Source organism: Balaenoptera ricei, chromosome 9, assembly GCF_028023285.1.
Source record: "Balaenoptera ricei isolate mBalRic1 chromosome 9, mBalRic1.hap2, whole genome shotgun sequence".
Classification (NCBI taxonomy): domain Eukaryota; kingdom Metazoa; phylum Chordata; class Mammalia; order Artiodactyla; family Balaenopteridae; genus Balaenoptera; species Balaenoptera ricei.
Window position 1 is genome coordinate 52,368,255 of NC_082647.1, and position 288,358 is coordinate 52,656,612.

At 40.7% G+C, this 288,358-nt stretch overlaps 1 protein-coding gene across 1 annotated transcript; it reads right to left on the reverse strand.

Annotated features, from left to right (window-relative positions):
• Positions 1-133,149: 133,149 nt before the first annotated feature.
• Positions 133,150-140,815, reverse strand: NPY (neuropeptide Y). Its single transcript, XM_059932754.1, has 4 exons — positions 140,506-140,815; positions 139,356-139,543; positions 135,219-135,299; positions 133,150-133,333 (listed from the first exon to the last, which is right to left on the reverse strand). Exons 2-4 carry the CDS (start codon positions 139,541-139,543, stop codon positions 133,309-133,311), a joined length of 294 nt encoding a protein of 97 aa, XP_059788737.1. The 5' UTR covers positions 140,506-140,815; the 3' UTR covers positions 133,150-133,308.
• Between the last annotated feature and the right edge of the window lie 147,543 nt (positions 140,816-288,358).

Here is a 288,358-nt window from a genome sequence, read left to right on the forward strand (position 1 = left end):
CCAACAGCACATTAAAAGGATCAGACACCATGATCAAGTGGGGTTTATCCCAGGAATGCAAGGATTCTTCAATATACGCAAATCAATCAACGTGATACATCATATTAACAAATTGAAGGAGAAAAACCATATGATCATCTCAATAGACGCAGAGAAAGCTTTCGACAAAATTCAACACCCATTTATGGTAAAAACTCTCCAGAAAGTGGGCATAGAGGGAACCTACCTCAACATAATAAAGGCCATATATGACAAACCCACAGCCAACATTGTTCTCAATGGTGAAAAACTGAAACCATTTCCTCTAAGATCAGGAACAAGGCGAGGTTGCCCATTCTCACCACTATTATTCAACACAGTTTTGGAAGGTTTAGCCACAGCAATCAGAGAAGAAAAAGAAATAAAAGGAATCCAAATCGGAAAAGAAGAAGTAAACCTGTCACTGTTTGCAGATGACATAATACTATACATAGAGAATCCCAAAGATGCTACCAGAAAACTACTAGAGCTAATCAATGAACTTGGTAAAGTAGCAGAATACAAAATTAATGCACAGAAATCTCTGCATTCCTATACACTGATGATGAAAAATCTGAAAGAGAAATTAAGGAAACACTCCCATTTACCATTGCAACAAAAAGAATAAAATACCTAGGAACAAACCTACCTAAGGAGACAAAAGACCTGTATGCAGAAAACTATAAGACACGGATGAAAGAATATAAGATGATACAAACAGATGGAGAGTTATACTATTTTCTTGGATTGGAAGAATCAACATTGTGAAAATGACTATACTACCCAAAGCAATCTACAGATTCAGTGCAATCCCTATCAAACTACCAATGGCATTCTTCACAGAAGTAGAACAAAAAATTTCACAATTTGTATGGAAACACAAAAGACCCCGAATAGCCAAAGCAATCTTGAGAAAGAAAAACGGAGCTGGAGGAATCAGTCTCCCTGACTTCAGACTATATTATAAAGCTACAGTAATCAAGACAGTATGGTACTGGCATAAAAACAGAAATATAGATCAATGGAACAGGATAGAAAGCCCAGAGATAAACCCCCACACATATGGTCACCTTATCTTTGATAAAGGAATCAAGAGTGTACAATGGAGAAAAGACAGCCTCTTCAATAAGTGGTGCTGGGAAAACTGGACAGCCACATGTAAAAGAATGAAATTAGAACACTTCCTAACACCATACACAAAAATAAACTCAAAATGGATTAAAGACCTAAAGGTAAGGCCAGACACTAACAGAGAAAATCTGTTCCGTGCCATTTGCCTAACTTCTGATAGTTTGTTAGCAATTTTGTCATTCCTTGGCTTGTAGGAGCATCACTCTGATCTCTCCCCTCATCTATACATGGCATTCTCCATGTGTGCATATCTGTGTCCAAGTTTCCCCTTCTTATGAGGAACCAGTTATTTTGGATCAGGACTGTACCCTACTCTGGTATGACCTCATGTTAACTAATTACATCTGTAACAACCTTGTTTCCTAATGAGGTCACATTCTGAGGTCAGCGGAAGGTGTGAGGGACTGCAACATATGAACTTTGGACGGAAGACAATTTAGTCCTTAACAGAGCATAAAAACAAAACTGAGTGTCTTGTAATTGCTTTTTAATTAAAGGCAATTATTGAAAGAATTGTGGTCAGCACCCTGCTGGGCATAAACTCCAGCAGGACTGTGGACCAGTCTTTATGCTCTCTAAGTTCTCCTTCTATACCTATAAAGTGGGTCCCTTTATTACCCCATAAAGTTGTGTTAAGGGTCAAATGACATAATGCACATTAAAGAGCTTTATGCTCTGCAAAGACCTATGTTAAGGAAAGTTGAGGGAGGTTCAAGCAGGGGAGCACAGCTGCTCACATACTGTGATTGAAGGTGAGATGTCCAGCCTCAGGAAGCATGCACCCTGAACAGTGAAGAGAGGCAGACATGTGTCTAGCCCTTGTGACCAAGAGATGACAGATGTCACATCTAGCTTTCCCTCAAAACTGTAAGGTGCCATTATAAGGTGAACCTGTGGGAAGAGATATCAGACATAAAGTTTGGGTTTTTAAGGCTTTAATTCAGTGCACAGAATGATACTTTTCATTTGAATAGATCTTTATTTTCTGAATTTCAAAATTCAGTCAAAGGGATGCACGAGAGTCAAGGGGAAATAGATTTGTGATCTTGGCTTATAGCAACAGTTCTTAACCTCATCTGGGTCACAGATTCTTTGGAAAAATCTCGTTTTTAAAAAATCCCATGGATGCTTATGTCAGAAAAAAGGCACCTAGACAATTTTGCATATAATTTCAAGGAGATCATGACCTCAGTTTCAGAATCTCTGATTTGAATATAAAAGTTCATAATGTAGAAGACACCTGATTACTCAAGGAAGGGATTACTTTAGAAGAAGCCAGATTCTTTCTGCTTTGATGAAAAAAGAATTCACCCTCATTCTCAGTAAGAGGCTGAATTGCAAACGCTTTCTATACATCCCATCACTATCTCAGCTCATGGTGCCCCGGGAACACTACTTTTGTGACCTTGAACTGAGGTGTTCGAAGAGGAACCTGCCAGGTGACTCTCAATTAACTCCCCGTGATGGGTACTGATGGCTGAAACAGGTGATACTGTCACTTGGGTTTTGCCTTAGGGAAGAAGTGTCCAGCCGTACAAAAGCAGCCTTTTTGAATTTCAGAAGTTTAGGCCCTGCAGGTCTGGGAGAATATCTGATAATGTAAGAGTGTGGGTTCCTGAGAGGAAGCACAGAGTTGCATCATTGGAGGGGAAGAGAGGAGGGCTTAGAACGTGGGGGTCCCTGAGATAGGAGACTCGGGGCTTTGCTCCTCTCCCCACTGGGATGAAGAAATAAAACCCCAGATGGGGTGGGGGGGCTTCCCTCGTGGTGCAGTGGTTAAGAATCTGCCTGCCAATGCAGGGGACATGGGTTCGAGCTCTGGTCTGGGAAGATCCCACATGCCGCGGGGCAACTAGGCCCGTGAGCCACAACTACTGAGCCTGCGCGTCTGGAGCCTGTGGTCCGCAATGGGAGGGGCCGCGACAGTGAGAGGCCCGCGCACCGCGATGAAGAGTGGCCCCCGCTCACCGGAACTGGAGAAAGCCCTCGCACAGAAATGAAGACCAAACACAGCCAAAAATAAATAAATAAATTTAAAGTTTCTTTAAAAAAAAAACCAAAAAAAAAACCCCAGATGGGTTGAGGGAGCTGATGACAGGGCAGGTCTGTGGCCTCATTCCCAGGTGTGTCTACTCAAAGAGATGGGCCTCAACTCTCTGGACCTCAGTGTGATGCAGGAATGGGATGGTCTGCATGAACCAAACAGTGGCCCAGAGGTGGTGAAGGGTCTTAAGCAGATCCACAGGGTGTCCTGCCCCAGAGGTAGCAAAAGTTTCCTGAGACTGTGAGGACATTGGAGGGGCTCAGAGCGAGTGGACCTGGAGGGGCCTTGTGGTGGGGACTGCAGGACAACTCTCCCCAACACACGTGATGGATGACCAAAGGTCAGAGGGAAACTGGGTGTCCCTCCAAGGGCAAAAGGTAGTACGATCCCAGTGGGACCTTGCCAGTATATATACCTCTCTCTTCCCACCCTCCACCTCCCAGCTCAGATGCAAGCCCGGATATACTGAATGACCGAGATGAACAGAACTCCAAACAGAAATAGAAATTAAGTTTAGCTCTATGTATATATAAAAGTTTCATTTCTTGCTTTTAATGGGATTCAGGACATGCCATCCTAAAATACGGTACCCTGGCGTATTAAATGTCTTAAGCTGAAGCAATTTGTTTAAAATGGCAGAAGCAGGAAGATCACTCTGACCTCTCTCCCCTTGCCCTTCTTCCCTGAAATAGATCATAAAACTCCCAAGTGAAAGGCACCCTCCTCCCCACCCTGGCCATCCTTCCCCACAGCACCATTGACGCAAGGCTGTGTTTGTAGCAGATTTTACGGAAGGCTTCCGGAGGAAACACAGAGAGGAGTTACAGCCCAGAGAACAACTCACAATTGGCTGCTAGCCATTCCTCAGCCATCCCCGCTCCCAGGACGCCTTGCTGGCCTTGACTTTCTCGACCTACCTCTGCCTCTCACCCCCTACCATGATATCCCTGGGGTGACCTCGCTTCTTTTTCTCTCCTCTTTGCAGAGCGATGTAGCCCTGTCTTTGTTCTGCTTTCTTCTTCTGTATTTTGCCCGGGAGCCTCATTTTTCATATCTAAATGGACAATCAAAAGCAACAAAAGGTCCTCCTGAAGAGGGTTTCCATCATTAGTATTTGAAACAACAATTGCTTTTCTTTGCTGCCTACGATACTTCAGTCCTTGTCCAACGAGAATACACGGGCTCAAAACCCACCCTGATTTGGGGGAGGGTAGGTTACAACCTTCCAACTATCCTTCTGCCGGGCCATCATCTACTTTCCAGCCACTTCTGAATGGGGTGAATGAGCAGCTATACAGCAGCCAGCGTGCTCATGCTGGCCATTCTCATACTCACCCAGAGGCTGCAGACCCATCAGTTTTGTGAACAATCCACAATCATCATTAAAACAACTGAAACAAACAGGCAGCCAGCAGAGTCTGGTCTTTTCACACATACAAACACAGCCCACACACATTCTTCTGCAAGAAGAATTAGATACCTGAGCTCCTGAACTGTGGAAATGAAAAAAAAAAAAAAAAGAAGTGCTAAGAGAGGAGAAACCCTGGATAAAAGATGGCTGAAAATAGCAGTCACACAAAGCAGGGGAGCTGCCTAGAATACTAACAGCAGAAACCAAGTCAACGGTAATCACCAACATAAACATGTTGGCCTTATTCCCTTCTCACAGATTTCGCATCTTACACGCCGCACCTCAGCACTTTGGCTGGAAGGAATTGACTTAGGGAAGAATCGAATATGCTATTCCCTTTAAAATCATCGGGTTTAATTTTAAGAATGATTTTAGTTAAGGGAGAAAACAAGGTTTACTTGGGAATACTGGTACAGTTCATCTGATGATCTGAAACAACTGGGGTAGAATGGTGCAGAAGGAACCCACCCTACCCTCACACCAGCCAGGGTCGCACCTGTGGGCAGAGAGTCTGTGCACGGGGCTGCCTCAAATAGATCTCTCAGCAGCAGCCTGCGAAACCTGCAATATTGGCGGTGGGAATCAATTCTCCTCCTCAGTCAGTGAGCTGAGCCCCTGCTGTGTCTTCAGCCCAAGGAGAGACCCTTTTGAGAATACAGATGACCTGCAGACACAACACAGCCCCTGCACGAAGATGCTCCACTGCTTACTTCCTTTGGGAGCTGATGTCTCTGAAACAGGACATTTGCTCTAAAAGCATGTTTTACGCAGTATACATATAAACAAATTTCCATCTTTTGAATGCACTGATATAATTGGCTTATTCAATTAGTCAGCCAAATTGGCTTACTAAATTAAAGGAGATCAGTGTTCGGGGGGCAAGTTTTGATGCAGAGATGAGGGAGGAAGGGAGGAGGAGGAGCACCTCTCACATGTAGGTGCTTAAATGACCTTTCCAATAAGGTGCATCTGTACCATGGAATACAATGCAGCTGCAGGAAGAATGAGGTCATTCTCAACATACTGACAGGAAAGATATCCAGGATACATTGTTGAGTAAAAAAAGCAGCAGAACAGTTTTTGAGTATACCACCATTTGTGAGGAAAGGGGAAAAAATAAGATTATATATGTATTTGTATATGGTTTTACTGGAATAATATATATAAAACTCAACATAAAAACTCATATATATATATTCCATCTTCAAGGAATTCATGGAAAAGACTCTGACAAGTACAGGTTTCTGGTAACTGACTGTACTGCTGAACTGAATGCATAAGCATTTTCAGAACTCTAATGAAAAACTGATGAATCATAAAAGTGCTAACAAAAGATCAAGATGAAAAAAAAATTAATTACATCAGTGAACTGATGAGGATGATTATAATTTTTGTGACTTTCTGTTTGAATTAAAAAAAAATATCCCACAAGGACTCAGAGGCAAAGAATATACAAATCAATTTTCACTGCAAAGTAAAGGAGCTGTTACAGTGGAGGATTACTGGACTGAATGTCAATATTATGACATAGTATGAGTGTGTTTCGTGTTTGGTAATTGCAATCATTGTTGCTTTTGTCGTGGTCATCCATGTACAATGCTTGGTGTCAGTCTATTTATCTCTTGTAAAAATAAAATACAGTGTGTGTGTGTGAAAAAAAAAAATAGGACAATTATATATAAAATAGCTAACCAACAAGAACCTACTGTATAGCACAGGGAACTCTACTCAATATCTTATAATAACCTATAATGGAAGAGAATGTAAAAAAAGAATATATATGTTTATATATATAATATATATATGTATGTATAACTGAATCACTTTGCTGTACACCTGAAACACAACTTTGTAAATCAACTCTATTTCAAAAAAAAATTAAAAAAAAAAACAACTCAATAAAAATAGTAACTTACAGTGGGCAGGAGAGGGGTACGATGGGGTAGGGAAAGGAACAGCTGGAGATAAGGATGGGACTGAGACTTCTTAATGTCTGTCTTCTTATATTGTTTTGAGTTTTGAACTATGTGAATATATTGGCTATTCAAATACATAAATAATTTAAATAAAGCAAAGTAATTAATAAATAAACCATTTCTCTTTGTTACCTACTGAACTCTTTTTTGCCCTCTAAGGCCCAACTCAAAAGCTACCACGTTGATTTACTCACTAATAAATGTGAAAACCTACTGTGTGCTGGTTGTTGTGCCAGATACCCGCCAGGCCCTGGGGATGTCCTGTGAACAGGGCACACACACCTCTGCCTTCAGGATGCTGGCAGCTTGTTTGGGAGCTGGATCACTAAGAAGATCACCTGCTATGGGAGGGGAAGCCTCTGGAGTTTCCTTGCACCCTTGGCCTCACAGCCCCATAACACTGTCCTCTGGGCCCCCAAACACAGTAGCCCCCTCCTTGATTGGGATTCCCACCTATTTCTCAGGTCTGTCTCTCCTGCCTTGTGAGTTCCTGTAAGGTGGGAGCACAGACATATACCTCTCTAGGTCCTCACAGCCCAGTTCATGATGCGCGGTGGGCACGTGATGAATGCTGTTTGAACGGATGGATGGATAATATGCTTGCCAGAGTGAGTAGCTTAGAGGCAGCAAGAGGAGAATGGGTGCCCAGGAGGGAAGTAGGAGGACTCCTAGTGATGAACAGTGACTGCTAAAGTCTCTGGAGTAGTGGGAGGAAATGCAAAGTTCCAGGCTCGTGTCATCTTAAATAGGCGGCCTAAACAGGAGTGGGTCACCCTGTCGACCTCTGCCCAGGAGATGGGTCACTCCCTGAAACCCAGAACTGATCACTTTGAACCTAGAATACCAGGCAAATAGAGTCCAGGCAAAACTACCTGTGTATCTCCCAGCTCAGCAGGTTTTCCAGGGTCACCACAGCTCACTCTCTGGGGACATTAAGATCATTAAACACAGTAAATACACATGAGGTCAAGTTCACAAGGCACGGTATGAAATACCAAGAAATTGAGATTCAGACCAAGAGAGAGCGTCACTACCAGTCAGAGATTTGCCTACTACACTCTGCCTGAATAGATTCTTAACTTGCCCAAGTTCAGACACAACCGCTGTTTTTCAAATGTGATGACTTAAATCATTTACTAAAAAGAAAAACATGTCTTCAAGCTTTGTGTCTTTCTTAGTTATAAACCACTTTCTGGGGTCAATTTTAAAAGCAACTTATGATGATTTAGCCTCTGGTCTCCTATTCACAGCAGCACGTGTCGGATGGATAATTCTCCCAGCTCAGTGGTCAAAGCAAACCCTATACTAAGAGATGGTTCCTGCCCTGTAAGCATTTATACATTCGATTTTGCCTGTTATGCCGATTCACAGAGAGAGGCTAGCCAATGAGGACGAGCTCGCCTCCTGCTTTCAATTACTGTAGGCCCAGGGATGAATGAAAGTCCTTGGTGAGTGGACGCAAAGGGCCAGGGTCACCAAGGGAAAGTTGCCTGAAATGTCAGCTTCATCTTCGGACCTGATGCGCCTCAGGCCAAGTTGAAAAGAAAGTCACCAAGCTTCGTCAGCAGCCCCGGGGCTGCCAGCATCAGCATTAAGCTAATGAGACAGAGACAAATTAAAACCCTTTTCAGGATCAACAGCTGTCCTTGGGCCTCCTGCTCATAACTGGCTTTATGGTTTCCAGGGGCCGCGGTAGGTGCAGATCTGGGAGGAGAGAGAAAATGAGGTTTAACTGGAGGGCAGCCATGGCAGGGTGGGCCTCTCAGAAGCTGCCTCTCTGTTCTCAAATTCTACACCAGAGCAGAGGGATGGCCACAGACTTGAGACAATAGGAGGGAGATTCGATACCAAACAGAAGAGAATAAGTCAGGAAACTGGGAAACACAGCTGCATAATGGGCAAAAAACTCAGACAAGGTAACAAAGAAGAGTGATCTAACGGAAAGAAAATGAATCAAGAGGTGGAAAAAAGGCAGAAAAGGAAGCACATAGGCGGTTTAGTACGGATGAGGGCATGCAGAATTGGACCAAAGGGGAGACATACAAAAGATATTGAACACAGAAAATGAGATGGGGAATATATATATATATATTTTTTTCCTTATAATAAAAAGAACATATATAACGTAGATCATTAAAATCCTCTATAATTTCCACCTACATATCTTCCTTCAAAATAACCACTGCTAACAGTTTGGCAAATGTTCTGCCAGGTTTTCCTTGCTTCCAGCATGGATATAAGTGTTGGGGAGGATGGATGAAGGGAAGGGAGAGTGGGGGGAGCACCGTGGGGAGGAATCTTGATGGGCAGATGTGGCCAAGGCTGCCAGGGCCTTGCCAGGTCCTCTGAGCCCCCTGACGACATCCTGCGCAGGGTGAAACAGTTCCGGCCCCCGGGGCAGAGCAGAGGGCACTCTCTCTCTCTCGGAGAGCCTGTTGGCGGCTCCCGGGGCAGGATGGAAGCACAGGAGAGCTAATGCCCTAGCAACAACCTTCACCAACGTGGGATGGGCAGTGGGAGATTAATTCTTCAGCCTCCCCCTCCCTCAGGGGGATCACTCTGAGGTGTGTTCCATATAGTTGCTCAAAAAGTCCCCAGTGGGATTTGGCTCTAATACCCCCCAGTGGTAACCTGCTCATTAATGCACCTTTATTACGTTTCCTTTCTTCCCTGTCTCACTTTCCCACTATCAAAAGAAAACAAAACAAAATAAAGCAAAACCCAACAAACAAAAAACATTTGTATCCAAATCTTTCCTTCAGGGTCTGCTTCGGAGAAAACCCAAGCTGAGATAGAACAGAAGGCAACAGCAGTGGGATGGGACAGGTGGACAGAGCTGTGATCCATTTTGGAGGCAGCGTGAACACGATCTGCCCAGCAAAGGGCAAGGAGAGGGGGTGAGGAAGAGGGGATGCCACAGCTGGCTGTGAAAGAAGTTTCAACCTTAACTCTTTTGTTTTTTTTTTAAAGGGTAATTTATGACATTACTTTATGGTTATACTCCAGATGGGGTGAATGAAAAGCTGAGAGAATGAATAGTAGAATGCAAAAGGTAGGTGTAGAAGGAATTTAAGCTCAGGATTGTGGGGAAAGAAAGTATAAAATGAGAAAATAGCAAAAAGCACATGAGCATTAATCACAGGGATGAGCCAGTGGGTGAAAAGTGACATGGAATGAATGAAGTAATGGGTAAAATGCGATGAAGAATGGATGAGGAGTGAGGAAATGTAACAAATGAGATGGGGACTAAAGTAGTGAAGGAGAGAAAAGATTACACAGTAAATCAGAGATATTCATTTTATGGGCAAGGAAATGAGGAAATGGAAAGGAATATTAATAAAATTAATCACGGTAACCAAAGCTGTGGGAGAATGGATAATGAATGTATAAGTGAGCAGAAAGAATGGATGAAGGAATGTGAAACTGGGAAGAAAAAAGACCCCAAATGACTGAGGGATTGAGATCATGAAAATGGCTGTAGAGAAAAAACAGGCACCCTAAAAATGGAAATAAAATTAAATTAAGGAATGAAGGAACATCCAATGAGAAATTAGCAGAATGAGAGGGAAAAAAAGACATCTGCTGTGAAGGAATGAATACTTCTTTCCAAACTTTAATCAAAACCTCCTGTAAAATTCTGAAGTTTTCCCCTGGATCTGCCTGCTGCTTCTCCCTCCAGCTGGATCCAGATGGCTGGACAGCCCTGGCAGAGAAGAGCCAGGAATTGTGGAGCCAATGAGAAACAGAAGCCAGGGAAGCACACACACACAAAAATCACTGAATTGCAGAGACGCAGCCAAAGATAATCTCCACACTTAAAGGTCCTCCAATAAAGATGAAATCCCTAAACCTTATACTTGACTATGTCATTTTTATTTGTCTGAACTTCTTTAAAATCAACATGGTTTCTTCCCTAATATTAATCATAATAAGAATTAAACAGATAAATGAATCTTGCTGTGATTATTAGAAGACCATTAAATAAAGTAATATTGTATGGTGGTAGATTCTTAAATATCTCCCCAAATCCTTTTAGTTTGGTGTTTAGCCATCCATCCAACTAAAGACTCCATTTCTCAGCCTCCCTTCTACTAGATGTACACATGTGACTTTTTGGACCAATAGAGTGTGAGCAGAATTAAAGTACATCACTACTGGGTGATTAAAAGAACTGCCTTTAAAAGAACTGGCTATGAATCCCACTTTCTTTCTTCATTTCTGCTGTCTGAGAGATGGTGAGCCCAGCAATGGAAGCCATATGTTGAGAGGATGGCAGACAGAGCAGAGCTGAGCCAAGCAAAGTATTCCTACCGGATTTGCACCATGTATACCTGGACTTTATGTGCGAGGGAAATTCTCTCTTAAGTGAATGTATTTTGAGGTTCCATTGTTATAACAGCTTAGCCAGTATTCTAACTAATGCATTAACTGATCTTGGAATTTAAAGTCACCACTGTCTGCTTATTAACATACTGCGAGCACACACACACGCACACACACAGCAGTATTGTTCCAGAAGTAGGAATAGACTTATTAACATTCTTGTGCAATCTTCCTCATGGCCAATAACACATGTTTAAACTTTTAACTACTTTTCTCACTTTCTCTATTTCAGGAAGACTCCTCAGATTAAGACTGAGGCCCATGTCTCCAAAACAGCTCACCTTGGCTATGTGCTCTGATCCTTGAGGGAATTAACTTTATGTTGTAAAGTGACTTGTGGGATGGATTGCTGTTCAAGACTTAGGAGCAGATATTCCAGAACCAAAAAGCCAGGATTCTCATCTCAGTTCCACCACTTGTTAATTTTGTAACCTTGGGAAAGTTACTTACTTCTCTGTGCCTCAGTTGCAACATTTGTAAAAGGGGATGATAATAGTGCCAACCTCATAGTTGTGGTGAGAACAAAATAAGCATAAAAGAAATATTTGCTATCATTGCTTTTGTTTATTATTATTATTATTATTATTATTACTATTAACACTTTGCCATCTCCAGAGTTGTCTGTAGAGCACCCTGGGCATGTAACATCCCCATTTGACAGAAGAAAATAACTTGTTAAAACCCACATTGACTTGTCAGAGGAGGATCCAAGGTCTGCTATTTCCACAGATGGATAATCTCATTAGAAGTGGAATTTTCTCCCAAATTTTATCTTAAAATGAGTCTTTGAATCACCAAGATGGAGAACGTCAATGTAACCCCTAAAATACCAACTATAATCCTCATTATCAATAAGCACTTGCTAAGAGCCTGTAACAGAAATACAGTTAAGTTAGCTCAAATAAAGTGAGAGAGAGTTAACGCAACCACCCCAGGTCACACAGTTAGTGTGTAAAGCTGAGGTGAGAACCCTGGCAGTTTAGTTCCGGAATCCTGCTCTTAATTGTTTGAAAACCCCAGATGTGACTTCACAGTTTACTCATAATTTAAAATTGCCCCAGCTCCAGGCTTTGCCTTGTTATAGCACCAATCCCAGGAAAGGAATTTGATTAGCCCATATTGGGTCTGATGTCTGCCTTTGGTCCTATCAGCTGTGGCCACAGGGCTGGGTCACTTAATACAGCTTGACGTCCCCTTTTTTAATATATAAAACAAGTGAGAAAACACATTTTTATTGAGGAAATTTAAAATATAATTGAGTATAATTTTTGTAACAGGTTTATAAATGAGAATAGAATTTTTTGGAGGGTGATGACTTTTCACTTAATTGGGGTTCTAAGTTAGGTTCCCTGTCATCAAATCAACTGCAAATGTTCATCTATCAGGAGGGGTTATGAGTGGGAGTAGCTGCCAGAAGAGAGAGCTTTAAGCACACAGCCACACCCAAAACCTATCCTCTAGAGCCAAAATGTGCAAAGGAAACTTAGATTGGTGATTGATTACATAAGAGTAAGTTGACCAGTTCATGGGAATAGGTCATGACAAGAGACACAGGATGGGCTGCCATTTTATATATGTCGGGTCACGGAGCCCATAAAGGCGATTACAATGCTCAGAGAGAGAACATGGAGAATTCAATACCTACAAAACGGCAGTGAACAGAAGAGAGTCCCATTAAGGAGACTGAGAGTTGTGGTGTCAAATGCTCCAGACAGGTCAAGAAAGCAAAGAACCCAGAACCGTCCTCTGGATCTGGCAACTGGAAGGTCTGGCAACTTTCAGGGGAGCAAAATTAGGGGAAAATGGGCATGGACAGCAAAGGGTTGATCAGAGCACTATGGAAGGCGAGGAAGTAGAGGCAGTGAGAACTACTTTTCAAGCTCAGCTTGGAAGGAGAAGAGAGTCATAGAATCACAGGTAGAGGGAAAGGGGTGAAGGGAGAGAGCTATTAAAATTTTGGTTTTACAAGTTGAGAAGAAAAAGTCAGGAGAAAAGAACCTGGTTGAAGATGAGAGAGAGGTTAATTGATGGAGATGTTACCAGAGCAGAGGGTTATGGGGTTGATTTTGGACAGGAAGAGGGCTACATCTTTTTTTTTAAATTACCTGAAACGTTTCATAGAATTGATTGATCAAAGTCAAACTAATGTGAAAAGGTACTGGAAAGGTCCCAAATATTGTGGTTATATTTGTTTCTAAATTTTGTTTTAAATCAGAATAATACTTGTACATAGTTACAGAAAAAAATATATGGATGGTCTTATAATGAAATCAATAGCGTCCTGCTCCACCATTCAATAGCCACAACCTCCATCTAAAAACAGGTACTTTTAACACATAAATTTTCTTATTTTTAGTTCTTTTTGCATTTATCTACTTTTTTTTCATAATAATATACCTATATCACTATTTCCTAATTTATCAAATATACTCTTTATTGACTTTTTGCTGTGATAGATAAGGATTTAGATGACTTTCAATATCCACACCCTCAGCCCCTCCCTATAAAATTCTATCACTATTTTTATTTCCTCTATCAGTTACCTTTATAAATTTAAATAAACTATTCTCAAGACTTTTTCTTTCTTGCCTCCCTCCCCCTCCTTCTCTCCCTTCTTTCTCTCTCTCTTTCCTTCTTTCTTTCATCCATCCATCATTCCCGAAATATCTATTGAATGCCTGATATATGCCTTGAACTCTTGTAGGGGCTGGAAATACAGCGGTGAACAAGCCAGATGAGATCTCCACTTACATTAGAGTTTCAGGAGAGGCAACAAACAAATGCAATTACAGACGGTAGCTCTCAACTCCTTATTTTGTATGATGAAGATAACAGTACCCCTACCTTTTTCTTCACCTCTTCTGACCTACTTTCCATTTCCCAACTTTGCCACTTGTACTTTAATTTTACGTTGTTACCTGAAGACATGTTTAGGGTTATGTTTATAGTTGATACTAAAAAATGAAAATCAATAAACAGTGTTTTCATTGTCGTGTTTAGGTAAATATTGTTCACAGCACAGCCGGGTGGGACACGATGATTGTGCTTCTGTTCTCAGGCAGTATTTCAAGTGCTCAGGTGCTGGAGCCAGACTGCCACGGTTTGATGCTGGCTCTGTCACTCACCAACTGTGGGCTTTGGGCAAGTTTTTTTTAATCTTTTCTGTGCCTCAGTTCCATCATTTTCTAAAATGGGAATAATAATAGTACCAATCTCTGAATTGCTATGAAGATTAGAGAGCTAATAAAAGTAAAGTGTTTAGAATACTGCCTGGTCTAAAGTGAGTGCTCCATAAATGTTACCTATAATTAATGCACCATTTGTAATTTTTCCCCACTCCTCTTTGTTTTTCAGGGAGTCTTCTTTATCATTTTCTTAACCAGCTCCACACTCTCATGGATAGCATTAAATCCTGTGGATACTCATTTTCCCCAAGGCCCCTCTCTCCTGGAGTTCTTCATCCTGCTCTTAGAAACTGGACTGCCTATTCTTAGGCCTACTACACAGTTGTCTTACTTGGGATCTCCCTTCATTATTCCCCTGGGTTGGATCCACTGTCGTCTGGGTCTCGTGTAAGGCAGGACAGACAAGAAAGACCAGCCCAGGTTCAAGGCCTGGAAAGATGACAACTTGGAATGGGCAAGATTACTTTGCTTCAGTTTAGTATCCTTGCAAAGGATGTCCATAAGATACAAGATTAAGGACACACAATGGTGTAAGTGAGCCCCCTCCCCTCCGCCCCCATCTCAGCATGTTCCTTGTTTCTCATGAAAGTTTAAAGTTCATTGGTCCCAGCACCCAGGAGAATAAGGAATCTGCTTAGTCAGGGGACCCTAAAGCTTCAGGTCCTCTGACTTTTAGTCTTGTATACAAGGGGAGCAGGAGGTGCCCATCCGTGTTATCTAGACTTAATATTCGTTCTAGGATCAAAATTTCTTGCTATTCCATAGTTACAATCCTTACTCTTATGTTTCGTTTATCACGGCATCTCCGGGCCCACTTGAGGTCTCAGTGCAGCCTCCTCCTCCTTGGTTCCCCTCTTTTATTTTTGTTCTGGACATCCTCAAGTAATTTCCTAAGACAAGTACCATGGGATAGAAATTCCCAAGCCTTCGTATGTTTAAAATTTAATTGATTCTATCTTAGCACTTGAGTGATAGTCTGGCTAGGTCTTCAATGATCAGTGAAAATGATTTTTTGTCAAAACTTTTGAGGCCTTTCTCCATTGTTTTCTAACTTAATGAGAAATTCTGAGACCAGTGTGATTTTTGTTTCTTTGTATATGACCTATGAAAGCTTCTCTCTGTGAAAATTTTCAGATCTTCTCTTTAAACTTCATGTTCTGAGGTTTCACAATTTGCTGTGAATGTTTTTTATTTTATTGTGCCGGACACTTGGTAGATCCTTCAAATATGAACACCCTTATCCTTCAGATCTGAGAAATTCTCTTATATTTTTCATTTGATCATTTCTTCCCCTCTGCTTTCTCTCCTCTCTTTTTGGCCTCCTGTTAGTCTGATGTCATGTCTCCTAGACTGAAACCCTATAGATGTTATCTATTTTCTTATGTTTTCCATCTCTTTTTTGTGTTTCTTTTTGGGACGGAACTCTAATTTTATTTTTGAACTCCTTTACTTAACTCTTTATTTAGTGATCTTATCTAAGAGCTTTTTATTTTTCTCCATTCCTCTTTCATAGCATTCTGTTGGCTTTTAATGATGTAATATCTTCTCAAATGTCTCAGGGTAATAATTATTTTTTCCTCTAAGTTCTCTCTTGCTTCTTGAATTATATGTTCCTCCTGCTGTTATACATTTTTCCCTCTGTTTTTCTTGGTCTCTGTCTTTCATGTTGAAGGCTTTCCTTAGATGTGTCAAAATTCTTGGTTATTCATTCATTTTTAAGGATGAGGCCTTGAAATTAAGAACTTGATATGGGTGAGGTTATTGATATGAGTCAGGCTTCATTTGGGGTGATCAGGCATGGAGCTGGCACTTTTTCTGGGGGCTCCATAAATGCCAGAATTCAGAAGGCTTTGCCTTGTAACCATTTATTTCTGTAGGGAACTACACTCCGATTAGTCTGAGATGGAGAAGATTGTGTAAAAGCTCTGTAGTCCTGAATTTGAATTGGAAATACGAGTATGAACTCTTCTTTCTTATATCTGCAATTCCTTTTTAAAATACAGAGAATGTTGGTTTTTGAGAACATAGGGGATATTAGAATCTGCTTCCACTTTTATGCCCTAGAGTCCAGTTTGCATACAGCAGCCAGCATGCTCTTTTTAAAAAAGAAAGAAAGAAAGAAAAAAAGCTTCTGTACAAAACAGTTTTAGATTTACAGAGAAATTGTGACGGTGGTACAGAGAGTTCCCATATACTAGCCCACACTGAATTTCTCCTATTACTTACATCTTAGATTAGTATGGTACATTTGTTACAATTAACGAGTCATTATTTATGCAGCATTTTAAACATTTATTCAGACTTCCTTACTTTTTACCTAATGTCCTATCTCTGTTCCAGGATCCCATCCAGGACACCACATTATATTTAGTCATCACGTCTCCTTAGGCTCGTCTTGGCTGCGTTTGCGTCTCTCAGACTTTCCTTATTTTTGACGACTTTGAGGAGGACTGGTCAGGTGTTTTGTAGAATGTTCCTCAGTTGGGATTTGTCGGATGTTTTCCTCATGATTAGGCTGGGTTATGGATTTGGAGGATGAAGACCACAAAGGTGAACGAACATGCTATCAACATGACCTGTCGCTGCTGATGTCGACCTTGATCACCTGGCTGAGGGAGGCAGTGTCTGCCAGGTCTGTCCACTGTAAAGTTACATCCCCCTTCCTTCGTGTGCTGTACTCTTTGGAAGGAAGTAATTATGCGCGGTCCACGCTTAAGGAATGGGGAATTATGCTCCACCTTCTTGAGGGTGAAGTGTCTACATAAATTATTTGGGATTCTTCTGCACAGGGTGCTCTTTTAAAAGCATCAATCAGATTATGTCAAGCTCTTGACTGAAATGCTCTACCGACTTCCCAGCTTCCTTAGACTAAAATCCAAACTCCTTACCATGACCATGACCTGAAACCATCTGGTCCCCACTTTCTGTGGTCTCTGTGGACCATGGCCCTGTGTGATCTGACCCTACTTCTTCCTCCGGGCTGCCTACCTGGCCCCACACGATCTGCTCCCAGCTTCTCTCTAACCCCATCCCATTCCATTCCTCTCTTCTCGCAGTCACACTGGTTTTCTTTCTATTTCTTAAAAATGTCAAGTGCATTTTCATCTTAATGGTTTCACCCTAGCTGTTTTCCCCATCTTTGTAAGGGCTGGTTCTTTCCCATCATTGAGGTCTTATCTTAAATGTCCCAGACTATATAGTTTAAACCAGTCACCAATTGGCTCTCTACCAAATCATCCTGTTTCATTTTCATCATATTATTTATCATATTCTTAGTGATTTCATATTCCTATTTTGTTTGCTGTCTCCCTCTGCCCATCTAGAAGGTTCAAGCGTTGTGAGAATAGTCTTTATCTGTTTTGTCCATTTCTGTAACACCCATACCCACAACTGGTCCTGATCCAGCATCAGTGAATAAATGAATGAATGAATTCATTTACCTTCCTCTGGAGGCAGATAGAGGCAGAGGATATAAAAATATAAAGACAGTTTACCCTCTTGAATCAGATGTTTACTTAACTGAGCAGTTGAAGAAGGGTTAAAGCTGACAATTAATTAACTGAGAAATCACTAAATAAAGGCAACACAGAGTGCACTTTTTTAAAGGAAGTTCATCGTACGGCATTCTCCCAGTAAAGCACAGAGCTCCCCACTGCCTGGCTTTTCAGTTTACTTTAGGTTAACTGAGCCATAACTAAGTTGGGAGCTTCATAATATTTGCATGGTTAAAAGTACTGTCACCTCCAATGGTGTGTGTGCTTTAAATAAAAAGAAGGCTTCCCAGACTTAAGATCTGCACTAATATATTCCATGGTCAGGGAATAAGTTGAGTTGGAAAGGAACCAAATGCATCTCCCCTTTCTCCTCAGTTGCACACAACAGAAGACTTTCAGTAGCAAGAACCAAACTTTCCAGGCCTGAGCTGTTCTTTCTATCACAGAGTTCCACTGGCCAGTACCAATGGGCTCTCTTCTCTTTGAAGAATGTAGCCAGAAGGACTGATCAAAGAAAGAGGAGTCCCTGTTACAAGTAGATATGTAGCTAAATTATGGTTAGCAGAAAAGGGAGAGTAAAGGACACTTTGCAACTTATTTCTTAAATATATAGCATAGATTTGGTATGACCCAAGTTTAATTTTCACATAGCAGCTATATATTCAGAAGGGCTTGTATTTGTGGTCTATACACAGGGCCAAGCACTACACTCTAAGCTTTGCATTCCCATCTGATGGAACACAGGGGATCCAGTCCCCATCAGTAACTTTCTCACAACCAGCTTCCAGTGCCTTTCTCTCTCAGCCCCAAGGAGTGACCAACTATATCAAAACTCATTGATGCTATGTGTAGAGCATAGGGAGTCTTTAGGTCCAGAAATTCCATCATCTTGAGATCCTGTAATTTCCTATCACCATCTGATGATGGGAATCCTTTTATTGTTGTTTATGGTTAATTACTTCATTTTACTTATTTACGTTATTGTTATTTTATTGCTTATTGTTATTTACTGTTTATTTTACTGTTGTTGCACGATTCGATCCTGCTCAGCTCTTTTTCACCCTTGCTACTTATGTGTGGTCTGTGGCCACATTTTGGCATCACATGGGAGCTTGTTAGAAATACAAACTCTCCGGTCCCACCCTGGACCTTCTGAATCATAAACTGCACTTTACCAAGATCCTCGGGTGATTACTGCGCTTATATAAGTTTGAGAAGCACTGCTTTAATCCATTAGGCCTGTCCCACACGGTGCAGATGGCACTGCAGAATAACAGGCCCCTAAGGCCTGCGCATCGTTCACAGGCTTGGTTCTGAAGCCTCCCACATCCTCTGTTTCTGACCCCATGGCTTGTCTTCTTTTATGAGGCCTCACTGCTTATCCGTGGGATAGGACACTACTTCTGTGGCTCTTGCCTTTTCTTTCCTTCTTAAATAGGTTGGGGACCCTTCTTCTAGTTCTACCACCAAGGGGAGTAGGGACAGATGGGAGAAAGCAAGGGAGCCCAGAGATCACCTGAAAGGTGAGGAACAGAAACCATTTGAAAGTACCTCAGGTAAAAGTGTTTTATTAGAAAGCCACAGCTTTCCTGGAAACTGAAAGAACACTGTGTCCTCAGGACTCAGGCACCAGGGCTGCCCCAGGGCCCTCATGAGCCTTGATTTGCGGACAATGACACCAGTGTTCCACTGTCAGTGTGCTTCAGCTACCCTCTAACTTGGCTGCTGTGTTTCTTAGATCAAATGGAGTGAGCGAGAGAGAGAGAGAGAGGGTTTGATGGCTCAGTTTGGCCCGTGGGGTGCTTCTGTGTGTCTCGGGGGTGTGCTCTGACTGGCCCAACCAGCTGTGGTTCAGGGCGAGTTTGCAATGGACAAATCTGGCAGCATCTCTAATACAATACCTTAAACCACAGTGAGGGAGGTAGTTGCTGAGCTGGGGGCTTACCCTTATTTCTCTAGATCAGCTGACCTATAATATATCCTTAGACTTCTAGGCTCACTAGAACATGATGGCTAGTTTAACATGGATTTATATATGTTTATAATTACCCTATGTATTTATAAAATAGATTTTATCTTTAGTCATGCTAGATATATCATTTCTTAAGACAGTGTCCAGATCATGTAAAGACATTATACATCATATAAATAATCTGTAAGCAACCCACGGGAGAGTTTCACATACATTTAACTATTAGTTCAGCTTAGGATTAACTCAGAAGATGTTGGTATTCCAGTTCAAAAGTTTTAAACGAGAACAACAGTGGATCAGTCTGCTTCAGTAAATGTTTTATTTAAAACTTTGGGGTTAGTGAACAAAAAATTATGCCTGTGTTTGGTTCAGTGTTCTGCAAATAAGGATGGTTCATTCCTGTTTTTGTAAACAGGATATTCCATGCAAGATCTAGATGTGTATATAGTAACACAACAGGCCTTAATTATAATTCTCTAAAAGGAAGGGGAGAAAACTGAAAGTCCATCTTGTTCTCCTTGTTGCCAGACTGGTTTCTAACTAAACCATCTTGATTAATGGGTTCTTGTGATATTTTAAAACTCTTTCTAGTAATGGAGATGCCAAATTGTCCCTGGTTAGACCATTCCGGTATGTTTTTCCCATGGGACATTCTTCTATATAATTACCTGCAATTCCTCACATGGCAATTTACATTCCCAGCCTTGTTTCCAACAGCTTGCAAGAACAGTTGGTCACTTCTGTCCATTGAGCAAACGAAGAAAGTTAACTTTCTTAAGCTGAAGATAAATAACCACACTTTTGTGTACAGACTCCTGAGTGACAACAAAAGGTATAATTAACTTGTCTTCAGTTTGATACCCAGGTGTCTTTAGAAGCTGCAAGTATGAGGTCTAAGTAAATCTGATGGCTACACCTTCACATAAGGCATATAATGCTAGGCAATTTCAAGGAAGCTGCCCAAACACACACTTAGCAAGCTAAAGACAGGTGAAAGGCTTCCCTGGTGGTGCAGTGGTTGAGAGTCCGCCTGCCAATGCAGGGGACACGGGTTCGAGCCCTGGTCTGGGAAGATCCCACATGCCGCAGAGCAACTGGGCCCGTGAGCCACAACTGCTGAGCCTGCGCGTCTGGAGCCTGTGGTCCGCAGCAGGAGAGGCCGCGATAGTGAGAGGCCCGCGCACCGCGATGAAGAGCGGCCCCCGCTTGCCGCGGCTGGAGAAAGCCTGCGCACAGAAACGGAGACCCAACACAGCCAAAAATAAATAAATAAATATATAAATTTATAAAGACAGGTGAAGATTTTGTCTTTTTTTTTTTTTTTTTTAAATTGAAGTATAGTTAGTTTACAATGTTGTGTTAGTTTCTGGTATACAGCAAAGTGATTCAGTTATACATATTTTTTCTTTTTTCATGTTTTTTTCCATCATAGTTTATTATAAGATATTGAATATAGTTCCCTGTGATATACAATACGACCTTGCTGTTTATCTATTTTATGCATAGTAGTTTGTATCTGCTAATCCCAAGCTCCAAATTTATCCCTTCCCCATCCCCTCTCCCCTATGGTAACCATAAGCTTGTTTTCTATGTCTATGAGTCTATTTCTGTTTTGTAAATAAGTTCATTTGTATCATATTTTAGATTCCACATGTAAGTCATATCATAAGATATTTGTCTTTGTCTGACTTACTTCACTTAGTATGATAATCTCTAGGTCCATCCATGTTGCTGCCAATGGCATTAGTTCATTCTTTTTTAATGGCTGAGTAATATTCCATTGTATACCACATCTTCTTTATCTATTCATCTGTCAGTGGACATTTAGGTTGCTTCCATGTCTTGGCTATTGTAAATAGTGCTGCGATGAACATTGGGGTACATGTATCTTTTTGAATTAGAGTTTTCTCCAGATACATGCCCAGAAGTGGGATTGCTGGATCATATGGTAACTCTATTTTTAGGTTTTTAAGGAACCTCCATACTGTTCTCCATAGTGACTGCACCAATTTACATTCCCACCAACAGTGTAGGAGGGTTCCCTTTTCTCCATACCCTCTCCAGCATTTATTATCTGTAGACTTTTTTGATGAAGGCCATTCTGACTGGTGTGAGGTGATACCTCGTTGTAGTTTTGATTTGCATTTCTCTAATAATTAGTGATGTTGAGCATCTTTTCATGTGCCTCTTGGCCATCTGTATGTCTTCTTTGGAGAAATGTCTATTTAGGTCTTTTGCCCATTTTTTGATTGGGTTCTTTCTTTCTTCCTTTCTTTCTTTCTTTCTTTCTTTCTTTCTTTCTTTCTTTTTGGTTATTGGGCTGTATGAGTTGCTGTATATTTTGGAAATTAAGCCCTTGTTGGTCGCAGCATTTGCAGATATTTTCTGCCAGTCTGTAGGTTGTCTTTTCGTTTTGCTGATGGCTTCCTTTGCTGTGCAAAAGTTTATAAGTTGGATTAGGTCCCATTTGTTTATTTTAGCTTTTATTTCTATTGCCTTGGGAGACTGACCTAAGAAAACATTGCTAGAATTTATGTAAGAGAATGTTTTGCCTATGTTCTCTTCTAGGATTTTTATGGTGTCATGTCTTACATGTAAGTCTTTAAGCCATTTCAAGTTTGTTTTGAAAGGATATCACTCTACCTGAATGAGTTCCCAAGCAAATGGAGACAGTTGAGAATGACAAATCTAAGATGATGTAAACCTTCATTAGCAACAGTATACATTTTCCATATCTGTTAAGGGGATTTGGTGGTGTGGGGCTGTAGGCACATTTATAAAATGGAGGAGAAAAGACTTACAGTGAAATAGGATTATATCGACTTAGAATTCATAAGAATTTGGACAGAGAGGATTACATTTACCTTTGGTTACTTATAAAGAGAGACCTTACAAAGCATATTAATAGGACATAGAGAATTTTAGGGGACATGTTTAGCTTGCTTAAGGAAATAAGCAGCCCTGGTTCTTCACATTTGATATGTAGATCTTAAATTATCCTTCTTTATTTTTTAAAGCAACTTTGACAGGAATTTTATATGGGGAAACATTGTTAATGATGTACTTATTTCTATGTTTAAAAGTAATAGAATATCTTAATTCAGATTTTAATTTAATGTAGTCTTTTCCAAATGCTTAATTTACTTAGACTTTACTGTATTGATGTTCCAGAAAGAAATGCTTTGGGGTAGCGGAGTAAAAAGAAAAAATTTAGAAAATATAATCTCACTAATAGGGAAGATCTTCCCAGCCTGACCTTCAAGTAGAATGGCATACAGTGAATGCATGCAGCAAACTTGGAATTTTTTTACATAGAGCCAGTTTGGACTTAGGTGAACTAATGCCATCTTCTTTGAGTATTTACCATATGATGTCTATACTTTGGAAAAGGGACAATGTCTAGTCTCGTAAAGACTACCTGGACTTCTTGAGACAGGAGGGCAGAAGATAATACAATAAGACAAGTTTATTCAGAGGGATGTGCTGTGAAGCTGACAGGAGTGGCAACTGTGGTCAGAGCCCTCAGGTGTTCCTCTGAGCTCACTCTCACCCAGCCCTCACTCCCCTGGGGATTCAGTTGTCCTGGCCTGGGCAGTGGCTCAGTGCAGTCACGCCTGGCTCAGGCTGGAGCACTGGCTCTATTCTAGCATGACCGGAGGCCCTTGTGATGGTTCTCTCATCGATTGCTCTCCTCTATTTCATCTTTTGGTGAAAAGATGTCACAACAGGCAATCACGAGCAGAATCCTGGCTCTCCCGAAACCACACTGGGCCGATAATCTCTGACCCCAGGGTTTCATCTGTTTAGTGGTTCAATAACCCCTACTTTAAAAGCCTGACTAGCAAGATTTCAGCCCCATCTGCCTTGAAGGAGTCTCTTTAAAATGCTATTTATAGTGCCTAATCAACATAATCCTATTTGCAAGTATAGTATCATAAGTAATGAACCATTTGATTTGCAAATTTCCTAATGCCATTAATCTGACAACTTTTGTGCCAGGTCAAACTGCCTGAGAGGGCTGCGTTCACTAATAATATCTCCAGGCTGATGCCTTGGTGGTTTATTTCAAGGGGATATTCTGGAAAAGAAGGTGTTTTCTGCATCCTTGTGTCAGGCCTTTTGCCCCAATTTGTCAAAGTCAGTGAATGGTACAGGATTAGGTGTGAGATAAAATGTTCTGTTTCAGATTTGGCCCCTACATGGCTGTATGATCTTGGACCAGGCACTTAACTTCTGAGGGGATTGAGCTAACTGGACACTACATGATTCTCTCCTCCAGGGAGACCTCCCCAAACTCCCAGAATGAATGTCTCTGTTCACACCCCACAGTTCTCCATGTGTGTGCTTCTATCAATAACCAATGACATTATATTGAAGTTATTAATTTACAGTCTTGTTGACCTTAAACAAATTGACTGCCAGTTATTTCTCCAGCAAAAATGGGTTTATTTGGGATCAGCAAAGAATTGCAGTTCAGGGTCTGCAACCATGGCAAGCCAAATGCAAAGCCCATGCAAATCCCCCCACTAAAAGGAGAGGAGAACTCTTTTATAGAAGCGGAAAGGAAGTTAGGAGGGCTATAGCAAACAGAGTCCACTGGAGGAGTTTGAAGTATAGTGGCTTTTCATTGGCTGAGCTGTAACAGTCTCTCATTGGCCAAGATCTTGCCAGGAGAAGAGGAAGTCTTTCTTCTTCCTGTTGGGCTCTGCATGAGAGCGCCCCCTTCTGGCCTCCTGACTCTATTTTAACTGAGGTTTCTGTTTATTAACTTTTACAGTCTTTTTTTTTACTCACTCAGGTGCAAGCTCTATAAGGGCAGGGACTGGGTCTTATTCATCTTCAACCCCCTGGCACCTAGCAAGTGACTGGCACATAGTAGGAAATCAACATGTTTGCTAATCTGAACTGATTCCAAATTAGGCACTATTCAAGAGTTTAGGGAGAAGTCAAAATGGGAATCTACAGAGGTAATATTTGCTAGTGAATCTTATCATAAATGTTGACCAATAAAGTTGAACTAATGATTCTCATCCTTGACTACCCATTAGAATCATCTAGAGAGCTTAACAACAAATAAACAAAAACAACGCCCTGTCCCTCCCCCCCTCCCCATTACTATATTCTGATTTAATTGGTCACTGTTCTCACCCTTTTGTGCAAAGGGGGTCACTACCCCCAGACCCTCCCCCCAGGCATTTCTGCGTGTTCTGGGTTCAATAAATCTTACTCACCGGTCTAAACATTATTCAAAGTGGCATCAAGGTATTACTATCTATTGGACTTTTTAAAACTTCATATATAAAACATCAAACAAGTAATACATGTTCATTGTTAAAAAAAACTTTTAAAAATGCATGTAAGTTGGAAGATAAAAGTACCTGTAATTTTATTATTCAGAGATTATTACATTTTTACATTTTGCTATATCTCCTTCCCAACATACATCTTCCTAAAAGAATGCAGATTCTGTTTTGTAACTTGCATTTTTTCACTTCGCAGTACATTGTAAACACCTTTCTATGTCAATAAAAACTTTTCTTCACCACTACTGATTAATTTTTCATGGACAGAACAACTGAGTTGTGCTTTATTTTCAACCTCTTTCTTTGCAGACCTAGATAAGGCACAATCTCAGATGCCTTTAGAATTTAGATTTGTTTTGAAAATAGTGTTGTTTCCCTTAACATCTCAAACAACAATTTCCCCCAGAAGATATCTAGTAAAGAATATTTTCTACTGTTTGGGTATCCGTTCCATTTATATATATAGCATTTTGAACACAACAGGAGATGTGAGGATAAATGATCGTGCCAGATTGGATCCCTATGGTTGTGTTAACGCTGACCAGCCTGCACTTAGATACAAAATTTCCTTGGAAGATTTTCCATAAATGGTTTGAATTCCGTGCACAGGATATATGAAACAATGGTACTCAGCTATCAAAGGGTAGAAATTTTTATAAGTAAAAATTATGCAAATAAACTCAGTGTTTAACCTAAATTGTAGTCTAGAAACAGAATGCACCAACAAAGTTGCTGCCTGATCCTTGTAAAGGGTAAAAAGAAATATGAAATCATTTAAAAAAATCACCAGATATATCTATGGGGATGGTCAGATAATCTATATACCTCCTGAATTACCAAGAGATTCTGGATGGAGACATTTTCCTTGTCCCATGCACCTCCCCACTTCCCCCCCAAAATTTCCAGAAACTCTGGAAACCACCTGCTATATTGAGCCACTATTACTAATACTAATACTGAACTGAGTGGTTTTAGTCTGATCTCTCCCAGGATCACCACTTGCTCCCCTGGAGAATGTGGGAAATTCCATGGTTACAGACTTACCCAACGCTTGCTCTGTGCTTCAACATACATCTATCCTTGCTTAACATCTTTAATGTATTCCTGGAAACTCTGCCACTGAGTACAAAGCTGTTAACTGAAAAAGTGCTTCAGTTCGTCTTAATGGAAAAACTTATGATTAATTTCACCCCAATCGAAGATACCTAAGCACGTTTCACTAGCCCGCATGAAAACATTTCAGTTGAATGATAAAGACAAAGTTATCTAAGTAATATATAACAATGTGAAAATAGATGCAATTTGTAGTTAAAAAGTAATGAAATATTAAAGGAGGGAGAGAAGTCTGCTAGTAGGCACCGGTGGTGGAGGAGGGGTGCAGGGCATGGAAGGTGGGGTGTCAGGTGATTGACCCAGGCAACGTTTCTGGGGCTCAGCAGTGCACTCAAACTGCATTTAACAATAAAATCAAAGCACAGGAAAACACCTGTACAACAATAGAAAGGTGAGAGGCTCTGGAGATGTGTGAAAATGGCGCATGCTCACCACAGACCGAGCAGCCACAGAAGCTGTCACTTTCTCGTCCCAGTCGCTCAGTGTACACGCAGAGGCAAAGCGTTTCACGTTCATCCAAACATGGGGCACAATTCAAATTTGTTCCACATGATATTTGGTAACTAGAAACTTTTGTACTGAATAAGTGGATGAGTGTGGTTTTGACTGAAACTGAAATGTTGAAATAGTACTTCTCAGGGTGTGTTTAGTGTATTTTTGAATGAAACAAAAATTCAAAAAAGAAGTCGTTGCCTGAAAACTGGTTTCACTTTTCAAAAGCCATTATGGTGAAATGTCATTAACCGGAAGTCTGTCAGTTAAGTCTAGACAAATGTGCTGTAGTCAGAGATGTGTTTTGGTCCTTTAGAAGTGAATAATGTAGTTCTGGATGTTTCCTTTGGGTCATTTCACCCACCTGGATAGAGTCCAGGATTTCTCATAATGAGCTTGCTTTTTAGACTTTTCTAATTTTAATTTCCATTACAGAGACAGTTTACTGGTAGCTCAAAGATTGATGTGAGTACAAGATGGATTTAAGATAATTGTGGAATGTATAATGAATACACAAAAAGGTTATAGAAAAGCACATGGCAGTTATCACATTTTTCAGGAATAGTTGAGTCTCACGAAATGGCAGCAGTCATTTACTGTTTTAGCCAGCCCTTCGTCGCTATGTTAATAGCTCAGTCTATCTGCAATCATTTCCATGATTTTAGCCATTTAGGCATTCCATTTTGTTAGAGCATGGGAGACTTCTGGCATTAAGAAACAGAAATTCCTTAAATATGAGTTGCTAATTGACATTAGCTGTTAAATAATCAGAGTGGCACCTTTAGTAAGGGAATGAAGGATGAAGCTGAATGCTAAAAAGGATGCTTTCCCTGACTTTCAGAAGACTAGACTACATTCTGTAATCAAAGAATAAACCTCTGGTCTTTTCATTTACAAAATATGATTACTACATGTTGACCAAGGCAGAAACAGAATAAAGCAGCAAGGAATAATTTTAATTTTGCCATTCAACATATGAGAAGTAGGACATAATATGTCTCTTTTTAAAATAAAAACACTGGTAAGACTCTAAAATAAAGCATTCTTTCTACAGTAATACAAGCAACCTACCAACCTCCTACAAATTCAGCTATAGCTACAAGGGGGAAAGAGACCTCCAGTGATGTTATGGGGCTTGGAGGGCAGAATATAATGAAGGTCTTGTCTTGCTACTCTGCACTTTTACCTGGAATTTATTAGGTATATGCTTTTTCTTTCCGTAATGCATTATGCACTCCCTCTAGTGTCAGAATTTGTATATGATCCGAAACCCAGTTTGACAAAGTGCTGCTATAAACATTAGAGTAAGGTTCAGGCTCCTAATTATGCCATATTTCAAAGATATTAAAGGCTACCTAATAACATGAAGAATGGCCCTGCATGAAGTCACTCTGGCTCAGAAAAGAATGCATATTTTAACCTGTGTTATGAAGAGACCTCTTCCAAGCCTTCCTCTCCTCCCCAAAGTGACCTATAAATAAGCTGAGAGCTTTATTAAAGCTTTAAATTCCTTTAATAATCTGAAGTATTTATTAAATTCTAAATTCTGTAACTAAAAAAAAAAAATCCTACATAAAAACAAACAAACAAAACATGACCAGTGATGAAAGAAAACCTCAACTAGAAAGTAAAGCCTGTGGGAACATCATAAAATGTGCTGTCATCAAGATTTGCAGAAGTTTATTAGCTATTTTCTTTCCACATCTCTTTAAGGAACTGGAAGTTATAATGGTTGTTGTTTGTTTCAATCACCTCACATAACCTCTGTTGTTGGTGGCCTCTCCAACATAGATCTCTCCTTTCTTCTTCCTAACATGCCTCTACGTTGTTTAGCTGCCCAACTCTTTCCCATCCAGCCCAGAGGCCCTGGGGAAAGCTGACACCCCCGACTGCAGGGGTGGCCCTGAGTGACCTGTGGGTAATCCCAACTTTCTTCCCAGCGATGACTTAGTAACACGCATGTGACTCAATTTTGGCCAATGGGATGCATCAAGGAACATTCTTCTTCATTATTCTGGGTTAGCTTCCAGAAGTGACACTTTTTTTTTAGATGCTGGCACGCACTGATGTGAGGTTTGGAACTACTGCAGCCATCCTGTTACTCAGCATGAGGATGAGACTGACACTGGGGTAGGTTAGGGGCAAGAGAATCGCAGGGTGATGCAGCAGGTGCCCTTGAACAAATCAGCTCTGGAGCCCACACTATTGGTGGGCTTCTAAGTATGGGAAGCAATAGGTGCATGAGCATTTAAGCCAGTTTAATTAGGGATTTTTATTACTTGCAGCCAAAATGATCTCCAAAATTATAACTATTGTCATATTTAATTAAACTGTCTTCTTATATTGAAAACTCAATTACATAAAAACCCAGTTTTACATCCACTTTCATGCCAGTTTATGCAGAAAAATACAATACAATACAACAGTAAGTTAATGAGGACTGTATTCATTGTCTAACCACCCCAAAACTTAGTGGCTTAAAATAATAATAAACATTTATGACTTGTCAGAGTATCTGTGGGTCAGGAATTTGAAAGCAGCCTAGCTGGGTGGTTGTAGTCAAGCTCTCAGCTGGGGCTGCACTCATCTGAAGGCTTGCCTGAGGCTGAGTGATCTGTTTCCAAGATGGCACACTGACCCAGCTGGCACTTGGTGCTGAATGTTGGTGGGAGGTCTTAGTTCCTCCCCACATGGCCACCCTACAGGTTATTTGACTGTCATTGGGACATGACTTCTGGCTTCCCAAAGAGTTAGTGAGCCATCTAAGAAAGTCAGAGCCAGGTGGAAGCTATTCCTTTTATGACCTAGCTTCAGAAGTCACATAGGATCATTTCTATCACATTCTAATCACTGGAAGCAAATCTCTGAGTTCATTCCACATTCAATAGGAGGAAAATAGGTTCCGTCTTTCAAAAGGAGGAAACTACCATGAGGATACTCCTCTACAGAGAATACACTAGGAATCATCATTGAACTGTGTCTTCCTCATGTCTCTAGGAATACAACTACTGTAATAATACAAACAACCACCATTTTAAATTATCTGCCAGACCTTCTTTAAGCAGCTTTGCATATATTAAGCCATTTAATTTTCACATCAATCCTATGAATTAGGTACTATTATTTTTTTCGCTTTACAGTTATGGAGACTGAGTCACAGAGCATTATGTAACTTGTCCAAGGTCATACAACTAGAGAGTTTCAAGCATTATGACCCCAGAGTCTGGGCTCTTAAGTATCTCATATTCTCTCCTTGCTAGTCTACAGCTGTAGGTATTGTCCAGGAGTGCTATTGGTAATTACCTATATTTCATTGGCTCTCTGTCTTCTCATGCAGACCTTAGACCCTCCCAAACATTCCTGGTAGTTGCCAAGGGCTGTATTTATGTGCTTATAAAAAGCTATGATGTGGCATCAGCCACACCTTTCCTCTCTCCTCGTCTGGCTTCCTTCTTCATGTTCCCACTAGATATCAGCATCTCCCTCTCCAAGGTCACCGTATAGAAGGGCATCAAGCTGAGCTGTTAGTTACCAGTATCTCAGAGTGTTTTTAATGAAACAGCCCTTTCCATTTTTACTTTGATGGTCAGCTGTACTTCTCCACCCCACATGTACACATCTCCTTTCCTTGTATATGAAGCCCATTTTCCTCCTGCCTCTCTCCTCGCAGAACCTGCCCCTGCCTCTTCTCAGGAAGAGTCCTCCCCTTGGAGACTCCGCAGTCATCATGCTAGTCAATTTCTGGCAGACCTTCCCCACAGGTTCCCCGGACATGTCCAGGGGGTCTGAACCCCAGCGGTGGACAGAGTTTAGACCCCATCTGTGATTCCTACCACATTAAAAAAGAAAAGGAAAGACAATGCTACATGATAAAACCAAATTCCAAGAAAATGGGGGAATTCCTAAATATTCTCACCGATAAATAACTCATTTCCTTACATGTAAATAAAATTTCTGCCTGGATACTTAGACATTTCAGACATAAGTCAATTAGTTGCAAATCTTCCCACCTCTAACACATGCTCCTGAGGTTTCTTCAATCATTCTTTCCAGAAATCTCATTTAGCAGCTACTGTCTCCCAGGCAAAAGCCACACCATGGGAAGCAGCACTGAGCAGACAGACACATCCCCTGACTTCACGGAACGTTAGCCAAGCAGGGTGTAATGGGAGGGGGACTGCCACTTACCGACCATATTACCAGGGAAGGACTTGTGGCTGTGAACATGTGTGTGAAACCTCTTAACTTCTACATCTGACACATTTCACTGAAAGGAAACCAGGAGCCTTTGGAACTAGGTCCACTGAATCCTTGCCATTGTGATTCTGGCATGAAAGCCTTGTATGCTTCACAAGGGCATCAACACAAGAAATTACAGGCAGACTTAAAAAAAACTGGAACGAGGCATAGATTTGTCTTCAGCTGAGTAGGAGAATAGGCTCCAGCCCACATCAATCTCTCCCTGGCTAATTTACAGTGTTAATAATCTGTACCACACTCTTCAGCACTTGAATACTGCTCATGTGCCATCTGGCACAGTTTTAAATGGCTTCCAGTCCGTCCATGAGTTAGCTGCCCAACAAGCTAGTTAGCTCCTCAAAGGCAGGGAGTTACGTCTCTCCCTGGGGCTGAGCTCAGGCTGGCTCTGAAGTGCACCTTAGTGACACCCAAGCAGGCCCCACTGTGTCTCATGCTTCCCTGGGGTGTCCCCACCCCTTCTCTTCTTCAAACTCATCACTATGGACTTGGCTTTTTGCCTCAGCATCCTCATCTTGCTCCCATCCCCTCGGGGCCTACCTCTGTTATCTTCTTTTTTCTATCCTCTCCCCAGCTTGGAGGTGTTCTGCTTTCTATTCATTCACGTAATGCACATTTACTGAGTATTACCATGTACCAGGCACTGTGCTGGGTACTAAAGACACAAAGGCAGCTAGGACATGGCTTCTTGCCTTAAAGGGGTTCATAGTCTCATGAGGGGAGAGACTCAAGTGAAACATGGATTATGGGACCATGTGAAGAGCAACACGGTAGAGGTAGGTGCAGGGTACTGTGAGAGGCCCAGGAATGTAAATCAGGTGGGAGCATTAAATTAGACTCCCCAGGCATAAACGGGTTTCTTTTTTAACACTTTAACGGGTCACTGTGTGATAAACAGATGACCCTAAAATATTCAAGCTGCAAAAGAAGCCTAAGTAGCCTAATTCACTATTGTATCACAGATGAGGAGAGAGACCCAGTGAAGGGAAGGTCATTGTCAAAGGTTACCTCCCCTGCTGCTGGTGAAGCCAAGACTGGAACCAGGGCTGGGGTGTGGCCAGATATGGTGGTGAGGAGGGTGGTGGAAGGGTGATGGCGCTACAATTCGGGTGTGGAAGAAAAACCGAAACAGTTAAGCCATTAGTACAATAACTCAGGTGAGAAATGACAGATGAAGACATGATGGTGGCATGGACCAGTTGGAGGGGGTAAAAAGTGGTCAGACTCTATCTACATTTAAAAAGAAAAGCTGATAGAATTTACTCATGGCCTGGATATGGTGTGTGGAAGAAAGAAGAATCCAGGATGGCTCCAAAGTTTGGGTCTGAGCAATTGGAAGCTTAGAGTTCAACAACTAAGATGTAGAAGATGACAGAAGGAATAGAAGGAAATAAGGATTTGTTTTGGAACATGTTAAATTTGTGATGCCTTTTAAATGTCCAAGTAGAGAGGTCCACTTGGCAGTTGGATAGACAAGACTGAACTTGGGCTAGAGATAGATATTTTGGATGCATCAGCATGCAGATGGAATTTGAAGCCACTAGAGGATGAGATCACCTAGGGAAAGAGTGAAGACAGAGAAGAGAAGTCTGAGGACTCAGCTTTAGACACTCCAGTGTTTAGAGTGGGAAAGATAAGGTAGGAAGAGAACCAAGAGAGGATGGTTTCCTGGAGGCTAAGAGAGTATCTCTAGGGGGATGAAATGATCTACTGCCAAATAACACTGATATGTTCAATTAAACGGTTAGTGAGAAATTACCATTGGCTTTGGCAAGATGGAGGTCATTAGAGACCTCAATGAAAGCAGTTTTGGCAGAGTGAAAGGGAGCAACAGCCTGACTGGATTCAAGACAGAATGGGAACAGAGAAAGTAGACAGAAAACTCTTTAGGAGAGTTTACTGTAAAGGGGAGCAGAGAAATGAGGCAGTATCTGGAGGAAGATGTAGAGTCAAGAGAGTTCTTTCCTTTCTCAGGTGGGAGATTACAATCTCTTTGTGTTTGATGGGAATGATCCAGAAGAGAGGATGCAACTGTTGATGCGGGCGAGAGAGGCTACACCTGAAAGAGCTACCTTCTGAACAGGAGAGAGGGTGGGAGGGAGAGCTGGGGCAGAGGGCTCACCCCGGGGGGCTCACCGTTTTAACAGGAGAGAAAGTTGAGGAGGTGGGTACAGGTGGTTCTGGTGGTGGGAGCGTGTGGAAATTTATTTCTGATTCTTTCTGTTTTCTCAGTAAAAGAAGAAGCAAAGAGAGAAAAGTGGGGAAGAAGTTGTTAGATGTTTGAGAAGAGAGGAAGAGCTTTAAAAGAGCCAGGAGATTGGGACAGTGAGCCAACTAGGTCAATATAGTGGGGCAACAAGACCCCGTTAGAGTTTTATGCTCACCCATTTACAGTGAGGCCAATCAGCACAGTTGTGTGTCTTGCTTTAGTCCCACCCAGCTGCTTGGGTGCTGGTGAGAAGTAAGCAAAGGTTAATGCATTTAACTAGATGCATTAGCCATATGTTTCTGACGATTTGACATCGTCAAAATCAGGGACTTTGCTGACCCTGGAGAGATTTCCCTTCCTGGGGCTGCCAGTTCCTAGAGATAGTAAGGGACTTGCCTGTGAGCAGGCCTTTCGTGTGCAAATCAACCAATCCAGAGCCCACACTCTCAACCACATCCTCTGTTGGCTTTCACACTCTGGGCACCATTCCCCTGCCCGAATCACCCCAGGGCCAGGGCCAGACAACCAGGGACAGCCCCTTTGCCCCAGAGCCCTCTGAAAGTATTCAAACTAGCCTATTCTAAACCTGCTTGCTCTGCCTCACCTGTTCCTTCCTGCGGAAACCACAGTAAAGGCTCTTGCCCCTGCTTGCCCCTCGCTCCTTCTGCCTCCTGACCCTGGTGCTTCCCTGTGTGACACCGCTGTCACACCCTCAGCACAGTGTACCCCCTCTTCCTGGGATCTGTGAGTATCAGCTTTTCAGGGGCGGTCCTCTTCTCATCTGTTGGCCTCGCCATACCAAAAAATCACAAAATCTACATCTGGAAATACCAGAATTGTGTTTTGCCAGGGGTGAGGGAATGAATATAAATATGAACCAAGGAATCTAAACTGGGGAAGGAGGAAACTCGGGACATAAGAGGTAGAGTGACAGTAAAAAGTACTAGGGTCAATAGACTGGGGGTCTGTAGGGTTGGAGAACCATTGGAATCCGAATAATTGGGAGGGAGACAGAAAAATAGGGGATGGTGGTCAGACAGCGGGATGACCGTGATTGAGATTATTGAGGGCGGGCACTTATGGAGAAGGACTTAACCTAGGGCATGGCCAAGGGAGCGGATGGCTGACTGTGGGGTGTGGAAAATCACTGGAGGAACAAAGGTCAAGGGTGAGAAGTCAGGGTTTTAGGAGAATACTCTATTTGGATATTGAAGTCACTACGAATTGTATCAGGATAGAGTTGAGGGGGGAGAGGGTGAATCAGGTGCTAAAATCCTCAAGGGTTAAGGAGGACTGCCCCGGAGGTGAGTAAATGACTATGACAATTTTATTACAGTCTTTAAAGGCAATAGTACGTCAAACATGAATCTGGGCATAGAACCGCAGCCCACTTTACTTCTTCCTAGAAATCAAGTAGAGGGAGGCCATTTATCCTTGCTGGCAGATAAATATAACACTGCTTTTATAGATATCAGTTAGTGCAGCTGCATTCAGCAGTTGTTCCACACTGCCCCCAAATTTCCTAGAGGTGCCCGAGGGACTGTCAGTTGGGTGGGTGGTGGGTAGCAGGGGAGCAGGGAGGGAAGAGGGGGTGTGGATAGGGATTAACTGTCTACTAAAAAGGAGAATGAAGAGATGGGCTCTGTGTTCTCTGCTCCACCTCCATTCAACCTGAGAAGCTCTGCTTTTTCATCGCTTATATTTGGGGTTTTCATTTGTGTTGTGAAATATACATAGGACACATGCAACTCTTTCAAACTTTTCCATGCTTATGAATTTAGGATTCTAAAGGGATTCCAAACACATTCCTTACAAATACCATCAGTTCAGTGTATGGGTTTTCATCATGTAGAACAATTATGATGAGGGGCATAGGGTTTAAGTCATGGCCCATATAAACCTATGAAATAGAGTATTGGGTTATAAAGATATTCTGCTCTACTTGAAATAAATGTTTCAGGAATTCTTCTTTTATTGGGAGCAATTTATTTCTCCCATTTTATTTGCAAAGTTTTCATTCTATTAAGTAGAACTGAAGTTTAGGCGGAGGTGTATAATACATACCGACAAATATAGCCATTCATTTTTTTTTGCTCTGATATAATTTTATTGTGGCATATGTTTTGTCAAGATGTTGTGACATTACCTTAGGGAAGGCTGACACATTCTCCTGACTTTACAATGTCAATGTTTTGACTCAGTGAATGTTTTCTTCAGGACAAACACTGAAAGTTGGCAAATCCATTTTGCTGAAAAGCCTCCTGGATTATACACTATCCATCCCCAAAGATGAAGCCTGACCACTGAGAACTTGTTTTTTGTTTTTTTTGTTTGTTTGAAATCATAGAGAAAAGCTTTGAACCTTATAGTTACTCCTCTATGTGAAAGTCAAGAAATTGATCTTGTTCCCATTTATTTTTTCCCAAGAAGGCAATCTTGCCTCTTCTTTTTAAAGCAAACTCCAAAAAGTGTCCCACCAGGTGAAATGAACAAGCAGTAACTCTCCTGCTCCAGTGCACAATGTACTGAATCAAAGAAGTCTTGCTTATCTGGTATTTGGGTAAATTTGCTGTAGAATAATGAAATTGGCTCACCTGGGTTTCCTCTGAAGTTCAAACATGCCTGGAGCAGCACTTACTCCGGGGACTTCAGGCAGATTAGATTTGAGGTCTCCAGGGCTGGCTGTGCAGAGCGGCACCTGCAGAGGCCACAGACAATTTATCTGTGCTTATGTGGAAGCCTGGACTTGATGTGCACTGTTGTTCCTTAATTATGACTCCCTGAGAAGGTTCAGTACATTCTTTGTAAACCTACTTGGGCTTTTTCTCCTCTGCTAAGAAACTGAGCAGTGGACCTTCCTCTCAGCTGGTAATAATGGGCTTAGATGCCAGCTGCTATCACCGTCACAGATAGTTTGGGTCGCTGGGTCCAGGGGTCACTCTCTGAGCCTCAGTAGGAGTGCCATGATTAGAAAAGAGCTGTTGGATGGAGTGATATAAATTTAGACCTGAATCCAAGCACTTAAACCCAATCTTCTTGGACAGACTGTTCTCTTATTCTTGGTAGGGGTGCTTTTGATTTAAATAGGATACATTTGGTTTCAAACATTTACGCCTTTTTATCACATATCTGATAGATTCAAGCATGACACGTAATGCATCAAGGCAGTAAGAACACTATTTGGAGTCGGAAGACCTCAAAACCTGGCTCTGATACTAACAGTGCAATAGTAGGACAAATATCTAACGTTTCTGAGTTTCTCTCTTTCATCTACCTCAGAGCTGTTGTGAGGGTCAAGTGAAACTTCATAATGGCTCATTCAGATACCAGGTGTAGGTACTATGAAGGTTATTGTGTATACTTAAGACGCAAGGATCCTTGTTGTTTAGCCTCTCCTTGTAGACAAATAAATGTTAAGTTGTTCTTATGGGGGTGGCTAGATGCATATCCAGTGTTCAGCACAGTTTCTGCCACATAATTCCTACTGTATTTGCTAGTCGTTGAATGAATGAAACTTTCAGAGACATAAGTGTGTGGTGTTAGAATTCCTGGGTCCTATGGGTAGGATGGCTGGGCATTCACTGCTACAACCACCAACTACTACTATCTGCTCACATTTCTCACTGGTTCAAGAGGGTCTGGGGTATCCCCAGGTGCTGGGAAGGGAGTACATGATCCCAGTTGTTGGGAGTCATGGCAGACCTAAGACATGGGGATACTTGGAGGGTGCCTTGGGCAAGTGAGGAATGAGTGAGGGATACTACTAGAGGGAGAGGCTCTAGAAACATTTGCTTGGACTTGGCCTTGATCATTCATTCTTGGAATGACTCCAATCGATCCCAGGATAGCCACGGGCCTTGATGTGCAAGGGGATATCTGCCAATGGCTGGCCTAACTGGGAGTCACATAATCAAGGATGCTCTCTGAGGTCCTAGCAGAAGTGAAGCCTTTAGATCTCACTTTCTGTTTGGAGGAGAGAGGATTTCTTTTCATATTCATCACATCAAGTTCTGCTTCCACCTTGGATATAGAAAACTGAAGAGAATGTCACCCTTTTTAACAAGTAAAACCTTGATAAACAACAACATTATAATTCTTCTAGAAACCATTAGAGATCTGAGGCTGTGGGCAGATCAGGTGGGCGACCAAATAGCCTGAAACCTAAGAAAAGACAGGGCATTCCAAAGAGAGATGGGAGGGAAGCACTGGCTCAGCTGTGCAGAGTGGGAGTGGAAGAGATGCCAGGGTCACACAAGTGAATAAGAATTCAGCGAAAACTCTAAATGGTTGCCATGCCAAGTATGGGCTAGGATGAGAACACAGCATCCCTGGCAGCTGCAGCTACAACGGGAGTGCACTTTTCTCCATGGACCTTACCAGGTTCTCACTGAGAAAGACTGTCCTGGAGGCGGCAGTGGACAAATAATATGTGTAGATATGTCCCCCTCTAGGAGGTGGACTTTAATTCCCTCCCTTCAGTATGAGTTGGACTTAGTGACCCGTTTCCAACAAAGAGAGTATGGGAAGTGGAAAACTAATTTTATAGTGGAGAAAACTGCTCAAGATCAAGGTCACATTAACCAGGAAGTCATGAGGACATCATGTTCCCTGATATGATGCTATGAGAAGGGCACTTCACCTCTGTATTGATCCCTCAAATCCTTAACCCCAGTCTAGTCATGAGAAAACAGAAGACAAACCCCAGCTGAGGAACATACTACAAAATACCTGACTGGTGCTAAAAGTGTCAAGGCCATGAAAAACAAGGAAAGATGGAGAAACTGTCACAGATGAGACTAAGGAGACAGATGGACCAGATGCAGGGTGGGCTCCTGGGTGGGATCCAGAACAGAAAAATGTCAGTGAAAAAACTGATGAAATCCAAATAAAGTCTTAGCTGAGTTAAGAGTAATTTACCAATGTCGATTTCTTAGTTTTGATAAATGTACCATGTTCTGTAAGATGTAGACATTAGGGGAAGGTGGTGAAGGGTATATGAGAACTCTGGAAAATTTAAGAAAATTGAAATCGTATCAAGCATCTTTTCCAACCACAGTGCTATGAGATTGGAAATCAATTATAGGAAAAAAAACTGTAAAAAACACAAATACATGGAGGCTAAACAGTGCACTACTAAATAAGCAAGAGATCACTGAAGAAATCAAAGAAGAAATTAAAAAATACATAGAAACAAATGACAATGAAAACACGACGACCCAAAACCTATGGGATACAGCAAAAGCAGTTCTAAGAGGGAAGTTTATAGCAATTCAATCCTACCTCAAGAGACCAGAAAAATCTCAAATAAACAATCTAATCCTACACTTAAAACAACTGGAGAAAGAAGAACAAAGAAAACCCAAAGTCAGCAGAAGGAAAGAAATCATAAAGATCAGAGCAGAAATAAATGAAATAGAAAAGAGGAAAACAATAGTAAAGATCAATAAAACTAAAAGCTGATTCTTTGAGAAGATAAACAAAATTGATAAACACTTAGCCAGACTCATCAAGAATAAAAGGGAGAAGATGCAAATCAAAAAAATGAGAAATGAAAAAAGAGAAATCACAAGTGACACTGCAGAAATACAAAGGATTATAAGAGATTACTACAAACAACTATATGCCAATAAAATGGACAACCATGAAGAAATGGACAAATTCCTGGAAAGGTACAATTTTCCAAGACTGAACCAGGAAGAATTAGAAAATATAAACAGACCTATTACGAGTAATGAAATTGAAATCGTAATTAAAAATCTTCCAACAAACAAAAGTCCAGGACCAGATGGCTTCACAGGCAAATTCTATCAAACATTTAGAGAAGAGCTAACACTGATCCTTCTCAAATGCTTCCAAAAAATTGCAGAGGGAGAAACACTCCCAAATTCATTCTATGAAGCCACCATCACCCTGATACCAAAACCAGAAAAAGATATCACAAAAAAAGAAAATTATAGACCAATATCACTGATGAACATAGATGCAAAAATCCTGAGCAAAATACGAGCAAACAGAATCCAACAGCACCTTAAAAGGATCATACACCACGATCAAGTGGGATTTATCCAAGGGATGCAAGGATTCTTCAGTATACGCAAATCAATCAGTGTGATACACCACATTAACAAATTACAGAATAAAAACCATATCATCTCAATAGACGCAGAAAAAGATTTTGACAAAATTCAACAACCATTTATGATAAAAACTCTCCAGAAAATAGGCATAGAGGGAACCTACCTCAACATAATAAAGGCCGTATATGACAAACCCACAGCAAGCATCATACTCAATGGTGAAAACCTGAAAGCACTTCCACTAAGATCAGGAACAAGACAAGGATGTCCACTCTCGCCACTCTTACTCAACATACTTTTGGAAGTCCTAGCCATGGCAATCAGAGAAGAAAAAGAAATAAAAGGAATACAAATTGGAAAAGAAGAAGTAAAACTGTCACTGTTTGCCAATGATATGACACTATACATAGAAAATCCTAAAGATGCCACCAGAAAACTACTAGAACTAATCAATGAATTTGGTAAGGTTGCAGGACACAAAATTAACGTACAGAAATCCCTGGCATTCCTATACACCAACAACAAAAAATCAGAAAGAGAAATTAAGGAAACACCCATTTACCACTGCAACAAAAAGAATAAAATACCTAGGAATAAACCTGCCTAAGGAGGTGAAAGACTTGTACTATCTTGGCCGACTTTCTGTAAGTGTAAACATGTTCCCAAATAAGGGGTGTGGGAAGGTTTGACTGTAGGGGGAAAGAGGGAACTTCTTGAGGTGATGGAAATGTTCTATGTGTGTTTGTCAAAACTTAGAACTATACCCTTAAGAAGGTGAAATTTACTATATATAAGTTAGACCTCAGTAAACCTGACTTAAAAATAGACTCATCACTGTTGGGGACTTATACGGATGTGAGTCTTAGAGAATGAAAGTGAAAGCCTCACCCCGTAGTAAACTCATCATGCCCTTATGCTTCTCCTATTAAGAACTCACTTTTAATACAGGGGGGAAAAATCATATTTACCTCAAACTGCTTTTTTCTAAAGTGTAAACTATGGGAGATGGGCCAAATTTTCATTCTCTGTAGCCCAGTAGGAATATTTATAGACATCTCAGCAGCTCTGGCACAATAACCAGAACCAGGGAGTCCACATTGCAACAGAAATTCTGGGCGAGCGTAGGTCAATGTCTCCTTTGCATATACCTCTTCCTGTTGGTAAAGCAGCTGCACCACATGAGCGGTGCTTGCAGCAACTGGGTGGCTCTTTAGAGTAAAGGGGAGGACTTTTAAAAATGTTTAAAAAATATGTATATGGCATAAAATTAAAATACAAAATAACTTAGACTTATTAATAAGATTCCATTCACCTCTGTTCCCTAGCCCCTTCGGGTAACCAAAGTTGCTATCCTTCCAGAGACATCTGATGCATATATGAGCATATGCATTATTCTTTTTTAATGCAAATGATAGCATAATATACACTCCTTTCTTCACTTTGCTTTATTTTATTATTATTTTAAAGATATGCCTACCTCATTACAAAATGAATTTGAAGAAGTTTATTATAGTACATGTAAAATAATGGTTTAGGAAAATAAGATTAGAAACAAATAGCCAGGGGTTAGTTTAGTACAAAATATTCGTCCCTGAAGATGGTGTACATCCAGAGAGGTGGGCTACTAACATGGCTCTGAGCTTTCTAGCCACTAAAACTGGGGAAAACACAAGCAGTTATGTGACTATTGTGTCCATAACATAAAAACTAACAGTTTGTTCTTTTATCGTATCCACATATTCCCTCTATGATAAGTTTAAACCATTGAATTAAAAATAAAACAAAATGACATCAACACCAAAAACATAAGAAAAAAAATCACTAGCCTGTTCTAAGAACTAAGGAAAATTTCTCCCATGGATTCTCATTTTTAAAACAAGTACTGGAGTGTGATGGAAAATCCTCACCATCTTCACTTCACCTTGCTTTTTCACTTCATGTATCTGGAAGAGCCATCCAATCTCTACACACCAAGCTGCCTCACTCTTGGGAATAAGGAGCCCACAGCTGCACAGGATTCTGTTGTGTGACTGTGTCATGCTTTATTTCTCTAGTCCTTGATTCATGGGCGTTTAGAGCGTTTCTAGGATTTTGCTTTTTCAAACCATACTGCTTTGAATTCCCTCATGCATGCATCATTTCACACATCTGCAAGCATATCTGTAAGGTAAATTCCTACAAGTGGATTTGCTGGGTCAATGTGTATGGCTACTGTTTATTTTGACAGCTATTGCAAAATTGCTCTTCACAGACAGTGGACTGATGTATACTCTTCATTCCCACATATCACTCAGCCTGCTTCCCCGTGCCTGCCCTACTCAAATGTGTGATCCTACTCTGCAACCTTGAAAGCAGTGATTGTGAAGGAGACTGAAAATCACTGTGTATGTTTAAGTGCTTAATATTTTCTTTTCTTTACTGTCACCTATCTGTTCAGATCCTTTGTCTGTTTTTTCTATTGCATTGTCAGTCTTTTGCTTATGGGTTGTGGGAACACCTTATATAGTAAGGAAATTATCCCTTTGTGCTATCTGTTGCAATTTTTCCCTGTGTGTTATTTATCTTTTGAATATTTTCATGGCATTTTTTTTGCCATGCAGAAAAATTTTATTTTTGTCATAAAATTTATGTCATAAAACTTATCAATAGTTTCTTTTAAGGCTTTATGGCTTTGAGGTTTCATTTGTCAAGGCGTTCACCACTCTTCTATAATCTCCACTCTTCTATAATCTCCACTGTTTCTTTCTATTTCTTCTGTTTTAATTTGGAATTTATTTAGAGTAAAAAAGTAGGTTAAGGATCCAATATATTCTCTTCCTGACAGAAGTCTGGCTATCCCAGTAGTGAATTATCCATCTTTGTCCTGTGATTTGAAATGGGAACGGGCAGCTTCTTGAACTGAAGGAACCCCATGGTAATCTACAAAATCTTCCTTTGCAGCAGCTGTAACTTCCTAAAACTGCTTTTGTACACCTTTGGCACGAAGGGAATGAAGGCCTCTATACGAGGCCTTTAAGAAAAGCTGATTCAGCCCATGCCCCCTCCTCACTGAGCTGGACCTGGCAGTCACTTGACTCAGCCAGCGCCCCTGGTATCCTGCCATGACTATGAAGATGCTGCAGACTTATGATCTCATTTCTCATGATGCTCTGGTCACATTAAGATTTCAAAATACTCTGTTTTTTTCTGGAGGGTGAGTTTCTCTGGAAAGTGTGATCTTCTCTAGGTGTTCCACTAGAGGGTGCTTCAACTATGCATATTTACATATGCATAAACACACAACCTATGTTGTTGGTGTGGGCTGCACACACACATGCCAAGCAGCTGCTTTCTCACTAACGATTTATGACATTGGAGTACGCCTGGATTTTTAATTCTCAAATCTTTGGCCTTCCCAAAGATTCACCCTCATTCCAGTGAGCTGCTAGAACCCAAGGGTGAGGGAAATGGAAATCTACCAGAAATGAAACTATTAGTGATGATAGAAAAAAGGGCTCCTGACTTCAGGTTCTCTCCTTGCTCCCTTTCCCTGGAAGAGATTTGGGGGGAAGATTTGAGCTTTCAGGGATTCCTCTGAAATACAGGGAAAGGGGAAGCTAGAGTTCAATGAAAAGTCACGGGTTAAGTGTCCAAAGCCCTGGCATTACACTGGCAGTGGGAGGGAGCCAGGAGTGGGCTGGTGTTCCCAGGTGAGTAGGGGTCCTCGGGGGCTGTGGGAAGTGGAGTGAAGACATAAGTGCTGCTGAGTAAACCAACAGTTTGGGACTGGCCAAGTCACGGGTGAGGAGCTAAAAGATGTGCACTTTGAAAAGAGATTTCCCTTTTAGGAAAGGAATTGCAGAAGTGGATTAAAAAGATTCCTTTTGTCTAAAAACTCAAGGTAGAATAAAGAAGAAACCTGGAAATGGGGAGTTTGGTGAGAAGAGACTGAAATATTATAGGAAGATGAAGTTGGGGCCCAGAAACTGACTTTGAAGCTAAAGGTAAAGGAGGCATCTATGAGAAACAGTGAGTTTTTACGTTTTGCTGTATATTGGAATCATCAAGAAGGCTTTAAAAAAAAAAATCATGATTTCTGAGACTGGGACCCATGCCTAAGCATTTTTTGTTTGTTTGTTTTGTTTCCCAGGTGATTTCAACGTGCAGCCAAGTTCAAAAACCAATAGCCTAGATCAGTGGTTCGCAAACTTGAGTGAGCATCAGAATCAGCTGGAGGACTTGTTGAAACATAAATTACTGGGCTCCACCCTCAGAATTTATGATTCAATAGGTTTGCAGGGGCAACCAAAATTGAGTGCTTGAAATGTGGTTAGTTAATTTAAATTGAGATGTATGGTAAGTTAAAAATACACCCTAGATTTCAAAGATTTAGTGCAAAAATTGTTAAATATCGATGCCATGTTAAAATGATAACACATTGTATCTAGTGGGTTAAATAAAATATATGATTAAAATTAATTTCATCTATTTCTTTTTACTTTTTAAAATGTGGCTACCAGAATTTTAAAAATTACATATAAGCTTGCATTATATTTCTTTTGAACTTGCTGGTTTAGGTTAGCATTTTATAAAGGATAATTCTTAAACCACTTGTATAAGAATTACCTGGAGGAGGGGGGGTCCAGATGGTGGAGTAAGAGGACATGGAGCTCACCTCCCCCCACAAACACATCAAAAATACATCCACACTTGGAACAATTCTCATGGAGAACTAACTGGAAACTGGCATAAGAATTCCTATACAACCAAGGCTGCAAGAAAGATTCCCACATAATCTGGGAGAATGGGAGAAAAAGCATTGGGTTGGGACCTGTGTCCCTGGGAGGGGACTCAGAGGAAAGGAAGACCACACAGGCAGACACATGCCCTGGAGAGTGAGTGGGTCAAGCCACAGACTGAGCGTCCCGGTCCTGGGGTCCTATGCAGAGGAGACAAGCCCTCTTGACTGCTTGGAGAACTGCTGGGAAAGACAGAAAGGCTAGAGAAGCCTAGACTCCACTTATGAGGAGTATGCATGTGCTGACTTGCCACTAGACGGGGCAGAGCAAGGTCTGCCCTAGCAGGTGCCACCTTGCCATGCTTCCCATTCTGAACTGAGCAAAGGTCCTGGCCCTGCTTACTCCATGCCACAGCTTGCCACAGGATCTAAGGCAGCCGGGTCCTGGGGAAAAGACTCAATGTAGAGATGCAGAGATGGGGCCAGGGGCCTGGGGGGGTGGTTCAGGTGGGGCAGTGGCAGCCATTGTTGGCACTTACTCAAAGAGCATTACAGAAGCAGCCCAGACCTCTAATAATAGCAGGGCAGCCAGTAGAACCCCTGTGACCAATACCCCATGATCCCCAGTCCCCAGGCAAGTGAATGCTCTGGCCCTACCCACTCCACATCACAGCTTGGCAATAGACCTAGGGAAGACAGGTCCTGAGAAAAGATTTGATCTAGGAATGCAGAGGGAGCTAAGGGGCCTGGGAGGTGGTCCAGGTGGGGCAGTGTCAGCCAGTGTTGGAGTTTGCTCAAACAGTGCCCCAGAAGTAGCTCAGACTTCTAACGGCAGTGTAGGCTGCTTCAATTCCCATAACCTACAAAGCCCTGACCCGCAGTCACAGCTGAGCAAAAGCTCCAGCCTTACCCACTCCATGCCACAACCTTGCACTAGATTTGGAATGACCACAAGAGGAGGAAAGATGCTATCTTGGGCTGCATCTGAGCAGAGCCACAGATGCCTACACAGGCAGCACATCAGACCTCTATAAGCACATGAGCTTCACTTACTTCGGCACTCCCCTCCTTTGGGGCTTCACTTACTTAAGACCAGTTGGACTTAATATCTACAGGACACTACATCCAAAAAAAAAAAAAAAAAAGCAAAATAGACATTCTTTTCATTCTTGGAATGTTCTCTAGGACAGACCACATACTAGGTCACAAAACGAGGCTTAACAAATTTAAGAGGTTATATATTTTATCAAGCATCTTTTCTGACTACAGTGGTATGGAATTAGAAATCAGCTACAGAAAGAAAAATGGGAAGAGATCAAACACGTGGAGACTAAACAACATGCTACCAAAAAATTAATGAGTCAGTGGTGAAATCAAAGAGGAAATCAGAAAATACTTCAATACAAATGAAAATGAAAACACGACTTTCCAAAATCTATGGGATGCAGCAAAAGCAGTTCTAAGAGGGAAGTTCATAACAATACAGACCTTCCTCAAGAAACAAGAAAAATCTCAAACAACCTAACTTACTACCTAAAAGAATTAGAAAAAGAAGAAAAAACAAAGCCCAAAGTCAGCAGATGGAAGGAAATAACAAAGATCAGAGAGGAAATATATAAAATAGAGATAAAAAAAATAGAGAAAAGATTAATAAAACCAAGAACTGTTTTTTTAGACAAACAAAATTGATAAACCTTTAGCAAGGCTCACCAAGAAGAAGAGGACTCAAATAAACAAAATAAGAAATAAAAGATGAGAAATAATAACCAATACCACAGAGATACAAAAAGCACAAGGGAATACTATGAATAGTTACATGCCAACAATTTGGACAATCTAGAAGAAGTGGACAAGTTTCTAGAAACATAGAGCCTGCCAAACTTTAGTCAAGAAGAAACAGATAACTTGAACAGACTGATCGCTAGAAGTTAAATCAAATCTGTAATGGAAAAAAAAAAAAGAAAACCACTCCCAGCAAATAAAAATCCAGGACTGGATGGCTTCACTGGGGAATTCTACCAAAAATACAAAGAGGAATTTATACCTATCCTTACAAAACTATTCTAAAAGGTTTAAGAGGAGGGAACACTCCCAAATTCATTCTATCGATATGAAGCCACCATCACCCTGATATCAAAACCAGAAAAAGACACTACAAAAAGAAAATTATAGGCCAATATCTTTGATGAATACAGATGCAAAAATCCTCAACAAAATATTAGCAAACTGAATCTAACAATACATAAAAAGGATCATATACCATGATCAAGTTGGATTCATTCCAGGGTCTCAAGGATTGTTCAACATACAAATCAATCACTGTGACTCACCACATTAACAAAAGGAAAGACAAAAACCACAGGATCATCTCATTTAGACACAGAAAAAACATCTGACAAAATTCAGCATCCATTCATGATAAAAAAAACTTTAACCAAAGTGGGTATAGAGGGAACATATCTCAACATAGTAAAAGCCATTTATGACAAACCCCCAGCCAACATAATACTCAATGTGAAAAGCTGAAAGCCTTCCAACTAAGTTCAGGAACAAGACAAGGATGCCCACTCTTACCACTTCTATTCAACATAGTATTGGAAATCCTAACCATAGCAGTCAGAGAAGAAAAAGAAATAAAATGTATCTAAATGGGAAGGGAAGAGGTAAAACTATCACTACTTGCAGATGACATAATACTCTATACAGAGAACTCTAAAGACTCCACACAAAAACTACTAGAACTAGTAAATGAATTCAGCAAAATATCAGGATACAAGATTATACAGAAATCTGTTTCATTTCATTACAGTTAACAATGAGTTATTAGAAAGAGAAATTAAGAAAATAATTCCTTTAAAATCACATCAGAAAAGTAAAATACTTAGGAATAAACCTGACCAAGGAGGTGAAAGACTTACATGCTGAGAACTATAAAACATTGATAAAGAAAATTGAAGATGATTCAAAGAAATGGAAAGATATCCCATGCTCTTGGATTGGAACAATTAATATTGTTAAAATGGCCATACTACCCAAAGCAATCTACATATTTAATGCAATCCCTACCAAAATACCCATTACATTTTTCACAGAACTAGACCAAATAATCCTAAAATTTATATGGAACCACAAAAGACCCAGAATTGCCAAAGCAATCCTGAGGAAAAGGAACAAAGCTGGAGGCATAACCCTTCCAGACTTCAGACAATATACAAAGCTACATTAATCAAAACAGCATGGTATTGGCACAAAAACAGACATACGGATCAATGGAACAGAATAAAAAGCCCAGAAATGAATCCACACACCTAATGGTCAATTAGCCTATGACAAAGGAGGCAAGAATATACAATGGAGAAAAGACAGTCTCTTCAACAAGTGGTGCCAGGAAAGCTGGACAGCTACGTGTAAATTAATGAAATTAGAACACTCCCTCACACCATATATAAAAATAAACTGAAAATGGTTTAAAGTCCTAAATATGAGACATGACACCATAAAACTCCTAGAAGAGAACATGGGTAAAATATTCTCAGACATAAATCGCAGCAATATTTTCTTAGATTGTTCTCCCAAGGCAAAAGAAATAAAAGCAAAAATAAACAAATGAGACCTAAATAAACTTAAAAGCTTTTGCACAGCAAAGGAAACCATCAACAAAACAAAAAGACAGCCCATGGAATGGGAGAGAATATTTGCAAATGATGTGACTGACAGGGCTTAATATCCAAAATATACAAATAGCTCATAAAACTCAATATCAAAAAACAAACAATCCAATCAAAAAATGAACAGAAGGCTTGAATGGACATTTTTCCAAAGAAGACATACAGATGGCTAACAGACACATGAAAAGATGTTCAACATCACCAATTTTAGATTATTGGAGAAATGCAAATGAAAAATACAATGAGGTATCACTTCATACCTGTCAGAGTAGCTATCATCAAAAAATCTACCAATAAGAAATGTTGGAGAGGATGTGGAGAAAAGGGAACCCTCGTACACTGTTGGTGGGAATGTAAAGTGGTATAACCACTATGGAAAACAGTATGGAGGTTCCTTTAAAAACTAAAAACAGAACTACCATATGATCCAGCAATTCAACTCCCAGGTATATATCCAGAAAAAACGAAAACACTAATTCAAAAGGATACATGCACTCCAATGTTCATAGCAGCACTATTTATGATAGCCAACGCATGGAAGCAATCCAAGTGCCCATCAACAGATGACTGGATTAAGATGTGATATATATAACAGAACATTACTCAGCCATTAAAAAGATTGAAATACTGCCATTTGCAGCAACATGGATGGACCTAGAGAATATTATGCTTAGTGAAATAAGTCAGACAGGGAAAGACAAATACTATATTATATCACTTATATGGGGAATCTAAAAATAATACAAATAAATATAGATGCAAAACAGAAACAGACTCGCAGATATAGAAAACAAACTTGTGGTTACCAAAGGGGAGAGGGAAGGTAGGAAGTACAATTTAGGGGTATTGGATTAACAGATACAGATTACTATATATAAATTAGATAAGCAGCAATGATTTACTGTGTAGCACAGGGAAGTATACCCATTATCTTGTAATAATCTATAATCAATATAATCTGAAAAAATACTGAATCGCTATGAAACTAACACAATATTGTAAATTAATTTTTTAAAGCACTAGGAAATCTGTTTTTTGAATAAGCATTTCAGGTGTTTATTCAAAAGACAGATTTCCTAGTCCTGACCTACAGATTCAGAATTTCAGGGGTGGGCCAAGGAATCTGCGTATTAAACAGCTCCTTGGGTGAACATGATGCACACTAAATATGGGGAATTGCTGGCTTAGGTTAACATAGAAGAGGATGGAGAAAAATAAAAATTTTTTGTTTAGGGTTTGGTACAATCATGACATGGTCCAGTGCAAATGAGGAATCAAGAAAGAGAACATTGGCATACGCCATCTTCATAAACAAAGCCCAAGTAAGAGTGTAATCTGCCTGGGTTGGTTGAATTGGAGAAGCAGGAATTTGGATATCTGTCTCCTGGCTACTCAAAATGTGAACCTTGGACCAATAGAATCAGCATCACTTGGGAGTTTTTTAGAAATGCAGGCCTCACCCCTAACCTACTGACTTAGAATCTGCAGTTTAACAAGATCCCAAGATGATTCAATAGCACATTAAAATATCTTTTACAACTTAATTTAGGCATATTTTATATAACATTTAATTCACCCATTTCAAGTGTGCAATTCAATAATTTTTAGTGAAATTAGCAAGTTGTGTATCCATCAACATAAATTAGTTTTAAAACATTTCATTTTAAAACCCCAATAAGATCCCTTATGCCCATTTATTTATTTTTTTTAACATCTTTATTGGAGTATAATTGCTTTACAATGTTGTGTTAGTTTGTGCTGTATAACAAAGTGAATCAGCTATATGTATACATGTATCCCCACATGCCCTTCCTCTTGCATCTCCCTCCCACCCTCCTTATCCCACCCCTCTACGTGGTAACAAAGCACAGAGTTGATCTCCCTGTGCTATGCGGCTGCTTCCCACTAGCTATCTATTTTACATTTGGTAGTGTATATATACCCATGCTACTCTCTCACTTCATCCCAGCTTACCCTTCCCCCTCCCTGTGTCCTCAAGTTCATTCTCTACATCTGTGTCTTTATTCCTGTCCTGCCCCTAGGTTCTTCAGAACCTTTTTTTTTTTTTTAGATTCAATATATGTGTGTAAGCATACGGTATTTGTTTTTCTCTTTCTGACTTACTTCACTCTGTATGACAGACTCTAGGTCCATCCCCTTCACTACAAATAACTCAATTTTGTTTCTTTTTATGGCTGAGTAATATTCCATTGTATAAATGTGCCACATCTTCTTTATCCATTCATCTGTTGATGGACACTTAGGTTGCTTCCATGTCCTGGCTACTGTAAATAGTGCTGAAATGAACATGGTGGTACATGACTCTTTTTGAATTATGCTTTTCTCAGGGTACATGCCCAGTAGTGGGATTGCTGGGTCGTATGGTAGTTCTATTTTTAGTTTTTTAAGGAACCTCCATACTGTTCTCCATAGTGGCTGTATCAATTTACATTCCCACCAACAGTGCAAGAGGGTTCCCTTTTCTCCACACCCTCTCCAGCATTTATTGTGTGTAGATTTTTTGATGATGGCCATTCTGACTGGTGTGAGGTGATACCTCATTGTAGTTTTGATTTGCATTTCTCTAATGATTAGTGATGCTGAGCATCTTTTCATGTGTTTGTTGGCAATCTGTATATCTTCTTTGGAGAAATGTCTATTTAGGTCTTCTGCCCATTTTTGGATTGGGTTGTTTGTTTTTTGATATTGAGCTGCATGAGCTGCTTGTATATTTTGGAGATTAATCCTCTGTCAGTTGCTTCATTTGCAAATATTTTCCCCCATTCTGAGGACTGACTTTTCGTCATTTTTTATGGTTTCTTTGCTGTGCAAAAGCTTTTAAGTTTCATTAGGTCCCATTGTTTATTTTTGTTTTTACTTCCATTTATCTAGGAGGTGGGTCAAAAAGGATCTTGTTGTGATTTATGTCATGTAGTATTCTACCTATGTTTTCCTCTAAGAGTTTTATAGTGTCTAGTCTTACATTTAGGTCTTTAATCCATTATGAGTTTATTTTTGTGTATGTTGTTAGGGAGTGTTCTAATTTCATTCTTTTACATGTAGTTGTCCAGTTTTCCCAGCACCACTTATTGAAGAGGCTGTCTTTCCTCCATTGTATATTCTTGCTTCCTTTATCAAAGATAAGGTGACCATGTGTGTGGGTTTATCTCTGGGCATTCTATCCTGTTCCATTGATCTATATTTCTGTTTTTGTACCAGTACCATACTGTCTTGATTACTGTAGCTTTGTAGTATAGTATGAAGTCTGGGAGCCTGATACCTCCAGCTCTGTTTTCCTTTCTCAAGATTGTTTTCACTATTTGGGGTCGTTTGTGATTCCATACAACAAGTGCAATTTTTTGTTCTAGTTCTGTGAAAAATGTCATTGGTCGTTTGATAGGGATTGCATTGAATCTGTAGATTGCTTTGGATAGTATAGTCATTTTCACAATATTGATTCTTCCGATTCAAGAACATAGTATATCTCTCCATCTGTTTGTGTCATCTTTAATTTCTTTCATCAGTGTCTTATAGTTTTCTGCATACAGGTCTTTTGTCTCCTTAGGTAGGTTTATTCCTAGGTATTTTATTCTTTTTGTTGCAATGGTAAATGGGAGTGTTTCCTTAATTTCTCTTTCAGATTTTTCATTAGTGAATAGGAATGCAAGAGATTTCTGTGCATTAATTTTGTATCCTTCTACTTTACCAAGTTCATTGATTAGCTCTAGTGGTTTTCTGGTAGCATCTGTAGGATTCTGTATGTATAGTATCATGTCATCTGCAAACAGTGACAGCTTTACTTCTTCTTTTCCGATTTGGATTCCTTTTATTTCTTTTTCTTCTCTGATTGCTGTGGCTAAAACTTCCAAAACTCTGTTGAATAATAGTGGTGAGAGTGGGCAACCTTGTCTTGTTCCTGATCTTAGTAGAAATGGTTTCAGTTTTTCACCATTGAGAATGATGTTGGCTGTGGGTTGGTCATATATGGCCTTTATTATGTTGAGGTAAGTTCCTTCTATGCCTACTTTCTGAAGAGTTTTTATCATAAATGGTGTTGAATTTTGTCAAAAGCTTTTTCTGCACCTATTGAGATGATCATATGGTTTTTATCCTTCAATTTGTTAATATGGTTTATCACATTGATTGATTTGTGTACACTGACGAATCCTTGCATTCCTGGGATAAGCCCCACTTGATCATGGTGTATAATCCTTTTAATGTGCTGCTGGATTCTGTTTGCTAGTATTTCGTTGAGGATTTTTGCATCTATGTTCATCAGAGATGTTAGCCTGTAGTTTTCTTTTTTTGTGACATCTTTATCTGGTTTTGCTATCAGGGTGATGGTGGCCTTGTAGAATGAGTTTGGGAGTGTTCCTCCCTCTGCTGTATTTTGGAAGAGTTTGAGAAGGACAGGTGTTAGCTCTTCTCTAAATGTTTGATAGAATTCGCCTGTGAAGCCATCTGATCCTGGGCTTTTGTTTGTTGGAAGATTTTTAATCACTGTCTCAATTTCAGTGCTTGTAGTTGGTCTGTTTATATTTTCCATTTCTTCCTGGTTCAGTCTCAGAAGGTTGTGCTTTTCTAAGAATTTGTCCATTTCTTCCATGTTGTCCATTTTATTGGCATATAGTTGCTTGCAGAAATCTCTCATCATCCTTTGTATTTCTGCAATGTCAGTTGTTACTTCTCCTTTTTCATTTCTAATCCTATTGATTTGAGTTTTCTCTCTTTTTTTCTTGATGAGTCTGGCTAATGGTTTATCAATTTTGTTTATCTTCTCAAAGAACCAGCTTTTAGTTTTATTGATCTTTGTTATCATTTCCTTCATTTTTTTTTCATTTATTTCTGGTCTGATCTTTATGATTTCTTTCCTTCTGCTAACTATGGGGTTTTTTTGCTCTTCTTTCTCTAATTGCTTTAGGTGTAAGGTTAGGTTTTTTATTTGAGATGTTTCTTGTTTCTTGAGGTAGGATTATATTGCTATAAACTTCCCTCTTAGAACTGCCTTTGCTGCATCCCATAGGTTTTGGGTTGTCCTGTTTTCACTGTCATGTGCTCCTAGGTATTTTTGATTTCCTCTTTGATTTCTTCAGCGATCTCTTGGTTATTAAGTAGTGTATTGTTTAGGCTCCATTTGTTTGTATTTTTTACAGTTTTTTTCCTGTAATTGATATCTAGTCTCATAGCACTGTGGTTGGAAAAGATACTTGATATGATTTCAATTTTCTTTTTTTAAAAATATTTATTTATTTTTAGCTGCATTGGGTCTTTGTTGCTGCGCACAGGCTTTCTCTAGTTGTGGCGATCGGGGGCTACTCTTCGTTGAGGTGTGCGGGCTTCTCATCATGGTGGCTTCTCTTGTTGTGGAACATGGGCTCTAGGCACGCAGGCTTCAGTACTTGTAGCACACGGGCTCAGTAGTTGTGGCTCACAGGCTGTAGAGCACAGGCTCAGTACTTGTGGCACGTGGGCTTAGCTGCTCCGTGGTATATGGGATTTTCCCAGACTAGGGCTCGAACCCATGTCCCCTGCTTCGGCAGGCGGATTCTTAAGCACTGCACCACCAGGGAAGCCAATTTCAATTTTCTCAAATTTACCAAGACTTGATTTGTGACCCAAGATATGGTCTATCCTGGAGAATGTTACATGAGCACTTGAGAAGAATGTGTATTCTGTTGTTTTTGGATGGAATGTCCTATAAATATCAGTTAAGTTCATCTTGTTTAATGTGTCATTTAAAGCTAGTGTTTGCTTATTTATTTTCATTTTGGATGATCTGTTCATTGGTGAAAGTGGGGTGTTAAAGTCCCCTACTATGATTGTGTTACTGTCGATTTCCCCTTTTATTGTTGTTAGCATTTGCCTTATGTATTGAGGTGCTCCTATGTTGGGTGCATAAATATTTACAATTGTTATATCTTCTTCTTGGATTGATCTCTTGATCATTATGTAGTGCCCTTCTTTGTCTCTTGTAATAGTCTTTATTTTAAAGTCTATTTTGTCTGATATAAGAATTGCTACTCCAGCTTTCTTTTGATTTCCATTTGCATGGATTATCTTTTTCCATCCCCTCACTTTCAGTCTGTATGCGTCTCTAGGTCTGAAGTGGGTCTCTTGTAGACAGCATATGTACGGGTCTTGTTCTTGTATCCATTCAGCCAGTCTATGTCTTTTGGTTGGAGCATTTATTCCATTTACATTTAAGGTAATTATCGATATGTATGTTCCTATTTCCGTTTTCTTAATTGTTTTGGGTTCGTTTTTGTAGGTTTTTTCCTTCTCTTGAGTTTCCTGCCTAGAGAAATTTCTTTAGCATTTGTTGTAAAGCTGGTTTGGTGGTGCTGAATTCTCTTAACTTTTGCTTGTCTGTAAAGGTTTTAATATCTCTGTCAAATCTGAATGAGATCCTTGCTGGGTAGAGTAATCTTGGTTATAGGTTTTTCCCTTTCATCACTTTAAATATGTCCTGCCACTCCCTTCTGGCTTGCAGAGTTTGTGCTGAAAGATCAGCTGTTAACCTTATGGGGATTCCCTTGTATGTTATTTGTTGCTTTTCCCTTGCTGCTTTTAATATTTTTTCTTTGTATTTAATTTTTGATAGTTTGATTAATATATGTCTTGGCGTGTTTCTTCTTGGATTTATCCTGTATGGGACTCTCTGCACTTCCTGGACTTGATTGAGTATTTCTTTTCTCATGTTAGGGAAGTTTTCAACTCTCTTCAAATATTTTCTCATACCCTTTCTTTTTCTCTTCCTCTTCTGGCACCCCTATAATTCGAATGTTGGTGCGTTTCATGTTGTCCCAGAGATCTCTGAGACTGTCCTCAATTCTTTTCATTCTTTTTTGTTTATTCTGCTCTGCAGCAGTTATTTCCACTATTTTATCTTCCAGGTCATTTATCCGTTCTTCTGCCTCCGTTATTCTGCTATTGAATTCCTTCTAGAGAATCTTTAATTTCATTTATTGTATTGTTCATCATTGTTTGTTTGCTCTTTAGTTCCTCTAGGTCCTTGTTAAAGGTTTCTTGTATTTTCTCCATTTTATTTCCAAGATTTTGGATCATCTTTACTATCATTACTCTGAATTCTTTTTCAGGTAGACTGCCTATTTCCTCTTCATTTGTTTTGTCTGGTGGGTTTTTACCTTGCTCCTTCATCTGCTGCATATTTCTCAGTCTTCTCATTTTGTTTAACTTACTGTGTTTGGGGTCTCCTTTTCACAGGTTGCAGGTTAGTAGTTCCCACTGTTTTTGGTGTCTGCCCCCACTGGGTGAGGTTTGTTCAGTGGCTTGTGTAGACTTCCTGTTGGAGGGGACTGGTGCCTGTGTTCTGGTGGGTGGGGCTGGTTCTTGTCTTTCTGGTGGGCACAGCCACATCTGGTGGTGTGTTTTGGGGTATCTCTGAACTTAGTATGATTTTAGGCAGCCTGTCTGCTAATGGGTGGGGTTGTGTTCCTGTCTTGCTAGTTGTTTGGCATGGGGCATCCAGCACTGGAGCTTGCTGGCTGTTGGGTGGAGCTGGGTCTTAGTGTTGAGACACAGATCTCTGGGTGAGCTCTTGCTGATTGATATTACATGGGGCCTGGAGGTCTCTGGTGTTCCAGTGTCCTGAACTTGCCTCTCCCACCTCAGAGTCTCAGGCCTGACACCAGACCGGAGCACAAAGACCCTGTCAGGCACATGACTCAGAAGAAAAGGGAGAAAAAAAGAAAGGAAAAAAAGATAATAATAACAAAAAAAATTAATTAAAATAAAAAATAAAAAAATAATTTAAAAAAGTAGAGAGCAACTGAACCAATAAACAAATCCACCAATGATAATAAGCACTTAAAACTATACTAAGATAAACATAAAAATCAGAAATAAATCAGTCACAGACAGCAAACCCCAAGTCTACAGTTGCTCCCAAAGTCCACTGCTTCAGTTTTGGCATAATGCATTGTCTCTTCAGGTATTCCACAGATGCAGGGTACATCAAGTTGATTGTGGGGATTCACTCCGCTGCTCCTGAGGCTGCACGGACAAATTTCCCTTTCTCTTCTTTGTTTGCACAGCTCTTGGGGTTACGCTTTGGATTTGGACCCGCCTCTGAGTGTAGGTCACCCTCAGGCACCTGTTCCACAGCCCAGATGGGACAGGTTTAAAGCAGCAGATAATTAGGGGTCTCTGGCTCACTCAGGCTGGGGGGAGGGAAGGGTACAGTAGTTATAATTGGAATGTAGGGTGAGCTTGTGGTAGCAGAGGCCAGCATGATGTTGCAACAGCCTGAGGTGTGCCATGTGTTCTCCTGGGGAAGTTGTCCCTGGATCAAGGGACCCTGGCATTGGAGGGCTGCACAGGCTCCTGGGTGGTGTGGAAGGTGACCTGTGCTTGCACACAGGATTCTTGGTGGCTGCAGCAGCAGCATTAGCATTTCATGCCCATCTCTGGTGTCCGAGCTGACAGCTGTGGCTTGTGCCCGTCTCTGGAGCTCATTTTGGCTGTGCTCTGCCTTCTGTGGGCAGACGGGGAAGGGATCCCCTCTCCTTGCGCACCCTGAAACAATGGTCTCTTGCCTCTTAGTCAGGTCCAGACATTTCCCCGGACTCCCTCCCGGCTAGCTGTGGAGCACTAGCCCCCTTCAGGCTGTCTTCACGCATCCAACCCCAGTCCTCTCCCTGGGGTCTGACCTCCAAAGCCCAAGCCTCAGCTCCCAGCCCCCGCCCTCCCCGGTGGGTGAGCAGACAAGCCTCTCAGGCTGGTGAGTGATGGTTGGCACCGATCCTCTGTGTGGGAATCTCTCCACATTGCCCTCTGCACCCCTGTTGCTGCGCTCTCCTCCTTGGCTCTGAAGCTTCCCTCCCACCCACCCCCTGTCTCCGCCAGGGAAGGGGCTTCCTAGTGTGTGGAAACTTTTCCTCTTTCACAGCTCCCTCCCAGATGTGTGGGTCCCATCCCTATTCTTTTGTCTCTGTTTTTTCTTTTTTCTTTTGCCCTACCCAGGTATGTGGGGAGCTTCTTGCCTTCTGGGAAGTCTCAGATTTTCTGCCAGTGTTCAGTAGGTGTTCTGTAGGAGTTGTTCCACATGTAGATGTATTTTTAATGTATTTGTGGGGAGGAGGGTGATCTCCACGTCTTACTCCTCTGCCATCTTGAAGGCCCGCCTGCCCATTTACTCTTAATCCCTGTTCCCCACCCCTGAGTCAACCACTGATCTGCTGTCTATATAGATTTGCTTTTTCCAGATCTTTCATCTAAATGGAATCATACAATATGTGGTCTTCTGTGTCTTGCTTCCTTCATTTAGCATAATGTTTTTGAGGTTCATCCATGTTGTACATGCATCAGCACTTCAATTCTTTTTATTGCCAAACAGCATTCCATTGTATGCATACACCCAATTTTGTTTATCTGTTCTTTAGTTGATGGACATTTTTCCCCCATCTTTCTGAGTATTATGAATAATGCTGCTAAGAACATTTGCTTTCAAGTCTTTGTATGGGTATATGTTTTCATTTCTCTTGGGTAGATACTGAGGAGTAGAATCCCTGGGTAGATGGTAATGCACATTAAAATTTGGGGGGCACTGTTCTGAGGCACTTTCTGTGTGTGCCATGATGTGGTCACCCCCTGTGTCACGGAATGTGCATGGGCTTGGGAGTCACTTGGATCTGGGTGAGGCTTGATTCTCTTACTAGCAATCGTGTGATATGGAGCAAGTAACTTTATTTGGTCCATGAAATATGGATGGTCCCTGCTGTATAGGGTTACCTGAGGATTAATGAGATACAGGGGCCATACACAGACATTAGAGCCAGGGGAACCTAGGTTGAAGGCTGATTTTCTTACTTTTTATGATCTGGGCAAGTTACCAAACCTCTCAATGGCTCAGTTTCTTTTTCTGTAAATGGCAGATAATAACACACTCCTGTGAAGTCATTGTGAGGCTTAAATAAAGTAATGCATATAATGATCTTAATTTAACACTCAATAAATGTTAGTTTCTACTATATAAAGCACCTAGCTCAGAGTGGGTGCTCTGGAAATGCTGGGTTACTAAAAAATGGTTTTTACATCTTGTATCTCTCTTCAGAAAGAAATGAATTAAGAGTACACACACACACATTATTTTGCTTTGTGTGGTAGAATCAGGAGTTTCTCATAAGCTAAGTTAAAAATTCTCAATGAGCTCACATGTGATTATTAGACATTCGACTCCAAGCCCAGGAGACATGCCTCTGAGGCTGAGGTTTCAGTTCTGGGACATGCAGGTGCACACTGCTTGGTTAGAGGCTGAGATTAGATCAGGAGCTCCTTGAGCATCAGAGCTTAAAGAAAGATCCACCAGGTGACCCTGGGCTGGATCCACTCCGTTTAGCAGAGCAGAGAAACACTTGCAGCATCCAGAGAGGTCATTGACCAGTGAGCCTGACTAACCATTTTTTTAGATAATTCTAGGACCAGCTTTCAAGGGGAAAGTGAATTCTGCCAATGCCTGGGTTAACTCCTATTACATAAACATACACCTGTGATGACACGTCCTCTCCCTTGTTGTGACTTAAAGAACTCTTGCAAAAAGTCAGACCATTTCACACAGACACAGCAACACTTAATTACAAGAGCTTCTGCACATGACCCCTTCCTTAGATGCGGTCCCATGCCCTTGACCATCCTCGCCCATCCCCTCTACTTGAAGGGCTGGAGACCGGCATGACTGCCTCCCTCTCTGCAGGCAGCAAACCTCTTTAGTGAAATCGCCCTGCACCTCTGCCAGGCAATCTGCGCCCACAGTCCCTCCTGGCCGTGAGGGCCTGCTCGTGGAGAAGTGAGAAATGTCTTCCTCTCCTCCAGAGGCCACTGTGTCACTCAGCTCAGGCTTCCATGACATAATACCTCAGACTGTGTGGCTTAAACCACAGAAATTAATTTTCTCCAGTTCTGGAGGCTGGGAAGGCCAAGATCAAGGCCCAGCGGGGTTTGAGCTCTGGTGAGGGCTCTCCTCCTGGCTTTCAGACAATTGCCTTAGAGGGTGCATCTCCAAATACAGTCACACTGGGGGGTTTGGACTTCATTATATGAATCTGGGGGGACGCGATTCAGTCCATAGCAGCCACTTACCAGAAGGAAGGTCTAGAAAGGTCCCGTCGTTTGGCGAATACAACTGTTCTCCCATATTGGTGAGGGTGAGACGGTGTGAGAGCAGGAATGGGAAACACCTGCGGTAAAGGCAATGCGGGTCAGCAGTAGGAACTAAGCCCCTAATCAATTGTGTTCACATGGATAGAATGATGATCACTGCAGAAAGGGAGGCTCAAAGTTGAGAAGTGCCTATCATTTCATCTTAGGCATAAAAAAAGGGAAAAAAAAGAAAAAGCCTTGTAATTCGGGCCCCAATTGCTTAGCTTTCATTGTCTGATGGTGCCGCTGTCTCTCGGCATTTAGCGAAAGTATTAAAGCGTGTTAGACCTCTGCTGGGGCTTAATGGCAACAGGAATCATCCCAATTCAGAAGGCAATTATTTATCTGGCGACCTTTTACAAAGTGGCAAGTTTTCCTTCAGGATTTTTTGCAGTGAGATATTTCCAATCAACTTGGGGCTCTCCCCTCCTCCCAATCAATTGTTGGTATTTGAATGTAATAAAACTAAAAGCTGTGAAATTAAGCCTGCTGTGTGAGCTATGAAAATGGGGAGCTGAGATGAGACTGTAGGTCCCTCTCACATAATAGCAGTGCACCGTTATGATACAAATTATGGGAAACATTACCAAACTCAAGGCATAATGGACTGCTGTGATAACAGGAATACATACTGTGGAGCACAGAGTGTTTGTCTGGAAGGGTTAATGTCGATTTCTTTGATGCAACGTTACCCCGATTGCTGGGTCACGCTGAAGGACTGCTTTGTATCCACTTCCCCAATTTCCATCCCAATCAGCTGTGACACCATGGACAATTTCCTTACCAATCTGCACAGATCTAAGGGTGAGGGAATGGCTGTCTGGACCAGCCCATCATAATAGGCAGACTTCAAAGGTGCTTTTATGTATTGGTCTGAAATGCTGCTATAATTTCTAAGCATACATGCTTTGGTGGCCTGCATTTGTGTCACTGGGATCAGGGGTTGGTCTCAGAAACACTGAGAGGAAGGTTGCCATTCTCATCCGTGACTTACAAATGAGAATGCTCTGGTCAGAATGTTTTGTTTTTTTTTTAAAGACACCAATTGTACTTGAACATTTGTTATTATTTTTAAATTAATTTATTTTTGGCTGTGTTGGGTCTTCGTTTCTGTGCGAGGGCTTCCTCTAGTTGCGGCGAGCGGGGGCCACTCTTCATCGCGGTGCGCGGGCCTCTCACTATCGCGGCCTCTCTCGTTGCGGAGCACAGGCTCCAGACGCGCAGGCTCAGTAATTGTGGCTCACGGGCCTAGTTGCTCCGCAGCATGTGGGATCTTCCCAGACCAGGGCTCGAACCCGTGTCCCCTGCATTAGCAGGCAGATTCTCAACCACTGCGCCACCAGGGAAGCCCCAGAATGTTTTAAAATGGAGATTTTGCTATTATTCAGGTATGGCAAGGCCAACAGATCAGGAGATGACTGCCATTGCAAAGGTAGCTTGTTAGCACTCCCAGATCCCAAGGGCAGGGGGCACACTGGCAGAACCAGGTCAGTCGGGAGGCAGAGGGAGTGAGGGTCAGACGTGGGCAAGGGCCTTTACTGTGGTTTCTGAGGGAGGAAAAGGCACGGCAGGGCAAGCAGAGCTGAGGATTGGCTAGTTTGAATAATTTCAGGGGGCTCTGGTTCATAGACGCTGTACTTAGTTGTCTGCTGCCTGGTCCTGGGGTGATCGGGGCAGGAGGCTAGTGGTCCAGCGTGTGAGACTTATGAGGTCTGATAAAGGAGGTGTTTGGGGTGTGGGCTCTGGATTGGTTTATTTTCATATGAAAGGCATGCTGGCAGGTGAGCCCTTTTCATCTCCAGGAATTGGCTTGCCCTGGGAGGGGCAGTCTCCCCAAGGGTCTTCAAAGCATCAGAAACACATGGTTATAAATTAGGAGTATGGGATTAACAAATACATACTACTATATGTAAAATAGATAAGCAACAAGGATTTGCTGTAGAGCACAGTGAACTATGTTCAATATCATGTAATAACCTATGATGGAAAATAATCTGAAAATATATATGTAAATAATTGAATCATTTTGCTGTATACCTGAAACTAACATAATATTGTAAATCAACTATACTTCAAGTTAAAAAAAGCCACATGGTTAATACACAGAGGAATGAGCTGCCACGTATCAGGACTCACTGCTAGTCTGGGGCAGAATGATAATTACAAAACAGAATACAGAGGTTTCTGGTACCGAATGATAGAATCATAGTTTCAGGCTCGGGAGGAGACCTCAAGATCATCCTACCTTCTTATATGGCTGAGGGAATTGGGGTCCAGCAGGGGCAGGTGGCCTGCTCAAGGTCAGCAAGCATTCATAACTTCATTCTCCTCTGCCCAGTCCTTTCTATACCATCTTGCCCGTCCACTACTTTCTCAGTATTAAGACCCTGGACCTGCACACACGTGCCCTCTCACCTCCCTATTGATGCAACACAAGGGGGAGGTTTTCTTCATTTTTTTATTCAGTTTCCTAGACATGCGCTACGACTATGAAACTGATCCATTTTGGTTTGGGCCAATGTCAGAGCAAAAGAAAATAGTTTGTTGGAATAGATGCTTCATCAAACCATGCTGGGGAAGCTATGTTTTAGAGGAAGGAGCTCTCTATTGAAAATAAACAAGCCTCATGATCAGAAAGCCTCAGCGTTCCCTTCTGCCTAAATTCACCCTCAGGAACGCATATATTTTTCATAATATGGCCTCGGGGCTGTAACTTTTGCTTTGGTCTGTTACAGTAACCAGAGTCTAGTGTCTAGAAACTTCTTTTTCTACCAAGGTGTGAGAGTATAACAACATTTTGCAATGTGTAATTCTAGTTCTCAACCGAGTTTCACATTTACCGCAGGAGCTGCCTTCCCCCAGCTCAGCCCTCATGGTCGGTGAACAGTTCACTCCGTGCTTCTCAACCTTGGCTGCACAGTAGAATCACCTGGGGACCCTTTCAAAATACCCCTGTCAGAGTCCCACCTCTCCAGATATTCTGATTTAATTGATCTGGGGTGGGGCCCAGGAAATGGGATTTTTTTAATGCTCCCCAGGTGATCCTAATGTACAGCCAGGAACAAGAATCACTGAGCTAGAGGGAGAGGCATGTGACTGACAAAATTAACCAGCAGTGACGGAAAAAGGTGACAACCCAGACTCACCCGAGAAGAATGATCCAACTGCCTGAGACACCGAAACCACTAACCAGCTGGTCTTCGCATTTCAAACAGGATCCCCCTGGTCCTGCCACTCAGCACCAAACCTGATGACATCACCTTCCCCCTAACATCCTTCAGTGATTCTCCATTGCCTGAGAATAAAAAGCCTGCAGTGCGGCTGTTCCGGTTACTGTTGCTCCATAACAAGCCACCCCCAAATTTCAACCACTGCATTGATACTATACTTCGTGGATTCCATGAGTCAGAATGCAGACGGTCCACCATGGGGATAGCTTGCCTGGGCTCCACAGTGTCTGGGGTCTCCGCTGGGAAGATGCAAGAGCTGGGAGTGGTTTGACAGCTGGGGGCTGGAATCGTCTGGAAGTGTTTTCCCTCACATGTCTGGAGGCCAGTGCTGGCTGTCAGCTGGGGTCTCAGCGGGGGCTGCTGACCTGAGCAACTACATGTGGCCTCTCCATGTAGCCTGGTGGCCTGAGCACCAGTATGGTGGCCTCAGGCTTGTTGGACTTTGTGGCTGGTAGCTGAGCACTCTGAAAGCAAGCGGCCCAGTGGATAAGGCAGAAGTGGCACTGCCTTCTCTGACCCAGCCTCGGAAGTCACAGAGCAGCCATCCACTGTACACGCAGATACAAGGGGAGGGGACATAATCCACCTCTAGACGGAAGAGGAGGGCAGGTCACATGGTAGAGGAACAAGTGAGATGGGAGCTGTTATAGAACCATCTTTGGAAAATGCGACCTGCTGCAGTGGCACGCAAGGCCCCGGCGATTATTCCTCTGGCATCACGTTATTTTCCTCTCAGGCAGGCAGCCTTCCCTCCAGTCAGGCTGAAGTATGTGCAGTTTCCAGAGGACACAGAGCTCTTCCAGGCCACCTTTCCCCAGGCTGTTCCCTTTCCCCACAGTGGCTGTCTCCCCTGCTCAAACGCCTCACCCCATTCTCATCACCCGGTAGAAGCATCATCTTCTCAGGGAAGGTGTTCATGATGTGCTGGGTGCCCTTCTCCGGGAGGCTGTGCCTCTCTGTTTACCTCAGGACCGGCCTCATCTCACTGCATACAGTATGGTCCATCACGTCTCCCACTCCCTCACTGATCTGTCAGCTTCTCCAGGGCAGAGTCTCTTTGCTTTTCCAATCCCCCACTCTTAGCAGTGTTGAGCACATTGTAGGTGGTCAAAATGCAGTAGCTTTTATTATGCAGTTCTTATTATTATGGGGAACACACATTTTATAAAACTAAGATTGGGAAATGAGACTTGCTTCCTGGGCTTGCAATATGTCTCCAATATTTAAGGAAGCAGGAAATCCAGTGGGGACCGGGACTCTCCGAAGATTATCCTGTTTTGCACCAGGGCACCGACTTATTCCTTAGCCCTGGGCAGCCGTGTACATCTCTCTTGGCTTCTCCTTCCCATTACAGAAATGCCTCCCTTGAGTGTTAGTGAATACATTTGTTAATGTTGGAGAAGTGCTTAGAAGATGGAAGGAGCTGTATGTGAGCTAAATATTACTAATAATAATGGTAGTAAGATTGATTATTCATTTCCATGGCCCTTCTCCTACTCAGTCTGTGCAAAATTGGAAATTGGTTGTGTTAAATTGGCTTACCTGCTCCATTTGGTCCTGTCAGGAAAATCAATGAGACACATGTGAATATTCTCCTGTGTACACAGCCATTTTCAAAGTTAGGCCATCATCAATATTTATGGTAAGCAGTTATGGAGAAAATGGATGAATATTTAACACATGAGAGCATTTAGGTATTATTAAATGTACTTGGTTAAGCAAATTTTGAAGCTATATTTTGGCTTTAACTCACAACGGAAAATCCATATGTTTAATTAGATACATGGACTTGCTTGAGCGGCTGTCAGTGGAAAGGCCTCTGGAATCTAAAGGCAGGGAATGGCTTTTGAATGGCAAAAGCTACTCTATGCCCTTATGCCTACCCCGAAGTTCCAGGCAATTGGAAGGCATTGCTTCTGGAGATTTCCTGGTTTTACTAATGGTAAGCAGCCTCATGTCAAAAATGGGAAATTTCCAACGTAGAGTTACATGTGCTTTGGTGGGTTCAGGGTACCCCTACATTAGGGAGGCCAGGGAAAGAGCACTGAAGTGGGGAGTGAAAACAAATAGGCTCTAGTCCAGAGTCTCAGCTACTAACCAGCTGTGTAGCCTTGGGACATGACTTCATTTCTGGGGGCCTCAGTGTTCCTCAACTGTAAAATAAATTAGAAGATCTTTAAAGTCTTGCCCAGAGCTCACTTTCAATAATTTTACAGATGTTGTATTGAACTTGATGTATGAAGTGTCCACATTTGCTTGTCCCCGCTCCCAGCCTGCTCAGTGAAGAGCCCTAGACATTAGGCTCTTTTCGACCTTTTGATTGTAGCTCTCAGGTCTGACCCAGCTGGGCCAGGAGATGGGCTCATGCAATTACAGAGGTTGAGAAGTCCTAAGACTTGCAGTCATCAAGCTACAGACCCAGGAGAGCTGATGGTATAAGTTCTAGTTCGAGGGCAGAAGAAACCCAGTGTCCCAGCTCAGCAATCAGGCAGGCAGCATTCCCTCTTACTCAGCCTCTGTGTTCTATTAGGTCTTCAGTTGATTGAATGAGGCCCACCCCCACTAGGGAGGACAATCTGCTTTACTCAGTCTACAAATTCAAATGTTAATTTCATTCAGAAACACCCTCACGGACACACTCAGAATGTTTAACTAAATGTCTGGGCACCGCATGACCCAGACAAGATGATACATAAAATTAACCATCATGCCCTCGTGGGCACACTGGGCTCCCCCATGTGGATCTGCATGCTTTTTGTCATGCTTAATGGGAACTGGATCAAGGTGAGCTGCCTGGCAACCAGACCACAGTCTCCTAGGGCAGTCACTCTCTCTCTTCTAAATGACAATTACAGAATATTTTCCTCTCTCCTCAAACCTCCAGCCTTTCCTCCCTACTCCTCTCTGTCAGTTAATGACATTGCTTCCTATTTCCCTGAGAAGATGGAAGAGCCATGAGAACTTGCAAAAGTTCCCCGCACAACATCTACCCACCTACCAGCTCCTAGACTCCACATACCTGCCTCCCTTCCTGTTCCTGTAAAGGAAGTCTCCATGCTCCTATCCATGGACAACACTCCCCTTTGCACTGGTTCCCTGACCCTCTCATCTACTGAAATACATGACTCCAGCCATTCTTCCTCCTTTTACTTGCATCATGAATTTTCCCCTCTCTTCTGGATTATTTCCACCAGCATATAAACATAGGGTTATTTCTCCCATCTTAAACTAAAGTGTGCTTACACACACACACACACACACACACACACACACACATACATATTCTCTGTCAACCCACTTTCATTTCCAGCTAATGCTTATTTTCTTTATTTCCTTTATAAGAAAGAGTTGTCCATAATTCCTTGCCTCTAGATCTACCTAATCTATCCAATTAGATACAGAGTAGGTTTTCCACTAAAATCGCTGTCACCCATATTACTAATACCAGCGGTCGATTCTCTGTTACCCTCTCACCCACCAGCAGTGTTTGACACAGCCTGTCTCTGCACCATCCTTCAAACCCTTTCTTCCTTCAGCTTCTGGGACACCGCGGAGTCCTCATTTCCTACCTACTGCACAGGTGGCTCCTTCTTAGTCTCCTCTGCTGGTTCTTCCTTATTCCTCTAACCTTGATTGGATTCCTCCTTGGACCTCGTTTTCTCTCTGTTTACACTCACTCTCTGGACCTCTAGATCTCACTCATCTCATGGCTTAAATACCATGAGTATGCTAATAATCTGCAAAACAAATCTCTAGTCCAGACGTCTCTGTTGAGCATCTGACTTTAATTTTGAGCTGCCTCCTTGACCTACCTTAGATGTTCAATAGGCATCTTGTATTTAATGGGGCTCAAACTAAATCCCTGGTCCTTGTTTCCCTCCAAACCCCTCTTTATTAGCTCCCTAGGCTGCTGTAACAAAGTATCACACACCGGGTGGCCTAAATGACAGGCATTTACTGTCTCACGGTTCTGGAGGCTGGAAGTCTGAAACCAAGGTGTCAGCAGAGTTGGCTCCTTCTAAGAGCTGTGAGAGAGCATCTGTCCCATCTCTCCTAGCTTCTGGTGGTTGCTGGCAATATGGGGTGTTCCTTGGCTTGTAGATCTCTGCTTTCATCTTCACACAATGTTCTCCCTGGACATGTCTGTGTCCAAATTTCCCCTTTTTAAAAGGACACTAGTCATATTGGATTAGGGGCCCACCCTACCCCTGTATGACCTCATCTTTAATTTCAATTGCAACACCCTTTTTCCAATAAGGTCACATTCTGAGGGACTAGGAGTTAGGACTTCAGCATATGAATTTCCAGGGGGTGGGGGGCACAGTTCTACCCGTAACACTCTCCAGCCACAGTCTGTCCCATCTCTGTTGATGGCAACTTTATCCTTCCATTTGTTTAGGCCAAAAACATTGTAGCCATCCTTGGATCCTCTCTTTTTAATCATCACACCTAATAAATCAACCAGTCCTATTGGTTCTGCCTTTAAAATATATCCAGAATCTGACCACTTCTCACCAATGTCATCACTGCCAGCTGACGTGGGCAGCCTCATCTTCCTCTCATAGCTACAGGAGTTTTCTCATTGGTTTCTTTCCTTCCACACTTGCTATCCACAGTCTGGTTAGTAACTCTCACTAACATCGCAGCAAGAATGATCCATTTCAAACATTATTCAGATTATGGCATTCCTCTGCTCAAAACCCGGCAAGTAGGGTCCCATCCACTTAAAGTAAGAGCCTAAGTCCTCAAAGGCCCTACAAGGCCCTGCACTGAGCCCCATGGCCTCTCTCACCTTCAATCTCTGCCCCCCAACATTGACCACCTTGCTGTTCCCTGACGTACCAGGAATTCTCATGCCTGGAATTTTTTCCCCAGGGCTCACTCCTTCACCTCCTACACATGTTTGCCAGAATATCCTCTTTCAGGGAGCCTTTCCCAAAACACCTTAATTAAAATCGCAGCCCTCTCTCTTTTGTGGAGCTTATGGCAAAAGTGAGGCAGGGAACATTTATCTGTAGCCAAGATATCCTGTTTTCTGGTGTAATTAACCTCCTGTATGCAAATTATTTTAAATAACTTGTTCTCAAGCTTACCTGGTTTGTCCACAAACAAGCGGATGCAAGCAGGTGCTCAGATTAGGTAAAGTTTTTAACGTCATAATTTTTCTTCCTTCTGGAGTGAGCCAGCTCAAAATTGCCAGAACGTATGGCCATGAATTGGCAATAGCCAATGTTGCATGAGATCATGAATCTTACTCAAGGGTATCATAGATGCTCTGCAAGCTCATGCAACATTCATGGAATCCAGACCATTTTCAACTGGGAGAGCCTTTAACCAGGGGACTTAAGACTTGGTCTTAAAGAAAATTAAGTTAATGTTTTTAACACTGATCTCATAAACACCCACATCTTTGTTGCGTTTAACTGAGAAATTTGGAATGCTTCCTGCAGCATGCATCTCATACAGCCTTTGGCATTGTTAGATTTCCCGAAATTCTAAGCGTTCTGCCAACCAAAAAGAAAAAGAGGGAGTTGGCAGTTTCAAGCCCTGCAGAATTTCTTACTGCAGGCCCCTTTCCCTTTCCCGCCATGGGAGTCGGCACAATCCCTCCCAGCTGCAACTGCTGTTCTCCGATGGCTCTCTGTGCTTTCCAGGAAACACTTTGGCTATGATGGGGTTTCTCCTGTTTTCGAGCCTATCAGACACTTGATGCTTCCTTCTTTCCTTCCTCCTCCTGCAACCCACCGCAACCCCTGATACCCTGCAGGCTTTGTAAGTGATGAAGGCTTGTCTTCACCTACTTGTGTTTTGGGGTTTGTGGGAGAACCTTTTCACTGGCTTTGTTGTAGATGTTGTCCCTTAGGTAACCATCTTCTATCCCAAATCTCCCTCTTTCATATCTTTTTTTTAAAACCATGTTTAAAATTGAAGTATAGTTAATTTACAGTGTTGTGTTAGTTTCACATGTACAGCAAAGTGATTCAGTTATTTATATATCTTTATATGTATAGATATATTCTTTTTCAGATTCTTTTCCATTATAGGTTATATACAACATTGAATATAGTTCCCTGTGCTATACAGTAGGTCCTTGTTTTCCTCTTTCATATCTTGTGGAAGGGTTCATTACCCAAAGTGTAATTCAAACTCAGAGAGGGTGAGGACCTTACTTGCCCAGGGTCTCATAGGTTGTAAGCAACGGATCTGAGATTTGAATTTTTTCCCCTTCCATTATTCAAAACTGCATCCCTCATTTAATAACAATAACAATAATATTGTTATGATTAACCTTGGCATTGGATATGTCATTTACTCCCTCTGGGAAAATGATCATTCTTCCTATGTATCCCCTTAATCTTTACCTCTATTTGATGCCTTTTGTTCTCGATCTCCATTTGCTTTTTGGAGAAACATATTTATTTTGCTGATTTCCTGGGTCACTTCTGCAAAACGTTTCTAACTGTTCTCCCACTCCCCAAACTTCTTTCCTTTTAACCCTGTATCCCAGATCTTACATTGCCTTTGGAACACAGGCCTATGACCTGTCTTAGATTCAAATCTTAAAACAAAACAAAACAGAAAGTGAAGTGGCGGTGACCAACAGCCCCTCCCTGGGCTCCGTCACTATATTTCCACTTGCCTGCTCGACTTCACACCATCTGCTCCATTAAGAAGGGCTTCTCAGTAGAGTTGTCAGAAGCATTACAAAGCGTTAGCAACAGCTGGCTAAGCATATTTATGCTACAGTAGAAACATGAGGGTTGGATACAATAGCACAATATGGGCTTTTTGTTGGCAAAGAAGAGTAATAGGCAACAGAAGTGGTACATGATGTTTCGGTGCTGGAGACTAGAGTGACCTGGGTATATCTCAAGGGCGGTGTAAACCCAGCTCCAGTCATGGGGAAATAAAAATCAGAGACTGAACAAACAGCAACTCTGGGAAGTCTGGCAGGATGATTAACTCTGGGGAGTGGGTAAAATGATGAGATGTGAGACACTCAGAAAGGCACTGAACTTCTCTGTGTCTCTGCTTCCTTATCTACAATACTGATGATAATAGCAGATACTTCACAGGTTTGTAATAAGGATTAAATGAGATAATGAATGTAAAGTTCAGTGTCCAGGAATTATCACTACCATCTTCCTCCTCTTCATCTGTATGTTATATGAGATTGAATATGTCCATTGAAATTGGTGATAATTTGGGAGAAAGTTCTGAAGCAATGAAGAAGAAAAAATGGGTTTTAGCCATTTATCCATTCACCTAAGAAATATTTATCAAGAGCATCCCACAGGCTAGGCACAGCAGTTCCAGCAGTGCAGATACAGCAGTAAACAAGACAGAAAAGGTCCCTGACCTCATGAATACTTTGTTCTAATTAAAGGAGACAGAAAATAAGCCAAGAATAAAATAAATGAAATATAGGAACAAAAATATCAGAATGTGATATGCATTCTGCAAATAATTAAAACAGGTAGCTCTGAAAATGACTAGGTGGATACTTTAATTTGGGTGAACTTGAATGATAAGCAAGAGACCATCACGTGAAGATCAGAGGGTAGAGCACCCAGGACAGAAGAGACGGCAGGGCGAAGGCCCTAAGGTAAGGAGGCGCTCCTGTATCTGAAGATGGAGAGGAGGCCAGTATTGAGGCTACAGATGGAGAGAGAGGGGAGTGATACTTGATGAAGTCAGAGGAGTGGGCAGGGGCCAGGTTCTATAGGGCTTTATAAACCAGGGCGAGGAGTTTGGATTTTATTTTAAATGAGATGGGGCAACCAGAGTAGTTGGTGCTGGATTAGTCTTCCTGCAGTCAACAACTATATAACTGGAAAAATATGTGAAACAGTGACTTTCAGACACTGGATAAAAGGCAGAGCAAAACTTTGATTCCTGAGGGAAGAGAAAACACGAAGTGAGTCTCCTGATCACCTGGTCTGTGTGGATGAGCTTTCTGGAACACGGTGTAGGGAATGAGAGCATGAACGGAGCACGGAAGTTGCGCTGAGCTGAGTAGGCAGAGATCAGAGTTTGGGGATGCTAAGGCAGCTGGAGCTTTATAAGGCAGAATACCAGAAAGGAAGGAACTAAGCAAAGGAGGGATTCCAGGAACGTGTGTAGGAGTCCTCTTAAGTCTTTGACCAAATGTTAAGACACACAGCAAAGGGGACGGCTCTATAAGGTGTGGCTGAGAACAGCTCTTGGGGACCTGTGAGCTGAAAAGAGATTTCAAAGGGTAAACAGTGCCCTGAAGGACAGATTAGACTCTGTATAAGGAAAAAAACAACAGAAGCTAGTTAAACTGGAGCATAGAGAGAAAAAAACGGAAGAGAAACTTAGTGCCTTGTGGGATATTATGATGCCATCTTACACGTGTGTAATTGGAGTAGCAGGAAGAGAAGAGAGATATTTGAGGAAATCATGCTCCCAAATTTGGTGAAAAATAATAACCCACAGATCCAAGCAGCTCAAAAAACTACAAGCAGGAAGAAAATCGTATCCAAGCACATGACAGTCAAATTGCCAAAAAAGGAAAATAGAGGAAATTTAAAAGCATCCGAGAGAGAGAGAGAGAGAGAGAGAGAGAGAGAGAGAGAGAAAGTGAGAGAGTGAGAGAGCCCACTGCAATTTAACAGATATTTATTGAACATTTTGTGTGCTTTAGGCCATTGTGTGTACTAAGCTATGGTGATAGAATGGTGAAAAGCCAGAACATTTCCCTGTGCTTATGAAGTCTGCTGTTAAAGGAAATAGACATTAAGCAGACAATCAAGCAAATACATGATGACAATCGTGCTAATGAAGGAGAAGTACTTGACAACATACCTTCCTTAGGGTTAAGTGACCCTGAGGAAGTGACCTTTAATAAGAAGGCTGAAGGTTGGAGAGGAGAAACTGTGAGGATGGGGGGAAAGACAAGTTCAGCAGAGAAAATGCAAAGACTCACAGAAGGAAAGAGCAGGATATTTTAAGGGTTGCAAATAAGCCAATGAGGCTGGAGTGGGGAAACAGAGACAGAGACAGAGACACAGACAGAAACAGAGAGACAGAGGGAGAGATTAAAAGAGGATGCGGAACTGGGTAGGAGCCAGATTATGAAGGAATTGTATTTCCTATGGGCAGTGAAAGAGTGGGAATCTATTACAAAGCTTTAAGCTCTTTAATACAGTGTATTATATATACTTTATTAGGGACTTCCCTGGTGGCACAGTGGTTAAGAATCCACCTGCCAATGCGGGGGACACAGGTTTGAGCCCTGGCCGGAGAGATCCCACATGCCCCGGAGCAACTAAGCCCGTGCACCACAACTACTGAGCCTGCGCTCTAGAGCCCGTGAGCCACAACTACTGAGCCCGTGTGCCACAACTACTGAAGCCCGCATGCCTAGAGCCTGTGCTCCGCAACAAGAGAAGCCCCTGCTAACTGTGACTAGAGGAAGACCGCGTGCAGCAACAAAGACCCAACGCAGCCAAAAATAAATAAATAAATAATAAATAAATAAATGCACTTTATTAATACACTGTAATACACTGTATTAAATACACTTGAATACAGTGTATTTAATACAATGTAAAAAAAATTCTCAAAGAACTGATTCCTGGGAGCTTAATTGATTGTTGCAGGTCAAATGAATTCATCCCGAACTTGAAGATTCATGGAGAATCACCATAGAGTACCAAAGTACCGAGGCAAAAGTTCAGCTGGGGACTCTGGTCGAAGCTTCAAGCTAGGAATAGTTTGGGGGAGTCTCAAACCCCATATCTCAGGAGCTGAAGGAGCTGCCCGGGAAACAGACTGCTCTGCCCATTAACACAATATCCCCTATCTTTGATCCAATTACTGAATTATAAAGGGGAGTGTTTAAGATGAATGGAAGTTTTTCACATTAATCACCATCTAATGATGGCAAGGCCTGGGAGATGTCAGGTTTTATTTGATAGATTTATCCTGAAAGTGATACGTACACTGACAGTTGAGGAAATTAATGGTTTGACTTTATGGAGGACTGACAGGATAAACTAACTCTGACAGGCTAAATTAAGGAGAGGCTGTTACAGAATGTAAAATGCCAACTTCATATTTTGAGTGTAATGCTTTAGAGGTTTTTGGTACTGATTTCTAAGCCTTGCACATGTGTTTAAATAAATGAAAATTCAGGAGAGGACACTGCCTTGAAAAGATATTATAGCAGAGCAATGAATAAATAATTTACAAGTGGCATCTTCAACTTTGTGCATTTAAAAATAATAATTTATGAATAGAATCAAATAAAGTACCAATTTTAAGCTTATATTTTCAATTTGTAAATGTAAATTCCTTCAGGCAGAAATTTGCCTCATGTATCTTTGTATTCTTAGTGTCTAGCACACAGAGGAGTATACAGCTGGCACTCAATAAATGTTAGTTGCAAAACTGTGTGGCATATCAATAAGTATTAGTGATCGACATTAGGCAATTAGCAAACATTTGCCATTTTCTATTTACAAAATACTAGACTATAGCTACTTTTATGTATAAGGATGCATTTCAGTATTCCATGGAAAAAACACACTTCACTAAACTACTGATGTTTAGGATAATTTGGATAAAATGTTTTAATCAGAATGATACGGTATTTTTCAGAGTCAACTGTACGGGACTAACTTAATTTTCAGTTTTTCTGTACAAAAGAGATATACTGTTTCCATTTTTCCTTCTTTTTAATTTTTCCAGTATTATTTGCAATGTGATCAATCCATTTCTAAAGAGAAACTTTTGTAGCAAAGATGTGATTCATTGACTGAGTTTGTGTTCCTATCAAATTTTACTCTTTACAGTTTTTGCCAAGGCAAAACTACAGTTTCCTTCTGAGGCCATTATTTGTACTGAATCCAATCCATCCAGCTTAAACTTTATAGATCTGAATTTTGACAAAAATAGGATTTCTATCAATTTTTAGTAAAAAATTTTACCACATGCAGTTGGGACTACTATTTTATTTTGTGCTGATTTTCTTCTTCCAATAATATTCGTTATGAACTGGAGAAAAATCCATCAAAAATTGCAAACAATCTTGTAAAATGTAGAGGTATAGACAGATCAGAGTCGGGGTGAGATGGGAGTGGTTAGAATGAATATGAGATGAGACAGGAGATGGGAGAGAGAGAGAGGCAGAGGATAGGGAAATAATAATGGCTTCATCAGATTAAAATGTTTAATTTTTGGGCTTCCCTGGTGGCGCAGTGGTTGAGAATCTGCCTGCTAATGCAGGGGACACGGGTTCGAGCCCTGGTCTGGGAGGATCCCACATGCCGCGGAGCAACTAGGCCCGTGAGCCACAACTACTGAGCCTGCGCGTCTGGAGCCTGTGCTCCGCAACAAGAGAGGCCGCGATAGTGGGAGGCCCGCGCACCGCGATGAAGAGTGGCCCCCGCTTGCCACAACTAGAGAAAGCCCTCGCACAGAAACGAAGACCTGACACAGCCATAAATAAATTAATTAATTAATTTTTTAAAAAAAGTTTAATTTTTGAGCTCTTATGCTCAGCACCCTCAAATTTTGTTGAGGATAAAGTTAACCCCATATTTTCACTAAGTAAAAATCATATAAATCTGCTAAGAAATTTCATAAATGCTGAATCATAATCTGTTTGCAAAATTTAATAATGGCTTCTTTCTTGAACAAGGTCCCTCTTCTGAAGCTCATCTTCTAAACATTAATACCCCAAGCACATTTCAGAGGCAAGGACCTGGCCCTGAAATGCAGAAGCCACTTATCTGAGGTTGGAGACAGAGCTTGAGAGTCCTCGTGTACCACCTTTTATTCTTATCCAGGAAGATACTCATTTCCTGGGATATTGTCATGAAGCAGTACGTTTTCCATATATTTTTTACTACAGACTTCTTTGTGAAATATCTATTCAAATCACTTGTGTAATTTTATAGTGGGTTATCTTTTTATTAATTTGTAGGTATTCTTTATATTTTTGGACATCAGTCTTTTGCTTATCACATATGTTGTAAATATCATCTCCCAAGCTGTGGCTTGTCTTTCTACTTTCTTTATATGGTATCTTTTGAGGAACAGAACTTCTTAATTTTAATATACTCAAACTTAGCCCTTTTCTTTTGTAGATTCTTCTGTAAAAAAATACTTTCCTACTCCAAAGTCATGAAATTATGTTTCTGTAATACATTCTAAAAGCTTTATTGTTCTGCCTTTCACATTTAGGATTTTAATCTTCTTAGAATCAATCTTGCATGTACGTTATTTGGGAGAGGTCCAATTTTGATTTTTTTTTTTTGTAACTCAATTTTTCCAAGTCCATTTATTGAAAAGACCATCTTTTCTTTGCTGATTTTCACTGATTTATGATGCCACCTCTGTCATCTATCATTTCTGTATCTAGATCTCACTTTTGTGCTCTTCATTCCTCTCACATCTCAGAACTATCTTCTGTCCCCATCTTTCTCCCTGAAGTAAATTCTTCAAAATTTCCACTGATGGCAAAGAATATCAATTTCTGCTTGTCTAAAAATGTCTTTATTTTATCCAAATTTTTGGAAGATCTCTTCGCTTGGTATGGAGTCCTAACTAAGATGGCAATTGTCTTATCTCAGATAGTAAATAATTAATAATAAATCACTGTATTCCAATGTACTGTGGCTTCCACTGTTGCTATTGAGAAGGAAGCTGTCAATCTCATTCTTGCTCCTTTGCCCACAACCTGTTGTTCTCCTCTCTGGTTGCTTCTAAGATTTTCTCTTTGTCTCTGACATTCTGTGGTTTCACTGTAAGTCTAGGTGTACTTTTGTTGCTGTTGTTGTTAGTTATCTTGCTTGAGATTTATGGGGATTCTTCAACACACAGTACATTTTATGAGAAAGAAGTAAAATGTTTTCACCCCCTCTTATCTCCTCTTTTTAGAATGGGAAGGACTTGAGCACACATGTATATATGCAGGAGAAAGGATCAGAGACGGAGAAAGTGAAGACACAGAAAAGAGGTTAACCACTGATGGACTGAGGTTCCTAAGGGAGAGAAAAGGGTGGGCTCATTTCACGGTAGGCTGCCTCAGTTGTAGGAGGCAGGATGGGTGTGGATGTTGCTGAGGAGTGAGCAGAAAGGTAATGGGGTTTTATTTGATGGATTCTACTTTGTGAAGGAGATGGATCATTCAGCATCTACTGTGTTAGGTGCCAGGAACACAGTGGTGAACAAAACACACAAACTCCTTGCCTTTATGGAGCTTGCATCCCAAGGGGAGAAACAGACACTATGTAAATAACAAATAAAAAAACAAAATAATCACCAGTTGTGAAAGTGCTATGAAGGAAACATACAGTATACTGTAATAAGAATCGGGTGGCTAAGTTTGGCATTTGGGCAGTTTTGCGTGGTGACTTTTAAGCTGAGATCTAGAAGACAAGAAGCCAGATGTCCTGGAAGAAACTTCCAGTAATAGGGAAAGGCAGGTACAAAGTCTGAGGTGGGAGAGAGCCTTGCACGTCTTAGGAATTTTCAGAAGGTTAAAATGGTTAAAGTAAAGCAAGGTAGAAGAAAGAATGGGGAAGGCAAGGCTAAAGAGGTACCCAGGGATAAAGCAATCTGGGACTTTGTATTTTTGTCCCTGTTAAATGAGTAATCATTAAAAGATTTTTAAGCCAAAAAGTGACTTGATATGACTGTCCTTCCCAAACTGGATCATCTCTACTGCTCCCATTCCACTCTGGCCCAAGGAAGTCTAATTATTAATCTAGTACATAGGCTTCTCTATACATACATCATATATTCAATCTAAGTGTATATATTAATGTATATATGTATATATATTTACGTACAAATTATGTACACATATATCTATGTATGTGATACATATTTGTATATATTATAAACACATACATTTATACATACCTATATAAGGTATTCCTTATTGTTTTCAAAGCACGGTATCATGAAATTCAACTGATATTTTACATATAACTTTTGCTGCATGTTGGTCTTCTTTTTCAATAAATACCTCATGAAAGCTTCATCAAAACTTCCCTATGCCAATTAATATAGCTATCATTCTTTCTTTTTAACAGCTCCAATATATTAAGCATTCCCCTATCATATGATGACTTTGTTTCCTGTTTTGGGCTATTTCAAACAATGTTGAAATAAGCAGTCTTATACATATATCCTTATATATTCATTCTGATATTTCTACAGGATATGTTCTCAGGAGTAGAATTGGTTGAGCAAATATATATGTACTTTTTACTTGAAGATGTTTTTTGAAAGTTCTTATTAGTTAACATTTCTACCAATAATATATGAGGGGCTTCCCTGGTGGCGCAGTGGTTGAGAATCTGCCTGCCGATGCAGGGGACACGGGTTCGAGCCCTGGTCTCGCAAGATCCCACATGCCGCGGAGCAATTAGGCCCGTGAGCCACAATTACTGAGCCTGCGCTCTAGAGCCTGTGCTCCGCAACAAGAGAGGCCGCGATAGTGAGAGGCCCGCGCACCGCAATGAAGAGTGGCCTCCGCTTGCCGCAACTAAAGAAAGCCCTCGCGCGGAAACGAAGACCCAACACAGCTAAAAATAAATTAAAAAAAAAATATATGAGAGTACCCTTTTCCTGGGGAAAGGTACCCCATTACGTTGCTCTTTTCTTCCTGTCTGATGAATATATGTAGATATATACACACACGTATACATATGTGTGCATATATAAACTTTGGTACTTTATAGTGAGTTGAGCATCTTTTATCCATCTGCTTACTATTTAGACTTTCTCTTTGAACTGTTTGTTCCTTTGCCCGTTTTACTAATATGTTATTTGTCCTCTTCTTGACATTTTGTAGGATCTCTTTATTATAGTAAGGATATTAACTGTCTGATCTCTACATTGTAAATATGTTTTCAATTTTTTTTTGGTTTTTAATGACTTTATGTTATATTTCACCAAAGCAAAATATTATTTTTTATATAGTCAAAAATATTTGGTGTTTTTAGCTTCTAGACTTAGTATTGCTAAGAAGTTCTCTCTTAACCCCTCAATTGTACATGAAGTATTATTTTTTTCTAAGACTATTATTGTTTTTTCTTAAAGCATTTAAATCTTTAAGCCACCTGTAATTTATTTTTGTATTCTTAATAAGTTTCTTCTAGATCAATAATCAATTGGCCAATTCAGTCCCCTTAGTGGATGCATCATCTTTGTCATATGTTAATTTTTCAAACATGCTGACATCTATTTCTGGAATCTTTATTGTGTTCCACTGATTTTTTTTCTTATCATTATGTTACACTGATCCATTTATATATTGATTTGATCACAGTGGCTTTACATTCTAATATATCTTGTTCTATCCCTTCTTGACCCTTTGGCTAAGATCAAGTTTCTAATATATCTTGTTCTATTTTAAAGTATGCTCTAATATCTAGTGAGGCAAGTTCCCCACAGGACTCTTGTTATTCATACTTTTCATAACTACACTATACTTGGGGATTTAGCCTTTTATTCAAACACTGAAATTTTTTCTTCAATTCCCAGCCCACCTCCCTCAGAAAAAAAACTATTGGTACTCTTAACTGGAATATTAAATTTATAAATTAATTTGAAAAATTAATTTTAGAAATATTTTCTTACCTAAGAACTTGGTATGTTTTCTTTTTTACTCAGGTCTTATTTTGTATTCTTCAACAAGATTTTACAGTTTTAATCATGTAATTCCTGGGTCTTTTTTGTTGAATTCATTATTAAATATTTATAATTTGTGTTATCTTTGTGAATTTATTCCCTCATTTCCATTTCTAGGCATTTATTGCTATAATTGGGGCAATTTTAGAATATTTATCTTACTTCAGGCACCTGAACAAATGATATCATTAGCGCTACTAAAAGTTTCTTAGGAATGTGTTTGAACCAAGCTGTGTTATCCCAGGGAGGCGAGAGAATGATGAGTAAGAAGTTTGTACAGGCCTGATTATACTGGGTGCTATGCTCTAGCAATTATTTTGGGAAGGATAAACCCTGAGAAGCATCCCAATCGAGGTCTGATGGTTTCCACCCTAAGTACACATCCAGCCACAGGCTGCTCAGCTCCAGGCTTGTGTATACAAGACTGAGCCTGGACGATGACACTTCCAAAAAGGCTCAAGTGTCCTCACCCACTCTGATGCTATCATCTGCGGCTGCATACCTGTTGGAGAGGGTTGTGAGGGTCAGGTAGCTTCCAGCATCTTCAGAGGATGTTGCTGCTGCTTCGGCTTCTTGGTATCCTGGCTGTGCTGCCTTTCTTCTGTTTCCTTCAGAACCTTGATTGAATTACCCAAGAGTTGCTGGTCCTTGTTCATGTGTGCCTGCTCTAATTTGTCAATTGATTTCATATGAGATCACATAAGGTTATCTTAAATACTGACTTTTTCATTATTCGTGTCCCTCTTATCTCATCTAGGACGTTCAACCTTAAATTCCTCGAGGTCTGACTTTAATATTGCCTCTCCTGCTTTCTTTCTCTTTGCATCGACCTAGTATCTCTATACCGGCTGCTTTACTTTCAACCGTTCCTTATGAATTGGCTAAATATTTGTTACTGGTGATTTTATCTAATTTATAACCAAGTTTGGTCTCCTAAATTAATTTTGAATCCATTCACTCCTCCCCACCTCCACCTTTGCCCCGCCCCCCAACCCCCCAGCCCAAGCTATCACTGTCACTCACCTGGATGCCTGCAGTGTCGTAGCCTCTTAACCAGTCCGCCCTGTTCCCTTTGCCCAGCCCCTCCATAAAATATCTTCTCCTCACTGCAGGCAAAATGACCCTTCAACATGCAGTTCTGATCCCGTCTTGCCTCCTACCTCCTCTTCCCCACTTTTCACGTGTTCAAGGACTTCCCCCTGGCTTCAGGATAAATACCAAACTCCTTGACACGGCCCTGCATCTGCCAAACCCTAATGCCTAGAGCTTCTCGGTTACCAACCACAGGCAGTGTAGACAGGGGATCAAGCCTGGTCCTGGGTGGGGAATGTGAGCAGAGACCCCTCGTAAAGTCCTGACCACAACGATCTATAAACCCAAGGCAAGAGTGACCTAGAAAAATTCCACTGCACAAAGGCAGAGAGAGAAATATTTCTGTCTCAGCCATGGCTCTGGGTGAAGGAGGGATAAAGAGGTCCTTTGAGAACTCGTGACCACAGGCTGACCAGCAGGCTGCTTCCAGATCCAAATTCACGCTAGTGGCTTGGTTGAAAAACTGCAAAGTGAGATCTTGAAATGGATTAGAATCCTCAGGTGTCTGACAGAAACAAACAGAAATCCTTTCAGGAGAAATGCACTTGCAACTCCTCTAAGAATCCCCCCAAATTCAGTTCCAGTGAAGATAATGTCACAGTAAAAATACAAAGAAACAAGACTCCAGGAGCCAAATCAGCAGAAGCAATAAAAAAATTCAAATCAGACCTCAAAGAATGAAAACATTAGAATTGCTGGAGAATTAACAGGGATAACTCTCACAGACATTATTTTAAATGAAAAGAGCAAGTTACAGAATGTTTACAGTTTGTTACTCTATACAGAGTTTTTTTAAAAAAGGAAAACTACACAAAAATATGTTTAATATGTTAAAAGACATAAGGAATGTTTAAAGAAGTAAAATTAAAATTAAAAACTACATATATAGAAGCTCTCGAACAATTAAGAAAACACCAGGTCTATTTTACAGATTTGCTTTACCAAACTGTAGAGGAACAGATAATTTCCAATCTTATACAAACTCTTCCCAACAACAACAAAAAAGGGAGCCTCCTCCACCAGCATTATTCTAAGAGACTACAATAGCTTTGATATTGAAAACTAGACAAAGACAAAGTGAGAAAGGAAAGTTACAGGCCAATCTGCCTCCTAATCACAGATGTAATAATCCTTAGTAAAATATTAGCCAACCAAAACCTGTGATGCATGAAAAGACAATCCATCATGACCAGGTAGAGTTTACTCTAGAAATGCAAGGGTAATTTCACATTACAAGACCTATTAATGCTCTTCACCATATTAACAGAGTCAAGAAAAATAATATGATCATGCCAGGAAATGAACTGGTAACTGGTAAGCACAGTGTCTCACTCATGGCATCTGCTATGTATTTGTTAAATAAAATTGACAGACACAGAAAGAAGCATTCAATTATATTCAAAAACATTCAGGATTTTAAAAAATTTAACACCTAGGACTGAAGGAAATGTAACACCTAGGACTGAAGGAAATTTCCATAACATATAGGGTATCTATCATAAATGTGTTTTCCATTTGACATTATTTAGTAAAACAGAAGATGTATTCACCCTAATATCCAGAAAATCCACTTTTAGGTATATACTTAAGTATATATGCCATGATCATGTACAAGAATGGTCAAAGCAGCACTGTTTTTAAAACAAAAATCTGGAGACAATTCAAATGTCCATCCAGAGAACAAATAAATAAATTTTGGTATAGTTATACGACAAAATATTACACAGCAGTAAAAAAATATACGGCATGAATTGATATGGACAGCTATCAGAAACATATGACAAAATGCAAAGAGAAAGTGTTAAGAGCTGAAGTGAATTGCGTTCTCCCCAAATTCCTATGAAGTTCTGACCCACAGTACCTTGAAATGTGACCATATTTGGACGTAGGAATTTTTTAAAAGTAATTAAAATAGAATGAGGTCGTATGGGTGGACCCTAATCCGATATGACTGCTGTCTTTAAAAGAAGAGATTAGGACACAGGCAACTCGCAGAGCAAGAGGTGACCATGTGAGGGCACAGCGAGAAGGTACCATCTGCAAGGCAAGGAGAGAGGCCTTAGGAGAAACACATCTGCTGCTGGCACCTTGATCTTGGACTCCCAGCCTCCAGAACTGTGAGAAAATTAGTTTATGTTAGTTAAGCCACCCAGGCTTAACTAGGGTATTTTTAATGATAACCCTAACAAAGTAATACAGAAAGTTACAGAATATTTAGAGTTTGATACTCTTTTTCTAAAAAAAAGTTATTTTATCTATCTTTTTATTGAAGTATAGTTGATGTGCAATATCATTTTCAGGTGTACAATACAGTGACACAACATTTTTATAGATCATACTCTATTTAAAGTCATCCCTAAATAATGGCTATATTTCCCTGTGCTGTACAATCCATCCCTGTAGCCTATCCATACACAGTAGTTTGTACCTCTCAAACCCCTACCCCCATCCTGCCTCTCCCCTGCGTCCTCTCCCCACTGGTAACTACCAGTCTATTCTCTATATCTGTGAGTCTGTTCTTATTTTGTTATATTCACTCATTTGTTTCATTTTTCAGATTCCATATATAAGTGATAACATACAGTATTTGCGCTTTTCTGACTTTTAAGTTAGAGTCTGAGGTTCTTGATAAAGTTAAAAGAAAGAGAAAATCAACCTCATATTATTGAAGGATTCATACATATATGACACAACCATAAAGAGAGTAAGGGAATGAGAGGAGGATTCTGCCAACCACGCCAGTTCCTCCTCGACACGCTGGTGGCCAGGGCGTGCAGGCACAGTCACATGGGGCCGTGAATACGTGGAGTCCTGTGTGTCACACCCTTTCCAGAATCACATCTGCCCAGCCCTCCTTCAATGCTGTCTCCCGACCCTCGATTAGCCCGCGGAGAAAGCCCCCACACTGCTTCTCCCCCTCAGGATCCCCGGAGTCTGCAGGCTCCGGCACACCCAGCGGTCAGCAAGCCCCACAGCTGCCCGACTCCGGGAAGGAGGCACGTTGGTGCTGGGAGGGAGCACCAGCTGGCTGTGTGCAGGTGCCGAGGTCCCAGGAGCCTCCTCCTTCCAGGGTGATTTTAAGAGCTCACCGTGACCGCTCATCATCACACACCCGTCCGGCAAGCATTTTTGTAATGCCTCCTCTCTGCTGGGCAATATGCTCCAAGCAAGGGGTACGGCGTGGGGGGACCCCAAGCAGGTATGCGCCATGTCCTCATGGGACTCAGAGCCAGAGGGGAAACAGAGCTCATCCAGTAACCACACAAGGAATTGGAGCAGGGCAGCTGTGTCGAGTGCTGCAGGGAGGAGGTGGTGGGGGGGGGTCCCATGCCATGAGGACACATAGTGGGGATCTGAGAGGGTCAGGGAGGTCAGGAGAGAGAAACTTCCCTGAAGGCACAGTTCTTGAGCGGAGATTTTCAGGGTGAGTTGGAAGCTTAATTAGCAGAAGAGGGTGGGGAAGGAGGCAAGGGCTCCCAGGCAGAATGAATGCCCTGTGCAAATACCCTGGGCGGGAGTGAACATGGAATGGACAAGAGCCCACGGGAGTTTCACATGTGGAGCGCAGCGTGAGAGACAGGGCGGAGCATGCGTGGTGAGGCTGCAGAGGGCGATGGGTCTGAAACGTGCAGGGCCGTGTCAAGGAGTTTGGTATTTATCCTGAAGCCAGGGGGAAGTCCTTGAACATGTGAAAAGTGGGGAAGGGGAGGTAGGAGGTAAGACGGGATCAGATCTGCATGTTGAAGGGTCATTTTGCCTGCAGTGAGGAGAAGATATTTTATGGAGGGGCTGGGCAAAGGGAACAGGGCGGACTGGTTAAGAGGCTACAACACTGCAGGCATCCAGGTGAGTGACAGTGATAGCTTGGGCTGGGGGGTTGGGGGGCGGGGCAAAGGTGGAGGTGGGGAGGAGTGAATGGATTCAAAATTAACTTCGGAGACCAAACTGATAGGGCTTAGTTACAAATTGCATAAAATCATAGCTAACAGTTGGGGAATGTTGTTTTAATGTGTCAGGTACCATTCTAGCACTTTACATATATTATCTCAATTAGTCCTCATAGCGCCAGGAGGTAGGTTTTTATTACAAAACCAGTTTCACAGGTGAGGAAGCAGAGGCACAGAGAGCTTAAGACATTTGGCCAGGCTGGGAAGGGGTCTCCTCATTTTGAATTGAATTGGATATACAGACAAGGGGAGAGGACAAGGGAGAGAGGTGTTAAGGGTGACTCCTAGGTTCTGGCAGGTACTACTGGGTGGATTAAGGGGCCATTCTCTGGGCTTAGGAGCCTTGAAGGAGATCTAGGTTTGGGGAAGGAATTGAATTTTGTTTAGTTTTGAACATGATACATTTAAGATAACTATGAGACATCTAAGAGATGTCAGGGAGCCAGCTGAATAGACAAGTCTGGAGCTCAAAGGAGATTTCCAGGCTTATAGACATAAATATGTGAGTTATTAACATAGCTGATGTGTGGGCACTAATGAGATCATGGGGAGTAGGGTGGGGAAGAGGAGGAGAGGGTTAGGATAGAGCCTTGGGTAGTGCTAATATTTAATGGCCAGGGAAAGAGATGATCCTGAAAAGCAGACAGTCAAGAAGTGGGCCAGACAGTTATAAGAAAACCAGGAGATTGATATATCTTGGAAATCCAAGGGGAAAAAATTCAAAAACAAGGAAGTGGTTAATAGTGCTGAATGCAGCTAAGAGGTGAATTAAGATGAAGATGGATAAATGGTGAAGTCTGGACGTAGGGAATGGAGGGGAAGGTAGAGGGTAGAGAGGACTGACAATAAGACATTAGGAGATTGTGGGTGTGCGTGTGGTCCAGGTGTGGGATGATGGTGGCTCGGATAAGGTGGTGACTTTATCCACTTTAGTGATGAAGAGGAGAGGCTGGGTTTGAGGGAGATGTATTTTGAGATAGAATAGGTAAGACCTGCTGATGGATGGGAATCAAGGATGGTTTCTAGGTTTCAAGCTAGTGTATCTGGGTGGATGGTGTTGCCATTTACTATGATGGGGAAAGAGATGAGGAGGAATAGACTTGAAGGTAAAAATCAAGTTCTGTTTAGGCCATGCCACGTTTGAGATATCCATGGGATATTCAATGGATGTATAAGGTGAGTAGTTTGGAGTATGGACAAGAGGTCATGGCAAGAGGTATATATTCTAGAATTTTCACCATCAAGATGGTATTTCAAACACTGGGCTGGAAAAGAACAAACAGCCCTAGAAACAATAAACATGGCTACCTACTGAAAATGAGAGGCAAGGTGGTGAAGTAGGGGCTCAAAGAGTACTGATGGCTTGTCAAAGTGGTGGGAGAATTAACTGATGAGGGATCCATGAGGAATTTCATGACCTGGAACAAGGCAAAGACTTCCTTTCAGTGGTGCCTGTACGCAGAGCTGTGTCATTTTCTCTACTGGACTCAGCAGTCTGGAGCTAAGCTGGAGACCTTAGTCTTTTTGGCTCCAACGTTTTCCCTACCTCTTGCATCTGTTTTCTTGATTTCCCACACCCCAAGTTGCAGGCTTGGATCCTACACAGAATGACCGGGAAGAACCAGGTGAAAGGTGAAATCTACATGACCTGCAGCATTGCCAAAGGCTCAGATCTTCCCACCTTAAGGATGTTGGCACAAGTGTGAGTCAAGCCTGAGCTTACGGTCCCCCTTGGGACAACTAGATTTGAGTAGATTTCTTCAACCCTAACAGCCAATCCTGCATTTCTCCCCCACGGTCACCTTTCCATGTTGCCAGAGCCCTAATTCCTGAATTCATGATTCATGGCAGGCCCACCTAACTCAGGACTTTCATTACCTCTCCTATAGTCTGTGTCGAGTCTCATAATTGGGTTTCCTGCTTCTCATTCCTTCCCTCTCCACTTTGTCTTCTGGTTACCAGCTTCATCTTTTTGAATCATGGCTCTAATCCAGCCTTTCTGCAGCCCAAACACCTCTAATAGCTCCCTATTTATAGAGCAGCGATTTTCAGTCTGAACAACAGTGCCTTAGGGGTTCACAGAGATGGGAGTGGGTGTGTGGGCTGGGATGCCTGCTCCCCCCTTGTTCTACCTGACTGGCTCTGCATTTATAACTGTTTTACATATCAGTCCCTGGTGTATCATTATGGGCTTTAAAGAACTGTAATTCACTATTTTCTAGAGAATGGAGCCACCAGAAAGCAAGGCCCTTCAAAATCTAAGTTTCTAAATTCAAGTACATTTCAGGCTATCTTATCCACTGATCTCTTTTCTATACTCCCTTGCTCTAGCTAAAAGGAGCTGTTCTTTGTGTTTTATGGGTTTTTTTTTTTTTTTTTTGCATTCTGTTTATTTTATTGCATTAGGAATTAACTCCTTTTACTTTTAACATAAGAATGGGCTTTAGAATCAGACAGATATATGCTGAAACCTTTGGATTTATCATGTGAAACTAAACAAGTTACTTAATATCTCTATGCCTCAGTTTTCTGATCTATAAATGGGAAGGAATATTAGTGCTCCTCTCACAGGACTGTTTAAAGGGTTGACACTGTATATGAAATGATTAGCACAAATTTATTGTAGCAAGCAATAAATTACTGCTGTAAATATTATTATGCAACATATTATCTTCATTAATTTGAATTAAGTCCAAGGGTATCAATAAAATAAAAAGCAACCTTAACTTTACTCAACAGTAAATCTCAGTGAAAGGCTGCTTTAGATTTGAATCGGAAGCTGGGTTATGTCATCTATGTCATCCAGTTGATTTTGATTTTTTTTTCATGGCAAAAAGCACTGAAAACATTGACTAATATAATGAGGTCAAAGAACAAACTTAAAAGAAGCTGTTCTTAATACTTCATTTTGCTCACGTTATGTCCTTCACTTAAAGTTCTCTCCCATCCCCAAATTCCAAATCCTACTCATCTATTAAGGATCAAATGGTCCCTTCTCCAGGAACCATTCCTGGAGTTCCTTTAGTTGGAATCTTCTCTCCTTCTTCTAGATACATGGCTCACTTATGGTATTTAACTTCTACCTTATGTTAGTATTTCTTCATAATGTCTATGAATGCATTCCTCCAACTTGTGGTACCAAGAGATTCACGAGTCCTTCAACCACAAATGTTTGTGAAGCACTATTATGGACCAAACACAATTCTGGGTGCTGATGAAACAGCAGGAAACAAAACAAAGCCCCTGCCTTTGTAAAACTTACATTCCGATAGGGGTAAGAAGTAACAAACTGGTAAATATGTAAGAGGTAGTGATTAGTTCTACGGATAAAAAAAGCAAAGAAGAATGGGAAGAGAGGGAATACTGGAGGTGAGGCAGTGCTATAAGGTCATGAGGGAGGACCTCTTGGGGAAGAGCATTTCAGGCAAAAGGATGAGCAAGTGCAAAGGCCCTGAGGTGAAAGAATGTTTGAAGAACAGCAAAGAGGCCAGCTTGCCTGGTGCTGAGTGAGCAGAGTAAGGCTGACAAGAAACGAGGACGGGGAGAGGAAAGTGTAAGAGAGATGCTAAAGGCCAGTATAAGGATATGGGCTGTTACTCTTTTGTTTATCCGGTTAATTGCTGTGTACCCACATGTTTATATTAGCAGAAGGTCTGTTATCTCACCATTGAGGCCTCTCTTCTACTCCAAATTGTTTAACAACTGAGGACTTAGTCCTGCTTGCTACGTCACTTGGTCAGTCCCTCACCACTGCTGTTTTGGTTATTCCCACACGGGATCATCATGGGACTCTTTTTTCCAAGGCAGCCTGATGGATGCTTTTGCACTGTTGTGGCCATGCCCCAGCTGGTCCAAATCCCTGCCCAGGCCACAGAGGGGCCCTAAGCTTGAGCTGAAATATCACAGGTCTCGAATGTCACAGATACATGCTCAGAGCCCGTTAGTAAAGCTTGACAAGGGAATGGGCTTGGAGTGTTCTCCCGCCATGACCACGCACTGCCTGGGCCCTGCCTCACCCCCACTAACCCCCAGGCATTGACCCAGCAGAACTTGCCTCCGGCTGAGTGGCATGCTACACCCCTAGGGGTCAGAGTCAACACTGCTTGCTCCACGCGAGTGCACAAAGCCACAGACAGTGAGCCTCACCTCAGGGTGACGCCACCTCTGACACAGAGGAGGAGGCTGGCCTGCTGTTGCGACGCTGCTCACCAAGCATCGCAGGCTTATTTCTCTCACGTGAGGCAGACAAACTGACAGGAGGGATCTGCCTGATTTACCCGAGCAACCTTCACAGCACCCAGTTCGGTAAACGGCACTCAGAAAGCAACTGGGGAATGAAATTTGATGCATTTTAAACGACCAAATCAATCTTTCATTTGCTGTGAAGTGTTTTCAAATGGGCGACTGGTGAGATAATGATTTTCCTATTCCCCTCAAAGCAGCTGGTATTTGTGGACTGATGGGCACACAGCGGTGTTTTCAGATTTTACACACAGACTCTGCTAGACCAGATACTTCTGCGTTTCTGTTAGCTGGTCAAGAGACAGCCTTGCAAGTGGGCCGGGGAGCAAGGACGGCAGGGAGGAGACCAATGTGGGCCCCGCCTTGGTATTTTGTGAGGGGGGGGTGGGTGTGGGAGAGGCCCCGCGGGGCAGTGGCGCCAGCTCCCCGGAAGTGACTCCTTCCAAGAACCTGAACCTCCCAGCCAGAGACCCAGGGGCAGGGCTGAGAGAGGGGCTGGGAAAGCTATCAGCGTGCCTCAGAGTCTTAGTGGTGCCCTTGCACGTCTTGCATTCAGCTGGCTGGGAAGTTCAGTCACCTGCTTTCTTTCCTCCTCACTGCAGAGTCAGGGCAAACTGGCCTCCGAAGCCCCAAAACGGGCCAGATCGCAGGGGAGAGAGAAAACATTCACTTCCACAGCCCTCTGGGGACGGCCATCATTCCTTTGCAGAGCCCTGAGAACCTGGATTTATCTACTGTGTGATTTTCTCTTTAAGCTGTCCCCTGGTGCTCCATTAATTAGCGAGTCTCTTATTTAAACCCACTGGCTCTTCATCCTCCTGCCTGTGATACTGCAGTGAAGTCCTAATGCTGAACTCGGTGCCTCTTGGTAGTTTCCATGACAACCGGCTATAATCTCTCAGGTAAAAGTTTGTGCTTTCACTCTAGGCTCTGGGCAAGAGAAGCAGGGTGATGAGAGAGACAAGCTCTTATTCAAACACAGATACCTTCAACAATAGCTCCACAAATTACGCAGTGAAGTAAATTGATTTGCACAACTGCTTTTTGAGTTACGTCTGACATAATCGTCTTCCCCACTCCCCTCTCTGGTTCATGTTTCCATAAATCATTTAAAGAATTTTCTATTTATCCCTTTATCTTAACTCTCTCCTTTTAGATGTCAGCTTCTGGTAAAGAAATCAGAATTATGATATGCTGATCTCCCTGACATTCTACTAATTTAAAATTAATCACACTTCCTAATTAATGAAATCTTTTTACTATAAATCCCCTCCTCCCAACACCCACCAAACACACACACACAGAAGCAGCTCAAAGAATGGCCCAGATTAGGCTATAGTGAAACCCTTGCTCCTTTCTTGGATCACATGAAATCATTTGGTTCCTAGGGCAATCGTCAGGTAGAGCTCATACCAAGGCCCTGTGCCTGTGACTCTATGCTAACTTCCAAAGCAAGGACTGGCCTGGAATCTGAGGATGATTCTTGTTCTCCCTGACCACTGAAAGGAAGCTTCCCTTTTGCCTTTTTCTGAAGTGCTGCTGCTGAACCCGAAGACCCCACGGCACAGACTTTGTAACCCGGGTGCAATGAGCCACGGTGTGCACCGCTCCACTGGCCTCATGGGCCTCGCTCAGCAGTCACGTCTGTGACTCACGCCAGTGAAAGTGGGGCTTTCTGGGCAGTGGACAACTGCTAGGAGAAACAGACCAGCGCTGCCCAGTCACTCCCACATCACATTCAGGTTGCTGCCTTCTTTGGCTGAGTCACCGTGGGAGAAGGAGTGCTCGCTGGTATGTAGGGGAGAGTTCCAGGGTCAGATTCTTCAGTCCTCATCTCCAACCTGTCCCTGGAGAGTGGAAAGCCCGGCGTCCGGGGGCAACGTGCAGACAACCATGCTCCCCACCCTCTATCATCCTCATTTTTAATCCACTCCGCTCCTTCAACAGAGTGGAAAAAGTGGATGGCTGTGCATGAGTGACAAGGAGATGGTTTTAGGGGTAGGACAATTGCCATGTCATGGTAATAAGTGTAACATCCATCCAGGCAGGAAGACACCATACGTGGTTCGTGTCACCTTTGACCACCACTGACACATTGGGACTCAGTCATCAGACCTTCAGGATCAGACTTTCAGAATGCAGTACAAATGGCATCCATTGAGTCTTGTCAGTGCTTGCTGGCTGCTAAGGGATGTGATATGTTGCCTTTGTCTAAGTGTGTCTAGGGCTGACTTCCTCATCAGGCACAATACACACAGTGCCCAGGGCCCACGATACTTTTAGGGGCCTGTGAAAATGCTTTAATTGCTTTTAAAGTTAGAAGAAAAAAATAAATCGAAATCAGCTTGGATTATATTCATCTTTAAACCAATGTAATCATATCATTTATAATTTTTTTTATGGAAGAAGGGGCCCACGAAGGCAAACGTAGGTGGGGCCCACAAGAGTCATGAGGCAGCCCCTGAGTCTGCCACTTCTAGGGATGAGACCTTTTGAACAACAAATCACAGTAATGACACAGCATGCAATAGTGGTTTACAGAAACAGCGGTCAGGGTTGAGTATAAAACTATTTGTCTTTCTGAACAGTGTACAGAGTGTGTGTGTGTGTGTGTGTGTGTGTGTGTGTGTGTGTGATTTGCCAAAGGTCTATGAAGCTGCATTCTGCCCTTGGTCAAGTAGTCTTCTTCTAAAATCTTTCTGAAAATTTAAGAACTCTCCCTTTTTTCTTGGGACACTCAGGAAATGAAGTTGGTTATTTCTCATTATGAAGCAGTTCATGTTCCCAGCTCCTTGGAAAGGCTGGAAGGATGCTTTTGAATGCCAGCTATTTTAGCTGAGAATGTTAATCATGCTGATTCTGCTGTCAGCTGAGGTTATACCATCTGATCTTCCATTTCCCTTGTTATAATCATTTATGCTCTACCCCTTGACACGACACATAAGTCCTTTTCATTATATTACATATTAAACACACCAGAACACACTGAAACTCTTCGTTATCCAGTAAAATATAAAATGGGTCCATCTTGATCTCCTCTGAAAAGCATCTAGATACTGAAGTGCCTAAAGGCCCAGGTGAAGGTATTTCTGTCTGCAGGGCAATGAGGAGGAACAAACTCTACAAAGTCCATAATAAGGCTGCAAGAAATTTGAAGAATTCCTTTTTTTTTTTTTCCAGAAGGAAGGTTCCGGAAGACTGGGTCCATTCAGTGTATGGAAGAAAGGAAAACAGTTTTATTGAAAATTTCCATGTGCCAGGTTCCATGCTGGGTTCTCTACCAGATTATCTTCTTTGAGTCTCATAATGTACCTGTTATCTTTATTTGACAAGTGGAGAAACCATCTTTCGAAGAGTTGAATGACTTGCCCTACGTCACAGAGCTATTAATGTGTAGAAACGGTGTTTAGATCCAGGTGTGTGTGATCCCAGGGCCCACAATCCTCTTGCCACACCACGGGTCAGGGAAGTTTTTCTGGGCCTGATATCAACTATTTAACATTGCTGGTATAGCAGGAAAGCCGCCAGAGACAATATGTAAACAAACAGGCATGGCTGTGTTTTTGTAAAATTGTATTTACAAAAATAAGAAGCAGCTGGATTTGGCCCATGGGCTGTAGTTTGCCAGCGTCTGCTTTACACCATGAGTCAGGTCTCAACCCTGGCTGCCACTGGAATCACTGGGCAGCTTTAAAAACTCTCGATATGCAGGACTCATCCTATAACAACTAAATGAGAATGATTTGTAAAGAAAGCTTCCCAGGTGATTCCTACCAGGAGCCACAATTGAGAACCCCTGCTCTACAGCTTGTTCACCAATAAGGGCAGCTAAGATATGATACCCCCCCCCCCAAAAAAGATGAAATTTACAGATAATCCTCTTTGTCTATCCAAATCCAGTTCTTCCTTCAGGAGCCAACCCAAATCCTACCCCCTCAACTACACCTTCCTTATCTTGATCAGAAAAATTGCACCCTCTCTCATCTGAATTCCTATAAGAATGTGTTGCAGAATTAGTCCCATTGCAACATATTTTGTATCAGTCTCAACGGTTATTCAATCTTCTACTATTACTTAAACTTCCATGTTGGTAAACCTTGTCTTCCCATACAGCCTGCAAACTGTGAGTCTATGGCTTTAGTCACATCTAGCACAGGACCAGCTACAAAGTTGGCACTGGTAGGTGCAAGGAATTTTCTTAAGGGGGACAGAAATAAAACTTTGGGGGATTTGAAAATGGATTTGAATATAGATTGGTGGAATTTAGTAATTTTTCAGATCTTCCCCCTTTATCCCAAATCTACTTCTTCAATCTTCCCCACTTTAGTTAATATCAACCCCATCCTCAAAGATCTTGGAATTGAGCTTAACCTTTCTCCTTTCTCTTAAACCAACATCAAAATCAGATAGCATAAACCGGTAGTTCTATTTTTAGCATATGCACAAAATCTGATCTTTACCTACTACCTCCACTGCTGCTATCCTGATCCAAGTCACCATCTCTCACTTGAATTTTCACCAAATCCTCTTAACTGGTCTCCCTGATTCTGCCTTAGCCCCCTTCTCTGGCTAATCTCAACAGAGCATCCGGAGTGATGTCATCTGAAAAGTTTAACTGCTTCAAATGCTTCAATGGCTTTTCATTTCACTCAGAGTAAAAACCAAAGCCCCACAAGGCATGCCATTATTTCTCTGACCTCATGTCCTACTACTCCCTCCATTGCTCACTCAGTCTCAGCTCTTCTGGCCTCCTTGCTAAACCTTGAATAAACCAGGCATGTTCCTACCTCAGGGCCTTTGCACATACTGTTTCTTGTTGCCTGACCTCTAATCCCCTTGATATCTACATAGTCACCTCTCACTTACTTCACGTCTTTGTTCAGAGTCACCCAGTGAGGTCTTCATGACCATGCAGACTTTGAATCTCCTTTTCTTCTCTGATACACTCTCTACCTCTCTCTTGCTTCGTAGCTCTCCATAAAGCTTCTCACTTCCAACTTACTCTATAATTTATTTATTTTTTGCAGTTATCAACTCTCTCCCCTAGCTAGAATGTAAGCTCCAGGAAGGCAGGGTCTCTGCCTCTTTTGTCTACCTGTATCTCTAGTGCTTAGAACAGTGCCTAGCACATGTGTCATTGAGTAAAGGACAGACTATCAGCTTCGTAGGCAGCTTCCTGAGAACACATGTGTTGGTGTGATGGTAATCTGGTGGTTTTGGTCCATCAGGCACCATTCCTCTCTCTTATGGTAACAGGAGCCTTCTATTCTATAAAATACCATGTTTTGAGTGGAGCAATCCCCACCCCTGCCAGCTCCCAGGGTAGGCACATGGTCCTGGCCTTGGGTGCTTCCTGGCTACACTTATTGGAGTTATTGGCTTAGCATTGAGCATGTCTAACCCAGGCCAGTCCAAATACCATTGTGACTTCTCTGCTGAGAGACAGGGGAAGATCATTTTTCTGCTGAGGTTGCTACATTGGTAGACAAAGGATCTGAGACTATTTTTCAGCATATGGCAAGAGCCTATGCAAAAGATGGAGAGAGAAATGGACCTTGACACTATTGTTTGAACTCTGGACACACAATTTCCTAAAACTAAATCTTCCCTGGGTGTTTCAGCTGTGTGATGAAATAAAGTTATGTAATTATTTAAGTCTGGGTTTCTGTCACTTGACACTAGAAGAGTCCTGAAAAATAAATCTGGTATGAAAAGACTCAATCTCAGTGCTAAAAACATTTCTTAACTTTTTCAAAGACTGATTACTTTGAAAAAACTGAGGCAATACAATGAAGATCGAATACTTATGTAATTTATGAAAAGGTAATATAGAGTCTTTTTTATTGTTTGGTAAGAATGATGTCTCTAATTTTTTTAATTAACTAGTGAACATATTTAGCATTATTGATTTTGTATTGTGCTTTAAGTTAATAAATTAACGTATGATATAGTTTCAATTTTGGAGCCCTAAATGAGGAAAGATATGAAGGGCCTCCTTATGCTAGGGTGACTGCAAAAATATGGCAGAATGGTCTTCTACTTTAGTACATCACTCATCTTGTATCCCCCTTGCAGAGTGCTGGCCACATGGTTGATAATGAGGAAATTTTTACTGAGTATATCGAAGAACAATTGAATTATTGAGAATGTAAATTGTTCTTAGCATTTTTGATGAGTGCTCCCTCCCAGAAGAATGCTCACCCACGCACTAAAACACACACACATGAAACTTGGTGTAAATGTCTGGGTTTTGTGAAGTGCTCATAAATTTGCAAGGTGTCCATAGATCCTAGGTTAAGAACTGCTTTGAATAATCCCAATGTAATATATGGTCCAGCCAGCATTTCCAAATAGAATTTTGATATTAAAAAAGTGAAACACAAACATGGACTGTTGAGGGAGGTTATTGAATTGGCACTTCAGTGACTAAGTGGCTTTGGAGTTAGAAGTGGATTGCCTTTGCCAATAAATACATGCACAACCTCAGGTAACTTAACCTCTTCAAGCCTCAGTTTCCAAATATGTAAGATAAAAATAATAATTCAATCTTCTTCATATCTTTGAGTGGTGACTAAATTAAATACTGCGTGTATAGCAATTAGCACAGCTCCTGCTCTATAGTAAGCATCCAATAAATGTTAGCTGTTAATGACGTTCAAACCATTTACAAAAGGTAATATTTTAAGTAGAGTGAACTCATTTTGTCTACCATAGCTCAGGTGGGAATGCTGCCAACCAACAGAGGGGTAACTATGGGATCTTTCATGGTTTCTTTGGGTTCTATCATTTGTGATATGAAGTTATATTTTCTATACATTATAAAAAGTTGATTTCCATTGCCTACAGAATTAAATGGCAATCCCTCAATCATCAAGATCTTTATACAAGTAGGAACCCTTCGACCAGCCAAGGGTTAAAAGTTAAAAGTCAATTTAGTTAAAAGTCGATCCAGTAACAAGTGGAAGATCCAGCCTGAGTTGCCATCTATCTAACACCTAGGCTTTCTCTTTAGTGACTGTTGCAAGATTCATGTGCTGGCAATAAAACTGGTTATATTACTTGTTCAAACCACAGGGACTTCTTCATTTGGTTGGTTAATTTTCTAATCAAAAAGGCTGTTTTTACAACATTAAAATGAGTATTTAAAAATTTATGGGAAACACGATGAAGTAACTTCAACTTGTTCACTGGCCTATTAACAAGCAACCTTAATTATTTGCTCTGTTCTGCACTTCTTTCCACCACTGATTCATTCAACAATTTTGTAGAGGACCTGTTTGGTGCTGGGTGCTGTTCCAGGTTTGGAGGACTAATAAATACCTGTAGCTGGAGTCAAAGAGTGTCAAGTAGACTCGGCACTCCCTTCCTTCTGTAACCCCATCAGTACCTGAAGATTTTGTTATGGGAGTGTTACTGACGGTAAAAAAGAAATGTCCCTATGTCAAGGCTCAGCACCGAAGCTGAGTGAAGATAAGCCACTCCTACTTTGTCCATCATAAGTGGTCTTGCTTGGAATCAAGGCTCTCAAATTCAAAAATCTTCAGGAGCCACAGAGGTGGCCTCAGTGTGAGGGGGGCTGGGTTTAGGAAAACAGGATGTGTTGCATGTGAAGAGTCATGAGCATCTCCTAGATGCATTCAGATTCTGCTTTATGAAACGTGGTCCTTGCCAAAGCACTCTCACCTATCAGCCGCTAGTTTCTAACCACTGCTCTTAACGAAACCCCAAAGGGAGAGGAATTAAATCAGGCATCGGCAAACTTTCCTGTCAAGGGTGAGATAGTAAATATTTTCAGCTTTGCAGGCCATGCAGTCTCTATCTCAACTCTGCCACTGTGGCATGAAAGCAGCCATAGAAATACACAAACAAATGAGCACGGCTCTGTGCCACCCAGATCTAGCCTACTGGCTGTATATTGCTACCCCCTGGGCTAAATCATACCTAACTACCTCCTCTCTGAGAGAGAGAAAGTGGGTCATACTCATCTTCATGGCCCTAGGACTAAGCTGTACATAGCACCAAGGCTGAGGCTCAGGAAATGTTGGTAGACCCAATGATTTCAGGAGGTGGATTCCTGATGATCTAGCCGATGCTCAGAAAAGGGCTAAATCTGAAAGTCTAACTTGGATGCAATCGTCTCTCTGAGCAGAGTTCAGGGCTGAACCAGATGAGCCCTAAAGTTCTGTCTAAGCTGGCAAAACTTGACAAGACAGAAGGCAGAAAATAAAATCTCTTGAATGTGTCCTCTCTCCCAGCTCCCGACTGCAAGTGTGAGCAGGGCAGGAGACTCCAAGTAGCTGTGTTGGGCACAACACAGAAGACTCGTCCTTTTTCTGACTTGGGATGGCTTTCTGAGGCTGGAACAGGATTCTCCTCCTGCGGAAGCCATCATCAAGGCACCTTGGCTAGAAGGTGCTGCCCCATGCCCAGTACAATAGTTTAAACAGCTGAAACTGTGAGCCACTCCCCAAGTGGGATGTAAAATGATTCCCTGAGCAAAACACCCCTTCCTGCTTCCAACTTCTGTCAAATAAATTGTGCAGCTCCTCCACCAACCAGGTGAGTTCCTAAAACCATGTGTTAACAGCATGGCCTGAGTTTGCCTTGTTTAGAGAGTTTAGATTTGTACAGAATAAAGAGAAGATGCCTCATCAGGTCCTTTTTTGGGAGAAAAAAGAGAGGAGAGAAAGCCAAATGGAAAAGCCCTACACTCCGATTCCTGAAGCCAAAATACCAAAAGGTAATTTATACTGAGTGTCACTACAAATAAAGGAGCCTGGGTCTATTTTACAAAGACTTCAAAAGCAGAGAAGGTGGCCTAAGTGCTTTTTGTCCTTTATGCTTCCTTTTTATTTCCCTACATTGACACTATTGAAAAATAAAATCTCTCTGAATGAGAGCAGCCCAGCCTGTTGGCTCCGCCAAGGTCTCCTTAAAACTTATAGAAGGAACAGGAACAACATTCAAGAGGGAAACGCACATTGGGACTTGAAAATACGTTATTTTTATACAGTCCACTGTCTGAGTCTTATAGACACTAGGTCAAAGGGTTGGGTGAGGGTCTTCCTATTCTACAGGTGCATTATTCCAGAAGAAATATGGTAGCATACAAAGGCTTCAGTCATGCAAACTGTCCTCAAACCAGCTCTGCACCTACATCTTTGGACAAGTTACTTATTTGCTGTATGCCTCAGTTTCCTTATCTGCAAAATGGAGGCGATAATAAAGTATGCCTCACAGAGTTAGCGTGTGGATTAACTGACAATACAATTCAGCATTAACAGAGCCTGGCGTGTGTAGTAAGTGCTCAGTAAATGTTTGCCATGGTTCTTTGGCCAGAGTTCTGTTGGTGAATAAGATGAATAATAGTATCAAGAGATTTTTATTAATTTACATTTTGCTCTCCTACTTCTGGGGACAAAAATCTTTTAAAATTAAATATTTTAGTCCATGAATACATAAAAAATTCATTTTTCTTTTTGGTCAACCAATAAGGAAACCACAAAAAACAAATTTATATTGTCTTTCAAATTCCCATGATGCTACCAGGGTCAGAAATGTCATGTCTCAACAAGATAGCTTAGACAGGAGATGACTGTTCGATTAAAAACTTCCACTAGAAAAACTGCCCTCTAACTCCTGGTGCCTAAAGCACAAGCAGGATAAGCCAGGGGGTGATTGCTCTCTAACAAATATAAATGACACAATTGTTTATTTGGTACAATTTTAATTCAGCCTTAAAGCTCTCTATAGTCAATTTTGGTAACTGATCTCCTCTAATGCAAGATTAAGTGCCTTGAAGTAAAGAAAAAAAAAGAAATTTGTTTTGACATTATGAGATCAATAAGTCCTGGAAACCACTAAACTGTACAGTGAAAGGCCCTGAGTATATTTAAAAGTGTAGTTTTAGATTTCAGTACAAAGTCTATCGCTTCGTTTAAAATATATGAAAGAAGTTAATATTAGTGCGTGAGAGATCACAAGTGTGATTTTATTTTATTCTTTTGTCTGGTTTCAGGACAACATTTATCTGCTAAATAAATCTCCCTAAACAGGTCAAATTGAATTAAGGGTAAGATTTTTTTTAATGCTTTGCTGAAACATTGGTGATTTAATTGTAGCATTCCTACTAAAAGCTCTTGAATATGAGTGCTCATTTAATTCTGTAAATTACTGAACCTAAGTGCTTTCATCATGCAGCCAAAGACCACATGAGTCCAGTTTTCATTTAGAGACAGGCATTGTTCTTTCAATAGCCTGCGTCTCTTTCTGGAAAGGTCACCTGTGCAGGGACCAGAGGGCTGGGTTACTATTTCGTACATCTATTCTTGGTTCAGGTCCTGATATCTGGATTAAAAATAATATCTTCTTACTGTAGTGATGAGTATAGATGCTACAGTTGCCCACACCTCTTTCAAATAAGGTTACCAAGTGCATTAGACACGCACACCAATATGGCACTGTCTAATGTCATAGTGTGATTAGAAGTGTCACACCCTTCAATACAGCCTGGTTTTCTTTTTGTAGTTCCCTGTCATGCAAGACAAGTCCACTGACTCTCCTTTCTTAAGGTGAGTTCTCCTCCTGCCTAAGGGCTGCTAGCCAGGAGAGGCAATGGAGGAGCAATGACTTCTCCTTGGCATTGTTTACATTAGGGGACTCTAAAACTCCAGTTTCCTGTTGACCTGGTCTCTTCTGAACCTTATGAGACACAGGGGCAATGATGTATAGTAACTGCAAAGAGCAGATCTAGGCACCCAGTAATTCCCCAAGGTAGACATGCAATTAAACTGTGACAGTCCTGGATTATAATGGACACTTCCCCTGTTGCTGCAATGGGCAGCCCTGAATCTCCCAAGATAATAGATTGTAAGGTAATCGACCTTATTTTGAAGGAATGTCTCCCTCTAAACAACCTTTCTGATCTCAGGTTTCAGAAATCTGCACACTCTTGACCCTTTTGTCTAAATGTGGTATGACTAAACAGCCATCATACTCATGTTTAACTAAAGCAAATTCTCCTCTGAGGAGTGGGGCTGGTGGGGGCAGGGGAAGAAAAGGAGAGAAGAGATTGAGAGAGAGAGACTTTGTAATATTTCCATCTGTTCTATTCACTAAGTACATACTGTGAGGTCAGGATGAGATGAAAACCTGCTATTCACTCAATGCTCTTGCTTCCCTCTCTAGCAGTGGGAGCATCTTGCCACACTGAGTGTGATTCTAGTATTTAAAAGATTCATAAAAACAAAAATAAACAAATGGGAGCTATTTAAACTTAAAAGCTTCTGCACAGCAAAGGAAACCATAAACAAAATGAAAAGACAACCCACAGAATGGGAGAAAATATTTGCAAATGAAGTGACCGACAAGGGATTAATCTCCAAAGTATACAAACAGCTCGTGCAGCTCTATGTCAAAAAAACAAACAACCCAATCCAAAAATGGGCAGAAGATCTAAATAGACATTTCTCCAAACAAGACATACAGATGGCCCCAAAACACATGAAAAGATACTCAACATTACTAATTATCAGAGAAATGCAAATCAAAAATACAATGAGGTATCACCTCACACCAGTCAGAACAGCCATCATCAAAAAGTCTACAAACAATAAATGCTGGAGAGGGTGTGGAGAAAAGGGAACCCTCCTACACTGTTCATGGGAATGTAAATTGGTACAGCCACTGTGGAGAACAGTATGGAGGTTCCTTAAAAAACTAAAAACAGAACTACCATATGATCCAGCAATCCCACTCCTGGGCATATATCCTGAGAAAACCATAATCTGAAAAGATACATGCACCCCAATGTTCATTGCAGCACTATTTACAATAGCCAAGACATGGAAGCAACCTAAATGTCCATCGATAGAGGAATAAAGAAGATAAAGATAGATATCTAGATAAAGAAGATGTGGTACATACATACAATGGAATATTACTCAGCCATAAAAAAGAACAAAATAATGTCATTTGCAGCAACATGGATGGACCTAGAGACCATCATACTAAGAGAAGTAAGTCAGATAGAGAAAGACAAATATCATATATTACTCATATATGGAATCTAATTTTAAAAATGATACAAATGAACTTATTTACAAAACAGAAACAGACTTATAGATACTGGAAACAATCTTATGGTTAACAAAGGGGAAACGTGGGGGGAGGGATAAATAAGGAGCAGTGGGACAGAGGAGCGGAAGGAGGAGTCAAGAATCTCTTCTTTTTTAGGAAAGGTTTCTCCTTCATTTGGTGCAGCATGCCCTCCATCAGCTTCCTGAGAATAAATGCAAGGAAATTTTGTGATATTTGATTTCTGGAAAATGTCACATTTAATTGGTAGGCTGAGCAGGAAATTTTAGGTTGGAAGTATTTTCCTTTAGAATCTTGAAGGTATTCTAGCCATTCCCTTCTGGCTTCCATTATTGCTGTTGAGAAGTCCAATGGCATTCTGCTTCTTGATCCTTGGTACGAAACCTGTTTTTTCTCTCTGAAGTTTCTTCTCTTGTTCCTAGAGTTCTGAAATTTTATGATGGTATGCTTCATTTATTGTGTTCGGTTCTCTGGTAGTTTGTTCATTGTTGATACTTGTATGCTTCAGCTCTGAGAAATTTTCTTAAATTATTTCTTTGGTGATTTTTTTTTCCTTCCATTTTCTCTTTCTAGGATTACTATTATCATTTTGGTACCTGTTCTCTATGTGCCAGGCACTGTTGTAACCATTAACAAATAATAACAATTAATCTTTCTTGCAATTCTATTTTCCATTTCTTTAACTTTTTGCTCTATTTGGGGGAAAGATTCCCAACCTTCTTTTCGGTTTTTCATTTCCAATGTTTCAATTTCTAAGAGCCCTTTTTTGTTCTCTGAATGATCATTTTAAAAAGAGTATCCTGTTCCTATTTTGTAAATGCAATATCATTATTTGAGGAGAGGCTTCGTTTGTTTTTAAATTTTTTTCATTCCACCTAGTTTCTGTTTCATCCTAGCTGCTTTTACTTTCTCTCATGTTAGAGATTTTCCTCAAGTATCTGACAATTTTTGCCTATTAGCTGAAATTTAAGAGTGACATATTCAGAAGCTAATTCAAAGCTCTCTGCACTTGAGTTTATCATGTGTGGTCTTCTTGGTAGGATGAGATGGAAGGCTATTTCATTTGGGGAACAGTTTACATCATTATCTTTAGGTCTTTTCTTCAGGCTGATTACATTCCCCAGAGAGGGCACTCCTAGTTGCTTGACCAGTTAGAATATGAATATCCCTGGTTTCCAGGCATTATCAGAGCAGAGTGAAGGAACAGCGCCATTTAGTATGTAACCTTTTACTTAATTCTCTTGTTTTCACTATATACCTCTGCCCTCAACTATTCTTAGCATCCTAGAGACCCTCTGTTTTTTTTTTTATAAATTTATTTATTTATTTATTTATTTTTGGCTGTGTTGGGTCTTCGTTTCTGTGCGAGGGCTTTCTCCAGTTGCGGTGAGCGGGGGCCACTCTTCATCGCGGTGCGCGGGCCTCTCACTGTCGCGGCCTCTCCCGTTGCGGAGCACAGGCTCCAGACGCGCAGGCTCAGTAGTTGTGGCTCACGGGCTTAGTTGCTCCGCGGCATGTGGGATCTTCCCAGACCAGGGCTCGAACCCATGTCCCCTGCATTGGCAGGCAGATTCCCAACCACTGCGCCACCAGGGAAGCCCGAGACCCTCTGTTTTACCCACTCCAGAGAATAAATGTTGAGTCTTACCCAGAGGCAAGGATTGGCAGTCACTTAGCTACGTGAAGGTGGGGAAGGAATCTGTAAGTCTAATTACTTCTCAAACAGACACTGAACCAATTCTACTAAGTTCCCTCCCACTTCCAGAGGTACCTGATGTGCCCAGCTCCTGGGCCTCTGGAGGTTCTGCGGTGTATACCAGGTTGCATCTTGGCTTTCTTTCATCTTCTGATGTCTGCTGAGGCAGATGCTTTGTTGCTGGTGTCTCCTCTCCTGTGCTCTTTGTCCTTATGGGTTTATACCTTTAAAACAAACCATTTACTGTGATTTTAGTGGGTTTGGCAGGGACACAGAAGTTTAATCTGTCTGTTTAACAAGAAGCTCTGTGTAAATTTTTTATTGCAGCATTTTATAGAGGTCAAAAATTGAATCTACAACCAGACTCTCCAATTAAGGAAATTATGGAATCCACTGTGGTTCATCCATACCTTGGGGTACTAGATAATCATGGAATGAATGAGTTATATCTATTCCAAGGCATTTGAAAGATTTATATAATATATTATTAAGTGAAAAGCAAGGCCCAGAAAAATGTATAAAATATGATTTCACTTAACAAAATAGCAAAATCCCTATAAATGTAAATATATATTTATAATAATTTTATGTTAAATTTGACTTCCCAATTTGGGGCAGGTGGGAGTAGGGAGAGGCTGAGGGAAGTGAGCACAGAAGAAAAAGTAAAAGACTAGAAGGAAATAATTGTATTTATAATAAAATATCAATAGTATGTTTAACATCCTATTAATGCTGCTTTACCTATATATTTGCACATTTGCAGAGAGATATATGAACACATGGTTACTGAAATGTTAACAGTGATTTACTCTGGATAAGATTATTTTTGTATTTTTCCTACATCTTTCTGTACTTTTTTTTTTTTTACAGTGAGCATGTATTATGTAAATAACATGGAAAAAAATCTTTAAAAACAAAAGTTCAGAACTCCCCAAAGATGTAAAGACCTACAAGTGGAGGTAGCAGAGTTTATTCCCAGAATAGTGGATAAAGGTAGAGGCATTGCAGTCAGAGAGATACAATTTCAAATTCTGGCTCTAATATTAACAAGACTACTTAGTATGGGTCTTAAGAGAAAGGATTGCCTGGGGCTTGAACCCCAGCTCCACCCTTTACTGGCTGTGTGATTTGGGCAACACACTTAACCTCCTTGTGCCTTAGTCTCCTCACCTGGAAAAAAGGGATAATGATACTAATGCCTCACATGTTGCAATGGAAATTAGAAGAGTTAATATCAATACTTGTAAAATGGTCAGAACAGGGCCTGGCATGTAGTCAGTAATATAGATGCTTGATTTTCCTCTCTTTTTCTGGTTTTAATTCATACATATGTTGTATGATTCCATTTTCTCTCCGCTTAGTAATATTTCTGTATTTCACTTTTTCAGTGGTTGCCCTAGAGTTTATAGTATACACTTTAAACTAAGTCCACTTTCAAATAACACTATACCTTTTCACATACAGTAAAAGTAACTTATAACAGAGTCTTTTCAACTTCTTCCATCACCTGTGGCATTGTTGTCATTCATTTCAGTTATACATATACTCTAATCACGTAATATATTGTTACGATTATTGCTTTAAACAAAAGGTTATCTTTTAGATCAGGCAATTCTCTTATACTCTTCCTTTCTTTATGTAGATTCAAATTTCTGACCTATATAATTTTCCTTCTGCCTGGCGAACTTCTTTTAACATTTCTTGCTGCTTTAGACTGGATGTTTGTGTCCCCCCCACGAAAAAATTCATGTTGAAGCCTACTCCCCAATATGATATTTGAAGGCGGAGCCTTTGGGAGATTATTAGGCCATGAGGGTAGAGCCATCATGAATAGTATCAATGCCCTTATAAAGGAGGTTCAGAGAGCTTCCTCACCCCCTTCTGCCATGTGAGGTTACAGACGAAAGCTGGAGGTCTATAAACTAGGAAGTAAGCCTTCGCCAGAAGCCAAATCCACTGGCACCTAGCCTGTGGGACTCCCCAGCCTCCAGAACTGTAAGAAATAAATTTCTGTCATTTATAAGTCACCCAGTCTATAGTATTTTGTTATAGCAATCCTAATGAAAAAAGGCACTTACAGAACAAGTCTGCTAGTAAGGAATTCCCTCTTTTTGTTTTTCTAAGAAAGCCTTTCTTTCTTTTTTTTTTTTAAGATTTTTTTGATGTGGGCCATTTTCAAAGTCTTTATTGAATTTGTTACAATATTGCTTCTATGTCTTGGTTTTTTGTTTTTTTGGTTTTTTGCCACAAGGCATGTGGGATCCCAGGTCACTACCAGGGATCGAACCTGTACCCCCTGCGCTGGAAAGCGAAGTCTTAAGCACTGGACGATCAGGGAAGTCCCAGGGAAGTCCCAAGAAAGCCTTTATTTCTCCTTCAGTTTTGCAAGATTTCACTGGATATAGAATTCTAGGTTGGCTGTTTTTTTTTTTTCTTTTCAACATTTTAAAGCTTTCGCTCCACTCTCATCTTTCTTACATGGTTTCTGATAAGAAGTCTGCTGTAATTCTTATCCTTGTTCCTCTATAAATAAGATGTTTTCATTTCTCTGGCTTCTTTCATTATTTTCTTTGTCTTTGTCCTCTTCAATTTTTATGATATTCCCAGGTGGTTTTTTTTGTTTTGTTTTATATTTTCCCTGTTTGGTTTTTCTGACTTTCATTGGTCTGAAATTTGGCGTCTTTTATTAATTTTTGGAAAATTTTCAGCCATTATTATTTCAAACACTTCTTCTGCATTCTTCTCTCTTTCTCTGCCTTCCAGTATGCCAATGATGTGTATATTATACTTTCTGATACTATTCCACAGTTCTTTGATGTTCTGTTCTGGTTTTCTTTTTATTCATTATTTTTCTCTTTGCATTCCCCTTTAGAAAGTTTCTGTTGACCTATGTTCAGCTCACTTATTTTTTCCTCAGCAATGTCAAGTCTACTGAGGAACCCATCAAAGGCATTCCTCATTTCTCTTATAGTATTTTTGATGTCTAGTATTTCCTTTTGATTCTTTCTTAGACTTTCCATCTCTCCTCTTACATTACCCATCTGTTCTTGCATGTTGCCTGTTTTTCCTATTAGGGTCCTTAACATATTAATCATAGTTATTTTAAATTCCCTGTCTGATAATTGCTACATCAATGTCAAAGCTGAGTCTAGTTCTGATGACTGCTTTGTCTTTTTGGTTAGTGTTTTTCCTTGCCTTTTGGCATGCCTTGGAATTTTTTGTTGAGTATCAGACATGTTTCATTGGATAATAGAAACTGAGGTAAACAGGCCTTAGGGTGAGGATTTATGCTAATCTGGCTAGAAGTTGGGCTGTGTTTAATATTTGCTGTAGCTATAGGTACCGGAGGCTTCAAACTCCTCACGTTCCTTGCTTTTTCTCCTTTGTTGACTTTGGGTTTCCCTAAATATTCCCTCAAGGAGAGAGTTAGTCTGTGTCTTCCAGCTCTTTCAGCTATAATCCATTGTTATTATACTGGAAACCTGTTGGTGTAGTATTAAGGTGTGGAGAAGAGGTAGTATTCCGTAATCTTCAAATTAAATGTCATTCCTTTAGTAGGCCTGTGTTTCTGGGCTGTGAGCTTCACAAGTGTTTCTCCCTGCCCCCTATTCCCTTTCCTGGCTATAGCAGTCCCAATTTATTTCCTTGAAGGCCTGATCCCTGTGACTTATGGTTGTTGTTTCTGATTTTGTTTGTTTGGTTTTTTTCCTTAGGCAAAATAGGGGGGAAAGAGGGAGCTGGGGTGGGAGGAATGCCCTTCTCGTGGCTGAGACAAGGCTCAGGCAACATGTCTTCTCCTAGAGTGTATTGTGGAGAATGCATTCAGTGTATTTCACAGTAATTATGGTTTTTCTTCCATTAACAGATCCACAAGGGGATCTTTTTCTGATCTTCACCTTGAGAACTTGGTGGGGTTCCTGGATGTAAAGTCCACATAAAGAGCAGAGCCCCCACTAAAACTGTGGCCCCCAGCAGTTTATCACCTTCAAGCTAGTCCACATTCAGCTTCCAGCAATTTCTCAAAATTACCATTTAAGTGTTCTCACCAGTTTATGGCTCTACTGGCTTCTGCTCCAAATAAGCAGATCTCAGCAGTATGCTCTGTGTTCACCTGTCTCTCCAGATTTGGGGGTGGCAGTTTTTATTTATTTATTTACTTACTTACTAACTTACTTGCTTACTTATGGCTGCATTGGGTCTTTATTGCTGCATGCGGGCTTTGTCTAGTTGCTTGAGTGGGGGCTACTCTTCGTTGCAGTGCGCAGGCTTCTCATCACAGTGGCTTCTCTTTGTTGTGAAGCACGGGTTCTAGGCATGCAAGTTTCAGTAGTTGTGGCACATGGGCTCAGTAGTTGTGGCTCGCAGGCTCTAGAGCGCAGGCTCAGTAGTTGTGGTGCATGGGCTTAGTTGCTCTGTGGCATGTGGGATCTTCCCAGACCAGGGCTTGAACCCGTGTCCCCTGCATTGGCAGGCGGATTCTTAACCACTGCGCCACCAGGGAAGTCCCGGGGGTGGCAGTTTGACCTATGAATTCAGTGTTCTGATGAACTGAAGAAAAGTTATTGATATTTAGTTTGTTCAGCTTTTTCTTATTGTTAGAATGGGACTTCCAAGTTTTTATATGTTGAGCTGAAATTGTAGTCTACATACTTGTTTTAAAGAACAAGTTTCTTAAGCTCTCTGAACCTCAGTTTCAACATTTATAAAGTGGGAATAGCAATACTTATGTGCTAGGGTGATTGTGGGGTATAAAGGAAAGAATACCTAGCACATAGTACCCAGCAAATGGTTGAGTACTAGTACCATCCCCTACTCCACAGGGAAATCACTAGAGGTGTACAGGCAAAAGTAGAAAAGACCCCTGGTAGGGACAAGGTGGAGGAGATTCAGTATCAGAATGGTGTTCGGGGAAAACAAAACCCTTTAAAATCTTTTTTATCTCTGAGGTTACATAGTTCTCTTGCTCCCATATTCCAAATCTGGTCACTCCCGAAGAGAAAGTTAATTAACAGAATATGCAAATTAAAGAGCAGTTATAACACTAATTGACATTTTTCATATCAACAACTAGTTCAGTTCCATACAAGTGTCAATCAATACCTCAGTGCCTCTGCAGCTGTGCAACCTCTCACAGGAAACTTACAATTGTTTTGCTATCTAAATGGAGCTGAGACTCTTAGAAATGATGGCTTCTGAAAGCCTCTTTATCTAACGCAGTGTCCTAAAAGTTCTATACCGTACTCTCCAATAGACGAATGATGAGTCTGAGATCCACTGCATCCTTTGGTTGGCAAGTACAGGGTGGGGTGGTTAAACGATAGCATCCGGAGTGCAGGGGGACAAACCTGCAGGGCAGAGGTGTCGGGCCCAGAGCTAGAGCAGTGATTTCCTCACGTCACCCTCTGTCCTTTTCAATCGCACAAAACTAAATCTATACCTTTTCAAAATGTGGACACACTGGATTTTGCTGTGCTTTGCTGGTTGAGAGTCATGACTTGTAAAACAGCTCCCCAGAGGGCAAAGCAGTTGAGTGGTTGTAATTTTCAGGGGCGGGAGTTGTGTCAGTGGAGGAATTGCTGTGCGGCCACCTCCCCCGTCCCGCCCCCTACAAGGAGTTTCTCTGCAGCAAATAATGCATCGTCCCAAATATGCTTTGCACAGCATTAGTTGAAGACATGCACCTCAGCTTCTGGGCATAACGATGGCTCTTTGTCCCCTTATCATAGAATAGACCCTGAAGAGTCAGGAAAGATAGAGCCAGAGACTCTCAAAAAAACCCAAATTTGCCATTATTGGCAGTTTTTGTACAGGCACAAATATACTTGCTTCCTAAACACTTTCCTCCATCCGCACTTGCCAGTTTTCGTTAAATTTTTTTCCTCTCATTTGCTTGTTTAAGTGAGACAAAACTCTGGATGTTTAAAATTAAAATAAGATACCATACAAATGCATGGAATTTTAAGTTCTTTTCTGTTCCTTTTCTGATTTGACAGTCATATTTTAATTATTTATACTAGTCAAGGATACTGAGCTATCAATCACAACATTGTTATAAGAGCAACAAATTATCAAGTAAGATAAACAACCAGAAATACTTTTTTCTGGGTAAAAGATTATTGGCTTAGTGTCCTTGTGGGAAATAACTGCCAACTCAGATGGTTCAAGAAACTTTAATGAAGGAACTACTTATAAAGCTGTGACTGTGGGTAAGAGAACCATGGAGGGAAGTTGGGCTACTCAGAGACCAGCAATAGTGGGAAAACATTTCTATTTCTAGGGCTGGGGGGGCAGGTGAGCCCAGGGAGGGCTGGAGCCCTGGAAGAGCCTCCCCAGAGGTCCTTCCTTTGGAAGGGCCAAAAACAGCCCAAAGCAGGGAGGGAATGGAGAGTGAATGCCCTGCCCCTTATCCTCTGGGTGAGGCAGGCCAGTGAGACCTCACCCTCAGGCTCACGGGGAGCAGGGTCACACTTGAGAGTGAAGGCCTCCTTAAACTTTGTGCTGGACTGTGCTTGCCTCACCAAAGTCCAAAGTCCAGGCTCTCATATTGGCCAAAGCCAACAAGGGCACCCACAAGGGAGGTCAGGGGATGCACTCCGTGGGGCTCAGCCTCCTGGGGCCCAGGACAGGCCTCAGAAAGGAAGAGAATGGATCTTGGGGGAGAGTCACAGAGAATCACGGGCACCGCATTTTTTCAGGTCATGGCACCAAATTTTTAAGTCTTAGGACTCTTACAAGACCCCTTTGTTAATATTATTTTTCAAGGGCAGATTTTTGATAAAAGAAGAAAATAAGCTGGTAACACACAAAAGCAAGATTGATATTCTTGTGAAAGCTCTCAGTTTATAGCATTTTACCAAATTAGATGATTGGAACTAGTTTTATGGGAAAAAGATCTCTCTCCCTCTGCAGAAAACGAGAAGGGCAATCTCTTTCATCTCTTCCTAGGACTCCTCTTGTTCATTATGGAGACTTTCATTTTTAAGGCCAGGCTCTGAAATTTCCTTAGTCAACATTCTAAGTAAAAAACAGCAGGCCAGCAGGGTTCAATTTTACTGACAGAAAAGGACAAAGGAATGCATGATATTTTACTAATACAGGTGAAGTGAGGAGCATATAGCTTTATTCTTCCACACTTGATACACATTTTTCTTACAACTTTTTAACATTTCACAGGAGTCACTAAATGTGTGATGATGAGGAAAGGGCACCCCGAGCAGTTTGGGGCAGAAGCTCCGGGGTCAGCTAAGAGCCCTCGCGTACCCTCCCAGCTGTGCAAGGAACCCGTTCCCAAGTGGGGACTGACAGGGACCCAAGAGCCTACTGTACGTACTATCAATTCTATATATTCCACTGTTAACAATTTTGAAATACAGAGATAACTTAAAAGGAAATGCTTTTAGAGCAAAGCACTTCTGTGTAATACCAGCCTCTGTGTAGAAATTGCCTCAGGGAATTTTAGTCTCTTTAGTAGCAGCAGCAACAGCTAAGAAAAAATATTGGGAAATTATTGAGTACTATCCATGCCAGGCACTGTTAGGTCTATTCAAGCATTAGCTCACTTCATCTTACCACAGATGTAAGAAGAAGGCCCTATTTTGAGTTTTCTTTTCCTTAAGAAGTTGAAGAGGGATCACAGGGCTTGAGAGGGTGAAGCTGGAAGTGAACTCAGCCCCTGTCCTGTCAGCACCCAAGCTCTCAAGCACAGCCCTGAGCGTCTTGGAGCAGGAGAGGGCTGACAAAGAAACCTTCCTCTTTTTCTAATTAAAAAAGTATCTAGGGGCTTCCCTGGTGGTGCAGTGGTTAAGAATCTGCCTGCTAATGCAGGGGACATGGGTTCGAGCCCTGGTCTGGGAAGATCCCACATGCTGCGGAGCAACTAAGCCCATGAGCCACAACTACTGAGCCTGCACTCTAGAGCCCGCGAGGCACAACTACTGGAGCCCGTGCACCTAGAGCCCATGCTCCACAACGAGAAGCCACCACAATGAGAAGCCCGCGCACCGCAACAAAGAGTAGCCCCCGTTCACCACAACTAAAGAAAGCCCGCATGCGGCAACGAAGACCCAAAGCAGCCAAAAATAAATAAATAAAATAAATTTTTAAAAAAGTATTTAGGAAAAGGTATATTTTTAGAGTAAATTTAAGGACCATTCTAAAAGACTGTAGAACCATAGAAAGCTTTTGAAGAAACTGTAAAGTTTCGCTTTCTTAAGGGAAGTAATAATATACAATCTTTCCCATTTTGTTTTTGAAGCATTTGTAAAGGAAAGAAAAAGAGATTGGAGAAAATGATGCTTGATGAGTGAAACTCTTTCAGGTGCTGAGGATTCAGGAACGAGCAAGTGAGACACGGTTCTATCCATATGCAGCTTCTAGGGTAGTAGGAAGATGGTTACAAAACAGTAATTGAAAAAAGCAGATTACAAAATGGTATATAGAGTATGAGCATGTCTTGATTTAAAAAAGAAAAAACTATGTGTGTGTGTTTGTCTTGGTCCATTCAGGCTGTTATAACAAAATACCATAGATGGGGTGGTTAATAAACAATAGAAATTTATTCCTCACAGCCCTGGAGGCTGGGAGGCCCAAGATCAAGGTGCCAGCAGATTCAGCGTCTGGTGAGGTCAGCTTTCTGATTCACAGATGGCTGCCTTCTTGCTGTGCCCTCACACGGAAGAAGGGAAATGGAGCTTTCTGGAGCCTCTTTTATAAGGACACTAATCCCATTCATGTGGGTTTCACCCTCATGACCTAATCATGTCCCAAAGGCTTCGCCTCCTAATGCCATTACATTAGGGGTTAGGATTTAAACACATGAATTTGGGGCGGGGGTAAGAGGGCACAAACATTCAGTCTGTAGCAGTGTTTGTCTGTAACTGGAAGTACCTTTGTAAAAACATGCTCTCTAGGTGGTAAAATCGAGATGATTTTAGCTTCATTCAATTTGCTTTTATGTAGTTTCTAAATTCTCTGGAATAAATGAATGACCATGAACTCTTGAGGCAGGGACTGAGTCTTACTCTTCCCTGTAATGGCAGCAGTGAGTCTGGTGCTGGATGAAGTGGGCGCTCGGTGGGGCTGGTTGTTGACCCAGAGAACCACCTGCACTTTGCAATGACCACAGGCGGCTCCTTCCCCAGTGTCCACGTGGTTCGAGCTGAGTTGTGTACAATAACTTCCTATATTTTACTGGCTGGTTTGTTCTCATGTGCTGGGTGGACTAATGGTCTGATCATGTTAGAAGCAAAGGAGAAAATTCTTCGTGCATGCGGCTCTGACTGTGCTGAATCTTGATATGAGTCTGGTTGGCATCCAGAGTTTTGGACTCTGCCTTTCATACTGTGGTGACTCTTAAATTGTGCTGAGATATGTTAGGCGTCCTGAAGAAAGGGAGATTGCTTTGGACTAATAGGAATGTTAATGGATTTTGTCGCTTTGTTGAGTTCCTCAAATTATGCTATTAGGTATAGAACATTACTTCAAAATTGTTAAAATATGTAATTTTTGTCCATTGGTTTTATATTATCCATACTCTGAATTTGTATCATGGATTTGTTTTGTTCATGTGCAGGCTCCTTAGACCTTGGGAACAGCAAAGAACAAAGTGTTATATATGCACTTGCTGGTACGTGAAGGGCTGTGAAATGTAGTCTGGCTTCGACAGATAAGCCAGTCAATTTAAGTTATATTAAATGAATTCACTTTTTAATAGAGCTTTAATTTCAGCCTGGTTGGAAAGGGACAGGGATGATAGAGTGAAATTTAAAGTCTATAACCATCTCTTTTCAGGACATGATCTTTCAGATTTGGGTCGGGAAGCAGTACATGATGATCTATTACAGTCAGTGCTTCTGGGGTTAAAATAGAATTTCATTTACATGAATCCCAGACTTTCCCCTTCCAAATCAGCCTTTACCTGGTGTCTCCTTGTATCTAATTCCTATGAGCTTTATAAAGTCTTTTATTTTTAAACTGTATTATTGACTTATGACCCACAGACAGAAAAAGAAATATGCAAGTAATAAGTGTACAGTTCAATTAATTAACCCAAAGTGAGCACACTCATGTAACCATCACCCACATCGAGCCATAGAACATTACCAGTACCACATCGACCCTCTGCGTACCCCACCCAAACCACTCACCTCCAGTTTGGGGCATTATGAATCTTCCCGCTGTGAACAATTCTGTTCCTATCTTTTGAGTCCATATGCACACTTCTCTGTTGGGTTTAGGTCTAGTAGCTGAATTGCTGGATGCTGTCATTCAACATTACTATGTGATGCTAAACAGTTTCTCAAAGTGGTTATACACTTTACACTTGGCCAGTAGTGTACAGATTTCTCAAAGTGCCACATTCTTGCTCATGCTTGGTCTTATCCAGCTGGTGACTTTGTTCTAATCCTTGTTGTGAGTTTAAATTTGTATTTTCTGGATTACTAAAGAGGTTGAATGCCATATAATATGTTTATTGGCCACTTGTTGGAGTTGTTTACCCATTTTTTCTACTAGGTTATTAGATCCATTGTTTTAGGATTGTTTAGGATTCTTTATGTTCTGCAAATAAGTTATACGTGTTGCATATAACTTCTCTCACTCTGTGGTTTCCTTTCCACTCTCTTAATAATCTTTTTGAGAAACCAAAGTTCTTCATTTCAATGTAGTCTAGTTTACTAATATTTTCATTTCCTGTTATTTCTTTTTGTGTCTTATTAAAGAAGTCTTCGATTATCCAAAAATGAAGAAAATACTTTCCAATGTTAGCTTCTCAATGCTTTGTGGTTTTACCTTTTACATTTAGATGTAGAATCTACCTGGAATCGACTTGAGGGTGTGAGAGGAGATAAGATTTTGCAAGCTTTCTTAGGCTTTGGAGGTCCCACAGCTAAATAGAAGCTCTCTTTCTGTTCCTTAAAATCTTTATTTTATATCTACTGAAAGAGATCTTTTAGATATACTTACAAAGATTTAAAAATCATGTATTATATATATTCATAGAAAGAAAAACACTAGGTATATATTGGTTAGTGTGTGGGCATCTCCTGCTTGACCCTACAATTCACCCTTCATGCTTTTCCCTCCTGCTCTGAGCCCCAGGAGGCTGAACTGCAGGGACTTCATGCAAGGGCTCTTCCCATTTGGCTTCTCATCAGTTTAACCAGTGGGCAGCACCAGAGGGAGGTCAGAGGGTGGAAGGTCTGTAAGGTTGGAGTGTTTATTCTCCCAGTTCCCTCCCTTCCCAGCCCCTTCCCTCAACCAAAGGCCATAACTCCCACCAGCCCCTTTCTCCATACAGCTCCCTTCTCAGGGGTCTAATAACCACTCGCTCTCCTTGTCCCTTCAAGCGAAGGGGTGGTAATTGTCCTCTATTCTTCTGGTCCAGAGCTACTTCACTATCCTTTGCTGGTTGTCCTATACCCTGCCCACACCTTTGTAAAGTGCCCCTTTATTAAACTCTCCTCAATTCCCCCATTAGAGTATACTATTTGGTCCCTGCTGGACCTTGGATAATACCATAATGGTATTCCTAAACCCTTTTCCCGCATTGAGAATTCAACTCTCCTAAATCACTTTTCATCTTCTAGTCATCACTCTCCATGTTTTTCACCATAATATCATCTCTGAGTCTAAGCCACCGAGAGTATTAGTGATGCTACATTTCTTAGATGAGAGCTGCACTACTGTTTCTGGGATTTTCTTACAAGCTGCCGATGCTCATTTTGCAAGTTTTGATGCACAGACAATGACTATTACATAACAACAGCTGCCTGGCCAACAGCAATTATGAGATGCTTCCTGATTTCAGAGATGTTAAAAATTTTTAAATGTGTTTCTTATAATCAACGAAATACTGTAATGATGATGATAATGATGACTACAAAAAGTACCTAGGATCTTTACATATAACATTTTCTCCTTTAATGCCAATGACAATCCTCTGTGGCAAATATTATTCTACTCTTTTTACAGGTGGGGAAACCGGGGCTCAGAAATATTAAGTACTTTGCTCAGGATCACACACCTAGGCAGGGGCAGAGCTAGGATTCCAAATCAAGTTGATGTTAACGTCAAAGCTTGAAGTCTGAACCACTTGCCTATATGGCTATTCAGCCACCTAGAGATGATGAGAGGGCATGGTGCATTCAATGAATACCTAATGAGCTGGCTGATCCCTCGGGTTCCTTCTGGAAATTCTCAATAACTCCCACCCCAATTTTAAGTCTTCTTTAATGGCTTTGTTGTCTGCCCCACCAAACAAGCCATCTAAGAGAATGGAAACAGATTGTCCATGACACCGTTTGCTCCCATCATGCGGCAGCTCTCACAGACCCTTGAGTCAATGGTTGTTGACTCCCTCAGGCCAGAGGGAGTCAGGCACGCTGCTGCCTTCCTAAGGGCCTGCAGTATTGCCAACTCCCACAAAGGCAAAGCTTCGTTTCAAGCAGCCAGCAGGCAAGCAACTGCCTACTATGAGAATATGGAGCAATAAGGCTGTGGAAAGACACAGCAAAGCTCTGAACATGGATCATCAAAATCAGCCCCACACTTAATGTCTTTGAGCTACATGTAGGAGAGCTTCTGCTCTGGGAGTCACCATGCAGGTTCTGAGGAGGTACTTAAGTACCACTGAACAGAATGAGTACATTTTCCCCATCACTTATGGTACTCAAGCATCACACTTGAAAACCGTCTAGTCTCAGTCCTTCTCAGGTAGCTTGAAGGTCCCCTTGACATCTCTCTCTTTAGGGGAATTGGATATACAGCAGTGCTCCTCAAGGTCAGACAACAGACCAGCAGCATCAGCGTCTCCTGGGAACTTGTTAAAAATGCATATTCTCAGGCCTGTCCCCAGATCTGCTGAGTCAAACTCTGAAGGTAAGAGGCCTGGAAATCTGTGTTTTAACAAACCTCCAGGTCATCCTCATGTACACTAAAGTTTGTGAAGCATGGATATACAGTATTTTGTGAAAATGTTGGGGTCTACCACAACCTCAGTGTACTTGCAACTAGGATTTATTTATTGGATTAAAAAATAAAAATAATACATATTTATTTTTGCACACCAAATGTTACAAAGGTGTAAAATTCATCATTTCATCTCCCCAGTGCTGATCTTCAGAAGTAACCGAGGTCAACAGTGTGACAAGAATCCATTCACACCAATCTGTTTATTCACATATACACAAACATACATATTCCTATATGAGTTTTTTCCCCCTTTCTTTCCATTTTTTTTGGTTGTTACAAAAAAGATTTCACATCCCAATCCACACACTGCTTTGCAATTGGCCTTTTTCACTTAATATATCATGGATATCCCTCCAGGTCAGTACATATAGTTCTAAGTTTTTTCCTTTCAGAGTTGTAGGATATTCCAAAGCATGAATACTTCACATTTGATCCAATCATATTTTTACTGATAGACATTCAGTATATTTTCAGTTTTTCACAGAGGCTAAATTAGAGGGCTAATTTAAAGTAATTTAACTGTGACAATAATTTCTGGTCTCAGATATAATCATAGGCTGAATTTGAAGCTGAAAAGGTAGATATATGGGAGTATTCTTGTGCATAAAAAACGGTCTATAACAAACCCATGCATCTACAGTCAATTAATCTTTGTCAAACGAGGCAAGAATATACAATAAAGAAAAGACAGTCTCTTCAGCAAGTGGTGTTGGGAAAGCTGGACAGCTGTATGTAAATAAATGAACTTAGAACACCCCCTCACACCCTACACAAAAATAAACTCAAAATGGCTTAAAGACTTAAATGTAAGACATGACACCATAAAACTCCTAGAGGAGAACATGGGCAAAACATTCTCTGACATAAATCGTAGCACAGTTTTCTTAGGTCAGTCTCCCAAGGCAATACAAATAAAAGCAAAAATAAACAAATGGGACCTAATCAAACTTATAAGCTTTTGCACAGCAAAGGAAGCCATAAACAAAATGAAAAGACAACTTACAGACTGGGAGAAAATATCTGCAAACGATGCAACCGACAAGGGCTTAATTTCCAAACTATACAAACAGCTCATCCAAATCAGTAACAACAACAACAACAACAACAAAAACCAAACAAACAACCCAATCAAAAAATGGGCAGAAGACCTAAATAGACATTTCTCCAAAGAAGACATACAGATGGCCAACAGGCACATGAAAAGATGCTCAGCATCGCTGATTATTAGAGAAATGCAAATCAAAACTACAATGAGGTATCATCTCACACTGGTCAGAATGGCCATCAACAAAAAGCCTACAAATAATAAATGCTGGAGAGGGTATGGAGAAAAGGGAACCTTCCTACCGTGTTGGTGGGAATGTAAATTGGTGCAGCCACTATGGAAAACAGTATGGAGTTTCCTTAAAAAACTAAAAATAGAGTTTCCATATGATCCAGCAATCCTAATTCTGGGCATATATCCAGAGAAAACTATAATTTGAAAAGATACATGTACCCCAATGTTCATAGCAGCACTATTTACAACAGCTAAGACATTGAAGAAACCTAAGTGTTCATTGACAGATGAATGGATAAAGAAGATGTGGTATATATATACAGTGGAATACTACTCAACCATAAAAAAGAATGAAATAATGTCATTTGCAGCAACATGAATGAATCTAGAGATTATCATACTAAGTGAAGTAAGTCAGAAAGACAAAGATAAATACCATATGATATCACTAATATGTGGAATCTAAAATATGATACAAATGAACTTATTTTCAAAATACAAACAGACTCACAGACATAGAAAACAAACTTATGGTTACCAAAGGGGAAAGGGGAGGATAAATTAGGAGTTTGGGATTAGCAGATACAAACTACTATATATAAAATAGATAAACATCAAGGTCCTATAGGAACAGGGAACTATATTCCCTATAGGGAACTATATTCAATGGCACAGGGAACTATATTCAATGTCCTGTAATAAACCATAATGGAAAATAATATGAAAAAGAATATATATATATATATATATATATATATATATATATATATATATTCACTGAATCACTTTGCTGTACACCGGAAACAAGCACAACATTGTGAATCAACTATACGTCAATTGAAAAAAAGAAGGATCTATAAAGATTGCCTGAGTTACTCAAGCTAGGCACCTCTGTCTTTGAGCATCCAAAAAGCACCTATCAACCATCTTTTGCGTGCCAGGCATTGCGCTGTTTGCTGGGGATACATCAGTGGACAAGACAGACATGATCTTGATCCTCATAGAACTCACTCACTAGTGGGGGGACATAGAGGCACAAAAAACAGTTATAATGCAGTGAGATAAGTGTCAACAGAGGTACCAGTTTCCTGGAAGAGATGCCAGGTAAGCTGTGACCTATTGATTGAACAGGAGTTAGTTGGATGAAGGAGGGGTAATGTTCAAAATAGAGTGACCAGCATGGTGAGTTTGGAGGACTTTGGAGGAGAGGAGGGAGAAAGCTAAAGCTCCAAGCAGAATCCTACTCATGAAGCCACTTGAAAGTTTCAACACTTTTCTGAAAAAAACAAGGAGCCCTTTTTAGTATAATAGAAGGGTACCTGCCTCTTCTAATATACAAGCACCTCTTGTTAGAAACTGGAACTGCATCAGACAGACAAGAGAGGCAGGAAAGAGACTTGGACACTAAGTTGAATGTTATGCCAGATGTGAACACACAAAATAAGGAACATTCAATAAAGCCAGCATAGAGCACTCTAATCAAGGCAGTGAGTTTAGTTTATACTCTGGGTGAAATCTGTGCTGATATACCTGTTAATTCGCTCTCACTGAAAATCCAAAATCTATAATGTGGGAAAAGTACTTCCAATCAACACTTGATGAATACCTACTGGGTGTTAGATTCCAGTGGTAAAATGAGGTGCAGATTTTTATTCACCAAATTCCATGGGGATATGATTCTCCTAGGAAGGACAGATTCCAAGTCCTATGGACCTGTGCCATGTGTAAGCTGAAGTGTTTAGGGAAGAGTGAAGAAAATGCGAGACCCACATGTCTGTGAGGGTACTCCGTGAACGAGACAGAGGAAACAAGATTTCAGCAGCTGCCATGAATGAGGGAAGAAGGTAAGGTGGGTTTCCACTCAGTCTTCTGCAAAACCCTTATGCCATCACTTTATGGACAACCACAGTAAAAGATCTCTTGTATTTCTCAAGACTTTTTAATTGGACCATTGTTAATTTGCATGAGAAACTGCACTGAGCATGGGCCATGAAGGCGACAGTCATATTTAGGTTACACGTCCATTATCTTCTTTAACTCCAGCCAGGAATCTTTTCAGCGGCCTTAGGCTAAGTGCTCTGTCCCAGGGCAGAAAGCCACGCAGTGAGGAGAACTACTTATGGACCAAGGCGTGCTCTGCCCATTTCATCCTTACTGTCTCCCATCCATGGGACAGCATCCCCAGGTGGGTGTCTGCCCCTACCCCACAGAGGCCTATGACATGGCCTTAAGCACAGCACACAGTGTGCCTGTTTCCAAGACCCACAGGACAGTTACACACCCTCCCTCCTCTCATCTCTATCCCCAGAAGAGTGACCACAGAGTTCCCTAATTCCATGCTGCACTTCTCAGCGCTCCTAGCACAGCCTGTCAGAAGATCATTCTTTCTTAGATTTAGCTAATGTGTGCTCACTAAAGCATGCAAACAATATAGAAGGGTGTAAATACACTGTGTGAAGACACTCACTCCACACCTACCCTGCTCTCAGAGGTAAACAATTTGATGTCCATCTTTCTAGAATAATGTATGTATACATATATACATACATATATATGTATGTATATGTATACACACACAATACATTACTTACTACAAAAGTAAGATGTTACTACAGATCTTTCTTGACTTACGATGGGGTTACATCCTGATAAACCCATCCTAAGTTGAAAATATTAAGTCAAAATGCATTTAATACATGTAACCTACATTAAACATGCTCAGAACACTTACATTAGCCTATAGTTGGGCAAAATCATCTAACACAAAGCCGGTTTTATAATGAAGTGTTGACTATCTCATGTAATTTACTGCATAGTGTACTGAACATGAAAAACAGAATGGTTGTGTGGGTAAAGAATGGAGGTGAGTGTATGGGTTGTTTAACCCCATGATCACGTAGCCGACTGGGAGATGCGGTTCGCTGCCCCGCTCAGCATCATGAGAGGATGGTACCACATATGCTGGCTCGGGAAAAATCATAACTCAAAATTCGAAGTATGTTTTCTACTGAATGCTTTTGTACTATCGTAAAGTCAAAAAATTGTAAGTCAGGGACTGTCTGTATACACTCCAGAGGGTAATTGCTTTTTTTAAACTGAATGCATCAAATTTATCTTTCCATGTCAGTACACATAGAACAACCTTATTCTTTTTATGCTATGCCATGTTATGCTAGGCATTGTATAGATGTACCGGAATTTAATTAAACCTCTGTTAATAAACACGTAGCTTAATTTTTAACTTTTTCTATACACAGGTCTATGGAGATGTAGATTTATCATTGTGTATGGATGCAACCTTTGCTATAAGATAGATTCCTTGTAATGGAATTAATGGCCCAAAAGGAATGCATTTAAAAACCTTTCCCCACATTCTTGCCCAAACTGGGTATTTCCAATTAATCCTTTTAATTTGTGTATTGCTTAGAGGAAGGCCTTTCTCACACCAGTGTTATAACAAATTTCCCTATATTTTCTGTTATAGTATACATATATATTTTTTAATGCTGTGGTCTTCTAATTTACTGCCAAATCCAGCCTGCTGCCTGTTTTTGTGAATAAAGTCTTATTGGAACACAGCGACACCGAATGTTTATATATCGCTGACTACTGCTTTTACACCACAGGGGCAAAGCTGATATTTGTGACAGAAATTGTACGGCCCATGAAGTTGAAAATATTTACCATCTTGCCCTTTCTAGACTGTTATCCAACTAATGCCTAGAATTTATTTTATTGTTTGTTTTTGTGAGGAAAGAACTAACTTTATTTTATCAATTGACATAAAATTAGCCAATGAATGGCTCATCTTTTCCCTACTGACATGAAATGCTATCTGTGTCATATAACAAACTCCCATCCATCCATGGGTGGGGTTCCTTCACACTCTATTCTGTATCATTGACCAGTTGGTCTTTTCCTGCACAAATACTACACTCTTCACTTCTTTAGTTTTATGTTTTTCCCATAGTTTTATACTTTAAATTTTTACGTTTGGTAGGGTAAGTCCTTACTTGTCCTTTTTCAAAAGGAGTTTTTATATTCTTTTTGTTTTTTCTTTCATATGAATTTTAGAATCTGCTTATAAAGATCCCAGTGGGGTTTGTAACCAGTATTTCATTGACTTTAATTTGGGAGAAAATTGAAATCTTTACAATATTCTATAACAGTGACCATTTCCTCATAGTCTTATCTATATTAAATATTATCATTTTTCATCTTTGCCAATTGATAGTTGAATTGAGGTTTTATTCTAATAAATTAATAATACATAAAAATTGGTATTTTTACCTTATTGTGAATCTTCCTCAGCTTTTTCTTACAGTATGTTAAGATGGGGCATTGCTCTGTAATCGATACAGGTGAAAGACAGGAATTTTACTACATCGCTGGTAGTGCTGATTCCTATGCCCTAGAAAACAGTTTAAGCTATTGGTCAGTTGAAAGACATTGATCCCTAAACATAAGCTCTTTAGCAAACATCCTCCCTATTGACTCAACATTGCTGCTCCAAAAGCCTCCATCATTTCCAGCTGCCTAAATGAATTTTTAATCAGCTCCATGCAGAGTGAACAAGCACAAACAACCTCCCTCCTTCTGTAGGCCAGGCCCTCCAAGCGCGGCAGAGAGCAGCCGCATTCACGCCAAATAACAGCCCTGCTTCCCGTTCTCTCACCTGGGTTCACCATCAGCCTCAGCAGGGCCGGAGTGCCTCAGGTTGGTCGCTGGTAAAGGTCTCTGGGATGGAGATTTGCAGGCAGGACGTTCCTTGGGGAGTGCGCTTGTGGTTGGACAGAGGGAAGCACCATACAGTCACCTCAAAGGCTTCCACCTGGAGTTCTGGAGCTGGAATGGCTCTTTAGAATGATCCCAAGTTAGGGCGAGGGGGCTGGGCTTTATATCTAGCTGCTGAGAGGTCGTGGGCGGGGCAGGGAGGTAGGACCTTGGGCTAAGCAGCTCTCCCCAGCTGAAGATAATTCTCATTGAGCAACTCAGCTGAGCGCCAGTATTTGCCAAATCTCCTAGGAAATTGAGTGCCTCGGTCCCGAAGGGGGGATGTGGGCGCACGGCACAGCATCCACTACAGGGCCTTCTTGACCTTTCCCTGTACCTCTCAGCTTTTTTTCCGAGCTGAGAACTCAAACACCTTCAAGTACACTGCTCAGCTTTGGTATTTAACCTTTCACGCAAAACTCTCATGTCACACGTAGGTAACATTTCCTTTCTTCCAAGCACATCACCTGAATTCACAAGCCAAATATCAGGGAACATGGCTGCAAAATTATGTTTTTACCAAGACCCTCAAATGTATTATTCAAATAGATTAGAAAAAAAATTTCACATTTTTTTAAGAAAAGAAAACCTTATATAGTCCATGAACTAACATTACATCATGTTCCCCTGGCACTTTTTACCTATAGTATATGAAAAACTTACAGATTACAAGGGCATTTTGCAATGAGTCAAAAAATGGATTGTAAAATTACTCATGTGTTCTTCAGTAAAAACTACCTCCATAAAAATTGTGACTATCATTTGTATAGTGCTTTAGTGTTTACAAAGTACTTTTGTATCAACAACTTGCTGAGTCTTATCAGAGGCAGGAATTATTATGAAGACTCTGAGGCTTGGAGAGGTGAGGTAAGCCATGCCTCTGTCCAGAGCTGGAGGGTGCTGGGAGTCTGGTGTGTCTCCAGAGCCCTCCTCCCTCCCCTTCCTGAACCCTCGTCTCCCCAGCTCCACCACACCCTCCCCTGGTCCAGGCTCCACGCTCATTCTCTGTTGATATGCTATAAACACCCACACTCCCCAAGCAAGGTCTTCTCTCCCTGGAAAGGACCTGTGTCCTCCTTCATCTTTCTCTACTTATCTTTATTGAAACCTGCTCTCAGCTGGCTGGCCCTGGGAAAGGGACTCATAGTCTATTTCATACCAAGCTACTAATGCCCAGCAATGGTGAGTAAACTGCCTTCTCCACCCATCCCCAGTTATATATTATCCCCAGGTATCTGTATGTATGCTATATATATCATTATATTATTTCATCATTATATATGATATAATATATATATATATATACCCTCAGGTGTATCTGCATTTTAACAAGATCATATTGTAGTGGAATGTGGAACAAGTTAATGAGGAGGATATTTTGGAGACAGAGGATCTCTCCAGCTGCCTGCCCCCACCCCATTCATGTTATTTTACTGCTCTGTTGATGAGCATCACTCATGTAGAGCACTGGACTTGGTGTCAAAATAATTGGATTTGAGTCCCTGCTCTTGGGTAGGTACTTAACTTTGCCCACCTTGACCTCCTCGCCGTCTAAGTGAGAATATGAATTGATGTTTCACTTTTCAGGGTGACTGGAGGGACCAACAAATATCTCAGAATTATAGCAGTTTTGTTAAACTCTGTGGCTAGAGGAACTTGTAGTTGGAGATGGTCCAAGGGTGATGCCAAGAATTCACTGCCCCACGGACCTCACACCACTGCCCACCCAGGAGGTTCCCCTGGTGCACACGAGCTACACAGCAGAACTAATATCAGCTGATCCTGGTGACCAACTCTTCCCTATATGTAGAGTGGTCATTACGTGTTTTACTTTGACTTGTCCTTGAATGTGTGACAAGGCTAGTATCATTGAAATACCTCCTGAGGCATTTCTCCCCACAGCAATCCATCTTTTAAATGCAGTCCCTGCCATGAATGGTGTTTTATGACACTAGGGAAGGGGAAGGTGAGTACTTTCCAGAACAAAGAAGGTAGGAAAAAAAGGTGTGGGGGGATATGACATAGGGACCCTTTTGCCAGGGAGAGAGCAAAATATAGATGAGGTGACACTAGGGTTCAGATGCTGCTGCTTTTTGCGGTTAACAGTGTGTATGGTGATGGGGATTGGGGGTGGGGTGAGATTACAGAAAGTCCAGAGAAAGTGAAGAGGTTAATCTGCTGTCCTTCTCAAACACAGGTGTCCAGAGTAGGAGAGAAGAGGTAATCTGGAATATTTAGGGGACAGGGGGATAGGACAGTCCCCCCCCTCCCCCGCTTCCCTGTGTTGAGTGCAACACGGAAGGGATCTTGAAGTTCTCAGGCCACAGGGAAGGCAGCTGAGCATGCTGGCTGGGACTCAAGGGCTAAGGTGGAGGCAAAGCAACCCTCTAGCAGAAGGCTGAGAACGGGCTGTTTGAGCTGCCTGCTGGGATTCACAGCCAGGCCTCAGTGGAGAGGCACACGGTGAGAGGCAAGTGAAGGTTCAGTCAGACAGGACTCACTGTGCTTGGGCCACCCTGAGAGAGGAGATCACAGGTTATTCCAGCCTAGAACACTTCAAGAGAGGACTCAGTGAGGGCGGAGGCCACCGTGGCCCACACATCAGTGGAAATAAATTACAGCTGCTTTAGGGGCAAGGAAAAGTCCCCGGAGATGGGTGGCACTTGGGCCAAGAGTCCTTACTCCAATGCCAAGCTTCTCCTTGCACTTAGATTGTATCTCAGAGGGAAGAAGGGGAACCTTTGAAGGCGGGAAACAGTGCAGATGGGGAGTTCAAAATTTAAATTGATTATCTATCTAAAACGAGGCAGAGGAGATTCAGCTACGTTCAGTTGGCAAGTTTAACTCTCCTCACCATCAATGGGAAAGATGCATTGCAAGGAAATTTAGTTCCTTGGAATACAGAATTTCCCACTTTTGCTTTTTTTTTACATCTGAGACACAGTACATGCCTCAAATGGATTTCTTTACTATAGATGAGAAAAGCAGCCTACCTTTAACATTCTGGCAAATCCCAACCTTAGAAAATACATTAATAATGCAGAAGATCATTTTTAGCTCTCTAGTATAAGCAGTTTCTCTACAGTAACTTCACTGTATTCCTTGAGGATGTAATTATTATCCATCATCTTGTTATGAATAACCAACAACCAAGTCGGCAAGGGACTGATGCCAGGAACAAGATTTGACAACTCCCAACAAGCTAATGATTTCTAAGTCCTTCCATCCCTTGACCATCGTGGAATCTGACAGAGATGTTGTCAGTGTGACGGAGAGGCTAGGGAAGTGGCTGTCTTCCCAGTTACTGCCTCCTTTCACTCCTTAACAGCTGAGATGCGGGGAAGTAAAGGCTACACAAGGGGAAGTGTCCTACATATACACAGGCTTCTACACGGAAGTCATTATTCTTTGATAAGGTCACATTCAACCGGAGTTTAAAGCAATGACCCCACTCAGATCTTCTAAATAGAGTGACAGCTGTCTTAGAGAGATTCCATAATCTGAGACTCAGAGGCTGTGAATCTTTAATGCACTGGGTGCTGGGAGTGATGGACAAGTCAGGATTTGCATCTTTATTGACCTTTTCCCCCCAATTGGATCCTTAAAGACCAGATTGACTCTGCATCTAAATTAGCTGCTGAAATCCCTTTTTGTCAAATCATCTCTAATTAATGATATGGCAATATACACACCTATTCTTTCTGTCTGGGTGGGGGGCAGGGAACTACAATTTATTGAGTACTCACTATGTGCCAGGTATTTTGCCAAGTATTTTATGCATTCCTTCATTTAATTCTAAAGATTAGGCACTGTTGGTATTAATTATTTTTTCAGAGGCTGAAACTAAGAGAGAGATTGTGACTTGCTCAAGGTCATTCAGATAGTAAAGGATGGGGCAGGAATATAACTACCTGTTCTGTCCTCTACTTCTTCTTTAGTAGGAGCTCATTTTCTCACTACTCTGTAGTTTCCTTAACTATTTGTGGTATAAATTTAAGTGCATCTTTCTTTCTCTTTGATGACAGCCTTCCTGATACACTAGTCTAAATAATATTTGTATAACCTCTTTCTCACATGTGTTCCAAGGAATGGCTGCCCTTTTGTGCACACGTAAAACATAGCAGTGAGTAGACAATTAGCAAGTGTGAGCCCTAGTTCAGTAAAAATCAAGTACTAAGATGATACAAACAAACTAGGAATGCTGAACAAAACACATAATTTAAAAAATGCAAAACAATGCTCACAAAAAAGGGAGAAGAACTATCCAGGTACCAGAAATAAAAAGGAAACTAAAAAGCAAAGATCTAAGCAACCATGCTTATGCCTCATCCTCTTTAAGATTGCATTGGGAGTAAGTTCAAGGAATGCAGAAGCTTTGGTTTCAGTAGACGAGGCCCTCGGCCCAAGACTTCACTTGGGTGGAACTGAGATTTCAGCATAAATGCAGGATCCTCAAATAGCTGTTTATTGCAGATATAACAGAGAATGAAAGGATGGAATAGGAAAAAACGATGCCCACTGGCTTAGCTTGCCTGCCAATGCCTAGGCTCTGGATGGGAAAAAAGTCTCTGCAGGAAACTAAAACCCTAAATTGAACATCTTGTGGGTTGAAGAGTTAAATTTATACTAATCCCGTAATCCAGGATCCACTAAGCTAAGAAATTAACATAAAATGATCAGTGATTCACCTGGTAGGTGCAAACACAAAACCATCCTGAAGGAACATTCCCCCAATCCAAGTTGTATGGAGTTTCTGCAGGGAATGGGGAATAAAAAAGAGGAGTAGGGGTAAGAAAATCCAACACACTGGGGCAGTAGGGCGTCTAGGACTTGAAATACAAACCAGCCATTTGACAGGGTACATAACACAGATATATTTAAAATAATTTAAATAATTAGGAACATAAAAGTGAATCAAGGTCTTAAGAGAAGAATAAGTGGCTATGAAAAAATAGAAAAAAATCAAAATAACAAAATAGAAATTCTAAAAAAAATAATTTAAGACTACAGTCGTTAAAATGAAAACTCAGTGGATGGTTAAGCAGATTAGACTCGCTGAAGGGAAAGTTAGAAGCAAGAAAACAGATTTGAAGAAATTATCCAGAATATACGGCATAGATAAATAACTAGAGGGGAACTAGTAAAGAGATTTAAAATCTTGGAACACAGAATAAAAGGTTTATTCAATAGAATTTCAAGAACAAAAGAATAGAGAAAATAAAAGAGAAAGGCAATATTTAAAGAGATAGTGTCTGTGAGTTGATAAAAGACCTAAATCCTTAGATTTAAAAGCACAACAAATTCCTGAAAGGATAAACAAAATCTTACATCTTAACACATCAGTGTGAAATTTCAGACCACCATGACAAAGACAAATTCTTAAAAGCAACCATAGAGAAAAAGATAGATTATCTACAGAAGAAAACCAATTTGAAATACTACAGATTTCTGAACATCAACAAGGAGGCTAAGATCAGTGGAATGCTAGCTTTAGAGTATTGAGAAAAAATAACTGGAGATGTAGAATACTATGTCCAGCTAAAGTAAAATAAAGATATTTTCAGAAAAAGACTGAAAGAATTTATCATTTCAAGACCCTATAGAAAGACCCTATAGATAGATAAACAAACTACTGAAGGATATACTTTAGGAAGAAGGAAATTGAACACAGAAAGAAGAAATACACTGAAAGTAGCAACAGTAAACAAAAAAAAAAAAACATGGATAAATATAAATAACCATTGACGACATCAAATAACAGAAATAATAATGTTTAGTTTGGGAGGACAAACAAGCAAAATGGCCAGAGAAGGTTATTGGAGTTGAGCTCATTCTAATGTCCTTATTTTGTTCAGAAGAAGGATAGAAAATATAATAGGCAAACTGGTAGAGGAAAAAAAGAAGAAGGAAATGACTTATTCCATAGAAGGCAAGAAACAGAAAAAAAAGAAGTAAAGAAAAAGCATGGTAAACAGAACAAAATAAGATGGTAGAAATAAATCTAAATCAATAATCATAGTAAATGTAAATAGTCTAAACTTGCTAGTTAAAAGAGCTTACTATTTACTTTTTTTGAATACTATATTATGAATACTATATTTTGTTATAAGAGCTACAAGAAGAACTTGAAGGCTCAGAAAGGTTGAAGGTAAATGGATGAAAGAAGATAAGTAAATACCAATGTTTGGAAAGCTAGTGTAGCTGTATTAGTACTAGACACGCTAGACTTTTAGACAAAATGCATTTAGGGAATAGAGGGGGGGGTCACTGCATAATGGTGAAAGAATCCAGTCTTTCCTGACTCCATGGTCCAGCTCAGCAGTTCTCCATGCTGCCTGCCCCTTATGACTGTAGTGATTATATAAAATTAAAGAGCAGAGTAGAATTTTACTGCGAGAATAATAATATAATGATTTAAAATCCCCAGAGGTAGTCAAACTGGCCTGGGTTGGAGTTCTAGCTCCACCACTTACCAGCTTTGTTGCCTTGTTTCATTTCACCTCTCTGTACCTCAGTTTCCTCATCTGTGAGATGTAGCCAAGCCATATTTGCGTCTCATGTCTTGTATGAGGATTAAAAGAATTACAGTAAGTAAAGGGCTAGTTTATACCAGCTTCTCAACAAATGTTAGCTCTCTTATATCCTATTCCTTATCACAAAAAACAAAACCTGCAAAACTTATAACTTCAGAAGGCAAATAGCTATTTAAGATTTCAAGTTGAAATCATTTTTCTCATAAAGAGTTAACTACCCGTGAAATTAAATATTTAGGCATTCACGGAACCAATGTGCTCATAACGTTAGAATAAGAAAGTGGCTGGTCTAGAAATTACAAGACATTCTTAATGTCTTCACAGCTGATGTTTTTTCTATCATGGGAATATTCTGAAATCACCTTTTACAGTTATCTAGAGAGAATGGTGTACTGTGAGGTCAATTAGGAAAAGAGCATGAAGTTGAGTGTTTGTATTCAGGTGTGTGAACGCTGGTGGCTGGTTGAGATGCTCACTTGTAAAGTAGTTTGGCACTCAGAGCATATTTTCCCTTAAAACAAGATCACAAGTAGTGATTTCTTTCCCAAGTGGGGTGACCAATTGCCCCGCTTTGCCTGAAACTGAAGGGTTTTCCAGAATGAAGGACTTTCAGTGTTAAACCTGGGAAAGTCCTGGGAGAACCAGAATGATCAGGCACCCCACAAGTCCAACACCCCAAAACTGATCTGCCTGTGTCAGTCACAACTTCGGGAGCCCTTCGTGAGAAGCCAGCTCTGCTGAGTGCCAGAGTTTCCCCTGTTGCACTGCTGGGCTCAGCACTTGATCTCTGACAGTTGCCTGAGCCCCTGGGTACTGATGTTACTCCGGGGTCTGAGTGTGAGAGAAAAGAGAAATATCTCCTCACTGTTACACTTTGTCACTTAGACCCCAATGCAGCCTGTCCTCTGCCTAGAATATCACTTCTTCCAAAAACATGGTACTTTTAGGTTTGTGTACTTACTCTTCTCCCGTTGTTGCCCAAATGAGTCCCTCATTTTCAGGGTGAAGGATGAGCATTAACAGAAACATCAGAAGCGGTCCTATCCTCTCCACGGTCTTGAACCTCTCGTCCCACCTCTCATTCATATCAGCTCAGATAATCAATGCTGACTCCGAGATGGATGGCCAATCACCACTTCCCCAGAGAGCTATCTCAGAATCCCACCGGGAGCTTGCTTGGGGACCTGCACAGCCTCTTTTCTAGGAATATAACATAGTTAATAATGACCTTGAGATCTGCATTAGTAAAGAGCAACCTATTGAACTGCCATTCACCAAGGTCCACTCTAAATAACACCCCCCTCTCCCTACACACCCTAGTGGAAATGTTTTCAGCATCCCCTGTTCTATCATAGCACTTGCTTTATGCTTCTGTTTAAACCTCAATCATGATCTGCCTTGTAGTTCAGTTGCTTAAGCATATGTCTATCTCCTTCATAAATTGCAGGTCTTTAAGAGCAGAGAAACTGTCTCACTCATCTTTATACAACTTTTAGAACCTTGCAGAGTGCCTGTCGCAGAGAGACTATTCAATAAATGTCTCAGGAATTGATAAGATCCTGTGGACTTTAGAAGCTCATCAGAGATCAGCTGGCTCCATTATAACTTGGTCAATAATTCAGTCTATTAGGAGGAATGACTATATTAAATTTGTTCTGCCAACATTGCTTATTCTTGCATTGAAATTCACAGACCGGTTAATTTAGCAGGTCACTGTGGTTTGAAAAGACTTGTCAGTAATAGAAAAGATGAAGAAATCACAATAAATAAAATTCAAATTATTCTAGGTAAACTTTAATTGAAAAATCATTTGAACGATGCTGTTCTCTCTAGTAGATAATACTCAAATAGTAAGGTGTTACTGACTGAGCTGAAAGGGTAGAATATACTTTTATATTCTATTCAAAGGTTCTCATTTCAACTTTAAATTGCCTCATAATATCATAGTATAGCAGCCAAATTAATGAGTCAAGTCAGACTTCAAATAAATACACTGAACAAATCAAGTTGCAAACTCAATTAACTTCTAGGAAAAAGAAGAATTCTGAAATTAGGACTAGATTGGAGGAATCTGTGTCTTGTAGATAAAACATTTTTTTAAAGGCTCAAATCCTTTACAAGTTTAAATATCAAAATAATCTGCCTAAGGACAAATTAGAGTCACCCCAAAGTAGAGTCAATACATTAGTTAAGATGTGTTATATGCCAATATGACATACTTGTAATATGTCAACACATTAGCAATGTAAGTATTAACAATTTGTGAGAACTCCAAAATTCTCATTAAACTCAAAGCCAGGGAAAAATTTTTAGTGACGTAGAGGTATTTCAGAGAATTTGGGGACCACAATATTCAAGGTTGAAATAAAAGTTATTTTTGAAGTTGATACTAAAGGTAATTTAAGATGACTCAAACTTCTAAGATGATTAGAAATTAGTCTATTAACCAACAACTCTGAGAACATCAGGAAGATGTGGTTAAATAAACTCCTGTACTTTTGTCAAGGCCCTGCATAAATGGTACCTACACCTCCTGAAAGGATGACAGAGAATCCTTTGAGGTTGTTCACCAAACATCTCATTGGTGCTGGCTCCTCTGGGATCACTCCCAATCATCACAATCAACTGCAGGCTGCACTGTCCCTCACTGCACACCTACTATGTGTCAGGCAACAAGGCAGGTACTATCCGCACCATCACCCTGTTCCCGTGATTGCAAAGCGTTTCAATCCTGCAGCATTAGAACAAGTTTAAATTGATAACTCTTACTTAGCACATTAAAAAATGAGCCTGGATGACATACGATTAATTATATGTTATTCCACTCCGATTTTAAAAAGAGAAAAAGATTCTGTGTGATTTCACTCTGTGCTAATTTTTCTAATAGGCAGAAGAAAAGGCAATAATTTAGTTGTGGCACTATCATAATCCTCCTACCCATGAAACACAATAAAAGAATATTCCACTGAAACATCTCACTCGAAAGGCTGTTTTCTTTTATGATGATGGAAAATGTATTTGTTGAATTCTGATGACATCGTAACTGATTGCAATGTTCTGCATAGAGGAGAAAAAAACATTTTCTGTTGTATACACAGTAATAAGTAACCATCTAAGCATAATGCATGTGTATTAGAAAGAAAGAGGGGAACAATTATCTACCCTCATATTTGCTTTCCTGCCATCAGGGCACGAGGAGACTGTATGTGGGCCTACCTTCGGACAGCCATCTTTGCTTAGTGGGAAGAAGATTCATACCATGGTGTGGAAGTCCCAAACAAGTGCCGACCTTTCCTTCTCTTCATATCTGCTCCTCTGTCCAGACCCTTATGTGGCAGGGGAAAGAGGCTGGAAGGTGTTCAGGCAGCTAAAATATTGCAAAAGAGATAGCGCGGTGCCTCCTTCCTGAATTAGGGAGTGGAACCAACCCTAAGACATTTATTCTCTGAACTTGTAAGTTTGTCCATAAGATCATGACTAAGAACTCTCAGGCTGAGAAGCTGAGTCCTGATTTGGCCAAGTGGATAATATTGTTAGAGGGGCTGGTTTTCCCCCAGAGCCAAGTCTGTAGGAAGAACAGGTGGGACTTGAGGGGAGGGAATGTCTGGGAGAAAAGGGTTGGGGGTGGCCATGGGACTTGACTTCATCCCACATTGGACTCTCCCTTTAGAATAGTAACCCAGTGGTCCAAGCCTAGCACACAGTCAATTTCAAAGACTAGGAATCAAGAATAATTAAAAACTACTCAAAATATGTCTTGCTCTCTCATACCTGCAGATCCTCTACCTTACACTCTTCATCTGGCAGTTGGTGCTCTGCCTTCAAATCTCTGCTCAAGCAACAGTAGCTCCAGGAAGTTTGGCCTGCCTCCTCCAGTCTCACCAGCCTGGGGTGGGTGCCCCTTCACGGCTCCTGTAACACCTCCTGCCCACCTCCTGTTAGAGAGGGAGGAGGTACCTCTTCCCCTGAAACAGTGGATCACAGCTTTGAGCGTATTGAATTCAAAGGGCTTAAGTTTTAGTCTTGGCCAGTAGAGGCTTCTGGCTGTTCCTCCTCTGTTCTCTTTTACTACTTCCCCCTGCATGGAATGAAGCTGCTATTCTGATTGATTCTTGAGACCACACTGCACTGTGGGCAGGGATATTGTACCAGAAGGTAACACGCATTCACGAGTGTCCCTTCTCTTCCTTCCTCTGCTGCTGGATGTGGCAGGCTGGCTCTTCCTGTCTGTGTGCTGTTTGGGTACGTGGATTTGTGAGACTGGCACAGACCTCACTATTCCTGCCACTCCCCACCAGGGTGCTGAGGTTTGGTATGGGGGCTGGGCTACCCTAGAGGTTCACGCCTCAGCCAGGTGCCCTGATTCCGCTTAGGGCAGCCCTGCCTTTGGCTTCATTGGATACTTGCCCATCTGGTACTTTGTTCTCCATTTGCCAATTGATTGTTAAATCTATAGCTCCTTTGTCAGGAAACTGCAAAGGGAGGCATGATTAGTGGAAAGGAGGCCGCTAACATCCCCAAACTCTAACACTCCCATCTCTGCACTTCCAACAATGCACTAATTATCTGTCTCCCTCATTGGATGGCAAATTCCCTGAGAAACTATTACTGATCTTTGTATGCCCAGTGCTTAGTGCAATGTCCAATAGGTATTAGGTGCTCAAAAAACGCTAAGTGTGTGAATGAATGAATGGATGAGTGAGTTTGGCCATTCTTGGACCTGCTTCACTGATCCAACCCTGGCCACTCTGCAAGCTGATCCACCTCTGTGTTGAGCTCAGCTGGTCACCTCGCCCGGAATGTCCTCAATCCCAGCTCAACATTCACGTTCTCTTTGAAGACTTTTCGAGCTAATTCTACCCACACTCATTTCCATTTCTAAATGCCTTTTGTACAGTTTAGTACTTTGTTATTCTCTAATTTTTTTAAGTGTGCCACGATTATGTTGTTAACTAGATTATATATGACCTGGTCTTGATTTACTTCTTCCACGAGACATCAGCAGGCAGGGTAAAGTTTGAAATTAGAGAAGCTGCTGTCAAATCCCCCTAACCTGAATGCAGTGGGGAAAGTGACTTACTTTCCCTGGGCCTCAGTTTCCTCACTTGTGAAAATGGGGGGAATAATCCTCTGCTTGAATGTGTCATGAGCACTGAAAGGATCAAAATAAAAACACAATGGTGGGCTTCCCTGGTGGCGCAGTGGTTGAGAATCTGCCTGCCAATGCAGGGGACACGGGTTCAAGCCCTGGTCTGGAAGGATCCCACATGCCGCGGAGCAACTAAGCCCGTGAGCCACAACTACTGAGCCTGCGCGTCTGGAGCTTGTGCTCCGCAACAAGAGAGGCCGCGACAGTGAGAGGCCCGCGCACCGTGATGAAGAGTGGCCCCTGCTCGTCGCAACTAGAGAAAGCCCTCGCACAGTAACGAAGACCCAACACAGCCAAAAATAAATAAATAAATAAAATTAAAAAAAAACAACACAATGGCACCTACAAAAACACATACACAATTTATACCTCTTAGAATGTTGAATAAAGATAGGATCAGAGGAGAGCTTCATAAATTCTCCTACATTGACTTGATAATGACTATGTTGCTCACAGGCATTTCATTAATGAAGGTTGAATTATTCTTACTGTAATTCTAGCAAGTTTTATTATTATTATTTGCAATGATAGATGGGTGGTATGGTGCCTTTAAACTCATTCCAAGAAGGGTTATCAGGCTGAAAATGTTTCAGAAGTACTACTAGGGAATCTCTTGGAATATAGTTGTGCAATTTTTTCTTTTCTTTTTTTTTTTTTTTTTTTTACCATTATTGTATTTCTTAAAGTGAATTTTTGTTTCTCAGGGATGTCTTAATCCACTCGGGCTGCTATCACAAATTATCATAGACTGAGTGGCTTAAAAACCACACAGATTTATTGCTCACAGTTCTGGAGGTTGGAAAGCCCAAGATCAAGCACCAGCAGATTTGTTGTCTGGTGAGAGCTTGCTTCCTGGTTCATAGCCAGCATTGTCCTGCTATGTCCTCATATGATGAAAGGGATGAGGGACCTCTCTGGCTCCTTTCATAAGGGCACTGGAGAAACATTAGAATGCTTTATGAACAAAGAATATTTTGTATACCATACAATTCCCTAAGTCATGGTGTGTACAGGGTTTCTGTAAGCAGTTTTAAGACATCACATAAAAATATTTGTGCATATTTTTTATGGTGTGGTTCAAAGTACAAATATAAGATGAGGCCCATTTTCTTTGATTTAGAAATTACACATAAGAATCTAATAACATTAAACTAAGCCCATGCAAATAAGTACATGGAAGGAGTACTTATTTAATAAGTGAAGGAGAGGGGGAAGTTTAATAACCTTTAGCTAAATTAATTATCATACCCCATGTTGTGTGAAAAGATAATCATCCTACTCAGTGTGTTTCTGTTTATGACTCAAATTCTAAGAGTGGTGGCCTAAGTAAATGTGTAGATCTGAGCTGTCTGATATGGTAGCCACTGGAGACACATTGCTATTTAAGATACACTAAAATGTAAAACTCCGCTCCTTATTTGCACTCGCTACATTCAAGTGCTCAAAAGCCACATGTACCTAGTGACTACTGTATTCAACAGAGGAGATACAGGACATTTTGCAGAAAGTTCTATTAGACATCAGTCCTTTCTGCTGACAGCATAGGCTAACAAGGTTAGCAAGAATTCCATATGAATGGGGGAAAATGTTCAGTAAATTGTTAGAAATTAGCATTGCCCTGCTCTGTGTTTCCAAATATGTCTGTTGTTCACACACACCCACACACACCCCCCCGACAGCTGAGTCTTGGTCGTCATAAATCATATCTTTATATCTTCCATAGGCACTGTTTTAATATTGGTGAAACAAACCTTGAATCTGCTACTTGAGGGAGATTGTGATTTAATGAATAACTTCAAATAATTCTCACTACTGCAACAGCAGATTTTGCATTGAGGAGCATACACTTTTGAATGCATGGTACTTTATTTAAACGCACATATATACAATGTTGACAAAAGGAAATTCTGCAGAGGTGAGCAAAGGGGCTGCATGCATTGGGAGGACCGGCAGACTCTAGTTTTACAGGATGAAATAGGGGTTGAAAAATAGGCAAAGACCGGAGAGCAAGTTTCATTTCCCATCACCACATAGAAGGGTCTTCCAGCCTGTCAAACACAAGAAGCAAAGCGCGTAAGAGAAGCTTCCCAACTTCCTGGGAGCCTTGCGAGAGTGAGACATTCAGTTCTGAACTGAAAGATGATCAGAAACTGTTGAAAAGTCTGCTGTTGGCATTCTAAATAGGAGGCCATGTAGAATATCAGAGCGGGAGACAGTGGCATAATGTACAGAGACCCAGCTGAGTAGCTTTCACTCATGTTAACGGGAGTCTCAGGCAAATCTCAGAGGGAGTATTTAAAAGGTTCTGTATTTATCAAAGAAGCCAAAGAAAGGGTTCAATATTTCTGAAGATCAAAACTACAGGAATCACATGAAACTGTAAAAAAAAACCTTACTGTTATTCAACTCTGAATATGCTTCCTGTGTTTTCCTGCACGGCTTTTTATGTAGTAAGGTGTTATCTATTAGACTATAAAGAACCCTTTTAAATAAAATAGCATTCACAGGCAACTTCAAGGCTGTCAGGTTCTGTCTCCTTCTAAGTGCACATGATTGAGGCTGTCAATCAGAGTACAATTAACTATTTCATGCACCAACCGTGTGATGCATGGCCACAAAACAAACAGCAGCAGCAAGACTGTAAATCGGTCTGGATGATTATATTTCTAACCCTAAGTAGATATAGCGTATCCTAAACTTTTTACGGTGGCAAACATCATATGCCTATCAATGAAACATTAAAAAGTATGTATTGCTTAGTATTTAAAAACCACCCTTATGAGTGTTCCACCTGCTTCCCTTGCATTTGACGTTCAAGTCTTGGCTGGTACCGCCAGGGACAAGAGCACTGGAGTTTTATTTCAGTCCAAATTGTTGTTTCCTTCAGAGAGAACAAACCTGACAACTCTACACTTGCACCTTCACCCTGGCTGGCCATTTCACAAGAGAACAGAGGGAGGGTGGGAGGGGAGGCGGGTGGCTCAGAGGGTCACTGGCTCATCCTCTAGGGAGAACCCAATGAAGAGTGACAAGCCAGTCACATGTGCTGAGCAAGTGTTCTAGTGACCTCTTCTGGGGAACTTGGTTCTTGATGTTGTAGAGCTCTGGGTTTAAGGCGGACTAGCTAGCACAGAATTGGATAAACCATATGCCATGTGATCTTACTGGTGGGTAGGGGCAGGGGGCCTGGGACAGGAGAGCCAGTTATGGAAACGGAGGAGGACCAGGTATCTTTTCACTCACAGTCTTCGCTCAGGAGGACCCCAGCCCAATGTTTGACACCTAGATGTTAGAGGGCACCCTTCCTAAGGCAGGTCCACACTCCAAGAAAGCCCCAAGGCTCCAGACAAGCCCTAAGAATAATGTCATTCTTGTTCATTCATTGAATGCGATAAATTATGATGTGACATCAGTTGAACTAAAATATGTCAAAAAGTAAGCAGGAGTACCCCTCGATTTATCTACAGCTTCGTGTAAAACCAGGAAGACTGGAGTGAGAACCAGAAGGGGAATTTCCTAGGATGTGTAGATCCTCCACATAGGGTATAACAACTAAAGATGACCTCAGCCAAAGATGGAGAGTTGGTCATTTCAATGTAGAGATGGGCTGCTTACCCTATGCTTCCACAATCTAAGCCAGTGAGAAATTCTCTATAGAGTAATTTGAGGTTAAAGTCACTCATATTTAAAATTTCAAAGGAGCATCAAATAATTTGAGCCAGAAAATATTACCCCACAGCAGTTTAGAGATTTGCAAATGAGTGTGTGAAGAGAAAGGTCCTCCCTGCTCTGTTCACCACCCCTCTTTCTGTCCAAATCCTACCTGGTCTAGAAGACCTCATTCCAAACACCTCCTCCCAGCAGCCCTCTCTGATTTCCCTCTCCTGGGTATCTGAACTCTGCAATGATGTCCCCACACAAGCGTTTTCATACCTAGTTCTGGGAACATTTTCCGTGCTTTCTCTCATCAAGAGGTCTGAAATCAGTGTCTCAGGGCTAGATCGTTTTCCGTATCTAAAAAAAAAGCAGGGTGGGGGAGAGTAAAAGTCCTTTAAAGCAAGTTTGGAGGAACCATAAAAACCTTTAGGAAAAGAAAAGATTTGTGGTATTAAATATAAAAGTTATTTTCAGTTGATCATCCGCTAATGAGTAATCTAGGTGAATGAAACATACATGATACAGAAACATCATAAATATGATTTCAAATTATATATATATTTAAATTTTGCTTAAATACTTAATAGATAACTTAGCAGATTATATAACCCAACCAAAATTCCTAGTCAAATTCTTGCCTTTTTATATTATCACAAATAATACATATGTATAGTTTTATAACTAGGTGACAGGAAATAAATTAAAATACATCGAAGTATGATTTTAAATGTTTCCATAATTAGCTAATTGGCTTACAGTTCTGGTGATATACATCAGTTTAAATCTTAACAAAGAGACCAGATGATATTTCAGAAACAGGTCTATGAAAAACTCATCAGACTGAAGTTCTAGACTCACCTGTGTCTTTGAATCTCAGCTCTCCCATTTGTAAAAATAAAATCATAACTCCTGCTTAGATTAGAGTCTTGATGAATATCCAATGTAAGTCACAATGCTTTGAAAGTGACAGAGCGATACACAAGAATGCACATTACTGCTGTTGAAATGCACCCATTCTCACAGCTGTCAACAGATCCTGAGTCCATATTTATTTGGGGTGCCTAAAGCTAAAAGCCTTCTCTCATGCTGTGATTTTAATCTGCCCTGAAAATATGAAGGAATCCTTCTGGTCCATGGAAATGTTCTTGGTCTCTTTTCTCCCACAGCAGGATATGGATAGGACAATACATGAATTCAAGGTTATGTTTTCCTGCCAGGGTAGTATATGCTGCTGGCTCCAGGTAAGTGAGGGCACTAGTCTGTCTGTCTGTCTCTCTCTCTCACTGTTAAAGGATCTGACAAATCTACACCAAGTTGTATTTTTTGAGGAGTCGATTTTTCCCTTTCTCAGAAAGGGCATTGGACATCAGCAGCCGCTCTTTTCCACAAATGAAAAATAAGCCTGGCGTGGATTGATTAGCTGACAGATAAAACAGCGGAACAAAGCTGACGGAGGATATATGCTAACTGCCTATTGAGCACAATTAAATCTAAATTCTGGGGAAAGATTTCCTATTATTGCTCCTTTGCTGGAACTCAAGGGAGGCAAAGACAAAGCCATCTCCCCTGCCCCCATCATTTGTAAGATTTCCTCAAAGATTTTCTGGAGTTGTAGTATCAGGCTGCAGGCCGCTGCTTATATGTATTTATTCTGTCCATCAGTTGATTTTACTAATGCTAAAACTCTTGGGCAACCTTAACTCATTTATCTTCATCATACTCCAGTGAATTGAAGAAATGGCGAATATTTTCTCCAATTTACCATTAGAGAACCTAAGTCTGTAACAGCAGAATTTACACAGTCAGAAAGTGGTACCCAGAGCAGCACTGATGACTGTTCTTCCATCTCTAATTAATTCTGGATTATCCTTCTTCTCCACAATGCTTTAACTTTCAAAGATGGCATCTCCAGGGAAAAGATTCTTAAACCTGGCGGCATGTTAGAATCACCTGGGGAGCTTTTAAAATCACTGTAAAGCACAGCCCCATGCCCCCCACCCCCGGGGGAGATTCTGATTTAATTCACGAGTTCATTAAATATACTGATGCTGCTGTTACAGCCCAGCATCAGTATATTTTAAAAGCTCCCAGGTGATAACAATGAGAGACCAAGAGGGAGAAACTCTAGTCTAGGGCTAAGTTTCTCAATCTTGGCACTGTGGACATTTTGAGCGGGATAAGTCTTTGTTGTCAGGGGCTGTCCTAGGCATTGTAGGATGATTAGCAGCTTCCCTGGCCTCTACCCACTAGATGCCAGTAGCACCTTCCCACCCCATCACTATGACAAACGAAAATGTCTCCAGACATTGCCCAGTGTCTTGGAGAGCATAAAGTCAGCCCTAGTTGAGGATCACTGACCTAGGAGACTGTATAAATAAAATGTGGTAGATCAATGCTCTAGAATAAATGATGCCACCTATGGAAGCAATGAACCAGGAGCATATAGCTTTAGAACATGAACTGAGTAGAAAAGGGGAGGAAAGAGAATGATATCACAGTACCATTTATGCCAAATTAAAACGTATGTTCACAAATGTAATTTTCAAAAATACAAACATGTGCGTATGAGTGGATGTGTGTGGTGGGAAGATGATGAGAGTACAGAATGGAGGTGATGGGTGCAGATTATAAGCCTCTGAGTGTTTCTAAGATGGAACTTATATGAAGATGAGACAGAAAACTGCTTCAGGACCAGCTCCTTCCCACCTAACCTGAATCTCATCCCTTTCCCTTATTTTCTCCTCATCAAGGGTGTTGAAGATCACATTGAATGCTGATAGTGGTGACAACATCCAAAGATCAATAGGAGGGCTCCAATTTAATCATCCCTAAAAAAAAGTTGTCATGAAATGTTCTTAGTTTCATGATCTGTAAAATGGAGGTAATTATACTCACTTCAAAGCTTTGTGGTAAAGACTGAACAAAATAATGCCTAGGAAAACATGTTGAAATACTAAACCTTTATACAATAGTAAAGGTTTACAGCAATCATCTTTGAAAAATAAGTTTTACTGTATGCTATAATTATCAGACTAAATAACTAATAAAGGCTTTCCTAGAAGAAAAAAAACAATTTGTAAAAGTTCTTTTCTCTGGTCTGTATGATGGCATAAGCAAGAATTTGAAGCAATTAACTTTCTGAAAAGTCTATTAAGATATAAGACATTCTTGCTTCTCACTAATGAAAATTATCTGACTTCAGGGATCATAAACCAATACTATTCTGGCACTTTCATGTATTTCTGATTCTATATATATTGGTACTTTAAAAAAAGATTTTCAGGATGAAACAGCTTTCTGATGAAACAGAAAAAATGTTAAAAATTAAGAAATATAAATTCTCCCCACTTTGGATGCTTTCCAACTATTCCCTGAAATATAGTAAAACAACAAACAAAAAACAATACTTTACAAAACATAATTTGAATATGTTAAATAACATTAATGCTTGTAAAGAGCTCATTGTTTTTAGCTTATTAAGGTCATTTGGTCTCAGTAATTAAAATAAGATATTGAATGATTCAAAACTAAGATGAACCAATTTTGGAAACAAATTTTAATCCTATGTTATTTGTAAAATAGTTTGGATTTGATTTTTTGCTTAAGATTTGATGTTGAGAGTGAAATATGGCCTTTCATCTTAGCTTTCTGGGGGTTCAGAATAAAGAGGACAATTTCTCAGATTACATGTAATCCCTGGATTCACCCTAGAGTGAGTACACCACTGTAAGTTTCTCCTTAAAAAAGCACCAAGTGGGCATTTCCTTTTCAGAACTCACCTGCTATGAAATGGGAAAAGTCTCGCCATGTTAGATCAACTATTTTCTTGCTAAATATCTACTTATTAGGAGCAGAATTGTCAAGTGAGGGGCTGAGACTGCAATAAAACACTGTACAGGAGGGGAAAAAAGTAGTTCTATTTGTCTTTTCCTAAATACCGTCATTCACTTCGGTCTGGGCAGGCTGGAAAATCTGGCAATGTCTTTGGCGACCCAGCTGTTTCCTCCTTAGTTTGTGCTGTTGTTTTTCTAGATACCCTGCTCGCCCTTCTCCCTACAGCACCTCCCCGGCGACCTCCTGACCCCTTTCACGGGGTACTTTCCTATCCAGGTTTCCAAACAGAACCCCCAACTGCTCTAAGAACAAAAAAGATAAGGGAATGGGTGAGAGGAGATGGCCAGCCACCCAGCCTGGGGAACCCGAGTCTGGGGATCAGGATTTTGTGATTGTAGTTGCAGAGGGAATGTACTCAGTGCCCTGATACTTACTGATAGCTGAGTATGTGCCCGATACTGTCCTGCCCCGGGATACAAAGAAGAAAAAGAAAAGGTACCTGTCTTCTGAGATCCCCACGATCTCCGGGTGTGAAAGCGGGTTGGTCCCGGAGTCGTCGCTCCCACGTAGCCCACCTACCTTTGCCTGGTGATGAGATTGATGTAGTGTCGCAGCGCCGAGTAGTATCTGGCCAAGTCCTCCGCCGGCGCGTCCTCTCCGGGGTTGTCGGGCTTGGAAGGGTACGCCTCGGCCAGAGCGCCCAGGCACACGAGCAGGGACAGGGCGAGGGTCAGTCCGGACAGCCCCAGTTGCTTACTACCCAGCATCTGCGGACACCGAAGGGGCAGCGGAGGGGGCTTGAGGGGTTCAGAGGATACACACTCCGCACCTCCTTCCTCTGGCCCCCGCGCCCATCCCGCTGCTACCACCCCTACCCCACCTCCACCCCCAGTCCGCGCTCGACCCAGGCACGCAGAGGGAAGCGGAGCGTGGCGGGCACGACCCTGCGGATTTAGGTCCAGATCTGCTCTGGCCCTGCCCCGCTGCTCCGCCCGAAAATTCTGAGCAACTTTGGTCCAGTAGCAGAGCCGAAGATCCCGCGGTGAGAGACGCAGAGTTGGGGGAGGCGCCGGCGCCAGCGTAAAACACTTTAAAAAACAGATTAGAAGTTCCTGCCGCTGCGTGGAGGACTTACCCCTTTCCCACCCTCTTCCCCAAAGCCCCTGTTAGAGCAAAGAAGTTCCTTCTTCTCTACTTTTGATGGCTGAGAGTAGTACTTCGGAGTGGCAACTGCGGGGGGGTGGGGCGGGGAGGAGAGGGGAGAGAACTGCTCCCGGGCCAGTCAGTCTCAGATCGGATCCCAAGGATCCCGAGAGGCGGCAGGGAGCGCGTCTTCCAAGCTCCGGGGAGTCCTCATTCTGGGAGCGCTGCCTGGGAAAACTCCCTCCAGGCGGCGACCCTCGAGGAAACTGCCAGATGCTCTGGGATGCGGTCGTGTTCTCCCTCTTTATCCGCCTAAAGATAACCCAGAGGGACGACCCAGCCAGGAGGGTCGGGGAGAGGGCAGATGTACCATCAGAGGGGGCAGGAAGGAGCAAGTGGAATTTAGCCGCCGAGAGCGGCTGGCGCGCGTCGGAGCGCCGAGAGCCCGGCGCGTAGGGGTTGGGGAGCGGGGCACGACCCTCCCAGCACCCCTGGGATCTGCAGAAGGTGAGACGGCGCCCCGGGCAAGTTCACAGGCGCCCGCACTCCCTTCGCTCCCGCCAAGCAAGAGGGTCGTGGCACTCACGGTGGCTGGCGTGCTGGCGAGCGGGCGTGGCTGGGCTGCGAGCGCTGTGCAGTCCGGCTCGCCTCTCCGGGGGCTGAGAGCCGGCGGATGGGGTGTCCGGAGCAGGTCGCAACGGGGCTTTTATGGCGTTCCCTCGCCCCGGCAGGAGGGGCCTCAGGCAATCACGTTCGGTGACTCCCACCCCGCCGCATCCCACCCGCGTTGGCGGGGGAGGGGGGAGGGGGCTAGAGCCGCTGCCGGGCGAGATCGGCTCCGGGAGCCACCCACACACGGACTCGCCCGCGCCAGGCCCTGCCGCGGGAAGGGGGAGCTAGCAGGATGCTAGCGAGGCAGCGCGCTCCGAGGGCGCTGGACCACGCCAAAGTTCCTGCCCTCCCGCGGCGGCCAAACCTCGCCGTCCTTCACGCCCCATCTATTCCTGCCAGAGATAGAAGCAGCCCAGATCATCTTTGTCACCTGTCACCGGGACTACCAACGAGCTGGGCGCCAGGGTTGGGGGTACCCGAATCCTCTACTTGGTGAAGCCTCTCCGGGATCCGTGCGGCAAGGGCGCGGACACTGCTCCAGCGCGCTTTCGGGCGAGACTACTCGGCGCCCGGATATTCCTGCGCTTAAAGCAGGTCAGGGAGCCAGCCCAAAGTCCAGAACTAGAGGGTCCCAACTCCCCGCTTCTCCCAGGGGCTGCGAATAGGTTTCTGTGGCTTCGCCCCTTTTCCCAGCTTGTTTTTCGTGGAGGTCAGCCCTCCCCAAGAACTCGCCCAAACGCTGGGCGTCCGGGCGGTACCCGAAAGAGTGTAGCGACTGAAAACTCCTCAGAGGGGGGACACTTTCTGGGTTTGCTGAAAAAGAGCATAGTTTGAAGCTCGGAGAGACCCCTTAAAGCGCGAACGCAAAATATTGGTCCAAAGCGACCGGGTAGTTAAATTAACAGCAATTTCTCTTTTATCTGCTGGCCGTTGCATAGTCCCAAATAGGTTCAATTAACGTTGATTGAGAATGCGGGCTCTGATCGAAATGAAACAGGTAAAAAAACAATCACCATTAATTTGCACATCCCACTGAACCTGTAGAATGAATATGAAAGATGCATAAACTCTTTTTACAGGATCAGAATTTCATGTAGTGGACTAGGTCTTGAAGTTCCCTGAATGAATGCTTCTAGAAGTCTGAATCTTTCTGAATAAAAGGCATGTTAGGGAATTAAAACGTTAAGTTACACGTTATTTTAATGCTAAAATGACAAGTGAGTCTGTTAAACTGACATTTTGTTTTTGTGCTGTTTTGACAGCGTTGAATTAAATATCAATTACTGTGCAGCAAATCCTGAGTGTGTGTGTGTGTGTGTGTATGTCTCTGTGTTAGCAATTTTGAAGACCAACACCCCTTTCACTTGGGTGACTGCCTCTTTCCCCATCACCCCGACATATACCAGGAACACAATACCAGGCTCTCAGCTTTGCTCAGGGATGCTTATGTGAAAGAGCCTTTGGTAAAGTTAGAGCAGAACACTTTCTAACTCTGATTCCATTCTTGATAAGAAGAGAGGCACTTCTAGCAGCTGAACGGTTTTGTTTCAAAAATCGTGTATTTATATGTTTATTCTTAGCAGCTTTGTTGAGATACAATTAAGATATACTAGGTTACAAATGTTTAGAATATTCCATTGGGTATATTCTTACACAAATAACACCACAGTGAAGTCATCACCGCAATCAATTTCCTCATGTTCCTTTGTAATTCCTCCCTCCTGCTTCTCCCTACTCCCCTCCTACATTGATCTGCCTCCTGTCATTATAAATTTGTTTGCATTTACTGGAATTGCGTCATAATGCAATTCCATGGTATGTACTCTTTTGTCTGCCTTCTTTCATTATTATTATTTTCAGATCCACCTATGTCATTGCATGTATCAATAATTCATTTTTTAATTACTCAGTAGTATTTCATTATATGGATATATTTTAAACTTAAAAATCTATTCAACTGTTCATGGACTTTGGGTTGTTTCCAGTTTGGACTATTACAAATAAATTTTCTATAAACATGTTACAAATCTTTGTATGGACATATGCTTTTATTTCTCTTGCGGAAATACTTAGGGGCAGAATGGCTAGGTCGTATGGTAGATGTATTTTGTCCCACAGTTCACTGATGGTCTGTTTGTTTTTATATGTTTTGTTCTTTTTTCCTGTGTGTGTGTTTACTGGATACTTTCTACTGCTATGTCTTCAAGTTGACTAATCTTTTCCTCTGCAATGTCTAATCACTGCAAAGACCATATAGCTTTTATCTCTAGAATTTCAATTTGGATCCTTTTTATTTCTTTCATGTCTTAACGTGTCCAATCTTTTCTCTGACTTCTTGAATATGCATTAATAATAATTTGTCTACTACTTTTATCATCGGTGTCATTTCTGTGCTACTTTGGATTGATTGATTTTCACCTCATTATGGCTTGCATTTTCCTTCTTTGTCTGCCTGATAATTTTGGAAAGGATGTCAGGCATCGTAAATTTTACCTTGTTGTCTGTTGGATGTTTCTGTAGTCCTAAAACTATTTTTGAACTTTGTCCTGGGACACAGTTTAAAAAGTTGGGAGTAGTTTGATCCATTCCGGTCTTGCATCTAAGATTTTTAAGGTGGGCCCAGAGGTGGCTTTAGTCTGGATTTAATTTTCCCCACTCTGAGGCAAGCACCTTCTTCTTACTTTAACTGATAGCTGATGCCCCCTGAATTGTGAAGTTTTCCCCTCTGGCTGTTGGAACTATCAGCTGTTTGTGAGCACTGGACACTATTTCCTCTCATCCTTTTGTGCAGTTCTTTTCCTGGTCTCAGGTGGGTTCTTCATGTGCACGATCTAATCAGCAGTCCACTAAGTATTTTAGCTGGACACTCTGAAGATCCCGAGTGTTCTCTCTCTTATCTGGTGCTCTATGCATGAACTTCAGCTGTTTCAATTCCTCCCTCTGCACTGCAACCTGGATAATTTCTTCAGGCAGTGGGCTGAGACAATTGTAGGGCTCCCCTCAATTGTTTCCCATCTCTAAGAGATCACTGTCCTTTGCTGCCCAATGTCGAAGGTTTCGGGTGTTGTTTCAGGTATTTTTGTCTGGTGTTTCAGTTGTTTCAAATGGGAGGGCAAATCCAGTTCCTCTTTTTATTTCTTAACCAGAAGTGGAAGTCTCATAGTAAGGCTTTGGAAAAAAAGATGTTTCTGCTCATGGTCTGTTCGTCACCTCTGGTTTGGTCATGAAACCACAGCAATATAGGTTCTGTCTGAATCTACCTACCGAAACTGCCATCAGTAAGACCCTCCTAATTGCAAGCTGCAAGGACCTTTACTAGTTATCTGACTTACCTTCACTGTTGCCTTCACTGGTCTCCTCTGGGTTACTTCCTTGCTCTCTGAACTGGCCACAGTCTCCTTTGCTAACTTTTCCTTCTGTACCCCAAGCCCCAGCCTTAACCCTTCCATTCTGCATACACTAAACAAGAAAACTCATCTATTCCCATGGCTAATGAGTCTGAAATCTCTACCTCCAGCTAAGGGCTCATATCTGGAGTCCAGGGCTATATGTCCAACTCAGAAAATCTTGATCAAGCCTCAAGTTTAGATTATCTAAAATAGAGCTTCCAATAACATAAATTCCTAGTTTTCTAATTCCTAAATTCCACATGAAGTCCAAAATATTTTCAGAATCCTTAAATTGAAAAGCAAGGCTCACATATTTTGAGCCTTACCTACTTCCTAGGTTTATCTAACTTTTTAAAAAAATTTTATTTATTTATTTTTGGCTGTGTTGGGTCTTCGTTGTTGCATACGGGCTTTCTCTAGTTGCGGTGAGCCGGGGGCTACTCTTCGTTGTGGTGTGTGGGCTTCTCATTGCGGTGGCCTCTCTTGTTGCAGAACACGGGCTCTAGGCTCACAGGCTTCAGTAGTTGTGGCTCGTGGGCTCTAAAGCGCAGGCTCAGTAGTCGTGGCGCACGGGCTTAGTTGCTCCGCGGCATGTAGGATCTTCCCGGACCAGGGCTCTAACCCGTGTCCCCTGCATTGGCAGGCGGATTCTTAACCACTGCGCCACCAGGGAAGCCCCGGTTTATCTAACTTAATTTTCTCCTTCATTCCCTACATTCCTGTCCTTTGGCTTTCTTTCTGCTCCTTAAATAACCTTTCAATAACCTTTCCCACTTGGGTTTTCAATGTGCTATGTTCTCTCTCTGAGATATTCTCTCTCTCAACTTTTTACCTGGCCAAGACTTACACATCCTTCTAGTTTTACCTTGAAATGTCACTTCAGATTTTCCTAGTCCTCCGGGCTGGATTAGATCCCCTGTTATAAGTTCTCAGAGGACCCTGAACTTCTCATTAACTGCCCTTAGTTTCAGTTTAATTTTGATGTATTATCTAGTTATTTTATTGATATTTGTTAATAACTGCTAACTCTGTAAGAGAAAGGACAACACATTTTTAATTTACTTCTGTATCCCTAGTATGATACCTAGCACTAAATAGATCCCTAATAAATATGTCTTGATCAGAATAAATATTTTTATGAAACTGAGGTTTATAACTGAGTTCTAAAGGAGTCTGTTATAATTAAGAACAGGGATTGGCAAACTACAGCGTTTGAGCCCTGCCACCAACAAAGTTTTCCTAGAACACAGCCATGCCCATTAATTTACATATTGTCTGAGGCCACTTTCCTGCTACAAAGGCAACATTGAGAAGTTACGACAGAGACTGTACTACAGAGATTGCAATTCTGGCCCACAAAATCAAAAATATTTACTCAGGCTCTCTATAGAAAGAGAAATCTCTCTTTGATTTAGAACTTAAGTATTTTATGTGAATCACAATTTGAGGGTCCTTAATATGCCAAACTAATTCCTGCCCAAGGGCCCTTGCATATGCTTTCTCTGCCTGGAACACTCTCCTTTCCCTTGACTCTTTGCTGGCCAACTCCCACTTATCCTTCATGTTTTACTCTGCTTGTCATTTCTTCCTAATCCCTGAATCTAGAATAGGTTTCTCTCCACCTTGCCTCATTGTGTGGTTCCCTAAACTTAAATTTTCCTTTTAAAGATCCTTTCATAGCTGTCATTGTCTAATTAGGTGTATAGTCATATGTATTATTATTTGCTTGGTGTCTCTAACATTTCATAAGTGTAAGCTCCATGAGAGCAAGGATGTATGTTTTGTTCACCATTATACTCCCAATACTTAGAATAATGAGTTCTATGGAGAAAAGCAATAGCAGAGAAGGGAGATTGAAAGTGCCAGTGGAGGGTTATAGGAGAGTTGGGTGGTAAAATTTTAAAAACACATTCTTTTACTCTATTCACAACACTTCTGACAGCAAATATGTGGGGTTTTGTATATCAAGCAATTCTCCAGTTCTCAGTGGACATCGACTGTATGTCCTACCATTTAACTTAATCCTGACACTAACTGCCTGGACTTGGTGCAGACCTCACAAGTTAAGGGTTCAGTCTCACAAGACTGCCCCACACTTCAGATGACAGTCTTAAGTCCAAGGTTGTTAACTATACTTCTGGCCAAGCAGCTATAAGTTGGGAGTGCCCACAAGCCGCTCCTCATGTTCAGTAATTTGGTAGAATGGCTCACAAAACTCATGGAAACATTTACTTAAGTTTTTGGGTATATTATAAAGGATTTTACAAAGGACACAGAGGAAGGGGTACATAGAGCAAGGTATGGGAAAGGGGCATAGCACTTCCATGCTCTCTCTGGATGTACCACCCTCCCAGAACCTCCAGGTGATCGCCTGGAAGCTCTCTGAACCCCACAGTTCAGGGATGTTTTTATGGAGATTTCATCAGAAAGGTGTGATCAATCATTAACTCAAGTTTTAGCTCCTCTTCCCTCCTCAGAGGTTGGGGGTGGAGGGTGGAGCTGAAAGTTCCAAGCCTCTAATCAAGGCTTGGTTTTCTGTGACAGCCCCCAACCTGAAGCCCTCTAGGGTCTCCCAGCCAGTCATCTCATTAGCATACAAAAGACACCCTTCTCACTCCAGAGATTCCAAGGGTCTTAGAAGCTCCTGTGTCAGAAACTGGGGTTAAAGACCAAATATTAGAACAAAAGATACTCCGAGCCCCCTTATCACTCAAAATTACAAGGGTTTTAGGAACTCTGTTCCAGGAACCGGGAACAAAGACTAAATATATTTCTTATTATATCACAGGTGGTCAGGGAAGATCTCACTGAGAAGATGACTTTGAGCAAAGACTTGAAGAAAGTGAGGGAGGGAGCCATGAAAATAACAGGGCAGAGCATCAGAGGCAGAGGAAAGCCTGATTTAAAGATGCTAGGGCAGGTATGTACCTGGCATTTTCAAAGATCAGGAAGGATGCCATTGCAGCTGGAGCAAAGTAAGAGAGAAGAAGAATAATAAAAAATGAGGTCAGAGAGGAGTGGAAGAGGAAAGATCATATAGGGCTTTATATTACATATTTTGGCACTTCCATCAGTGAATTGGAGAGTCATTGCAGGTTTTGAAGCAGAGGAGTGATATAATCTGACTTATTTTTAACAGAGTCACTCTGGCTGCAGTGTTGAGAACCTGATGAGGGGCCTGGATAGCAGTAGGGAGGCCAGTTTGGAGGCTAGTAGAGTAATCCAGTGAGACATCATGGTGACTAGGACCAAGGTGATAGTAGAAGAGAGATGAGAAATAGTTGATTCTAGATATATTTTAAAAGTACAGCAAAGAGTGTGAAAGAAAGGGGAAAAGAATGATTCCAGATATTTTGGCCTGAGCAACCGAAAGGCTGGGGTTGCCTCCCACTATAATGGAAGTAACTGCGGGTAGAGTAGGTTTGGGGTTGGCATTGGAAGCTCAGCTGAAAACATGGTAAGATCTTGATGTTTATTAGACCCCAAGGGGAGAAGTCAGGTCTATGTATGAATCTAGAGTTAAGGAGAGCGATCTAGCCTTGAGACTTAAATTCAGGAGGTGGTTACCTTTAGGTGACATTTAAAGCTGTGATAATACATAAGATCGTCAAGGAACCGAGTTAAGAAAGAGACAAAAAGAGCCCCAGGTTGAGTCCTGCTGTGAGTCAAAATTGACAGGTCAGGAGATGAGAAGGGATGAGCAAAGTAGCCTAGATGGAGGGACCAGAGAGGTAGAGGACAACCAAGAGTTTGATGTTTGGTGTTCTCGAATCCAAGTGCAATTTTTTTTTTTTCAAGGAAGAAAAAGTGAATATCTGCAGCAAGTGCTGCTGAAAAGCAAAGTAGGACACAGGCTGAAATTGACCGCTGTCTTGAGCAATATAGGGGTCTTGACTAGAGCAGTTTTGGTGGACTGGGAGGGCTTAAAGGAAGGAGCAAGAGAGCAAAGATCTTGGAAACAATTCTTTCCAGGAGTTTCACTGCAAAGAGGAGTAGAACATGGGGCAGAAACTGATGAGAGAAATGGGGTCAAGAGAAAGGTCTTTTAAGATCTGGAAAAGGAGCAGGAATAATGAGGGAGGAGGAAAAAATAGTGGAGAGAGTTCTAGAAGTTTTATATATTAGGAATTTTACCCCTTGTGAAATGAATTGCAAATATTTATTGTGGTTTGTCATTTTATCTTTTGACTTTGCTTAATGTATTGTTTTTGCCTTGTAGAAGTTTTAAATTTGTAGTTGAATGTATCAATCTTTTTCTTTTCTGGCTTCTGAGTTTTGAGTCTTAGTTTAAAAGGCCTTTCACATGGTGGTACATCAGGGGTTTGTGAAATATGGCTCAAGGGCCCAAATCCAGCCCTTTCATTGTTTTTATAAATAGAGTTTTATTGGAAAAGAGCCACGCCCACTTATTTACATAATGTTTGACTGCTTTTGCACTACAGTGGCAGAATTGGGTAGTTGCAAGAGTGACCCTCTGGCCCACAAGTAAAAAGTTTACTATGTGGCCATTTACAGAAAAATATTGCCAACTCCTGTTCTGTAGTTAAAAAAAAGACTTTGCCCATGTTTTTGGTTTTGGTTTTTCCTTGTACTTTTATCATTTCTTTCTTTCTTTCTTCTTTCTCTCTCCCCCCAACTCCTCTCTTTCCTTACATTGAGACCTGGAATTTACCGTGGTATGGTGAATAAGTTAGGGTTTCAAATTTCTTTTCCTCTAGATTGTCTATTAGTTTTCTCATACCATTTATTGAAAAGTCTGTAATTTCTCCATAGATTTGGGATGCTTACCTTTAACACATACAGTAATAAATTTCTGTAAATGTCGATTTCTGGACTTTCTGTTTTATTCCACTGAACTTTCTGTCTGTACAAGCACCACACTGCTTTAATGATATGGGTTAATATGTAGTTAAGGTTTGCTCCATATCCTCCATCATGACTCTCTTTTTTTAGAGGTTTTGATTTACTAGAAATATTTTTTGTTAAGCTAGATATATTTGTAATATTCTATCATCTTACTTTACACTGTGGGGTTTTTAATTTGTTTATTTTAATAGAGCCTTGCCGTTTCCTTTGTTTTCTACTTTTGCTTTATGACCTGTGATATTTTTTATATCTTATTTCTGGCTTTTTGGAAAGTATATGATCTGTTTTATTTCTTCTAGTGATTCTCATAACAAATTTGAATAATTCGAATTGAACAATGGCTGTTATTTTGGCTGCCCACCTAGTTGCCACTCCTGCCTTTTTCTTTGCTAACAGATCCCAATTTGGTTCTGATATCAATATTTCCAGGCAAGGGACTGAATTATGATCATTCTCTTGCCTTTGCCAGTGATTGGTTTAGGGGTGAACATGTGATCCACTTCTGGCTGATGAAATACCAGGATAAATAAGCTGAGGGCTTTTAGGAAAGTACTTCCTTTCTCAAAAGGAAGAGGCATCCTTTGCTGTGATTCCCCTCTTCCTGCTTTGGATACTGCTGAGTACAGATGTGAATCTTAGAATTGTGGCAGCTATCTTGTGGTCATGAGGAGCAATATTGCAAATACATGGAAGGTGACAGAATGCAAAGACCAGATGGGCCTAGATTATTGATGAAATCAGTGAGCTGCCAAACTAATCTTTGGACTGCCTTCCTCTGGATGTCTCCTTAAGTAAACAATAGATGTCCACATAGTTTAAGCCACTGTTAGTTGGGTTTCCTGCTACTTGCAGCCAAAAGCATTCCTAATTAGAATTCAGTTTTTAATTCTTGATTTTCTTTACTTTTTTTTCTCCATTACTTTTGGTATTTTATTGCTTTTTATTTTCAGATATTTATTTTTTGATAAGGGAAACCTCTATTTGAGCCTTATATTTATCTTTCTACTTGTAATGCATTTTCTTTGACTCCCCTTAGGCCTAACTGAGGCCTGTTGTATTCATGGGTTGTGTTATATCTGCTTTTCTGTTGTCTGAGAAGGTGGCAAGATGGAACTCAATTGGGTCTGGGGTGGGAGGGTGGAACCAGGGCTGTGGGTTTCACAGTTGGGGGACTTTGTCACAGAAGACTTTCTCTGTGATTTAGTTAAAAGTTCTGTACTGAGGTTTACTCTGCATAGTTAAGGGTGTATCTGACCCAGTGAGAAAAGCCTTTGGTTTTCAGGTTGTTCACCAGATGCCAGGGAACCCAAAGCCTCCTTTTCTCTAAAAGCAGCCTTAGGTGGTAATTTCCTCCCCTCCTCTCCCTGCTTGTCTACCCTGCTCCCCTCTGGGATCTGGGTGGAAAAGGCAAGAAAAAATAGGCAAACTAGGAATTCATCATATTTGTCCCTTCCCTGCTTATATCCTGTGTTTCTCTTAGTTAGTAAAATAAGCAAGCAAAAAATGCCAATTCTTAGTAGTTCTTCCTATCTCTAATGAATGAATCTGTTTTTCTCTCACATTGAGACAGGCAACCATTTAGAGAGACTCCTGACACTTCTCTTTTGAGATTCATTTCCAAGCCCCATCCCTCACACCATCAGCCTGCTACCCTCTAAATGAGAGGTAGAGTTAGTTTTTTCAGGACTTTATTCCTTCACATTGTTGTCCTTTGTATTGCTTCTGGAGGAGTCAAGTAGAAGCTACAGTCAATTTCCAGAATCTTCTCTCTGTAGATATTATTTTTAAATTGTTACATTATGAGGCTGTGCTTCTTCCTTAGTCTGGATGCTTCTGACTTTTTTTTTTTTTTTTTTGGCTATTCTTATTTTTGTGCATTTTATTACATTTGAGAGAAGTTTCTTGATTCCTGTATTTCTTTCCCAGCTTCTCTGTGAAACTGAAACAGGGTTTACAGACAGTACTGCTTCGATTGCTATATATTTTTAGCAGTGTCTAGAAGTACACATACAAGAGAATTGGGGCAATTTTAAAGATTGTTTGGACCAAAATTATGCCCAAATTTATCTGAAACATCTAGATAATTGTAGGAAAATATCATTTTTAAAATTTGAAAGTATTCTGATAATAGCTACAATTCTCTCCTCTACTTTGCATATGCAGGAAGAAACTGAAGATTCCAAAATAGCACCTGCAGTGCTGAGTTGAGACTGGCTTTGTGTTCTTCTGACCACAGTTTTTAATACATTGTTATTATTATTATTATTAACTCAAGTCCCATGCTTCTTGTCACAACAACCTGTGCAATAGCAAAACAATTATTTTGCTGAGGAGAGAAGCTTCAATGTGATTGTGAGAATATGAGCACATTTCACCACATTGAAAGCAGACATTCTAGGAAGGTATTGACTTCCTTTTGTGTAGCTGGTTAAAATGCTGTGTAGAGCAACCTGCCCCTCAGGTGATACAACTGACTAACCATCAGGCTTATTGAGGAATCTTATCTTCATTCCTGACAGAGTTGAGTTTGAAGACCATTCCATTGCTGGTGTGAGGCTCTATCGTTTCCATTTTGGGGGTTGTGGATATTGTGGATTGATGTCCCTAGAGACCCACTGCAGGACACCTCCAGCCTTCCAGGACTCCAGTGGCTGGCATGTGGCCATCAGTTTCCCAGCCTCATTTGCTACTAGGGTTCAGGTGTGACTTAGTTCAGATCCAGTTGTTTGAGATCTTGATTCAAAATTGAGTTATAACACTATTAAGATGTCCCATATTCTCCAGGTATATTATTAAACATAAAAAAAGTTTTAAACCACCCTGAGTTATAAAAGAACTAAATTATGTGGGGAGAGAAACAAGCTGCGAATATCTTCTTCCTGACCCAAACAGAACAGAAGCAGTGTGGCTTGAAGCAACTGGCCCTGATGGAAGAGTCCAGATTCTGCAGCTTCCTGACTGAGGCAAAGATAGCAGTGTTCTTGGTGGTCTGTTTCTGTAATGAAGTTTGGGGAGTTGTTTCTGGAAGCTCAGCCTAGAGTCTGCTTTTTTAGCACTTACTTCCAAGAGTCTGCCCTTTAATAAATCCTTTTCTGAGTGAAGTAACTAGAACAGATTCTGAGACCTAACACTAAGAACTCTGAACTCCATGGGACCATGGGAGAAACAATGCTAAGTCAAGGATTTTGCTGCCACAGATCAGGTCTCTTGAGTCTCAGAGACGGGAAATGCAGGCCTCCATGAGGTGATTCACCTTGTCTAGTTACTTCCATGGGTTCGTTTAAACTGATGGAAAATGGTCATGTGGGAAATAGAAGACCATTCTTAGAGATATAAGAATGGTCTCAAAGTATGACAGTGCATACAGAGCCATGGGACTCCCTCAGCCTTACCTGTAGGAACATGATCTCAGGGCATTTTGCCAAACCTTTCTTTGCAAAGGATGCTCTCTTGGGATGATTTGGCTGAAAGTAATAGAGAAATCAGGTTCAGTTGTCTAAAATCATGATGAAAATTTATAATCTCACAAAATAAGAAGCCCAAAGATAGGGCATCACTACTAAAAGTTAATTCTGCAGCTCAGTTATGTCAACGAGACCCAGGTGCTTTCCATCATCTGCTCCACCATCTAGGTGTGATGGCTTTGACTCAGAGACTAGCCCCAACTCTGCATCCAGACATACTGACATCCTTTCAAAGAAGAGAATTAACTTACTCTGTCCTTTCTTGCTGAACATGACTTTTTCCCCCTCTGTCTCTTTGTATTACAAAACATATATCAATGAGTAACTTTGGCTATTCATCTTTGTCCATGTGTTCAGACACAACTGTTGGAATCCTAGAAATGGAATTCCTTGGTCTAAGAAAGCATGCATCTGAAATGTTGATAGCTCTTGCCATATTGCCTTCCCAAAAGATGTGTCAACTAGAAATGTATGAGAGAGCGTGTTTTCCAAAAGAGGGTGTGCACTTTTACGGATGAGGTAGCAGGGCTGCTTCTGTGAACGGTGGATCAGAGGTACCTGAGGCTAAGCTGAGGAATGTGCCTGCTTAAATTTCTGGTCCCTCCATCTGGCCTCATGATAGGATGGAGGGGACTCTTTCCAAAGTAAAAATCCATGTTTGTGAACAAAGTACCTTTTGGTCCTTAGAAGGACTGGAACCCAAGGGAAGTGAAAACTAACTGAGCCACAATGCAGGCAGGTTTAATGAATGGACCCAAAATGAGGCTAGAGAATTCCTGCTGTTTCTATTAAGCTGATAGGAGTTACCCGAAGGCTGTTTTCACAAACCTTTCAAACTCTGATAAGCTCACCAGAAGTGTTTTTCAGAGTACCCTTGGTTCTAACTGTTTCAGTGTTAGTTCAAGGAAAGTTCTTTTTACCTTCAAACAACTTTAAAGTTCAAATTTTGAAATACTACAACTTTTCCATTATGGAATTCTGAAGGTTTTGCAGTATTGGGAAGTAACAGCTTAGGTTTTATAAATATATTCTGGCACTTTAAGTATGCATCAATTTGCAAGCTTTCCCAGGAATGTCAATGCACAATATTCTAACTTTATTTTATTTATTTTTTATTTTTTAGATTGCATATATATGTGTTAGCATACGGTATTTATTTTTCTCGTTCTGACTTACTTCACTCTGTATGACAGTCTCTAGGTCCATCTACCTCACTACAAATAACTCAATTTCATTTCTTTTTATAGCTGAGTAATATTCCATTGTATATGTGTGCCACATCTTCTATATCCATTCATCTGTTGATGGACACTTACATTGCTTCCATGTCCTGCCTATTGTAAATAGAGCTGCAATGAACATTGTGGTACATGACTCTTTTTGAATTATGGTTTTCTCAGGATATATGCCCAGTAGTGGGATTCCTGGGTCATATGGTAGTTCTATTTTTAGTTTTTTAAGGAACCTCCATACTGTTCCCCATAGTGGCTGTATCAATTTACATTCCCACCACAGTGCAAGAGGGTTCCCTTTTCTTCACACCCTCTCCAGCATTATTCTTTTGTAGACTTCTTGATGATGGCCATTCTGACCAGTGTGAGGTGATACCTCATTGTAGTTTTGATTTGCATTTCTCTAATGATTAGTGACGTTGAGCATCCTTTCATGTGTTTGCTGTCAATCTGTATATCTTCTTTGGAGAAACGTCTATTTAGGTCTTCTGCCCATCTTTGGATTGGGTTGTTTGTTTTTTTGATATTGAGCTGCATGAGCTGTTTGTAAATTTTGGAGATTAATACTGTGTCAGTTGCTTCATTTGCAAATATTTTCTCCCATTCTGAGGGTTGTCTTTTCGTCTTGTTTATGGTTTCCTTTGTTGTGCAAAATCTTTTAAGTTTAATTAGGTCACATTTGTTTATTTTTGTTTTTATTTCCATTTCTCTAGGAGGTGGGTCAAAAAGGATCTTGCTGTGATTTATCTCATAGAGTGTTCTGCCTATGTTTTACTCTAAGAGTTTGATAGTGTCTGGCCTTACATTTAGGTCTTTAATCCATTTTGAGTTTATTTTTGTGTATGGTGTTAGGGAGTGTTCTAATTCCATTCTTTTACATGTAGCTGTCCAGTTTTCCCAGCACCACTTATTGAAGAGGCTGTCTTTTCTCCATTGTATATTCTTGCCTCCTTTATCAAAAATAAGGTGACCATATGTGCGTGGGTTTATCTCTGGGCTTTCTATCCTGTTCCATTGATCAATATTTCTGTTTTTGTGCCAGTACCATACTGTCTTGATTACTGTAGCTTTGTAGTATAGTCTGAAGTCTGAGAGCCTGATTCCTCCAGCTCCGTTTTTCTTTCTCAAGATTGCTTTGGCTATTCGGGGTCTTTTGTGTTTCCATATAAATTGTGAATTTTTTTGTTCTAGTTTTGTGAAAAATGCCAGTGGTATTTTGATAGGGATTGCATTGGATCTGTAGATTGCTTTGGGTAGTAGAGGCATTTTCACAATGTTGATTCTTCCAATCCAAGAACATGATATCTCTCCATCTGTTTGTATCATCTTTAATTTCTTTCATCAGTATCTTATAGTTTTCTGCATACAGGTATTTTGTCTCCTTAGGTAGGTTTATTCCTAGGTATTTTATTCTTTTTGTTGCAATGGTAAATGGGAGTGTTTCCTTAATTTCTCTTTCAGATTTTTCATCATTAGTGTATAGGAATGCAAGAGATTTCTGTGCATTAATTTTGTATCCTGCTACTTTACCAAGTTCATTGATTAGCTCTAGTAGTTTTCTGGTAGCATCTTTAGGATTCTCTATGTATCATGTCATCTGCAAACAGCGACAGCTTTACTTCTTCTTTTCCAATTTGGATTCCTTTTATTTCTTTTTCTTCTCTGATTGCTGTGTCTAAAACTTCCGATACTATGTTGAATAATAGTGGTGAGAGTGGACAACCTTGTCTTGTTCCTGATCTTAGAGGAAATGCTTTCAGTTTTTCACCATTGAGAATGATATTGGCTGTGGGTTTGTCATGTATGATCTTTATTATGTTGAGGTAAGTTCCCTCTATGTCTACTTTCTGGAGGGTTTTTATCATAAATGGGTGTTGAATTTTGTCGAAAGCTTTTTCTGCATCTATTGAGATGATCATATGGTTTTATCCTTCAATTTGTTAATATGGTGTATCACATTGATTGATTTGCGTATATTGAAGAAACCTTGCATTCCTGGGATAAACCCCACTTGATCATGGTGTATGATCCTTTTAATGTGCTGTTGGATTCTGTTTGCTAGTATTTTGTGGAGGATTTTTGCATCTTTGTTCATCAGTGATATTGGCCTGTAGTTTTCTTTCTTTGTGACATCTTTATCTGGTTTTGGTATCAGGGTAATGGTGGCCTCATAGAATGAGTTTGGGAGTGTTCCTCCCTCTGCCATATTTTGGAAGAGTTTGAGAAGGACAGGTGTTAGCTCTTCTCTAAATGTTTGATAGAATTCGCCTGTGAAGCCATCTGATCCTGAGCTTTTGTTTATTGGAAGATTTTTAATCACAGTCTCAATTTCAGTGCTTGTAGTTGGTCTGTTTATATTTTCCATTTCTTCCTGGTTCAGTCTCGGAAGGTTGTGGTTTTCTAAGAATTTGTCCATTTCTTCCGGGTTGTCCATTTTATTGGCATATAGTTGCTTGTATTAATCTCTCATGATCCTTTGTATTTCTGCAGTGTCAGTTGTTACTTCGCCTTTTTCATTTCTAATTTTATTGATTTGAGTCTTCCCCCTTTTTTTCTTGATGAGTCTGACTAATGGTTTATAATTTTGTTTATCTTCTCAAAGAACCAGCTTTTAGTTTTATTGATCTTTGCTATCATTTCCTTCATTTCTTTTTCATTTATTTCTGATATGATCTTTATGATTTCTTTCCTTCTGCTAACTTTGGGGGTTTTTTTTGTTCCTCTTTCTCTAATTGCTTTAGGTGTAAGGTTAGGTTGTTTATTTGAGATGTTTCTTATTTCTTGAGGTAGGATTGTATTGCTATAAACTTCCCTCTTAGAACTGCCTTTGCTGCATCCCATACGTTTTGGGTCATTGTGTTTTCATTGTCATTTGTTTCTAGGTATTTTTAATTTCCTCTTTGATTTCTTCAGTGATCTCTTGGTTATTAAGTAGTGTATTGTTTAGCCTTCATGTGTCTGTATTTTTTACAGATTTTTTCCTGTAAATGATATCTAGTCTCATAGCATTGTGGTCAAAAAAGGTACTTAATATGATTTCAATTTTCTTAGATTTACCAAGGCTTGATTTGTGACCCAAGATATGATATATCCTGGAGAATGTTCCATGAGCACTTGAGAAGAAAGTGTATTCTGTTGTTTTTGGATGGAATGTCCTATAAATATCAATAAAGTCCATCTTGTTTAATGTATCATTTAAAGCTTGTTTCCTTATTTATTTTCATTTTGGATGATCTGTCCATTGGTGAAAGTGGGGTGTTAAAGTCCCCTACTATGATTGTGTTACTGTTGATTTCCCCTTTTATGGCTGTTAGCATTTTCTTTATGTATTGAGGTGCTCCTATGTTGGGTGCTAAATATTTACAATTGTTATATCTTCTTCTTGGATTGATCCCTTGATCATTATGTAGTGTCCTTCTTTGTCTCTTGTAATAGTCTTTATTTTAAAGTCTATTTTGTCTGATATGAGAATTGCTACTCCAGCTTTCTTTTGATTTCCATTTGCATGGAATATCTTTTTCCATCCCCTCACTTTCAGTCTGTATGTGTCCCTAGGTCTGAAGTGGGTCTCTTGTAGACAGCATATATATGGGTCTTGTTTTTGTATCCATTCAGCCAGTCCATGTCTTTTGGTGGGAGCATTTAATCCATTTACATTTAAGGTAATTATCTATATGTATGTTCCTATTACCATTTTCTTAATTGATTTGGGTTTGTTATTGTAGGTCTTTTCTTTCTCTTGTGTTTCCTGCCTAGAGAAGTTCCTTTAGCATTTGTTGTAAAGCTGGTTTGGTGGTGCTGAATTCTCTTAGCTTTTGCTTGTTTGTATAGGTTTTAGTTGCTCCATTGAATCTGAATGAGATCCTTGCTGGGTAGAGTAATCTTGGTTGTAGATTTTTCCCTTTCATCACTTTAAATATGTCCTGCCACTCCCTTCTAGGTTGCAGAGTTTGTGCTGAAAGATCAGCTGTTAACCTTATGGAGTTTCCCTTGTATGTTATTTGTTGTTTTTCCCTTCTTGTATTTTCTCCATTCTATTTCCAAGATTTTGGATCATCTCTACTATCATTACTCTGAATTCTTTTTCAGGTAGACTGCCTATTTCTTCTTCATTTGTTTCATCTGGTGGGTTTTTACCTTGCTCCTTCATCTGCTGTGTGTTTCTCTGTCTTCTCATTTTGCTTTACTTACTGTGTTTGGGGTCTCCGTTTTGCAGGCCGCAGGTTTGTAGTTCCCGTTGTTTTTTGTGTCTGCCCCCAGTGGCTAAGGTTGGTTCAGTGGGTTGTGTAGGCTTCCTGGCGGAGGGGACTAGTGCCTGTGTTCTGGTGGGTGAGGTTGGATCTTGTCTTTCTGGTGGGCAGGACCACATCCGGTGGTGTGTTTTGGGGTGTCTGTGACCTTATTATGATATTATGTAGCCTTTCTGCTAATGGGTGGGGGTGTTCCTGTCTTGCTAGTTGTTTGGCATAGGGTGTCCAGCACTGTAGCTTGCTGGTTGTTGAGTGGAGCTGGGTCTTAGCATTGAGATGGAGATCTCTGGCAGAACTTTCGCCATTTGATATTACGTGGAGCCGGGAGGTCTCTGGTGGGCCAATGTCCTGAACTCGGCTCTCGCACCTCAGAGGCTCAGGCCTGACCCCTGGCCAGAGCACGAAGACCCTGTCAACCACACGGTTCTCTCCCTTCTTGTAGTGACTGCAGTCTTTTCAGGTTCAAACCATCATTGCCTAGAAGCTCAGTTTGTGTGGATTTATCTACTCTTGAAGCAAAAGCTTTCTGTAAATGCTGAACTTTGTCCTGTTCTTCCTGAAGTTGGGAAATTAGTTCGTCCTTCTCTTTCAGCTGCAGCTTCATCACTGAGCATTCATCTTTCTTTCCATCTATCCTGACAAATCCTCTACCAGCTAAACCAGGAGTTCCAGCACCAAGACTGCCTAGGAGAGGAATCCCCCTAACTTTATTTTTTTAATTGCCCTTTTTCTTATTTGAGACATTAACATAGTTCTTGATTTTACATTTGGAAACATGTATTTTAATTGTTCAAAGTCTCTTTTTCAATTCATATTCTTTTTTTTTTTTCTTTTCTCTTAATGGGCCCTGGTGGAGACAGTTTAAACCCAACTAAGTGAGAAGCCCTTCAGGAATAATTGAAGGAAGCACACACTGTATGCCCTTTCAGCTGTTCTCACCAAACCATCAGAGAATTCTCTCTGACTCAGAAACCCATGGCAGCCTACCCACAAGAACATTATTCTTTAAACTTCAATGCTACAGCTAATATCACCTCATAACATAATTGTCTACAGTGGGATGAAATTAGGCCAAGAAACCAAAGTTCTCTAACCTCATTCTAAGGCTGTGTTTTATCCTCTCTTATTCCAACAGGCCACAGGCTACCTCGGACCCCGCTGTGACAACATCCCTAGAGCAGTCTGGTTTGAAGGCATGTTTTTGCCTCAGTATTTCCATTCCCACACCCTCTGGTGGCCATTTTATTTTATTTTTACAAGAGGAACAAAGATAGATGGCCCCAAATGAAGTAATGATGACCTTGAATCATGGTGCCTTGATTAATTAATGTTGGAGAGTTATCCAACCAAAGCACATCCACAGGTCACATTCTGGGCCTTCAAAACCACTCCATACAAACAGCATTTCATATCTAGACAGTTTTCTTACCTTCTTTAATTGGATCTCTTTGCCAACTTCTATTATATCATACTGAGCTTTAAACTCAATGATCACATGAACTCACCCTACTGAAATTTGTTTTAGCATGTATTTGCCATCCTTGAGTGCATTTTTGATTCACAGACTGAAATATAAGTTAGGATTATGTTTGGCACAAGTACCATAAAACTTAATGAATGTGGAATTACACAAGGAAGGAATTTCTTTACCTCAGTGAGAAGAAGTCTGGGTTGAAGCAAATCAAGGCTAGTACAGCACCTCAAAATGCCATCAAGGGTCTGCGCTTTTTCTCTTCCTGTCCCATAATCCTGAGGATGACTGATACACCTCCAATATCAAGTTCACATTCTAGTCAGGGAGAAAGAAGAAGAAGAAGATATAGAACCAGCTGACTTGAGCTTATGTCTTATTCACCACGTCTTACATGGTCTCTTTTCGCTGCAAGGGAATCTGGGAAGGAAAGTTTTAGCTTTCCAGCTTCTATGGTACAGTAAGGCATGAAAGGGTATGTGAATAGGTTTTGAGTGAGCCAATTTAAAATGTGTACCTAGTAGGTTTGTGCTTTCTGGCATCTGGTCTGACCCATTCCAGGTTTGGTCTTCATCCTTCATCACTGAGAGACCACAGCCATCACTTCCCATTCTGCTGCTGAGATTGAGCAATGAAGGTCAAGATATAAACAGTGTTTGTAGCTTGCTTAGAATTTTTTCTAAATGATGGAAAAAGCACAATGATCAGAGGTCAGAAAAGCTGCATTTTAGTCTGGTATTATTTATTCTAAAATGTCACATTTCAGGCAAATCACCTCTCTGAGTCCTAGTCTCCCATATATAAAATAGAGGAGTTGAGCTTTAATCTGTTCTTCCCTCTTGTGTAGGGTCTCAAATGTCTATTATTAGACCAGCTTTCACCCATATTCCCATGAGGACTCAAAGAGGTTGGGCCCAGATAGGAGGCCTCACCGTGCTGTCATCATCCTCATGTCCCCCTTTCTCCCAGTCATCTCTTAGGACCACCTGGCACTTAGGGAAAATGGAGAGGAATTTAGGACCTGTGTAGTAAACGACATTTCTCATTGCCCTTATGTGACTTTTGTCTTAAACGTATGAACTAGTCCAATCTTTGTTACTGTATTAGAATTACAATTCCCCCTTCAGGTAGATGTGGCTTCTTTGGGGTCACAAGAGTGACTGAGAGGTCAGGCCATTGAAATGATATCATCTGCCAGCTTTTCATTGCCTCTTGGCCCAGCACGGCCCAGGAAGCTGCCTTAGAGCCAGAGCCTCCACTCTTGAGAGAATAACACTTTTCCAGGCCCACTCCTATAAGCATAACACCTACTTCAGTCTGTAAATTATTCCCACAATTTGCTTAACTGTCCAGAATCCTGTAGTATTGCTGAAGCTGGAGGTGTCCAAGTATGCAATTGACTGCAACTATTATAACTCTTCTAAATAACTTGGCACCCATCTGGGGGTATGGGGTTTGTGGTTAATTTTCAGATATATTCTGCAGCTGTTCTCACTAGTGTCTCCTTTAGACTTCATTTCAGACCAGGCATCTTTACCTATATCACATAAATTCTGTTTTGTCTACTTTGGTCAGAGGGTAGGACTTTCCCTTTAGGTCATCTTCCAGGACTATCCTGGAAGATGTTCAAGCCCTCTCTTCTAGTGGCTGGTCCACATGAGAAGAAGAGTGCACAAGGCAGATTATTGAGGGATTGACCAGAGAATGTGTCTCCAAAGACTTCATGCCCAGTGGGTAACAGGCTGAGTTACCAGGCTCCTCCTGGGTAGAGGAGGGTATTCTCCACAGCCATGGCTTCAAGGAAAGCTTGGAGCTGACTTAGCTCTCCAGGACTCTTGGAGTCTCTTAGAACATTCTTCTCATCTCCTCAATATGGGGTGGCTCCATCTCTTCCTCTCTGGCCCATGATTCATTATCTAGAATTTTCCATGGCGTGAGGGGAAGAGGCAGGAGGTGGGATATGATCAGACTCCTCTGAAACTATTCATCTGAAAATTTTAGTCTCATGCTGCCTTTGTTTTTGTTTCAGTTGTGAGAGGGTTTAGGAGATCCTAGCAAGAGTTCTTAATAACGGGCTTGTAGATAGAATTCAGGATGTTCATGAACTTGCACGAAAAATACATCTCTGTTGTCACTACTCTTTAACTAAAAATTGGTATTTCCTTCATTTTTGAAGGTGGGCAGTGACCATGGCTATGTTAGCGGTACCTCTGACTTTGACAACAGTAGAAATTACAAGTTTCACATCACATTAAAGTTGATGCCAAAACTTCAAAATAGCACTATGCTCATGAAATTTCAGAAGTGCTGTGTTTTGGGAATTTCCTGGTGGTCCAGTGGTTAGGACTCTGCGCTTTCACTACTGAGGGCCCAGGTTCGACACCTGGTTGGGGAACTAAGATCTCACAAGCTGTGAGCCATGGCAAAAGTGTGGTGTTTATTAGACCCACCACCAAATCTTGTTATCTAATGCATTAACAAACTATATATCTTTTATATCACATTAAAAGATTTGATAACTGTACTTTGATATTAAAAATTTTCTTTGGAGCCTATGTTTTTTGTCATGTGTTTAAAAACAATTTTCTAAGAAGGGGTTTCACCAGACTACCAAAGCAGTTTATGTCACAAAAATAAATTCAAGGACCTCTACACTGGATATAATTTATAAAATACATATAGAACAGAGATGGGGGGGAAAACACACTTTAAAATTTAGACAGGTTACCATGCTAACTACAGTACAAAAGAACTAAACATAAACCAATATGCAAAAATTATTTCAGTCTAACTTGTATTGCTCCAGACTTCATTAGCCTGTGGCTATAAATTAGCTTGTGGGTCATATTAATGCTAACATGTACCTACCAGCTAATGAAGTGTCTCCCATTTTCCCCCAGATCTTTGTTTTTATGGGAATTCCTGGAAGTGTCTTATGTGAGTTCATCCAAAGTCTTCTCATTTTCTTCCTTTTCAGCTACTCCTGTTAATAATATCTATCGATTTGTCCCAGAAGACTCTGGGTGGTAAGCATGATGATCCATCCCTGCCCCCACTCTGGGTACCTTCTTTGAGAACCAAAGGTTATCTCCTAAAGTTCCCTTGTTGCAAAGCCTCATTTGGCCAGGGAAGTGCCCCAATCCCTGAAATTCTCCACCTCACTTCAGTGAAATAGGGAGCATATTCCTCTCCTTGGTCTACAGCAAGGTCCAGAAACTGGGGCTTCCTTGGCTCAAAAAGTCATTTTGGGCTCTAGGGATAAATGAAGAGGGAAGGTAAGATTGAATGGGGATGGGATGTTTCCCTCGTGAAAAGTCACCTCTGCTTCTTCCATCAGCGCCTTCCTTCTTGAGGTTCACACCTGAGTACATGGGCAGGACTCCAGGAAACCACATGCCAGACACTATGCTGTTCCATCTCCCACCCCCTTCCTCCTCATTCAAGGTCACGTCCTCTTTTCTTTGAGCCCCAAATGTTAAATTAACTCATTCAAAGAGATTCTTGCCAGGCCTGCCCTCCTGATCCATCAGACCCACTAACACCTAAACTAACAAAATCCCCATATGCTAAACATCCCTCCCCTGCCCCTGCAGACCCAGCCCTACCCTTCTCCTCCCTGCTCTGCGCCTGAGGAGGTGAGTGTTATGGTCAGCAGCAGCAGGGCCCTTGTCCTCTGGCTCCCATTCTATTGGGTTCAGCTGTGGGGAAGCACTATCATAGCAGGAGGAGGGAGAAGCCAGGGTCTTTATTTTTTCCAGCTTGCTCCCTGCCTGGTCACTCTGAGCTAGAGACACCTCTACTGAAGACAGGGCATCTTTGAGGTACCACCCTCTTAGATCTACAGATGTTTCCTCTGGGTTCTGGTAATACAGTAGTCCTCCCTTATCTGTGGGTGATACGGTTCAAGACCCCCAGTGGATCCCTGAAATCAGGGATACTACTGAACCCTGTATATACTATGTTTTTCCCTATACTTACATGTTTATGGTGAAGTTTAATTCACAAATTAGGCACAGTAAGAGATTGACAACAATAACTAATAACATAGATATTGCAGATAGAACAATTGTAACACTATACTGTAATAAAAGTTATATGAATGTGGTTTCTCTCTCTCATTGTCTTATTGTTCTCTACTCACCCTTCTTGCAATGATGTGAGATCATACAAAGGCTACGTGATGAGATGAAGTGAGGCCATAACTTTTGCAGCTTGAGATGCGACAGCAAAGCTAGCACGAATTTCTTTTTCCGTCTTCACAATTTCACAGATAGAAGGTTCGTCCTTTTCATAGATCTTCGCTCCCTCAGCATACTTTTTTTTCCCTTTCCTTACTAAGTTGAGAACTTTCACCTGTTCACTTAAAGGGCGCACTTTATGGCTTCTCTTTGGTATATCCGGGTTGCCGGCATCACTACTCTTTTGCTTTGGGGTCATTATTAAGCAAAATAAGGGTGGATTAGAACACAAGACAGTTGACCTGGTAACCTAGTCGGCTACTATGTGACTAATGGGCAGATACGCTAGACAAAGGGATGATACACATCCTGGGTGGGATGGAGCAGGACAGAGATTTCATCACACTACTCAGAATGGCACCCAACTTAAAACTTAAGAATTGTTTATTTCTGGAATTTTCCATGTAATATTTATGTACAGAGGCTGACAATGGAAAATGAAACCGCGGTAAGGGGGGGTACTGTTCCTCCTTTTTCTCACTCTGGCCTAGCAGGTAAGTGTTCTCACTGCTGCTGGCCTTGGAGTGTTGCATGGCCCTTGCTTCACTTAACCCAGCCTGTACCTCTGTAAGCGGTTCCTCTCTGGAGCTCTTCTCAATTCCCCATCCCAGTGCGCTCTCTGCTGCTAAGATCCCATTGATCCACATGGCTGCATCATTTTGGTCCTGAATGAAAACCCCTCCATCTTACTTCTGTTGTGTTGGAAGGAAACATAAGAAAACAATAAGTTCTGTGATACTGCTCTGTCCATGACAGACGCTGCAGTCAAAAGGGAAGGCCCTGCAGTACCTCCCCTGCCCAGTGACTATGAACACGTGCCAGGTAGCCCCTGTGCAGACTGAATCCTGGTGTGAAACCCACTGCAATGACACAGGGTTTTCTGTACCACATCTCCCTGCCTGTGCAGATTCACCAGCATGGGAAGGACAGAACAAGACCTCTGACAACGGCTCAACTGCTGAGACCATAGAGGGTAAATAAGAAGGAATAAAAATACAGATTATAGCATCACCAAAAGGGGGCATTAGGCCAAGAAAGAGCTTGCTCAGTATTATTGGGACGACTTTACCAGAACTTAAGACGATGGAGAAGAGACCTTTAGATTATGTGTGCCTGAGTCAGTCCCAGCGAATGGTCATGCTACTCAGATAAGCTTATTTCCGGAATCACATTGCTCGAATCATTTACCTTCCAGAAATCTGGCTGCAAAAGTGGTCATTCCTATCCTCACTCCCATCCTCGTGCTTCATTTCCCCCACTGTGGGAAAGACCCCCATGATTGGTGCTCCCACAGGGGTGGGAATATCTAGGGAAAGCCTAATGCTGCCCAGATGGACTCAGGTGTCATCAGTTAAGTGAAAACAGTAATGTCCAAAGCAAGGCAGGAAGAGGAAGGCACCGGGAATATACATTTATTTTAAAGCTGTAATCTTTATGAAATATGCATGATAAGGTTAGCTGGTGGTATAATGCCTATTGCAGATATTTCCCTGCCTATTTGCAAAACCATCAACCACACTATGAAGTGGCACTGTGGGAAACACAGAAAGGAATAATAACAATTAATTGGGGCCCACTGTGTATTAAACATTGTATTTGAACTCATCCAATTCTAATGACAGCACTATGAGAGAGAGATTATTATCCCCATTTTACTGAAAAGGAAATAGAAACTCGAAGAGATTATAGAATCTGTCAAATCACACATAATAAGGGACAGGGCAGGACTATAACTGAGACCCTTAAGCTAACGTGGAAATAGTTAAAACTTTAAGCTACAGAGTACATGTTGGACATAGTGGCTCTATATTTGTGAAGGCAGGACTGAGTATACCTATATATTCATATACAAAGTGTGTAGCCAGTATAATATATGACTGAGCCAATACAAGGTTCAAATGGGGGAGAAGGAAATAAATGTAAGACTACTTAGAGAATTCTTGCTTCTGAGTCAGTCCCCATGGATGTGAGATTTGAGCCCAACTTTGAATAGCGGGGAAGGTTTGGGAGAGATGGGCCAAATGGTATGGGTCAACTCACAGGCATGGAAAAGTACCAGTTTTGAGCGAGTGCAGCAATTTTTCTGGGGGCAAGCGTTCACAGGAGGAAGTAATGGGAAATGAAGCTGCAAAAGATTGAGAGAGACCAGCTATGAGGGAAATGACTGCAAGGCTACAGTGATTAGACTTCATGCTGTTAGAAAGGAGATATGAAATAATTAGGCAATGTTTCAGAAAGAGTGACCAGGCAGTCACATGACAGATGCCTGGAGAAGGAAAGTAACTAGATTTCTGAAGCCCAGGAAGAAGGCTTCACCAGTCATCAGGTGTGGAGTGAGAGAGGCCTGGATTCAGGTGGCGACTGCCAAGTGAGTATGGAAAGAAGGCATGAACAGAGACATTTAGAAGGGAAAATCAAGAGGATATGCAAGTAACTCATAATATTAATAATGATAATAATAGCTAACATTTATTCATTTCTACAAATGTTATTTAAATGCCTTCATTATACCAGGCACAGTTCTGGGCCCTGGGTATATAGCAATGAACAGGACAGACGGGCTGCTTCCCTCATCAATTTACATGCCAATGAATGAGATATATAATAAATAAATAACAGATATACAACAAACAGACAAACAAATGAAATATAACTTCAGGTGGGTAATTTGTGCAATAAAGATGTATAAAAGAGGGTTAAAGGGCTAGATAGTGAGGGGGCAGGGAGCTTAGGTCAGAGTAGGTATCTCTGAGGATGAGAGATCTGAATGAAGTTGGGGAGTGTGCAAGGTGAATAACTCTGAGGAAAGCATTCCAGGCAAACAGGGCGGGAAGTGCAAAGGCCCTGAGGCAGCTGCAGTCTCCCTGTGATCAGAACAGCACAGCCAGTGTTAGCAGAGGAGAGTGAGAAGAAGAGTGGGAGTGAGGTTGATGGACAGCAGGGGTTGAATGGTGATGGGCCTTGCAGGCCACAGTGAGTGTGCTTCACACTGTATTCCAAATGAGAGAGAAGTTGAAAAGTTTTGAGAAGGGGATATGATTTACATTTTTAAAAGATCATGCTGACCACTTCATGCAAGCCGACAAGGTGAAACAAGAGTAGAAGCAGGAGACCACTTAGGAGGTTATTACATTAATCCAGGTGAACGTTGCTGGAAGCTGGGACTGGTGGTGACGGTGATGAGAAGCAGTAGGATTGGGGATGCGTTTTGAAGGCAGAATGAACAGGCCTTGGTGATGGGTTGTATGGAGTGTATGGAGTAAAGAAGGAAAGAAATTAAGAAGGTACCTCTGAGAAGCTTTATGCTCTTAGACTCCTTAAAACTTATCTTGGGGTGGGGATTTTCTTGATTCTTTGATTTTCCTAAATTCCAATCATGTAATCCATCAATAGTGCCTCCAGAACAGATCTTCAATCTGTCCTTCCCTACAACCACACTGGTCCATACACCATCATTTCCTTCTTGTACTACTGCAAATGCCTCTTGGCTAGCCTCCCTGCTTCTGCTCTTGCCTCTTTCCTGACAAGCAATTCTGTAGAGAATCTATGGATTTGACTGGCCTTTGCTAAAATTTCTTTAGTAGATTCTTGGAATAAGCAGCATTTAGAATAAAATCCAAATTTCTCAGCTAGGTTTACAAAATCTTACATAACCTGGTCCCCCGTGGCTTTGCTGACTTATCTCATACCACTGCTGCCCTTGCTCACCGCCCTCCCAGTCACTTCCAGTTTCTCAGACACACCAAGCCCTTACTCTTTAGTTCCTCTGACCAACCGGTAGGTAAGCTTTCTCTTTGTATCTTCAGGGTCCAATCCTTCATATTATTCAGCTCTCAGCTTAAGTGTTACCTCCTCAGTCAGCCTTCCCGATCACCCAAGTCATTGTTAATTTGAAAGGAAGGGTCTAATTTCCTTCCCCTGGAATCTGCACTGACCTTAATGACTTGCTTGACCAATAGAATGCAGTGAAAGTGACACTGTAGGACTTCTGAAGCTAGGTTCCTTGCAACATCTGCCTGGGCCTCTTGGAACACCCTCACCTGGAGCCCTGAGTTGCCACATAAGAAGCCTGACTACCTGGACGCTGCCATGCTGGGCAGGCCATGTGCAGGCTCTCCAGACAATAATCCCAGCCTTCCAGCCACCCCTCCCAGGCACCAAATATCTAAACAAGACCAACCATCGGCTGAGTATCACCCGGACAACCCCATGTGGAGCAGAAGACTCACTCACCTGAGCCCTCCCCAAATTTCTCACCCACGAAATCGTGAGGTAGTAAAATGGTTGTTTTGTTAAGCCACTAAGCTTTGTAAAAGTTTGTTATACAGTAATAGATAACTGGAACATTATCACAATATTTTAATTCTTTGTATAATATTTATCACTATCTGATATTTTTCTCACTTATTTACTCTATGTGCCAACTATTTTTCTAGGTATGTATGTATCTATCTATCATCTAGTTATCTGTGATCTCGCTATTTACTGTCTATTTTTCCTCCACTAGAATATCAGCTTCATGAGAGCAGGGACCTTATCTGTCTTGTTTACTGCTGTATCTTTGACACCTAAATCGCTACCTATACACAGATAGGTGCTCCATAAACACTGCTGAACAAATGAATCTCTGCATTTCTGAATATCCATCTCTTAAGGGCAGCAAGGGTGAAATGAGTACAACAACACATACACCCACACATACAAATGCAGAGAAGAAAACCTGGGTAAATACCTCCAAATATTACCCTCCAGGTTCCCAGAGCTGGCAAAAGGCAAAGCCTGGGTTTAAAACCAGATAATTTGATTTTCTATCTGTACTCTTAAATGATATGCTCTCCTGTAAAAGAAACAAGAGTGAGGGAACAGTTAATGATATTTCCAAGTTTATATACTTTGATAGAACTGGAAAGGGAGAGAGGGAAGGAGGGGTAGGAGGAAAGGAGAACCAGAGGAGCTCTCCCTAACCCTCACTTTTTCATTTCTAATTTACCATTTCTAGGGCAGACAATTGCTATGGATTTTAAAATAGCAATTTAATTTATTATATTTAATTTCTAGATTATTTCATTAATTTTAACAGATTTTGGCTTCCTGATAGTTTTCTTAGTGAATAATCATATTAATGATGAAAATAAAATTTTTGGATTTTCCTATATGTTTACTGATAATTTCTGTTTCATCTTATTGCATTCATTAAAATTTCCAAAAATAATATTGAATAATAGTAGTGATAGCAAAGATATCTGTTCTATTCTTGATTTAAAATTCCCTCATTTAATATGACATTTGCTTCCTGTTTTTGGTATAGTCTTCTTCAATTCTAAGAACTGTAGCTTTCTTTTATTCTTTTTTACATATTTTTTAAAACTAAGGATGGTTCCTGAAATGAGTCAAATATCTTTCTTAGTATCTATTAATCATGCAGTTTTTGTTCTTTAATTCGCTAATATGATGAATTATATCAACTGATTTCTTAATGCAGAACTATCCTTACATTCTAGAATAAATTCTATTTTATCATGACTATTATTCTTTGATATGATAATATTCTACTTTGGAATTCTGCATTTTACTCATAAGTGAAATAGTTCTATGTTTCCCTATTTATGTTCTATGTTTCCCTATTTATGTTCTGTGTTTTTAAGATTTTAATATGAAGATTATGCTAGAGTCCCTGTGGTCTGGAATGGTTTAAATAAATATTGAAATGATTTGTCCTTTAAAGATTAGATAGAGCTCAGCTATAAAACCTTCTGGTTCCAGTTGTTTAAAATAAATGATCTTAAATTATTGTTCCTGTCTTTATCGGTCTGTTCACGTTTTGTATTGCTTCTTCAATCACTTCTAGTAGATTTTTTAAACTAAGAAATTATCTGTTTCCCCTAGATTTTTAAATTTATTGCCTTACACTTACATATACTCTTGCCTTTTAATTTCTATAATCTCTTCAGGATCCAGGATTCAGTCTCATATTCTCATTTCTCACATAGTATATACTTGTTCTTTTTATCCTCACTCAGACTTAACAGAAGATTATTTTATTGTTCTTCCCATAGAACCAACTTTTGGTTTTATTTTTCCTTTCTACAATTTTTTTGTTTTCTATTTTGTTGATTTCTACTTTTATCTTTATTATTTACCATATTCTAGTTTCTTTTGTTTTACTTGGTTGTTCTTTTCATAAATTCTTATGGTTGAGTAATTATTTAATTTCCTCTTATTTTTTCTTTAAAATTTTTTGCAGCTCTAAAATTTTCTTTGACTAGCAGTTTATCTATGCTGATAGTCTTTTCTATGGGCTATTTATACTTTGCCTCTTTCTAGATAATATATAATTTTACTTTTAACATTTTTTTGATACAGGGGTTATTTCTTTTTATTCTTCCTTCCCAAATTAATTTGGAAGTTCTAGTATGTTTTTCATTTCTTCTAGTGCATACTTTTCCTTCTTAGTTGTCAGGATTCAACTTTTATTCATCTATTATTACATCAAAAATGCTACTAACAACATCTCTCTTCAAGGTGTTTTACTTCCTCACTCCTCCATACCCTACTTCCAATCATGTTTGGACTTCTCTTAATGCTTCCAAGAGCATAGATGAGAAAGGATTGTTGAGTTGCTATATTAAGCCCATAGCAATTGTCTGCCCTAGAAATGCTAAATTAGGTATGAAAAAGTGAGGATGAGCGAGTGTTCTATTCCCTATAGTGACAGAAACTGTAAAATATCTATATAAGTTGAAAAAGAAAGTTTTAACATGTATGTAAAAAAATTATAAATCTTATTGAGGGACATAATACAAGTTCTGAACACATGAAGAGGCATACTATACTTCCCATATTGATAAATGAATTTATTGTAGTTGTTATCATATCTTATTTTCTTAAATAACCACAATACTATACCAGAATTAACAATAATTCTTTCATTTTATCTAATACCCAGCCTATATTCCAATTTCCTCCATTGACCCTAAAACATCTTTGACAGCTTACAGTGTGACTCAGTAAGGATCACTTATTGCATTTGGTCATCATGTCTCTTGAATCTCTCTTAACCTTGAGTGGAATCCCCACCCCCATGATGTTTTTCCATGGTAGTGATCTGTAGAAGAGGCTGGCCAGCTGAATCAGACTGTCCCACCTCCTGGGTTACTTCCTTGTAGCTTTCCTTATTGTCGCTGTATTCCCTGTAAACTGAAGTTAGATCTAAAGGCTTGATTAGATTGAGGCTAAGCACTTTGGGCAAGAGATTTCGCAGGGGACGCACCACATCAGGGGGCAGATAATGTCTGAAGTCCACTATTACTGGTTCTAGGATTGTTCATTGGGTCAACGTGGCAATAACCTCATCCTACACTGTAAAGCTGTGTTTCCCAGCTGTGACCAGTATGTCATTTATGAACAAATGACAAATATTCTGGTGACATGTAAACATACATTTCTCCATTCACCTTTCCCCAAATTGCTTTGGCATCTACTGATAATCTTAACTTGAATGAATTTTTTTCATCATGGGTTGAAAAATGGCAATTTTTTAGTTTTATCATTTGTACAACATTTATTACCTGGAATTCTTCTCTAAGACCTGTCCCTCTTCATTAAGGTGGTCCCTATCCAGGTATTCCCCACTTTTTGAAAGGTCACTTTAAGCCACTTCACTTTTATGATAGACCTATATTAGCACCTGTTCTGGCTAATGGAAAGAGATCCAAAGAAGATTTTCACTTTTAGGAAAAAAGGCGAAAAATGAAAATAGCATTCAGCGTGTTTCACAGCCAGTGGTTACAGAGGCAGCAGGCACTCTGAGCGGTGAGAGCGGCCCTGCCAAGCTCCTTCCCCTGGAACCACACTCAGCATCTCAGCATCAGGACGCCCTAGCTTTGAACTGTGCCTGTGAGCATCTGTGCCTGATCTCGATTTATTTTGTGCACCTGTTAGCAAGATGTGTCCTTTGGTAATTGCTTCTTCACCTTAATGCCATTTCGGCTCAGAAAGGGTGCTACTTTCGGATAGCGGGGGAAACCTTTAGAGAGTACATACTGAAAAGGCAGGATAAGTCACTAATTCCTTCTGCTTCATTAGCAATTTTCGGAGGAAGGAATAGGTCTAAAACCTACCTCCAATGATGACTCATGAAGTTCCTCTTTTCTTTCTTACTTCAAAAAATTTGGCTTTCTCTTTTTCTGTATCCACCTAGCTCCCTAGCTCCCTGCCTACCTATCAGGGAAAACAAGCAGCCCCTGATATCCGAGAATAACCTGATACCCACAGCCAGGCCTCACGTCCTTACAGATGGGCCTAATGCTTACAGCTGAGCCGTGCTGCTCTCCTCTTGGAAATAAACAATCTCACAGAACAGCCACTTCAAAGTCGCCGTACAACCCACAAAATACCAAACACGCCCCTCTGGCGGCTAATATGAGTGACTTCTGCTTTTGAGCCATTTCAGCTTTATCCCCGCTCTAGTCCGCCTTCCCTGTAGATAACATTTATGAGATATTCAACCATAGTATTGCCTCTGCTTTCTGGCAACACCCAATTTAGAACAAACTCCTTAGGCCTGCCCCCAAGTTGCCCAACCAAAGCCCAAAGTTCATATTAGGTTCTTTCTCATACTCTGTTCCTGAGATGCCTCCTTCACTGCCCCCTCTCACCTGCTTCCCCATGGTGTACAGTCTTTCCTTGCTGCAGTGAGTGAGAAAAATAAATTCAACTTGTTCAATTACAGGTGCCCCTGATGGCCTTTTGATGAAGGAATTGAAGAACATATACATATATATGTATGTATTATATGGGGTGTTTCAACGCATTTCAGTTATTATTCTTTTTGATGCTTAAATTATCCCAATTTTGTTAGTGAGAGATCCTTCAAGCCAGCTTAAATGACTCTTTGGCAAGACACCATTAGTCACCGAAAGCATCCTTGTGTTTCGGCACACAAAGATGTCCTAAGCTCATTAGGTATATTCCCTGTCCCAGATCTGGATAAAAATTAAAAGAGTAATATGACCCAATGACTTCTAGGATGTGGTAAGTCAAATACTTTCATAGCTTGATGGTTGAAGTTGAATTTTTATAATGTTTTGGGAAAGAACTGTAAGATATTTACTAATAGTTAAAGCATTCATACTTACTGACTCAGCAAGCCCAATTTGAGAATCTAAGAAAAAGAAACAAAAGTAAGAGAGTGTAAAAATTTATGCACAAGGATGTTTAGTGCAACATTGTATTGGCAAGAGAATGGAAACGGAATATCCGTCAAAGAGAAATGGGGGACTAAATTACGGTCCATAATATAGAGTATAGAATATAAGGCAGCTATTTTTTTTAATGAGGTAGAGCTATAGCTAGAAAATATCCATGTAATACTGATAAACAAATGAACCTTTTTGCAGTGTGATATATATGCAACATAGTCTAATTTGGAGGGAAAAAATCATCCTATGTTTGTACTTTTGCTTGAACACGAAGGAGGAAGTTTATTACACTCAACTCAAAGGAGTGGGAATGGATTCAAAACATCTTTGATTTGTTCTAGTGTGCAGCACATACATATTCCTTTTTCATTTACCAAAAAAAGTAAAATATGAGGAAAAATAAGTAACAATAATCAAATTAAAAAATGGAATTTGATTTAAATAGCTTTTTGTTTATAACCAATCTATAAGACAAAAGATAGACATTTTAGGGAGTTAGTTTCTTAACAAGGGCCTGGGTTTCTCCCAGGAGGCTATGGCATCAAAGCCTCCATCTGGCATATTGAGTCCCAGGTCTCAAGTTAAGAGCTCTTGTGGCTTGGATCGAGCTACTCTTATTTCTTCAACCCACTGTAACAAAGAGAAGAGGGCTTGACTCAATTAATGAGGAGAGAGTTCACCTTGTAGCATCATAGACTGCCCGTAACTAAAGTTTGCATTTGGCCGTTGACCAAAAAATGTACAAACATGGAAATTTTATGGGACTGGGGACAAAACAACTCTGGGAAAAGTACCTAAAGTCATTATATTTTTGTGATTTAAAAATAAATTAACAGAGTTTTTCAAAGATATGGGCACTAAAGCTAAATGGAAAAGAAAGCTGAAATGAGAAAAAGGTTCATCCTTACCAGAGCAGAAGGACTTTCCGCCCAAGTAATTTCCGTTTTCCAGGTGATTGATTGGGTTTGCATTCTGGCTACACTTATGCAATAGTTCTATGTATGAGTAATTTTAGAGTTCCACTCAGCAATTCTAGCTCCACTGATAAAGCCTTCTCGTGGGTGAAATAGTATGTTTACCTTTATCAAAAATGCATTTCCATATGAGAGTAATTTGTGACAAACATAAGAAAAATAGAGATGCTATAAACAAGCCAGGGCTCTGCTCATGGCCATGAGAGCTTTCAGCAATCACATATTACATAGTTTAATTATAGTTTTCTGATGGCACAATAGCCCTGAGCAGTTTTTTATGTTTCGTTTTTAAGACATGAGGCATTATCCAGCAAGTACACTGCCTGCAAACCTAACGTTACAGGAACAGCAAGCCTAGTCATTCCCCTCTTTCTCTGAATACATTCCCCATGTATCTTGCTGTGGTTTCAACAGAGCTGAGAGGAGGCGACTCTCCCCATGTTTAATCTCATGACATAGCTGTAAGAGCTGCTGTCTTGGGCACCCATTTGTCACATTTCCTGCTTAAATACCTTCAATAAATTAGTTACGGGGGTGGGCAGGAAGTAGGGAATGGTGAGTAGTGAATCTTCTCCCCAAGCAAAACTACTTAAAATTTCAAGTTTCACCTGGGACCAAATATTCTCTATAACTCACCTAATTTCTTCCATTGGTGACTGGGGTTGTTGTGCTACTTGCCTTCCCTTATTTTATTTAAATCTTAGAGAGTATCCTTAGTCAAATAAGTTTTGTCTTCTATCAAAAAAATATTTCTCTAACTTTACTATCCCTGGGGCATACCACTCTCCCTTCCCTTTCTTCACTGCACACCCCCTGCCATGGGGTTGATGATAGCATTGGACTGTGTGCTCCATATCCCTTCTCTGCTAATGTAACCCCCTCCTGCCTTCTATTCTTTGGATGGTAACTTCTATTCCAGTCTTGGCAAATACCTGGTAGATACTTGAGGCTATACATTCAATCTACAGAAGCTGGCACATGAGACTTACCATTCTAGGTATAGGATATTTCTTCTTTTCCATTTTAAATGATTTTTTAATATAAACACACTTTATATAAACTAGCACAATGCCAAGCACATAGCAGACAATACATATTTGTTAAACTAAATATTCTCAGTCATAAATCTGACTCTTACATACAAAGCTTGGGGTGATGTTGCCCATTGTGAATAGATGAGAATGATGCGATCGGGAGATATGGGTTATAAAGAGTCAAGGTAACACACAAATGCTGCAATCAATGAGCAATTTATCAGCACCTGAGTCACTTTGCCATTAGTTGGAGATCTATTTTAACCAGAAAGTGGTCCCTACAGGTTCCAACTAAGGCAGTTGAAAGGAATGCACACTTAAGATAATCTCTGCCAATAGATTTTAGGGTCAATTCTATGAAAGGAGCTTATCTAAGTATCTAGAAAATAAGTCGGGCACAGAAATAACTGCTCACTTCTAGAAATGGATAAAAATACATGCTGGATACATAGAAGAGAGCAGTAATTTCATTCATTTTATTATGAGTATATTTCTATAGACCATGACTGGCTGGTAAAACATTCTTACTTATTGAATCTTGTACCTATTTGCATGGATATTTGCAAATAATAGCAACAGCAAGCAACATTACTTCTAAAGGTCCAAGTGCCTTATATAATTCATAGTGTCAAAATCATATTATTTTAATAGATATAATCCAAAAGGATATGTTAGAACAAAATCCAAATGTTTTCTTTTAACTAAAAATGTTGGAGGTATAGGATGAAAATGGCTATAACAACTTGAGTTCAAATTTCCACAATGCCCAGGGAGTTGCACAAATTCTCAGAGCCTTGATTTCTAAATCAAAAGAAGATTTATACTCATGAGCTTCCACTATACACCGGTCAAACTTTCCTGTTAAAATTCTTCTCAATTTAGCAAGACCTTCCTACACTCCCTAGATGTGCCAGATGGCTAAGGATTATAGAGATTGCATTTATGCCTTCCCATCTTTCTGCCCTTAAAGCATGGAGAGTTCTGCCTCCTTTATTTTTTAACTTGTATTTCAAAATAATAATAGTCATAAAAAATAGCAGTTACAAAGAATGCCTCAATACCCTTCACCCAGATTCTCCAAATGCTGATATTTTACCAAAATTTCTTTATCATCCTCTCTCTATACATACATATATATGTAAAGTGTTAATATATAGATATATATTTTAATGAACATTTGAAACTAAGTTACAGACATGCTTTCCCTTTACTCCTAAATACTTCAAGCTGTATTTTTCTAAAAAAAAAAAAAAGACATTCTTTATATAACCACAGTATAAACTACAAAATCAGGAAATTATCATTGATACTATACTATTCTCTAATCTATAATACTTATATAAACCATTTTTCCCACTAATGCTCTTTACAGAAAAAAGAAAAAATCCAGTCCACATATTTTTAGACTCCTTTAATCTTTCATGAACTTAACAGTTTTGATGAGTACTAGTGAGTTATTCTGTAGAATGCCCCTTAGTTTGAGTTTGCCCAATGTATTGCTCATGATTAGATTTAAGTTATGTATATTTGGTAGGAAGAGCAGAGGATGATGTCATATCCTTCTCAGTGCATGATATCGGGAGGCACATGATTTGTGTTTGTTCCATTACTGGTGTTGTTCTCTTTGATTACTCAGTTTAGGTGTTGTCTGCCAGGTTTTTCCACTGTAATGTTATTGTTTTTTCCCTTGGAATTAAGAAGTAACTTGTGGGAAGGTACTTTGAAACTATATAAATATCCATTTTCTCAACAAATTTTCATCCTTAGCATCCATTGATGATTCTTTTCTGCTTCTTTTAAAGTTTCTTCTTGCATCACACAGTATTTTCTCAAGGTAAACTGATAATATCCTTCTTTTCCTTATAAAAAGCATTTTGTGATGGCTTGGGCAATTCTGTAGAAGTGCAGTTTTTGCTGTAGTAACTTTATCCATTAGAATGTTGTGAGAATTTAGTAGAAAAAAAATTAAGCTTTCTATTCTCCCCTTGCTTTATGTGTAGAATTAATAGCAGATAATTCTAGTACAATTAAACTAGTCCCATAATTCAGCAAAACTGTTAAGACCCATTGATTAAAATGTACTAACAGTAATTACTTAAAAAGACATGAATTTGATAAATCTCAAAATGGGCTTCCAGGGAAGAGGTGAAAGTGGGAAAATTAGAGATGACAAGCTAATGCTGTTGTTATTTAAATTCACAATAACAAAGGCAGGCCTGAATTATCTTGGCATATTTAAGATATACATTTTCTCGAGCAAGACAGTGAGTGAGAGAATGAGGCTCTCCATTTGAAGTTAAATATTGATGACTAATTACTTTCCACACTCTCTTTCCTTAAGGTTGCTAGAGTAGTTGTTTCTTTGTTTTACAAATATTTGTTTGAATCATAGGGCTTTCTGTTTTATTCTGCATAATCTCTTCATCTCTCAGGATGTTCCTTCACTGTCTTCAACTCTGGGAATGTAAATTTCACTCATGGGTGGCAACTGGAGAAAGAGTCATAGAAAAAGTGATGGAACTCCTACTGGGCAAAAAATATGAAATTATTCACTGGAACCAGAAATATATTCATTCAGCTCTCTTGAGATCACCTAAAAACCATTTGTGGCTATATTTTCTCTGAGGTTCCCAAAAGGGTATGGTTTTAAGGGTCTTTAGCAGTTGAGACAATACATCACCTCAATGACTTCAATGGAAGCTCTTTAATAATGTGGTCCATTCCTATGAAGCTCCGCTCCATCAGCAAAAAGCACCATATACCTGGAGAGCACTAGCCTTCAACCTTGGCTGTACATTGTATCCACCTGGCTCCCATTCTGACTTCTGATATTAGTAGTCTGGGATATGGCCTGGCATTCAGGGCTTTTAAAAGATCCCCAGGTGATTCTAACAGGCAGCCAAGGTTGGGAACCTCTGCTGTAGAAAGTTTTTATTTTCCCCTTCAGACCTAAAAAATAAAATTCCTTATTTATGCAGATTTCTGTGACTCACTATACTTTCAGGATCCCCCATCTAATGTATTTCTATACATATGAGTGGACAGAAAAACAATTCAAGGCTGAGAACAACAGAAGATTCCCAAACAGCCATCACTGGGGCCAATATTATCCATAGGCAAATAGCTGCCTAAATAAGTGGTTTCAGAGGTACTGGAACGATGTCCCTAAAATAACTCCTTCCTGCTAACTGCTGGAAGTCCCTCAAAAGGAGAAAGAAACTTTTATTCCATATTTGGAATGAAGACTTAAAATGCAAACAGCTTGGGACAAGGTAACTCACTGTCTCATATCCAGTGGTTGACAAGAGAATACTTTCTGGGAGCAAGTTTAAACGTGAACACACACAGAGACAGATGGCAGGAAGGAAATCTAAAAGAGGTGTGAAAGGGATGCTGAAAAGAGAGGCCAGGGCTGCTTGGTCCTAGGACTGTCACCAAGAGAGACTGTGGAATCTCCTTTTTCAGCAATATATTCTAGCTGAGATGATTGCCTATTATCCCACTTGAAAGAATGCTGGTTGCCTAAATAATATCTCAGATTTTAACTTTACTTTTTTTTTGATATACATTTCTACAAATGCTTTTTCTGCAAAAATTAATATGATCATGTGTTTTTTCTTCTTCAGACTGTTAATTTGTTGGATTACATTGATTGATTTTGAAAACTGAATTGCCCTTGCATTCTAGGGACAAACTGCACTTGCCATGGCGTATTGTTCTTTTTCATATATTGCTGGATTTGATTTTGTTGATGAATATTGCTGGAATATTTTGTTGAGGAGGTTTTTGTTTATATTCATGAAGGACACTGGTCTGTAGTTTTCTTGTATTGTCTTTGCCTGGTTTTAGTATTGAGTTAATGTTGGCCTCGTAAAATGGGCTGGAAAATATTCCCTCCTCTTTTTTTTTCTGGAAGAAAATGTGTAGAACTAGTGTTATTTCTTATTTAAATTTTTGATAGAATTTACCCATGAAACCATCTCAGCCTGCAGATTTCTTTTTTGGAAGGCCTTTAACTATTATAGTACTACAAGTTATCTATTTCAACATGGCTGAGGAATTGTTCCATTTAATCTAAGTTGTTGAATTTATATTTGTAGAATTGTTCATAGTATTGCCCATTATCCTTTTAATGTCTGTGGGGCTTGTAATGATTTCCCTTTCTTAATTGATGACAATGGTAATTTGTTTCTTCTCTTCCCCCCTTCCTCCCTTCCCTCCTTCCTTTCTTTTTCTTCCTTCTTTCCTTCCTTTCTTTCTTGTCACTCTTGCTTGAGGCTTACCAATTTTATCGCTCTTTCAAAAAACAAGATTTTGTTTCACTGGTTTTCCTTGTTTTTCAGTTTTCAATTTCATTGATTTCTGTTCTTTATTATTTCTTTTCTTCTGCTTGCTTAGGTTTTATTTTGCTCTTGTTTTCTAGTTTTTTAAGGAGAAAGTTGATTGATTAAAGACCTTTTTTCTTTTCTAATGTAAGCATTTAATGGTGTAAATTTTCCTCTAAATAGTACTTACTTTTCAGAGCCCTCCAATAGCTCCTCATTGCATTCTTTCCAGGTTTTATAACTGCATTCAGTGGGAGACACAAGATGGAATACGCTTACTCAGAACCAGCTAGTCTTTTTAAATAAAATTTTTCCAGGAGTCTTCTGTCAAAGAAAATGCCTCTATTGCACATTATCTGAGCACATAATGTACTTCATTATTTAAACAAGATAAAAGTGTGGCACTTTTCTGGTGATTTGCCAGAAGTGCATGCTTAAAGCTAATGGTTACCATGAAAAACCTTTTTCATGATTAGTGCTTAGCTTTTGCACAATTTATTATTAATTATTCCTCCAAACTCCTGTTAGAGAGGAAAATATTATTCACTCTTCTTAGGAAGGAAAAGCCAGGGGCCTCACAAGAAAAGTCTTTTGGCTGGAGCCTGAACTGATATATTCTCTAGCACAGAGACGTTCCTCAGTTGTGCCCAGTCTACTCACAAGCCTATTAGAGGCATTCTTCATTTCTGTTACAGTGTTTTCCATCTCTAGCATTTCTTTTGTTTTTTTCCTTGGATTTCCTCTCTCTGCTTACATTGCCCATCTGTTCATGCATGTTGTCTACTTAACCCATTGGAGCCCTAGGCATATTAATCATATCATGTTTTAAATCCCTGGTCTGATAATTCCAATATTCCTGCCATGTCTGGTTCTGATGATTGCTCTGTTTCTTCAAATTGTGTTTTTTGCATTGTAATTTTTTCTTGCTAGCCAGACATGATGTACCAGGCAAAAGGAGCGGCTATAAATAGATCTTTAGTGATGTGGTGGTGAGGTGTTGGGGGGAAGGAAGCTTCTACAGTCCTATGATTAGGTCTCGGTCTCTCAGTGAGCCTGTGCCTTTGGACTGTGAACTTCACAAGTGTTTTTCAGTTTTTTCTCTCTCCTTAGGTGTAACAGGATGGCTAGAGTGGGCTAGAGTTGGGTATTTCCCTTCCTTCAGGTTAGCTGGACTCTGATAATCCATGTTAGGCTCTGTTTAACTAATTTCTCCTGAGGGCAGGTTTGTTTAGAAGAACAGAATGCTCTGTTGTGTTTCACAAAGGTTCCTTTCCCTTCCCTCTGCCAGAAACATGAGGGGATTTTTCTCCCATATTTGTTGTGCGAATCTGGTCAAGCTTCTGGAGGTAAATCTCACAATATTGTGGTGTCTCTGTATGACTGGGTCCATCAGGAGTTTTCAATTCTCAGATCTGTACACACTGAGCCTCCAGCAATTCACCAATTACAGTTCAGGTTTGCCTACCCCATGCCTGGTTCCCGTGGCCATTACTGCTTGTGAGTCTCTGCTCCAGAGCTGTGACTCCTGGTATTCACCTGTCTCTCCAATCTTGGGGGCAGTGGTTTGCCCTGTGACCCTTCTCTTTCAGATCCAAGAAGAGTTGCTGCTATTTCAGTCTGTTCAGCTTTTTAACTTGTTGCTAGGATGGAGAGGTGACTTCCAAGCTCTGTATGTGTGGAACTGGAAACTTGAAGTCCCGGCTGGAGCCTCTAAAGTTTCAGTCCATGCCCCCAATTCAAACGGCACAAGAGAAAAAATGGATCCTCTCTAGACATTCCTATGGCCCACCTTGCTGACTCCCCAGTCCATTTGGTTGGACCTAGAAACAGCAAGTGGACTCAGATGAACTGAGGTAGCTGATCTTATTGCACACAGTTATTTTTCAGTGTTTATAAAGGAAACGAAGTAAGGGAATAAGCCAGGTTTATGCTTCCAAACCCTGAGGCTGCAGACTGTTGCTCTTACTCTCCTTTGTCAATGATACAATGATACTTTACCATTTTCTTTCTAACCCTATATGTTTTCATGCTTAGTATTTGCATTTGCTAAGAAGGCATCATTCTGGCTTCTAAGCTATCTTTGTAGTCATGGTCATGTTTCTCTTTATTAATTCATATAGAAATCAATATAAACAATGCACATCACTCAGATGAATATGTGAGGCACCAGCTTATACATCAGACCCTTAAATTCCACATTTTGTCACAGTGATTCAGGGTGCATACTTTCAGCCCCTCAATTGTACTTTGTTTTTATCCCTTTCTTAGTGAAGATGAACAACAGAGAACCCCCTACTTTTCTTTCCAGGAATCACTATATTTTTCCTTCACTATTACAACTCTACAATTTGATCTTTCATAGCTATAATTATAAGAGTAGAACTTTGGAACTAGTTTCTGAACATTAAAATAAGCAAATTTAAATAAAGCTACCAACTGAGAGGTCCTTTTTACCACTGAGTAGTTTATGAGAATCACTGTATGTGCTTTGTCCCTAGAATACCAATTTTTAAGAATTTGAACCCAGAAAAAAGTGAATTAAACCCTATAATGTTTGCCAACCTCATTTAAACATTCCTGGGTGATTTTTAAGCCTCCCCTGAAATCCCGCAGCATCTTCATCATAACCATCAATCACATTTGGGGAACAGATGTGCAGAAGTGACAGTTTGTAGAGAATTCTGGTTAACGGAATGTCAGCTAACCAAGAGTTCACTCTCCAGGCAGTGTTTCAGGCACCAGGGAGGATTTACTTACATATTGACACAGATGACAAGCTCTTTTTCTGACCTGTCTGAAACGTTTCTACTCTGCCTGCAGTCAACTCCCGGCAGCATCCTGGCCACAGATGATCACCATCTGGATCATAATATTGGAAAACATGATGCTTAAGCAAAACCGACGTGAGTGTGATATCAGGAGTTGCCCACATCGTAATATATATGTGGTGGGAAGAGACGTGAATTTACCTTCCCCAGAGAAGCCCAGATTTCCTCAGGGATGAGTCTCTGCTTCCTGCACCAACTGCTCAGATTGTAGCACGGTTCATCTTTTTCTTGTCATCAAGGCATGACTTGCTGAGAGCCAGAGACAGCTTAAATTTCACTTATATCCTAAATGATAGAAGAAAGTAGAAAAGTCTATAATCACTAGTACGCATGGTTACCAGGACCCTCATGTGGTGACATCACTGTGCCTATTTGTCAGCCATGACATTCCTGCCTTAGATGGGTTTTTCAGTCTTTATCCCTACTCACATCAATTGCATATACCCATACATAGCTTCCACCATCCATTGATAGCATATAATTTTAAGAGCTTGGAAATTGGAGTGTGTATTCCTTGGGAAAGTTACTTACTCTTTTCAAGCCTCCATTTCCTGTAAAATGGGGATAATGACCCCTAACTCGCAGAAGTGTTGTGTCTGGGACAGAGGAGGTGCCCCAGAATTGGAAATTATCATTATCATCTCCTCTCCCTTCAGTACCTGACTGTTCTAATTACCAAGTAAGGTCACCCCATGTGTCTTTCAAGGTGTGCCTCGTGAAGCAGGGTCCTACCAACTCCATCTGGTTCCATCACACGGGACATGCCAGGACATGGTCAATCAGATTGTAAATCAGGAGACCTGCTCTCAGCAGGTGATCTATTTAAAACATATCAGCATTTAGGACGATGGTTTGTGGGATCTGCTGAAGCTCAGAGGGAAAAAGTAACTTGAAGAAACATAGAATTTAAGGTAAAAAAGGGAGGATATTCACCTGATTATAAGCTCAGAAAAAGTTTTTCAAGGGATGTCACTGGTTTTCAATTAAACAGAAACAGAAACGTGTTTTAATATTATTTTGTAAGCTGGCTAATTTGTGCAGGCATATAGATGTGGAAATACCTCTGACCTATATCCACAGTTTCTTTTCCTGTGACCATAGGCATTTCTGTTCGAATGCAGTGTTATACAGCTGACAGGGCTCTTCTAGTCCCACAGCCAAGCAGAGGGTTCTTTCCTTCCTGTTGATGGTTTTAAATCTTCTGTCCCTCTCCTCTCCGGCTCCCCCGCTCTGGGAAAAAGACACACAGGAATCAACACAGTGTCCGTGTCATAGTGCCATCATTCCCCTATTTAGCAATCTCATTCAAGCTAATTAGTTTGTAGAAATACATGTCCTGTTGAGTCAGGATAGAATGCATATGATCTTTAACCTAGATGTTTGCTAATCACTCCTCGTCTCTTTCCCTAAGCCCACCCTACCCACTCAGGATGTAAGATCAAGTTATTCTGTGCTGCTGTTTCAGGTCTTTCAGCCTAAATTCCTTGGTACAGGTTTTGATGATCAGTTTTACAGATTCAGAAATAAATTAAAAAATTGGCCTTGAGGTGTATTAGTCTCTGGAAGAGGGGCTCACCTAAGAGATACTAACAACAGATTTATAAGCTATATTGCCTGTGTATCAAAATATAGGGGGATACAGATGCAGCTAAAGAACCATGTCTGATAATCAGTAAGTGGCAATGCCTCAATTAAGGGTCAGTCCTGCTGGGGAGAAGTTGAGACAGAACAGAAGGTTATTTGGTGATGGAATATCAGAACAATCCATATAAGATGCCCCTAAGGCAGTGGTTTTCAACCAGGAGTGATTTTACCCCCTAGGGGATATTGGGCAATGTCTGGAGACAGTTTTGGTCGTCACAGCTGGGAAGGGGGTGCTGCTGAGCCTACAATGCACAGGAGAGCCGCACAGCAAAGAGCTATCCTCCCCAGAGCGTGCATAGCGCTGAGGCAGAGGAGCCTGCTTTAAGAGGCAGTTCTGACCAAGTTTTACATCTCTCTCATCATCTCTTTCTTCTCAGCGTACAGGTGAAACACAAAACTACTCAATAAATCAAATTAAATGATTAACCTTCCTATAGGGCCAACAAAATGCTAACTAGCAAATGTCCCAGTTGTTCCCCAGAACAAGCAGTGAATGCTTTCTGGCTCATTTTTTCTTCCTCTGAATGAGAGTTGACAGCATCATTTAAGAATATGTATTTCCTTTTAGGCACCGTTTGCGTGAAAGGAGGAAAGTGAGCTGGGAGGAAAATCTTCAAGTTCTGATCAAGCCACAAAAGGACAATAAAGCCCACATCCCAGGCTGGATGAATGTATAGAAAACTGCCCACAATCAATGATAAATTACTGCTGTTAAAGAGCTCATCAAAGCTTCAGGGGATAGAAAGATAAGCTTAGTTAAAGAACATTCTGTTACAGGCGGGAAACACAAGCTTCTGAAAGCTTCTGGATTGCGGTGAGGAAGGGAGGGAGTAGGTTAGAGGTCAGGGTCTGGGTAGTCACAGCTGTAGGTGGGGGAGGCATCTGGTGAACCAAAAGAAGAACGGAAGGCTCTTTGGGATGTAGGGGTCAGGGGTGCAGGAGCTGGAGATGACATGGCCCTTGGATAGGATTACTGCAGGCTTACCACCAACCTTCTCAAACCCTGGTCCATCTCCAGAAGTTCCAGGTCCTTCTGGAGAGTAGAGCAAGTTGACCCCAGCTGATACAACCCAACAAATAGCATTAGCTCCTGGCACCAGGCCCAGATGTCCGGCTGGCAGAGCAAAAGAAGATGCGCAGAGACATGAGGGTCGACCCCGGGGAAGGCAATGCCGACATCAGTGGGAGGCCTGAGGTCCGGGGCAGCACGCAGGCACGGAGCTGGGAGGCTCCAGATGAGACCCAGTTCCACTGGGGTGAGGCTGTGGGACCTCTGACTTTCATCTCCATTTCTGTAAAATGAGGAAGTTAGATTAGATCATGGACAAGGTTCTTTCCAACTCTGAAAGTGCCTGGTTTTATCATTCATTTCTACTACCTTTCTGTATCTTTCTATAAATCAGCTAGTGCCTACAGGTTTTTTTCTTTAACGTTAATTTCCTTCTGCTGGCTTTGCTCTGTCCCTAAGTTAATGCTTAAATTTGGAAAACATTTTTGAATCCAAAATTGTTTAGAAAAAATTAATAATGTGGTTTTGAGGGAGCCAATTAATCACAGCCTTTGTCTTGGTTTGGGCTCCCCCAGAAGCCAATCCTGAGATAAGGATATGAATATAAGTATTTTCTTGTGAGGTGATCCCAGGAAATGAGGATACGTCTAGGGAGGTGAGACAGGGAGGGAAGGAAGCAAAGTGCGTGTGGCCGAGTCTGTCACACTGAGGGCAACTGGAGCTCAGTCCATGAGCTTTCTCCCCACTGGATGGCGATAAGTTGAGGAATTTATCCACCAACTCCTCTCCAATGTGCTTGATGCTGCTTCCCCAACATTAACTCCTTCTGCACAGACTGAAGTCCTTGGGCAGAGAGTGGCAAGTGCCCAGAATAAGCAGCCTTCAGTGGGTGGACATGCCAACAAGATATGGACAAGCCACCAACAGCATCTTCTACCAGACCTGGATGCAGGAGCCAGCTGGGAACCAAACGGCAGTTTTCTCACTGGTAAAGCTGTGGTGGAGAGTGAAGTTTGGACCTGAGGCTGAAAGCAAAGGTAGGCAGATCATCCCTAGAGCTACAGGCCACTCCTGGGGGTCAGAGAGACTTGGCCTCAGAAAACTTACCCCATGGAGTACACGCCCAGGCTTATGGATGAGCAGCTCGGAGAGAATGAGAGCAAGAGCACAGGGGAGGCTGTGAGGATCTCCCTACCCGCAGGGGAGTTAGGGCAGGGATGAGGGCAGAAGCCTCTGCCGCTCAACTTCCCTGAGGTGGTGGCAGGGTTGACCCCAACCTTAGGAGAAATTCCTAATATGTGTGCCCCTGCCAGAAGATAGGAAGAACAACACGGGTAAACAAATTAGGAGTTGTGCAAGGCAGTTACCCTTGGCCTGCAGCCCCCAAAGCCCCAGAGGCCTCAGATTACTGAAAGACACCTGAGACCTCACAAGGTCCCCAAGCATTGTCCTATGTATTGAACAAATGTAACACCTGGTGCTTATACATACTATAACTTTTCAAACAGAAATTCTTTTAAACGTATGACTGAGTTCATGGTAGCCTTTAGTCATTTATGTATTTTTTCCAATCAGTGGACAATATATGCATATGTGGGGTTATAAAATTATTAAGATTTTTCAAAGAAACTACAGGCGTTGAATTTTACACCCATATCCTCTCGTATAACCCTCACAACAACCCTCCGAGGCAAGCATTATCTTATCCATATTTTGCAATTGAAGAAACTAAGGCTCAGAGACATTAAATGAAAAATCCAAAATCACAGAGGTAGAAATCAGAGGCTCCAATTGAAAATCTGTTGTACAGCCTCTGCAGTGCTCACTGCCTTTCAGTGTAAATTCATGTACAAAATAATTTCACATGTAAAAATCATTTAAATGAATGAGGTAATCAAAATAAGTAGTATGTAAGTATGCTAATGTTTGCAAGATTGTCTCACCTGACACTCCAGGAATAGTACTTTTTAAAAAATTAATTAATTTATTTATTATTTTTTTAATTTATTATTTTTAGCTGTGTTGGGTCTTCGTTGCTGTGCGTGGGCTTTCTCTAGTTGCGGAGAGCGTGGGCTACTCTTCATTGCAGCACGTGGGCTTCTCACTGCGGTGGCTTCTCTTATTGCAGAGCACGGGCTCTAGGCACACAGGCTTCAGTAGTTGTGGCTCACTGGCTCTAGAGCGCAGGCTCAGTAGTTGTGGCACATGGGCTTAGTTGCTCTGTGGCATGTGGGATCTTCCCAGAACAGGGCTTGAACCCATGTCCCCTGCATTGGCAGGAGGATTCTTTTTTTTTGTTTGTTTGGTTTTTTTTGTTGTTGTTGTTGTTGTTTTTTTTGATTCAATTTTTATTTATCGGTTTTATAGCTTTATTGAGGTATAATTGACATACAATAAACTGCACCTATTTAAAATGTGCAATTTAATAAATTTTAATTGATGTATATACCCATGAAACCATCACCACAATCAAGATAATAAACATGTCTATCACCCTCCCAGATTGCCTCATGCCCCTTTGTTTGACTCAATTTTTTTTTTTTTTAAACATTTTTATTGAAGTATAATTGCCTTACAATAGTGTGTTAGCTTCTGCCTTATAACAAAGTGAATCAGTTATACATATACAATATGTTCCCATTTCTCTTCCCTCTTGCATCTCCCTCCCTCCCACCCTCCCCATCCCACCCCTCTATGTGGTCACAAAGCACTGAGCTGATCTCCCTGTGCTATGCGGCTGCTTCCCACTAGCTATCTATTTTACATTTGGTAGTGTATATATGTCCATGACACTCTCTTACCCTGTCACGTCTCACCCCACCCCCTCCCCATATCCTCAAGTCCATTCTCTAGCAGGTCTGTGTCTTTATTCCCGTCTTGCCACTAGGTTCTTCATGGCCTTTTTTTTTTTTTTTTTTCCTTAGATTCCGTATATATGTGTTAGCATACTGTATTTGTTTTTCTCTTTCTGACTTACTTCACTCTGTATGACAGACTCTAACTCCATCCACCTCATTACAAATACCTCCATTTCATTTCTTTTTATGGCTGAGTAATATTCCATTGTATATATGTGCCACATCTTCTTTATCCATTCGTCTGTCGATGGACATTTAGGTTGCTTCCAGGTCCTGGCTATTGTAAATAGAGCTGCAATGAACATTGTGGTACATGACACTTTTTGACCTATGGTTTTCTCAGGGTATATGCCCAGTAGTGGGATTGCTGGGTCGTATGGTAGTTCTATTTGTAGTTTTTTAAGGAACCTCCATACTGTTCTCCATAGTGGTTGTATCAATTTACATTCCCACCAACAGTGCAAGAGTGTTCCCTTTCCTCCACACCCTCTCCAGCATTTATTGTTTCTAGATTTTTTGATGATGGCCATTCTGACTGGTGTGAGATGATATCTCATTGTAGTTTTGATTTGCATTTCTCTAATGATTAATGATGTTGAGCATTCTTTCATGTGTCTGTAGGCCATCTGTATATCTTCTTTGGAGAAATGTCTATTTAGGTCTTCTGCCCATTTTTGGATTGGGTTGTTCGTTTTTTTGTTATTGAGCTGCATGAGCTGCTTGTAAATCTTGGAGATTAATCCTTTGTCAGTTGCTTCATTTGCAAATATTTTCTCCCATTCTAAGGGTTGTCTTTTGGTCTTGTTTATGGTTTCCTTTGCTGTGCAAAAGCTTTTAAGTTTCATTAGGTCCCATTTGTTTATTTGTGTTCTTATTTCCATTTCTCTGGGAGCTGGGTCAAAAAGAATCTTGCTGTGATGTATGTCATAGAGTGTTCTGCCTATGTTTTCCTCTAAGAGTTTGATAGTGTCTGGCCTTACACTTAGGTCTTTAATCCATTTGGAGTTTATTTTTGTGCATGGTGTCAGGGAGTGTTCTAATTTCATACTTTTACATGTACCTGTCCAATTTTCCCAGCACCACTTATTGAAGAGGCTGTCTTTTCTCCACTGTATATGCTTGCCTCCTTTATCAAAGATAAGGTGACCATATGTGTGTGGGTTTATCTCTGGGCTTTCTATCCTGTTCCATTGATCTATATTTCTGTTTTTGTGCCAGTACCAAACTGTCTTGATTACTGAAGCTTTGTAGTATAGTCTGAAGTCAGGGAGCCTGATTCCCCCAGCTCCATTTTTCGTTCTCAAGATTGCTTTGGCTATTCGGGGTCTTTTGTGCTTCCATACAAATTGTGAAATTTTTTGTTCTAGTTCTGTGAAAAATGCCAGTGGTAGTTTGATAGGGATTGCATTGAATCTGTAGATTGCTTTGGGTAGTAGAGTCATTTTCACAATGTTGATTCTTCCAATCCAGGAACATGGTATATCTCTCCATCTATTTGTATCATCTTTAATTTCTTTCATCAGTGTCTTATAATTTTCTGCATACAGGTCTTTTGTCTCCTTAGGTAGGTTTATTCCTAGATATCTTATTCTTTTTGTTGCAATGGTAAACGGGAGTGTTTTCTTAATTTCACTTTCAGATTTTTCGTCATTAGTGTATAGAAATGCAAGCGATTTCTGTGCATTAATTTTGTATCCTGCTACTTTACCAAATTCATTGATTAGCTCTAGGAGTTTTCTGGTAGCCTCTTTAGGATTCTCTATGTATAGTATCATGTCATCTGCAAACAGTGACAGCTTTACTTCTTCTTTTCCGATTTGGATTCCTTTTATTTCTTTGTCTTCTCTGATTGCTGTGGCTAACACTTCCAAAACTATGTTGAATAATAGTGGTGAGAGTGGGCAACCTTGTCTTGTTCCTGATCTTAGTGGAAATGGTTTCAGTTTTTCACCATTGAGGACAATGTTGGCTGTGGGTTTGTCATATATGGCCTTTATTATGTTGAGGAAAGTTCCCTCTATGCCTACTTTCTGCAGGGCTTTTATCATAAATGGGTGTTGAATTTTGTCGAAAGCTTTCTCTGGCAGGAGGATTCTTAACCACTGCACCACCAAGAAAGTCCAGGGATAGTACATTTTTTTAATGAATAGACCATCTGTCCCTCTGAAAGCAAGCCCTAGAGTCTCACCCCACATGCACCAACTCCCATAGTGGGAGAGCTCCTGAGACCAGGATGACTTCCAATCTGGGCCTTAATTCTTGGCCTCTGAATTTGTTGTAATTCTCTTTGACTCACCCTTAATTGACTACTTTGCAAGAGACATGTCCTGGAATAGCTGTTGAAGTCTTGAAATCAACTACCTCCCCCATCCCTGGATACATAGAGGTGGTCCCAACATTTTCTGTGTGATATGACTCTGTGCCCCTGGCCATCATGATGGGTGATCCAGAGGGGCACCTGGCCTAAAACAAGCTAGTAAAGTTTCTCTTCCCAGGAACATTAAGTTGGGAACTGAAAAGCACACAGCATGGGATTGGAGGGGTAGAGCCCTGCTCCTAGAGGGGCTCTGGAGAGAAGGTCCTCTGACCTCTGCTGCCATTCGTGGGCCCTGGAGCTGCCCTTCAAGAGATTTTGTGGCTCATGTGTTCTGCTAATTCTTTGATTAGCAGTATTATTCCACTAAATCCCACCTTTCACTTAAGCTAACCAGAGCCCATTTCTGTTGCTTGCTACCACAGGACTCAAATGGTCGCTCTCATGAGAGTCAAAGCCTCACCAGAGATGAGACCATCCACAGGATGGGACACAGTCTCACGGAGTTTACACCCTACGGGAGAGAGAAGATATGCATACAAATAACCATCATAGGAGGCCAAAGGACAGAGTGGGATTGTAGAAGCACAATATACTGACTGCAGGGATTGAGGAAAGCTTTATGTAAAGGGGCACTTGACCTGGGCCTTGAAGGATGGGTAGAAGATTAACAGGAGAGATGAGGGGAGGGAGATCCTGGGCAGAGCAGACATCATAAACAAAGGCTCGGAGTGCAGACAGGGGAGGGAGAAGTGGGATTTGGCTGCAGTGTGGGAAGGGACTGGATAAAGTCTGGACAATGGCTTGGGACCAGATGCTTTTTCAGAAAGATTCTTTGTAGCCCTTCTAATAACAGCCTGTGAATAAAAACATAGCTTGATATAACTGATTTGTTTTTCATTCACAGTATTTTTCTTCTTCCTCCGTTCAATCATCTAGATATTCCGCACTACTCCCTCAGGGAACAGAAAGCAGAGAGCAAACAAAACAGCAGTCAACTCTTGGCTTCTGAGTTTCCAAATACCAGCCTTCAGGAAGGGACAGTGGTTAAGATACAAAATAGAAATGCTACAGTAAAACACACCTAGAGAGAATTGGTCCAATAAGTATGACTTTTTCAAGTCATGTCAAGGATTTGGGGCTTATTTTTTACAAAGCAGCAGCAGCAGCTAGCTGTGGCTTGGTACTAATCCAAGCGGCTTTGTTCCAGGCCACTTGAAAAAGTCATTGACTTTGAATCCCAAATGTAACCAGCTTATCAGTCACCAACATGGAGCAGCTCAGCAGGCGAGGTTCAAAGGATTTCCAGGAAACGCGTTCCTGAGCGTTAGAAGTAGATCCTTACTGTTGCTAGCCTTCAGGAAAACCCCATTTTTCCTGACCTCCCTTACTTGCAGTGTCCTTGCTTTCTTTAATCCTCAAGCTTTCAACTCCAGTGACCCCCTGGACTCCCACCTTCAACCGTGCTTCACTCTTGACCCAACCTGGAGATGTCTCAGGCGACCTTTCCTCCAGTGCCAATTCCCAGCCCTCCACACCCCGTATGTGCCCATTTCTGCTGATTATCCTCTGTTTTCAGAGAATCCTATTGATTCTCCATTTCTTGCTGCCCTACCCTGAGTGCTGGAAGCAGACCTACACAGGGTGTCACCAAGGCTCCCTCGCTTTCCAGCTGTTGGTTGGGTTTGCCAGATCGGAGGGGCCTGGAGAAGATCAGAGGGTGGAAAGAGAGGGAGGTCAGGGTGTTTGGTCCCCCATCTTACCCCGTGTCTTCCCCAGCCCTGGCACTTGCTGTGTTCCTCCACAGCAGTCACTCTGACCTGCTGGCCCTTCCTCTAGGGTGCCCAGCTCTCTCCAGGCTCCAGCACCACTGTCCCTTCCCCTTGCCCCTTGAGGCTTGGAATGGTAATGGCAGACTCTTTACTGAGTTCAACCCTTTGCATGTGTCATGTCTCTTGCTAGAACCCTAACAGCTACATGTTTCCTACAGCTCTAGTTTTTCTTCTTACTGGAGAGGACTTTGCAGTGGTGCAACTCTAGTTGTTAGATAATACCCAAGCAGCCTCTCAGTTACAGAAAAGCATATGGTTGGGCAGGGATGGGGTTGATTGTGGGGACGGGTGGTGACACGCAGGAAGATCTGGGTTAATAGAGCCTTTGACTGGGTAGCCAGGCACCCCCATTCTAGCCCTGAAATTCACCACATGATCTTGGGCAAATTCTTCAAAGTTAGTGCTTAAGATCAAGTTTTAGGGTTAATCATCTCTGTGTCTCAGTGTTCTTATTTTGGACCTATCTTCATTTAGTCACCTACTATCTGGTATTAATATGACTTGTTTTTATCTGTCTCTCCCATTGGGCAGTGAAACAATAAGCCAAATTGTACTCATCTTTGCAACCCAGCACCTTGGCTCCAAGCAGGTATTCAATAACTTTTTCTGAATGAATGGAAAGGAGATCCCTCTGCTTAAATTGCCTCTGACAACTGGGCTGCCAGTGTTCACATCCTGACTCTGCCACTTACAAGCACTGTGTAGCCTGGGTCAAGTTGCTTAACCTCTATGTGCATCGGCATCTCAAATGTAAAATGAGGATTAATAATAGTACCTACTCAATGGGCTGGTTGTATGGATTAAATGATACAAGAACAAAGCACTTAGTACAGAGCCGGGCACCTATGTATCTCCAAAACATTGTCAGTTATTGTTGGTGGTGGTACATGGGGAAACCCTCTGCCATACAGCATATGGCTGGGAAAATTATTGTAAAACTGACCTTGTAAACTGAGATATGCTAGGCCAATATTAAAATAATAATGTCAGTAAAGAAATCTTTAAAGGATTTTAAAGGAATCAGGAAAGTAGAGTTAAGGCAGTGGTTCTCAAATGGAGGTGACTTTGTCTCCAGGAGAAACTTGGCATTGTCTGGAGACATTTTTGGTTGTCATAACTGGGGGATGTTATTGGCATCCACTGAGCAGAGGCCAGGGATACTGCTAAACATCCTACAATGCAAAGGACAGCCATCCCCAAAGAATTATCTGGCCAAAATATCAATAGTGCCATCTTAATGAATGAGGACTCAGTTTTGCACCTGAGACTCCAAAACTCCCAGGCCAGGGATACTTCAGCCTTTCTGTTACCCTGACTCTCTGATTTGGTTAAAACCAATGTGTACCTGGCTGTGCTCATGGAGCACGTTGTATCCCCCCTCCCCCCGTGTGCTGTCTTCCCCCACTGGAGGCAACTCCTAACCAGGAATAGGCTACTTCCATCAGCATCCTCTTGGGTAATATATATTTTAAATGTTTACAGAGCAACTGGAAAGGGTAAAAAATCAGAGAACATTTGAGAAAACATCCACTCATGTCTATTTGTTCTTGGAACCATGACCAGCATTAGAGCCACAAAGAACAGGGTTTGTGTTCCAGGTACTAGTATAGAAGCAGGGACATTAAGCACCCGCCTCATTGTCCACGGCATGTTGCTTTAGGCATTGTCATTGCCAAGGCCAGGTTTTGTCATCATTACCTGTTAGATACTGTGGCATGGGTCTTGCCTGCTAAAAACTGTAGTCTCATTACTTCATCTCCTTAATCATCTTATTAATATGCATTTAATGCCCACTTCACTTATGGCATCATTTCAGAGGGCTTTTTCCCCTCCAATTGATCCTTATTAGTTTTCACATTTCTGGCTGGAACTTTCACATCAATAATTGCTGAGCCAAATCAATTTCCTTGAAAGTCATTCATTGATTTATTCATCTATTCATTCACTGATTCATTCTCTCATCGCTACTACAGTTAGTAGGACTGCCAGGTCCTAGGGTACGTGTATGACATACCTTGTGCTAAGCTCAAGGTTACAAAAACAAAAATAACAGCTCACAGTCTAGTTAGCTGAGATAGAATTATTTTTAAAACTGCTGCACATCCTATGACTTAGCAATTCCAATTTCCAGGAGCTATCTAGGGAAATGCTCACATACGTGCACAAAGATGCAGAAATAAAATGTTTATTGTAGCATTGTTGGGCTAGAAAAAAATTGGAAGCAACCCGAATGTCCATCAACATGATTAATGCTAAATAAAATGTGGTATATGCATACCATGGAATTTTATGCAGCAGTTAACAGGAAGGGTCTATTTCTAAATGTATCAACACAGATAGATCTCTGAAACATATAGTCTTGGAGGAAAAGTCCCCAGAGATACACACCAAACTCAGAGCAGAGGTTACCTCTGGGCACATGGGAGGGAAGGGAATGTGGATTAGGAGAGGTGGTCAGAGAAGACTTTAACCTTATTGGAGATAGTTTTATTTCTTAAAAGAGTTAAATGTGTTGCTTATGCATGTTGCATATAAAACTAATAAAATACCACTTAGCAACTATAAGGCAAAGTGGTAGTATAAATAAGTGAAGGCTCCACTCTGCTTGAGTGCATCAAGAAAGCTTCGGAGAAAAAGAGACATATGAACTGGGTCTTTAAAGGCTTTGTAGGAGCCTGACAGGCTGAGGTGAGGTGACGGGGGATTGTAACATACAGGGAACAGCAAAGATGCCGAGATATCATTCCCTTGGAGCATTTCCGCATGACTGGCCCATTCAGTGGAGAGAAGTGGATTGGGGGTAGGGGAATGTGATACTGAAGGGGGCAGATGCATCTGCAACCTAAGACTGCACTGAAAAATGAATGCTTTTATATATCTTGCTGAGGAGTTTTAAATTTTCTCCTGTAAGCAATGAAAAGGCTACAAATGAGGGGTGATATGACCAGATGTTGAGGTTGGAAAAAGCAATAAAATAAGAGTGATTTTTTTTCCTCCAGAGGCTGCAGAGGACAGATGTGCCCACTACCCAACCTGTCTATGGCATCACATCAAACCATCACATGCACATACTAGTTTTCTACATATTGCCAAGCACAGATAGGCCCACAATAATTATTTTGTATAAAGATTTTCAAACATAAAGGGAAGTGTGAAGTATATAATGCCCAATATCCAGACTTCAATATTTATTAAAATACACCATATATATGGAAGAGTGCATGAATCTTAAGAATAAGTTTGATGCACATTTACAAAGCAAACACACCTAATTAACCACAATAGAAATCAAGACATAAAACATTACTAGCCCTCCAGGAATGCCTCTCATGACCTCTCAGAAACTGCACTCCTGAAAGATAACCACTACGCTGACTTCATCTGGAATTGGTTTTTGAGTAGAATGTGAGGTAGGGATCAAGGATTTTTTTTCCCCATATTGCTATCAAATTGGTTCAGCTCCATCAATGGAGTCCTGAAGTGACAGTTCTGGAGAGAAAAGAGGAATTCTTAAAGATAGGAAGCTTAATGAAGAAGGCTGGAGAGAAAGAGCACACTTAAAAGTCCACATATTGGACTTTCCTGGTGGTTCAGTGGTTAAGATTCTGCGTTTCCACTGTGGTGGGGTACAGGTTCAATCCCTGGTCAGGAAACTAAAATCCCACATGCCGTGAGGCACATCAAAAAAATAACTTAAAAAAAAGTCCATGTATTGAAACTAGATAGAGGTGATGTTCGCACAACATTGTGAATATTCTAAATGCCATTGGATTTTACACTTTATAAAGGTTAAGATGCTTGGGGATGGCAAAAGAAATAAAAACAAAAATAAACAAATGGGACCTAATCAAACTTAAAAGCTTTTTCACAGCAAAGGAAACCATAAACAAAACGAAAAGACAATATACAGAGTGGGAGAAAATATTTGCAAATGATGTGACCAACAAGGGCTTAATTTCCAAAATATACAAACAGCTAATACAAGTCAACAACAAAAAAACATGTAACAACCCAATCAAAAAATGGGCAGAAGACCTAAATTGACATTTCTCCAAAGAATAAATACAGATGGCTAATAGGCACATGAAAAGTTGCTCAACATGGATAATTATTAGAGAAATGCAAATCAAAACTACAATGAAGTACCACCTCACACCAGTCAGAATGGCCATCAGTGAAAAATCTACAAATAACAAATGCTGGAGGGGGTGTAGAAAAAAGGGAACCCTCTTACACTGTTGGTAGGAATGTAAGTTGGTACAACCACTGTGGAAACAGTATGGAGGTTCCTCAGAAAACTAAAAATAGAACTACCATATGATCCAGCAATCCCACTCCTGGGCATATATCCAGAAAAAACTATAATTCAAAAAGATACATGCACCCCTATGTTCATAGCAGCACTATTCACAACAGCCGAGACATGGAAACAACCTAAATGTCCATCGACAGATGAATGGATAAAGAAGATGTGGTATATATACAATGGAATACTACTCAGCCATAAAAATAAGAAAAAAATGAAATAATGCCATTTGCAGCAACATGGATGCAACTAGAGACTATCATACTAAGTGAAGTAAGTCAGAAAGAGGAAGACAAATACCATATGATATCACTTATATGTGGATTCTAAAATATGACACAAATGAACCTATCTATGAAACAGAAACAGAATCATGGACATAGAGAACAGACTTGTGGTTGCCAAGGGGGAGGGGGTTGGATGAGGGATGGAATGGGAGGTTGGGGTTAATAGATGTAAACTTTTATATATAGGATGGATAAACAACAAGGTACTACTGTATAACACAGGGAACTATATTTAATATCCTGTGATAAACCATAATGGAAAAGAATATGAAAAAGAATATGTATATATATATATATATAACCGAATCACTTTGCTGTACAGCAGAAATTAACCAACATTGTAAATCAACAACATTTCAATTAAAAAAATAATAAAACTTAAAAAAAAAGATGCTTGGTGGGGAGGGGGTAGAAAAAGTCCATGTATACAATACCTAAATGCTGTCTGCACAAAACAATTTGATCTAACATTCTCTACATTTTATTCCCCACTACATTTTTGAAAAAGAAATTAGACATGGGCTTATAGGGTAAAATCAAGTCCAAAGTGTAAAAGCCACGAGGAGACAGTTTGGGCTCAATGCAAGGAATACTGTTTTACCAGTCTGAGATGTCCAAAGGCAAAACAGGCTCTCTTGAGGAGGTGGGGTCAGTAAGTGCCCATTGGTGGATTCAAGAACAGACTATAAATGCACTTGGAATTGAGAACTGGCTGACAGGCTGGTGGGCTGGGGTCATTCTAAGCCTTTGCCAGTTCCAACTCTGACTCATGTTCCTTCTCATTTGAACGTTGTCCAGGCCTTTCACCTTACCCATAAACGCCTTCTTTACATAGACAAGACATTATTTTGTTAAGGAGTCGAGAAGTCTAGGTATCCAAAGGGCTTTGTCATTACATGGTAGTGAGTCAAATTTCCTGAGGATTAGAAGGTTTTGCTTGAGCACACTTTGGGCTGCTCCTCTGATACAAGGGTATTATAAGCCCAGGTTTGAAAATAGTTTTAGAATAACAAGAGGGGCAATCATTTCCAATAAAAATGACACTGCTGTTTGTTCCAGTTATTTGTGCTGACCTCAAACTTGGTGGTTATAAAATGACAGCCAGGATTCTGTGGGTCAGGAATTCAGGAAAGGGATGGCAGACGTGGCTCATTCATGCTCCATGATGTCTGAGGCCTTGACTGTCTGGGGGCAACTCAGCGGCAGGGCAACCGGGATTATCTGGAGGCTTCTTCACTCGCATGTCTGGTGCTGGGACGGGGCGGTCAGCAGGAGTGCCTCCATGTGGCTTCTCCACGTGGCCTGGGTTTCCTCATGGTGTGGCATCCTCAGGGAAGCTAGATTCCAAAAGCAGGTGTCCCAGGAGACAAGGTGGAAGCTGTGTCCCCTTTTATGACCTAGTCTCGGAAGTCAGGCAGCGTCATTTCAGCTGCATCCTATCGGTGACAAGTGAGTCATAAACCCATGCAGATTCAAGGGGAAGAGACCTAATCCTCTTGCCCTCAGTGGGAGAGTGGCAAGGTCACCTTAGAGAAGAGCATGTGGGATGAAAGCTACTTTCACAGCCACCTCTGGAGACTATAATCTGCCACGCAGTTAAACTCCTTCTATCAATATAATATCAAGATGTCCCTTACATCTCCCGAAAATTTCTCTTCCTCCCCTCCCCCCATTCTGTAACCACTTGGCCCCCCGCCTTCCTCATTACAGACAGCAAAGTGTACAGTTACTTCCCCTTTCTTTTTTTTCTATAATCACGTTTAATTAATCCAATCTCAAGGCATCCTACTCTTTAATTTCCTCTCTTATTCCCTTCTTCTCCCCATATCTCTCCTCTCCCTTTATTTGATTTATGAGTTAGGGGGGAAAAGCTCTCAGCTCTTACAACAAATGATAAAAATCTGCTAGAGACACATGAAGGAAAAGGAAGCTGGATGTTTTGACGTGTGCTTGGACATAAGGAGGAACAGCCCTATGGAAGTCCTTCAACACGACAAGGCCTTTTTTAGAATACGTAAAGTCCCTATCTGCCTTTCTAGGTAAGCCAGATTTTTCTCAAGCACAAGAATTTAAGATAAATCAAGAACTCTTTTATCATATTTTATTTCAATTATATTACAGCTTAATAAACCTTCATGGCTTTGCGTGTTTTATTTACCATGTTATGTTTCCACCAACAGTGCACTAGGGTTCCCTTTTCTCCACACCATGAGAGCCCCTTGTGAGTACTTGCTCAGCTAAACATACTGGTTATTGGATCTAACCTAAAGCCAACTGTAACACTCACCAACTGGATTACCAATTTGTGCAAATGTGACATGGTTATTGTAAAATTATAAAAATAAAGAAGAAAACAGTTGTTCCCAGCATACTGCCACAGAAAATGATCTCCACTTTGCCAATGAATAAAAGCATGGAATCGTGGGGTTTATTTCTTCAAGACTGTACAGGACCTTGAACATAGGGCTACAAGGTAAAATAGAATAATATTAAATTAAAACCTTGACAGCCATCTCTCATCATCAAGTAAGTGCCTGCACTCCAGTGAAATGCACTGGAGCCTTTAATCCCAGAGAAGCCAAGAGTCAGTGCATCTTCATATTGCATGGTGAAATCAGTGATTGATCTTGTCTGCATCTTCATCAGTAAAGCATCTGTATCCTGTCATTCTATAGGTCCCTGTACATCTGTGTTCTCCCAGGACCCTATATTGCCTCTTGCATTGCAGGTTAATCCAAAAACAGTCCCCTAAGGACAGAGATCACTTTAAATACTGCTTTGTTCCCAAAAGTTTTTTTTTTTTTTTAATTAAAGCCCCGTTTGTAGAGGAGAATAATTTTCTAGATGGAAAACAATAGACACAACTTGCATTTATTTTTAATGTCAGCACCAACAGGTTCAAAGTCTCCTGCTGGGATGTTAGGCTACTGAATCAGTCTCCTTCAAGCTATTTGTAGACCCATTAATTGAGAAGTTAGAGAAATAAGGGTACATACACCTATGTAATTAAACTGCCCATTTCGCCTTCCTTCACTAAAGCAGTTTTCCAGGATGTTAATTGGCTGGAGAGTTTCTCTGTGCCTGGTAGATCTTGATAAGTTGTACATTAAAAAAACACTGCTCCCACCCTTAAACTGTCAGGAGGCAAAGCAGACTTAGCACTTCGAAGAGTTAATTACAAATCTAAGGGATATTTCTGTTTGTGCGTGCCTCTGGGCATATTGGATGCTAATGGCCCCTTCCTTCCATTAAATGATAAAAACTTCCTATTGGATTTTCTGGTTTGCTCTGGGCTTAGAGGAAAGGTTTTCCTGACAGCAGTCACCAGATTGCTGCTTTGTTTTCAATAAGCCATTAATTTCCTTGCTGTTTTGCTTTATAAGGAAACTGCATTTGGTTTCTGTGTCTGCCGTTCTCCCCTGCAGTCTGGTGTCTGCAGTTCATCACCCCCAGTCATCCCAATGCATCTGCAGACGCATTGCCCTTTTTATGAGGATTCTGGGAGAAATGACCATCTGTGTCCTGGGCTTCTCTGTGTCTTTATCAACCCTGACTCATTCTTCTTGGTAGTTAATTGTCCCTTTTCTCCTGATTTTTATTTCTAAGGAAGAAAACACATATATGCTTTCCTTTGGAAAAAATAAATAAATGACAAAGAGGAAGAGAGAAATTGTGTTTTGCACAGTTTTTGAGCAACCAGCAATGATGACTGGCAACAGTCCTTTAATATTTTTTATGTTGACAGTTTACAGCAACCATTTATTTGTCCTAGATTTTCTGGAACAGTCTCAATTTCAAAGATTCTTCCCTGCTGCTGTCTCTTCAGATAAATGCATTCACAAATGAGGAAGAAAAATGAAACTCCTTTGTTGATGAATGCATCCGGATTTTTAGGTTCAAAATATATAAACAAGATCATCGTTTGAATAAACATGAATAAAGGCTAGTGTTAAAATTAAATAACACCAAGAGGCAGATCTAATTTATTATTTAATTTTACATGTGTGTGTGTGCATGTGCACATGTGCACATGTATGTTATTTTGCTGCATGGTAGAGGCAAATAATAAGGTCAATAAATAAGTATAAATTGATGCATTGTCACATTAAAAAAGAAAAGGTGCAAGCTTTGGAACAGAACAGACCTAGGTCAGAATGCTGGGGACTGGGTTGGAAACCTGGGCTGGAATCCTACTTGTCATTTAGGAACGAGCTCCTACCTAACACGCCTGAGCCTCAGTTGCCGCATCTTAAATAAGAATAATATTTACCTAACAGGGTAGTTGTTAAGAGAAAAAGAGCTAAGATTTGTAAAATCCCCAGCACGGTGCCTAACATACAGAATTGCTTTTTGAAGAAGGCAATTAGTATTTTTAGGAGTAACATAGCTGTGATACAGTTAAAACAAGCCTTTCTGGAGGGGGCTGGAAGGAGAAAGCTAGACGAGGAAAGAGAGTGTGGAGTGGGGTCCCCGTCTCCCTTGAGAGAGAAGAGTTAGTCAGGCAAGTTCTTCTCCTTTCACCAGGGATTGTCTTAAACCAAGCAAGCCCATGTTCCAGACTCTGCCCAGACCAAGCGCCTAGTTGCCCAGGAGTGGAGGAACTGGGTACTGGGGTGACCCCAGGTCAGCCCCTGGATGTCCCTTGTCAGAGAAGCCATGTCATGTGTGTCCCACGGGAATACAAATCCAGCTCTAGAGCATCTTAGAGAGACTGTCTGCTCTTCCCATCCACTGGGGTTGGGCAGCCAGGCTGCCAAGTCCACTTTCCTTGCCTGCATCCCAGGGCCCCACAGGGTGGGTGAGAAGAAACTCACCGCCCCAAACCACCTCATCCACAGCTGCTTGAAAGTCTGGTTTCCAGATTTCATTTCCAGATTCCCAGATCCATTTCAGTGACGTAGGAAACTTCACAGTAGTGTTGGTCTTTCGCTCTTCAGACCGGATTCCAAGAAAGGGTTCTGAGCCAGCTGTGGGTAGCAGTGGATCTGGCTAACCAATAGCTCTCAAAACTCAGATGCATCTGCATCAGCTGATGGGCTTATTAAAAACGCAGATTCCTAGACCTTTCTGCCAGTTGTTCTGATTCAGTAGATATTCCAATAACCTCAAAGAATGAGTCTCTCCATTTATCTACTATTTGTTGGTTACTAAGTGCTCCACATACACAACCCGTTCTTGTTTACTCTCAATCCTATGAGGCAGAGGTTGAGTAATGTGGTTAAGGTCACCCTCAATCACACCCTCGACCTCCGTGGGTAACCCCTGAAGTCCTGTGTCACAGGCCACCCTTGCCTTGAATCATGGGCTCCCATGCCCACCAGCTTCTATGGGGCTCCCCAAACCTTCTCAACACAAATTAGACTAAATTCGTTTTGGACTTGGATTGGCCAAGTACATGGTTTTAACTTTGCTTATGAAACAAACAACAAAAACTTAAATAGCACTTTCTAACCCTCCTTCTGAGTAGTCCAGGCCCTAAAATGTCCCACCTTGCCTTGTAAAAGGACCATTCCTAGGCATATAAGAAGAGCCCCTTCCCCAGTATTCTTCCTACCGTGCAGACTTCTTTCTACATATCTCACTTCTGAAATAAAGAAATCCTAGACCTTCACTTCTGTAATATTTCTAGATTTTTCTTTCTATATTGCAAGAGCAGTAATATCCTGTCAATATGCTTTTTCATCTTAGCCTAAGGTAGACATGTGACAGTTTAAAGTGTTTGGCTTTATTATTATTCTGACCTTTCTGTTATTTTCTATTTAGTAAGAAACATGTAACCAGAGGCTCACAGACTACTCTTTGTGACAGTTTCCCAAGGGTATTATCATTATGCTTTCAGATGGCATCTAAACAAATAAATATTATCAGTCATTCTGTTTAGCATGGGCTTTGGGTATCTCAACTGAGCCCAGAGATGGAAAATCCCTTATTAATTTCACAAGAAACAAAAATGTGCTTCCATTTGGTATAACTTAACCAGGAGGTCTCTTAGCACTGAGAAGAAATTTCTGTTTTCAATGACAAAGACAGTGGAGAGGACACGAATAACTTCGAGGAGCAGGTTAGAGTACCTTTCAGATGTTTTGTTTTGTAAAACTGGGGAACCTAGTGATGATATGTGAAAGTGACAGGCTACTTCTCCCCTTATGTGGAGGCTGTGTCTATAATTTTAAAAATATAAAATTGGGACGCCCAACCTCCGGAACTCCAGAAACCAGCGTGTAGGAACTAATCCTAACCAGAGATGCTACTTCTGTGGGGCAACAGGCTGGGACATTGTTCTGAAACCTCTTTCTCAGAGTGAACAAAAGCCACAATGGCCTTCTAGAACCGCCATTTCAACAAACTGTGTTCTTTGCCCCCTAGGCCACTACATACGATTATGCTGGACATTCAATGCACCGGGTCCCTGGCGGAGGCCTAGTGGAGCTGAGTAGCCTCAAAGCCTGAACTCTGCTCACCAAGCCACCTGTCGCGGGGCTGCTTCTGCCCAAAGGTGCCATCTGCTGTGAAGGCACACACCTGTGTGCCCCTCCACCCAGGTAGAACCTCAGGTTCACCGGATCCTCTCTTTCCTGCTTACACCACATGATAAATGTGTCTGTTGTTACTAACAATAGAAAGAGAGAATCAGGAACAGGAACTGTATCAAGAAATTAATCAAGCTGTGGAGCTTCTTATAGACAATATTATTTAGTTTAATTTATGTAGTTGTTTTTCTTGGACATTCACAAATAAATACTAAATATATTTATAAAATACATATAATTCCTCATGGTTTAAAAATTAAATTTCAAATTTCTAACAAATTAAATATAAATAATTGACAGAGAGGTATCTCGGGGGAAAGTAAAGCAGAATATTTTTTTTTTTTGAATGGAGATAATTTTGCTAAATTTAAAAAAGAGGCAACAGTACTGACAAAGGAAAATGCACAGTGATTCAGAAAGACAGTGCTTAGCTTGTAAATGCCACAGAAAAACTGAAAACATTGACGAATAAAACACTGAAGCTGTAAAAAGGAAACTAGATGCTGCATTGCGAATACTCAGTGATCTATCTGAACAAAAACACCGTAAACTCAAACCGCTCAAGTACATAGATGAACTCATACATCTGTGCCTTTGGGGGTTCTGTCTCCAGGAACCAAAGCGATTTTGTCCCCCTGAGAGACATGTGGCAATGTCAGGAGACATTTTTGGTTGTCACGACTAGGGGGTGCTACTGGCATTGAGTGGATAGAGGTTAGGGATGTTGCTCAGTATTTCTACAACATACAATACACCCCACAACTCCCAGGACGAATTATCCAGTTCAAAATGTCAATAGTGCTGAGGTCATCAGGAAATCCTACTCTATTAGGATTGCATGCAACCCTGAGCAACGGAAAAGCCCTAGTGATCCTAGTGCCGCCATGATCCAAATAATTTGGAGGTCTGTTTCTCTCTCATAACTAGTAGTATATAGGGGTTGCCAGGCCAGAGCTTGTATTGCAGCTCAGTGATGTCATCAAGGACCCAAGACCCCCAGAAGTGGTCTTAGAAGATGCACATTTTAGCTGTGCACATTACCGCCCAAAAGCAAATTGAGCTTGTTAGTAAGAAAGAAGGGTCATAATGGATATTGTATAGGCAACTGGCAGGTTGGCCACAGGCATACTTTTCCTCTTTCATGATGCCTCTCGCTCTAGCCTGCCTGAATACCCAGCAAAACTATCCAGTCACCTTCCGTCAAAATGAAGCGGAGCCTTTCATACTATTCCCAGGCAGCGCTGATCCCTCTGAGCCAGAAGTTTTGGTCTTTGGAGATAAGGAGAACCGCAGGGCCAGTGAGACACGGAAGGGAGAGAAATGGAGCTTTCTCCACAGGAATAGCACCCAGTGGGCTGGACATGTGTCTTTGCAGACAAACGTAAAGGTTATAGTAAGAAGCCATGGATATCTAAGAGCAGGGTAAATAGATGTCAATGGGGAAAAGTAAATTAGAGGTTTTTTAATTGGACAAGGTTAATGACTTAAAGTAAAATCAATAGCAAATCCAAAAATACAGTTTGAGAATTTTATAAAGGGTTTCAGACAACCAATATATAAAAATCAGTGGGTGGGAAAGAGAACAGAAAAGGTAAACCCAAACAGCTTGCTTATTGTTATAATAATACTAATAATGATAAAGATGGTAAAAATAATAATCATAAGGCAAGGTCTTTGAGTCAATATCCAGTCCACTGGAGCCCACCTGATGAGGTCTCAGAGCAAAGGATTCCTCTGAGGTCTCATCTGAGCTCGGGACTGAGAAGGGGATGTTAATAATTTGTATAATCTTCCATAGATGTGGAAAGAGAAATGGCATTGAATGAGACCTATGTTTTTCTAATCATGACCTTGTCCATAAGTCCAGATATGTAGGCTGACCACAGAGACACTTGTCTTGAGGAGAGCAGGGTGAGGGGAGGTTAGGTACAACCCAACTGAAAAGTGGCCTCCTTATGACAGTGTGTTGACGTTCCCTGTAGTTGCCAGAGGTTCCCAAGACTCAGGTTTTCCTGCCAGTCCAGAGAAAGTTGGTGAGATCTATTTCAAATTTTCTTTATATCACCCTTGCCCTGGTCATTTGTATCTTTGTTGATGGCCTCCAGGGGCAGGTGCTAGTTCCAAAGGATTAGCAGCTCATTATGCTAAACTAATGAACTAGTCCTCTAAATGAGAAGCCCTCTGGTCATTTGAAAATGAAATCTTAGTAGTCACAAAAAAACTTCTGCTAAGCAATTCTTAAAAATCTACTTAGTAGGGGATGGGTCAGGATTTATCTAGATCTATCTCTAAATGGCCCAAATGGCCTCCCCAATAATCTGGTACTCTTTTATTCCTTTTTCTTTTATATTTGTGTTCTGATTTCCCTTGGAACAATATTTGTATCTCTCAGAAAACCCCATATGACTGAAAGATTTATACTATTTTTAAGCACTTTGAGTCTCCCTGAGAATTGACCTTTGTTGGTAATGAACGCTACCTAATTCTATGTTCTTAACAGACAACTAAAATACAGTGGGAGTTCAGTTAATTCTTAGTAATCAGTTCCTGTGGTATTTGTACAGAATGATCAAAATGGCATGGCTGCACTATTGCACATGTATTACGTGAGATTAGAGTGATACATTTTAACCTATTTTCAATTCTATTTAGAGTGTACTTACCAGCATGTTTGATATAATAGAGCATGTGTTTTGAAAGAAGCTGAGGGAGAAAAAAGAGATCTGTACATAATGACTATAAGTGTATCCTCGAATTGCTTTTCTATTTCAGGGGGCATATAGGATGTACCTGAAAGGTCACTGATTAGTTCAGTTCCACATCAGTAAATCAGTGTTCAGAAACAGAGGAAATAATAGGCAACAGAGTTTTACCAACATAATAAAATAAAGCAGGGAAACAAGGTCTGTAGATTATTTTCTTCAGCAGGATCCTTTCAAATCTGAACTTGTGGCACCTTAATCGAATGTGGTGGACATGTTTCACTGGTCTCTGAACAGACTTGAGATTGGATGTTTATTCTACATTAACAGGTAGATTGATCTGGCAAAATTTGGTACAAAATTGCATTAAATAAGCAGTACAGGAAAGGAGGTTATGCTGAAGATAGTGGAAATAATCTATTGCTCTATGTATATATTTTAAATTAAGCATCTACTGTTTTGGTGCAACACAATATCAAGAAACAGCTTGATTACCCTAGCATTAACCAGTCGAAGAATTGGGGAAGTCCAGCCCATAGACATATACCATTCATGATTGCCTTGGTAGCTGATGTAAATATGGATGTGTCCATGCTCCGCTACCCCTACTTTTCTCCTCTTTTTCCATCTTGCACTCAACTGACATGAGTCTAGGATCTTCCGTTTTATCACTTGGCAGACATGGGTGGTTTCCTACCCAACAACTATTCTTGCTAAAGAAACCTTGATTTTGTTCAGGTGTCAGTTGGCCATTTGTGCCAAGGGAACCTGGATTTAAACTCCCACCCCCACCCCAGAGGAAGAATCTTGATTAATCTAAGCCAATCATGGGTAATTCCATTCTCCTTCACTTGGGTTGGTTTAGAAATGGGCAAGTGATACAATTTTGGCCAGTGAAGTATGAGGTGCAGCCTGTGGAGGTTCCTGAGAATATCCCCCTCACCTTTAAAAAGTTCCCAAGAGAGTGATCTGTCCTTATCTTTTTCAGAAGTTGATGTCTGCAAGAACAGTAGCAGCCATCTTGGTGCCATGAGAGCAGCCAGCCTATGAGGAAAAGCCAACACACTGACATGCAAAGCAGAAAGTAGGAAAGAAACCTAGTCTTTCTTGAAACCATTGAGATGCTGAATTAACCCACCCTGCCCACCAAAGGTAACCACTATACAGATGTAGTGAATGCTGTGATTCCTTCTTCAGGACAAAGGCATTCCTTTCCTCAGCTACCAGAAGTATTCCTACTCCAGAAATCATCTCCTTTGGGACTTGCATCACTCTATCTCTGTCCGGTTCCTAGGGGAAGCCTGTGTGCACTGACTGATTTATATGGGGGTACAAAGGCCTGACCACCTTGCTTCAGTGAGGGATATCTCTAAAGACCATCCCAGCTCCAGTTCAGCTTCTGGTAGATCAGCTAAAGTCTTCGTTGTAATTGCACAGCAGTTTAACTTCTCCCTCTGTTCAATCCTGTTTCTCTCACTCCTTTACACCTGTTTTTCTTGAGAGCACTCTCCAATAAATCTTCTGCATACAAAACTCCATCTGAGTATATTTCCAGGGAACCTGGCATAAGACACCTTTTTGAAGTAATAACTTCCTCACTTTTCTTTATATTTTTGCCACCTAAAAATGTATGCATCCTTAAACACTGTATTTTATATTTTCTTGCCCCCTTCTCTAAGAGGACCTTGCATAAAGTCATACACTACATGTATTTTTTGGTATCTCCTTTTTTCACTCAACAATATGTTTGTGAGATTTCATAATTTATTATGTGTAGTTGTATTTCATTAATTTTAATATGTTATAGTATTTTATTGTAGAAATTTACCATAATTTGTTTATACATTATATTATTGATGGACATTTAGGTTGTTCACAGTTTGGGGCTATGATAAACAATGCTGCTGCAAAGATTCTTGTACATTTCTCTGACACACATGTGCAGGCTTTTTTGTAGGGTATACATCTAAGAATGGAATAGCTCAGTCAAAGCATATGCATAGGTTCAGTTTTAGAATTCTGCCAAATAATTTTCAAAAGTAGTTGTGCTATACCAATTTACACTCTAACAGTGTATGAGAGTTCTTGTTTTTCCATATTCCTGCCAATACTTGGTACTGGCAGTCTCTAATTTTAATTTCTCTGATGGGTGTTTAGCAGTATCTCTATCATTTAATTTAATTTTCCTTATTAATAAAGTTGATACTTTTTCAAATAATTATTGACCATTTGGATACCCTGTTTAATGAAACACCTGTTCAAATCTCTTGCCCATTTATTTTTACTAAGTTGTTTGTCTTCATATTGAGTTGTAGGATTCTTTCTATAGTCTGGATGTAAACTCTTTATCAGTTATGTATATTGCACACATCTTCTTGCTCTCAGTGGCTTGATCTTTCACTCTCAGTCATGTGATTCAGAAGTTCTTAATTTTAATGTAGTCAAAATTATCAATCTATTTTTCATGGTTAGTGATTTGGGGACTCTGGGAAATATTTGCTTCTCCAATATCATGAAGCTACTCTCCTATGTTACTTTATGGATGTTTTATTATTTAGTCTTTTGTACCTTGAATTGTTTGTTTTGTGTGTGTGTGTATGGTGTGAAATTTTTTTTCCCATGTATATTTAAATGTCCCAGAAACCAATTACTGAAAAGACCATTTAATCCCACTGCTGTCAGTAACACTATTTTCATTAATCAAATGTCTATACATGCATAGGTCTGATTCTGGGCATTCTACTCTGTCCTATTGGTCTATTTGTTTATCCTTTCATCAGTACCAAATCGTTAACTATTGTAAATTTGTAATTAATAATTAATTATTTGTAGTTTTTCAGTTAGAGCTAGGTCTCTTATTCAAGAGTATCTCAGCTATTATTGACCCTTTGCATTTTCATATAAATTTTATGAGTAGCTTGTTAAGTTCCACAACACTACACTTTCATTGCACTCTGTTCCCTCTTGCATCTCTAATTATGTTCTAGGATCATTTTCCATATGTCTGAAAAACATCCTTAATTATTTCATATAAATTTTCATATAAATTGCACCTTCATATAAATTTTATGAGTAGCTTGTTAAGTTCCACAAGACAACACTTTCATTGCACTCTATTCCCTCTTGCATCTCTAATTATGTTCTAGGATCATTTTCCGTATGTCTGAAAGACATCATTAATTATTTCATATAAATTTTCATATAAATTGCATTTTCATATGAATTTTATGAGTAGCTTGTTAAGTTCCACAAGACAACACTTTCATTGCACTCTATTCCATCTTGCATCTCTAATTATGTTCTGGGATCATTTTCCTTATGTCTGAAAAACAACCTTAATTATTTCCTTTGTTGTAGGTCTGCTGGTGACACATCTCTGAGTTTTGTGTGAAAATATCTTCTTTCACCTTTATTCTTAACATATATTTTTGCTGGGTATAGAATTCTAGGATGACTATTATTTTCTTTCAGCACATTGAATATTCCATTTCAATATTTTCTGGATTCTATTCCTTCTGTTGAGATGTCAGCTATATAATTGTAGCTCCTTCTCAGATAATCTGTCATTTTTTTTTATAGCTGGATTTAAGATTTTCTCCTTGTCTTTGGTTTTCTATAGTTTCACTACGTTATCCAGGTGTATGTACATTTTTAGAAAATATATATCGTGATCAATGTTATTTGTGTATTCATGTATTTCATGATTTTTAGAAAATGCTGACCTAGTATCTCTTTAGATATTGCTTGTGTTCAATTCTTTCTATTCTCTCCTCTGAACCTCCAGTTACACATATGTAGGTTATTCTCATTATAATTGCTATGATACTAATCTCTCTTTTGTGTTTGCATTCTTTTTGCCTTTCTGTGCTTCATTCTGGATATTTTCTTCTGACCTATGTTCCATTTTAATAATTTTCTCTTCAGTTCTGTACAGTCTCCTGTTAAGCCCATTCACTGAGTTTTCCATTTTAGTTATTGTGTTTTGAGTTCTAGAATTCCTACTGGTTCTTTTTTGAATCTGCTATGATATTTTTAAAATAACTCCCAGGTCTCCAGTTTGACTTTTACCTCCTTAAACATTATAAATACATTAGTTTTAAAGTTTGTGTTTGATAATTCCAATATCTAAAGCTACTGTTGGTCTGTTTCCATTATCTGTTGTTTGTGCTGGTTTTCATTTTATTTTGTTTTGTCTTCTCGTATGTTTGGTTTTCTCTGATTGTGTTTCAGACATTCCAATTTGAAAAATTGCTTGAGAAAGTATTTAAAGCCTGGATAACTTTACCTTCTCTTAGTGAAGATTTTCATTCTCTTCTGTCAGTCTTCAGTAGGTATTAACAATCCATCATCTTAATCCATCTCAGGAATGAATATACTCCAAGGTAGACTACAATCCATGTGAGCACTGGTTTACTTCCACTTCACCTGTACTCCTAGGATACAGTCCTTCAGAGTCTCAAAAGAAGGGTTGCAGGATGGGAGGAGGGTGGTATCAGAGCTGAACTCTCACTTGTCTTCCTGGTACCATGAGTTTTTCAAAAGCACTGCTCAACCTCTCAAACATCTCTTCTAGATCAGCACATGTCAGCAGGATCAAAGCAGCCCCAAATGCTAGGCTTACTTCCCCAGATTTGTCTTTTCCTAGATATCAGTCCTGTAATTCTTCATTATCTTTTTAGCTCTCTAATGCTTTCAAGCAGACTTAAATTTTTTCCCCCAGCTTTTCTAGTTGTTCTCAGTAGGAGATTAGATCCAAATTATCTAGTTTATCATGACTGGAACTCTAATGGATTACTTCCGTCAGCATAGAAATAGGTTATAATAGAGCTACCATATGATCCAGCAATCCCATTCCTGGGCATATAACCAGAGAAAACCATAATTCGAAAAGCTACATGTACCCCAGTGTACACTATTTACAATAGCCAGGACACAGAAGCAACCTAAATGTCCATCAATGGATGAATGGATAAAGAAGATGTTGTATAATATACAATGGGATATTACTCAGCCATAAAAAAGAATGAAATAATGACATTTGCAGTGACATGGATGGACCTAGAGATTGTCATACTGACTGAAGTAAGTCAGACAGAGAAAGACAAATATCATATGATATTGCTTATATGTGGCATCTAAAAAATGGTACAAATGAACCTATTTACAAAACGTAAATAGAGTTACAGATGTAGAAAACAAACTTATGGTTACCAAGGGGGAAAGGGGGGGAGGGATAAATTGGGAAATTGGGATTGACATATACACACTACTATATATAAAATAGATAATAAGAGCCTACTGTATAGCACAGGGAACCCTACTCAATACTCTGTAATGACCTATATGGGAATAGAATCTTAAAAAGAGTGGATATACATATATGTATAACTGTTTCACTTTGCTATACAGCAGAAACTAACACAACATTGTAAATCAACTATACCCCAATAAAAATTAATTTTAAAAAAGAAATAGGCCACAATATCCCACAGTAAAAAAATCTCTCATGACCTCCTTTAGCAATTCTCTTCTATTGCCTATTTTTCTGCTCATCTTCATGTGAAAATTCTGTAAAGGAATCTGTATTTTGATGCCTCCAATTCCTTATCTCCCATTTGTCTTTGAACCCACACAAATTATGGTGTTGTCTCCAACACTCCATCAAACCTATCTGATCAAGGCCCTAATGACTTCCATGTTGCCAAGTCAAATGGTACATCCTTAATCCTCATCTTACTCAATCTCTCTAAAGAACTTAACACATTTTCTTCACTTGGATTCTTGAAATCATACTCCCATGGTTTTCCTCCTAAATATCTGACTATTTCTTCTGAGGGCCCCTTGCTAAATCATTCTCTTCTTCCTAACCTCTAAATGTTAGAATACATTAGAGCTCAATCCTTGAACTTCTTTATCTGCACTCACTCCCTAGGTGATTTCATCCCATCCTTTGGCTTTAATTCCAACTACTCAATTATGACTCCTACCTTTATATTTCTAGCCCCAATCTTTCCCCTCAATTTCCTCCTTGATATCTCCATCTGTATGTCAAGCAGGTATTTCAAACTTAACATGTCCAAACCAAAATTATTGCTTTCCACCCGCTTCCCTCAACCTAATACTCCATAGCATTCCTCATCTCAATAAATGGCACAACTGTTCAATTAGTTTTTCAAGCCCCAAACCTTGGTGTCCTCCTTGACAATAAATATAGTCTGAATTCAATCACCTTTTGCCACCTCCATAGGTGCCACCCTGATTTGTGTGTATCAGTTAAGAATGGCTGAAGTTGCAAGTATTGTAATAGAAAACTCAACTGCAGTAGCTTAAACCAGAGATCAGCAAAGTAGGGCCCCTGAGCCAAATCTGGCCTACCACCCAATTTGATAAATAAAGTTTCACTGGAGTGCAACCATTCTCATTTTTTACATATTGCTATGGTTACAATAACAGGGTTGAGTAGTTGTGACTAAAACTATCTAGCCCACCAAGCCTAAAATATTTGCTATCTGGCTCTTTACAGAAAGTTTGCTGACCCTTGTCTTTAGAGGGTCATTATTAGGTTCATGTAAAGAATAGCTAGAGGTATGTAGTCAAGGATTGGTGCAGTGGCCTAATGATGTCATGAAGGACACAGGCTCTTTCTAGTTTTCTGCTCTTTCATTCCTGGCTTATTGCCTCATGGTCACAAACTGACTACTGCACTTCCAGGTACCATGTCCACATTCCAGGTGGGAGGAAGGGGACAGTATAAAGAGAAAAGGTGGGAGGGGATCCATAGTAACCATGTCAGTCACCCTTCTTGCCAAGAAAACGAGATTTTCCTGAAGCTTTCTCAGCAGATTACCATTTCTATCTCATTGGCCAGAACCATGTTACATTGTCACTGTGAGTTGCAAGGGCATCTAGGACATCAAGCATTTGGTTTTCTAGCTCTTCTAGTAGAAAAAGGAAAGGGAGGGGACTTCCCTGGTGGTCCAGTGGTAAAGAATCCACCTTACAATGCAGGGGACATGGGTTCGATCCTTGACCAGGGAACTAACATCCCACATGTCCCAGGGCAACTAAGCCCGCACGTGCCACAACTACTAAGCTCACGCCTCAACTACAGCCCACATGCCGCAAACTACAGAGCTCACATGCTCTGGAGCCTGCGCGCCACAACTAGAGAAGAGAAAACCGGCAGCCACGACTAGAGAGGAGTCCGTGCACTGCAATGAAGAGCCCGCATGCCGCAACTAAGACCCAACGCAGCCAAAAATAAATAAATAAATAAAACAAATAAATAAATAATAAATCTTTAAAAAAAGAAAAAGGAAAGGGAGAAGAGGTTGAGTATTGGCTCTGTGTGAGCCAATGTACTTTTGTGTGCCATATGAAGCCATTGTTGTTTCTCTCCTGAACTACCTACCAGGTCTCCGTGTTCACACTCCGATCCCTTTATAGTCTATTAATCACACTGAAACCAGGCTGATCTTTTTCAAAAGTAAATCACATCACATCACTGCTTTGCTCAAATCTTCCAGTGGTTCCTATAACACTTAAAATGAAATCCAAATTGGTCCCTGGCACTCTCCAGTCTTCTTCCTTCCTCTCATTCCCTGGTAAGTCTTATCCAGCCACGCTGGCCTCCCTGATGTTTTTTAAATGCCTCAGGGGCCTCTGCTTGGCACTCCTGCTCCCAGGTCTTTACATGGCTTGCTCCCTCACTTTGCTCTAGCCTCTAATCAAATGTCACCTCCTCAGAGACGGCTTCCCTGCTATCTAAAATACTGCCCACATAACGTTCCTCTCCTCACCTGCTTTATTTTTGTTCTTAGCACTTACTAGTACCTAATATTATCATTTATGTCTATTTGCTTAGTTGCATGCATAATATGAGACAGAGGCTGTTTGTTTCATTCTTATATTCCTAGACCCTAGAAGTGGATTTTAGGACAGATAGGGCTAATATTTGTTGAATGAATGACTGGATTCCCATCATTACCAGTTTTGTCTATTCCAAAACCTTGTTCTTATTGGTTTCATAAGGAAACAGTATGGTCTGAGAGTCGGGGTGGGGTTGCTCTCTAAGGCAACTCTAGTCCTCCTCAATTCTGTGTCCTTGGGGAATGTCAGCAAAAGGACCCCCACCCACCCAAAGATGGGGCAAGGGGGGTCCTTACTGTTCTCTATACACCTCCTACACCTAAGAGATTGGCTGCCCTCTTCTCTCTCTCTTTCACTCTTTCAAGGTTTGTCTCTTTCACAAAGATTTATTATATAGAATGGGAGTAAAGTAATGAATCTTTGCTCTTTCAAAGAACCTTTCATTCACCCTTCCATATAGACAAGCAGAGCCATGATAGACCATGAGCACTGGGCATATTCACTCATTCTTTCACAGTTGAGCTTTTGCTGCTGCATTGTCTCAGGCTATTTTGCAATCTCTCCCCGTCTTCATGTCCTATGTGCTAGCTACACCTGAATACATATACATACACCTATATGTATTCTGACATATAATACACTGCCATGCTATGACTCTGTGAAAGGGAAGAGCAGTAGGAAACAACTGAAATGCAGTGAGTCAAGACTGTGAGTCCTCTGGAGGTAACCAGAAAGGGAGAGATCTCAGGGGGCTGTTTCTGACTGCCACCTGCCCTGAGGAGGGCAGAGCAGAGTTGGGGATGGGACATGGCAGGTCTACCCCACTGAGAACAGTAGAGAGTAGGCAAAGCCTGAACCCTGCAGGAACACTGAGGTCCAAGCCGCCAGAAGAGGAAGAGGTAATTGCCCATTTGGGGAAACCAAGGCCACTGCCCCTAGCTCTTCTTGTGGCAACCTTCTGGGAAATGATGCTACCATGAGTGACCAGTTAGAACTGACTCAAGTCCAAAAGGAAGTGGAAAATCCCTACATCTCTGGCTCATACCATTGATGGTTGATGGATGGATTAGGGGTGGTGGTTCCTCAGAGGGCCCTCACCCTCAGCAACTGGCCAGAACATTTCCTTCTCTTCAAGGCGTAAACAGGGATCAAATTATTTGTCATGGTGTAATGTGTCATGAGATGACTTTTGTACCACCATAATGGAAGCAGAGATCGACAAAGCTCATAAGATTTGTTGTCATGTTAGAGTTGATTTAAAAACCTCCAAAGTCATCTATTGGTACTCAGTTCACCTTAGCACATTTCAAGGCACAAATATTCACAATATACTCTATTTAAAATATACATTCAAATGAGCCACTGTTTTAATCATATCCTTCCTCCTTCCTTCATTCAATATTTAATGATCACTGTCATCAATAATTTCTGAGAATCTACAGTGAGGTCTAATGCATCCCAGACTCTACTGAGTTTAAGGTCAGCTTTGAAAACATTGCTTTTCCCATAACAAGAAGTACATTCATTTAGAATAAAAGAAGATTCTGTATCCTTTGTCACACAAGTTGTACATTGTCACACAAGAACAATATATTCTCCTCGGTTCAAGCCTGCCTCATAGTGAACCCTTTCTCTGTATCATCGGATATTTGTCAGCCATTGTCTTGCTATTTCCAAGTCAAAATTAATATTTGTGTGCCAATGGAATTCTTTATCCTGGTGATATTTTCCAATATGTGATTAGCAAATGGATTCTAAGCATACTGAGGGCAGGCATCTTGTATTAACCGTTCTGAAAAGCACTAAGAGAGTCAGTCATGGGATTTTTGAAGCTGAAAGGAACCCTGAAGTCATGACCCCTCCTTCCACAGATGATTAACAAATATGCTGAATGAGTGGTTAAATCAGGACTCTCTCATCTTTATACCCACTTCTCTGGCATTTTACACCCCATTGTCTTTGAATTTGACACAGAAGAAATAGTTTTTCAAAGTCTGAATGGATATAAATGTGACTTTAAAAACAGTATATTAAACTTTCGGGGGGAGGGTGGGAATCCACAGCTTAATGTATTTGAATTCTCAGTTAGGAGGAAGATTTACTCAAAACCACCCAGCAATGATCTGTTCCTCTGTGGACATTCTATACTTCTCTGGTGACATAAATTTCTTCCAGTAGTTAAAATAACAAAAAAATTAGTCACCAGAGGCTTAGGCTACTCATGTTAAAGTTGTCAAGGACTTAAATTTCTAAAATGTAAATTAGAAAGGCAAAGTTCTTTTTGTGCGGTTTTCTTTTTGTTTGTTTATACATATATCAGATATATTCATATCTGCAAATGAGAGTTATCTGCAAATCTCACAGTTCAAAAGAAGGAGAATAATACATCTTGGGAATGGAGCATGAATTTAGCTTCAAAATTCATGGATATACATAGGGGTCCGAAAAGTCTCTGCCTAGTGAGAATTTGGGTTTTAGAAGATTTCTACATTTTTACTTTAACGTCAACATAAATGAACATCAGTAATGCTAAAGCTTTTGAAAGAAGAAGATGTAATGGAAAGTACTCCTCAAGGAGTACATCCTCCCTGTTATAGGCAAAGCCCAGCACTTGGAATGTACAAGCACAGTCTATAGCAAGTCTTCAGATACTTGGATTTTAAGTTCCAAAACAAGAGACTTTCAAAACCCAGGGCTTCTATTTCTGGAGAAGTGAGAGGAACCAGCTACAACTTTTAATTCTAGAGGTAGGTAGAGGAAGACAAACACTTCAAGCGTATCTTTCATCAAACTCAAACAGGTAATCTTCTCTCTTTGATAACTTGGCTGACAAGTACAGCTGTTCAGATGCCGAAAATTCAAATAACTCAAACCTAAAGTAAATCAGGCTCATTTTGTTTGTCTCTGAAACGTGCCTTTAAAGTGTTCTTTCTCCACCTCCTGAACACACCCCGTACTCCTTCTCCCTCGTAAATCACTCTCCACTACAACTCCCCTCCTGTACACAGGACTGCAGGCCCATGCAAGCTTCTTTTTCACCCTCGCTCAAAGCCGGAACTTGTAACCAGGTTTCCTGCACCCTGCTTTGTAACACTTTCCCCCCTTCACACAACTGTCAGAAGCAGCAGAGGCCAATGTGGTGGGAGGAGGCCATGGCAGGTGTACTGATCAAAGACGTCAGCACCCTAGTTCCAACCATGACACCCCTTTTCAATACATAAACTCCTCACCACCCTGAAAGGTTCATTATGCCATTCAGAAGTAGAGGTCTAGCGTGACAATTTACTGTAAAGCGCCTTTGTGATTATAAAGAGAAAATCAGTCACTTATTCTGCTGGGATTGTTCGTAAGACTGACAGACATGCTCAGTAAGGAGCGGAGAGCTTGCACCTGGTCAGGAAACTGCAAGATGAGACAACAGTTCCTCCGTTGCTAATAATTATGCCTTGGATTTAATCACCAGCTTCATGCCTGACAAAATGGAAGCCGAAGACTGGGGAAATGATGAAGCAATAGGTATTTAAATCATGGCACATTTTTTTTTCGTTCAATTAGTATGGTGATGAGGCGCTCCGTTTGTTAGGGGTTCTAGCTGATGCAGACAGTATTTTAAATTAAGGTTAGTTGAAATGACGGCAGCAGAGTTTGAGGAGTGACACGCAACAATGAATATGTCAGTTCTCTATAGGCTGGAGATAGACTTTTGATGGCTTGAATCATAGCTCAGAAAGCTGAGATTGAATAAGAGAAAGTAATTTACCGCCTAACTCATGCTTATAATAGTTTCTCTTCCTTTTTAGTTAAAGCAAGAAGTGAGGTTAGGAAAAGACAGACAGCCTGGAGGAAGAAAATGAATGACTCTAGTCTGTAAATTCCATTTGCATATCATTAATCAATTTAGGCAGCTGGACGGTCTGGGTCTATTACTTAGAATACTGTGTTAACCCAGCCCAGTCTATACTCATCTAATTGCTCCATTGTGCAGAGAATGCACCAGGAAATTATAACATCGTTGCTCTGGCTTTGAAGCTGGCAACTCTAGACAATTTTTTTTTCCAACAAATTTCACAGTGACACTCAATCACATCTCTCCCTGGGAGGCTGTTTCTTGATGTCATATTTTTAGTTAAAATTGCTCATGAAATGCTCTTCCACTTTTCCCGTTTCTTTGCCACAATTTGCAAAACCTCATCCACTCTAAGAATCACTAATGTTCATTAATTTGTATAAATGGCATGTGAAATCATTGCAAGGAGGTCTCCTAATTTGATGCCCACCCTGTCATTAATATTAATGGAGGAATAGGCTTTTCCCAACAACTCAGAAAAAAATTTGAGTGGCAGGTTCTATCTAGACGCCCATGTTCATTGCTGCAAAATGGGAACAGAAAAGAAGTTTAATTAATTAAACAATTGGGAGTCAGCTATTCAGCTTATCATCTCAAGGCAGAAGATAAATAAGAAGACAAGAATAACTCTTGCTGGATGGGGATAAAAGGGCCAATTGCAGTTACCTCTTAATTAACCACACATGTGTGATGCACTCTGGAGTTTTCTGGGGCAAATTTTTAATTGCAAGCTGTGCTCTCCCTAGCCTGGTGGGCATATTGGTACTTCCTCCTATGATGAATCTATTGGCGTGGGCTCTGGGAACAATGAAAAGTAATTTGAGTATTAGCCCAAGCACTTGGTGGTTGCATATTACATGCCTCTGTTCTCATTCCCATAGGACGTGCAAAGAGCACGGGATATGCAAGGGTCTGGCCTACAAAAGACAAAGGTTCTGCCATAACTAGCCATGTGATCTTGGGCATACCTCTCGGGGCTTCAGTTTTTTTATGGGTAAAATGTTAAAAGTGAATCTCTAAAGTTCCTACTAATTCTAATATTGCATGATTTTATCATTTTTTAAGTTAACGTGTATTAAATTCATTATGAGTCAGATACTGTGATATGTGCCTCACAGGCATTCTCCCATTTGCTCCTCCCAAGAGCCCTCAGCAGCAGGTCCTATCATTTACCCCATTTACAGATGAGGACACTGAGGCCTAGAGAGGTAAAGTTAACACTTAGACTGTAGCTTGGACTCTCATACCCCACCACGTGTCTGCCAGATGCCTCAGAATAACTGGTCAAAAGGTGTTGGTTTATTTCCTTCTTCCTTTCTTTCTCTCCTTTTTAAAATTTTAGCAATAATGTTATTGTTTTTATGAAAATACTATTTGCTTGCCATTTAAAAATCAATAAATACAGAAAAGCACAAATAATAAAACAAAATTATCTTCACTACCCAGGAAAAAATTATTAATATTAGATGAACATTAGATGCCTCTCAACATACATACATACCTAGCTGGAGCTGGATGACACACAGGCAGAAGACAGAAAAAAATGGTGCAATTATTTCTAGAAATAAAGTGTATTAGATTATATTTTACTTGATTCTAATAATGGAAAAACAAATGAAACTAAAGAAGCTACAGGTCTTTAGGTAAGTCTTCTTCAAGAGACTTCCCAGGGTTAAGAAAATAAGATTATGAAAAACATTTAAAGATTGTAGTTTTATCTATGTATATTTAACTTCATATTTCAATTAATAGTAACTAATTCTCTTCTATGAAAGGTAAATAGAACTTATCCCTACCTCCTAATTTTCATTCATTATTATCTTTTTATCTTTTGAATCCATTAAGATTTTTAACATTTACATTCTATTCTATATTCAGAATTTTCAGGATTGGGGAATAACTTCATGACTCCAGGATTTGCAGTTTTGGTCCTAAATTTAAATGAATTTGTTGTTCACTTGCCTTTCTACCATGTATCTTCTCCATTCCTGAGTACTTTTGTTTTGATTCATGTCTTGGTTGGCTGGAGTTTACCATCAAGTAGATTTTTCAAGAAGGACTCAGAAATGCTGAATTATCCAAATTCTTGTGTGCTTGGGAATATCTGCCTGATGCCTTTACATATGTACAAACACTTGGCTGGATTTAATATTCTTGAGTCATAGATTTTTTTCCCTCATAATTTTGTAGACATTGCGGCACTGTCTCCTGATATTGTGATTACATCTGAGGTGATTATGCTTTTCAGGCTTGACTCCTGAAGAGTTCTTCCTTTATCCTTTACTATATTAACGCAACACAATATGTCTCCATGTTGAATAATCTCCATCAATTTGTCCGGGGGAAAAAAAGCAAATTATTTTATTCTGCAGATCCAGTTCTTTGTATATTGCAGGAATTTTTTTTGGTATGAGACCAAACTCTCAAAAAAACACACATAAAACAAGGTAATAATATGTTTCATAACATGATTCAGAGGGTACTAGATAGGTTTTTTCCAAAACAAAAGTCTTCTCCTATAACTTCCTAACTAGAAAACCATTCCACTTTGTCTAAAACTATAGTTTGCTCACCATTGTTTCCCTAGTGCTTGGCAGTGTCTGGCACACAATGGACACTCCATAAAAAATTGGTGAAATAGAACACAGGATAAGTGCTGTGAGGAGGGCAGAAGGGAGGTCAGGACTAAGGAGTAGGTACTAGAAGAGAAGGTGAAAATGTTCTCTATAGACTTCACTCTCTTGTCCTGCTTTGTTTAACAGTCCTATTCAACTTAATCCCCTCCAGAGAATCACTAGTCGGGTGACCCACTGTCAATGGGATGGTATGCCTATATTTCAGTGTGGAGGATGCTGATAAAAAGGTTAAAAACCACTGGTTGGGGCAAGAAGCACTCAAACTCTTTCTTCTTGGATGCTGGTCTACCAACTGGGCATCTCACTGATCCAATCCATCTTCCCCATTGCCCTCAAAGAAACACATAAAACAAGTACTAATGGAGACAGTCTGAAGTCTTAGACTTTAGTATTTTCCTACTGCTTTCCCCTCAGAAAGAAACCAAGAAGTCCAAGTTCTTTGGGTTAAGATGATCTCAAAATCTTTAGTCTGGGACACTGATCTCCAAACTCATTTTCTTGCCTTAAGTATCTCTCCAAATATAAAGTTCCAGGCATAGTCCCTCAATGGTAAGTACAAAGCAAATGTTAGTTCCTGACCTTGCTCCATCTCAGTATATTGGTCAATTGCTATCTGGTCCTACTGTACTGAGGTTAACTCTTGGAATGTCTATCTCCTTCTAGACTGTGAGCCCCTCTGGGCAAGATTAATAAATGTTTGTTGAATTGAATTTTCTAGAACTTATCCAGAAAGATACAATTCCTATCTATATCTTCTTTCTTTGTGTTCACCTTCTCTCTCATCCTAGGCAATCTAAGGAATGATGCAGCAGAGATGAGAGTAGCAGTCTATAGATCTGTACGTATCAGAGAAAGCTTCTTACACTGCACAGAAAGCCCAGAACTTTCTGGCGGTGGGAGACTTGGATTTGACTCCTGGTTCTGCACTATCTCACTGAGTGACTTGAGAGAATTTCTTTTCTCCCTGGGTCTGATCCCTCACAAGTCTTTTCTACTCCTGCCCCTGGGGTGTGCTGCTGCTGCGGCTGTGGCATGGCCTCCAGTGAGGCTCTGTAAGCCTTCTTGGTGTCTCTGTCCCACACCTTCATCCTCACTCAGGTTACTGACCGTCCTCTTCCCCCTTGACCTTGTCTTCTTTCCAGTGAGCATAGAGGTCCATCTGCCTGGACTGACTAGGGTAGCTTGTCTGCAAAGATGGCCACCAACAGTCCTTCCCATCCCTATACAAGCATGCTACTTCTCCCTTTAAAGGTCTAGTCTGTTTTCTTCTCCTTGAACCAAAACTGGCTCATGACCTGCCTTGGCCAATAGAAAACAGCAGAAGTGATGCTGTGTGACTTCTGGGTCTAGACCTTGAAAGGTCTTTCAGCTTTCATTTTTTCTCTCTTAGGATCCAGTCACTCTGGAAAGGACTTTGGATTAGACAGTGGAGTAATGGCAAGAGAGCCAATGGAGAGAGAGAAAAAGCAGAATTGAGAAAGAGAGAGAGAGATTCAGCTAGATCATAGTTATTCCAGCCACCCCACCTGAGGCACAAACATGTGAGTGAAGCCCCCTTGCACTTTCCAGGCCCATCAGAGCTCCCAGCATTAGAGATTCCAACCAACACCATGTGGAGAAGAACTGTCCCACTGAGCCCAACCAATGCACAGAATCATGAGAAATAAAACACTGATGTTACTTCAAGCTCCTAACTTTTGGGGGTTTTGTTGTGTCAAAAATAACTGGGATTCTGACCCTCTATCACCCCTGATGCTTATGGACTTTATCTTTCAAGATTTGGCTCAAGGGTCAGCTCCTTGTGAACTCTCTGTGTCCTTACCCTGCTTAATACAGCTATATTTTCTCTTCTCCTCCCTATAGTACTTTGTATTATAAACCATGTGCTTACTTCTACCAAAGGCTCTAGGCATCTGGAGGACAGGGCCTTGGTCTAATTCACTTCTGCCTGTGCTTATTAGCACAGTACCTGGCAAATTCAGACATTCAGTCATTGTTTGCTGAATGAATGAATAACTAAATGAGTGAGAAAATGTAACATATGAGATCTACACACGCTTCTGGCTCCAAAATTTAATCTGTAATCTAGCAATGCACAGGAAAGTCAACCTAAGCAATCTCTCATACCACACTAAGGTGAAATGATGAAAGATGGCAGACTATGCAGAGTAGGCCAGAGATTAAATCCCTCACTTGAAGGCATTGTAGTTTGTGAAAACATGTAAGACTTAGTCGCCCTTCAAGGAGTCACAATCTTAGCCAATACTACTCTTTTCCTTGCTCACACGACCTGTGGTGGCCATGAGGATGAACAGACCTACAGCATTTGAGCAGTCAATATTTATTAAAGGTACCATTACTTCATTTTACAGATGAGGTAAGTTATCTCCCTTAAGTCACACAGCTGAAATGATGAAGAGGCAGGATTCAAGTGTAGGTGAGTCTGACACTCAAGCAGAGCACGATTTTACTGGTTTCGGCAAAAGCACAAAAGGTGGGAGAAGACCAGAACACCCTTCAGTTGTGGAGCCAGGTGAGTGAGGATGTCCTTTGGCAAACAGCAGTATCAAATAGCAGCAAAGACCCAAGCATAACCTGGGCCAGGGTACAGCACACACCATCTTCCACCTCAGCACTCATGCCTTCCTAATGTCTGTGTGCTCTAGTCCCTCTTTCATTTCCATTTATCTTCCATACTACCTCCAGTTACCTTCCCAAACACAAATCTGAGCTTGCTATTCCCTGACTTTAAATCTACAACATAACAACCAATTTCCTTTGCACAGCAGACAATTTCCTCCCCACCCTCACCTCAACATTCTCCTCTTGGGTTTCCTCCAGTTATTTTTAAGCACAGGTGACCAGATTACTCACCAACCCCTGCAGAGCTGTGGGTTCTTTACAGGTGTCTGTGCCTTTGGACATGCCTGCTGCCTCATCCCAGATTTCCCTCTCTCCCCAGAAAATTTTTGAGCATCCTTGCAGCTCAGTGCAAACCTCACCTCTTCTGCAAAGCCTTCTTACTCTCCCAAGCAGTATTGCACACTTCTGCACCAGTATGCTTTGTATACCACTCAATCACCAGATATACACTTTTACATATCTCTCTTCAAACCTTCAGGTAATATTTGTATCTTCCTCAATCCCTTTCTCATTCCTAACACCTAGCACAATTTGTGACACCCACTAGGTCTTCCATAAATGCTTACTGAATGCAGAATTACATTTTCTCCTCACTCAAGGCCCTGGCTTCTGGAGGGATACAGTGTCTGCACATTTCAATGCTCATCTTTTCCTTATAGTGGGAAGCATGGTGTGTTGGAGTTATTAATAATAGGTCTTCTCAGGGCTTCCCTGGTGGCGCAGTGGTTGAGAATCTGCCTGCTAATGCAGGGGACACGGGTTCGAGCCCTGGTCTGGGAAGATCCCACATGCCGCGGAGCAACTAGGCCCATGAGCCACAACTACTGAGCCTGCACGTCTGGAGCCTGTGCTCCAAAAAGAGAGGCCGCGATAGTGAGAGGCCCGCACACCGCAATGAAGAGTGGCCCCCGCTGGCCGCAACTAGAGAAAGCCCTTGCACAGAAACGAAGACCCAACACAGCCAAAAATAAATAAATAAATAGCGTTCCCTTTAAAAAAAAAAAAATAGAATCAGGCTCTCATCCAAGTACTAACCAGGCCTGACCCTGCTTAGCTTCCGAGATATAAAAAAAAAAAAAAAAAAAAAAAAATAGTCCTTCTCAAAAAACTGTCATTTCTTCAGAGAGAGATATTTCAAATACCAAGTCCATTCCCTACAGCAAATGTCTAACATGCCATTTGTGAACCTGGAATAAATGGATTATATCTGTTTGATTTTTCGGGCATAAGTTTCACCATGTGGTACAGACTTCCTGTTTCTCCCATTTGCTCTTATGACAGCTCTAGTAGGAAGCCGACTTATGCCTTTGGTGTTGCTACATGTTCCCACCTTTGTCTGCAAGGCTACGCCTGCCCAATACAATGTACAGCAGTGACTTAAGAAACTTGAACCTGGTTCAGAACCTTCTATTTTTCCCTTGCTCTGAAAGGTGCTTTTGGTTAAGTATATCATAAAATTAAAAGATTTGAACACACTCAGTAATGAGGTGCAAGACACACTGTGCCATTGTACTGACTGTTTCAAAAGAAATTTCACTGCCTTTACCTTTAATGGTTTACTGTTTGTCATATTACTAGTCTCAGGTACGTTCAAGGGTCACTGAATAAATGTTTAATGGCATGAAGTCAGACATTCCTGTTAAAATCTTGTGCGACTTCACTGGTCGGTATGGCAGGGCGGACAGAGGATGCCTCCTAAAAGGCCAAATTGCCCTACAGTTATAACAATTACAAATAGCAGTGCATGTAGTGGCCAAGAGAATTCCTGGAGTGCAGACCGCGGCTGCTCTTCACCCATGGAAGAGGCGGGCACCGTGTGCAGACTGAAAAGGCTTATCATTAAAAGAGCAGAAAACATGTTTATTCATTTGCTCTCTGTATCTTCTGGGCTTGTGTTAGGCTACAAAGCAAGGACTGTCAACAAGTCAGGATAAGCCTTCAAAGAATTGGATAAGGAACAGACAAAATTCAGACGGATAATTTCTACAGGATATCTAGTATTAACTTTCCATACAAAGAGAGAAAATACTTTTAAATAAGTTATTATTACAATCCACCCTCCCCCAAATCAATAGGCTCATTCCCAAAGGCACCTTGTGGTTAATCGTTCACAGTATTTTCATATTGTTACTAACATCATAACTTACTCTGCTTATATCAAATTATTTGACAACAGAAGCCAGAATTTACTCTGGACTAGCTCCACAGACAACAAAAGTAAAGGTCAGTGAGACAATCAAATCGCTGACCACTCAATCCAAAAAAAAAAAACTGCTTTATAACAAACTCATAAATTAACATACTTTGGATATAGTCACATTAGCTTTCAGCTGGTGGTAGGACAATACTATATAGAAAAAGCACAGATGTTAGAGAAAGACTTGAATGTAAATCCCAATATATAACCTTGGGAGAGGTCATTAAAATCTCTGTGACTCAAGTTCCCCATATGTTAATAATAGCTACCTCTTTGGGTCACTGTGAGCATTCAATGAGGAAATTTATGCAAAGTACATAGCCCCGGGTCCAGCACATCATAAGCACTTGATAAATGAAATATCTGATTATTGTCATAAGAAGGAAGGGGAACTATATAGGGAAAAAACATAGAAAACAGGGTAAATAGAAAGCATAAAATAGTAGGAAAAAATTCCAAATGTATCAGTAGTCAACCAAAGTAGAAATGAGTTCCACTTCCAGCCAAGATGGAAGAATAGGGGCCAGATTTATCCTCTCTTCTGAAACAACCAAAACACTGGATAAAATAAACAATAGTTTTTAAGACACTGGATAGCTGCAAATGAAAAAGAGCAATCCCTGAGAGATGACAAACAAATGAGATGAGCCATATGATTTCTCCGGCTTACTGCCTTCAGAGTTTCTAGGCAGTGGCACAGAGAGAAATACAGGCAGAGTCTGATAGACTCCCTGAATTTATGAGGAGTTGGGAGACAGTGTAAATAAAGGCAGCTAGAGTTTGCAGGACAGAGTACTACGGAGGAGAGAGCTGCACAGGGATCCTCCTTGGGTATTCAGGGGAACATGGATCAGTGTGTGCATATCAGGAAACTACCCTAAAGGACTAGAACAGTACTCAGGGCTCATCCTGGGCCAGGAGTAGTGCCTATTCCCACAACTCAAACTTGAAAACTTCATAATTCACAGGGCACTGGAGAGAGTACTCAGAAGAGTCATGTCTCAGTCATGGGCAAAATCAGTCCTAGACTAAATGCTGTCCCACCTAAAAATCTTAAAAACAAGACTGAAAAGGATAAAACTGCTTCCAAGTAACTGAACTGCATGTCAGAACAAAGGTCAATGCTGATTACAGGAATGCAAAAACATACAGTACCCAACAGTGAAAAATTCAGAATACCTGGCATCCAATCAAAAATGATTAGACATGCAAAGAAATAGGAAAATTTGAGCTATAATATGGAGAAAAAAATCTATCAAACTAAACCGAGAACTAACACAGATGTTAGAATTAGCAGATAGTGATAGCAAACCAGCTATTATGACTGTACTCAATGTGTTAAAAATGTTAGAGTTAGGAAAAATATAAGAAAAGTCCAAATAGAACTTCTAGTTATGAAAACTACAATATCTGAGATGAAAAATATACTGGATTAGATTAACAGCAGATTAAACACTGCAAAAGAAAAGATTAGTGAGCTTAAAGACACAGCAGTAGAAACTACTCAAAATGAACAGAGATAAAATATTATTTTTAATAAATGAGAAGGGCACTGGTGATTTGAGGGACAATTTCAAGAAACATAATATAAGTTTAACTTGAGTCCCTAAAGGAGAAGAGGGAGGAGGATAGTAAAGAAGAAATATTTTAAAAAATGACATTTGGAAGATTTTCAAGTTTGATAAAAAATATAAAACCTGAGATTCAAGGATGTCAATGAACCCTACATATAAGAGACATGAAGAAAATTCCACCAAGGCACATCATAATCAAATGGCTGAAAATCAGGGGTAAAGAGAAGTTTTAGAGTCAGCCAGAGGGAAAAAAAAGGCACATTATGAACAGAGCAACAAAAATAAGGATGACAGAATATTTATCTTCAGAAATAATATAAATGAAAAGATACTGGAGCAACATTTTTTAAAATACTATAAGAAAAAAATACCAATATGTAAGCCTGTACTCAGTAAGAATATCTTTTAAAATTGAAGTCAACATAAAAACATTTTCTGACATACAAAGTCTGAACGAATTCATCACCAGCAGACCTGCACTATAAGAAATGTTAAAGGAAGTCTTTTAGACAGAAGGAAAATACCAGATGGAAATTCACATACACACAAAAAATGTTAATATGTGGGTTAATATGTACTTATCTTGTCATTTAAAATTCTTTAAAGGCAATTTATTATTTAAACAAAACTGATTACAATGTATTGTGGAGTTTATATTATACGTAAAAATAAAGCATATAACAACAACACAAAAACTAAAGAGGAAGAAATAAGTACGCTATTGTAAAGTTCTTACACTCTATGTGAAGTGTTATATCCTTTGAATGTTGACTAAGTTAATGATGCATAGCATAAACCCTAAAGCAACCAAAGAGTTATAACTAATAAAACAACAAAGGAGATAAAAGGGAATCATTAATAAGGAATACTCTATCCAAAAAGAGCCAGAAAGAGAAGAAAGGGGACAAAGGACAGATGGGACAAAGAGAAACAAATGGCAAAGTGATGGATTTCAATCTAACTATATAAATAACCACATTAAATGTAAATGTTTGGAATACCCCAATTAAAAGACACAGGTTGTCAGACTGGATAACAAAGTAAGACTGTACTCTATGCTGTCACAAGAAGTGTACTCTAAATATAAAGACACAAATTGAGAAAGACAAATATTGTATGATATCGCTTTTATGTGGAATCTAAAAAATACAACAAATTAGTGACTCTAACAAAAAAGAAGTAGACTCACAGATATAGAGAACAAAGTAGTGGTTACCAGTGGGGAGAGGGGAGGGGAGAGGGGCAATATAGGGGTAGGTGATTAAGAGGTACAGACTATTAGGTATAAAATAAGCTGTAAGGATATATTGTACAACATGGGGAATATAGCCAATATTTTATGATAACTATAAATAGAGTATAACCTTTAAAAACTGTGAATCACTATGTTGTACCCCGTAACCTATATAATATTGTACATCAACTATACTTCAATTTTAGAAAAGACACAAAGATTAAAAGTAAAAGGATGGATGGAAAAATGTACCCTACTGATACTAATCAAAAGAAATCTGGAGTGACTATTAATATCAGATGAAGTAGATTTCAGAGCAAAGAATATTATGAGGTTGGTCATCTTATCATCATAAAGAGGTCAATTCTTTGGAGGACATAACAATTTTTAACATTTATGCACCTAATAATGGAACTTTAAAATGTATGGAGCAAAACTGATAGAACTACAATGAGAAACAGAAAGATTCACAATTATACTTAGAGATTTCATACTTAATTGACATTTATAGAACACTCCACCTCAAAACAACATAATACACATTCTTTTCCAGTGTATAAGAACATTATCAAGATAGACTATAAGCCACTATCAATAAATTTGAAAGGATTATGTCATATAAAGTATGTCCAATGACCAAGTGGAATTAAATTAGAACTTAACCACAATAAATATAAATCAGTTAAAATACAAACACTATCATATTTGGTAAGTGTGCACACACACACAAACACACAGATATGTTATGTACTGTTTTCAAATGACGGACCTAAAACATAAAGGTTCAGAAAAGCTGAAAACCAAAAAACTGAAAAGCATATATTAGGTAAAAGATCTAACAGCTACTTTCATAAGTAATAAAGATACTTTGAAGCAAAAAGTATTTCTAGGATGAATAAAGTCACTATATAATGAAAAAAGTTTCAATTCACCAAAAAGACAAAACAGTTTCAAACTTTATGCAAAGAGAAAATATAGAAATCTCAAAGAATTGACCAAAAAAAACCCCCAAAACCCAAAAAACAAAACAAGCAAAAACCCTCCTGGAACTAATAAGAAATTACAGCAAAGTTTTAGGATACAAGGTTAGTATACAAAAGTTAATTGTTTTCCTTTATACCAGCAATGAATGAATGAACAATTGGAATTTGAAATTAAAAACATACTACCACTTACATTAGTACCAAAAGATGAAGTACTCAGGAATAAATCTAACAAAATATGCACAAGATCTATATGAGGAAAATTACAAAACTGATGAAAGAATCAGAGATCTAAGTAAATGGAAAGATACTCCATGCTCATGAATAGGAATACTCAACATTGTTAAGATGTCAGTTCTTCCCAAATTGATCTATAGATTCAGTGCAATCCCAATCAAAATCCCAGGAAGTTATTTTGTAGATGTTTACAAACTGATTCTAAAGTTTGTAAGTAAAGGCAAAAGACCCAGAATATTGAAGTAGAAAACATAGCTGGAGGACTGACATTACTTAACTTCAAGACTTACTATAAAGTCACAGTAATCAAGACTGTGTGAAATTGGCAAAAGAATAGACAAATAGATCAATGAAACACAATAGAGAGCCCAGAAATAGACCCACATAAATACATTAAACTGATCTTTCACAAAGTAGGAAAGTCAATCTAATGGAGAAAGAATAGTTTTTTCAACAAATGATGCTGAAACAACCAGACATCCACATGCAAAAAAAAAAAAAAAAAAGCATCTAGACACCGACGTTAGACCTCTCACAAAAAATAACCCACAATGGATCACAGACCTAAATGTAAATGCAAAATTATAAAACTCCCAGAAGATAACATAAGAGAAAATCTAGGTGACCTTGGGTCTTGTGGTGACTTTTTAGATATACCACCAAAAGCAGAATTCATGGAAAAAATTAAGTTGTACTACATTAAAATTTAAAATGTCTGCACTACAAAAGACACTGTTAAGTGAATAAAAAGATAAGCCACAGACTGGGAGAAAATATATGCAAAATACATATCTGATAAAGGACTATTACCCAAAATATACAAAGAACTCTTAAAACTCAACAATAAGAAAACAAACAACCCAATTTAAAATGGGCAGAATATCTATACAGACAACTTACCAAAGACATACAGATAGCAAATAAGCATATGAAAAGATGCTCAAAATCATATGTCATTAGGGAATTGAAAATTTAAACAATGAGATACCACTACACATCTACTGGAATGGCTGAAATTGAAAACACTGACAACGCCCTTACTGGCAAGGATGTGGAGCAACAGGAACTCTCATTTATTGCTGGTAAGAATGCAAAAACGGCACAGCCACTTTGGAAGACGGTTTGGCGGTTTCTTTTTTTTTTTAACATCTTTATTAGAGTATAATTGCTTTACAATGGTGTGTTAGTTTCTGCTTTATAACAAACTGAATCAGTTATACATATACATATGTTCCCATATCTCTTCCCTCTTGCATCTCCCTCCCTCTCATCCTCCCTATCCCACCCCTCTAGGTGGTCACAAAGCACCGAGCTGATCTCCCTGTGCTATGCGGCTGCTTCCCACTAGCTATCTATTTTACGTTTGGTAGTGTATATATGTCCATGCCATTCTCTCACTTTGTCACAGCTTACCCTTCCCCCTCCCCATATTCTCAAGTCCATTCTCTAGTAGGTCTGTGTCTTCATTCCCATCTTACCACTAGGTTCTTCATGACCTTTGTTTCTTTTTCTTTTTCCTTAGATTCCATATATGTGTTAGCATACTGTATTTGTTTTTCTCTTTCTGTCTTACTTCACTCTGTATGACAGACTCTAACTCCATTTCTTACAATGCTAAACATGGTCTTATCTTACCATCTAGCAATAATGCTCCCAGGCGTTTACCCAAATAAATTGAAAACTTCTGTCTACAGAAAAATCTGTACTCAAATGCTCATAGCAGTTTTTTTTTTCATAACTGCCAAAATCTGGAAGCAACCAAGATATCCTTCAAAAGAGGAATGGATAAACAAATTGTGGTCTATCCAGACAATGGAATATTACTCAGTGATAAAAAGAAAGGAGCTATCAAGCCACAAAAAGACATGAAGGGAACTTAAATACATATTGCTGAGTGAAAGGAGTCAGTCTGAAAAGGCTACATACAGTATGGCTCCAACTATATGACATTCTGGAAAAGGCAAAACTATAGAGACAGAAACAAACAACAAAAAACAATGGTTGCTAGTAGTTTGGGGAGAGGGAATGAATAGGTGTAGCCCAGGGGATTTTTAGGGCAGTGAAGCCATTGTATATGATACTGTAATGCTAGATACATGACATTACACATTTGTCAAAACCTATAGAACCCATAGACAAAGGGTGAACCCTTTGTAAACTATGGACTTTAGTTAATATAATGTATTATATTGACTCATTAATTGTAAAAAGTGTGCCACACTAATGAAAGATATTAATAATATGGGAACCTGTGAGCAAGGGAGAGCGAGAAAGAGGGTTCATGAGAACACTGTGTTATCTGCTCAATTTTCTGTAAACCAAAAACTTCTCTAAAAAATAAAACCTAGTATTTTAGAAAAAATATAGCTTCAATATTCAGAAATAAAAATTTCCACATTTAAGGAAAAATGGATAAATCAACCAAGATACTGAGAAATTCTAACATACCTCTCATGATAATTGATAAATTATGCAGACAAAAATTCAGTAAGTATATCCAAGATTTGACCCACATAATTAACACTTGTTTTGTGGGACATATTTCAAACTTTACATTCAACAATGGAAGAATTCACATTCTTTTCAAACACTGAGACATTTATAAAGATTTGCCTCATAGTAGTCCATAAACAAGTCTCAAGAAATTTCAAACTACTGGCATCATTAGGATCATATTAAGTTGGAAATCAATAATCAAAATATATCTACAAAGGCCCATGTGTTCGGAAATGTGAAAGCATATTTCTAAATAACTTTTAGGTCAAAGAAAAAATAAAAATGGACGTTATAAAATAACAAAAATTACACATGTCAAAATTTGTGGGAGCAACTAAAGCATCACTTAGATGATAAATTATGGCAGTAAATGTTTATGTTATAAAAGATAGAAGGCTGAAAATTAAAGACCTCAGTATCCAACCTAGGAAACATTTTAAAAGGAGAAAACTGTAGAAGGAAGGAAAGAGTAAAATAATAAAGATAAGGACAGAAGTTACTGAATTGAGAAAAATGTTAACATAGGGGAATGACAAAGTCAAGTTAGTATTTTTGGAAAGACTAATAAAATAGACAACCCCCAGGCAATATAGATCAAGAAAAAAAGTGACGGAAGCAATAGAAGAAATGGAGGAAGGATACAGATATTTAAAAGCTCATGAGAGAAAACTATAAACATCTTTTTGCTAATAAAATTGAAAGCATATGAAATGGACAAATGTCCATCAACAGATGAATGGATAAAGATGTGACACATATATACAATGGAATACTACTCAGCCATAAAAAAACAATGAAATAATGTCATTTTCAGCAACATGGATGGATTTAGAGATTATCATACTAAGTGAAGTCAGAAAGAGAAAGACAAACATCATATGATATTACTTATATGTGGAATCTAAAAAGATGATATAAATGAACTTATTTATGAAACAGAAACAGACTCACAGACATAGAGAACAGACCTGTGGTTGCCAAGGAGGAGGGGAGGTGGGAGAGGGAGGGATTGGGAGTTTGGGATTAGCAGATTCAGACTATTATATATAGAGTGGATAAACAACAAGGTTCTACCGTATAGCACAGGGAACTATATTCAACATCCTGTGATAAACTGTAATGGAAAAGAATATAAAAAAGAATGTATATATATGTGTAACTCAATCACTTTGCTGTGCAGCAGAAATTAACACAACATTGTAAATCAACTACACTTCAATAAAAAAATTTTACAATACAGTTGTTTTTATTATTATCTTTATATTTTGCATATATGTTAGATATATTATTTAGTTTGTATTATATTTTTAAAGAATATATGTGCTAATTCAAAAGTAGTGCTTTAAATCTACCTTTCTCTAAATAAAGATAATCTAATACATCTGTTAGCTCCAAGACTCTCCCCAAGGCAGATTCCAGTATTAGAAGTATGAGAAAGGATTCATGTGAAGAATTTACTATACAAAGCGCCTTGAAACTGAAACTATGCCATAATCGGAACCACTGTACCATGTTAATAACATGATCTTACACATACGTACATACTAGCTTCCATGGGATGATTCCCCAGGAACACTGCTTACTTTGACTTCAATGTAGTTTAACTCACCAATGAGTTTAACAGTCAAGATTATTTAGTGAGGTCCTTACCATACCCCAATTAAAATACATGTTAGTCTACTAAAATTACTAAAACCAGTACCACACATGAGTATTTCTGAGCTCTGTATCCAGAATTAGAATTGCTGAGCCAAAGGAAATGTAAGTTTTCAACTTGATTAGGTTTTGTCAAACTGCTCTCTGAAGTGTTTTTACCAATTTAAACTATCACTGAAATGGATGAAAGTTGCTATTTCCTCACGTCTTGAAAACAGTTTGTCACTCTGACAAGCATGAAATATTTGTTTATTTTTATTTGCCTTTCCAGATTTTCAGTAACTATATTTTTATATGCTTACTATCTATACACTGTGTGCATGTATGTGCACATGCACACAGACACACAGTCACTTCTCATTATTTTTGGTAGTTACAACAAAGACACTGCAAACACTGAATTATCAAATACCGAACCATTCATTCTTACCAAGGAAAACACAGGGTTAGGTTCCTGGGAGCCCCTGGTCACAAGATTTTCATCACCAATCAATACATAACTTTGCATTGTATATGTTCCTGTTTAAAGATATGTTATTGAATATATTGTTTATTCATTAACATTGAACTGGCAGCCAACAACACTATATCTCATGCCTGAGATATCAAAAGGACCACACAGCCTTCGTGCACTTAGGAACACTTAGGAACACTAGACAGCACTTCAGACTGTGCTTGGAACCATTTTAAAAATGAAATCATGAATGAAAAGCACAAAAAATGCAAAAAGCATGGCATTAAGTAGATATAAAGGGATACTTCCTGACAGTACGAGAACTGAAACAAGAAGGCAAAGCATCACCTTGTTGGACTTTAGCTGGAAACATGTGCCTTGGGCAATTCAAATTTTTTGTTGCTCTGCATCTGTCCTTGAATGACCGTGAAAGTACTGTGAGTATTGGTTTGGGGGCTTACAAAGAAATTTTAGCAGGTAGGCAAATTTACAAATATAAAATCATGAATAATGATATAAATGCTATAATTATAAATTTGATCAACTGCCAACTTTGCTATGCTGCTGTTTGTATTTTCTTAATTTGTATAAAAAATTTAATTTTTTTTTACAAAAGGATGCTGGGACTTCCGTGGTGGTGCAGTGGTTAAGAATCGCCTGCCAGCGCAGGGGACACAAGTTCATTCCCTGATCCAGGAAGATCCCACATGCTGCAGAGCAACTAAGCCCGTGCGCTCTACTACTGAGCCTTCGCTTTACAGCCTGTGCACCACAACTGCTGAAGCCTGGTTGCTCTAGTGCCTGCATGCCGCAACTACTGAGCCCATGTGCTGCAACTACTGAAGCCTGCATGTCTAGAGCCTGTGCTCTGCAACAAGAGAAGCCACTGCAATGAGAAGCCCACACACTGCAACGAAGAGTAGCCCCTGCTCACCGCAACTAGAGAAAGCCCGTGCGCAGCAATGAAGACCCAATGCTGCCAAAAACAATAATTAAAAAAATTTTAAATACAATACAATAAAATAAAATAAAATAAAAAAGGATGCTGGATTTTTACTGGGATTGCACTGAATTGAAGGATCGATTTAGGGATAATCGACACCTTAACAATATTGAATCTTCTGACCTATGAACAGAGTATCTCTCCTATTGTGTTCTACTTTAATTTCACTCAGCAGTATTTTCTAGTTTTCATTATACATATCTTAAAGTATCTTTTGAAAGATGTATCTCTATGTGGTAGTTTTTGATGTTACTGTAAATGGGATTATTTTTCAATTTGAATTTCATATTGTTCATTGGTAGTATATAAACATAGAATTAACTTTTGTACATTGATCTTGTGTCTTGCAACTTAATAAACTCACTTATCAGTTCTAGTAGCTTTTTTTGTAGATTCCACTGCATTTCTAAATCAATAGTCATGTCTGTGAACAAGGACATATTTACTTGTTCCTTCCCAATATAGATGACGTTTACTTCTTTTTCTTACCTTGTTGCACTGGCTAGAACCTCCAAAATACAATACTGAATAGAAGTGGTAAGAACAAACAGACATAATTGTATTGGTCCTGATCATTAGAGGGAAGCGTTCAGTCTTTCACCACAAAGTATGATATTGGCTGTATGTTTCTTGTTTTTTTCTATCAAATCTGACTGTCTTTCTTTAGAGAGATTAAGTTTAATCCATTAACAATTATTGTGATCATTGATATATTTGGATTAATTTCTCCTATTTTGTGCTGTGTCTTCTGTGTATCATCTTCCTCTCCCTTTTTTTTTTTTTGTTTTTTTTTTTTTTTTGTCCTTTCATTTCTTCTCTTAGGTTGATAAAATTATCTTTGTTCCCCTTTTCCTTCTCTAATGGTTTGGAAGCTATAGATTGCATTTCTCTTATTTTGGTAATTACTTTTAACATAAATATTAAACTATATATTATCTAACAAAGTCTAAAGTAACCCAGTATCCTCATCCTTCCAAACAAGGCAGTGATTTTGTGTGCATCAACCATTATATTTCATCCCTTTCATCCTCCTTGCATTTACCATGTAAACTTTTATTCCCAACTTGCTTTTAAACAAAATGTTACCTTAAATTAATTTGATTTACCAATATATTTTCATCTGTTTCTTTGCTCATTACTGTTTCTTGCATCCCATTTCTTTATTCTGGGTTTCTCATTTTTCTTAGTGAAGTACAGCCTGTAGTAGTTCTCGCATCAGAATTTGTGATGAGATGCATTTTGGGAAAAAATGTGGGGCCTTTCAATCCATCTTCTATTTCAATTAGCATTTCTCTAATATTTTTTCTCCATTTCTCTGTTCGTCTTTCTAAGTAAATTCTTCAGTACTATTTTCAAATTCAGTAATTCTCTTTGGTTGGTACCAATCTAGAGTTTATTCAATTTATTCAGTTTTTACTCTCAATTATTATATATTTTTTATTTCTAGGTGTTTTAAATTAGTTTTATTTTATCCATTTGTCCTTGATCCATTGATGCCAGTTTTTATTTCACAAAACTTTTATGTTTGTTATTCCTTTCTTTATCTCTGAATAACTTACATATATTTATTTTAAAGTTATTTTGGGGATTGTTCAATTATTTTTATTTTTTCAATAATTAATGCTCCTTATTCTTGATTTATTGACTAGCTTTCTTAGAGCTGGTTTTATGTACTTACTTTGTTATTTTCATTTACAGGGTAGCATTTTCTCATTCTCTCTTCATTCACTCCCTTATTTCTAGTGGTTTTGCTGTGCCTCCACCAGGCTCCTGGGATTTCTACTTGAGAACAGGTCTTATGTCAGCAGCTGAGGGCTTTCACTTTGGAGTGATATCGCAGGTTTAGCCATTGAATCAGCAGCTGTCCTGGCATAGATTCTGTCTCCATTGCCTTCTCTGTTTCCTCTAGACACTACAGCTGCATAGCTTTACTTGAATTATTCTTTTAAACAAACAAACAAAAATCTTCCTGTAAACTGTCAGTGTTAAATTAAATATATAGAAGCTGTAGCCCAGTCATTCTCCTTTCATGGGTGAGAAGCCCCACCCTTGCACCTGGTATTACTCAGTGAGACTGAATGCCATCCATTTGCACATGGGATTCTCTTGGTCTTGTCTACACAATGGAAACCCAAATTCAGGCCGACTCTAGGCATTTCTGGATTTAGAATCCAGCAGGCTTATCACTTCAGCCCCATTTATGGCTGGATGCTTCCATTTTGATTTTTGTCTACAGAGATATTTAGCTTGTTTTGGAGCATGGAATGTGTCTGAGGTGTGAGTGCGTGTGTGTGTGTGTGTGTGTGTGTGTGTGTGTGTGTGCTTAAATGTATCATCATTGTGAAGCAGTTTAAAACATGAACTCATACCACCATCTTGAAAAGGAGTGTAGAGCAGTGTTTCTCAGTCTTTTATAGGCTCTGCTCTGTGTTGATATTTATAAAAACATTTTGTATACTGTTTGTGTACATAAAACTTTTTACACTATTTGAAATTTCAAAACACTATAAGTAAAACTTCATGACTGCCTTGACAGGGACATTGAATTCTTCCCATAGATTTTTTTTTTTTTTAACATCTTTATTGGAGTATAATTGCTTTACAACAGTGTGTTAGTTTCTGCTTTATAACAAAGTGAATCAGATATACATATACATATATCCCCATATCCCCTCCCTCTAATCACATATGCTGTCACCACTACTCCATCTCACTTCGTATTTCTACCACTCTCCCAGTTTAAAATCAATGCCCTGAAAGGAAATACACAGCTCTAATAAGATCAGCTTCAGAAAACTTAGAGAACAGAAATGTTAATAAGCAGGGAGAGTGTGTGACTAGTGGCAGACAAGGTTGCCTGGAAAAATCAACTTAATTTGCATATACACAAGGAGTGCCCTTCTCCCAGAAACCAGAGGAGGCAGCTGACAGACCTCCACAATCTGAACCAAGTCTCGCTCACCCTGATCAGTTTGTCCTCAAATTCTAACCATGGGAATAAACACCGCTTTTGGCAAAAACATTTGTTTTATTTCACAAACAACTTCATGACAATATCCACAGAAATCAAAATAAAAGAACATCAAAATCCCAGGAGGCAAACAGATAAAGAATAAGAACAGGCTGTTCTCATAGAGGAAATACAAATTCACCAAACATACACACACGTGTTACCCTTTATATTAATCTAAGACATAAAAATAATGTACTATTTTATATCTAGGAACATTTTTAAAAGAAATAACTCTCAAGTTTAAGGTTACTATTAAACTGGTATGTTCGTACTTCCTGCTACGTTGGAAACTGGCACAATTCTTTGGAAAAGCAATATGTATTGAGAGCTATAAAAATGGGTATTTTCTTTTAGCCAGTAATCCAACTCCTATGAATTTATCTTAAGGAAGCATCAAAAGAAAAACACCTATATCCATGATGATGGTCACGCAGTATTATTTACAGTACTATAACTAAATGTTCAAGAGGACAAAACGGGCAGTGAGTTGCCCCAATATTTTTGAACAGCTTTATTGGGGAATAAATGATGTACAATAAAGTGTACATAAAGTGTACAATTTAATACGTTTTGACATATGTATACATCCATGAAACCACCACCGCAGTCAAGATAGTGAACATGTTCACCCCGCAGTGTTTTTAAATGAGCAGAAGGCATTTAGGGCCAGATGCTAAATGACGCTACCCCAGCCATCACCCCTTACCCCAGGCCTTAGCCGACCACCCAGGGAGGGGAATGGGAAGGGGCCACTGAGAGCCACTGTTCATAGTGAGGAGGTTTACTATCCCCTGTCTCCATAATGGCGCTCCCCCCATTTGCCAAGAATTGGGACTCCAAAGAATAACTCATAGAGATTGAAGGTGCCTGTATGCAAGAGGAGACTGCCACCTACCCACCGACTGGATAGTTTCCAAGTCATGGTATCTGCAGACCCACTTTGGGGTCAGCATCATGGCCGGAGATTTCCAAGAGCGGGAACATGCTGCAGCAGCTCATACAACAGTGAGAAGGGATCGGGGTATAATGTGCTTGTAAAAGATGACCTCCTACCCCACAGTCTCCTGTGGCCCCTGGAGGGTGTGAAAGAGAAAATGACTCCATGTGAAGGAGCTGAGGGGTAGGGAGAGGCAGGAACTGTGGTGCCCAGTGGCCAAGTGAGGGGATGCCCTACTGAGACAGGAGGTTGTGAGCCAATGGCATGGCTTGAAAGGGATGCCACTGTTCCTTTCTAAGAGGGTGACAGAGGGACCAGAGTGAAGAACATACACTCAGAAAAATCACATGACACACAGAAACCATGTCAGCAGAGCCCCAGCAGCCAATCAAAGTAACCAGTACAAAGATCAGGGCTGCTGCCCCTCACCGGCAGGTCAGAGGATAGTACAACTTACCCCCTCTTCCCAAGACCCTCCTCCTCACCCAACCCCCCTGGCAGGAAAGAAGGAGTGAAAAAACAAAACATATCTCCTCCAGACCACAGATTCTGAAGGTCACGATCTAGCCAGAGAGGGAAGGGAGAAGAGATGAGAGTGGGTTTCAAATTGAACAAGACAGAATTTTTTAATAATGAGAAATGACTCTAAAGCTGTGGGATTGTCCCAAGATGTTACTGAAGGACAGGAAAGGGAAGTGGTGATTGGAAGAGAACGAGAAAGCTTTAAATCCTGTACCTCACTGAATATAGAGAATTCACTATACCTGATACAATCATAAAACTAAGAGGACAGAAAAAGTATACTATTAACTCAATACATTATACAACCAACAAATGTATAAGTATGAAGAACTATGTAGAAAAATGCAATTTGTTTATATACTATTATCCCAATAATGACAATAATTAAAAACAGAACAAAACATATAATATTTATATAAAACAAGTATATGCACAAAATCTTGAAGGGAATAAGAAAATGATTATTCTGTTAATATGGTACGATTATAGTTTTTAAATTAGTGTTTTTATATTTCTTTTATGATAGGAAAAAGTGAGGAAATAAACTACCCACCATCCTGCCTTACTAGTGCAGAAAAGTCTATTCATTTTCCATGTTCTTTTCTCTTTGATGATTTGAGAAACAGTTTTGAGCACTTACCTGCCAAGTGTGAGACCATGCCAGACGTTGTGGGCACAGCTCAGAGCAGGGCTGGCGGGCTCACCGCCCTCACCTGAGTGCAGCTGCAAGGATGCCAGGTGCTGAGGGCTGTGCTAGGTAAGGGCAGCTGCACGGAGCCCAGGAGGACAGCTGGGGGCCCTCACGACTTCCAAGAGTAAGTGTTAAGTATGCTGAGACAGAAGGAATGCGTGGAACGTGGCCAGGGGAAGCGCTTGAGGGAAGAAGGCAAAGAACAGAGCATATAAAATGGCCCCAGAGATGTGGCAGAAGTTCTCTAGAAAAACAGAGTGGAGTTTGAGAGGGCTGGAGCTGCAGGTGAGCAGTGACACAGAAAGGGAAGCAGGGTCAGGCCTCATACATTTTGGTGAGAAGTGTGGATTTTTAAGATAAAAGGACACGTAGATATACACACATTCATAATGCTTAGATAGTTGAATTTCTTAATTTCTATGAAATTCTTGATTCCCTATTTCTATGAAATAGGATACATGTAACTTTCTAGCTTTCTATAGTACTTTCAATTCTCCATGTTTAGGTTCTTGGAGTTTGCACCATTCTGGGACACAAAGCAAGCATTTGGAAGATGCAGGCTTTTATTGGGAGGTCTCTTGGCAGGCGTTGGGCCCACGTGTTCCATCCACAGCATTCTGTTCTCTCGGCACCTCCATGAGGGCTCACCTTCCTTGGCGTTATTCTCAGAGGTCACAGGCATAATGTCCCCGCACACTGAAGGCTGGCACACAAACCTGGAGTATTTTTAGCCATTAATTCAGTCACTGGTTTCAGCTGACCTCCACCTACCTAGAGAGACTATTCAGGGCCAACTGGAGGGCTGGGTTTCTATAAGTTTCTCACACAAGAGAAAGTTGAAATAAAAGGTATGAAGAGAATTTTGTTGTTGACAGGTGAGTGTTTCAAGTGTGGGCCTCACAATGAACTATTCACTTATGGTTTATGAGGCAATGGTGAGACAGCTTGAAAGAAGCACATCTCTGAGACATGACAGTTCAGTCCCAAAGACCATTAACCAAGGGTCAGCTCATCAAACACACCTGCAGAAATGGAACAGAGCAGGCCTCTGTGCAATCCTGTGTATCAGAGCGATGGCTACAGTATTCTATTTAATCTAGCACCAGTACAAATTGGAAACCTAAAAGAGTTCACTCTCCACAGCCACAGGCTTCAAAGTATCTTCTTGTCTCCACTAAATAGCTCAAGGAGACAGAACTTGGAGGACATGTTTTCAGAGTGAAATTTTTTCCTTCAATTTTGCTTAAATTTGAATATGCTTTTTGTAGGAAAAAATGAAGTTATTAAGTAATCATTTTTGCAACAATGAAAAAAGTTTCCATTTTATTTATGGCTATTTGTTATGTAGCTTAAATACAATTAGAAAGCTACTAATGAATTTAGATGATTCATCCCCTATTTCTGTTACAGTCACTTTTTTCTGTGTCTTTTTTTTACTTACAAAAGCGGCACGTGTTTGTGGCAAGTTATATATGTTTATTGTAAATGTGTTTATATGCATATGTATAAGTCCGTATATACACATGTGTGCCTATATACATATATGTGTGGGTATGTGTGTATATATATCTACATATACACACATACCCACACATATATACTTTATAAAAGATTATAAAATGAAAAATGAAAGTCCATTCCCCCAACCTCCCATCATTAGCTCCACTCTCCAGAAGCAATCACTGAAAAATCTGTGTTTGTGTCTCTGGACAGGATGTTAGGATGGGGCTCTTCCTGCCTCAGTTTCATCTGAGGTACCAATGAAATAGACACCAGACCCACCATGAGTCTGTCTCCTCCCAGGAAACCCAGAAGGGAGGAGGGCTGACGGTTTTGGCAACCCACCTTTCCCAACACCAGATCCAGGCTCAGGGAGGTAAGAACATTTAAAGCTAGTCAGAATCCTTTAATGGTCACAAAGGATTGTTGCTTTGCTTTTTTCACTATGTTGAAACTAGTCTTGCAACTTAAAGTAATTGTGGGACTACCTATAACCTAAAGTGAGCAGAATAACGAGGGACCTGACAGCATTTTTATCCAGAGGCAATGAAGATGGAGACAAAAAAGTAAGTTACTGGAGCCATGCCACCTCCCATGCAATTATAAATTTTCTACAGCCTTGCTGCTCTCAGTGTGGTCCAAGGATCAACAGCATTGGCGTCACCTGGGAGCTAGTTGGAAATGCAGAACCTGAGGTTTACCCCAGACCTACTGAATCAGATCTTCATTTTAACAAGATCCCAATGATTCATAAACACCTTAAAGTGTAAGAAGTGGAATCTACAACATCTTTTTAGTGGTTAACAAGTATGCCATTGTATGATTGTGCCACAGGGCTAGAGTTTAATTATTTGACTCTAGTGTTAGGAGAGTTTACCCATCTAGATTGCCAGGAGCCATTTCCTAGAAATCCTTGTTAGAGCCGATCTCATTGGCCTTGGATAATAGAGATAATTCTTTCTGGGTGAAGCTGTGGGAAAACCAAAGTCTGGACCTAAGGCTACACTGGAGAGGTGTTTCACAGATGGCTGTTCCCAGAATGGCTTAAAAAACTGTTTACTATGTTATGGTAACAGATGCTTTCAAACAAAGAGAACAGGAAGCTGGTGCCTTCTCTGTCTGCCATTCAGCACGGCTGAATGCCTTCCATTAAGTTCGCCTGCAAACTTTGCTGAAGAGCCCAGCAAGCAGCAATGAAAATTACAGAGCGGTTCCCAGGCACTTTAGTGGGTAATCAGCTGAAATTGAGTCATTTTCCATATTCTTTGCTGATAATGCAAATAGACCTTTAAAGCAAATGGCTCCAAGTTACCACACATCCTACAAGCTGAGAAGGCCCATGTGGTCCACACAGATGCTTCCGCTGCACCCCAAGCCCCGCCACAGAACGATTGGTTCCCATGGCTATCAACGGCAGGCTCCACCAGGCTGCCTGTGTGTTAACAAATGGCCAAGCTGAATTAGAGGGTTACAGGCCCAGGGCCAATTATCTGATAAATTAGCTATCAGGAAGTAAGAGCAGCTCCAGGAAAAAGGCTGGATCTTTCAAAATCTCTATGATTTTCTTCACACCAGGCTCAACTTTCCCTTGAAAGGTTCTCCCTTGTGCTGTCCAGGAGAAAAGGACTCTAGGTCTAAACTGGCCTTTAGATGTCCCGAGATTATCAACCAGAGCAGAAGGAAGTTGTAGGGATTATTGACTGCAGAAACGTTGTTTCATCTCAGATTTTCTTGGCTCAGAATGGGGTATCTGGGAAAAACGTCACTTTGGTTGTTGCTTAGAGGCCAAGAGGAGGAGCAATGGTAAGGAAGGCAGCACCGGATTCAAATGCCAACCTACCACGTCCTAGCTCTGTGACCCTGATGGTGGCTGACACTCTGACCCTTAACCCCTATGAAATAGGACAGCAATGCCCTTACAGGTAAGATAACACATACCCTGTATCACCTGGAACATGATAGGTATTTGATAAATGCTTTTTTCCCTCCTTCAAAAGTGATCCAAACCTCACACTTTTCCTTCTCTCTTCACTCACACCCTAAACATCAGAGATGAATGTGAAGGTCAATAAAGAACAATTCTAGAAACTTATTACAGCTAAACTCTAAATTCTAGGTATTATTTACCAACAATAAATTTGTATTTAAATATTTATTTCTATTAAACAACTCAATTTCAGTAGCAAAAAGGGTTTTTTTTTCCTACCCTACAGAACTCACTCTCCATTTTTATTTGTTTCTAGTAAATACTTTTGTGGCTGCAAATTTTGCATGGAATGTCACTTTAAAGTGCCACATATCCCAGCTCTTACTAGGCAGTGATCTCAGTGTTATTCATTTTTTACATGTTATAAGTTTATAATTTACTTTTTACCCAAAAAATAAAAGATGTTTAAAAATTTCAAGGTAGACTCTTTTCTGCTCCCCCTTTCCCAATTATTTTATTTATTGTTATTTTATTTATCATTTTTGTTTATTTTTCAATTAAGTTATTAAATTGTTTTATTTATGATTTGGCAACCTATTTTTCATTGATTTTACGTATTCTTTTAAAAGCACAAATCTGATCGTGTCTCTTGCTTCAGCGGCTCCTCACTATCCTCAGGATGAAATCTAGGCTCCGCATGGGGCTTCCTGTGAAGCTCTCATGATATCAGCCTGTTCACTCCTCCAGCGTCCTGGCTCTCTATTCCTGCTGCCTCTCCCCAGTCTCACCTCCATCCTGCTCCACCCTCCCACCCTCCCACCAACTCTTCTGATCCCAACTGCACACTCTTCAGCCACACAGAATTCCATTTAGTTTTGTGAAGATGCCATGCTCGCTCCTGCTTTAGGAACTTAACATGGACTGTTTTCTCTGCGGGAAACATTTTCTCATTTCTACTCCATTGACTGAACAGCTCCTGTTCATCCTCCAGATCTGAGGATGGATGTCAGTCTCTCCAGAAAGCTCTCAGTGAGGTTAAGGAGCCCCCTGCTAGTCTCCACATAGCACCAAGGTCACCTCCCCATCACACAAAACACCCATTGCCTGTCTATTTCTTGGTCAAGAATTGTGACCAACTTAAGAGCAAAGACCGTGTCTTGTCAACGCTGATGTAGAGTTCCTTCTCCCTAGCCCATTCAAAGTTCCTGGTGCTCAGTGAATATGGTTGAATATTTATCTATTCAACAAATGTATGCATATAACTAGGAAAAAAAGAAAATAACGGAAAGAAAAATTATACACACACACACATACACAATTTCAGCTGTTATATATTAAGAACTTACTGCTTTCTAGGCACTGTACTAAGTACATTACTTATGCTATTTATTCATATCATGATGTTACAGTGGTTATCTCTGAAGGAGATTTGAGGAGATAATTTTATTCTTTAAACTTTAAACATTTTCCCGATTTACAAATATTCTTCACAGAAATCAGGGAAAATAGTTATTTAAAGCTGTTCTTTGCCTACAGAGGTCTTAAAATATATACAAGTATAAAATGCATACAGATTATGGCCATTCTCTGAAAACTGGCCTTGTGGAGAAGGCACTAAGCCAGTGGCCCCTCTTTAATTCTCCCAGAGCTTCAAACTGTGGTAAGTTCCAAAGCACCTGTTGGCTCTGTACATGTAGCACCTATTTGTTTCTCAAACCTGTAAGTGAAATAGTGCCACAAACACAGCTGCTGCTGCTTTGGGTACTGCCCATCCCTTATCTGTGAAGCTGGGTGACACTCATCCTTCTGCATGCTATAGCATCGCCAATGGAAAATAGTAAAACTTAAGTGAACAGCATCCAGGCCATTGGAAAAGATTCCTGGGCCTGTTCACCTCTATTAAGTCCTAACCCATCCTATGATACCATATTAAAAAATCTAGCACATTAACATTCCCAGTTTATGCTCACAATTCCCAGAACCCTCATTCTGAGCCTTCGGTTAATGCACAATTGTTAGAACAATAAAAACTGATTTTTTTAGTTCACAATAGAGCTTTGTGTGAGCAAATGTATGTGCTTTTCATTCGAACATAAATAGCCCCACTTGGTTATGAATGAAATCAGCGTTTATTGTACTAATAATTCACAAACATGAATTAAACATACCTAAAGTTAAACAAGCTTCAACCCCAATGTTTCTCTCCCTTTTCTCATCCTCTGTCCCAAAGGATATTTAGAAATAAATTCTGGATTCATATGAAATAAGGGTGAGCAATATGTTTATATCTGTTGTAACCTATAAACATGAATAAAGACTGCTTAGACGTTAAATCTTTATTCCTCTGCCTGTATATTGATTGCATATCATACTCAATACCTTTTCCTTATAGGAAGTTATGGGAAAAGTAATGAAGTATCTGGTACATTTGTTTTCTTTCATGAGAATTTCAACCATTTAGATAATAAAGGTCCCATTCCAGCTGCGATACTTATTATAACTAATCTTTGCAGTTGGTAATGATAACGCCTACCATTTATCAGGTTATTTCTCTGTGCCGGGCGTGCTCATCCTCACAGCAGCTCCATCAGACATTAACAGTCTCTATTCTAAGTTCCTATTCTAAGGAAGCACAACCAAAGTCTTAACTAGGTGCTGTTCCATGTACACGGTCCAGCTACTACATGTAGAAGCCTGGGCTAGAACCCAGCCCTTTGTCTTTTAACAAAACAATGAGAGAGAGCAGAACCACAAAAATTATCCCCAACATTATTGCATTATTTTTCGTAAGGAACACAAGGAATCTACTAGACTTCTTTCTATTTCTATTTGTCTTATGCTCCAAGGCTAACTCCCTTTCAGGTAGTGTTGAGTGCTCAAGAAAAAGCTGCTTTAGGCCAAGAATCCCCACATCCCACACAAAGCAGGGTGATGGGGTACTGGAATAGGAGGAGGTCTCAGTGTGGACCCCGAGGTAGCAAATTGGAGAAATTCAAAGATCGGGAATGTGAAGTTCAGGGTTCCAGGCATAAAGGTCAAATAGAGACCACCATCACAGTCTCCCATTCCCCTAACACAAACCTCTTAAAATCACAAAGCACTGACATGTTGTCATGACGGGCTGTACTTCAGAAAAGCGCAAAGTACAAGAAATTTGTGTCCCATAAGTTTCTCTTCATGTCTTCATCAGAGATGCACTCGGCCTCCAAAGGAACAGACAGCATTGAGCCATGACCAGACACTGAGGTGTTTCTGGTACAGCATATGACTCTCCAATCAAGTGGGACTAAAAATAGCAATTAAGTCCAATAAGTTAACACCAAACACAAGTCTCTAATGCACAGATCACTCGATAATATAGACCCTGCTTTGGTATCCAAGGCTAAAGGTGGGGTAAGGAGGACTGGAATAGTACTCTTTCTTCTCAAGCCCTTGCTTTTCCATGCCTAAAGTAGAAGGAGACAGCTGCACTCCCTTCAACTCAGGGGGTGGGAAGACAAGTACAGCTGACAGGGTTCCATGTAAGTCCTTAGCACATTAAAGTGGAGGAAATTTTTCTCACCCAAGATCATGGTAATTATCACAATCTGAGAGGGAAGAATTGCTGAATAAGGGGGCCAGGCACATGTTGCCCAAAGCAGAGACTGGGGGGAAACGGGGGTGTCACCAAATAACTGGGGCCAGAAGTTGCGATGGGGTCCTATGGAGCCAATCATCTAAGAATGAAGGTTGAAGAGTCTGTAAGTCAACAGAGAATCTGGATCACTCTTGGAAGCAGGGGTTACTCTGAGACTCCTAAACACCAGCAACTAGACAGAGCAAAGAGAAGAGGCAAAAAGAGAGGGCTCATGGAATCAATGCTGGAAAGGCTCAGGAACTGTCATCATGATGAGTGACACTTACTGTGCATTTACTTCATGCCAGCCTTGGGTTAAATGTTCTAAAAGTATCATCTTATTTAATCATTACAAACCCTATAAGGGGAAGCTCACCACAGAGCCCATACGTTGAACCATTCTACAGCTACCTAAAAACTTCATGCCTCCCTGAGCTCAGGACGTGTCCTTCTTAAATGGTAGTTCTCAGACTGTTCTGAACAAGGGAAATGACTAATCCTAGATCCTCCTTTAGCTGTTATGGCAAATAATTTTACAGATGCCAGCACTCTAATTGTCATGTGGGAAAATAATCAATGCCAGCTGCTAGCTAGAGGAATGCAAAATCTCCACGGAGTAGATGAAAGCCCCTACTGAATCTGACTAGAAGTAAGTTCAAGAAAATCTTTTTGGTCTTTAAAAACAAGGCCATATCAGGAAGCATGGGAAAGGAGATCCAAGAAGAGTATTTCTTGCAACATCCTCAAAATAATCTCACCTTCCAGTTTGGGGACACATTGGAAAAGTGACATTCATGTTCATATGTTCTTAGGAATCTAATCAACTATATTACAAAGTTTTAACCAGTCAGGAATTTTTTTTCTTCACTATCTTCTCTCACTTTTCAGTATTCACCCTTTTTCTCTCTCCCCTTTTCCCTTACGATCTCCCACCATCTACAAACGTGTTCTCCAACATTCCCAAGAGTCCAAGAAAGTATCCAGGATGCTAGGTTGCATTCGAGCTCTTTCAAAATAAAACTCCTCTAAGCCACTGTCTTAGAGTAGATTTCCTAGAAGCAGAGCCTGAGAGAAGGATTCCTGTAGATGTGGTTTATTGGGGGAGGCCTTTACAATGGGCAATGAGAGAAGCAGGATGAGGTAGAGAAAGGAGCTAAGCAAGTGTGTGATCTCAACAGAAGTCTGGCTTCAGCCTGATCCCATGGAGAAGTCTGGAACACAAATCGCACCACAGAGCCAGTCCCCACTCGGGATAAAGGGACCAGCCTTCTGTCCCCCATGGCAGTCAGTTCTTGGCTGTGTGCTAAGAGGCAGGGCACAGGAGGGCATTGGCTCCCAGGTAGGCAGGCTATATCTGGCCTGGGGCAATTCTCCCAAGGAAGGGACAGTTCTTGCTTGACTGCTTTTCATTTTCATAATTGTTACAATTCTGTACTTTGTTCTCAGATGTGGTTTCATATTTTCTATCATCCAATTTGGGCTGTTAAAAGGGAATGAAAAATCTTGCTTCAATGGCTCAAGAACATAGCATTTCTCAGTAATCTGCCAAACTATTTACTTGGGTTATTTTTTTAATCTCTATTTTTAAAAATTGCATAGAGCCAACAAATCTGTCCTGACTCGAAGAATTGCAAAACACATAAAAGTCTCTTTGTAATTCCTTTTGCATTTTGTATTATGTCCGTCCCCTCACAAGATGTAATTTGTTCTGCCTCCTCTAAGTGTGACACCAAAATAAATGAGGTCTATTTCTGGAGATGGCAGAGAGATGGTAGCCATTAAATCTGAAGCTTTACCTTTCCTTATTTGCAATACGAATGAAGCCTATTATCCTCTAGCTCCTATATGGCACAGGCTTCAACTGTAGAGGATGAAGGGAGTGGGGAATATTTCAATGTTGATTACGAGTCAAGAAGGACAGGACAGTGAGTTACCTGAGTCCAACAGAATATCCCAAGAAATACAGATTTATGTGGTAAGATACTTATTTGAATGTTTGGTTTAGGAAGCAAAGTTTAAATATCAAGTTAGATAGTTTTGACTTTTGAACTAATTCAGCATGTAGCACCCAACAAAGTAGTGTGGGTCAGAATATTGGCTTTGAAGTCTGAAGGTTGTGGGATCCAATCCTAGCCTTTCCACTGTGTGATCCTGGGCAAACTACTCAATCTCTAAAACTTATTCCTTATCTGGAAAAAGGTGATAATAATACATACTTCTCAGGGTTAATTCAAGAATTAAGTGAGAAAATATATCTATGGAACTTTGCAAAATGCTAAGTCTATTTGTTGCTTTCGTTGCAAATAACAGTAAATCTTTTATGTGAGTTCTATTAGTCAGGATTCTCCAGAAAAGCAGAACCAATGGGAGATATATGCATAGATAGATAGATAGATAGATAGATAGATAGATAGATAGATAGATAGATAGGTAGAATTTATTATGAGGAATTGGCTCATGCAATTATGGAGGCTGAAAAAATTCCACAATCTGCTGTCTACAGGTTGGAGATCCAGGAAAACTGGTGGTATAATTCAGCCCAAGTCTGAAGGCCTGAGAACGAGGGGAGCCAATGGTATAAGTTCCAGTCCAAGGGCAGGAGAATATGAGATATCTCAGCTTAAGCAATGAGGTAACCAAAAAAGGGGGCAAATTCCTCTTTCTCCCACCCTTTGTTCTGTTCAGGCCCTTAATGAATTGGATAATGCTCACCCACATTGGGAAGGGCAATCTAGTTTATTGAGTCCACTGATTCAAATGCTAATCTCATCCAGAAATACCCTCACAGACACATCAAGAAATGATGTTTAATCTGGGCACACCATGGCCAGTCAAGTAGACACATAAAATTAACTATCACATAGGTTAAGGATTAAAAGTGGAGATTTAATATTAGGCTGCAGAAGTGGCTCATAAAACCCAAGAGGAGGAATATAATCAGGCCTTAGTAAGAGACTAGAACCAGTGTGTTACTTCAGGTTCCAAGAAGCAGATGCCAACGTGGGATTAGTCGTGTAAGAGTTTAATGGAGGAAATGGCCATAAGAGGAGTAGGTGAGGGAGCTGGAGAAGACAGGGAAGGGCCTTTGGACCATGATCCACCTCTGACACTTGTGAAAGAGATGGGGAGGAAGCAGGGTTGGGCAGGAAGAGGCTTGGACTGCAGTGGAGCTCTGAGAACATCTTGGGCAGGCTGAGTCTCCAAATCAAAATCTCCAGGTTGATGAGTCTTGTGTCTTGTAGGAATAAGCCTGCATTTCAGTCCTGCTGTGCATGGTCACTGTCAGGGACCAGCCCATGGGAAGGAGGCTTTGGAGCGTCTTGGTGGATTCAGAGGGCCAACGGCTGCAGCCATTAGGCAATTTTGCTTCCCACACCAGGAGATCGGGGGAACATGTTTTCATGGCCACCACAATCATGATTCAAAGGTCTTTGGGAAGACTGAGAGCCTTCCTTCTCTCTGTAAGGCTCTTTCTGCCTTTTCTGTGTTTTGTTGTTCCTTTTTTCTCCACACTGGCTGCTTCTGCTCTTCCATGCCACACACAAAGCAGGAAACACCCCTCAGCTCCCAGGCTTCCATTGAATGGGCCCAGATAGCCAAAAAAAGCCACCTCTCCTCTGTGTTTCAATTCCCCATTTCATGGAAAGGGAAGCTAATTGGCCAAACTTGGATCATTCCCATCCCTGAAATAATCAGCTGTGCCCTGAGAGAGCAAGGCCATATTAATTATCATGAGGATGGAGGCAGGGCGGGAGGAGTAACTTCCAGGAAAGTGGGGATGGGGTAGACTAGTACTATACAAACAACTCAGTAAAATATTCAACATACTTCTCAGCATAAACAGTGTGACATTATGGAATTGCTGCTTAAGCTCTGACTCTGAGAGCAGTCAACTGCCCTAACAGAGGATCCAGATTCTCAGGGTGGCCAGCTAAAAAGATACCAGAAACACCACACTCTCAGGAGACTACTGTACATGCTTCAGCAATCCAAATAACAATCAATACCTGAGGCTCTGTTGATTAGAAAAATGAACATCAGAACTGATGTTTTTATTATGAAAATAGTGACTTGCTAATTAGCATGATAAATGTTAGAAATGGGCTTTTATTGGTAAAAATTAAAAGTATTGAAAATATATGGATTTGTTACCTCAACAAAGGCAAAAGAAAACAAAAATAAACAAGAGGGACTACATCAAACTAAAAACCTTCTGCACAGCAAAGGAAACCATCAACAAAATGAAAAGGCAAGCTACTGAATGGGAGAAAATGTTTGCAAATCATATATGTGATAAGAGGTTAATATCCAAAATATGTAAAGAACTCATACAACTCACTAGCAAAAAAAAAAAAAAAAAAACAAATCTGATTTTTAAAATGGGGAGGTGATCTGAATAGACATTTTTTGCAACAATATATAGATAGCCAACAGGTACATGAAAAGATACTAAAAAACACAAATTATCAGGAAAATGCAAATTAAAACCACAATGAGATATCACCTCACACCTGTTAGAATGGCTATCATCAAATTACAAGTGTTGGTGAGGATGTGGAGAAAAGGGAACCCTGAACACTGTTGGTGGGAATGTAAGTTGGTGCAGCCACTATGGAAAACAGTATATGGAGGTTCCTCAAAAAATTAAAAATTGAACTACCAAACAATCCAGGAATTTCACTTCTGAGTATTTATCTGAAGAAAACAAAAACACTAACTGGAAAAGATTTATGCAACCCCATATTCATTGCAGCACTATTTACAATAACCAAGACCTAGAAACAACTTAATTGTCTACTGGTGGATGAATGGTTAAAGAAGTTGTGGTATATATATATATATATATTTACATATGGTATGCAATATTACTCAGCCATAAAAAAGAAGGAAATCTTGCTATTTGTGATAACATGGACAGACGTTGAGGGCATTATGTTAAATGAAATAAGTCAGATAGAAAATGACAAATACCATATGATATCACTTACATGTGGAATCTAAAAAAAGCAAAAAAACCAAGCTCATAGACACAGAGAACAGACTGGTTGTTGCCAGAGGCTGGAGGTGAGCAAAATAGGTAAAGGGAGTCAAAAGGTACAAACTTCCAGTTATAAAATAGATAAGTCACGGGGATATAATGTATAGCATGGCGACTATAGTTAATAATACTGTATTGCATATTTGAAAGTGGCTAAGAGAGTAGATCTTAAAAGTTCTCCTCACAAGAAAATAAATTCTGTAACTATGTGTGGTGATGAGTGTTAACTAGACTTACTGTGGTGATCATTTCACAATATATACAAATATTGGATCATTATGTTGTACACTTGAAACTAATATAATGTATGTCAATTATACCTCAATAAGAATACTAAAAATTAAATAAAATATATGGATTGGTTGAAATGCTTTAGAGACACATACCTTTATTGCTTGAACAGGGTATAAGAATCTAGTTATGCTATCACCTACACCCTTAAAATGGTACCTGAGTTTTGATCCCTAAATGGTCTTGTGTCCAGCCATTTGGGGAGGTGCTGTGGTCTGAATGTTTGTGTCCCCCCAAAATTCACACATTGAAATCCTAATGCCTAATGTGATGGTATTAGGAATTGGGGCCTTTAAGAGGTACTTAGATCATGACTAGGATTAGTGTTCTTATAAAAGAGATACCACAGGGCTCACTTACCCCTTCCACCATGTGAAGACACAACAAGAAGTCAGCAGACTGCAACCCGGAAGAGAGCTCTCACCAGACCTCGACTGTACTGGCACCCTGACCTCGGACTTGCAGCCTCCAGAACTGTGAGAAATAAATTTCCACTGTTTATGAGCCACCCAGTCTGTGGTCTTTTGTTACAGCAGCCTGAATGGGCTAAGACTGGAGGATTCTGGTTTTCTGGGAGATCCAGGACTTTACTGACCTACAGAACAGGAGGATAACTGTTTGGTGAGTGCTAGCTAATATATATTTGTTTCATAACTAACTGTACATGTGGCAGGGTGTGGTCTGAGTCTCACTTCCATATTTCATGGAAGTCATGCTGTGGGCAAGTTGCAAGCCCTCACCCACCTCACACCTCTTTGGCATCAACTGCAGTTATTACTCTAAAAAGAACCTCAGGGTTGGAGTGTGACTAGATTGGTTCAGATCAGGCTGCAATGGTAACGAGAAGGCCATCCAATCGCTGACTCCTCTGTGAAGCTCTCAAAGCCCTTCTGGAATTGAGCTTGGGTTCTCTGAATATAAACACACTCTCCTTGGTGAGGTCAGGTTTTTGTTTTTGTTTTTATTTTTTACATACATGACTCATCTCCCAAGACTGTACTAGATGGGAACAGGGGAACATACCTTGGCAGCCCTCCTTACATGCCTTGCCCATAATACATGTTCACCAAGAATTCTTGAATAAATGAATGAATGGCTGAAAGAATGGGCAACATCATTCCACCCTCCTGTGAGCAGTCTTGTCACCTCTAGACCACAGACTTTTTCTGGTTGTTTGCCCCTCTCCAGTCTAAAGCTGACCTTGCTTTCCCCGCCTTCCCTCTTCCACAGGCTCTCTTCTGACCTGGGTTGAGCATCACACCCCCTTCATATTTCAGCAGAACCGCCAGGGCTAGTGCTTCACAAAGAACAATCTGTGACCTTTCAAAGCCCGACAGGTAACAGCATAATAATAACAGTGAACCTCCAGAGTCCTGCAAACTTCTTCCTAACTATTGTGACATTGTATTAGGGCAGTGGCAGCAACATGAAAAAGAAAAGGAAGCTGTGTAGTGCGTGACCTGATTACATGATCATGGAGGTGACGGCATCACCTCCCTTTCTCTGTAGGTTCAGCACTGAGCTTTGTTCCACTTAGTATGATACTAAAAGCACACTAATTTTTCCATCATTCACTGCCAGTTTGTAGCTTCTCTAGGTCCTTGATTCTCTTATTCCTGAGATTGCACGTTTTTTGATGCATGCTATTAGCATCACTATAGAGGATCTAAAAGCTAAAGTGAACAAATGAAAGGAGAAACTTTTCTTAAGGCAATTTGGCCACTTAAAGTACGAATAGCTTAGTTGAAAAGTTGATCAAGGCAATAACTGAGCCTTTAGAGTAAGCTAGACTGAGAGCTGATGATAAGGAATGGACTTGCAATCACCTCTATTGGGCCTGCCTCCCACCACAGGAAATAATCCAGAGCTGTCTGTAGAGACCCCCAAAATGTCTACTTTCACAAGGTCCAGTGTGATGGCAGTGAGGAAAGAAGACACAAAGTGAATCTACTATTTTCTAACTTTGACATTGCTCAGATGTCAAATATATTTGAGTATCTTTTTAGCTATAAAAATGGGGATCAGAATAACTCATCTAATTAATGCATGGGGCTGTTATAAAATAGTCATACACATAAACATCTTTGTAAATTGTACTTACAGGACTGTATTAATAAGGAATTATTGTTAGAATTATTTTTCTCAATGACAACTACCATCAGCATGTGAATCAACCTCTGGGTCCATATAGCTTTCTAAGCAGTGGCAACTGGGTTCTTTAAAAATATATGAAAAAGACCCTTATCCATGTCATCCATCCAGGAAAGAAAGTCTATTTAAACATCAGGCTAACTGAAAGCTTTATTTCTAAGATTATGTTTGAAAGCATAAACTAGTGAAGGAAAACAACTTGCTTCAAAACAGGGGTGATCTCCAGGGCCCCCATAGGTTTTCATCCTTCCCTAACCTTATCTAATCTTCCCTTTCTCAGGCCAGAAATAAACAACATCTATTGTTTGTAAAACAAACAAACAAACAAAATACCAATGGTTCTCAGATTTGAGCCTGCTATTTTAAGTGTGCACTTGCAGCTGTATCCTATCCTGAGCAGTACAGATCCCACACATGCAGGAAAAAAGCTGAAACCTTTAATTTTCCCCTGTTAGGGACTGAATTATTTCTCCCCTAAATTCACCTGTTGAAGTAACTAACCCCCATTGTGATTACATTTGGAGATGGGAACTTTGGGAGGCAATTAGGTTTAAATGGGGGCCCTCATGATGGGATTAGTGTCCTTATATGAAGAAACATCAGAGCTTGCCTCCCGCCCTGACCCCCTGCTAGGTGAGGACACAGTGAGAGAAGATAGCCATATGCAAGCTAGAAAGATGGCCCTGGGAGGAACTTCAAGATGGCGGAAGGGTAAGACGCGGAGATCACCTTCCTCCCCAAAAATACATCTACATGTGGAACAGCTCCTACAGAACACCTACTGAATGCTGGCAGAAGACCTCAGACCTCACAAAAGGCAAGAAACTCCCACGTACCTGGGTAGGGTAAAAGAATAAAGAAACAACAGAGACAAAGAATAGGGACGGGACCTGCACCAGTGGGAGGGAGCTGTGAAGGAGGAAAGGTTTCCACACACTAGGAAGCCCCTTCATGGGCAGAGACTGCAGGTGGCGGAGGGGGGAAGCTTCAGAGCCACGGAGGAGAGCGCAGCAACAGGGGTGCGGAGGGCAAAGCGGAGAGATTCCCGCACAGAGGCTCGGCGCCGAGCAGCACTCACCAGCCCGAGAGGCTTGTCTGCTCACCCGCCGGGGCGGGCGGGGCTGGGAGCTGAGGCTCAGGCTTCGGTCAGATCGCAGGGAGAGGACTGGGGTTGGCGGAGTGAACACAGCCTGAAGGGGGCTACTGCACCACAGCTAGCTGGGAGGGACTCCGGGAAAAAGTCTGGAGCTGCCGAAGAGTCGAGACTTTTTCTTGCCTCTTTGTTTCCTGGTGCGCGAGGAGAGGGGATTTAGAGCGCAGCTTAAACCAGCTCCAGAGCCGGACGCGAGCCGCGACCAAAAGCGCGGACCCCATAGACGGGCATGAGACGCTAAGGCTGCTGCTGCCGCCACCAAAAAGCCTGTGTGTGAGCCCAGGTCACTCTCCACACCGCCCCTCCCGGGAGCCGGTGCAGCCCGCCACCGCCAGGCTCCCGTGATCCGGGGACAACATCCCCAGGAGAACGCACGAGGCGCCTCAGGCTGCTGCAACGTCACGACGCCTCTGACGCCGCAGGCTCGCCCCGCCTCCTCCGTACCGCTCCCTCCCCCCATCCTGAGTGAGCCAGAGCCCCCGAAGCAGCTGCTCCTTTAACCCTGTTCTGTCTGGGCGGGGAACAGAGGCCCTCAGGCGACCTACATGCAGAGGCGGGTCCAAATCCAAAGCTGAACCCCGGGAGCTGTGCGAACAAAGAAGAGAAAGGGAAATTTCTCCCAGCAGCCTCAGGAGCAGTGGATTAAATCTCCACAATCAAGTTGATTTACCCAGCATCTGTTTAATACCTGAATAGACAAGGAATCATCCCAAATTGAGGCGGTGGACTCTGGGAACAATGATATATATATATTTTTACCTTTTTCTCTTTTTGTGAGTGTGTATGTGTATTCTGTGTGTGATTTTGTCTGTATAGCTTTGTTTTTACCATTTGTCCTAGGGTTCTGTCTATACATTTTTGTTTTATTACTTTAAAAATTTTTTTTCTTCATAATTATTTTTTATTTTAATCACTTTATTTTATTTTACTTTACTTTATTTTATTGTATTTTATTTTATCTTCTTCTTTCTTTCTTTCTTTTCTCCCTTTTATTCTGAGCCGTGTGGAGGACAGGCTCTTGGTGCTCCAGCCAGGCATGAGGGCTGTGCCACTGAAGTGGGAGAGCCAAGTTCAGGACACTGGTCCACAAGAGACCTCCCTGCTCCACGTAATATCAAACGGAGAAAATCTTCCAGAGATCTCCATCTCAATGCCAAGACCCAGCTACACTCAACAACCAGCAAGCTACAGTGCAGGACAACCTATGCCAAACAACTAGCAAGACAGGAACACAACCCCATCCATTAGCAGAGAGGCTGCCTAAAATCATAACAAGGCCACAGACACCCCAAAACACACCACCAGACGTGGACCTGCCCACCAGAAAGACAAGATCCAGCCTCATCCACTAGAACACAGGCACTAGTCCCCTCCACCAGGAAGCCTACACAACCCACTGAACCAAACTTAGCAACTGGGGACAGACACCAAAAACAACGGAAACTACAAACCTGCAGCCTGTGAAAAGGAGACCCCAAACACAGTAAGTTAAGCAAAATGAGAAGACAGAGAAACACACAGCAGATGAAGGAGCAAGGCAAAAACCCACCAGACCTAACAACTGAAGAGGAAATAGGCAGTCTACCTGAAAAAGAATTCAGAATAATGATAGTAAAGAGACAATATGTTGGAAATAGAATGGAGAAAATACAAGAAACGTTTAACAAGGACCTAGAAGAACTAAAGAGCAAACAAACAGAGATGAACAACGCAATAAATGAAATTTAAAATTCTCTAGAAGGGATCAATAGCAGAATAACTGAGGCAGAAGAATGGATAAGTGACCTGGAAGATAAGATAGTGGAAATAAATACTGCAGAGCAGAATAAAGAAAAAAGAATGAAAAGAATTGAGGACACTCTCAGAGACCACTGGGACAACATTAAATACACCAACATTCAAATTATAGGGGTCCCAGAAGAAGAAGAGAAAAAGAAAGGGACTGAGAAAATATTTGAAGAGATTATAGTTGAAAACTTCCCTAATATGGGAAAGGAAATAGTTAATCAAGTCCAGGATGCACAGAGTGTCCCATACAGGATAAATCCAAGGAGAAACATGCCAAGACTCATTTAAAAAAACTATCAATTTTAAATAAAAAGAAAAAATATTAGAAGCAGCAAGGGAAAAAAACAAATAATATACAAGGGAATCCCCATAAGGTTAACAGCTGATCTCTCAGCAGAAAGTCTGCAACCCAGAAGGGAGTGGCAGAACATATTTAAAGTGATGAAAGACAAAAACCTACAACCAAGATTACTCTACCCAGCAACGACCTCCTACAGAGTCAACAGAGAAGTTAAAACCTTTAGAGACAAGCAAAAGTTAAGAGAATTCAGAACCACCAAACCAGTTTTACAAAAAATGCTAAAGGAACTTCTCTAGGCAGGAAACACAAGAGAAGGAAAAGACTTACCATAACAAACCCAAAACAATTAAGAAAATGGTAATAGGAACATACATATCGATAATTACCTTAAATGTAAATGGATTAAATGCTCCCACCAAAAGACATACATTGGCTGAATGGATACAAAAACAAGACCCATATATATGCTGTCTACAAGAGACCCACTTCAAACCTAGGAACACATACAGACTGAAAGTGAGGGGATGGAGGGGATGGAAAAAGACATTGCATGCACATGGAAATCAAAAGAAAGCTGGAGTAGCAATTCTCATATCAGACACAATAGACTTTAAAACAAAGACTATTACAAGAGACAAAGAAGGACACTACATAATGATCAAGGGATCAATCCAAGAAGAAGATATAACAATTGTAAATATTTAGCACCCAACATAGGAGCACCTCAATACATAAGGCAAATATTAACAGCCATAAAAGGGGAAATCGACAGTAACACAATCATAGTAGGGGACTTTAACACCCCACTTTCACCAATGGACAGATCATCCAAAATGAAAATAAATAAGGAAACACAAGCTTTCAATGATACATTAAACAAGATGGACTTAATTGATATTTATAGGACATTCCATCCAAAAACAACAGAATACACATTCTTCTCAAGTGCTCATGGCACATTCTCCAGGATAGATCATATCTTGGGTCACAAATCAAGCCTTGGTAAATTTAAGAAAATAGAAATCGTATCAAGTATCTTTTCCGACCACAATGCTATGAGACTAGATATCAACTACAGGAAAAAATCTGCAAAAAATACAAACACATGGAGACTAAACAATGCACTACTAAATAACCAAGAGATCACCAAGGAAATCAACAAATACCTAGACACAAAAGACAATGAAAACACGACGACCCAAAAACTATGGAATGCAGCAAAAGCAGTTCTAAGAAGGAAGTTTATAGCAATACAATCCTACCTCAAGAAACAAGAAACATCTCAAATAAACAACCTAACCTTACACCTAAAGCAATCAGAGGAAGAAGAACAAAAACCCCCCAAAGTTAGCAGAAGGAAAGAAATCATAAAGATCAGATCAGAAATAAATGAAAAAGAAAAGAAGAAAATAGCAAAGATCAATAAAACTAAAAGCTGATTCTTTGAGAAGAGAAACAAAATTGATAAACCATTAGCCAGACTCATCAAGAAAAAAAGGGAGAAGACTCAAATCAGTAGAATTAGAAATGAAAAAGGAGAAGTAACAAGTGACACTGCAGAAATACAAAAGGTCAGGAGAGATTACTACAAGCAACTCTATGCCAATAAAATGGACAACCTGGAAGAAATGGACAAACTCTTAGAAAAGCACAACCTTCTGGGACTGAACCAAGAAGAAATAGAAAATATAAACAGACCAATCACAAGCACTGAAATTGAGACTGTGATTAAAAACCTTCCAACAAGGCTTCCCTGGTGGTGCAGTGGTTGAGAATCTGCCTGCTAATGCAGGGGACACGGGTTCGAGCCCTGGTCTGGGAAGATCCCACATGCCGTGGAGCAACTAGGCCCGTGAGCCACAACTACTGAGCCTGCGCGTCTGGAGCCTGTGCTCTGCAACAAGAGAGGCCACGATAGTGAGAGGCCCGCGCACCACGATGAAGAGCTGCCCCCGCTTGCCACAACTAGAGAAAGCCCTCGCACAGAAACGAAGACCCAACATAGCCAAAAAAAAATAAAATTAATTAATTAATTAATTTTAAAAAAAAAAAAAAAAAAAAAAAACCTTCCAACAAACAAAAGCCCAGGACCAGATGGCTTCACAGGCGAATTCTATCAAACATTTAGAGAAGAGCTAACACCTATCCTTCTCAAACTCTTCCAAAATACAGCAGAGGGAGGAACATTCCCAAACTCATTCTATGAGGCCACCATCACTCTGATACCAAAACTAGAGAAAGATGTCACAAAGAAAGAAAACTACAGGCCAATATCACTGATGAACACAGATGCAAAAATCCTCATCAAAATACTAGCAAACAATCCAACAGCACATTAAAAGGATCATAGACTATGATCAAGTGGGGTTTATCCCAGGAATGCAAGGATTCTTCAGTATACGCAAATCAATCAACGTGCTACACCAAATTAACAAATTGAAGGAGAAAAACCATACGATCATCTCAATAGATGCAGAGAATGCTTTCAACAAAATTCAACACCCATTTATGATAAAAACCCTCCAGAAAGTAGACATAGAGGGAACTTTCCTCAACATAATAAAGGCCATATATGACAAACCCACAGCCAACATTGTCCTCAATGGTGAAAAACTGAAACCATTTCCACTAAGATCAGGAACAAGACAAGGTTGCCCACTCTCACCACTATTATTCAACATAGTTTTGGAAGTTTTAGCCACAGCAATCAGAGAAGAAAAAGAAATAAAAGGAATCCAAATTGGAAAAGAAGAAGTAAAGCTGTCACTCTTTGCAGATGACATGATACTATACATAGAGAATCCTAAAGATGCTACCAGAAAACTACTAGAGCTAATCAATGAATTTGGTAAAGTAGCAGGATACAAAATTAATGCACAGAAATCTCTTGCATTCCTATACACTAATGATGAAAAATCTGGAAGTGAAATTATGAAAACACTCCCATTTACCACTGCAACAAAAAGAATAAAATACCTAGGAATAAACCTACCTAAGGAGACAAAAGATCTGTATGCAGAAAATTATAAGACACAGATGAAAGAAATTAAAGATGATACAAAGAGATGGAGAGATATACCATGTTCTTAGATTGGAAGAATCAACATTGTGAAAATGACTCTACTACCCAAAGCAATCTACAGATTCAATGCAATCCCTATCAAACTACCACTGGCATTTTTCACAGAACTAGAACAAAAAAATTTCACAATTTGTATGGAAACACAAAAGACCCCAAATAGCCAAAGCAATCTTGAGAAAGAAAAACGGAGCTGGAGGAATCAGGCTCCCTGACTTCAGACTATATTACAAAGCTACAGTAATCAAGACAGTATGGTACTGGCATAAAAACAGAAATATAGATCAATGGAACAGGATAGAAAGCCCAGAGATAAACCCACGCACATATTGTCACTTTATCTTTGATAAAGGAGGCAAGAATATACAATGGAGAAAAGACAGCCTCTTCAATAAGTGGTGCTGGGAAAACTGGACAGCTACATGTAAAAGAATGAAATTAGAACACTCCCTAACACCATACACAAAAATAAACTCAAAATGGATTAAAGACCTACATGTAAGGCCAGACACCTTCAAACTCTTAGAGGGTAACATAGGCAGAACACTCTATGACATAAATCACAGCAAGATCTTTTTTGACCCACCTCCTAGAGAAATGGAAATAAAAACAAAAATAAAAACAAAAATAAACAAATGGGACCTAATGAAACTTAAAAGCTTTTGCACAGCAAAGGAAACCATAAACAAGACCAAAAGACAACCATCAGAATGGGAGAAAATATTTGCAAATGAAGCAACTGACAAAGGATTAATCTCCAAACATACAAGCAACTCGTGCAGCTCAATATCAAAGAAACAAACAACCCAATCCAAAAATGGGCAGAAGAACTAAATAGACATTTCTCCAAAGAAGACATACAGATGGCCAAGAGGCACATGAAAAGCTGCTCAACATCATTAATAGTTAGAGAAATGCAAATCAAAACTACAATGAGGTATCACCTCACAATGGTTAGAATGGGTATCATCAGAAAATCTACAAACAACAAATGCTGGAGAGGGTGTGGAGAAAAGGGAACCCTCTTGCACTGTTGATGGGAATGTAAATTGATACAGCCACTATGGAGAACAGTATGGAGGTTCCTTAAAAAACTAAAAATAGAACTACCATACGACCCAGCAATCCCACTACTGGGCAGATACCCTGAGAAAACCATAATTCAAAAAGAGTCATGTACCAAAATGTTCATCACAGTTCTATTTACAATAGCCAGGACATGGAAGCAACCTAAGTGTCCATCAAGAGATGAATGGATAAGGAAGAAGTGGCACATATATACAACGGAATATTACTCAGCCATTAAAAAGGAACGAAACTGAGTTATTTGTAGTGAGGTGGATGGACCTAGAGACTGTCATACAGAGTGAAGTAAGTCAGAAAGAGAAAAACAAATACCATATGCTAACACATATATATGGAATCTAAAAAAAAAAGAAAGAAAGAAAATGGCCAGAAGAATCTAGGGGCAAGATGGGAATAAAGATGCAGACTTACTAGAGAATGGATTTGAAGATATGGGGAGGGGGAAGTGTAAGCTGGGAAAAAGTGAGAGAGTGGCATGGACATATATACACTACCAAACGTAAAATAGGTAGCTAGTGGGAAGCAGCCACATAGCACAGGGAGATCAGCTAGGTGCTTTGTGACCACCTAGAGGGGTGGGATAGGGAGGGTGGGAGGGAAAGAGATGCAAGAGGGAAGAGATATGGGGACATATGTATATGTATAACTGATTCACTTTGTTATAAAGCAGAAACTGACACACCATTGTAAAGCAATTACACTCTAATAAAGATGTTGAAAAAAAAAAAAGAAAGATGGCTCTCACCAAGACCCAAATCTGGTAACACCTTGATTTTGAACTTCCCAGCCTCCAAAACTGTGAGAAATAAATTTCTGTTGTGTAAGCCACCTGGTCTATGGTATTTTGTTACAGCAGCCCAAGCTAAGACATCCCCAAACAGTAAATGAACAGATGAATCTTATTATGGAGGTTAAAATATATATGAAAAATGTATCTGAATCGAAGGAAAATTTGGGGTGAGTGTGAATCACTCTGCTTTCAGCCTGGGAAGCAAACCAGAGTATGACAAAATAGCCCTCAGAAGGGCCTGTGCACACTCCTGTCTGACTGCATAAGCCAAATGAAAGCATTATAATAAGATAAGAAATGGAATTTAAGTACACTAAAATCTTCCTTAGGATCCAACATCCAGTAAACATCTATTACTCCTTCTTCATGTGTAGTAGTCAGGATGGCTTATGTTTATGTGGCAATAACAAATAAGCCCCAAATGTCCATGGTATATAATAACTTTTATTTCCACATACACTACCTGTCCGTAGAGGATAAACTGGGGGCTCTGCTCTGTGTCCTCCCTCTAGAATCCAAGCCAGCAGTCTCTGTCTAGACAGTGCCCATTGCTATGAAAGAAGGAAAAAGAAAACATGGTAGATGATACATTGTCTCTGAACTTCCACCTAGAAGTAGCACATGTCACTTCTACTCACATCTAATTACACAAAGCAAGTTATATGGCTACAGTTAACTCAAGGGGAAAAGGAAGGCAATTCTACCATGTTCCCAGATGGAGAACTGAACAGCTTAATTGCTACTACATAGAGATTAGAGGTGAAGAGAGTATTTTTAAGAGAAGTGTTTTTAATCTTTATTCTTACTACATATAGATCCCTACCAGTCAAAACAATTTGCCTCCTAGAGTTTGTAAAATTCTGAGATTCCAGACTTTTGGGGACTTCAAGGGTCATATTTTATTTTAATTGTCAAATGACAATAGATCCACCTCTTAAAAGTCTCTACCCCAGATATCCCCTTACATCCCCCTGGTTGGTGGTTTCCAGTCACCTGGCTCTTGGGAAATCCCGTAAGACTCTCATCTGACTTTTCGGCAAAATCTCCACAGCCCAGAAGAGAGTAAAACAATATATTTAGGGTGAGGAAAGGGGAAAAACTACAATCAAGAATACTCTACCCAGCAAGGCTATCATTCGGATTTGCAGGAGAGATAAAGAGTTCTATGGACAAACAAAAGCAAAAAGAGTTCAGCACCACAAAACTGTTTTACTAGAAATATTAAAGGGACTATTCTAAGTGGAAAAGAAAAGGCCACCACTAGAAATATGAAAATTATGAAAGGAAAAATCTCATTGGTAAAGGCAAATATACAGTAAAGATGATGCAGCCAAACAAGTTCTAGCAGGGAAGTTTATAGCAATACAAGCCTACCTCAGGAAACAAAAATAAAAATAAACAACTTAACCTTACACCTAAAGGAACTAGAAAAAGAAGAACAAAACAACTCCAAAGTTAGTAGAAGTAAAGAAATCATAGAAGATCAGGGTAGAAATAAATGAAATAGAGACTAAACAAATAATAGAAAAGATCAATGAAACTAAAAGATTTTTCTTTGAGAAGATAAACAAAATCGAAAAGGCTTTAGCCAGACTTATCAAGGAAAAAAATACGAAGGGCCCAAATCAATAAAATCAGAAATGAAACAAAAGAAGTTACAACTGACATCACAGAAATACAAAGGACCATAAGAGATTACTTATGTATAATACACCAATAAAATGAACAATCTAGAAGAAATGGACAAATTCCTAGAAATGTATAATCTCCCAAAACTGAAACAGGAAGAAACAGAAAATATGAACAGGCTGGTTACCAGTAATGAAATTGAATCAATAATCAAAAAAACCTAACAAACAAAAGTCCAGGACCAGATGGCTTCACAGGTGAATGCTATCAAACATTTAGTGAAGAGTTAACACCTATCCTTATCAAACTATTCCAAAAAATTGCAGGAGAAGGAACACTTCTGAACTCATTCTATGAGACCAGCACCACCCTGATACAAAGATATCTTTGTCTTTGAATCAGACAAATATATCACAAAAGAGAAAATTACAGGCCAATATCACTGATGAACACAGGTGCAAAAATCCTCAACCATATATTAGCAAACCAAATTCAACAATATATTGAAAGGATCATACACCACGATCAAGTGGGATTTACTCCAGAGATGCAAGAATGGTTTAATTATCCACAAGTCAATGTGATACACCACATTAACAAATTGAAGAATAAAAATCATATGATCATCCCAACAGAGGGAGAAAAACCTTTTGACAAAACTCAACATCCGTTCATGATAAAAATTCTCAACAAAGTGGAAATAAAGGGAATGTACTTCAAAATAGTAAAGGCCATATATTACATGCCCACAGCTAAGATCATACTCAACAGTGAAAAGCTGAAAGCATTTCCTCTAAGATCAGGACCAAGACAAGGATGCCCACTTTGGGCACTTTTATTCAACATGGTATTGGAAGTCCTAGCCACAGTAATGAGAGAAGAAAAAGAAATAAAAGGAATCCAAGTTGGAAAGGAAAAAGCAAAATTGTCACTGTTTGCAGACAAAATTCCATATCCATTCATGACAAAAAATTCTCTGCAAAATCTATAGGTAACATCATACTTAACGGAGAAAGACTGAATGCTTTCCTTCTAGCTGGGGCAAGACAGAGTTGTCCATTCTCAATACTCTTATTCAGTATAGTCCTAGCCCATGCAGTAGGGAAGAAAAAGAAATAAAAGGCATACAGAATGGGAAAGAAGTTCATAGACAACATGTATGTCTTTGTAGAAAATCCCAAATAATCTACAGAAAAAGCTCCTGGAACTAATCTACTAATCTACCCCAACGCTCTAGAACTTATAAGTAAGATTAGTAGGGATGCAAATCAACATACAACAGTCAATCATATTTCAGTTGCCAGTTGTGAACATTTGGTATTTGGTGTACTTTTCAAATACCATTTATAATAGCACATAGAAAAATGAAGCACTTAGATAGAAATCTAACAAAATACATGCAAAAATCTATATCCTGAGAACACTGGTGAAAGACACCAATGAAAGAAATCAAAGATCTAAATAAACGGAAAGATCTACCATGTTTATGTATTAAAAGAGTCAATACTGTTAAGATGTCCATTCTACCTAGTTGATTCAAGGAAATATCCATCAAGAAGATTTCTTATAGATGTCAACAAGTCAATTCTAAAATTTATAGAAAGGCAAAAAAAATCCAAAAAAAAATTGGAGTAGCCAAAACAATTCTTAAAATGAAGAACAAAGTTAAAGGATTCACACTGATCAATTTCAAGACATTATAAAACTATAATAACAAGATAGTGTAGTACTAACAAAAGGATAGATACATAAAATAGAAAGACCTGAAATTTAACCAAACTAAAACCTTGAGCTCTGTGGAAGATACTGTTAAGAGAATGAACATACAAGCCATACACTTGGAGAAAATATTTGAAAATCACACATGTGATAAAGAACTGGTATCCAGAATATGTAAAGAACTCTCAAAACATAACAGTAAGAAAATAACTCAATTTTTAAAAAGAATCCACAGTTATCAACCAAAGAAGATATACAGATGTCAAATATGCATATGAAAAGATGCTCACATCATTAGTCATTAAAGGAAAGCAAATTAAAACCACAATAAGCTAAAACTACCTACCTATTAGAAGGACTAAAAATATTTTTTAATGCTAGTGTCAAGTGTTAGTGAAGATGTGGGGTCGCTGGAACTCTCCTTCATTGCTGATGGGAATGCAAGATCATACAGCCAGTCTGGAAAGAACAGTTTGTTTATCCACTCACCAGTTAAAGGACATTTGGGACATTTCCAGTGTCTGGTGATTATGAATAAAGCTTCTATAAACATTCATGTACAAGTTTTTATGTGAACATAAGTTTTCATTTCTCTTACATAAATAACTAGGAATGGGATACCTGAGTTTGCCAAAACTTACTGAACTATACTCTAAAAAGATTTAATTTTACTGTATGAAATACCTCAATAAACCTGTCTTTTAAAAAAAGCCATGGATTAAGATACAGAGTAACAGCATCTTTGGCTTTACATCTGTTAGGAAACAAGATGAGAAGAGAGGAATTGTTAGCATTGGGGTCAGTTTATATATTTATTTATTTTCTTAAAAAAAGGTTTTAATGATAAAGTTTATTTAACCCAATATATCCAAAATAGAGCATTTCAACAAATGGCCAAAAACCTCATGTTTTTAAAGCAACATCTTCGCAACAATCATTAAATGTTACCCTTCCTAACATTACTTTTTTTTTGGGGGGGGGTAACTATTTTAGAAATAAGCAAGCCACTTTTTTAATCATTATAGTACCGAATCATTTTCTAAATACTGGCTTGCTTTGGAGACTATATAGTTTCTTAGGTATAATTTGTCACTAATCATTATAGATCACAGTTCTTCACAGCCAAAGTAGACGGCTGAGATAAAAGTGAAATTCACTCAAGTATACATGGGCGTTAAGATGATAGTTTTTAACCTGAAAACATCAACTAGGAAATGTTGTTTCAGTGGAAAATTAAGCATATTGACATGATTTCCTGTGCTGTATTTCTAACATAGGCAAAGAGAGATTTGGAGGGATTTCTTTAAAAACTGGGTACTCTTTAAATAGGTTGTTAAAAAATTATTAAAGAAGACAATTTAGGTGATACAAACTCTACTTAACACTTCATGAAACAGGCAGCCTATTCAGAGAACTGCAAAATGGAACAGAAGGCAGAAGGCTTTTATAGGGTAAAGAATAAAGAATAAGGACGAGGAAAATAGAAAATATCTGATTGGCTGGAGTCACACAGTCAACCTTGTTTGGGGTGAGAAGGGACAAGGAAATAATATAGAGCCCAGAGCTGGCTTGGCATTTTGGAGACTGGCTGACTGGGTATACTATAGCACAGTATAATATACTATATTATATTTCTGGTCAAGTGGAGTGTTTACAGGGACATGAAAGTTATCTAAGTTTCAGTTGGCTGATGTGGTATCCCTGGGGCAGGAGTGGCTCCATCTTGGGCCTAGAAAGTTATTTCAGCAAGGTAAATGTTTAAACATTCTTTGCTTTGTGATTTGATCATTTTTAAAGAGCAATTTTCCATTTTGGCTGTATGTGAGGACAGGCTATAGCAGGAACTCTGTTTACCCATATAGCTCCTGTGGGTGAATGAGAATACAGACAAACATTCAGCCCACCCCACAATGTCCAACTTGGCCATTTCAGAGGGGTCTGGATTTCAAATCCCATTTGCGCTCTCAGCCGGGGGCCCTTGTGGACAGCACAGCTGTACGCTTCAGCTCTTTTGCCACTAAAGGAATAGAAATCTTCAGTTTAGAAACAAGAAAGCTGAAAGTCCATAAAATCATGAATAATATGAATGGGTGCCAAATGGCCAAAAATTGTTTTTGGAACCTTCAACTTTCTGGAACCTTGGTTCAACCATCTGGAACCAAGTGATGTTTTGATGCCCCAGAGAAATCTTTTTTCAGACAACCAAAAGGAAGCATGATACTACCCACATGAAAGGTATATATAGACCTGATTCCTTCTGAAAAGAGCATTTTGATCTAGATGAGACGAATGTATGGATGATACAGAAAAACTAGAGGAGTCTGAGATACAGATGTTATGTTTGACTTGGATATTTTTCACTCTTCAATAATCTAAATGTTCCATGTTTTCCCTAAAAAAAAAAACTTGCAATTTAACTATAGTTCTATTTGCTTGGGTGAGTTCAGACTGTCCCATATAAACTAGTGCAATGTCGTTCTCTTAGTAGAAAGAATGTTTTTTCTTTCACTCAAAGGATCAAAGTGGACAGCTGGTCTCTGGCCAGTCCCCACATAATGATGCTACCTGATTTTAATCAACTTGCAAACATCTAAGGTATCTACTGTGGAAGACAAAGGGCTGATGGAGTTGACCAGTATCTCACTGGTTCTTAAGGAACATCCTAGAGTACATACATATGGTGTACATAGAGTACACCATACCTGGAGAGTTTATAAATACTTGAACCCCTGGCAGAGATTGTGATTCAAATGGTCTAGGGTGGGATACCAGCGCTGGTGTGTTTTTAAAGCTCCCTCAGCTGATTCTAACGTAGCCAGGACTGAGACCCTTAGTCTGGTCCTTTGCTTCCATGTTACCAGACTCCCACACCTGGCGACCTTTGCATTCTGTGAGCTTAGGGCAGAATGGCTCATAAACACTCTTGAAAAATCAGCTGATGGGGATTTCAGCAGCTTCTTCTCTGCACAGAACTCTGAAACTCCAGGACGCAATAATCCCAGCCCATGAGGCAGAGCTTGGAGACATGCCCAGAGAGGACCTTCTAGATCAATGCTCCAGACTTTTTGCTGCACTCTCCTCCAGGATGCCAGCTGCGGTGAAAACCTGCAGCAGGCAATGATGAGGTACCTCTGCCGTGATGGGCAGGGTTAGGTTGTACAGTAAGAAGAGATGCTGGAGAGGGGGTGCCTCCCCCAGAGTAGCTGTCGGCCTTGCCTGCCCCCACGGGTTGCTCCCTACCCCCCGTCACGGTGGGCCCGCTTCTGAGGGTCTGCTCAGGCCCAGAGCCAGCAGGGGAGCCAGCTGGGCCCTTCCCTCCTCCTATCCGCTCTCCTCCCGGTCCCCACTCCCCCCCTCCGCAGGTAAGTGAGGGGGAAAGGAGGGGGAGGGCACGCGCGGCCTTGAGGCCCCCAACCCCACCCCGCCCCTGAGGAAATCTTCTGGGTGCCCGAAAGGGGGGCACCAACTCCTCCGGCTCGTGGGGCCGTCCCCTGCCCAAGGCGCGCCTCATCGCCTTCCGCTTTTGTCGAAGTGGCTTCCGCCCGCCGCGGCCAGTCTCCCACCTGCCGGGCCTTCCCAGAGCCGCTGGGCCCGGCCTCCGGCGGCCCGACAGCTCCAGCGCGGAGCACCGCCTCGGCGCCTCAGCCTGCCCTAGCTGCCAGCCTTCCGGGCACCGCCTTGGCAGAGCTGGTTTTTAAGTCATGGACTTGGGTTGTACATTACTGCGTGGGCAGTGGGCTCCCGGAAGAGGCAGCGTCCCTGCCCCCTGTTTTCCCACCGGGGACTCTGCACAGAGATTTTGTTTTCTTCTTTTTTCTGGCCTCCGAGGGGCGGGATTGGGGGAGGAGGGGTGGGGCAGCGGAGGGTTGGCGGCACGGTCGGTAGGCCGGTCTGTGTCCACGCTGCACCTTCAAGGGGGTGGGGGGCAGGGGTGGGGCGCCCCGGAAGGAGGCAGTCTGCCCCGCGCTTGCCCGCCTGCGCTGGGGCACCAGCCCACCGCCCCGCCGCCCCGCCGCCCCGCCGCCGGGCTGCCTCACCACAGTCGCCTGTTGCCCATCCCTGTGGAGCCTCAGTGTTTAGGGCGAGCGAAGCAGGTAGAGACTGTGCCCTGCGCTCGGCCCGACCCCAGAAATGCCAACCCCCCGGCCACCGCCAGATCCACGCCGCCACCCTGCGCTGAGGACTCCGGAGGCCATCGCGGGCTGCCTGTCTGCGGCTGTATTAAGTTGTCTCCGTGTCCCCTCCTCCCTCCACCCCCAGAGTTCCTTCTGTTGTTTTTTCCACCCCTTTCCTTCCCTCCTCCTCCTGCTCCCACTCCTCTCTTGGTTCAGCACGGGTGAAACGGTTACCCCTTCCTCCCCATCTCATGGATCACCAGCTCATGTCCTGTTTCCTTCTCTTTTCTTTCTGTGTCAGGCTGCTTTTTTTCCAAACGTTCCTCCTCTGCCTCCCCTCCCGTTCCTCTCTCCCTCCCCTTCCTTCCTTCATTCTTTCCTTGGAGCACTGAGCACCATTTGGAAGCTTGAGAGAAACCAAAATTAGAGAGAGTGTGTGGGGAAAAAAAAAAAGAGAAGACATGCTGGAAATATCACAGAAACACCAGCAGATCCATGCAGGCAGGTCAGGTGGTCGATGAAATTTGGATAAAACACCTTTATAGTTCAAAGCTAATTCCCTGCCTATAATATCAGATCACATATATCTCATATTCATCATGGTGATGGCCAGTTTGTGTCATCTGTTTTTGTTTTGGACACCAAGTGGACCATGTGGAATCTGCCGAATTAAGAAGTCCCTGCCCTCTAGGCAATCCTGGCCAATGCCATTTCCACAAATACCTCTTCTTTCATGCACCCACCCACCCACTCAGCCCCTCAGCACCTGCCCCCAGCCATGATTTGCATTAATATTCAAGAAGATTCTGGGAGAAAATAGTAAATAAATTTACCATTTGCTTTGAACACACACCCACACACACAGAGCCAGTGTTCTCACTTGAGACGAATCACTGTGGAGAGGTGTCTGCAAGCATGTTATTGATTTTCCAGGGAAAACCTCCACATCTTGCTTCTGCATTTCCAGTATCTCAAACCAAAACTGACCAGGCAATCTCCCTCCAAACAAAGGATGGGACTCTGGGTACTCAGTGTCTCTCACATTCAACACAGACACACAGACACAGACACAGACACAGACACAGACACACACACACACACGCTCTCATGTGCCTTAAAGATTTGGCATTTATCATCGTGAAGAACTGTTCTACAAAGTGCAGGAGGTTTTTAATGTCCCTGGCCCACACCCTCCTAAATGCCAGAGGCAGCCCCAGTTGCTGTAATAACCAAAAACACCCTCTCGTGTTTCCCAGTGTCCTCCTGGGGGGTTGTGTCACCCCAGAATGAGAACCATAGCTGGCTCTGTGTTGGGTATTTGCCCTCACTCTTCAGTGCAGTTGTTCTCAGTCTTGGGGAGAGTTCAAAACCCCTAATGGCTGAGTGCCACCTCCAGAGATTCTGAGTTAATTGGTCCAAACTGCATCTTAGGCATCAGGAGTTTAAAAACTGCCCCAGCTGAGTCTAATGTGTAGCTGAGGTCAACCTTTCCAGGGCCACGTCCACAGGTCTGGGACTCTCTGCAATGGCAGACCTGGCCAGCATCTCCCGCTTGGGAGGGCAGGCTGGCACACCGTGAGCCAAAGCAGCTGCTCTGAGTCAGGACTAACATTCCACTCTATTCACCAGGCTCCCGACACTGGATCTGACATCCACTTGACTATTCTGTACCCTGACACCTGCCTGCACAGCGATATATGGGGCAGTGAGAAGCTAACTGCTAAATGAAGCAGCCCCCAGCTTGTCCTCTCCAGAAGACACCCTAAAAGGGGAAAGGAAAGCTGTGTATACATTTCTTGGCCCAGAGAAAGAAAAAAAAAAAGGGATCTCAGGCTTGGGAATAGGATCCTTCAGGCTTCCCCAGGCCTTCTGGGGGGCATGATCACCAAAAATGTGCCAGTAAATCTCTCTAGGTAGACCTGTTTAATTATTGTGGCCTTTAGCTACCTGCCACTGGGTTCTTTAATGAATATCTCCTCCTTTGTGGGTCCTGGGAGACTCCACCGCTCTCTTGTTCTCACTTATCTGGCTGGAGTTTCCTGGGAAGTTTGGTTAGTAGGGCAACAAAGATAACTATTTGTCTCAGAAAAATTCTGTTTTGTTTTATTTAAATCTCCCTATCTAAAGGTGCTGTTGTTGTGTTGTTTTAGGAAGTGGACAAGCTTGGATTCTATGGAAGTGAGATAACCTTTCAAGAAGACAGCTGAAAAAAAAAAGAAGACAGCTGAGAGAGCACACCTCTGGTTTGCTCCTGGCTCCACGTTCTCTCTTATTTGTATTCAATAATTTATGCCAGAAATGCCAGAAAATGGGGTGGGGGGAGCCCTGCGTTTGCCAAGTTCCGTGATGTTAATACTCCCACCATGGCTGATTTCAAGCTACCGACATTTTAACAACTGGCTGTCTTATCTCCTTTCCCATCTTCTCAAACATATACACAATTGGAAGCTCCCTAAGATTAATCAATTTATATCTCCTAGTCACATGATTTATACACTGGAAATGCACCCTGTGAAAGGGTGGTGGAGTATCTGACCACAACCTGGGATGAAAGATGCTCAGATTCTCTGAGAGGAGACCCTGGGAAGACTGGAAACGGCGTGCTAGCCAGCCATGGACATGGACATACAGAGGAAAGACTCAGAGGGGGCTGTGGAGATGGAAGTCAAGATGCCATCCATCCACAGAGCAAGGCACCAAGTTTCAATAAGTTCTCGGGTCTAGTTAGCCCTTTCCTTCTCATTAGAAACCCAGGTGGTGCAAACATATTTGAAATAATCCAGGGAAGGAACCACAAAACTGAAGACTGAGTTACTGTGGGGTCCAGAAGGACTGGGGATGGTGCTTGTTGAGTCCCTGGACAATGCACCATGACCCTGGGGGATCTATCTGTTCAGCTACATGAGTGCAGGGCCATATGCAAGGAGGATTTGAGCAGCACAGGGAAGTTTGGCCTTTGTGTGCAGATACGCCTTGACGCTTGTGGAATGCTATTTCTAACGGTTCACTGCATTGCTATTCACATCACACTCTTTCATAAAATGAGCCAGGGAAAAAGAGAGAGAGAGAGAAAGAATTCACACACTATTGCAGATACAGATAATAATACCAAAAGGCAATATTTACTAGGCACCAGGCACTGTTCTACTTTTCACACATTGACAGTTAATCCTCAGGACTGTTCTATGTATGAGTTGGGTGCTATGCTTAAGCCCGTTTTACAAATGAGGAAACTGAGGCACAGGCTGCTTTAGTAACTTGCCCAAGTTTACACGCTAATAAGTGGCAGACTGAGATTGAAGCCTGGCAGTATGGCTCAGAGTATGGGCTCCACTATGGATAGGATCTCTCCTCTTAATCACTGAGCCCTGGCCATCGGGTGCCCTGGGTGTGTACACATTTTCTTTTCGACTGTGACCCTGAGTGTGGCTCATCGAGAGTCCTGAGAAGCCCGTTCCTGACTTGTGGTGGGGTCTTGCGGGGCCGAGGTACTGTTTGGTTTGGGCTTCTGGGCACTGACTCTGCTTTTTCCTCCCAGAAGAGAAAGGAGCCTTGCCAACACCAAGTTTACACAAGAACCAGGAGGAGGAATATCTGTGATAGTCCCTTAAGTGAAAGTAAACAGATCGCTAGTGTGAGTTCTTCATGATGAGGCTAAAGTAGAGGTTTCCAGGTCAGCCCAGACTCTGGCAGACCATGTCCCTGCAAGCAGAGTGTCCTATGCCGGATTCTGGGTCAAAGGGATGCTCTGCTCATGTATTGCTTCTGCTCCTACCTGCATGGCCTCTCTCTTCTGGAAAAAATTAAAATATGAACTTGGCTAATGAAGTTGAAGACCTTATCTAAACTTACATACCCCACCTGGAACACTGAAGTCATAATAAGTATTTGCTGATGAAAGAAGGGATGAACTAATGAACAAATGGTGGTTTCCCTCTGCTACCTGGTACTATTGGGGAAACTCACTGCCGGTGACTCATACCGGAGAGAGATTCTCCGCCTGGACTACAGATCCCCTTGCTACAGGCCCCTGGCTCTGCTCAGGTTGCTGCTCTTGAGACACTGGCTCCTCGAGACTTTATCCCGTGACTTTGTCCCCACCGTGTCCTATGTCCTGCACGTGTGGGGCAGAAACATCAGAGGGCTATCATGTGGCTAAGCCTCAAGGCGTTTCTCACATTTCAGTCAGGAGGAAGCAAGGCTTGAGGTTCTTCATCCACAGCCCCATAGTCACACGCTCTCCCTCCAGCAAAGGAAACGAACGCAGCCTCTCCCCTCCTTTCATCCTGACAGTGCTTCAATCGGTAAGGTCAGATTCGACATGATTCAGACTCACGTCCGAGGATTTGTTTTTTCATGTGAGTCACATTTAAACCCAAAACACTATTTTTCCCCCGTTTTCTATAAAAAAGAAAATACTTTCATTTTTTTAATGTACTTGTCTTGTTTTGTTTATTTTTCCTTCCAAAAGAAGAAATAAAATATAAATCCTTTATGACAATGTATTATCCAAAGGCTCAAAGATTTCATGGACATATTTTCTGAAGAACTAAGAGGCTTTACTGCATACCCAGAAGCTTCCCTGACACACTGCAACAGAAAGGGCCTTGGGATGTTCAAATGTGAAATTATTACTGTCCTTTTCCTACCATTTGGCTGAACTATTTCCTGCCTCTCTATCAAGGAATCCCATTACCCTCCGGGTGCACTCCACCGTTGTTTTAAACAAGTGGATTATTGCCTGGGTCAGAATTTGCAGCTACTAACATGCACGACTGGTCCAGAGCACAGCCCTGACTTGGGGGTGGTGGGAGGCAGGGATACACAAACAGAAGTCGTGTGCGACAAATTACAAGATGCCGCGGATGCATCTCTTGAACTTGACCAGTGACTAATGTTATGAGAAATGGCCACAGAGCTATGCTCATTCTAGGGAAAACTTTTTAATTAAAGAAGAGATTTTCAATAACTCCCATCCTGGGAAGGTCCACTGGGTTTAGGAGTGGAAGGTTACTGGGGTAGAAAGGATAGGACACTCCGCTCTAGGCCAGGATCCTTTGTACTCACGGAGGAGAGAAAAGATGCAAATGATTCAAAGTTTACAACTTGGCTTTATTAAGGCAGGCCTTGGGGTGTGACAGCCAGGGTCCAGACCCAGAGATTTGGGGACTGGGATCTAGTTCTCTCTCTGCTCATGTCTAACTGGTCAGTCACTGGGCGTCTCTGAGGCTCAGTTTTCCCGTCCAGTGTGAGGCATTAGAGTAGCACAGTGCCTGGCACATCACAGGCACCTAGTGATTGTGGAGGGAAGGGAGGGAGGGAGGGAGGGAGGGAAGAAGGAAGAAATGCTTCTCAAGCACTGCTGCAGACTCAAATTAAAATAATACATGACTCCTCACTGTCCTCACTTTCTAAAGCCCCAAGATCCTAATCTAACCCACCATGAGAAGGGGTGGGGACACTGCCCTGGGAACAGTAGCTCTTCAATGAGTTGTGAGTTGGGGAAGGAAGAAGAATCTCAGATCATAAACCAGTTACAGGGCTTATGATGGGCACATAGTCCCCCATTTAGTGTGATGGGGTTTAATGCCTCATCCAAGTCCTTTCTGCTTTATCCAGGTTACACAGTATTTCCCACAGCCCCAAACCTCAGGCTGCTCTGCCCTTCCTGCCCTCCCTCTTGCTTCTGTGTCATGGCCAGAGCACCCTTCTCTAAGAGCTCATAGTCACCAGGAAAACAATGACCTTGCCTCCTAATACTCAAGTGCATCCTGGTTTAGCAGGAGCAGCCCTCTTCACAATCGCCCAGCTGCCAGACAGCCTCTCCTGCTTCAGAAATGCCCTGCCAGGTAGGTCACTCTTCCTCCCGGAATCAACCCAGGATAAAGAGGCAGTGTGTCTCAGCTTTCGCCCCTTTGCCCTTGCTCCTCCCTCTGCAACCTTTTGGACCCCACAGTTCCTCTGAGATTGAGTCATACATCTTCCTCCTCTCAACATGATGAGACAGGGACAAAAATTATGAATGTCTGAAAATCCATAAGCTTTTTCCTCCCCGTCAGTTACATGAAAGTCTGGTGCTGCCAGCAAGACATTCTCCTCTCTCTCTCCATCTCCCCTCCCCACTTTATTGTGCACCCTGGGGGCATGAGCAGAGGAAGATGTGTAGAAGATTCACATTGAAAAGGAAAACAGAAGAAAAAAATAGTAGAAGTAGAAAAAATAAAAACAGATTTTAAAATGATGGGTAGCATGGACAGAGGAAAGAAAAGTCATGCAGGTTTTAGGAAGTTTGGGTTTAAGAGTTGAGGGAGTGGAAAAGAGAGTTTCAGAGTTTAGCAGTAGTCTGGGTAGAATTCATTGAGAATGGTTAATAGAGAGAGAAGGGAGAAGGAAAGGGGGAGGGAGAGGAAGAGAAAGAGAGAGGGAGAAAGAGAGAATTTCTAAAGGGTTTGCTGCATTAAGAAAATACTTTCTCCAGAGGCTAAGTAATGGTTTGAACTGACTTTACGACGGCTTCACTATACGTCTCTCAGTACGATCCAGCACCAGATTGCTCATGGACACATCTGCTTGTATATTGGAGACAGTAACTTACCTGAGGGTGGCCTTTTTCCCAGACTGGGTTCCTACATGTTGCTTACCTGCCCTGGACCTATACAAGCATTCATCTACTGATCCATTTTATCCTCCCCCAAAATATAAAACTGAGTCACTTATTATTGCCCCAGGCATACTAGAGTTTTTAAAAAGTCCTCATTACTTGGGAGGATGGGTGTTCCGTCTTCTCACCTTAGAAACTCCTTCCCTCCCTTCTGATCCTAAATTCCTCCACTAGCAGCCAGCATGGTGGTGGCAGCCAGGCGAATGGGGTAAAGGATGGTGGGGTGGGCGATGCTGGAGACCAGGTGGGAAGGGACGTTACTAAGTTCTTTGGGGAGATATCTTCAGTGTCAACATTAGTATCTGCAAATGAATAGACTCAGAAAATTATTTTGTCTTAAAGTTAGGATTAGCAAGGGCAAAATGTTACACTGTAAAAGCCTAGTCTTCCTGGAAGCCACAGGAAGAAAAGAGGTTTGGGAAACACACGAGTATGTGGTGTTCTACATGTTCCAAAGACCTATTTTAGAGCATTTCCTATCGGTGAAGTCCTTAAACTCTCTTCCAATTCTTAGCCAGCAATGTCGATTGAGTGGATAACTTGAAGACGGGCGGTACCACACAATTTCCATCAAAAGGCAATTCAGTGCTTTCATAACAGCAGGGATGGCTACTAGTACTTAGAAAGCCAGAAGTGGCTCATCCATCTTCGGGGATAATTTATATGACTTGGATGACATGAAATTTGACACAAGTACATCCAAAAGGATGGTGATTTAATGCCCCAGATTAAAAAAAAAAGTGAGGCTTTGCTGCCATTAGGTGAGTTTCACTTCACACTATTTTATTTTCACTTGAAGAAATATCTCTTAAATAAATAATTTTAAAACATTTTTTTCCAACTGTGGGCAGAACCCTAAGTTCAAACATCTGACCAGAGTTAAGCCTGCTTTTCTCTGGGACATGACGAGTTGTTCTCTGTGAGTTATTGACCCTACGTACCTAAGTCATTCTGAGCAGAGAAAGCCTGTTTTTTTCTCTTTAAAGATAGCCTAGTAGAAGAGAACAAGGCCCCATATTTCCTCTATGGTACCTTAAAGGAAGCAGGTGAAAGATCTTTCTAGTAAGAAAATACAGACAATAATTGCTATATCTGCTGAATACTGCACCCAAGTAAAATACCCATATCAAAATGCTTTTTAAAATCTGGCCTGGTTTTGTGGCTATCTGTGAAAGTGGTAGGAAAGGGGATGTTATATCACTTAATAACCAAAGCAAGTATCCTAAAGAAGTCCTTTTCAGACTTTCCACAGCTTCTTAGGCCCCTGTTTGGTTTTTATCTCCTCCTGCCTCCCCTGTACACTTGCCCAACCCCCCTTATAGGCCTCCAACCCTTCCCAAGATAGGATCATTAAAAAGAGAGTCCTCAAAAGGACACAGGCTCTTTAATATACATATATGGAGGCTACACTGAGAGGCCACCAACCTAAGCAGTAGGAATATTCATTTCAAGTGTTCTATTGTATTAAGCATGTCCTTCTATTTTCTGTATTCTGCTGCTTTGACATCTGGGGCCTTGCTGACCCTGGACAGACTACCCCTCCCAGGGCTGGCCAATTCCTAAAGAGAGTAAATAGCTCATCTATGAGTGTGTCTTTCATATGCAAACCAATCAGTCCAGAGCACACACCTCCAACCGCCTCCTCTATTGCCTTTCACACACTAATCACCCCAGGGCCAAGTACCAGACGCCTATGCCCCAGAGCCCTCTGAAATTATTCAAACTAGCCAATCCTAAACCTGCTCACCTGCCTTGCCTGTTCCTTCCCATGCAAACCACAGTAAAAGCTCTTGCTCACATTTTCCCCTCATTCCTTCTACCTCCCGACTAACCCTGGTGCTTCCACTGTGGCCCTGTGTGACCCGCCATTCCTCCTATTTCTGAAAGGGAACTGTGAGTAAACTTTGTCCTTCTTGACAATCATTTCCATGTCTGCCTGTCTTACCACACCTGATTAAAACAGATCCTAGGTACGTACCCTTGTAACATTTGTTCTGTTACCATTCCAGCCCCAGTCCAGACCAGAAAGGGCCACTTGCTTCATCCCTCCTCCTTAAGAATGAGCAGCCTCTCCACCTCCAATCCCCTGGAGAGGAAAACCAAATGCAGCAGGATGACTGATGGACTGGGAGAGAGAACTGAAAGGAATTAAGAAACGATGGCACCTCCTTTTAAAACGGTACTGAAAGAGGAGAGAGAGAATCTTACAAATGTGTGTGCTGACTACACTTCTGTCAGTCAGATGGCATTTATATGAAAGGATATGGGAAAGAGAGAGAGAGAGAGTGGGTTTGCCATTTAAAAGAATCCAATAGATATATTTTATAACTGGGAGAATAATCACCTTACAAAACCATTTATTTTTTAATTTATACATTGTGTAAATCTGTAATTTTACATGTCATATTTCCTTGAAGTGGGATACATATGGATTTAGTTTGCAAAACAATTCATTTAAACTCCCTTAATTAGAGGCCTTTTACGTGCAGAAATATGATTTTATAAAGAACTGCTGGTGGTTGCACCTAGTATAGACTCTGAATGTACTTTTCTATTTCCAGTTTTGATATGAACTAGGTATACAACTTTAAGCAAATTACTTGTTGTGACTTGGTTTCTTCTGTAAAATGAGAAGTTTGGATTAAGTTATTTTTCATTCAATGATTTTCTATATATATTCATTGGCTTAACTTGTACTTAACATATATCCGATGTTAGTATACATCAAGATGAATTTTCTACAAACAATTTTTACATTTTTCCCCCATGGCTTTAATGCTATTAAATTCAAGCCTGCTTAATGCTTCCATTGTATTGTGATTTTACAAGATGTTTTATGTTTTCAGCCTTGTTTACTCCTGTGAAGCAAGGAATATTGCTTGGAGAAAAAAAACTATGTATTGTTATCCAATGGATAATCATTACATTTATGACCTTGAATTTCTATTGAATTTCTCTCTGTGTGTTTATTATCCCATATTAAGCCAATCACCATATGTTCTCCTCTAGATGGTTATTGCTGTCAGGGATATGCTTATAAGATTTACTTTTTGTCATTATTTATTTCTTAATCATAGTTATACACTGGCCATAAATGAGAGAAGACAGATGCATCATTTCCCCAATCCTGGCAGACAAAAAGAAATATATTCAGTGTCAAATAAACAGTGTAGCACATATGCACTTCTTTGCTTCAAAACAGTGCTATAATCAGGGCTGCTGTGTATGGTTGTGTGGACTGTATACTGCACAAGTCTCAGGGACACCATTAGCTTCCTATGAATGGTATCTGTGGCACTGTGCAGTATATAACCTGCTAAGCCATATGCTGAGGCCCTTGATGAAATGTTTGCAGGACTTGGATCAGTCAGCATATTTCCAGGGGAAACGGGCAATTCTAATAGCAGTGTGTCTAATACCACGGTGTTTACACTAGATGGCCTACAACCAGAGATAAGATAAATCAAACTGAGGCAACCACCCAGTGACCATAACTGACATATTTCTCTTTGCTTCTAAATTCCTACCATCTAAGGATATAAGTGCTGTCTCCATTTTCTCATTACCTTCAAAACTCCCTGCAGTACAGCTTCTGTTGATCCAACTTACTGAAACGGTGCTCTCTCAGGTCACCAGTGACATGATATGGACTGAATTTCCCAGTTATCATTTTCTTTGACTTCTCTCCAGCATTTAATTTTGCTCACTACCCTCCTTTTTCTATGCCCTTTCTTGCTGAGATGGTTTCTTTCTTAAGGTTCAATGATAGACGGTGGGGATCCTATCAGAGGGGCACTTTGTATGGATGAAAACTGTTTGTTAGAAAAGTTGCCAGCTACATCCCAGGCAAGAAAAAAACATCACCTGGGTACCCCTAAAGGTCACCTCCCTTAGAGGGGCACAGGAAAGGAGCCTCCACCTTGGGAGAGGTATGGGTCACAAGGGAGGCAAGAAGGGGTGTAGTGCTGGGGCCATATCCTGACTGGGACCTCTGCTTTCTGCTCTGGCCTCACCAAGTGGCTCTGTGTGCAACCTAAAGAGTCTTGTCACCAGCGGGAGAGCACACGGCACCCAGCCTTCCAGGACTTGAGTGTCCACAAATAAGTGTGATTCTGGAAGCTCACTTCTCAAGGAACTGTTGGGGGAGGACTTGCCTCAGGACTAGCCATAGGAGGAGAGGACCAGCTTCCTCCAGTGAAGTCTGAGCCCTAATTACAGTACACCTTTACCTATATAGACGGACACCCCCTCTGTCTAGCCAAGGACCTCACTCCACCTCTGAGTCCCAGCCATTGAAGAGATCTAACACTCCTCTCCCCAGTGTTTCTAAACAGCTGGGACACTCCTCCACCATGGCTCAAACCTCCACAACCTCCCTCTGCTGAGACATCAGGAACTGAGTGCTTTAACCCTGGGGCCACTGTGGGAGCTGGGTCTTCAGCCAGCTACTGTTATTTAGACACAACTCTCCAAGATAAGCTTCTCCTCACTCACAGTCAGAAAAATGAGGTAGGATTGAGTCAGACTAGACATCCCCCCCAGCCCCAGACTCTCATAAGCATTAGGGGACCCCGAGCACAGGGAAAGGATAAATCCTTGCAAGGAGGTAGTTAGGATTTGGAGACCTGTATTTTCAAAAGATACAGGTGTAGAGAGGGTCTCAAATATTTTTCCTTTGAGGAAAACAGAGCACATTAATCACAACACCAAAGTGTAGAGGGCACCTCAGTCCTAATGTGAAACACTGGTGGTCCTCCTTCCCCTCTAAGTGCCCTTCTGACCTTTCAATGTCTTTTCTTTCTCATATCCCTCCCCTAAGATATAGGCTAAGGTGCACTTCTCCACTTGTGCTATTCTCTCTAATATCTTCTTTACATATCAAATGAACTTCCACAACTTCAGCAATCTCCTAAGGCAGTAGTTGGAAAAGTCCTCGATTTGGAGACAGCCAAGAAGGAGAAATCCTGGAGATGTCTTTGCACTGCAAGCCCAAACCAAAGGTAAACTACTCACACAATAGATCACGATAAAGATAAACCCATGCACCTGGAAAAGAGACGTGATCCCATGTGTGAATAACTGAAGGGTCCAATGGATTTGAAAAGGCCAGAGATGGAGAGACCACAGCTGGAGAAATGAAGGTGATTTTGCTGACTTGAAAGAAGGCGAAGCCTTACTAGTAAGCAGGGACAAGCACTGAGTTCCACTCAAGAGTAATCCTCAAACAAAGATTCCTCCAAACAAAACAACCTTCCAAGTTTTAGACATTAAAGACAAATTAATACTCTTACAAATCACAAAGAAGAGAGGAGGGATAATGTTTAAAGCAGAGAGAGAGAGAGAGGAAGAACAATATCTAACTTTGCCTCAAGTGAGAAGAGGAGGAGACCTGGGGGAAAATCTACAAATCAGAATACAGGTGTGATTACTACACACACCAGCCGAGCTGACTCTTCTCTCCGAAAGAAGGAGCATATTCCAAGACCTAGTGACTGAAACAATTTGGCACAAATTCTTGATCTACAAAGATAGCTATAAGAAACAATGGAAAATGGAAAGCAGATGAAAGCCACTCAGAGGAGAAATATATTACACAGAGTATAGACCATGGTCAAGGTTAATGATGTGAAGCAGATCAAGAAGACAAAAAATTAATAATGAGATTATGAAGAGGCATGCTGTAAGAGGCATATGGGGAGACTTTAATGGTAACTAAAACCTTTTTCAAGTATATCTTGGAACATTCACCCAAAAACTCAACCATATTATAGCAGATCAGAATAGGCCACCCCAAAATATTCCACATTGACATAAGGATTATTTTGGGCTGAAGGCAATTGAGGAGCAGACACAAGAAAAATTCTCTGCCTTCCCCCTTTCTACTAGGAATGGAGGACAATTCTAATTGCTGGAGACAACTTTAAACTTATCATCTCAGAGATAGCACCAGAGGAATCTACATAACAAACTTTATTAAAACAACCCTTATCTTCCATTTGTTTTCCCCATTTATTTACCTTTCCACAGTTAGCCACCCCTAAAAGCCTAAACTCCTTTTCCTTTGTCTTGTCACTTCTCTACAAATTTACTGTCTTTTGTGAAGAAGCCTGAAGTTCTATCCACCCCTTTGAGTTACTCATTGCTGAGTTTATTCCATGTATATGCACTCTGCATGTGTTAATAAACTTTTTTTTTTCTCGTGTTAATCTGCCTTTTGTCAGTCTAATTTGTAGGGTCCCAGGCAGAGAATAAAGGGGGAGTAGATGGAAGAGTGTCTCCCCCCCTAAAATATTCTGACATATAATGAGTATTTAAGAAAAACTAAAAGTCAACATTTTAGCCTGCTATATTCTCCCATCATAGTGCCATAAAACTTAATTTTTTTAAGCATTAAAATGCCTAGCTCCATGAACATTAAAAAGAGAGGACGGAAAACTCCTAAATAGTACATGTACCCTTTCCCCTCACCTTACAGTGTATGCTCCAATACTTGTAGTTTGCAAAAGCTCTATTCCAAACATCCTGATTCTTTCCCAATCCCTTCACTTAAGCCAATTGAATTAAGTATTTTTAGCACCAGGTTCTTAAGAAAGAGGCCTATTTCTCAGAGCATCTTAGGAAAGATTGGCACCAGTCATCTGTCCACCTTCTACTCCCACACTTGGGTCCAGGCTTTCTCTCTGGGATGGAAATGGCAAGAGATATGCAGTGGTAGGGACTCTTCTTGGGCCATGGCCTGATCCTCTAACTTCAGTGGCTTACTTGGGAGAGGGTGAAAAGTCAAGACAGGGCTCCAAACATCTGTTCTTTTCCTGCTCTCTTTGAGTTTATTGTATCAGAAGTGGAACCTCACTTCCCCAGGGCCTTATTTCTGCCCAGGGATGGCTACATGCACCAGGAGCCCAGGGATTTATTTATATAGAATAGCAAGATATAGCAATGCTAGAAACTAACTCATTTTGGCAGTCAGCAATTGTAGTTGAGTACAAGGTTACTTTTGTTTCCTTTTCAAAGTACTTTCAGTACAGGAAACATGCTCAGCCCTTGATTTCTTTTCTTATTTCCCTGTAGAAGCAGCAGGTCTTGCTGGCTTGGGCTTTGTATTTGCTGTTCCCCTGCCTGGAACAGTCCTCCTCCCTGTTTCCTTGTTACCTGACCAACTCCTACTTGGTGTGCAGGTCTCAGATTAGATATTCCTTTCTCCAGGAGTCTTTCCTTGACTCCCCAAGACTGAGTGAAGTAACCCTGCTTGGAGTTGATAGCCTCTACCTATCAACATCCTAACAGTATACACACTGCTCTGTAGTTGGGCACACTCACCTGTGTGGCCCAGAGACTTGTAAGAGCCTTGAGGACAGGAACTCCCCATAAGATGTCTCCTTTCTTTAATATCTCCAATGCCTAGCCCAGAGCTGGGCACAGAGAAGGGACACAGTAAGTCTTTTGTTGAAAAAAAATGTAATATGGATCCAATATTACTTACAATATACGAAAGTAAACTCCAGCTGAGTTGAAAGACTTCAGCAATTAAAAACTAAAATAAAATTGGAGAAAGCATATGGAATCTCTGTAAAGAGAAGAAACTACTCTAAATACTGAAAATACTGAAGTTGCATTAGAGAAAAGATGGATATTTTCATAAATATAAAAATGAAAACAAAATATGGTAAAAAAAAATCTATTAAATAAGTAGGAATGCAAGAGAATGAGGGAAATGTGATAAATGTAACTAAAGCTTAGGATTCAACATACATAAATAATTGATAAAAATACATAAGACCTTATTCTATAATTGGAAAAGGGAAATACATGTTAAAAAGTACAAACTGTAAAAAATTCACTGCCTCAGTAACAATTCAAGAAATACAGATTTTAAAGGCTTGGGGGTCATATTATATACCTATTAAAATAAATAAAAATATTAAACCCCAATATTTCCACAAATCTGTGGGAAAATACAGTTATTACTGTTGTTATTATAAGTTGCTTCAGTCTGGAGAGAAATCTAGCAATATGAGAAAAAGAACCAGAAGATGTTTATATATGATACTTTACAATTTCACTTTGAGGGGTACATCCTAAGGAATTAGCCTAGAAGATGACCAAAGGTGAGTTGTGTAAAGAAGTTCATAGCAGGGCTATTCAGAGATGAAAACTGGAAACTATCCAAGTGACGTTGATGGAATTAGAGTATGTGACTAATGGGCATCTATCAGGGTAGCATTAATACGATAAGCACATGGACTGTGTCCAGCTGTGGGAACCTGATATGAAGTTAAGGGAAAGAGAAAAATGCAAAATCCAAAACATGTACACAGTGGTTGCTGCCACATAAAGGTCAGAAGGGAATTCAGAGACACTACATCCTGCTTAGTTTTTAATCTTCCCTGGCTTCATTTGTCAGTAAAATTGCTTTTTCCAATTCTCAGATATTTAAGGAAAAAAAAAAAAAAAAGAAGAGTCTAATAAAGGAAGTAAGATATGACTACACAAGCATTTTAATTGGTATGCAATGTACATAAAGCTTATTGCTGGCTATTACGATTATAATAATTATTATTTAATGCACCAAGGCCAAAACTGTTTTATTAAGTAAAAGTCAACTAATTAAAAGAAAGGGTATGTGGTGGCTGCAAGAACACATCCTCCATCACACACTAGTTCCCGTGTTCTGGAACATTCTCTCCCAGCCACTGTGCATGCACATGCCCCTTCTCCCATCCCCCCTCACTCCTTGCCCAGTGCCCACCACCCCCTTCCTCTTGCTAGTGTTTTCTACTGCTGGTTTATAGTTTAGCAAGGTTAGTTCAAAATTTGTAGGGATTATGCCTTGACCTCTTTGGAGTAATGATAGTTTCTGAGTCTAAAAAGGCAACCAAGAACAATTTGAGGTAACAAGGAGAACTGCAGACTCACTAATTAGTCAGGGGGTACGCGGAGAGATGGCTGCACAGGAAGCCATGTCCCGGGCTCGAGAACCATCTCAGCCTCACCGCTCCTCACCTCAGCCGAGTTGAACTGCAGCTTCCTTGGGTTTCATATCATAGAGTTGAACTATATGATTTTTCAGGTTCTTTCCTTCAATTTCATTCTTCTTAGTGAGCTGGGGAGTGTGGTCTGTTATGTGGTAGACCTACAGTCAAGGGAGCATCATTTCTCTAAACTTTGTTTCCCCCTTTTTGCCGTTCTCACAATTCCTGAGGTGATTCTTTTTATTCATTGCTTCAATTTCCTCCTAAATCTGCTGATATGACATTTTTCTTTGGCCATCACATTTTCATTTTTTTCTTCTGGAGTACTCTGAAGTATTTTGTAAAATAAACCTTATTTTAAAAGCAGTTTCAGACTTATAGACTCTGACGCACTTTGAGACATGTAAAAACAGAAGAGTTTTTTTAAAAAAAATACCCATGTAAAACATACAAAATATTCATAATTTTGGCTAAAAGAGTTACTTTGTAAATGATAAAATATTTCTACATTTTCTTTCACTAGAAAAATAAAGGATATAAAGCAGCTTCTGATTAAGAATATCATCTTGATTCCTAGCCAGTCCTGGGCACAGTAAAGCAGCTAAATTGTTTCTTCTTCATCTTTTTCTTTTTATTTTAATAGCATTGCTCCCTTTTATAAGACAGAAAAATGGCATAAAATTAAGCTGTTAGAATTTCCATTATGTATAAATTTAAAGTCAAATATTTAAATAGAAATAACAATACTAAAATGTAAATGATAAAATTAATTCTTCAAAAATGTTAACTTTTGTAAAAGAAGAACCAATTATTCACCAATCATATTTCTATTAGATGTTCTTATAGGATCTTACTGCATTATAGAACTTTCTAGAGCCAGACACTTGGCAAAGCTTAAAATCCTTAGAACTATTAGGAACTGACTCATTAAAGAAATAGCTTAAGTCTTAGGGACTCACTTGAGACATTAAGGCAACCTTGAGAAGACTGATAAAGTAGAGATTTGTACATGAACCAGGGAAAGATCAGATGGTGTGAAGGTTTAAGTTTGTCTGGTTGTGGGTTGTGGACTTCACGACAGATGGAATTGGTCTCTTAGTTATCACAGTATTTGCTTCCCAGCAATGGGGTTAAATTCTTGAGAAATCCCTTAACTAGAGAATTCACATTTGAGAAATTTGTGACAAAACAGAAATGGAGCGATAGATTGGAAGTGACCCAATGGAAGTTTTTATGAATGGCCTTTCTATTCATAAAGTAGTAAGATAGGCAGGGCATAGAGGATTTTTAGGACAGTGAGACTATTCTGTATGATACTATAATGGTGAATGTATGTACTTTACATTTGTCCAAACCCATAGAATGTACAACACCAAGAGTGAACCCTAATGTAAACTACAGACTTTGGGTGATAATGATGTATCAACGTAAGTTCATCAGTTATGACAAACATACCCGGTGGGGGGGTGGTGTTAGCATGGGAGAAGCTATGTATGTGTTGGGGAAGAAAGTGGGAAATCTCTGTACCTTCTGCTCAGTTTTGCTGTGAATCTAAAAGTATTCTAAAAAATATTTTTTTCAAGTCCACTAAATCAAAAAAATATGAATGACACTTTACATACATTAAATTGGTAAAGGTGTGTACTACTGTATTACTAATTTCCGTGAACTATTCCTCACTTACTAAAAACTTTTTTTGCTTACTTTTCTTGGAGCTTCAATGGGACGTTTATAAATTCATTTTGCTTTCTTGTAGAAATTTGCACAATAATGGGTCTTCTGACTCAGGGTTCCGACCTCCTGCTTCTGGGAAATTGCCTTGTTCCCAAGGGCCCACAATAACCTCTGTTTTATTTTTTTAAAGTTTTGGATAACCTGTATTCAACATACGTATTGGATATCTCTCAATTTCCCCCTCAATAATGTACGTTTAGCTCTGCCCATAATAGCCTCATTTCAACGCACCTACCACAATCCTCCTTCCCACTCCCTCACACACCACTCAGCTCCCTCTCCTCTGATGCCCACCTACACAGTTCTGAGGTCTGCTTCCATCATGTTTGATTTCTTCCGAGGCTTCATTAAATAAATATCCACTTCTTCTTTGCCATGTACATTTACTGACTTTTTCTATGACCATTCCCTGGTTTACTCGTTTTCTAAGTATCCCCAACAAGAACGTATCAGTTTACTGCATGCCTTCCTACACCCCTGCCTTCCCTGGCTGCATTTCTGACTTTCTAAATAATATAGTTCAAAGCCATTATGTGAACCAAGCAAGGCAGACATCTGTGTTTAGGGTAGGGTTCTGTCATGGCCAAAGGCAGGCATTTGCACCTCAGTGGGATGACAGGGGCTCCGACACAGGTTGGATGGTTGATGTGGAGCGCTGGAGCCTGAGCAGGGTAAGGAGGGAATGTATGTGGTAGGAGGAGGGCTGTGGCAGCCTAGAGTTGGGTATAGAGCCTGAGAAAGGTCATGACAGCATCAGCTTGAGGCAGGGGTGGAAGCAAGTGATGGCTATGGAAGATCAATTACATCCAGGGAGGGCTGATTCAATTAGCAAATACATTAAGGATAATTGAAACCAAGTTTCCGTCTTAGACAAGGGAGTTACAAATGTGGGGTTAAATTGAAACTGGTATTAGCATGAACTCATCAGTCTCAGTATAAAGAGATAATACGAATAAGTGTGTGTGTGTGTGTGTGTGTGTGTGTGTGTGTGTGTTTAGCAATGAGAAGGCCTGGTGACCAGATCTTGGTTTTTAAATACCATTCTCCTTAAAAGCAAGCAATGTACCTTGGAAATGCTGGGTTCCAGGCCTGGGTCAGGGAAAGTACAAGATCGGTCTGGAGCATCACATTATATCAGAAAGTAAGGAAGAGCTCAAAGAGTAATGGATACATGTCAAAGGGACACAGGATCCAGCTTGAAGGGGATCTCACTGGCCAAATCGGGGATGATTTCAGCATCAAAATAAATAATATTAGGAGATTATAACCCATCAAATACAACAAGAATCCGTATGGGAAGAAGAAAAAGTTATTCCTTATGATATAATGCCAACTGATAGATAAATGCAGAAGTAATGACAGAATTAGAAAATCACCATATGACAATTATCAGAGTAATAATTAGTTGAGCCAAGAAATATCAATAGATTTTAAACTAGTGGATGAAAGTTTAATGAGAAACAGAATACATACATAATCTCAAAGTTCCTCTTCACAAAATTCTTATTAATTACAAAGAGTAAAAGCAGTAA

Bases quoted from the DNA above. Each gene is read 5' to 3' on its own strand.
- NPY (XM_059932754.1), bottom strand. From the start codon at position 139,543: ATGCTGGGTAGTAAGCAACTGGGGCTGTCCGGACTGACCCTCGCCCTG. The intron at 135,300-139,355 runs GTAGGTGGGCTA...CTTTTTTTTTAG, and splicing joins AATCTCATCACCAGGCAAAG to ATACGGAAAACGATCTAGCC. The intron at 133,334-135,218 runs GTATGAAAACGC...TGTGTTTGACAG, and splicing joins GAAAATGTTCCCAGAACTAG to GCTGGAAGACCCTTCTATGT.